At 45.6% G+C, this 228966-nt stretch overlaps 1 protein-coding gene across 5 annotated transcripts; it reads left to right on the forward strand.

Moving 5' to 3' along the window:
- The first annotated feature begins 80423 nt into the window (after positions 1–80423).
- TRAF3 (TNF receptor associated factor 3) lies at positions 80424–200275 on the forward strand. Of its 5 annotated transcripts, none has more exons than XM_077323740.1 (14): positions 80425–80598; positions 81722–81787; positions 143259–143377; positions 144948–145039; positions 154943–155201; positions 159707–159758; positions 164680–164784; positions 167511–167678; positions 170903–170983; positions 174100–174174; positions 178285–178377; positions 184568–184708; positions 192762–192936; positions 196499–200275. In XM_077323740.1, exons 5-14 carry the CDS (start codon positions 154960–154962, stop codon positions 197068–197070), a joined length of 1704 nt encoding a protein of 567 aa, XP_077179855.1. In that variant the 5' UTR covers positions 80425–80598; positions 81722–81787; positions 143259–143377; positions 144948–145039; positions 154943–154959; the 3' UTR covers positions 197071–200275. The 5 variants fall into 5 exon arrangements, with proteins under 5 accessions (XP_077179860.1, XP_077179855.1, XP_077179859.1 ...); XM_077323741.1 differs by lacking the exon at positions 80425–80598 and adding an exon at positions 80969–81210; XM_077323743.1 differs by lacking the exon at positions 80425–80598 and adding an exon at positions 81486–81613.
- The last annotated feature ends 28691 nt before the right edge of the window (positions 200276–228966 follow it).

Here is a 228966-nt window from a genome sequence, read left to right on the forward strand (position 1 = left end):
TACTCTGCAGAGCCTTCATCAGCGGTCTCCCATGCAATTACCAATCCTGCTAAGTTTCTGAGATGGGATAATATTGGGCTATACCTCCCTCCCTCCCTCCCTCCCTCCCTCCTTCCTTCCTTCCTTCCTTCCTTCCTTCCTTCCTTCCTTCCTTCCTTCCTTCCTTCCTTCCTTCCTTCCTCCCTCCCTACCAGGGCTCTTGCACTAGCCCCCAAAAAGGGATACCTTATTCCCTTGTGCCTCCTTGGCCCTTCTGTCCTGCTCCCTTCTTGCAGCTGGCAATGCCAGCAGCCACAAACAGAAAGTCAGTGACAGCGTCCCCAGAATCTCATCAGATGGGCTATCAAATGGCCCTTTACCCTCGCCATCAGGATGACGTCAATTTCAGGAAACGGGGCTGATAAAGCAGACACCAATCCCAATACTGAGCAATGCCTTTTTGGCAGCCTTCTTGAGATACTGGCCTCTGCTCGCTGCCACCCACTTACTGCTCATGACCTCCCCAATTCATCATTCTGGTCTGTAGTCAGATTTGCACTCTGTCCGTGAGCTTTGGCAGAGCTGCTGGCTTCCCTGCCTCCTCGTGTTGGCAGCTGTTTCTATAGCCCGTGCGCTATGACAAATGTACAGCCAGTCGTGGCCCCTGCTGTGGGTGTTTGCCGCAATCCCTGGATCTCTTGCTGAATGGCCAAGTTGGAAGACAGGTACAGAGAGAGGAGCTGCCATGTATTTATCAGCACGCATCAATGAATGGTGACTGATGAGAGGGAGGGTCTAGCTAGTGTTGGCACCACTGCAGCTTTGCTACAGGGCTGCTGGTGGCCGCTGCACATGAGCCTGCTCAGGAAACCGGAGCTCCTGCTGCAGTTGCCACTCATCAGTTGTGGCTCATAAACTTCTGTCTTTTCCATTCCTGGCCACTAGTCAGCACCTGTACTGCCACCACCTCAACCGGGAAGGAAGCCACTTGAAGAAAGTAGGAAGAACCCTGAAGAGCTGAGGATCCTTCCTAATGTCAGGTTTGTGCAGGAGAGACAGGTGTGCTCAAAACAACATCTGTTTATTAACAAGGAGATGCAGGGGCTGAGGATCCTTCCTAATGTCAGGTTTGTGCAGGAGAGACAGGTGTGCTCAAAACAACATCTGTTTATTAACAAGGAGATGCAGAGGGAGGAGCTAATGGCTGCTGAACAAGGGAGCTCATGTGGTCAGTAAGTTTAGAGAGCAAACAACTAACTCAGCAAAGAGTCCACTGACTAAACTTGATGCACAAACAGTCCTGGAAAGGGGACCATCCCTCAGCCTAGCTTGGCTCCACCCCCTACCCACCATCATCCCCCATCTCTAAGAGAGTGGCCAGACTTTACCATGGCAAGACTGGTAGCTACATCCCTTACCAAGGCATGGACAGGGTCAGGGCTAGGGCCAGGTAGAAGTGGTAAAGGATGGACCATGAGTAGAGTTCCAAATCCCCAGGCAGGGCCTGCAGCTCTCCAAGTAACCAGCTGAATATAGGGTGGACTCTAAAAGTCCAAGTAACCAGCTGAATATAGGGTGGACTCTATATATATCCTATTTTTCACTGCCTGAAGGAGTCTCAAAGCAGCTTACAATCGCCTTCCCTTCCTCTCCCCACAAGACAACCTGTGAGGCTGAGAGAGCACTGAGAGAAACTGCTCTGTGAGAACAGCTTCTAACAGGACTGTGACTACCCCAAGGTCACCCAGCTGGTTGCAAATGGAGAAGCAGGGAATCAAACCTGGGTTGCCAGATTAGAAGCCACTGCTCTTAAACAGTACAGCAAGTTGGCTTTGTGTGGCATTATATTCTGCTGATGTCCCTTCCCTCTGGAAACTCAGTTCTTCCCAGGCCTCAACTTCATAGCTCCAGAAATCTCCAGCTCAGAGTTGGCAACCCTAGCCATGGGCATCTATCAATGCACATGGTCTCTTTAAATTACTTCTTTTCACCACTGGGAAAGAACCTGCCATTAATCACTAACCTTAACATGTTTATTCCCCTTGTGTTTTTGTGAACGGAAGTGGAACCCAAAGGGCTGACAAACTCAGTTTGTTATTCTAGCAAGGCATTTGATTGTGCTAAACATTTTCATGATGCTGCATGTTTGCTGGATATCTTCATGATGCTGTTTACTGTCGGAAGAAGTTCCTGATAGTTAGAGCAGTTTCTCGGTGGAAGAGGCTTCCTCGGGAGGTGGTGGGTTCTCCATCTTTGGAAATTTTTAAACAGAGGTTGGGTAGCCATCTGACGGAGAGGCTGTGAAGGTTCAAGGGGGTGGCAGGTTACAATGGATGAGTGATAGGGTTGTGAGTGTCCTGCATAGTGCAGGGAGTTGGACTAGATGGCCCAGATCCATTCCAAATCAATGATTCTAAGGTATCCCCTGTGCAAGCACCGGGTCATGTCTGACCCTTGGAGTGATGCCCTCTGGCGTTTTCATGGCAGACTCAATACAGGGTGGTTTGCCAGTGCCTTCCCCAGTCATTACCGTTTACCCCCCCCCCCCCAGCAAGCTGGGTACTCATTTTACCGACCTCGGAAGGATGGAAGGCTGAGTCGACCCTGAGCCGGCTGCTGGGATCGAACTCCCAGCCTCATGGGCAGAGCTTTCAGACTGCATGACTGCTGCCTTACCACTCTGTGCCAAAAGAGGCACAAGAGGCTCAATGATTCTATGATTCTACTAATTTGCTGCTATCCTTATTGACTCCGATGCTCATATTTCATTGTCTGAGGAAGTGTGCATACATATGAAAACTCATGTTTCGAATAAAATATTAGTGGACTCAGGTTTTGTTTAGCACAGGGTCGAGTGAGTCTGGGACAGGAGTGTCCAGCTAGTGGTAGTGGGGACTCTCATCCAGGAGACTCCTGGCTTCCTGAGCATACTCCCTCCCTGATTGCCTCCAGGACAGCAGTTGAACAACAGAACGATGACTATAGACAAAAGCTAGCTAGATAGTTACATCTCCTTTTCTCTTTCCTTACATCGTTGTTTCGCTTCATAAATAAAAAATTACTTTATTCTTTAAATAGCATGGTGCTCCGCCATCTCTGCATATTCAAACTCTGCCAGCACCCATTACCTTGGTTGCCAGCCATTAGAAGGCTAGAAAAGAACATGAATCCATTAACAAGATGATTCTCTGACTGAATAAAAAAGAGGATACAAAGCATTTCATCCTTTTGTGGATTTTTATTATAAATTTAATATCCGTATCTATCATCTAGCTGTAGCAGATTTAAGGAACAAGGATGGACAAAAATAAAACTTCTTGGCATCCTTTCAGGCTCTCGGCCACTCTAGTTGATTCCACCTCTTCTTTTAAGCCACACGTTTGTGAAACTTCCCATGTAACTTCGCAGCACAACATGCTTCAGTGTTGTGACTCCATTGGTGCAAACAATTTTGAGCCACGATGCTTTCTTTCACAAATGGATATCCTGACCTAACACACTACATTGATATCTGTTCTTTGAAAACCAAGGCATGGTTCACCAAGCAGAAATCAAGTGCAAGGTCGAAGTCGAAGTTCAATCTGGAGATCTTTTGAGCCTTAGCAGGACTCTGCCTGGCACAGAGTTATCCACTTCCTCTCTAAGCCTTCAGCATTACTCTGTCCTCTGCATTAGAAGCTCTAGAACATAGCTTGGGCTGAGGTCGGGACAGCTGTTCATAGCAAGGTTCCCGGTATCCAGCACCTCCTCCAGCCTGGTGTCTGGAGCCCCTATCTCGTTACCCCTGGCTACAGCAATGGGGGATAAGCACTGCGTACTATGTAGGCAGTTGCTAGGGTTGCCACCCATACTTTTATGAGTCTAGCGCAGCCTTTTTCAACCTTTTGACCTTGGAGGAGGACCTGAAATAATTTGGGGCTTATCACGGTCATGATAAAGCTGTTATGACCAAGCAGCAATATCAGGGCTCTCTCAGCCTCACCTCCCTCACAGGGTGCCTGTTGTGAGGAGAGGAAAGAGAAGGCAACTGTAAGCCTCTTTGAGACTCCTCTAGGTAGAGAAAAGCGGCATATAAGAACCAACTCTTCTTCTTCTTCTCCTTCTTCAGTAATATCAGGGCTCTCTCAGCCTCTCCTCCCTCACAGGGTGTCTGTTGTGGGGAGAGGAAAGGGAAGGCCACTTTGAGACTCCTTTGGGGAGAGAAAAGCGGCATATAAGAACCAACTCTTCTTTTTCTTCAGTAATATCAGGGCTCTCTCAGCCTCACCACCCTCACAGAATGTCTCTTGTGGGGAGAGGAAAGGGAAGGTGAATGTAAGCCACTTTGAGATTCCTTCTGGTAGAGAAAAGTGGCATATAAGAACCAACTCCCCTTCTTCTTCACTGGAAGTGATGTCAGCTGGCCACACACCCCAGAAGTGTCACCGGAAGTGACATCACTAGCCACACGTTTCACCCTCCTTTTGCTCCAAAGGGACACCAGCCCTTGTGACTTTGTGTAAAAACTGTTTCTTATGCAATGTCCGCATGTAGATTTGCGGGACTTTCAAGTGAGGGATCTGTTAATTCCTCTTCTAGTTTGTTGAACTCCTTTGCAGGGTTTTCTCTTTGGGGCAGCTGCGTCAATAATTTGGTCCAGAAGGGCCTTCCCCAAGCCCTCACCATTAGCATTTTGATACTGGGCAAAGCACGTATTTATTTGTTGTTGCTTTGGGCTAAGTTTCAGCTAATGATCCATTCAGCTCTCACTTCTTATCCAGCTGCTATTTTTATAGATTTTTGTTCATTTTTTTTTGTTATTATTGTACTTGATTGCTGATATTGTGATTTGTGAAAGTTGCTTTAGGAAAACACGTTTTGGGGGAAGTTGGGGGTAAATGTCACAGTAGAATCAAATGCCTTGGTTACCATCCTGATGGAATGAGGTTTGGGACTGAATCCAGTTGAAGATTACTGCACGCGCGAAGGTCCTTGGGGAAGCACAAACGCCATTCCTTGCTGCCTGCTTGTGCTAAATCAGTGGTTCTCAACCTTCTTAATGCCACAACCATATAATACAGTTCCTCATGTTGTGGTGACCCCTAACCATAAAACGATGCAAGGGTTATTTCACAGAACTTAAACCGAAACTGACCAATGACGTGAAGATCCGTTGTTCATGATTGTATATAAATTGTTTTTTCCCCGGGGTTTCTCAGTTCTGGGCCTCTTCCGCATGATGGATAAGCTGATGAAAACTCACGAAATGCATCGTTGTTTTTCTGATCTCTGCACAGAAGAGTAAATTTACTCCGCAAAACTGATTTTGCTCTGCAGGGTGAACTGCCTCTTTGGTGCTTTAAGCGTCTTTTAAGTGTTGTTTCTGAAAGAAGTTTTTCACTGATTAATTTCTCTCCTGCCTGCCTCAGACGCTCTATTAGTTATGCAGAGAAGCTCCTTTGGTTATGCAGATTAGTGACTGCATTAGAGAAGAAAGTGGAGTTGGCAAAACTACAGGGGGCAGGGCTATGAATTGTTCCATGCAGAAAGCATTGCAACGTGGTTTTCCAACAGACTATATTCAATGCAGAACAACGATTGTAGCGGTCTAAACTGGTTGTTTTTTAAACTGTTTTATTTGGCAAAATACCTCCCAGTTCCGCCTCTTGTCCCACCAAGCTGCGCTTCTACCTGGAGCGCCAGGCGGGAGACTGAGCTACGCTGGAGGCACTGCTGGAGCAGCTGGCGGCCAAGCACGGGCACCTGCAGGAAGAGTGGCAACAGTGACAGTGCTCTCCCCCCCTGGCCAAGCTGCTTGCCCTGCCGCAACCCCTGTGAAAGGGCTGTTCGACCCCCAAAGGGGTCCCAACCCCCAGGTTGAGAACCACTGTGCTAAGTGAAAGCAGTTTTGGAGAGGGGCCTTGGCTAAGTGGTAAACCATCTGTTCAGCATGCAAAAGATCAGGGGGTTCAAAGCTCAGCATCTCCAGTTATAAGGGCCAGGCAGAAGGTGATGTGAAAGACCCCTTCCTGAAGCTCTGGAGAGCCACTGCCAGTCTGAATACTGGCAGTGGCTTTGAAGGACCAAGGGAGAAATTCAACTATTTAATGGACAAAGTCAATAGTGTCAATATATATATATATATATATATATATATATATATATATATATATATATATATATTTGTAGTCCACCTTTCCCACAGATTACACATTGTTGCATTGCTCCCTATGCATACTATTATTCTGTTCAAATCATTTCTTTAGTTAAATACTCATATCCTGCATTTCTCCCCAATGGGTCAACTCAAAGTGACTTACAACATCATTCTTGCTGCTCGACATTATCTTCACAGCAACCCTTTGGGGTAGGTTACATTGAGAGACAATGACTGGTGGGGTTGCCAGGTTCCTACTGGGAGTTGGCTGGGGATGGGGAGGATTGACTGGGAGCATCAGGGAGGTCCATCTGACATACAGTGATGTATCCATGTGACCCAGAAGTGCCTTTGTCACATCCAGGACATCAGGGTGACCGTTTGTTATTTGGGCAGAACTCCATGGTAAATTGGGCTTCTTCCACAGAGTAGATGAGAGTGTCACCCTCACATCCCTAGTGGGATGATGTCATTTCTAGGTTACGTGAACAGCGGTATAGACACATTGCTCCATGTCAGATAGATCTCCCTCTTTTTCAGGATATGTCCCCCCCACCGCCCAGCTGGTCAGTGGTGGGGAGGTGGGGCCTGGTCCTAGGGGACACCTGCCTCTACTGGGGGGGGGGAGTCTGGCAATCCTAAAGACTGGTCCACCTTCCATGGCAGTTCTGAGATTCAAACTTGGGTCTCTCCCAGATTCTAGCTACATTCTCTAGGGAATGACTGATTAAAAATGCAGTTCCGTACATTGACTTCCATCAGCAAAGTCCATACAAATCTAAATAAACCCTTATTCTGCTCACACATTCCTGGATCTAGGCCTTTATGGTTTTCAAGGACAGCTACTGGGCACAGTCTGAAGCAACCGAAGGCCCCCCTTCATTTTGTGAGATTTGTTTCAGAGCTTTCCCTTTAAGATGCTTGAGGATACTCAGCAGGTGCATTTATTATTATTATTATTATTATTATTATTATTATTATTATTATTATTATTATTATTATTATTATTTAATTTTTAGACCGCCCTTCTCCAAATAGGTCTCAGGGCGGTTTACAACATAAACAGTTAAAACACAATAAAATCCCCATTAAAACCCCAATTAACATCAACAAGTCACATATTGTTATAAGTGGCGGTGGTCACAATTCTGATCGTAGTTACTCTACTTCCCCCCAAGTTCAGCTTTGTGGGGAGAATAATATTCAGAAGAGGGTGGCACCAATGCAATAGATCTAACAATGATCTTGATGTTAGAGATCTCAATATTGGAGGGGATCCTCTGATGGATTAGTGGGAGAGCTGCCCTGGCCTCAACCATGAAATAATGTTCATTATGTGACGCCCCTTTGTTTTAAAAGCTGTATCTTAGGTTTTCTCATGGAAATCAGTCAATAAACCCTAACGACAGACTTTTTATTCCATTCTAAAATTTAAATTACAGCATAATCAATCTATAAGAATTTGTACGAACGTTATCAGGCCGTTTGGAACAGACCTTTGCCGCCGAAATAAAAAAAGAATTAGTCTAACGACAAAGTCAATTAAAAATCAACGAGACTGTCGATGAAAAGTGAAGTTAGTCATGCATCACCTCGTAATAAATAATAACTCCTTCAATAATAATGCTTTAAAAAAATTAATTAGAACGTAAGTATTCATGGCCGTTCAATCCATTGATAATGAACGAAATGAGGTTGATTAATGAACAATTGATACCAGTTCCTTCTTTATAAGTATTGATTTGTTAAATCAATAACATCTCACCAAAGTTTAAGAATATCCACACACATCATACAGGAAAATAACAAACCAAAGAATAATGCCAAATGCTGAAACTAATTTCGGGCTTTTCTGAACGCTCGACTTACTCTTGGTTTTCTTGGCAGTGAACTACAAGTGCTGAACTCAGTTTGGGCAGTTGGGTTCTTCTGCACACCTCCACATTTGCACAGTTGTGATGTCAGTTTCTTCTGTACATGCCTCAAGTGATCAAGGGAGGGTGTTTGTATTTTTGCACACGCTTGTATCGATATATTGGTATTATGGAAATGAACACCGGTGTAAAAACTTAAGGAAAGAGCAGGTCGCTCCATTGTCACTTGCAAGACTGCTGGGGGGGGGGTAATATTCTGGGAGGGGCTACAACTAGCTTTTGGTTCAAAAGAAGCAGCTCTGCCACTCAGAGGGACAGCTTGGTGTAGTGGTTATGAGTGGTGGCTTCTAATCTGGAGGTCCAGGTTTGATTCCCCACTCCTCCTCCACTTGCAGCCAGCTGGGTGATCTTGAGCTAGTCACAGTCTCTGTTAGAGCTGTTCTCACAGAGCAGTTCTGGCAGAGCTCTCTCAGCCCCACTTGCCTCTCAGGGTGTCTGTAGTGAGGAGAGGAATGGAAAGCAATTGTAACCTGCTTTGAGACTCAAGAAGTGAAAAGTGGGGTATAAAACCCAACTCTTCTTCTTCACCTGAGGGTCATACTATGGGTTGGAGGAATATCCAGATTGCCCCCCCTGCCCTAGGTTTTAAAGATTTTTAATTGTAGAAAGGTGATTTTTAATTGTGAAAATGGTACAAGGGGAAGAATTGCCCCACTCCCCAACCATGAGACTCCAACCTGTGGCTGATGTCATTTTTGCAGCTAAATTACATTTGGGGATCCAAACACAGATCTCTGGCTCATTAGGCTAATCTTTAACTGAGTTGTGGGTGTAAAAATGAGGATGGGGGATGAGCAGAACAAAACGCAGCTGGGGAGGGAAACTCATGGCAGCAAAGTGAGTTATGATTGGCTGGGCATCCCAAAATGAATCTGATTGAAATGTTCACATTGCTGTAGGTGGAACTCAAGGGGGTATAGAGAGTATGGAGGAGAATACATTGCTGGAGAGCTTCATCCCTCCTGCTGGATGCTCAGTGGGAAACAGAGTTACTAACCTCCAGGTGAGGAGGTCTACAGGCATTTCCACTGACCTCCAGACTACAGAGATCAATTCCCCTGGAGGGAATGGCTACTCAAGATGGTGAACTCTATGGTATTATGCCCTGAAGAGGTCCCTCCCCTTCCAAAACCCCACCCACCTTAAGCTCCGCCCCCAAATCTCCTGGAATATCGTCTTACAGTCCCTATTAGGCGAGTCTGAGCTCTGTGGTATTAAGAAGAGTTTGTGTGAGTAGTCCATACTTCCAATGAAGCTGGGGATGTACCCTGCTTGGGAGAGCAAGGGAAACTGCATGAACCCAACCATGGCAAATTCTCTTCCCTGAGGTACCTCTTTTAATAAATCTTCAGTGAAGTGTGTGTGTAAACACCACCCAAGCGTGGCTTATTTATACAGCAATTAACATACATAGATTCTTCCCACTCTCTACTTAAAGAGTCGTTTCTTCCCCCCCCCCCCCCCCCCGTCCTCCCACTAGGTCCAGTCACGCTCCATAATGCCAGCTAAGCATTTCCCAGATATCAATGTGTTTCTTCAAGCCAGCATTTAGCAAGGGCAGCTGATTAGTTATGCTGTCATGGAACAAGCCCAACTATCGAAGGAACATTCCAAGGTAACTACTGAATAATAATGATTTGGGTTTTACTCATTTAAGAAGAAGCATCCGGAGACATGAGAGGAATGGCTGTTTCAGTCTGATCAGCTCAGATGCTTTCCCATGGCCTCAGTTCACCCCAGAGCAAAGGGGTTATGCTTCACCAGCCAGAGTGGGGCAGGTTCCTACTTTGCCCTGGTCAGCTGTGGAGGGCAACAATTTCATTGCCGGAGCACATATAGGAAGCTGTTTCATACCGAGTCAGAATCTTGGTGGATCAAGGTCAGGATGGTGTCAGAAACCCGGCAGAAGACACCCAAGTAAAGTCACTTGAACAAGCTCCCCCTCACTGGCAGTCTTCAAGCAAAGGTTGGATACACACTTTTCTTGGATGCTTTAGGATGCTTTGGGCTGATCCTGTGTTGAGCAGGGGGTTGGACTAGAAGGCCTGTATGGCCCCTTCCAACTCTATGATTCTATGATTCTATAACTCCTTGAGACCACTCTTATAGTGAAATCCAAAAAGAAGCTTTATTCTGGAGATCCTCCTGCCTGCTGGGAAGGCGGGGGAAGGGGGTTAGGCATGTTCCACAGTGGTGTGCAGCACACCTTGTCCTCCTTACTGCTGAGAGGGTGATGGGGGCTGGCTAACCACACCCCACTGTGTCGGCCTTGGCAGCCTGCCTTGCTAACTGGGCTGCCCCGGCTTTCTTTGGGCTGTTTTTAAAATGGGATTTGGTTCTAGATTCTCTATAAAACCAGAGCAACCAGAACCAGTGTAGGTGTGTGTTCTTTGGGTACCCTGCATACACCACCTGTTTGCATGCGGACTACTTCTTTTTCTTTCTCTGACAATTCTCATTGGATGTAGTGACACGGTTGATGTCGCATAAACCTCCCTATATCCCTGCTCCCTATGCTCCCACAGGCTGCCTGGCTTAGCCTGGCCACCCTAGACATGAACCCATCCCACAACATGATGCTAACTTATTCTGAATCTGACCATTGGTCTATCCAAGTCAATACTGTCTACTCTGACTGGCTGTAGCTCTCCAAGGTGTCACAGGTCGTTTGTATATCACCTCTTGGCTTATTTTGTAACCTTGAATTGCCTGGGATTGAAGCTAGGACCTTGTGAGCACAAAGCAGATGCCCTACCGCTAGTCCCAGTTGAAGTGGATGGAAGGGAATCTCCTTGTTCGCCTTTGCTTTGGTGAAATGTCAGGAAGGCTAGAGGCCCAGAATTTAAGAGGCAGAAAACAAGAAAATGATGGAGCTGGCAAGGAATCCAGAGGTTTGGGGGCACTTAGCGAAGCATGAATTGATGTGCAGAAACAGCCTGAAGCAGCACAAAGTCAAAACTCATCACGAGGCATAGTGGGATGGCTGGAATACATGTGGCAAACTGAGGGGACGGACAGGGGGTGATGGATACCCACAAAGACTTATTTATTTTTGTACAGAACTTACACGAAATGTCAAGAAGGTGCGCAAACAACATAGGATCACAAGGAAAATAAAATTGGTAAAAGCAAAATGTAGAAATAGAATGACAATGTAAACAGAAAACAAAGCAACTTAAATGAGTATTAGGAGTTTGGGGAGGGGGCATATGGGGGGGTTGGAGAAGGGTGGACTTTAGTGGGATATAATGCCATATAGACAACATCTCTAAGGCAGTGGTTCTTATCCTGTGGATTGGGACCCCATTTGGGGTCGTCTGGCCCCTTCTGGGGGGTCCCCAGGTTTGTTGCTACCGCGGCGGCAGTGGCCGGCAGTGGCAGTGGCCACAATTGGTGGGTGGCGGGTGGTGACCACCACAATTGGTGGTAGGCGGCGGGAGCCGCAAGCAGTGGCTGCCACAGGCAGTGGCGAGCGGCAGTGGCCGCAAGCAACGGTGGGCTATGGCTGGCGGCAGGCAGCGGCAGTGGGCGGTGGCCAGCGGAGGAGGAGTCCTGGTAATGGCCGCTTGTCTAAGATAAAGATAACTTATATGATGGCATTTGTTGGATCCATGGGTTCAAAGACCAGGACACTGGGAGTTCATTTCTCTTTCTCTTTAAAAGACTATCAAGATCTGGGGAGGAAGCTCAAGCAAATGGGGGCACAAGTGGTATTCTCTTCAATCTTGCCTGTCAAGGGAAGAGGAATGCATCGGGAGAGGAAGATAATGGAGGTGAATCACTGGCTGCGTAGTTGGTGCCGGCAGGAGAGATTTGGTTTCTGGGACCATGGGATAGGCTTTCTTGAGGAAGGCCTACTAGCACCTGATGGACTGCACTTATCGAAACTGGGGAAGAATGTGTTTGGCAGGAACCTGGGGAGATTCATCAGGAGAGCTTTAAACTAAAGCCACTAGGGGAAGGAGACGATCAACATAGGGAGTGTATGGAAGGAAAACGATCGGAGGCAGCCCAACCGGCAAGGCCAGCTCATAGGGAACCAAAAGTAAAAGGATTCAGATGTCTTTATACTAACGCCCGAAGCATGGGCAATAAAAAGGAAGAGCTGGAACTTCTCATGCTGATGGAAAGGTATGATCTAGTAGGCATCACAGAAACTTGGTGGAATGATTCTCATGACTGGAATGTAATGGTGGATGGATATGAACTGTTCGGAAAAAACAGAATAGATCGAAGAGGTGGAGGAGTGGCACTGTATGTGAAGAAAGGGCTTACCTGTCAGGAAATTCTAGTGAAGGAGAGCATATCTACAGTGGAAAGCATCTGGGTGAAAATAAGCGAGGGGAAAACAAACAGTGTGGTGGTTGGTGTCTGCTACTGACTGCCTGACCAATGAGAGGATGTGGATGCTGCACTTTGTGAGCAGCTTGAGAAAATATCCAAACGGCAGGACCTTGTCATCATGGGTGACTTCAATTTCCCAGATGTGTGCTGGGAAACTAACTCTGCGAAGCGTCCTCAGTCATGCAAGTTTCTGACCTGCCTGGCTGACAATTTCATTTATCAAATGGTAGATGAACCCACAAGAGGTTCAGCCATACTGGACTTAATACTGACCAACAGGCAAGAGTTGGTGGATGAGGTGAAGGAGGTGGGGACCCTAGGGGGAAGTGACCATGTCCTCATAGAATTCCTTTTGAGATGGGGAGCCAAGGAAGCTTGTAGCCAAACGCGGATGTTGGATTTTCGTAGGGCAAACTTTAATAAACTCAGAGACATGATGAGTGTCATACCATGGACGAGAATGCTGGAAGGGAAGGGAGCATGTGAAGGGTGGGCGCTACTCAAACAAGAGCTATTGCATGCTCAATCAATGACTATTCCAGAAATACGAAAACACTGCAGGAGCTCTAAGAAGCCTATTTGGATGAACAGAGAACTTCAAGAGGAACTAAGAAAGAAAAGGAAAATGTTCAGGAAATGGAGGGAAGGACAGAGCTCTAAAGAAGAGTACCTACAGGTTACTAGGCACTGTAGATCAATCATCAGAAAGGCCAAAGCTGAGAGTGAGCTAAGATTGGCCAGGGAAGCCCATTGTAACAAGAAAAGATTTTTCAGTTACGTGAGGAGCAAACGTAAAGTAAAGGAGGCAATAGGCCCGCTGTTGGGTGCGGATGGACAAACTCTAAAGAAAGATGCAAAGAAAGCAGAAAGGCTTAGTGCCTATTTTACATCTGTTTTTTCCCACAGGTCAAAGTGTTTAGGCACATCTAGAGATGGCTGTAGCCAAAGGATAGTGTCTGGGTGGCAGGTTAACATGGATAGAGAGGTGGTCGAGAGGCATTTAGCTGCACTGGATGAGTTCAAATCCCCTGGTCCAGATGAAATGCACCCGAGAGTACTCAAAGAACTTTCCAGAGAACTTGCACAGCCCTTGTCCATCATCTTCAGAACCTCTTTAAGGACTGGAGATGTCCCGGAGGACTGGAAAAGAGCAAACGTTATTCCGATCTTCAAAAAAGGGAGGAAGGATGACCCGGGAAACTACAGACCAGTGAGTCTGACCTCTGTTGTGGGGAAGATAATGGAGCAGATATTAAAGGGAGCAATCTGCAAACATCTGGAGGACAATTTGGTGATCCAATGAAGTCAGCATGGATTTGTCTCCAACAGGTCCTGCCAGACCAACCTAGTTTCCTTTTTTGACCAAGTAACAGGTTTGCTGGATCGGGGAAATTTGGTTGATGTCATTTACTTGGATTTTAGTAAAGCTTTTGACAAGGTTCCCCATGATGTTCTGATGGATAAGTTGAAGGACTGCAATCTGGATTTTCAGATCGTTAGGTGGATAGGGAATTGGTTAGAGAACCGCACTCAAAGAGTTGTTGTCAATGGTGTTTCATCAGACTGGAGAGAGGTGAGTAGCGGGGTACCTCAGGGTTCGGTGCTCGGCCCGGTACTTTTTAACATATTTATTAATGATCTAGATGAGGGGGTGGAGGGACTACTCATCAAGTTTGCAGATGACACCAAATTGGGAGGACTGGCAAATACTCCGGAAGATAGAGACAGAGTTCAACGAGATCTGAACACAATGGAAAAATGGGCAAATGAGAACAAGATGCAATTTAATAAAGATAAGTGTAAAATTTCTGCATCTGGGTCAGAAAAATGAAAAGCATGCCTACTGGATGGGGGATACGTTTCTAGATAGCACTGTGTGTGAACGAGACCTTGGGGTACTTGTGGATTGTAAACTAAACATGAGCAGGCAGTGTGATGCAGCGGTAAAAAAGGCAAATGCCATTTTGGGCTGTATCAACAGAGGCATCACATCAAAATCACAAGATGTCATAGTCCCATTGTATACGGCACTGGTCAGACCACACCTGGAGTACTGTGTGCAGTTCTGGAGGCCTCACTTCAAGAAGGACGTGGATAAAATTGAAAGGGTACAGAGGAGAGCGACGAAGATGATCTGGGGCCAAGGGACCAAGCCCTATGAAGATAGGTTGAGGGACTTGGGAATGTTCAGCCTGGAGAAAAGGAGGTTGAGAGGGGACATGATAGCCCTCTTTAAGTATTTGAAAGGTTGTCACTTGGAGGAGGGCAGGATGCTGTTTCTGCTGGCTGCAGAGGAAAGGACACGCAGTAATGGGTTTAAACTTCAAGTACAACGATATAGGCTAGATATCAGGAAAAAGTTTTTCTCAGTCAGAGTCGTTCAGCAGTGGAATAGGCTGCCTAAGGAGGTGGTGAGCACCCCCTCACTGGCAGTCTTCAAGCAAAGGTTGGATACACACTTTTCTTGGATGCTTTAGAATGCTAAGGGTTGATCCTGCGTTGAGCAGGGGGTTGGACTAGATGGCCTGTATGGCCCCTTTCAACTCTATGATTCTATGATTCTATGATTCTATGATTCTATGATTATTGTGACCCCAGCATAATGGGACAAAGATGCAAAACTGAACCTGAGAAAACCACAACCAACCCAGCTTATATACAAAAGCTACACAATCGATCTTCCCGCTGGTGTGCTATTGGTCAGTTTTACTTTAAATTGACTGGATCTGGCAGATTAGTCAATTGCAGTGCAGACTTCTGATCCTGATTCAGACCTCAGGCTTCATCCTCGGCAGAACTCCAGCCACAACAGTATTCTCCGTTGCTCCATGACAATGAGCAATGAAGAAAGCTGGCTATTGATGGAGTATGTTTTACAGATACTGGTGGCCACCAAGAAGCAATATCAGTAGGTTCTAGATCATATCCATCCTATGAATTCTCCCTAGAAGCTAAAAGTTAATTGTCACTGTCATACCATGTTCACAACATGAGGAGATACATTGACATGAGAAGATCTTATTGACAAGTTGGTAGAATGCGGTATGGACCCTATTACTGTTAGGTGGATTGAGAATTGGTTGACAGATCTCACCCAAAGGGGGCTTGGAAATGGTTTGTCAACTTCTTGGAGAGGAGTGAAGAATGGAGTGCCTCAGAGATCTGTACTGGGCCCTGTAGTGTTCATCATATTTATAAATTATTTGGATGAAGGAAAAGAGGGAGTACGTATTAAATTTGCAGATGACACTAAATTGGGAGGGGTAGCAAACAAACCAGGAGACAGAGTCAGAATACAACATGATCTTGACAGGCTAGAACGCTCAACTTTTGGTTTTCTTGGCAATGAACTACAAGTACTGAACTCAGTTTGGGCATGGTTCTTCTGCACACCTCCACATTTGCACAGTTGTGAAGCCAGTTTCTTCTGTACATGCCTCAAATGATCAAGGGAGGGTGTTTGTATTTTTGTACATGCTTGTATCGATATATTGGTATTATGGAAATGAACCCCGGTGTAAAAACTTACCATTGGTCTATCCAAGTCTGGGCTAAAAGGAATTTCAATAGGGACAAAATCATAAGCATCACTACAGGATGGGTGAGACTTATGACTGTAGTACATGTGAAAAGGATCTGGGGGTCTTAGTAGACCATACACTGATCATGAGTCAGCAGTGTGACTCAGTGGCTAAAAAGGCAAACGGGATTTTGGGCTGCATTAAAAGAAGTATATTATCCAGATTACGTGAGGTGATGTTACCGCTTTGCTCCACACTGGTAAGACCTCACTTGGAGTACTGTGTTCAGTTTTGGGCACCAGAACTGAAGAAAGATGTAGAAAAACTGGAGTGCTACAAGGACCAAGTTGTATGAGAAAAGGTTGAGGGAGCTTGGTCTGTTTATTTATTTAGATTTCTGTACCGCCCTTCCCTACAGCTCTGACAGAGAAGAAGATGACTAAGAGGTGATAGGATAACTATCTTCAAATACTTCATATAGAAGATGGAACAGAGTTGTTTTCTGTTGCTCCATTGGGTTGGACCAGTAATTCGATATAGCTATAGAGTATGATGTATTGTTCTTGTTTATGTTCCATGTGAACCACGCTGAGCCTATGGGGAGGGTGGTGAATTAATTAATTAATTAATTAATTAATTAATTAATTAATTAATTTTTCTCCAGGCCAGGCTGGATTCTGGAGATTTTTGGTGGGCGGGATGACCCCAGAGGTCCCTTCCAACTCTGATACTATGACTGGAAAGGACAATAATGCTAGGAAAAGTTGAAAGTAGAAGGAAAAGAGAAAGACCCAACATGGGGCAGACTGACTCAGTCATGGAAACCACAGCCTTCCGTTTGCAAAATCTGACAAAGTGGTTAACCATAGGATATCCATGTCTTGTGTACACATGCTCCAAGCCTTGTCATGTAAAACGTTATTTAACTGGAGAGACCAGGGACTGTAAGTGTAGTGGTTAAGAGTGACGGCTTCTCATCTGGTGAGCCAGATTTGGTTCCCCGATCCTCCACATGCAGCCAGCTGGGTGACCTTGAGCTAGTCACAGTCCAGTGGGGTATATAAAAAACTCCTCATCTTCCTCTAAGTTGGACCTGACTGGAAAGCATTTGGCAAACCTCCTTGGCTTTTCTCTTGGGAGGCTTATGTCTTGTTCCCCAGTTGTGCACAGGGATCTTGATTTTTCAATGATTGTTTTGATAGCTCCTAGATCCACTCTGTTGCTTCCTAACCATGTAGTACATGCAGTTGGCTTTGTGCATTCTCACGCAGTGAGTTTTACTACATGGCCGCCTTTGCTGCATAACCGTTCCTTTCTGCAGGCAAATGGCTTAAACAGACTGTTGGAACACTCACAAATCATATAAATTGGTCACAAATAAACACCGCATTTCAATACCATCCTGTCCTTTGGTGCTTTTTAAAACTGTCCTTAGGGATGCCAATAGTTGCCAATCATAGAGTTGGAAGAGACCTCCCGTGCCATCTAGTCCAACCCCCTGCACTATGCAGGACACTCACAATCCTATCACTCATCCACTGTCACCTGCCACCCCCTTGAACCTTCATTGAATCCGCCTCTCCATCAAATGGCTATCCAGCTTCTGTTTAAAAATCTCCAAAGATGGAGAACCCACCACCTCCTGAGGAAGCCAGTTCTACAGAGAAACTGCTCTAACTGTCAGGAACTTCTTCGTGATGTCTAGACAGAATTTCTTTTGAATTAATTTAATTCCATTGGTTCTGGTCTGTCCCTCTGGGGCAAGAGAGAACAACTCTGCTCCATCCTCTATACTGAAGTCTTTTAAATGCTTGAAAATGGTTACCATATCCCCTCTCAGTCGTCTCCTCACCAGGCTAAACAGATCAAGCTCCCAACCTTTCCTCATACATCTTGGTCTCCAAACCCTTCACCATCTTTGTTGCCCTCCTCTGGACACGCTCCAGCTTGTCTACATCCCTCTTCAACTGGGGTGCCCAAAACTGAACACAGTACTCCAAGTGAGGCCGAACCAGAGCAGAATACCATCACCTCCCATGATCTGGACACGATGCTCTGCTTGATACATCCCAAATCCCAATTGCCTTGGCACATGTGCCATTTTGCAAAAACCCCTATGCACTTGGCACTGGCTGGACAGCCTGAGCAATGAACTAGCCTCTGATCGCCACCAACTGAGCATGGGAAGTTTGATTGTCAAATGCGCTCAGGGTGAAATCTGCAGCCTCCTTATTTTACCCTGAAGCAGCTCCCCTCTTTTTCCCCAACCGCATGCCCTTGTCGAGGTTAACGGCAGCCCCCCCAGCTTCCAATGCTTCAACCTGATCCACAAGACAAAAATCCAGTGTGCATAATATCAGATTTTAGCGGCAGCCCGACCAAGGTAGTCACGCTTTGTTATCTACAGTTCTTTGCATAATCGCTCTCTCTGTCTTTCTTTAACAACCGTTTTACAAGCTGGAAAATGTTATGCGGGAAGTGGCCCTTGCAGTAGAAATTATATCATTTCTCCCTGCGTTCTTCACCAGCGGGCTTGAGAGTCTTCCAGCGTCTCAGTAGATCTTGATTTGGGGGCGGGGGCGGGGTGGGCCAGTGCTCCCGTGCCCAATGAGCAGCTGCCTGGCTGACATTTTAAGGAATTGTGTTTGAAATAAGAACCATCCTGGGAATGATCGTGTTAATTTCATTTCCATGCAGAGGGACCGATGGAAATTAGACACTGAAAACATAATAGATCATTGCAAATGTAGACTAATGACTGCTTGTTATCGCCTTTCGTTTTCAAGGCAGCGAAATGGGATTGCACTAACACTCCGGCTATTAGACAGGAGCTGTCGCAAAGCCCTTTTTTAAAGGATGCAGATGAAATATCCTCAATGCAAAAAGAGCAAAATTTATTCCCAGAGTTCTTCTCCATGCACAAAAATACCCATTTCGTTACGCTTGGTGTTTTGCAACTAACCTAGGCAGGAAAGTGATTCCCTGCTAGAATCATAGAATAATAGAGTTGGGACCTCATGGGTCATCTAGTCCAACCCCCTGCACTAGGCAGGACACTCACAACCCTATCACTCATCCACTGTAACCTGCCACCCTCTTGAACCTTTACTGAATCAGCCTGTCTGTCAGATGACTATCCAGCCTGTGTTTAAAAATTTCCAAAGATGGAGAACCTACCAGCTCCCGAAGAAGCCTATTCCACTGAGAAACCACTCTAACTGCCAGGAACTTCTTCTTGATGTTTAGATGGAGTTTCTTTTGAATTAATTTCATCCCATTGGTTCTGGTCTGTCCCTCCGGGGCAAGAGAGAGCAACTCTGCTCCATCCTCTCCATGGAAGCCTTTTAAATACTTGAGGATGGTTACCAGATCCCCTCTCAGTCATCTCCTCTCTAGGCTAAGCAGACCAAGCTCCCTCAACCTTTCTTAGAATCATAGAATCATAGAGTTGGAAGGGGCCACACAGGCTATCTAGTCCAACCCCCTGCTCAGTGCAGGATCAGCCCAAAGCATCCTAAAGCATCCAAGAAAAGTGTGTATCCAACCTTTGCTGGAAGACTGCCAGTGAGGGGGAGCTCACCACCTCCTTAGGCAGCCTATTCCACTGCTGAACTACTCTGACTGTGAACATTTTTTTCCTGATATCTAGCCTATATCGTTGTACTTGAAGTTTAAACCCATTACTTCGTGTCCTCTCCTCTGCAGCCAACAGAAACAGCATCCTGCCCTCCTCTAAGTGACAACCTTTCAAATACTTAAAGAGTGTTATCATGTCCCCTCTCAACCTCCTTTTCTCCAGGCTGAACATTCCCAAGTCCCTCAACCTATCTTCATAGGGTTTGGTCCCTTGGCCCCAGATCATCTTCGTTGCTCTCCTCTGTACCCTTTCAATTTTATCTACGTCCTTCTTGAAGTGAGGCCTCCAGAACTGCACACAGTACTCCAGGTGTGGTCTGACCAGTGCCGTATACAATGGGACTATGACATCTTGTGATTTTGATGTGATGCCCCTGTTGATACAGCCCAAAATGGCATTCACCTTTTTTACCACTGCATCACACTGCCTGCTCATTTTTAGCTTACAATCCACAAGTATCCCAAGGTCTCGTTCAGACACAGTGTTACCTAGAAGCGTATCCCCCATCCAGACAGTCTCCAAACCCCTCACCCATCTTTGTTGCCCTCCTCTGGATACACTCCAGTTTGTCTACATCCCTCTTCAACTGTGACGCTCAAAACTGAACACAGTATTCCAAGTAAGGCCGAACCGGAGCAGAGTAAAGTGGCAGAGGCTCTGCTTGTCAGGCAGAGGTCCCAGATTCAATCCCTGGCATCTCCAGTTAAAAGGGTCAGGTTATAGATGGTGTGAAAGACTGAGGCCCTAGAATGCCACTGACAGTCTGAGAAGGCAAGACTGACCTCAGTTGACCAATAGTCTGCTTCAGTATAAGGTGGCTTCATGTGCGTTCAGTTAGAAGAAAACTGCAATGAACCTATCTGGTCCTTTGTATCTTAGTGCAGAGCCTCCATTCTCAGCCTGTTTTTGTCCACGGCTCTTTTAGGAGGTCTTCTCCAGGGGCTTCTCTGGTTGTAGTCTGGCCTCTTGTGCAGTGTGCTAGGCTAAAAAAGGCCTGAGCTAAGAGTGAGCTAACCGTTCTCAATGTACCTTGGCTTATATATGCACAAGACAGATTTCTAGAATATTCGACCAAGAGAAGCATGTGCATTTGGGTTTTTTTTCTTGAATGCATTAATTCAAGCACACACAAGGAATGAAATTCTTTTACTTTCCTTTGATGAAGGTTGAACTTTCTAGTCTCTTTTAAGTACTCCTTTTCACAACTGGGAAAGTGTCTGCCATTAACCACTAACCTTTACAGTTTTATTCCCCCAGTGCTTTTGCGAACAACAACTGAACCCAAAGGTCTGCTTTGCTTTGCTAGGAAATAATTACCATACTGCATATTTGTGATGCTGTTTGCTAATTTGCTGCTAATTTACTTTCTCCTTATATCTGGACTCTTATGATCCCTGTTCCATTGTCTGAGGAAGTGTGCCTGCATACAAAAGCTCACACCCTGAATAAATCTTTGTTGGTCTTAAAGGTACCATGGGACTCAAATATATTTGTTGTGCTACTTCAAACCAACACAGCTAGACAACTTTCTAGCAATTAATAATGTCATATGTGACAAAAAGAGTATTTTTGGGGTTCAGTTGCCTCCAAAAGGCCCTGGCTCTGGTCGAGTCCAGTCATACCTCACATATAGAAAATGGAATGCTGAACTAGATGGCTGTCAAGGTCATAGTTTGCCTGGGGCATGAAACACCTTGTGCCAGTTTTGGATGGATCCTTATACCATGTAAATTTGAACTTGAGGGTCATCATATGGAAAAGGAAACTGCAGGTATAGACACTTGCCTTTAAAGCCAGCAAGCCTCTCCTCTACCCAGGCCTTTCCTGATGGTTTGCTTTATTAAAACATGGTTACTCTTCCTTCCATCAGTGAATCCTGACAGTGGCTTACAGTAGAGCGAAAACTCTGCATTAAGTAACAATGATCAAAGGATTCCAGAAACAAAGACTGAAACAAAACACAGCCGGCATAAACTTTGCATCGTTTCAACTAAAGGAAAAAAAAAACAAAACCAACAGCAGCATTTCATGAGGAAGAAAGCCTTTTGGAAAATCAAAAGAATTTTGATGGCGGAAAAGAAGCAAGTGGGTGGAAAGTGTAATCAAGTTGCCACTGAGTTATGGTAATGGTTACAAGGTAAGAGATATTCCATGGTGGCCCATTCCGCACATAGGATAATGCACTTTGGATGTGCTTTGGCAGCTGGATTTTCCTTTGCGGAACAGGAAAATCTACTTCTAAAGTGAATTGAAAATGCATTATCTATTTTGTGCAGAATAGGCCCAGGGTTGACACTGCTTAGTTTCACGGATTTGTTGAGATTGAAAGCACAGTTCTCAGAGGCAGAACCTTCTTTTAGAAAGGGCAGCTCAGTTATCTAGGCTGTTGCTATTTAAACCCCGTTAGCCAAAGAGGAAACTGCTCCTTAGTGAACGTAAAAAGAACTGAAGGACGTTGGAGTCCACAGGCACCTTTAAGACCAACAAAGTTTTATTCCAGCTTTTGTGTGTACGCATGTTTAAAACATTTATCCACAGGATAAAACAGGTGTAAAGGTAAAGGTAAAGGTATCCCCTGTGCAAGCATCGGGTCATGTTTGACCCTTGGGGTGACGCCCTCTGGCATTTTCTTGGTAGACTCAATATGGGGTGGTTTGCCAGTGCCTTCCCCAGTCATTACCGTTTACCCCCCAGCAAGCTGGGTGCTCATTTTACCGACCTCGGAAGGATGGGAGGCTGAGTCAACCTTGAGCCGGCAGAGCTTCAGACTGCACGTCTGCTGCCTTACCACTCTGCACCACATACAAAAAGCAAAAATGCAGCAGCCAGAATTCTCTCCTTGGTCCCTTTCCCTCCAATAGCCCCGTGCTTTCTTATCCTCAGTTCATCTCTTCATTTCGCATATGCAGTCCACTTACCTCTGGAAGCTTCTCTCAATTCTTTATCGGCTTCCCCCAACAGCCAGACACTTAAAGCCTTGATTCTCCGCAGAGTATTCACGAGGCAAAACAAATAGGTTTCCTGCTGTCACCAAGGAATGAAAATAAAATAATTCAAAGACACTCTGGAGGGTTAGCGGCGTTAGTCTGTTGTGGCGAAAGCACACAGCACCTTAAAAGACTAACTGCGATTATTTCAGCACGAGATTTCGTGAGCCATGGCCCACTGCTTCCGATTCACGAGGGAGACAACCGTTCTAGGGAGGCCAGCCTCTAGAAATGCCCCGGAGATCTCCTGAAATTACAGCTCATCAAAACGGAGGTTTGGAGGGTGGTGGTTAGATCTGTGGGCTTGGACACGGGAAGTTCAGCTCTTTATTGTGATGGTACGAGAACCAAAACTGAACTTAAAACCTCACAACCAACCCCAACTTACGTACAAAAGCCACACAATAGATCTTCCCATCAGTGTACGCTACAGGTCAGTTTCACTTTAAATTGACTAGATCCAGCAGAGAGGATCTAGCCACGCATTGGTCAATTGCATTGTAGGCTTACGATCCTGCCCCGGACCTCAAGCTAGGTCCTCAGCAGGTCTACAGATGTAACAGTGGACTCTATGGTAAGGTGATCAAATTTTAACATTGGTAAAGCAAGACGCAATTGACCGGGGGGGGGGGGTTCTTGATTTAAAATGTGGTCTATATGGAGCAACTAAAAGTTTCATAGAACGCATAGAACGCAAAAATAGTATTGTAATATATATATATATTTTTAATTTCAACATAAGTACAATTTGCCAGGTGCCCCCAGATGTTCCTCCAAAAGTGGGACAATCTGGTCACCTTACTCTATGGCACTGTACCCCACTGAGTCCTCGTCCTCCCCAGGCTCCAGCCCCACACCTCCACGAGTTTTGCAACCTGGAGCTGGCAACCCTATCCTCCCACGGGCGCACAGGAGGACGTGTCAACCTTAAATTATTGGTCAGATTACATATATAGCGGGGATAGGATTATTATTATTATTAATATTTATATGTCGCCCTTCCCTGATGGCCCATGGAGGCCTTTTTGATTGCCCTGACTTCTGACGACGAAGAGTGGAAATCACAAAAGAGGGCTAGTTCGCCGTTTAATAGAGGCCCGTGCTTTCACCGTTTGAACCAGGAACAAATAACTGACCTTTCCATTCTCAAAGCCTCTTATGAACATTAAATATGCAGTTCACACATCTCTGTTATCCAGAAGGAATAGCTACAGTGTGTGTGTCGAGGGGAGGGGAGGGGATGGGAAAAAAAGAAGCTTCTCTCTTGCCTGGGAGCCGAAAATGTCACCATTCATAATAATACCCCTAATCTCCACTGGCCAGGAAGTGAGAGAGATGGATTGTTGTGCCGAGGCTGTTATCCAACACATAGGAAGCTGTCATGAATCCACAAGAAGATTTACCCAAATAACTCCTGGGATACACGCAGAGCGCTGGGTAGAGAGTCTTGCGCTTGCTTAGACAATCCATTACCTAAGGTTATCAGCCACTAAGCTTGTTTGGAATGGAGACGGGGCTCTCATAAAAGGGAATACGGCTGACGGATTTGGGGAGGGGAGCTGAGAAGTCACACTGCTCTTCGCTGTTCCTTTTAGCTTCTCACCTGTACACTGTTACGTTTCTGACTCCGAGGGGCTCCAGGTGGTCTACCGTGGTCCTCACTTTCCTAGGTTAATCCTCACAAGAATCCTATGGGGTTGATTAGTACGAAATAGAGCTAGTTCGGTGTAGTGCCAGATGGGGATTGGAGAGATGCGAGTTCAAATCCCCATTCTGTCTCGACCTTGGGCGAGTTATTCTCTGACCTTGAAGGCTCGAGGGGGTGGCAGTTTACAGTGGATGAGTGAAAGGGTTGTGAGTGTCCTGGCTAGTGCAGGGGGTTGGACTAGATGACCCAGGATTCTATCCAACTCTATGATTCTATGATTCTATTCTAACGTAGGGTTGCCATCTCAAGGTCGGGAATGCCTGGAGATTTAGAGGTTAGGGTTCCCAGTATCCAGGTGTTGGCTGGAGATGGCCTGGCATTACCATTTATCTCTAGATGACAGAGAGCAATTCCCCTGGAGAGAATGGCAGCTTTGGAAGGTGGGCTGAATGGCATTAAAGCCCCTCCCTACACTCCTAAATCTCCAGGGATTTCCCAACTCTGAGCTGGCAACCCTAATTAGAATATAGAAATGGGGAGGGATGTGGGGGAAGGACCTCAGTGGAGTATAATTGACATATTTGAAACATTTTTATGCCACCTTTCCGCCCAAGTAAGGCTCCCAAAGGGGTCAACATGAAAACAGTTGAGCTGTCAAAGAGCATTTATTTAAAATAATTCAGTAAAAGCACATACACATCTAAACACACAGCACCAAAACCAGGGAGGAAGGCCAATAAGAGTTCACTGGGGCTATGCTAAACACTAATTAAAACAAGGAAGCCTTCACACACTGGCAGAAGGCAACTATAGAGGGAGACCGAGGGATCTTCCCGGAGAGCGAGTTCTAACATTCTGGTGCCACAACCGAGAAGGCCCTGCCTAGACTCACATACTTCCGTTAGCTCCTTGGAAGAATGGTAGGACACAAAAAATAATGCCCTGAATAAAGACCAGGCCCTTGAGTGGATTGAAAACAGACCCATCCTGTAGCAGAAGCACTATCGTTGATGGGTTGAAGCCGAATTGACTCAGAAGTCAGAAGGAGGGCCGGAAAACATCCTCTCCGCGCCATACAGCACTGAACCGAGAATTCCTGAGAATGCACCCCCCCCAAAAGCCTCCGGGGATTGCAAACTGCTGGGTTATTACTGCAGGACTGGAGGTGAATTAGTAAAATGTGCTGCAGAATTCCCACAACCTTGCAGCAGCGGGCTGCTTCTGCATGCATTCAGGGCCTTTTTCTGATTCAGCGCTTTCTCCCGCTATAGCTCTGGACCTGGCAGCAACGGGGTGTGATTAGAATATACAGAGCTGCTTTTCTCGCAAAGCTGTTGCTCTGAGTGGCTCGCCCTCCCCTTCCCGAAAGCCACTGTTGAATTGGAGGGATGCGCAATATTGGCACAGGCAGAGGCGTTCTGCAGGCTTTGAAAACCACAGTAAGAAGGATGGCGGCTGGTGCTACTTAGGAAACGGGAGGGAAACACGTATGTTTTAAAGGCGAGAGTCTCGTTGACCAACTAATGCAGTGGAGAAGGAAATCCGTTTTTGGTCTTTGAGACTTTCAGCAGAATGTGCACTCTACATGTTTGTTCGCTGTTGTCTATTTGTATTGTTTGCACACCAGGATGAGCATAGCACAACCTCCCCCCCCCCTCCCCGGTCTGACCCTACGGCAGCCAGTGTTGTGTGCTCAAATAAAAGTCAACATTTAACCCTCTGGAATGGAGCGATTCACAGTGCAGGCGACCGGGTTGACTCCGGCTGGAATTATGGTCGCTGTGAATGAGAAACCAAAATGAATTATCATACTGGATCTATATACTGAACGTTGACGCTGCGGCAGGGAGGTTTTGGGGACTGCAGTGTGGAATGCCTCCTTGGGAGTAAGGCCCCGCTGAGCACAAAAGGACTTAATACTGTTTCTGCACCGGAGGCTTCGTGCCGGGCTGCAGGCTGGAGTTTGAACTTGTCTCTTGTTCCCACATGGGGGAGCATTTGGCCTGGTGCACCTCAGCCGCCCCGGAATTATGCTCCCGCATGGTGCGGAAACTGTCAGTATGGAGAAAACATGCATAGGCTTACCCAGGCTTAATATCTGCCACAGTCCTCCATTGAGCAACTGAGCAGCGGGAGGAAAATGGAGGGGATGACATCATAGTGTCCATGACGCTCTAGGGATTTCTGCTGATCTCTGTAGTTTTTAACCATAGGGGTTGGAGGAAATTCTTTTGGATTGTTACTGTTGTGTACGCAGTTCCTCAGACGACCAGAGTTTGAGGTCCAAGCTGGGATCATAAAGCACTCAATTGGGGGCTTCAGATCCCAGCTAGGAGTGTAAAAGCAGCCAATGGAAGAAGAAGAGCTGGTTCTTATATGCCACTATTCTCTAAATGGGTCGGACACGACTTTACACCTAACAACAACACTCCTAACCACATCACCAAGCTGGCTCTCCCTGGGAAACAAGGATTACAGTTGTTCTGTAACCAATGAGTTGCCAGAGTTAAAGTTCTCTGCTTAGGACCAATGCGGTTACTGGGTGGAGAGATCCTTTTGTTCAGGATGTTTATATGTTGGGTAAGGTTGGGGAACTTAGTTCAGTGTGCTTTACTTGCATCAATAAAGAGCTGAAATGAATAACTAGTCTTCTGGTTTCTGCACCCATGGATTTAACATTTACAGAAGTGACACTGCAGCATCTGCTGGGCAAAAACTTCACTTGGACAGGTGACAGGAAGGGTATCGGCAGGGACCACAGAGTATCTTTGGGCACCACGCTGGGGATTGCTGCTCTAGAGTAACTGGTAAGCCCCTGTGGGAGTCAGGATGTTTGACTAGATGGACTCCTGGTCTGATCCAACAGGACTCTTCTTACAGTCTTATCTTGGGCCCGAGTTGCTCTCTCATCAGCTCAATGCCTTTTAAAAGGTTTTGAAGTGTACATTTCGACAGACAGTAGAAAAGAGGTGGAGTGTGGGAGCCCTTTAAAGACTAACAAAGTTTTTGGCAGGCAAAGAGCTTTTGTGATTACCCTTCCATAAATGCTTAAGGTGCTCCTGGAATCTTGCTGTTTTCTGCCGCCGCAGACAGACTAACATGGTTACCCATCTCGATCTGTTTCCCAGCATATAATGCGTGAGAACAAAGTTTGAGTCCAACAGACTTTAACAAAGTTTTGGTCAAGGTATAAGAAGACTCTTGCGAGTCCCTTGGACTGCAAGGCGAACAAACCGGTCAGTCCTAGAGGAGATCAGCCCTGGCTGCTCCTTAGAAGGCCAGATCCTGAAGATGAAACTCAAATACTTTGGCCACCTCATGAGAAGGAAGGACTCCCTGGAGAAGAGCCTAATGCTGGGAGCGATCGAGGGCAATAGAAGAAGGGGACGACAGAGAATGAGGTGGCTGGATGGAGTCACTGAAGCATTTAGTGCAAACTTAAATGGACTCCAGGGAATGGTAAAGTAGTGGTCCCCAACCTTTTTATCACCGGGGATCACTCATCGCTTGACAATTTTACTGAGGCCCGGTGGGGGGGGTAGTTTATTCCTCTACTCTCAACCACTGCCCTAACGCTCTCTGATCGCTATGGTAATGTTTAAACATCCCTTCAAAATAAGATACAGACACGCCACAACAATGAACATAAGGAACATTTTATTTTCATGGAAATTTTAACTCATGACAATGACAAATCAATGGGAACCCTGAGCTTGTTTCTCTGCAACGAGATAGTCCCATCTGGGAGTGATGGGAGACAATGACACCCGAAGTGGTCTGCGGCCCACAGGTTGGGGATTGCTATGGTAAAGGACAGGAAGGCCTGGAAGTTCCTTGTCCACGGGGTTGCGATGGGTCGGACATGACTTCGCAACTAACAACAATAACAATAACCTTTCATGTGCATGCCCGCTTCTTCAGGTATCTACAACAGACTATTATGGTTACCCATCTTGTTCTGTTTTCCTCAGTTGTGTGTTTCAACAGAAATAAGAAAACCCCCCAGCTATTAAAGAATTGACATGTAAGTGTTTTGGTGGCCCCAAATAACAGAAAATGCCATCATGAGGGTAAAATTTTATGTGTGTGTGTGTGTGCGTTTGGCAGTCTATGTAACAAGATGGTCCTCTATGGTAGACAGTTTTGATGGACAGGCGAAGTTCCGCCTCTCTCCAAGAGTGACCAATGACAGCCTGCTAATTCCAGATAGGGATTTTTAGTTGCCCCAAATAACATGAAATGCTACCAAACAACTAAAATTGCCAGGTGTAGGGTTTTTTGTGTTCCTCGTAAGCAAATGACCACCCAGCCGTGGGCAGTTTTGACAAGTCGGTGTTTTTGTTGCCCGCCAAATGGCTGAATTTAGGAGTCAACTGAGTTGGGTGCATCTCAAATCAACTCCATCTTAGGCATGAAGCTGTATTTCTGTATCTAGTTCTTGCTTTGTCTTGCCCGTTTTCCATTTCATTTTTTTTAGCACCGTGCCCTGACATTGCTTTTAAACACAGCTTAGCCTTTAACTTCCTTCATTTAAATAAATATGCAAATGACGTTTGCTTGATAGCGTTATTGATTGAATTGTCCTCGGAGAGCCCGTGTGCTTCCCAGTTCATTATAGCCTGGGACGCATTGTTCTTGGCGATGGTGCTTTTTACCGTAGGCTTGCTTCCCAAACAGTATGACTGAGAGAAATGCCGCTGCTTTGAAAGTCCCTTTTATGTGCGCTGAAGAGATGGTGAAAAACGAAAGAAATGATAAAACAAAAAAACTGCATAATTTTTTTTTTAAAGACTGTTCCGAAAATAAGAAGAAATGGTAATCTTTACACTTTTAATCGTTGCTTGCAGTTCCTTTCATTTCTATACCTGCCGTAAAGTAGACGCTGAGTGTCTGTTTTGTCTGCATTTTGCATTTTTGTTTGAAGCAAGTTTGGATATCAGCCTTAAAACAATACTGGGGGTGGGAGGGAAGGATTTTAGCCAAAGTGGTAGAGGGAGAAAAGGGGCGAGTCCTTCCCTCCTTCTGCTTCTCTGAAAATTCTCTTTGCCTGGAAAATTCGTCTCTTGAGCAGCTTTCCCTAATCAGATATTTATTAGGCAAATCTATAAAGGATGAAATCATTAATGACTTTATGTCATGACAGCTAAATGGAACTTCCACATTTCAAGGCAGCATATCAGATCGCAGGAAACCTACGGGGGAAGCTCTTGCCGTCATGTTGTGCTTGGAAGGAACTGGATGAGATGGGCGTTTGAGTTGTTTCTAGACCTGTTCTAGTTGCTGGTGTGAGTGCAGAAATATTTACATTGGCAACGAATAAAAGAATAGCATCCCAGAGTTGGAAGAGACCATCCAGGCCATCTAGTCCAACCCCCTGCTCATTGCAAGGTCAGCCTAAAGCATCCAGGATAAGAATCTGTCCAGCCACTGATTGAAGACTGCCAGTGAGGGGGAGCTCAACACCTCCTTAGGCAGCCGATTTCACTTCTGAACTGTTCAGATTGTGAATCCCCCACCCCATATCTAGCTGATACCATTCTCCGCATAGTTTAAAGCCATTCTTTTGGGTCCTATCCTCTGCTGCCAACAGGAAGCACTTCCTGTCCTCCTCCAAGTGACAACCTTTCAAATACTTCAAGAGAGCCATCCTGTCCCCTCTCAGCCTCCTCTTCTCCAGGCTGAACAGTCCCAAGTCACAGGGCTGGGTCACCAGTGAAGCTTCAATATCAAGATTTCCTTTGCCTTTTCTTTCCGTCAGCTGCTGTGTTCCCTGTGGTGCTGTCTGCTGTACCACCAGGGGGCTTTTTGAGGCCCTTAAATTTCTTTCAGACGCTTCCCAAAGCCCTCCAATAGCTTAGTAGGGGAAATGATGGCCACAGGGGCCTGGCAGCAGGAAAATACTGCCAATGTGGGAGAAGATTGGCAGTCTTCAAGCAAAGGTTGGATGCACACTTTTCTTGGATGCTTTAGGATGCTTAGGGCTGATCCTGCGTTGAGCAGGGGGTTGGACTAGATGGCCTGTATGGCCCCTTCCAACTCTATGATTCTATGATTCTAAGCCTTGGAAAACGTACACCTTTCCATCCAAAGTATAAGCTTGGGCTGTGCTATTCCCAAAAAGACTGGAACACTAGCAGGATGGGAAAATGGTACAGGGGAGGCAAGATACACACACACCTCCAACTACTGCAGTGGCTTTAATTAGATTTGGGCCTCCACAGCACTGCTAAAAGAAGTCCCCCAGTGGGAATTCAGTTTATAAATTTTTAGCACATCCCCAAGGTCAACTGAGGAGTGCCATCTCCTCTACTTTGGCTCCTGGTCTCTTAAACGGAACAGAGATGAAAGAGCAAAGGCTCATGGAACTATTAAGGAAAGTGACATCCAGGGGAGAGGGACAGAGAGGGGGAACCAGCGTCCGAACACATTTTCCCTCAGGTTGCCCAGTGCCTGGTCTTCCCTAGCCCAAGGCATCATGCAGGTCCACCACAGCCTCTAGGTTCTCCTTTCTGCTGGATGTGCCATAGGAAGGATCTGGAGATTGTGGGGGTGGAGCCTGGAGTGGGCGGGATTTGGGGCGGGGAGGAACCTCAGTGGAGTGTAATGTTATGGAGCCCACCCTCTGAAGCAACCATTTTCTCCATCTTCTCTGTCGCTGGAGATGAGCTGTAAAACCAGGGGATCCCCAGGTCCTACCTGGCGACTGGCATCCCTACTGACAACACCTCTAGACCTCTCTAACCAGCATCCTGTCCTGACTAATATGAGATATATCTAGCTCCTCCTGCTTGGCTTTCCCTAGGCTAGCCCAGTAAAGGATTGGGCCGATCCAAGCCTCTTCCAATTGGCACTCTTCAGTGGAAGGTTCATGGCGAGTGAGGGAAACTTGGCCCAATGGCCTCCCTTGGTCGGACCTCCTCCCACATCCTGTCCCACCCTCCCTTGAAGTTTCTAGAGGATGTTCTGCAAGCCTCAGTTTGACCTATTTCACACTCTTCCACATGTCTTAGGAGTCGTTACCCTGCAATAAAATCATGAAGATATTCCTTAGCACATGGATGTTATATAGAGGCCTCTTGGCATTTGAGGAGTAGTTTCTGGTTAGGGTCCACTGAGGAAGAGGTCAAAGGCAAAATGCAGGCTTTGCCATTCTTCATTTGCTTTTGGAATTCCCAGTGGCATTCCTACAGTTACCCACTTTTGGAGTATTACCATGTTGGGTTTGTGCTTTTAAAGCATTGTATAAACTTTTCCCCCACATTGCATAAACTCTTACTTAGCTGCGTTGTTACTACACAGTGGGTTTTCTTCTTTTGTACCGCTGCCATACACTGTGTACCCAACTTTGTATTTTTTGTCTCACTTTGCTGCCCAGTAAGCCCCCTGCTGGCGAGCTGATTGTGCTGGGGGGAGGACCTCAGAGTGGGGGAACCCCTGAGAACCCCGGCCTATGTGTGCGTTTGGTGGGGTTGTGCAGATGGTGGTCATGGAATTCTTCTGGTTGAAGCTATTTGCAAGTGTGGCGCTCCATGAGTGGCAGATTGAAGGCGACTTGTTCCGACCTGTTCCCCGGCTATTTCAAAACTTGCTCCGGACAGGAAAGGCAGACCTTCCGTTCCTGTACTGTCTGGCTGAGAAATAGGCAGAGGGTGGCGAGCGTACTTTGGGGGAGAAGTTAAATGATGTTGTATGCATTCCGTAATGAGCCCAGAAGATAGGCTCTGACTAGAGTTAAAGTGAATTAATTGCCGGCTCTTTTGATCTAGCAGAGACATATGTACCTGCTAGGTCGCCTATACATGACCACATTAATCATCCCGCTTGCATTATTACCGAGCTTCTTGTGTGTTCTTGATCAAAGGAGTGCACCTCTTGATAAATGGCGGGGCTCCATCTCACCCTGCACATGGCTTCTGCTTCCTGCAGTGAATGACTCAAGGTCTTTGCTTACAGGTCCAGAGGGGGAATCAGGGAGGCATGCTTGAGCCCAGTGATTCCCCTGTGATCCTCTCCCCACAACAGACACCCTGTGCAGTAGGTGGGGCTGAGAGAGCCCTGATATTACTGCTCAGTAAGAACAACTCTATCAGTGCTGTGGCAAGCCCATGGTCACCCAGCTGGTTGCATGTGGAGGAGGAGCTGTATGCAGAGGAAGGCAGGGGCAAGTTACCTCTATTTATCTCATGCACTAAAAACCTTAATGCTGGCAGGGGCTCATGGGAATTGTAGTCCATGAACATCTGGAGTAACAACCCATGCCTTAAGGGGTCACGTTGCCGACTGTGACTTGATGGCACTTTACTCACATACATAAATGGAACAGAAGGAGAAAATTAACCCCTCTTCCATACTACAGTTGAGATTCCATTGCACTACAGCTGTTTTCATAGAGGCAAATTGCACACCATAGATTCTAATTGTAGAACTGGGGACCAAGCCCTATGAGGAAGGGCTGAGGGACTTGGGAATGTTCAGCCTGGAGAAGAGGAGGCTGAGAGGGGACAGGATAGCTCTCTTTGAAAGGTTGTCACTTGGAGGAGGGCAAAGAACGGTTCCTGATGGCGGCTAAGGGGAGGACTTGCAGTAATGGGTTCAAACTCTGTGTAGAACAGCACCGGCTAGATATCAGGAAATGTGTGCGGAATGGGCCAAGTTCAGCAGTGGAAGGGGCTGCCTAAGGAGGTGGGGAGCTCCCCCTCACTGGCAGTCTTCAGGCAGCGGCTGGACAGATCCTTATCCTGGATGCTTGAGGCTGATCCTGCACTGAGCAGGGGGTGGGACTAGATGGCCTGGATGGCCCCTTCCCACTCTAGGATTCTGGTGAGTCTAATTCAGCAGTGGAAGGGGCTGCCTGAGGAGGTGGGGAGCTCCCCCTCACTGGCAGTCTTCAAGCAGCGGCTGGACAGATCCTTATCCTGGATGCTTGAGGCTGATCCTGCATTGAGCAGGGGGTGGGACTAGATGGCCTGGATGGTCCCTTCCAACTCTAGGATTCTATGAATCTAACTCCAGAGTCACACATAGCTCAGCGCTCATCCCAACCAACCTCACAGGACTATTGTGAGCATAAAGTGGGCCAATCTCCATGGTGCTGCCCTAAGATCTTTGTGTCAAAAGCAGGCTACACTTTTAATAACCCGTGAAGGGAAAAGATGAAGAAATGGGCGATGTGCTATTACCACCAATCATAACTTGTGCAAAAGAAAGCATTAATCCTAAATATGAAGCCCGAATAAATACTTTTTGTGCTGACGTGTGAGCAAAGGTAGACCGACAGCGGGCTCCGTGGAAAGCCAACTTTGGAATACAAGTAATAATCTCCGATGGGCAAAAAAAGAACCAAACTAGGGAGAATTTTTTTGAGTTTCATGCCGCTTCAGATAAGTGCAAAATGAACTTCGCACAGTGGTGTCAAAAATTGAGTTTTTGGAGCAAGGTCTGTTCACTTTGGTGTAGGGATTAGGAGTGCAGACTTCTAATCTGGCATGCCAGGTTCGATTCTGCACTCTCCCACATGCAGCTGGGTGACCTTGGGCTCGCCACGGCACTGATAAAACTGTTCTGACAGAGCAGTAATATCAGGGCTCTCTCAGCCTCACCCACCCCACAGGGTGTCTGTTGTGGGGAGAGGAATGGTAAGGTGACTGTAAGCCGCTTTGAGCTTCCTTCGGGTAGGGAAAAGCGGCATATAAGAACCAACTCTTCTTCTTCTTCTTCTTCTTCTTCTTCTTCATCTCACTGAAACTTGCTATTTCCTTGGCCAGGAACAGGATGTCATTCTCACATTGGAAGTCATGCTCTGTTCACATCGATGTCCAAGGCCAACACTAGGCTATGGCCTTGGACTGAATATCAGCTTATACAGGAGATATTTGCACAGCAGAAGGTGGACTAAGGTGTTTGAGCTAAAGGCTGGCACCTTGAAATGAGTGGTCCTGGCTGTCCTGATTGTGTCAAAGTTTGGAAGCTAAGCAAGGTCCATGCTGGTTAGTACTTGGATGGGAGACCACTATGGAAGTCCAGGATTGTGGGTGGTATACAGGCAGTCAAACCACCTCTGTTTGTCTCTTGCCTTGAAAATCTGAAGGGGTCACATAGAATCATAGAGTTGGAAGAGACCTCTTGGATCATTTAGTCCAACCCCTTGCATTATGCAGGACACTCACAACCCTATCGCTCACCCACTGTCACCTGCCACCCCTTTGTGCCTTTACAGAATCAGCCTCTCCGTCAGATGGCTATCCAGCCTCTGCTTAAAAATCTCCAAAGATGGAGAACCCACTACCTCCCGAGGAAGCCTGTTCCACTGAGAAACTGCTCTAACTGTCAGGAACTTCTTCCTGATGTTTAGACAAAATTTCTTTTGAATTAATTTCATCCCACTGGTTCTGGTCCGTCCCTCTGGGGCAAGAGAGAACAACTCTGCTCCATCCTCTCCATGGCAGCCTTTTAAATACTTGAAGATGGTTATCAGATCCCCTCTCAGTCGTCTCCTCTCTGGGCTAAACAGATCAAGCTCCCCCAACCTTTACTCATATGTCTTGGTCTCAAAACCCCTCACCATCTTTGTTGCTCTCACATAAGTCAGATACAACTTGATAGCATTTCACACACACATACACAAATGATACAGAACGGGAAAGTTAACTTCTCTTCCCGGTGCTACATCCTCAGCTGAGATTGCAGCTTACTGCCGTAGCTTTTTTAAAAGCCAGATTGCATGCCCCAGATACTTATTCATATATAAAAAAGAAAAACCCTGCTGGATCAGACCAGTGGTCCACCTAATCCAGCATTGTGTCTCATACCATGGCAAACTAGTTCCTCTGGAGATCTAACAACATTACATAGAAGCTGAGGTCTTCATCTGTACACCGCCCGTGGCGCCGCGGGCGCCACGGACTAAATAAATGGTTAAGGGGCCTTGAGGAGGGCTCTGTCCGTGATGAGGAAGGGTCCGAATTGGACCCTTCCTCACGACAGACAATCGGAGGGACCAATTGGCAGGCGCGAAGCGCCTGCCGATTGGTCCCTCCGATTCCCAGCCCCAGCAACTGCGAGCCGCGCTCAGCGCGGCTCGCAGTTGCTCCCGGCCTGACGTGGTGAGAGGCGCGAAGCGTCTCTCACCGCGTCAGGCCGGCCCCAAGGAAGCCCCCGCCGCAAACACAACACAAGACTCCAGCCGCCGAGAAGCTGCAGAAAAAAAAGAAACACCCCCGGAGGAGCCTTTCGCCGCTAGCGCAACGAGAGGCAGCAGAAAAAAAAAACCCTGTAGGAGCCTTTCGCAGATCCAAGCAGCAGAAAAAAAAACCCCTGTAGGAGCTCCAAGCCGCCGCGCCCACGAGAGGCAGCAGAAAAAAAAAACCCTGTAGGAGCCTTTCGCAGATCCAAGCAGCAGAAAAAAAAACCCCTGTAGGAGCTCCAAGCCGCCGCGCCCACGAGAGGCAGCAGAAAAAAAAAAACCCTGTAGGAGCCTTTCGCAGATCCAAGCAGCAGAAAAAAAAAACCCTGTAGGAGCCTTTCACAGATCCAAGCAGCAGAAAAAAAAACCCTGTAGGAGCCTTTCGCAGATCCAAGCAGCAGAAAACAAAACCCTGAAGGAGCCTTTCCCAGCTCCAAGCAGCATGAAAAAAAACCCCTGTAGGAGCTCCAAGCCGGCACGCCCACGAGAGCTAGCAGGAAAAAAAAACCCTGCAGGAGCCTTTCACAGCTCCAAGCAGCAGAAAAAAAAACCCTGTAGGAGCCTTTCGCAGATCCAAGCAGCAGAAAACAAAACCCTGTAGGAGCCTTTCGCAGATCCAAGCAGCAGAAAACAAAACCCTGAAGGAGCCTTTCCCAGCTCCAAGCAGCAGGAAAAAAAACCCCTGTAGGAGCTCCAAGGCGGCACGCCCACGAGAGCTAGCAGAAAAAAAAAACCCTGCAGGAGCCTTTCACAGCTCCAAGCAGCAGAAAAAAAAACCCTGTAGGAGCCTTTCGCAGATCCAAGCAGCAGAAAACAAAACCCTGTAGGAGCCTTTCCCACCTCCAAGCAGCAGAAAAAAAAACCCTGTAGGAGCCTTTCACAGCTCCACGCAGCAGGAAAAAAAAGCACCTCCTGGTGTCCCCTGGGTCCTAGCGCCCATTGCATTCCTGGTTGCAATGGGCTTTCTTGCTAGTATGAACATAAGAGTTGTTGTCAAGATAGGTTGAGGGACTTGGGAATCTTCAGCCTGGAGAAACGGAGGTTGAGAGGGGACGTGATAGCCCTCTTTAAGTATTTGAAAGGTTGTCACTTGGAGGAGGGCAGGATGCTGTTTCTGTTGTCTGCAGAGGAGAGGACACGCAGTAATGGGTTTAAACTACAAGTACAACAATATAGGCTAGATATCAGGAAAAAAATTTCACAGTCAGAATAGTTCAGCAGTGGAATAGGCTGCCTAAGGAGGTGGTGAGCTCCCCCTCACTGGCAGTCTTCAAGCAAAGGTTGGATACACACTTTTCTTGGATGCTTTAGGATGCTTTGGGCTGATCCTGCGTTGAGCAGGGGGTTGGACTAGATGGCCTGTGTGACCCCTTCCAACTCTATGATTCTATTATTTTATGATTCTACTAGCAAGAAAGCCCATTGCAACCAGGAATGCAATGGGCGCTAGGACCCAGGGGACACCAGGAGGTGTTTTTTTTTCTGCTGCGTGGAGCTGTGAAAGGCTCCGACAGGGTTTTTTTGTTTTCTGCTGCTTGGAGCTGGGAAAGGCTCCTACAGGGTTTTGTTTTCTGCTGCTTGGATCTGCGAAAGGCTCCTTCCGGGGTTTTTTTTCTGCTGCTTGGATCTGTGAAAGGCTCCTGCAGGGTTTTTTTTTTCTGCTAGCTCTCGTGGGCGTGCCGGCTTGGAGCTCCTACAGGGAGCTGCTGCTTGGAGCTGGGAAAGGCTCCTTCAGGGTTTTGTTTTCTGCTGCTTGGATCTGCGAAAGGCTCCTACAGGGTTTTTTGTTCTGCTGCTTGGATCTGTGAAAGGCTCCTGCAGGGTTTTTTTTTTCTGCTAGCTCTCGTGGGCGTGCCGGCTTGGAGCTCCTACAGGGTTTTTTTTTCCTGCTGCTTGGAGCTGGGAAAGGCTCCTTCAGGGTTTTGTTTTCTGCTGCTTGGATCTGCGAAAGGCTCCTACAGGGTTTTTTTTTCTGCTGCTTGGAGCTGTGAAAGGCTCCTTCCGGGGTTTTTTTTCTGCTGCTTGGAGCTGTGAAAGGCTCCTGCAGGGTTTTTTTTTTCTGCTAGCTCTTGTCGGCGCGGCGGCTTGGAGCTCCTACAGGGGTTTTTTTTTCTGCTGCCTCTCGTCGGCGCGGCGGCTTGGAGCTCCTACAGGGGTTTTTTTTTCTGCTGCCTCTCGTCGCGCTAGCGGCGAAAGGCTCCTCCGGGGGTGTTTTTTTTTTTTCTGCAGCTTCTCGGCGGCTGGAGTCTTGTGTTGTGTTTGCGGCGGGGGCTTCCTTGGGGCCGGCCTGACGCGGTGAGAGACGCTTCGCGCCTCTCACCACGTCAGGCCGGGAGCAACTGCGAGCCGCGCTGAGCGCGGCTCGCAGTTGCTGGGGCTGGGAATCGGAGGGACCAATCGGCAGGCGCTTCGCGCCTGCCGTTTGGTCCCTCCGGTTGTCTGTCATGAGGAAGGGTCCAATCCGGACCCTTCCTCATCCCGGACACATCCCGCCCCAGAACCCCTTACTGTTTTATTTAGTCCGTGGCGCCGCGGGCGGTGTACAGATAAGAATAGCCCTGTTGGATCACACCAGTGGTCCATCTAACCCAGCATCCTGTCTCAAAACTTAGCCAGGTATTCCCTCTGGAGGCCCAACAACAGGGCATGGAGGCTGATGCCTTCATATGAATCTAACCAGAGCCCTGCTGGATCAGACCAGTAGTCCATCTAGCTCAGCACTTTGACTCATAATGTGGCCAACCAGTTGCTCTGGAGGGCCAAGGCCTTTTCGTGATATTGCCTCCTGGCACTGGTAGGGGATGATCTAGAGCAGCCTTTCTCAACATTTTGACTTTCAAAAACGCTCTGCACCATTCTTCAAACTTTGAGAAACCCCAGAAGTGGCACAATCATGCAAATATGGTTGGGAAACAGAGCTGTGTTCACACTTATCTGAGGTCCCTCCCTTTCCCACTCCCTCCAGGCCCATCATTGGTCATTTGGGGGAGGATGGCAGGTCGACATGACCATATGTGGTCATATCTTTAATCTGCTCCTGCAGAGCGGATTAAATAAAAGGCTAAGGGCTGTTGGGGAGGAGTTAGGGCGGGCCCTGTCCGGGATAAAAACTCTGAGGAGCAAATAACCTCAGAAGCTTCGCGGCTCCTGATTCTCTCCTCAGACTGGCAATCCATGGCCAAGTGACCAATTGGGAGGCATGCGAAGCGTGTCTCCCTACTGGCTACTTGGCCCGTCTCCTGGACGCCATGCCACCAACTCTTCAGTCCTCCCGAGCCGCCCTTGCAAGATGGCCGCCGGGGAGGACCCTTGCCCCACGCCACTGGGCTCCGGGGAAAGGACTTCCCCTCCGCCCAGTGACTTCTCTCTGATGACTCAGGAACTCCCCGCCACCCCCCCTCCCTGAATGCCGCTGCCGGCCAACATCGCGAACCGACCACCACCCTCCGTCCCCGGCTGACCGACCACGCGCACTTCCCACCCTGCCAACGATCGTCCGACTGCCGCCGCCGACCTCCCCCTTCCCACGCAAACACTTGCCTCTGGCCGCTTCCCCCGCTCTCCCCGGCTTTCGAGCACACTGCCGCGCCGATGCCTCAACGAACGCCTGCCTCCCGCTATGAGGCTGAACACACCCCCGCCGACACGCGACGACACCAGCGCCGCACCTGGACCGCCGCCGCGAGCGCCGTGCCTGCCCCGCACTCGCCATGCCACGGCATGCGGCCGCCCGCCTCTGAGGCAGCCCCAATCCACCATCGCCGTACCTCCCCCATGCTCCGGAGCCGCGAACACACACAGAAGGTAGGACGCCTTGCTGACTTCCACCCCCGCCTCCCGCAAGCCTTCTCCAGTCCGGAGGGGGGAGGAGGACAAACGCTTCTGCGGCCCCACGGACGCCGCGGCCTGCCTCGCAGACTCGCCCCACACTGTCCCCAGCCACGCCGAAGGCTTTGGGAGTCGGGGGGGGGAAGCCCTTCTAGCGCCCATTTTATTTCTATATAAAATGGGCTTTGAATCTAGTCACTCAATAAATGTTTAACAAATTTTAAAAATATATCAAAAATGATTTAACTCCCAGCCATTCAGGAAACCCTTCCAGGGCCATTTCACGAAATCCTGGCTGAGAAATTCTGGTCCAGAGGATGGCCTGGAAGCTAAGCAGGGTTAATCCTTGTTAGTACTTGGACAGGAGACCACCCCGATGTCCAGGGTTGTTGCGCAGAGGCAGACAATGGCAAATCACCTCTGAACGTCTCTTTCCATCTGACTGGCCATTGGTGATTGGACTGGCTATGGAGATTTTTTAAATGTTGCTTTGCTAGCAGTTGTCAGCTCGGCATCAGCCTCTTCACTGAATGAACGTCAGCTAGGGCAGCCATTTTTTGGCAGCCATTTTGTCCACGCTGTGTCAGCATTCCAAAGGAGCCCAGAGGCTCAAAGAAGTGAGGATCCTGGCTTTAGGGTGAATGGGGTGCATTTAATACTCCAAAGCAATAAGCAGCTAATAAGTGGAAACTGTTTAAGAAACAAGCCACCTTAATCGAAATATTTTAAAACTGGCCAGGTGACAAGAAAAACCTCCCACAAATTATCACGAAAAGCAGCAGGAGTACAAATACGCCAAAGCAATTGTGGAGGGAAAGCAACTAATTAGTCAAGGGAACCATCTGGAGGGTGGGTGAGGAGGATCAGCAAAGCCCACAAATTAGGCCATACAAGAGAGAGAAGAGAGGGCTTCCCAGTCTCAGCTTGGCTTTCCCACCGCTGTTTGGCTTTTTACTGAAATAATTTAAATGTTGTTTTGCTTTGCATGTGTGTGCATTGCACGTTTGGCGGGGGGAGAGGTGAATATGGAGCATGTCTGAACATGTGCATACTATTTAATGACACCGGTTGGATCTAGTGTGAAATTTCCACTTGCACTAGCACAATGCAAGAAAAAGCCACTTCTACATGCATAAGGCCCTAAGTGGTCTGGGTGCTGTGTACATCGAGGACCGTCTGCTTGTCCATATCCCTTGCAGAGCAACACGCTCTATCCACTCAAACAGATTGGTAATCCCTGGCCCCAAAGGAGCCCCCCTGGCCTCAATAAGAACCAGGGCCTTTTTGATGATGGTCCCAACCTGGTGGAATGGGCCCCTCAATTAGATCAAGGCCCTAACGGGCCTGCAAAACAGAGTTCTTCCTCCAGGCCTTCCGCTGAATGCCAGCAACGGGAGACCTCCCAATGACCTAGATCAGTGGTCCCCAACCTTTCTGAGGTTGGGGACTGGCAGGGCATCGGGGCGCGGCCTGCGGCCCGCGCGTGCCACGCCCACGCATCGGGCCGCGCCTACGCATCGGGCCGCGCCCGCGGGCCGCGCCCACGCATCGGGACGCGCCCCGGGTGCCGCGCCCACACGGGCGCGGCCGGCCCTGATTCCCTCTCCCCGCCCTCCCGCAGTAAGAAGCTTCCCGGGCCGCAAGCTTGCGGCCCGGGAAGTTTTTTACTGCGGGGGGGGGGCGGGGAGAGGGAGCCGCGGCCCGGCGCCATGACCTAGATCAGTGGTCCCCAACCCCCGGTCCGAACCGGTACCGGTCCGTGGATCAGTCAGTACCGGGCTGCGGCTTCTCCCTGTCCTCCTTCCTGGCTGCTGCCTCGGGGGCTGCCCTGCCACTCTGCCGCCGGCTCACCTTTGGTGCTTTCCAGTGGCCACCATAGCTGGGGCTCTCCCTCAGCGTGGCACTGCACAGCTGCTGCTGGCAGCACCCCCCCTAGTGGGCGGCGGGAAGTCAGGGAGACCAGCGGGAAAGGAAGTGGAGCAGGGGCTCAGGCAGCGGCAACGTCCCTCGGCAAAAGACTACCCCCCCGGGCCTCAGTAAAATAGTCTAGCGTTGACCATTCCCTGGTGATAAAAAGGTTGGGGACCACTGACCTAGACTGATCTCTGTCAGGCAACTCTATTATCACATTGTCCAAGCTCATGATCTCCTCTTCTCCAAATTGCCGTTAAGTATTTCCAAGTTATGTTTTTGATGTTGACATTATGACTGATATAACTGTTTTTTGATCTTACACTATTAAAAAACAGTTGATGTATATTCCGACTTTACTTGTTCATGTTGACTGCCCTGAGACGTCATAGTGAGGGGCAGTATATGAACGAACAAACAAACAAACAAACATACCCCCATTTGTATTTCTGCTTGAGCAAAAGCAACCAATTGGCACATTATTATTATTATTAGATTTATTACCCGCCACTCTCAGCACACCAGCTCTTGGCAGTTTACATAATGGTCCAATACAATAAAATCCCCAAGTAAAATCCTATTAAAACCCATATCCTTAAAATATATAGAGAGAAGTCAGAGTAGTTCAGCAGTGGAATAGGCTGCTTAAGGAGGTGGTGAGCTCCCCCTCACTGGCAGTCTTCAAGCAAAGGTTGGATATACACTTTTCTTGGATGCTTTAGGATGCTTTGGGCTGATCCTGCATTGAGCAGGGGGTTGGACTAGATGGCCTGTATGGCCCCTTCCAACTCTATGATTCTGTGATCCTAGGAAAGCACTAGGAGCTGCACAAGATCTTATGCACCTGGAAGTACACTTTCATTTACGTTTCTGTTTGTGCTTTGCTGGAGCCAAGCTAACTATTTCATTATTATTTGCTGCATGTATAGTTTGCCTTTCTCACTGGGATTCAGGGCAGATTACAGATACGATACCAAGTATCGAGTCAAGCGAATGACAAACATTTGGCTGGAACAAGGAAGCTTGCTAGTGAAACAGAATAATGCCATGGACCTTGGCAGATTTATTTATTTATTTATTTATTTATTTATTTATTTATTTATTTATCATACTTTTATACCGCCCTCCCCGGAGGCTCAGGGCGGTTTACATTATAACAGAGAACCATACATAAAACAGTCTGTAGAACATGTACATCAATAACCAACAATTGCAACCAAACACAACACAGTATAACAATAAACAATCATAACACAAACAGGTCCAGGGCTTATTGATGGGATTCTGAGGGGGGTGGCTTATTGATTGAATTCTGAGGGGGGGGTGGGGGGGAGCAGGGGCCCTTGGTCGCTGTAGATTACATCTGGTCTCAGCCAAATGCCTGGTGGAGGAGCTCCTTTTTGCAGGCCCTGCGGAACTGTTTAAGCTCCGTCAGGGCCCTGATCTCCTCTGGGAGCTCGTTCCACCAGGTAGGGGCCAGAACAGAGAATGCTCTGGCCCTGGTCGAGACCAGACGGACTTCTTTAGGGCCAGGGATCCTTAGCTGATTGGAGGCAGTAGAGCGCAGAGCTCTTTTGGGGGCATAGGCGGGGAGGCGGTCCCTCAGGTACACTGGGCCCTGACCGCGTATGGCCTTGAAGGTAATTACCAGAACCTTTAGTCTGATCCGGAATTCAACTGGTAACCATTGCAGCTGATGGAGAATAGGCCGGATATGGGACCTCCACGGTGTTGCCGTGAGGATCCTGGCTGCTGCATTTTGAACCAGTTGTAGTTTCCGGGTCAGGGCTAAGGGCAGGCCTGCGTAGAGCGAGTTACAAAAGTCCAGTCTAGAGGTGACCGTCGCATGGATCACTGTGGCTAGGTGTTCCGGGGCCAGGTAGGGCGCTAGTAGTTTGGCTTGGCGGAGATGGTAGAATGCCAGCCGCGCTACCTTTGTGATCTGGGCCTCCATTGTCAGGGAGGCGTCCAGAATCACGCCTAGGTTCCTGGCAGAGTGAGCCGTAGAGAGCTGCACGCCACCCAGGGTAGGCAGGCGCGCTTCCTCGCATGGGCCCTTCCTACCTAGCCACAGGACCTCCGTCTTTGAAGGATTGAGCTTCAGACGACTCTGCTTGAGCCATCTCGTCACTGCTTCCAGGCAGCTGGCTAATGCTTCTGGGGGAGAGTCAGGGCGGCCATCCATCAGGAGGAAGAGCTGGGTGTCATCTGCATATTGATGGCAACCCAGCCCAAACATCCGTACCAGCTGTGCGAGAGGGCGCATGAAGATGTTGAATAGGATAGGAGAGAGGACCGCTCCTTGTGGGACTCCACAAGTAAGTTGCCGGCGGCCTGATGTTTTCTCTCCTATTGCAACCCTCTGTCCACGATCCTGGAGGAAGGAGATCAGCCATTGAAGGGCTGTCCCTTGTATTCCAGCATCGATGAGGCGGCGAGCTAGAAGCTCGTGATCGACTGTGTCGAACGCTGCTGAGAGGTCTAATAATATCAGCAGTGCCGACCCGCCTCGATCCAACTGGCGACGGAGGTCGTCCGTCAGGGCGACTAGCGCTGTCTCTACCCCATGGCCAGGCCGGAAGCCAGACTGGGATGGGTCTAGGACCGAAGCTTCTTCCAGGTATTCTGTCAGTTGGTTTGCGACTGCCCTTTCTATCATCTTGCCCAGAAATGCTAAGTGAGACACGGGCCTGTAGTTGTTAGGCTCTTGTGGGTTTAGAGATGTTTTTTTCAACAGTGGACGTACCACAGCCTCTTTCAAACCCTCCGGGAATTCTCCTGTTGTTAGAGATAGGTTTATTATCTCCTGGAGGGGGCCCATTATCTTTATGCCAGCTGTTTTCAAGAGCCAGGATGGGCAAGGATCTAGTGGGCATGTAGTTGGTCTTGTTGTCGCTAGAATCCTGTCCACTTCGGTCAGCGTGAGTCGTCTGAAGTTACTCATAGTTTTCTCCAAAGATGGCCAAGGGGCCTCTAGTTCACTTTTTGTATCTAAGGTTGGAGGGAGGTCGTGGCGGAGTGTCGAGATTTTGTCCGCAAAATGACTCGCAAATGCCTCGCAGCTGATGTCCAATTGGCTACTGTTTTGTTGCCCTTCAATCAGGGCAGTGAGGGATCGAACTACCTTAAACAATTGAGCTGGGCGTGAGTCTGCAGATGCGATAGTAGCCGAGTAAAAATTGCGTTTTACTGACTTCACCGCCATCTCATAGGCTTTCATCTGCATTCTATAAGATGTTCTCGAGGCTTCGTCACGAGTCTTCCTCCAAACTCGCTCTAGCCGTCTCAGTTCCCGTTTCTTGTCGCGAAGCTCCTCGGTGTACCAGGGAGCTCGCTTGAGACGGGGCCGGAGAGGGCGTCGGGGAGCTATCTCATCAATGGCAGTCAGCAGTCTGTTATGCCAGTCACTGACCAGGCCATTGAGAGAAGTGCCAGGAGGCATTGGTTCCCGCAGAGCATTCCGGAATCCTATTGGATCCATAAGTCTCCGTGGGCGAGCTAAAATTTGCTCGGCGCCCAACTGAGGAGGTGGTGGGAGCCTTAGCCGAGCCTTTAGAGCATAGTGGTCTGACCATGGCACGGCTGTTGTTGTGACCAGATCCACATCCAAACCTGCGCCGAAAATAAGATCCAGGGTGTGACCTGCTTGATGGGTGGGGCCAACAACAAATTGCGAGAGCCCTAGTTCTTGCCATGGATGACACTAGGTCCTGTCCAGTTCTAGAGGACAGTAGCTCAGCATGGACGTTAAAGTCCCCCAGGACTAGTAGACTGGAGAACTGTAGCGTCCAGGCCGCCACCGCCTCTAGCAGGGCAGGCAGGGCATCTGGTGGTGCATTGGGCGCGCGGTACACTAGCCAGATGGCCACGCTCTCGGTTGATCCCCATCCGAGGCCAACACATTCAATGCCTGGTATTGACGGCGCAGGAAGGGTTCTAAAGGAGAAAGCCTCTCGGGTTAGGATTGCCACCCCTCCTCCCCGCCCCGCTGTCTGGGACTGGTGGAGGACAGAAAACCCAGCAGGGGCTAGATCTTTGAGGGCAACCGTTTCCCCGTCCCTGGTCCAGGTTTCTGTCACGCACGCCAGGTCCGCTCTTTGCTCTACAAAGTGGTTTTGCAGCGTAGAGGTTTTGTTGTTTATTGACCTGGCGTTGCACAGCACCAGTGTCAGAGGCGGGTTGTTTACCTTTGCCTCCACCCTAGTGTCACGAGGGATGGGGCGGAGTCTGGAGGGGGCTCGAGTATGGTTGATTTTCGGCCCCCTTGGTTTGATGTATCTCCGCCATCCGCTGTCCCTGCCTTTGCCCCTTATTATTGGGATCCCTGACCCTATCAAGGCCCCTGCTTTTTCTCCTTCCTCAGTTTTGCTAGGCATTATAAGCTCTATGGACACTGTTGGTTCAATTCTTAGTTCTATGGTTTGGCTGGGGTTGATTGTTGAACCCCGGTTCTGTCTTTGTGTGTGTGAGTTGTGTATCTGTGGGAGGTTGGCCCTGATCGCTAATTACAGCCTCTCAGGGCTTTCCGGTTCCACTTGTGTGCAGTTATGTGCTGGGTGTAGGGTGTGTGTCGTTGTGGGTGCCTGAAGGGGTGGTCCCGATCGCCTGTTGTGGCACCTCAGGGTTGCCCAGTCCAGGGGTGTATGATGAATGAGTGGCCTGAGTGTTATTTCATGTTGGATTGTGGTTGGAAGTTGTGGATTGGGTGGTGGCTAGTTGGCAGTTAGGGTTGTTTGGTGAGTGGAGGGTAGTTGATAGGTTGGTTGGATTAATTGCTTTGGCTGGGTTCAAGTAACTTGATTTTTTGGAATTTAATTGTTTTGGGTAGGTTGGGGTAGAGTTTAGATTGTTGGGGTGGGGGTTGGTTTTTGGGGGGGTTCGGTATTGGGTTAGAATAGATTAATTGATAGTAGTTGATTGTATATGGTGGGTGGGTGGGCAGGTGTTAATTTAGTGTGAAATCAATCAGGATTAGTTGATTGTATTGGTTTGGGTAGATCTGTTGGTGTCAATTTGTTGTTTTGGCTGGGTGGGGGTGTTGGTTAATTTGGTTTGGTTGGGTAGATGGGTGGGATGGGAGGAGAAGTTAATTTAATTTGGAGTCTGTTCAGTGTGGGTTGGTAGTTTGTGAAGGGAACTCTTCTTATTTCTCTCCTGTCTCTCTCTTCCCTCTTTTTCCTTTTTTCCCTTCCCCCTTGTTTTTCTTTTCTTTCTCCCCCTCTCTCCTTGTTTTCTCCTTCTTTCCCCCCTCCCCTCTTTTTTGGTCCTTCTTTCCCCTCTTCCCTTCCTTTTCCCTTCTTCCCCTCCCCTCCCCTCTCCCCCCTTTTTCCTTTCTTCCCCCCCTCCCCTCTTTCCTGTGCATAACACAATGTTCCCGTCTAATTCTTTGCCGTTGCTGGTAGTTTGGCCGGTGTCTTCTTTTTCGCTCTCTCTGTCCTCTCCCCTTCCTTCCCCCCCCCTCCGTTTTCTGTTTGCAGTTTCTTTTCTTTTCTTTTTCCCCCCGCTTGATTATCTTCCCGCCCTACTTGTTCCCGCTCAATTTCTGACAGATTGTTTAATGCACCTTCCCCCTTCTTGGGTGGGGTTTTCGCTGTTTAAGATCCTCTCCCTCCCCCAACTAATTTGCTTCCCGCTCAATTATTCCCGCTCAATTTTCTTGACGTTTGTTTGGTATCCCTTCCCCCCTCTGGTGTGAGTAGCGTCCGTCTGTATCCCTCTCCCTCCCCCACGTAATTGAGACGCTATTCCTTCCCAAGACCCCCAGTCGTTCGTGGGCAGTCTGCCCCCCCCTCTGGGCACAAATCAATTTAAATCATTTATAATTAAATAGTTAATCAGTTGAATTAATTAAGTTGTTGTCCGTTTGAGTCTTTTTCTTTCCACTTCACGAAACCCCCCCCCCCGCCCTCCCAAGGTTCGGCACCTCTCTTTCCTTCTTTGTTCTGGCTATGCGGGTGTTCCTTTTCTTCTTTCCCTTTCCCTTCTCCTTACTTCAATATACCGGCCGGCTGCAGTGGGGCCCCACGGCGCTGTGCTCCCAGCGGGCTGCAGCAAGGTTCTGCGAAGGTGGGGAGGCTTTGGACGAAGGCCGGTTTTTCTTGGCCGCGGCTGGGCGCGCAGGTGGATGGCGGCCGGGGCCGTGGGCGGCGGTTCAGCGTGATGGTGGTGAATCAAACAGCGCACGGGTGGTGGGCTCGGCGCAGCGGTGGTCAGCGCGGCAATGGTGGAGCGGTCGGAGCACGGGTGGTGGGCTTGGCGCAGCGGCAGTGGGGTGGCCCCGGCAGGAGTCAGCTCAGTGGATGTAGCGGTCGCAGCCGACCGGCCTGTTGTCGTAGGATGGGTCGGTGGTGGTCCCGCAGCGCTGGCCAGTTGTCCAGCTCTGTTCGGATGGTGCACGCAGGGCCAGGTAGTGACGGTTGCTGTCTGGCTCTGTCTTGGGGGGCTGCAGAGGGACTCTTGCAACGGCAGCCTCCGTTTCTTGATGTTGGTAGGCTGCACCAGGTGGTCGACTCCTTCGGTCGCCTCCGTGGGCTCTACGCTCCCCCAGTCGGGCTCAGAGTCGCTGTCGCTTCCCTCCGATTTTCTGGTTAATTTCTAGTTGAGTTCCTTACCGTGTTTGTCTTTTGTATTTTGATGTTCTTCTTGTTTGTTTTCGGCTTTTGTTTGTGGGGCTTGAGGTCTCGTTACGTTCTTTTAAAGTTTCAGTCGTTCCTTGTTTCGGTTCCGTTCCTTTGAGGTTTCTGTGGCTGAGTGGTGGGATTCTTTTTTAATTAATTTTTTTAAATTATTATTGTTATTTTTGATCAATTTGGTTGCTTTTTGATGGTTGTTCTTGGGCTAGGCCTGTTTAGGCCTGTTTAGGCCTGTTTAGTTGTGGGAGCAGTCTGATTTCATGACTGCTCTGGCCGCCCTCTTGGAGCGGGCAATTTGTAATGATGATGTTGGAAGACGCAAGCTCTGTCGTGTGCATGATTCAAAGACATATGGAGAATAGCCTCCAGGGGGCAGCAGAGGACAGATGTATTTAGCATCATTAGAATAGGAACTTCCTGATATTTTTCAAATGATCTCTACCTGTGTCCTGTGTTCTTCCTGCTCCTTTGAGCAGACTTACCCCCTGCTTGCCTGCTGAACAGACTGACAACAGAGCAGTTAGTCAGTTAGGTCTATCTCTCTCCTCTTCCTATACAAAATTTGTTTTCTCTTCTTAATAGAACTATGTTATTCTTTGAAGCAGTTTGGGGCTTCGTCCTCTTTGCGTGTTTAAACTCTGCCAACAAACCGGAGAAAGAGTGCCCAACCTGTAGCTCTCCAGAGGTCCATGGACTACAATTCCCATGAGCCCCTGCCAGCACATGCTGCCAGCACTCACCACCTCTTCAAAATTCCCAATGCACCTGCAAGCTGAAAAAAGGTTCAGGACCCCTGGGTAAGAGAAAGACCAGTCAGTAAATCAACAACCGGAGTACAAAATATGATTTAAACAATTCAGTCTAACGGCAAAGATTCTTAATAAAGCAAACCAATGCAGTGGGGCCGAGATGGATGTATTGGGAAAACAACAGCAGCGAACAACAAAAAAACAAACCGTCTACAGCCATGAAACAATTAATGGAGGTAACATTTATCCTTTCTATAAAACAATCCCATCTAACAGCAGGATTCTTAATAAAGCAAACACACGCAAGGGGGCTGGGAATTGTAGCCGGCGTACGCCAGATGTAGCAGCTGCTGCCACCTGAGCTCCTTTGTACGTTAGCATATTCCCCGGGCCCTCCTTGAAAGTGGAAAAGCAGAGCCCAGTGAAGTTCTCCGGGGTGGGCGCTGCAGGTAAGTTTCCACTCTCAGCTTTAAAAAGCAAGCTGGAAGCAGATCATAGAATCATAGAATCATAGATTTGGGAGGGGCCATACAGGCCATCTAGTCCAACCCCCTGCTCAACGCAGGATCAGCCCTAAGCATCCTAAAGCATCCAAGAAAAGTGTGTATCCAACCTTTGCTTGAAGACTGCCAGTGGGGGGGAGCTCACCACCTCCTTAGGCAGCCTATTCCACTGCTGAACTACTCTGACTGTGAAAATTCTTTTCCTGATATCTAGCCTATATCGTTGTACTTGAAGTTTAAACCCATTACTGCGTGTCCTCTCCTCTGCAGCCAGCAGAAACAGCATCCTGCCCTCCTCCATTGATCCCTCAGGGACAGGAAAGAAGGAGGCAGCTGAATGCTTCCCCATGCTGGCTTTGCACCTTTGAACACCTCAGCCGTATGCTCTGTCTTTCAAAAGAGCCACCCGTGCAAGCGTGGCGAGGCAGTTAAGAGCAGCGGTGTCTAATTTGGAGAGCTGGGTTGGATTCCCCGCTCCTCCTCCACATGCAGCCAGCTGGGTGACCTGGGTCAAGTCGCTGTTGTGGGCAGGACCAAGTTCTCCCTTAGGCACTGTGCCTACGGTTCGTTATGCTTTTAGGCGCCCACGGAAATATTTTGATTTCTTATAAAATTAGAAGAAAAGCATGAACGGTTAAGATGAACGCATTTTTTTTAAAAGAAATTCACGTGAGAAATAATGAAATGTTTAGGGCCCACAAAAATCTATTAAGTTTTGCCTACAACAGAAAAAAAAATCAGATGTTGAAGTATTTAAGGTTATATCAAAAATAATTTAAATATTGATATTATTATGGTGGGAGGGGCCCATGAAGGTATAAGTACTTTGCATCCACAAAACTCTTAAGGCCCACAAAAATTTTTTTTCTTAAAGCAAAAATAAAATTAAATATAGTATTAATAATTTATTTTCAACCTTTTAGGCCTCGAAAGGACAATTATATTCCTCTTTATACCAAAGTAGTGGCAAAATATATACATGTCAATATTTTTTAATTGAGGAGGAGGGTCCAGCCCATAAGGGTAAAGGCTGTGGGGAGAGGAGGACAAAGGCGATTGAAAGTGGCTTTAAGACTCTTAAAGGCAGAAAAGAATGGGGCATAAGTGCCAGCTCTTCATCTTCTTCTACTTCTGGGATGGGGTCCAGCTCTTTAATCGTTATACCACACTGATGCTCCATCTCACAATAAATCCCTTGGTCATGCTATGTAAAATAAGGGCATCTATTTTCTTCCAGCGACTGTTGGAGGTCATGAGGGCTGAAATTTGTCTATAAGCAGACTCTGAGGCACCTAGTCTCTGCAGCTGGTGGTTCCTCTACAGCACATTCTGGTTTTCGTTGAACTATTCTTGCCCTCCCCTCCCTCTTGAAATCTTGGCTTCTTGTGACGTCTAAAACGGCACCTATAAAAACAGTAGTAAAACCTAATTTAAAGCCCCAGCATTATGGACAATATTATGTAAAAGAGACAAAATATTTCGAGAGCCCTGTCCAAGGAATGTCTTCCTGAAAAGTCCCTTAAAGCAGGCACTGAAATCATGCTTATCCACCAAGATAAATTTCACTTCCTAAGTATAGTTGATATGCGTTCCTCAAATAGATGTAAATCATTATTTTGGGACTGCCCAGGCTGGTGCCACTTACAAATTAATTTAGGCTTTTGACCAAGCCAGCCTCCTATTCATAGAAAGGGACAGAATACGAAACTTGGAATAAATCTCAGTTTGTGCCTCCGAGTCAAGACCGCATCCTAGGGTGGAAACAGTAGTGTGTTGTAGAGGTTAGAGCAGCCCTTCTCGGCCTTTTTACCATGGAGGAACCCCTGAAATATTTTTCTGGCTTCAAAGAACCTGGAAGTGGTGACGTGCCGTTTCAGAGAACTGGGTGGAGAAGTATGATGTGTCAGCCGGCCAGTTGATCATTTACCATTTGATCATTTACCATTTCCATTGTGGAGAAAGAGACTAGACCTGTAGAGTAGACTTTCTCAACCAAGGCCCATTCCGCACACATAGGATAATGCACTTTCAGTGTGCTTTGACTGCTGGATTTTCCTGTGCGGAACAGGAAAATCTACTTCTAAAGTGCATTGAAAGTGCATTATCCATTGTGTGCAGATTAGGCCCAGGATTTTGTGAAACCCTGGGGTTTCTTGACAGCCCTTGAAGGGTTTCCTGAATGGGAGTTAATTTTGTATATATTTTTAAAATGTGTTAAACATTTATCATGATCTAACCATATATGGTCATGTCGACCTCCCCCCGAAATAGCCAATGATGGGCCTGGAGGGGGTGGGAAGGGACCCCAGGTGGACATGTACATAGTTATGCTTCCCAACCATATTCTGCATGATCTTGCCACTTCTGCGGTTTCTCGAAGCTTGAAGAAAGTTTCAGGGGGTTCTCAAAAGTTAAAAAGTTCAGTAGAGCAGCTGGGGAAGTAGGCTGCAGTGATGTCTGGTGATGTTAGTGGCCATCCAAACTTCTGAGGAAGGCCATGTAATCCCTGGGGAGCTCTCAAATAACTCCAGAGTTCCTCAGGAGCCCTAAGGAATCCCTGGGGTGAGGAATGGAGATCAATCGCCCACTCCAGCCACTGAGTCACCTGGGTCACCTTGGGACAGTCCCTCGTTTTCTCTCAGCATGACTTTCCTTACAGGTTTGGTGTGATGATGAAACAGAGGAAAGCAGAGCCACATACATAGCTCTGAGCTCCTTGGAGAAAGCATGGGAGAAAAAAAAGACGTGATGTATGGAAGGTGGCAGAGCAATCTTCTCCTTCCTTGCTGTCACTTGCTTCTGCTCACTTTGAGTAATGAGAACTGTCTCGCACAGGCAGAGGCTTGATTTCTTTCACTCTCTAAGATCTGCTGCTGTCATAATATCTTAAGACTGTAATCCTACAACCTTTTAATGGGTTTGGAAGAGAACAGGCCCGGATCCCATGCTCTGTGGCTGAAAGAGTTGAGGATGTTTCCCATGCCCAGCCCCAGCAGTCCCCTTCTGACCCCAAGAAAATTTCTTCCTGATGTCACCTGTGCCCACAAAGTATAACCTGAGGTCACCTGTGCCCACAAAGTATAGCAGCCTTGCAGGTCAGGAGGCTGCAGTGGAGAAAAAAGGAAGATAAATCCAGGGCTGCCGGCTCCAGGTTGGAAAATACTTGGGGATTTTTGGAGTACAGTTTGAGGAAGTTGGGGTTTGAGAAGGGGAGGGACTTCAGTGGAGCATAGAGTCATATGTTTCATTGGCTGCTGTACATATCTTATGTTTTATGAATAAGTGTGTGCTATAATTAGACCTCTGAAGAAGGCCCTACACAGGCCAAAACGCGTTAGGTCAACAGTTGATACATATAGTGTATATAACATTGTTCTTGCAATAACCTATGGGCTGTATATCTATGTTTTAATTTAAAAAAATAAGTTGGCACAATAAAAGTCATGTAATTTTGTCATTAACTAATGATTTTACACAGACATTCAACCTTTTAGGTCCTGACTTCAGTTGGGTTTTTGTGGTTCGGGTTCCAATAATTTTTTCCACTTTTGGTTCTTGAACCCTATTTATTTATTCTATTCTATTCTATTCTATTCTATTCTATTCTATTCTATTCTATTCTATTCTATTCTATTCTATTCTATTCTATTCTATTCTATTCTATTCTATTCTATTCTATTCTATTCTATTCTATTCTATTCCAGAAAGTGGGAATTACAGCATAGAATGCCACTGTCCGGGCAGCTGTCAATCTTACTTGTATGCAGTGTGGCACGTTCGGAAATTTTTGCTGTAGGGAGCAATGCTGGCATGGCAGAGCATCGCAGGTCCTGCAGATACGAAGGCCCAAGGCCATGAAGGGCTTTGTAGGTGAGAACTAGCAAGCGATGTCTACAGTTGAATTAACATGTTCTCCGTGCTGCAGAAAATGTCAAGAGCAGACCAAGATTGCACAGATGAAAGTTGTGGAATGCTATCTATATGCATGTGTTTTTGTGTAAATGCATGCACAAGCATAACAGGTCATACTTTTGGGTGCCTGTGTTTTGGAATGCTGGCAGATAAGATTTTTTTTTTTTGTAGAACAAATGCACAACTACTGCAAAGTTGTCACAGGAGACCCAGAGAGCACAGCGATCCCCAGCCTTGTGTTCAAGGGATACGTGCCAATATGTTGGCTGGAGCCCAGTGACTTGCAGAGTCTGAGGTATAAAAACCACAACGTCTTAAATGAAACAGAAGGGAAAAAACCTGAGGGAGCTTTAAGGGCCATTCTGCACGCCATAAATTTAGCATCATACTCACCCCTCGCAGATGCTATATTCTGGGCCCTCCTCATGACGTCGCCAGCCTCCCACGTCCGGCCAGCAAACTACTCGCAATATCGTGACCCCCTTTGGGACTCCGAGGCCACCGCTGTTCCTCTTCCTGCCTGTGCGCACAGCCACCCGAGTGCAAGGCTTGGAGGTGGATCTGGACCATGTGCAGGTGGGTAGCCGGCAGCAATCCTTGCATTGTGGATCCCTCTCTCTCTCAGGCCCTCCTCCCTGCCTCCCCATGGAGGTGGTCCCTTAACCACGGTGCCTAGGCTGGGGCTTGCCTCCCCTCCCTTCCCCTCCCAGCTCCCAGCTCACTGGCAGTGGCAGAGCGACGGCAGCGGCTATGGCGGCCTCGGCAACCCCTGGGAAAAGGGTTGATCAACCCCCTAGGGGGTCACAACCCCCAGGTTGAGAACCGTTTCATTATCTGTATGCCAGTTTGCTGCTACTCACAGATTTTACCAGTTGCTTTCATCCAATCTCAGCTATACTGCTCACTCAGCTGGGTATATATCTTGACTCCAAATAGCTCTTCCTGACAACAAACACATTCCATAGGTAATGATTGAGGAAGTCTTGCTTCAGTGTATTTCAAGAAAACTTACACCCAGAATTAAATTCTGTTAGTCTTACAGGTGCCATTGGACTTCAGCTATGTTCTGTTGCTTCAGACCAGCATTTGCCCACCTGAATCAATGCTTGACCATGATACTCATGTTGATTTTTGTTTTGCTTTAGTCTGTCATTGTGTCCTTGTTTTTTTTTTCTTTTTGAATAACCATTTTGAATAAAATATTTTTTTTAGATGAAATAGCACAACTGTAGGAGACAGTGGCCTTTCATCCATGGGGTTGGAGTGAGAGATTCCTTCTGAATGGTTTGGCCATTTAATGGCATTTTAATATATGCATAAACAGGTATTTTTAATAGGCTAGGAACATTTTTTTTTACAAAAATTCCTGATGGCAGGAATTGGGTTATGAGTCAAAATGTATTCTTTCCACTGAATATGTTGTGATTATGAATTCTAATGTGTGTATAATTGTAGGTTTGGCTTCTTTTTGTATAGCTGCCTCCCCCTCAAAATAATGATTATTTTTTTTAATTGCTTGTTTGGAAGGCTGAGGCTTTGTGAGTGTGTTTGTGTGTGTGTGACAAATCATGAGGAAATCAGCTAGGTGGAAATGAATTACCACTGTTAATGCAGATTGCTGTTTCTGGTTTTTAATTCTATTTTATGCTTATTTGGTATTTTTGTATCTGCCTTGAGTCACTGTAGGAAGACAGGACACAAATAGTAGTACAACACACATTCAGTCAGCTGGGTGATGGGGTGGTGAAAACAGGTTTCTAAAATTATTACTGTTATTATATTTCAGTATCAATTGCTTATTGGAAATTGACTATGATTTTGCACAGTCATTTGCTTTTAACTCTCCTTTAGTTATTCTGTTGCTCGCTGAAGGAGAAAGATTTGTTTGTTTCTTTATTTGTTTATTTATTTATATTTTGGTTTCTATATCGCCACTCCCAAATGGTTTGTGGCCATCTATATGCCATCTGTATGCCTGATTCTGACCTTTAGCCACCAGTAAATAGGAGTCTCTTGTGGCACAGAGTGGTAAGCAGCCGAAATGCTGTCTGAAAGCTCTGTCCATGAGGCTGGGAGTTCGATCCCAGGAGCCGGCTCAAGGTTGACTCAGCCTTCCATCCTTCTGAAGGCGGTAAAATGAGTACTCAGATTGCTGCTGGGGGGTAAAACGGTTATGACTGGGGAAGGGAATGGTATTGAGTCTGCCATGAAATCGCTAGAGGGCATCACCCCAAGGGTCAGACATGACTCGGTGCTTGCTCAGGGGATACCTTTACCTTTAAATAGGAAGAGCACCCAGTGCTAGGCTGTGCCTCTGCAATGTGGTTCAGAGAAAGCATTGAATCAAAGATACCAGATAGATAACTTGAAATATAGGGATTGCCTTGATAAAGCCTTCTGGATACCTGGCACCTTGGGAAGGTGGGAGGTGGATGAATGTGCTACAGATAATGTAAACTTGTAGGGTCAGTGAAGACCTAGTGTCCCACGGTTTCTCAGTGGAACAGGCTTCCTTGGGAGGAGGTGGGTTCTCCGTCTCTGGACATTTTTAAACAGAGGCTGGATAGCCATCTGATGGAGAGGCTGATTCTGTGAAGGTTCAATGGGGTGGCAGGTTACAGTGGATGAGCGATAGGGTTGTGAGTGTCCTGAATAGTGCAGGGGGTTGGACTAGGTGACCCAGGAGATCCCTTCCAACTCTATGAGTCTACGATTCTATGACCCCATGCCACATCAATGGCTGCAGAGCCAGCCTGGAGATTTTGAGGTGGTCCTAGAGATGACACTGAAGGAGTGGAATTATTGAATTCATCCAGGCATCTGAGGTAGATATATAAAACACTGTAACCTTTTATTCTTTGCACAGGAGTTCTGGACTCTTAGTCCCCTTGTGACTTTTTCGTTTTGCTGCAGCTAAAACAAAAAACTCATTAAAAGGTTTTCCAGTCTGCCGTGCTCTGGGTAACTAAGCACAAGTGGACCCTGTCTTGGCGGCAGGGATGTCCAGAAGCACAGCTACCCCTATCCATTGCACAGGGACGACATACAGGTTCAAAAGACTAAAAACTGTCTAGAAAGGCTGCAAGAAAGGCAATAGGTGTTTTTTTGTACAGGAATTAAATCTCTTACTCACTTAATTTGCAGCCTAACAAAACAGGCTGTGTACTGGTAGAATTACACTGTGCAGAATATCAGAGGAACTGGAAAGACGACTTGCTTCAGTTCAGAAATACCCTTTCAGGGCCTGATCCTTTTTATGTTGTGGGGTTCATTGTTTTCTTTTATGGACACCTTCTGGGTTTCCTTTGCTGGTATATGGAGCTCCTGCAAAGCCTCTTATTGTGGCTTCCATATATGTTGCCAGTTCTGCAGTTTTGGTTCAGGTTTAATTTCCCCTTTTTGCCTGCAACTGTCCTTGGATTTTCTCATCACGCCCCCCCTCCCCTCCCCTCCACAAACCAACATCTTTTTCAACATTTCCTCCAGGCCACTGTCACTTGAGTGGTTTCCAATGAATTCCTGCCCTGACTGTTTGCTTCTGCATGGATGTATTGCTCCATGACCCCATTCTTTATGAGGAACAGTATACCTCAGAGGGGGAAAGGTAGTAATTTTGGCATTCAGAAGTCTGTGTGTTCCCAAGGAAATTTCTTGTTTTAGAGTCTCCAAGTCCATGAACTACAATTTCCATGAGGCCTTGCTAGCAGCATGTGCCAGAGTGGTGGTCAGGTGACATTGTAGCACAATGCAGGAAGTTTCCCCTTTCAAATGCATAATCAGTGCCCCATAAAACGATGCAGTATCAGAGCACATGCATAAATGGGAATGTTTTTAAAAAATAATATTTAAAAGAGTTGGCGAACTGACTGCAGAGAAAACCAGTACATGCATAATAGCACCAAGTGTGTTCATTGGAAAAGTCAATGGGGATCTGGCACCCACATTCTCCAACCAGTAAGAAAGCATGATTGGAAAATCCTTATAGGGTTCAAGGGAATACCCCTATATTGGCTTGGCTCTGCCTATTGCAGTTACGGGCTTTATATTTGGAGTGGCTGACTTCCCAGCATCACTTCTGTTGGCTAGGGATAGGTGGTGGTTCACAGGCTACTAACACAATCCCCTGTACAGGATCGCATCACAAATCTACACTTGTCATATCCTGACCCTCTGCGGGCTCAAGACTCAAGAGCTTGCAGCAGCTGTGAAATCCAAGTAATGAGATTTCCGTGCGTGTATACACCCACCCACAACTGGTAAATTGAAAAAGAAGGCAGTACAGATGGCAGAAATGTGCTGACGCACAGGATTATGGATTCTAGGAGTTTTCAGTGCAGATAGTCAGTGTCAGGTGCTAGTTGAAAAGAACCTCAGCGGAGACATGAAGACCTAAGGCAGCTGAAATAGGCTTGGGACATCTGTATTTATTCTAGCTACCTCTCATTATCTTTTGGGTTTCAGCATGAAAATGAGTGAAAAGACAGGAAATGACCAGAGGTCTAGGACTCTGCAGCTGTTATACACAACAAAGGTAAAATTCCAGGCGGCTTGCTAAGACATTCACTTCTTTTATGTTAATAGCGTGTTTCAGAATGGGAGTTTGATGATGATCATAACTTCAGCTTCCAGAAATTTTTTTTCAGGTACAGCCTAGCTTCCCTTATTTTTATTGCTGATTTTTATTCCTCCCCTGTGTCTTTCCATTTGCATCTCACCCCCACAGTGGCCAATTAATAGTTCTGTTTTTAAGGCAAGAGATTGACAGAGGCCGTTTGCCATTGGCTGTGTCTATGTAGCAACCCTGAACCTCCTTAGTGGTTTCCCATAAGAGCATCAGAAGAGCTCTGCTGGATCAGACCAGTGGTCTATCTAGTCCAGCATTTTGTCTCACACAGTAGCCAACCGGTTCTTCTGAAGGGCCAGCAATAGGGTATAGAGAGTGAGGCTCTCATAAGAATATCAGAATAGCCCTGTTGGATCAGAGCAGTAGTCCATCTAGTCTAGCATTCTGTCTCATGTAGTAGTCAACCAGTTCCTCTGGAGGGCCAAGAACAGGGCCTTGAAGCTGAGACCGTCTTCTGATGTTGCCTCCTGACTGTGAGATTCAGAGGTTCAATGCCTCGGGAATGTCGAGGCTCTCCTCAGTTACCATGGCTAGTAGTCACTGATAGACCTATCCATAGAGATCCAGCTTGGTGTAATAGCTAGGAGTGCGGACTTCTAATCTGGCAAGCTGGGTTCGATTCTGCACTCCCCCACATGCAGCCAGCTGGGTGACCTTGGACTCGCCACAGCACTGAGAAAACTGCTCTGACCGAGCAGTGATATCAGGGCTCTCTCAGCCTCACCCATCTCACAGGGGGTCTGTTGTGGGGAGAGGAAAGGGAAGGTGATTGTAAGCCACTTTGAGACTCCTTCAGGTAGAGAAAAGCGGCATATAAGAACCAACTCTTCTTCAGTAATATCAGGACTTTCTCAGCCTCATCCACCTCACAGGGTGTCTGTTGTGGGGAGAGGAAAGGGAAGATGACCGTAAGCCGCTTTGAGACTCCTTTGGGTAGAGAAAAATGACATATAAGAACCAACTCGTCTTCTTCAGTAATATCAGGGCTGTCTCAGCCTCACCTCCTTCACAGGGTGTCTGTTGTGGGGACAGGAAAGGGAAGGTGATTGTAAACCGCTTTGGGACTCCTTTGGGGGGGGAGGAGGAGGAGGAGGAGAAGGAGGAGAAGGAGAAGGAGAAAAGGAGAAGGAGAAAAGGAGAAGGAGAAAAGGAGAAGGAGAAAAGGAGAAGGAGAAGGAGGAGAAGGAGAAGGAGGAGAAGGAGGAGAAGGAGAAGGAGAAGGAGAAGGAGGAGAAGGAGAAGGAGAAGGAGAAGGAGAAGGAGAAGGAGAAGGAGAAGGAGAAGGAGAAGGAGAAGAAGAAGAAGAAGAAGAAGAAGAAGAAGAAGAAGAAGAAGAAGGAGGAGGAGGAGGAGGAGGAGGAGGAGGAGGAGGAGGAGGAGGAGGAGGAGGAGGAGGAGGAGGAGGAGGAGGAGGAGGAGGTGGAGGTGGAGGTGGAGGTGGAGGAGGAGGTGGAGGTGGAGGTGGAGGTGGAGGTGGAGGTGGAGGTGGAGAAGAAGAAGAAGAAGAAGAAGAAGAAGAAGAAGAAGAAGAAGAAGAAGAAGAAGAAGAAGAAGAAGAAGAAGAAGAAGAAGAAGAAGAAGAAGAAGAGTTGGTTCTTATATGCTGCAAAGCGGCTTACAGTTGCCTTCCCATTCCTCTCCCCACAACAGATACCCTGTGGGGTGGGTGAGGCTGAGAGAGCACTGATATCACTGCCCGGTCAGAACAGTTTTATCTGTGCCATGGCGAGCCCAAGGTCACCCAGCTGGTTGCATGTGGGGGAGCGCAGATCCACCCATCCATTTACTAACCAGGATCTGCTTAACATGAGATTGGGCTCTCCTGGGTCAGGGCTTAGTTAACTGTATATCATGCAAATAAGAGTGATCATATGGCTGGTAAAACAAATATATTTAGTCAGTTGACTGGTCAAATATTGCTGGGAGTATGGACTGAAGGTCCATGGTGAAATGAATCCTGTGAATCATTTTTGATCAGGAGAAGAGTTAAATCTTCCCTTCCCCATTGTGATGGCTCTGATCTGTCTTGCTCTTGTCCCATTTGGATGGGTTTTCCTTCCCCCTGACTAAATTATGCTCAATCAGAGGTCTTCGAGGTCATATGTAATCTGGCAGCTTGCTAAGCAGCTTGGACTTGGTAAACTGCCTGGGCGTTAGGCTGTCCAAATGTTAGCTGCTGTGAGCTCTGTAGAGAAGTGGTGGGGTATAAAGGTGCAAGCACTTAGTCATGCCTGACCCTTGGGGTGACGCCCTCTAGCATTTTCATGGCAGACTCAATACGAGGTGGTTTGCCAGTGCCTTCCCCAGTCATTACCGTTTTACCCCCCAGCAAGTTGGGTACTCATTTTACCGACTTCGGAAGGATGGAAGGCTGAGTCAGCCTTGAGCCGGCTTCTGGGATCGAACTGGGGTCAGAGCATCAGACAACATGTCGGCTGCTTTACCACTCTGTACCACAAGAGGCTCTCTACCCCACAAGACGGTTTATACGTGTGATAAATAAAAATAAAATACGGTCAAGGACTGTCAAATGAAAGGTCATTATTTAGAGTATTTATTAGAACTGTAACAAGCACGGAGGCTTATGCTAATTACTAAAAGCAAGTCAGCTAATTTACGGAATAATTAAATTAATTTTTATACTGTGATAATCAATTGTTATCCATAACGTACCGTGTTATGCAATTGGAGGAGTATGTTAATAAAGTTTAAAAGTGGATTGCACCGTGACATTAGGTCCTTTCAGGGGAGGCGGTGAATCCACTGAGATCATGTTCCCCCAGAGATTCATGGCTTCGATAGACTTCCAAAATATCCTTGGGTCTGTTGGCAGCCATTCCCGTTGACTTAGCCCAGGGGTAGTCAACCTGTGGTCCTCCAGATGCTCATGGACTACAATTCCCATGAGCCTCTGCCAGCGTTTGTAGTCCATGAACATCTGGAGGACCACAGGTTGACTACCCCTGACTTAGCCCATTACAGTCATAATTGTTCTCTGGGACAGGAAGCTGACTCACACATTGGGCACAATGGTTTTTACTCCAGGTTGTGTTCTTGATGCTGGATGGTCATTTCGGTTGGTGGCAGTGGAGAGATTTATCAGTGTTGTGGCGAGCCCAAGGTCACCCAGCTGGCTTCATGTAGGGAAGTTTGGAATCAAACCCAGCTCACCACCAGAGTAGAAGTCCCGCACTCCTAACAACTACAAAAAGCTGGGATCCTTCTCTTTTATTTGTGAAGCAGGCTGTATTTTCTCTTTTACAAGTGGTCCATAAACTATCATCCCTTTGGTGTGTATTATGCTGTCAAGTTGTTTCTGACTTATGGAAACCATACAAATTAATATCCTCTGAAATGTCCTATTATTAACAGCCTTGCTCCGTTTTTGTAAACTGAGGACTGCGGCTTCCTTGATTGAGTCAATTCATCTAATGGTGGATATTGGGTCTTATTCTTTTTTCGCTGCCTTCATCCCTTTTTGAAACAGCCACACTGATCCATCCCAGGTTGGACTGCTGTAATATGCTCTTGAAGACAACTCCAAAGCTTCAGATGCCACCAAATGTGACCGCATCTCTTGCTTACAGGAACCAGCCATTCTGATCCTATTATACATGGATTGCAATGTCTATGCGAGGTGCATATTTGCTTCCAGGTTCAGTTTAAGGTGCTGATTCCCATCTTTAAAGCCCTTTGCAGCCTAAGGTCTGCATCACTGAAGGATTACCTTCCTTGGAATAGACCTGGTCAAGTCACCAACAAGAGGTGTTTTCCAGTTGCCTCATCGGCATGGTTAAAGCTCTTCTTTGCTTCTGAAAACTGGGCTTTCTCAGTTATTGCACTGGAGTTGGGGAACAGCTTGGCTGTGAATATTTGCCAAGCCCTCTCTGCTGTGGCCTTTAGAAAGGATTGTAGGATCTTTTTGTTTGAAAGGGCATTCTCTTGACTGCTAATATTGTTGTGGTGTGTACAAGGCAGTTTTGGCGTGCTGTTTTTCTCCTGCTTTTATTATGATTTTAACTGTTCTTTGTCTTTTAATGTCTTCAGTTAACCACCTTGAGTTCCTGGACAGGAAAGTTATCATATTTCAAAAGCAATTAATTGGTTTTATTACATTATAGTAAATGAAACATTTCCACCACGTTTTAATGCAAGCCTTTTAATGGCACTAGGAAGATGGAAATCCAGAAAGCATACAGGCCCAGGATTTTAATTATCTGTCCGTGATTCAGTGGTAAAGCATCTGCTTTGCACACAGAAGCTGAGCAAGACGAAAAGTATATTGCCTTCAATATATTTAATAGTAATCATCAAACACAACCAATACCAATATCCTACATAATACCAATATCCTCCATTGTTGGACTTCCTCAGTTGTACAATAACTGCATGTGACCAATAAATTCAGGCAGAGCTCATAGTCTCTTGGATACAACTGAGGAAATCCAACAAAAAAACTATTACATAGGATACTAGTCTTGGTTGTGTTTGACTATTACTATAAACGTAATAGATAAACAAACAAACAAATAAATAAAATATTAAAGATACTGAAGAATCATAGAATCATAGAATCATAGAATCATAGAGTTGGAAGGGGCCATACAGGCCATCTAGTCCAACCCCCTGCTCAACGCAGGATTAGCCCTAAGCATCCTAAAGCATCCAAGAAAAGTGTGTATCCAACCTTTGCTTGAAGACTTCCAGTGAGGGGGCACTCACCACCTCCTTAGGCAGCCTATTCCACTGCTGAACGACTCTGACTGAGAAAAACTTTTTCCTGATATCTAGCCTATATCGTTGTACTTGAAGTTTAAACCCATTACTGCGTGTCCTTTCCTCTGCAGCCAGCAGAAACAGCATCCTGCCCTCCTCCAAGTGACAACCTTTCAAATACTTAAAGAGGGCTATCATGTCCCCTCTCAACCTCCTTTTCTCCAGGCTGAACATTCCCAAGTCCCTCAACCTATCTTCATAGGGCTTGGTCCCTTGGCCCCAGATCATCTTCGTCGCTCTCCTCTGTACCCTTTCAATTTTATCGATGTCCTTCTTGAAGTGAGGCCTCCAGAACTGCACACAGTACTCCAGGTGTGGTCTGACCAGTGCCGTATACAATGGGACTATGACATCTTGTGATTTTGATGTGATGCCTCTGTTGATACAGCCCAAAATGGCATTTGCCTTTTTTACCGCTGCATCACACTGCCTGCTCATGTTTAGTTTACAATCCACAAGTACCCCAAGGTCTCGTTCACACACAGTGCTACCTAGAAGCGTATCCCCCATCCAGTAGGCATGCTTTTCATTTTTCTGACCCAGATGCAGAACTTTACACTTATCTTTATTAAATTGCATCTTGTTCTCATTTGCCCATTTTTCCATTGTGTTCAGATCTCGTTGAACTCTGTCTCTATCTTCCGGAGTATTTGCCAGTCCTCCCAATTTGGTGTCATCTGCAAACTTGATGAGTAGTCCCTCCACCCCCTCATCTAGATCATTAATAAATATGTTAAAAAGTACCGGGCCGAGCACCGAACCCTGAGGTACCCCGCTACTCACCTCTCTCCAGTCTGATGAAACACCATTGACAACAACTCTTTGAGTGCGGTTCTCTAACCAATTCCCTATCCACCTAACGATCTGAAAATCCAGATTGCAGTCCTTCAACTTATCCATCAGAACATCATGGGGAACCTTGTCAAAAGCTTTACTAAAATCCAAGTAAATGACATCAACCAAATTTCCCCGATCCAGCAAACCTGTTACTTGGTCAAAAAAGGAAACTAGGTTGGTCTGGCAGGACCTGTTGGAGACAAATCCATGCTGACTTCCTTGGATCACCAAATTGTCCTCCAGATGTTTGCAGATCGCTCCCTTTAATATCTGCTCCATTATCTTCCCCACAACAGAGGTCAGACTCACTGGTCTGTAGTTTCCCGGGTCATCCTTCCTCCCTTTTTTGAAGATCGGAATAACGTTTGCTCTTTTCCAGTCCTCCGGGACATCTCCAGTCCTTAAAGAGGTTCCGAAGATGATGGACAAGGGCTGTGCAAGTTCTCTGGAAAGTTCTTTGAGTACTCTCGGGTGCATTTCATCTGGACCAGGGGATTTGAACTCATCCAGTGCAGCTAAATGCCTCTCGACCACCTCTCTATCCATGTTAACCTGCCACCCAGACACTATCCTTTGGCTACAGCCATCTCTAGATGTGCCTAAACACTTAGACCTGTGGGAAAAAACAGATGTAAAATAGGCACTAAGCCTTTCTGCTTTCTCTGCATCTTTCGTTAGAATTTGTCCATCCGCACCCAACAGCGGGCTTATTGCCTCCTTTACTTTACGTTTGCTCCTCACGTAACTGAAAAATCTTTTCTTGTTACAATGGGCTTCCCTGGCCAATCTTAGCTCACTCTCAGCTTTGGCCTTTCTGATGATTGATCTACAGTGCCTAGTAACCTGTAGGTACTCTTCTTTAGAGCTCTGTCCTTCCCTCCATTTCCTGAACATTTTCCTTTTCTTTCTTAGTTCCTCTTGAAGTTCTCTGTTCATCCAAATAGGCTTCTTAGAGCTCCTGCAGTGTTTTCGTATTTCTGGAATAGTCATTGATTGAGCATGCAATAGCTCTTGTTTGAGTAGCGCCCACCCTTCACATGCTCCCTTCCCTTCCAGCATTCTCGTCCATGGTATGACACTCATCATGTCTCTGAGTTTATTAAAGTTTGCCCTACGAAAATCCAACATCCGCGTCTGGCTACAAGCTTCCTTGTCTCCCCATCTCAAAAGGAATTCTATGAGGACATGGTCACTTCCCCCTAGGGTCCCCACCTCCTTCACCTCATCCACCAACTCTTGCCTGTTGGTCAGTATTAAGTCCAGTATGGCTGAACCTCTTGTGGGTTCATCTACCATTTGATAAATGAAATTGTTAGCCAGGCAGGTCAGAAACTTGCATGACTGAGGACGCTTCGCAGAGTTTGTTTCCCAGCACACATCTGGGAAATTGAAGTCACCCATGATGACAAGGTCCTGCCGTTTGGATATTTTCTCAAGCTGCTCACAAAGTGCAGCATCCACATCCTCTCGTTGGTCAGGCGGTCGGTAGCAGACACCAACCACCACACTGTTTGTTTTCCCCTCGCTTATTTTCACCCAGATGCTTTCCACTGTAGATATGCTCTCCTTCACTAGAATTTCCTGACAGGTAAGCCCTTTCCTCACATACAGTGCCACTCCTCCACCTCTTCGATCTATTCTGTTTTTTCTGAACAGTTCATATCCATCCACCATTACATTCCAGTCATGAGAATCATTCCACCAAGTTTCTGTGATGCCTACTAGATCATACCTTTCCATCAGCATGAGAAGTTCCAGCTCTTCCTTTTTATTGCCCATGCTTCGGGCGTTAGTATAAAGACATCTGAATCCTTTTACTTTTGGTTCCCTATGAGCTGGCCTTGCCGGTTGGGCTGCCTCCGATAGTTTTCCTTCCATACACTCCCTATGTTGATCGTCTCCTTCCCCTAGTGGCTTTAGTTTAAAGCTCTCCTGATGAATCTCCCCAGGTTCCTGCCAAACACATTCTTCCCCAGTTTTGATAAGTGCAGTCCATCAGGTGCTAGTAGGCCTTCCTCCAGAAAGCCTATCCCATGGTCCCAGAAACCAAATCTCTCCTGCCGGCACCAACTACGCAGCCAGTGATTCACCTCCATTATCTTCCTCTTCCGACGCATTCCTCTTCCCTTGACAGGCAAGATTGAAGAGAATACCACTTGTGCCCCCATTTGCTTGAGCTTCCTCCCCAGATCTTGATAGTCTTTTTTAATAGGAGCGATGGTATTCAGGGACATGTCATTAGTTCCCACATGGACCATCACAAATGGGTAGCGATCCGTAGATTTGAGGAGTTTGGGCAGCCTTTCTGAAACATCTTTAATTTTCGCCCCTGGCAAGCAACACACCTCTCGGGTTAGGGGGTCAGGCCCAGCCACGTGGCGATCCATTCCTCTTAGCAGGGAGTCTCCAATTACCAGTACTCTCCTTTTTTTTTCCTTCTCAACTCCATTTCCTTCTGTCTCCGTGGCCTCTTCCCTTTGTCTTAGAGTTTGTTTTGGGACCTCTTCCCTTGTTGACCCTTGCACCTCCTCTGCAAGGGCCTGAAATCTATTCTGGAGCTCCAAAGGCCCCGAGAACTGTCTCGCCCTTCGCCGTTCAGTCTTTTTCCGAACTGCCTGCAGAGGCTCCCTATTGTGGTCAATCTCCTTGTCCTCTTCAGGACTGGTTGTATTCTCTTTATTCTCTTTATTCCATGTTGCAGAGCTCTGGACTACGAACTCCTCCCCTTTCTTACTTTGGGTCAGAGTAATAATTTTGTTTTCTAATCCCCTAATCTTTTCCTCCAAAAGTTTTACCAGCTTACACTTGGGGCAGCTGTAGTCCATCTTGTCTTCTGGGAGGAAGGCAATCATGTCACACTCACTGCAGATGATGGGATGAGTGTCCTGGAGGTCCATTGTAATGTCTAGGCAGTGCAAGTACTAGGGAAATATAATCTACTGATATAATCTACTGATTCTAATTGCTCGGCCAAGAACCCCAGGCTAAGAGCCACAGGCCAAGAGCCCTTTGTCTCTTGCCAAAGGCTCGCGCCTCTGGTGAGGAGTAGCCCTTTTTAATCCTCCCAACAATTACCCAGCAATCACCTCACCCAGGCAGAACAATAGCCTCACCTGGTCAGCAGCAACTCTCCCCAGTAGCTCTCTCTCCACGTGCTCTCAGTTGTCTGAGCTCTGCCTCTGGTGAGGAGCAGCCCTTTTTAATCCTCCCAACAATTACCCAGCAATCACCTCACCCAGGCAGAACAATAGCCTCACCTGGTCAGCAGCAACTCTCCCCAGTAGCTCTCTCTCCACGTGCTCTCAGTTGTCTGAGCTCTCATAAGAAAATACTTTTTCTTCTTACTTGACTCCATGTTGGCATCCAGTTGAAATTAATTCTTCAGAAACTTACAATATTTATTGAGTTGTGTGGGTTTTTTTCTTATTTGTGTACATCCTCCTGTGTGTATTTCTACTTTGAACTTGATCCCTTCTGCATGCAAGGTAACAGTCTCTGGTGCCTCCAGTTAAAAGGATCAGATGGTAGGTCATATAAAAGTCCCCTCCGTTATCTGAGATCTTGCAGAATGGACCAGACTACTTGATAGGCTCGTGGGTTGGACTCCGTATAAGTCAGATTCATTTAATTTCCTGTAAGAGATGTTTTGAACAGTGTTAAGAGAAAGCAGAAGTTCGCACTAAGAATTAGATGAGTGCAGTAAATAAATATTGATTTTTTAGAACTATGGCATGGCTGGATCCCTCTCATTTCAGGAATGGTAATAACCACCCCTCCTAACCATCCACCAAATTACCATCCTTCTCAAACAACAAGAACAGAAACATTAGAATATCAATGCATATACACGTCTCAAATAAATAAATAGATAGATAAATAAATAAATATCCTATATACTCTCGTATAAACCTAGTTTTCCAGCACCTTTTTCCCCACTGAAAAAGCCCTCCTCTACTTATACACGGGTATATACGGTAATTGAAATAAAAGCCTGCTCCAGCCAGCCAGTCATTGCTCTGGCAGCTTGAGGACATCAACAGATTGACTGAGGGACTCTGATCTTTTTTTTCCCTTTTGCCTTCACTTCTTCCTCTTCTTAATCACTTCTTCCAAACTATTCTTTTGGTTTCTGTGGGTGAAAAGCGGGTTACAAAAACCTGCAACTATTCATCCTCTTGACTTTTCTGTATTTGTTGGGGAGGGGAGGCTGGATGGGAGAGCCTGTGATGATGGAATATTTCCCACCCTTGGCTTATATGCAAGTCAATAAATTTGCCCAGATTTTATGGGGAAATTAGGCACCTCGGCTTATATGCAGGTCAGCTTATATATGAGTATATATGGTAACCCAACAAACTGATAAAATGGAACTTGTAGGGAGGGAGGTAAAGGAGCATAGAAAGTAGTTAGAAGGGAAAGAGAGAGAGACTTGACTTGTATTTCCCAGGCTAGCCTGATCTTGCTAGATCTTGGAAGCTAAGCAGAGTTGGCCCTGGCCAGTATTTGAAAGGAGGATCACTAAGGAATTCCCTGGTCACTATGCAGAGTCTGGCAATGTTAGACCACCTCTGAACATCTCTTTTCTGGAAAACTCATCTTGTAGAGTTGCCAGATCCCCTCTAGCCATCAGCAAGGAATTGGAAGGGGGTAGGGTTGCCAGATTGAGGTTGGGATACTCCTGGAGATTTGGAGATGGAGCCTAGGAAGGACAAGAAGAAGAAAAATGGTTCTTATATGCCACTTTTCTCTACCCAAAGGAGTCTCAAAGTAGCTTCCCTTTCCTCTCCCCACAACAGACACCCGGTGAGGTGGGTGAGGATGAGAGAGCCCTGATATCACTGCTCATCAGTTTTATCAGTGCCATGGTAAGCCCAAGGTCACCCAGCTTGGCTGCATGTGGGGGAACAGAGAATCGAACCCGGCTCGCCACTACACCAAACTGGCTCTCAGTTGGCAAGATCTATGATGAGGTACAATTTCTCAAATGCATCCATTTTCTCTAGACATAGGGTTCCCCAATGATGCCTTGAAAGGGACATTTTTATGTCCATGGCCGGGCAGAAGAAAGCTGTGCAAAGTTTACAGCGCTGTTACCATTTAACATTTCTCAAGTATAACACCAGAAGATCAATCCTGCTAGTTCTCTAAGGCTTTTGGATAAGAGCGCAGAGATCTGGCTGACGCTAAAGAAATGTTGGTCTTGTTTTGTTATTGTGCTCTCAGTTTTTCAATTTGGTTTTAAAAAATGGGTATCACATGGATGTGTTTCTGCCGTGCAGTCGTAAAATGGCAGATGATATTTCAAAATAGGATAATATCACACAGCACATTGGTTTGAGTTTGGACTCGTTTCAGCAGATTTATTGGCAAAGGACTTTTCTTCTTTACATGCTGAAGTCAACTCAGAGTAGGGCTGCCAGTCTACAGGGGGTGGCTGGAGATCTCCTGGGATTAGAACAGGCAGCAGTGATCATTTTGCCTGGAGAAAATGGCTGCTTTGGAAGAAGAGGAAGAGGAAGAAGAGTTGATTCTTATATGCCACTTTTCACTACCAGAAGGAGTCTCAAAGCGGCTTACATTCGCCTTCCCTTTCCTCTCCCCACAACAGACACCCTGTGAGGGAGGTGAGGCTGAGAGAGCCCTGATATTATTGCTCAGTTAGAACAGATTTATCAGTGCTGTGGAGAGCCCAAAGTCACCCAGCTGGCTGCATGTGGGGAGCAGGGAATCAAATCCGGCTCGCCAGATTAGCAGTCTACACTCCTAACCACTACAGCAACCTGGAAGGTGGACTCTATGGTATTATACCCCATTTAAGTCCCTCCCCTCCCCAAATTCCACCCTGCTCAGGCTCCACTCCCAAAGACTCCTGGTATTTTCCAGCCTGGAATTGGCAACTGTACCTCAGAGGAAACTTACTCTACTTAGGGTTCAAATATACAATATACCTGACACTCATCATGTGTGACCAGATACGCTGTCAGACAAAAATTGAGGGAACTCACCACAACAAATACTTGTTCGCTCTGCTTTGTGAGGAAACACCACAGCTCTGTGAGGCGGCGGGCCTGCTCGCTGGGCCCTGGGGAAGCCATCCCCGGCCCCCTTCCCCAGCGGCGAGCCCTACTCACGGCAGTTGGTGTGGCTTCTAGCCAGAGCTCTGGCGCCTTCTAATTGGGCCCTCACCCGACTGGCTAGAACTGCTGTCTGTCCTGGTGAGGGGCCAATCAGAAGTCGCTTTGTGTCTTCCAATTGGCCCCTCACCCAGACCGGTCCCATCTACTCTCCGCCCATTAAGGGCTTAGCCTTTTATGTAAACAGTGAATGCTGTTTACAGATTCTAAGATCCAAGTCCGCACTTTAACCATTAAATCTTCCACTGGGAAAATGGCAGCTTAATAGACTGGTCCAGGAAAATTCAACTTATCCACCCTTGTGACAGGTATGATCTTTTCCCAAACTTTGCATAAATCAGCCTTGGGCATTGTTGTACACATGTACAATCTGAGCCAGGAAGCTTGGAACAAGTGACTGTGATTCTGGACTCTTGAATGGGATGTGTTGAATCCCCGCTCCTAAACGTTCATTGGGCTGTGTAATGGACTTATCAGGGACCTCTGCTAAGGATCAGTTGTGCATCTTGGGAGCCTCAAACATGGATATAAGTTCCACAGTTCCGGTTGTCTTTGTTCAGTGTACTCGTGCTTAGCTGTTTGGAGTTCAAGAGTCTTTGTCTCTCCCGAACCCACGGATTTCATTGGAACTTATGAAGAAAAAGAAGAGTTGGTTTTTACATGCTGCTTTTCTCTACCAAAAAGAACCTCTTGTGGCACAGAGTGGTAAGGCAGCAGACATGCAGTCTGAAAGCTCTGCCCATGAGGCTGGGAGTTCGATCCCAGCAGCCGGCTCAGGGTTGACTCAGCCTTCCATCCTTCCGAGGTCGGTAAAATGAGTACCCAGCTTGCTGGGGGTAAACGGTAATGACTGGGGAAGGCACTGGCCAACCACTCCGTATTGAGTCTGCCATGAAAACGCTGGAGGGCGTCACCCCAAGGGTCAGACATGACACGGTGCTTGCACAGGGGATACCTTTACCTTTACCTTTCTCTACCAGGAGTCTCCAAGTGGCTTGCAATTGCCTTCCCTTTCCTCTCCCCACAACAGACATCCTGTGAGGCGGGTGAGGCTGAGGAAGTCCTGATATTAACACTTGGGGGCTTTTTGCACGGCTTCAAAATCGCACAATGGTTGCCAATTGGAAACGCTGTTGATTTGCCATAACGCACGACGTCATAGACAATCTGCAACACTCCTGAAACCGATCAGCAAAAAGCACTTCGTTGTAGCGCTTTCAGGGGAATCCCAAAAAGTGGATTCACCCTCCGGAAAGCGCTACACTCTTGCAAACAATCTGCAACACTAGCGATAAAGACCTGTGCGTCAACATTGTTGCGGTTTCTTCAAAGTCCCTCCTCCTGAGCCTGTCCTCCAAACTTCCGGCGAAGCGATCGCCATTTTTTTTTCTCCGAGCGAGCGGGGATAAACGCACCAGCGAGCCTCTTTCTGTTTAGAGGCTTCCCTGGCTTCAGTCCTTCACCTTTAGTCACTAAGCACAAACCACATAAAAGCCCGTTTGCTGAAATAAAGTCCCTTTATTTTTTACACATTAATTCAGCCGAAAATCGGGCCCGTGAGAGGGGGGGGGGGATTTTTTTTTAATCACTCGAGGCAGCGTGGCAACGATCATACGATCAAATGACAGCTCACATTAGGCAGCTGGATGGGTCTCTCCGTTGCAACGAATCTACACAGATTCGTTACAATGGGTCTGTTTTTTAAAAAAAAAACCTTTCTTAAAGGGAAAGGGGCTGTTTGGGAGCATGCTAACGGCTGCCCATTGGCTGCTTGACGGCCAGGGGCGGGACGAGCTTGGAAATAGCGCTTCCTTTTCTGCCGAGACCGGAAGCTGTGGGAAACGCTACAAAACGCAACTGGATTCCACTACAAAGGCAGGTATGCATAACGACGAATTCCACTATTTTAAATGGCGATTTTTCGTTCAGTGACCAATTTGCAACAAAGATCCCGGTGCGTAAAGCCCCTTGGTCAGGATAGCACTGTCAGGGCTGTGACAAGCCGAAGGTCACCCTGCTGGATGTGGAGGAGCGGGGAATCAAACCTGGCTCGCCACATTAGAAACTGCCATTCTTAACCAAGCTGGCTCTTACACCAAACGTAGCTGTTTTCCCCAGGAGAACTCATCCCTGCAGTCCCCAGATCAGTTTAATTATAATCCTGGAAGAATTCCAGGTCCTGCCTGGAGGCTGGCAACCCTCAGACTATAATCTATTATCTTGTGACTCATCCTTCTCTAAGGTGCTCCTCTCTCCCCCTCTTTGCTGTCATCCCTGCTGGCAAACTCCTGTGGACAACCCAGGCCTCTTCAGTTACTAGCTGCACCGTTCCACAACACGCACTCACACGCTCCATCACATAGATTTGTGCCTAGTGAACTGGTTTCTCTTCAGTGTATACATCTTCCAAACCCGTTCCTCGCGAGAATCATCTTTCTTGCCTTTCTCTCAACTCAGGGGCGGAGGGGAGAAATTGTCTCTCTTTTTGCTATTTAATTGGAAAGCTTGTGTCACCGGGGACAGGGTGAGAAGACATACTTGTCATCCTTGTTTTCTGGATGCTGGAGTAGAAAGCATCTCTCTGCCCTCCGTCACAGTGCTTGCATCCTATTTACTCTACTGCTTACATTGTGAATTGTGACAGTTGTAGTGCTGCTTTAGTTTAAGCTCCCTGACTCTGCGTTAGCTGGAATGCCTGGCTCAGGAGCAAGTCTACGCAGAATATTTCCAACTTTATTGGAGTGTGTGTATTTAAATAGACAAAGAAAAGATGTTCCCACTTACTGGCTGACATGTCCTGGCATTCTCCAGTATTCTCCAGTATTTTTCTAGCTCCTGCCGGTCCAGCTCTATCCATGGAATGAGTGTTTGCATTTGCTAATTGTCTGCTAAAAATAAGTGCAGACTTCACTGGACTAGTTTTCACCAGTTATTTAAATTTTGCTCCCATCCACTTGATATGAACTCTGGCTCCTTTTGATAGGTCCTTTTGAGAGCACTGTAACTATTAATACTGGGAGTGCCACTTTTTCCCCCATGCTACTTTCCCCAGAATGGAAATCCTAAACGTGTAAAAAGGCTACTATGTCACTCTGGGGCAGCACATCTTTATAGTGGGAGCAAAAAGCTTGCCTTCCAGAAAGCCATGCTAATTCACACATCACTAGGTTTGCCAGCCCCCCAGCTGGCAACATTTTAAAACAAATCATCAAACAGTCGATCCTTGAGCAGCTAGAGCAGATGGCTGTAATTACTAAGGGTCAGCATAGTTTTCTCAAGAACAAGTCATGTCTGACTGAATTTATATCTTTGAGACCTTGCTAGATCAGGGGAATGCTGTGAACATCATTTACCTTGATTTCAGTAAGGATTTGATAAGATTTCTCATCATATTCTTATAGACAAGTTTGTAAAATGCAGTATGGATCCTGTTACTGTTAGGTGGATCGAGAACTGGTTGACAGATCGTACCCAAAGGGGGCTTTGTAAATGGTTCATCAACTTCTGGGAGAGGAGTGATGAATAGAGTGCCTCAGAGATCTGTCCGACATATATATAAATTATTTGGATGAAGGAATACAGGGAGTACGTATTAAATTTGTAGGTGACACTAAATTGGGAGGGGCAGCAAAAACACAAGAAGACAGAATCAGAATACAAGATGATCTTGACCGGCTAGAAAACTGGACGAAAATGAATTTCAATAGGGACAAAATCATATGCATCACTATAGGATGGGTGAAACATCTCTTGGCTGTAGTACATATGAAAAGGATCTGGGGGTCTTAGTAGACCATACACTGAACATGAGTCAGCAGTGTGACTCCGTGGCTAAAAAGGCAAATGAGATTTTGGGCTGCATTAAAAGAAGTATATTACGCGAGGTGATGTTACCGCTTTACACCACTCTGGTAAGACCTCAGTTGGAGTACTGTGCTCAGTTTTAGGCAACACAACTCAAAGATGTAAAGAAACTGGAGTGTGTCCAGAAGAGGGCTGTGAAGATGGTGAGGAGTTTGAAGACCAAGTCACATGAGAAAAGGTTAAGGGAGCTTGGTCTGTTTAGCCTGGAGAGAAGACGACTAAGAGGTGATATGATAACCATCTTCAAATACTTGAAAGGTTGTCATAGAGAAGATGGAGCAGAATTGTTTTCTGTTGCCCCAGAGGCTTGGACCAGAACCAATGAGTTGAAACTAATTCAGAAGAATTTTCAGCTAAACATCCGGAAAAAGTTCCTGACAGTTAGAGCAGTTCCTCAGTAGAACTGGCTTCCCTGGGGGGGGGGGGGGGGTTATCCGTCTTTGGAAGTTTTTAAGCTGAGACTAGATAGTCATCTGACAGAAATGCTGATTTTATGAATATAGGCAGATTGTAAGTGAGTGGGCAGAGGAGATTGTATCTGAGTGGCCCTTTCTTTCATACTCAGGGCATTGCTGGTCACCTCTGTAGGATAGTAAGTGCATTTCCTCCAAGCCAGTGTGGATTCTCGGAGGATTTGGGGGTCTTGGAGGATCACCTGGGCATGAAATTGGGGTCACTGTGGGTAGGCAGCTATTTGTGAGTTCCTGCATTGTGTAGAAGATTGGACTCGATGATCCTGGAGGGCCATTCCAACTGTATGAGTCTTTGATTCTAAGTTCAGAATAGTAACCAACAATGGCTAAAGAATACAAAAAAATCTACTGACAATCTGACTCAGAGGCTATGTGGGACCAACACCTGCTGTGGGGTCAGGTCCCCTTCCTCCCTTGCAAACACACACACACACATACAGACACACACAGACTCCCTTCCCCCTTCCCGTTAGCCATTGGTTTCCTAACCTCCTCCATGGTACCTCCCCCGCCTCTGACACTCACTCACAAACAAACACATACCCACAGAGACTCCCTTCCCTTCCTCTCTCCCCTTTCCCCCCTTTACCTATTGATTTCCCAACCTACCTCCCACCCAAGCAAACACTCAAACTCCCTTCCCTTCCTGCTTACCTTCTCCTCCTCCACTGCCTTGGCCCCCGTAGGTTGTTCAGCTGCTTCCTAGGCTCTTGGGGCCAGCACAGCTGTTGGCTGGGCTCTTGTCATCTTCTGGCGCGCTCCATGGGCGGGACTACAGACATCACATCCGTATTCTTTTCCGTTTGACGAGGCACCCCGGAAGATGTGTCCCACATCAACAATCATAAGATACTCATTAATTTTATTTTCCTTATATCTTGAAGCCCGTACTGAGCCTTTGCAGCCAGCATGAGCTCTGACCTGTTTTGATTTTAGTAAATGGTATATGCTTTCAAGGTTAGTATTTTAAACTATATGCACTTATTATTGATTTTTCATGGCGTATTTCTCTGTTTCAGATTCTTTGGAGAAGGCATTTAGTTGAAAAACAAGGACTGACCAATGGCTTTTTCAATCATAATAACTTAGATTGTTGTATTCTCTAGCCATTGTTGGTAACCATTCTGAAAATATTTGACAACAGTGCTGGAAAAGGTTTTATCATTGCTATGTCTTATTTGAAGTAATTTTGCCATGCACAGTTCCTGCTGGGCTCTTTGATTCTATATTATCTATGTACTGTGGCTCTATTTGATTTTGTTACCACACAGAGGCATAGCAGTGGCCAAGTGTTTGTGAGGTAACAAGCTAAAACTGAATCCAGATTGGAGACCAATTCAGATTCAGGGTTTTGGTATTAACCTTTAAAGCAGTGGTCCCCAATCCCCAGTCCGGAGACTGGTACCGGTCCATAGATCAGTCAGTACTGGGCTGCAGATCCTCCTCGTCCTCCCCAGCTGCTGCCTCGGGGGCTGCCCTGCCACTCTTCCGCTGGCTCACCTTTGGTGTTCTCCAGCGGCTGCCATGGCTGGGGCTCCCCCTTGGCGTGGCATTGCGCAGCTGCTGCTGGCAGTGCCCCCTAGTGGGCGGCAGAAAGTCAGGGGTGCTGGCGGAGCAGGGGCGCAGGGGCTCAGGTGGCGGTGGTGGCGTCCCTCGGGAAAAGACTACCCCCCCCCAGGCCTCAGTAAAATTGTCAAGCGTTGACCGGTCCCCGCTGATAAAAAAGTTGGGGACCACTGCTTTAAAGGCCTAAACGGTCTAGGACTAGTGTATCTACAGGATGTTGTTTCCCCCTATATCAGATTGTCAGATCAACATCTACTCAGTCCAAGGGAAATAAATTTGGCCTTGACCGGAGCCTGGGCTTTTTTGGCCTGATGGAATGCCCTGCCAAAAGAGATCAGGCTTAGTTTTAAAATTGCAACCAGCGAGTAATTTGGTGGTCAACCCCAAAAGGTTGTTGTTAAGGTGTCAGGCGGCTAAGCTGCACCTATGTGCTCACTAGTGACACCACATGGTTACAGCTAGGATTGTAGTGGAAGAATCTCAAGAAGATGGCCTGGGAGAACCCTTTGCTTAAGGTGGGATAAATAGCCCATGCCCTTCCCACCGAGAAGTAAATAAAATTCCCAGCAATTGTTCACATACTTTAGCGCCGGTTGATTCCCATTTTGTGTCCTACCAACAAGCTGCTCTGTTCTTTTGTAGCCTTATGGCTGACTATTTCAACCTATTCTACGTAGGGTGGCCCTTGAAGACAGTGCAGAAGCCTCAAATGGCACCGAATATGGCAGCTCGTCTTCTGACTGGATCTCACATGTTCAATTATTATACCTATACTCTAAAACAGGGGTAGTCAAACTGCGGCCCTCCAGATGTCCATGGACTACAATTCCCAGGAGCCCCTGCCAGCCTTCGCTGGCAGGGGCTCCTGGGAATTGTAGTCCATGGACATCTGGAGGGCCGCAGTTTGACTACCCCTGCTCTAAAATATCACCACTGGGTGCCTGTTTCCAAGTCCAGCTCAAAGTGTTGGATCTTAACTTTAACGTCCTTCATGACCTGTGACACACACTCAAAAGAACATGTTTTATACCAGCTTGGATCTCCCAGGCAGGTCTCCTTGGCTGTTCCCCTACGTATGTACCAAAGTAAGCTCAAGTTACAATTGACATGTCAACCCCAGAAAAGGGCTCTCAAGGGAAGAGAGAAGCAGAGTTGGGTTTCCATTGCCTTGGAAACCCATCCCATGCAGTCTTCCTTGGTTATCCTCCATGCTGGCAGGGGCTCATGAGAACTGCAGTCTATGGACATCTGGAGAGCTACAGTTTTAGCCACACCTGGGCTATACCATGCCACCCTCTCTCTTGGCTGTCCCACCAACACAGCACTTCTGATATCTCATTAATTTGAATTGTGTGGCTCTTGCATGTGGGTCTTTTCTCAGAAGAACACAAAGAGCCTTTCTCTTGGGAATTGTAGTCCATGGGGCTCGTGCAAATTGTAGTCCATGGACATCTGGAAAGCCACGGTTTGGCCACCCCTGGGTTATACCTTGCCGTCATCTCTCCTGGCTGTTCCTACCACCACAGCATTTGTAATGTCTCACTAAATGGGATTGTGTGGCTTTTCCCACAGGAATGCAAGAAGAGCCTTGCTGGATCAGACCAGTGGCCCATCTAGTCCAGCATCTTATCTCGCATAGTGGCCAAGTATTTGCCCTGGGGGGGGGGGGGCGAACAAACAAGCCACAGAGGCTGAAGCCTTCCTCTGATGTTGCCTCCCGTCACTGGCATTCAAATGCCTCTGAACATGGAGGCTCTCTATAGTTACCCTGGCTAGTAGCCACTGGTAAACCTGTCTCCCACCAACCTAATACCTAATTATTCAGTTTTACAATACAGGAAAAAAAAAAGAAAAGGAGGGGGAAAGAAAAGCAAGCAATAAATTACATTTTAGTCATGTACTGTCAACCGATAGTTTCTCATAGTCTTCTAGGTCTCCAACAACTGTACAGGCCTCTTACGAAAACTTGATATTGCCAAAAATAGTGATACAGAGGTGGGTTACCATTGCCCTCCTCTGCACTGAACTCTGGACTTCCTTGGTGGTCTTCCATCCAATATTAACCTGGGTTGGATGTGCTTCACTTCTGATATCTGACAAGATCAGCTTAGCCTGAGCCGCTCAAAAGCCAGTGACATGTTCCTAACTGTAGGAACTGATTAATCATTGGCTGAGTTTTAACAATTCACAAATTTTTCTCAGTGGAACAATTCAGAGCAGTTTCTCAGTGAAACAGGCTTCCTCGGGAACTGGTGGATTCTCCATCTTTGGAGATTTTTAAACAGAGGCTGCAGAGCCATCTGACGGAGAGGCTGATTCTGTGAAGGCTCTAGGGGATGGCAGGTTACGGTGGATGAGTGATAGGGTTGTGAGTGTCCTGCCTAGTGCAGGGGGTTGGACTAGATGACCCAGGAGGTCCCTTCCAACTCCATGATTCTATGATTCTATGAGGCTAGATAGCCATCTGAGAGAGAGGCTGATTCTGTGAAGGCTGATTCTGACGGAGAGGCTGATTCTGTGAAGGCTCAAGGGGGTGGCAGGTGACAGTGGATGAGCAATTGGGATGTGAGTGTCCTGCATAGTGCAGGGGGTTGGACTAGATGACCCAGGAGGTCCCTTCCAACTCTACTATTCTATCACACAAGGCCCCCCTGCTCCACCCATCCATTTAGGATTTCTTCAGTGTCTCCGATTTTAGGGAAAGAAAGAGCCTTATACAGAATCAGATCAAGATCAGCATTGCCTACTCTGACTGTCAGCAGCTTTGTAAGCTCCCAAAAAGACGTCATTCGCATCACCTACCTTCCTGGTGCTTTTTAGCCGGAGAATGCCAAGGACTGAATCCGGGATGTTCTGCATGCCAAGTAGACACTCTGCCTTTGATTCATGGCTTCGCTTCTTTGTCCTTTACTTCTCAGTATTAACAGCTGAGCCAGTGTGATGTGGTGATTATGGTACTGAACTCAGATTCAGTGGGTAGCTGGATTGGTCTGAAGCAACAGAACAAAGCCTGAGTTCAGTGCTGAACTAAGGCTGGGGAGATCTGATTCACCCCACCCCCCCCCCCCCAAAAAAAAAGCCGAGCCTTATTTAGCCTTCCCGACACGGCAAATGCAAACTAGAGACATGCTTCTATATGCTGCCTTAAGTGCCTTCCAAGAAAGATGGGCTAAAATGTAATTAATGTGCGTCTCATTCCAACCCCATTTACCTCTTGCAAGTGTCACCTGCAGTTAGGACAACCTGTGGCAAAGTTCCTTGCAGTTTAGTAGCAGGGTGTCCTTAGGCAAGATCAGTAGTTGCAAAATCTAGGCCTGAGCTTAGGCCTGGTTCATCTGTGGAAAAGAATCAGGTGCTTGAATTGACTTTGGGATTTTGGACTGCTCCCTTCTGTTGGAATCTCTGGAAATAGAAAGCCAAAAAAAGGATGCAAAGAGAGGGGGGGGATGAACTTCTGTCTCTGACCGTTTGAGCTCATCAGGAATGTGACTGCCCTTAGAAGTGGTCAGGGGAACTGTTCCCTGGAGATCAGTTGTGATTCTGGAAAATCTCCAGGCCCAACGTGGAGGTCGACTACCTTACCTGTGGCTGCCCATACTGGCTGAACTCTGAATTTTATGCACTCCTGAATAATCACTGTGGACTCCAACATCTGGAGTTAGTGCTCTGGGGTCTAAGGGCGTGGTTTCAATGCATTAGAAGAAATTCCGTCTAAACCTCCGGAAGAAGTTCCTGACAGTTAGAGCGGTTTCTCAGTGGAACAAGCTTCCTCGGGAGGTGGTGGGTTCTCTATCTTTGGAGATTTTTAAACAGAGGTTGGATGGCCATCTGATGGAGAGGCTGATTCTGTGAAGGCCCAAGGGGGTGGCAGGTGACAGTAGATGAGCGATAGGGTTGTGAGTGTCCTGCATAGTGCAGGGGGTGGACTAGATGACTCAGGAGGTCCCTCCCAACTCTATGATTCTGTGATTCTATGCACTACCCCCCCCCCAAAAAAAATCCTAAATGCATGGCAAAATGCATGACACCAGAGATCCGTGGACTGTTTGGGAGTTCTGAAGGGGGTCTGCGAGAGCTCTGAAGTGGTATGGTATTAGGGGTCCAGGCTGTCTTTTCAGCTCCTACTCTTTCCGGCCAACGTGAGGTGGAGCCACCATAGTAGAAGTAAAGGCAGAGAAGAGGGAGCGAAAGGAGAGATAATGGCACAGGCAGTGATGTCACTTCTAGGGGTGTGGCATGGGCATGGCCTGCTGACATCCCTTCTGGGACTCCTTGAAGTCTGAAAGATTATTTCAGGGGCCCCTCTATGGTCAAAAGGTTGAAAAAGGCTGCACTACATGTTTGACACTAGGGCCCATTCCACGCACTTTGGATAATGCACTTCCCATATGCTTTGGCAGCTGGATTTTCCTGTGCGGAGTGGGAAAATCCACTTCTAAAGGGCATCGAAAGCACAGTATCTAACGTGTGCAGAACCGAGTGCTTTAGCCGGTGGAAACGGGCGCCCAGGGAACAGGCATAAAAATGAATAACGCATAATGCCCCCACCCCAAAAACGAATAAAGAACCCCTAAATCTGAGTTCAGCACCATAATTACTACATCACACTGGCTCAGCTCTTAATACTGGGAAGGACAAGGAAGAGGCTTATGGGGGTGGCAGGTAACAGTGGATGAGTGATAGGGTTGTGAGCGTCCTGCATGGTGCAGGGAGCCGGACTAGATGACCCAGGAGGTCCCTTCCAACTCTATCATTCTATGACGCAGCAGCAGCCCTCTGCACACGCTCAGAGAGGCCCTTCCCCCCGCAGCACCGCTGTCCACGCCTCCGAGCAAAGGCCAAGCCCCAAATTTGGGAAGGGCGCGCTTCCCAGGGGGACAGGCGACCCTTTCCTCCCCGGGGCTCATTCAAGCATGCCAGGCGCGGCTTGAATGAAAGCTCCCCGGGGAGAGAAAAAACCCAGCAGCGACAGCGGCGGCAGCGGCAGCAGCAGGCCGGCTCCTCGCTCTTCCCCCTCCCGTCCGTCCGTCCGCCGGCCGGCCTGCCTGGCAGGGGAGCCGACCATTCAGGCGCCGGGGGCGGGGCGTGCGGTCCCGCCCTCCCCGAAGAGCCGGGTGTCGCGCCGCCGCGCCTCCTGCTGTGCGAAGAACGAGCCGGGCAAGGCGCGAGGCAGGGAACGCGGCGCGCGGGGGATTTCCAAGCCCGGGCTGGGCGGGCGGGCGCGAGAGGAAGTGTGGGGCGGGGCTGGGGAGAGAGAGAGAGAGAGCGCCGGGGCAGCGCACCAGGGACTTTCCAGCCGGGGCGTGCGGGCGGGCGGCTGGCTGCCTTCGGGGCTGGCTTTGCTGCAGCGCCCGACGGACGGACGGCGGCACCAGCGGCGGGTCTCTCCCCCTCCTCGCAGCGCAGGGAAGAGAGCAGCAGGTAGGGAGGGCGCGCGGGCTGCGTCGTCTGCTTTTGCTGCATTGCCCGGGCTTGGGTGGGGGGCGGCGGCGGCAGGAATGCGGGGGCTTCCCCCCGAGGGAGGGAGGGAGAGAGGGAGGGGGGGTGTGTCTCGTTCTCCCTCCGCGCCTTGCCCGTGCAGGCTCGGCGGAGGCAGCCGCTGTGGCGAGCTCCCCGGGCGCTTGGCGCCTTTGCAGGCTTCGCCGACAGGCGGAAAAAAAAAAAAGAGGGGAGGGGGGCCGTCCGCGCTGCAGCCGCAGCAGCCGCTTGTGGGACACTCCCCCTCCTCCCAAATGGGGCTGTTGCTTCTTTCTCCCCCCCCCTCCCTCTCCCTCTCCCTCAGCAAACCCAGACAGTCCTGCAGGCGCGAGGCGAATTCAGGCTCCCGCCTGCTGCTGCTGCTGCTGCCCTGGCGAGAGATTTCCCCCCTTTGCTCACGACGCCGGCTTGCTTTGATGCACACGGTCACGCTCCAAGCTGTTGCTTCTTTTTTTTTTCCTCCGGGCGGGGGGGGGGGCGGCGGCGGCAGTTGTTATTAGGGGGAGCGACAAAACTGCGCCCCCCCCCATGTCATATCTTGCCTTAGCTTGATCAGTAAGTCTGCATGCAGAGCCGTGTGGGGAGAGGGCGGGCGGGAAGGGGAGCCTGCTTGCTCTGCGCCCAGAGGGTGCCTGCCTGCCTTGCATGCCTGCATTTGATGTGGTGTTTGAATCGCCTCATTTCTGGCTGCCTCCATATGCAGTCCGTGTGGGCGGCAGAGGCTTTAAAGGGACAGCGCCTGTCTTCCTCAGCAGGGTTGCTTCCCCCCCCCCCTCCTTATTTTTTTTGAGGGGAGGGTCGTAGGGGTGGGATGCTTCAATCCACTTGTGGCAAACTCCTCCTTGTACCAACTTGGCATCTTCCAAGGCTGGTTGGGGCTTGAACGCTTTGCGGGCACGGATGCTCCAGCAGGTTGTATTTTCGATTTCGCCCGAGGATTTGCTTGTGTCTGATGCAGGTGGGGGGAAAAAACAAAACAGAGGAAGACGCTAATCAGAGATAAAAATTCAGAATAAGAAGAGGTCCATCCTTTCTGATGGGGCACGTCTTTTCTGTTCTTTCGTAGGGGGGTAGCTTTGTAAGCCAGTACAGAAGGAACAGCCTGTTACTGTTAAGAGGAGACAGCAAGAAGGTATTATAACATTATATTACAATTTTTTCTGTTTGGTATAACCCCCTCCCCCTTGCGTTCGATGCTTACGATGTTAACATACCATGAATACTTGTTTGTGTATCATTACGTCATTGTTGTGGCGCCCTGGAGAAAAATAATTCATGAGAAAGTTTATATGGAGTCATTTCTCTGCAGATGAATCTCTTCATTGTTAAAACCATATGCTGATGTATACATGTTCATGAGCATATGAGTGGAAGCCAGGAAGCTCAGCTAGTTACAGACCTGGTGGAGATTAACACTGACAAAAACATTAAAAAAAAACACACAAACCCAGACGAATCATGGTTAACTTTTCATTCTACCCGTGTCTCTGTAGTGTGGTACCAACATATTGCTGGTGTACGCATTGTAAGGTTACTACCAGCGTGGAATTCAATGCCTCCATTCATCTAAATTTCGTTAAACCTCTTCGTTTCCTCTGTCGTCTGGTAGTAGCAAAATGGAAGAGAATGTGGAAGGGACATTTTTGGGGTGATGGGGCTATTCTTGTGCGGCCAACAAGGAGAAGACAGTGGCTGGTGTATAGTGAGGAATGGATCTTGTACAATCAATGAGTTTACAGGAAAAATGGTACATTGCTATGGCTTGGGTGGGAAACGTGTGGCTCAACTGAGCTTGGGTTTGCCTGTTATTGATCTCCGAGCCTGGATTTCTTGGGACTTCTTAGAATTGCACCAGTTGTGTTGTGTGCCGGGTGTCTAATAAAGGAAAGAGGAGTGAGGGTTCCCCCTCTTTTCAAGAACCATGTCATTGAATGTGGTGCAGTGAATGGCTTACGGTACGGATTCTGGCGCTGGCTGTTGAGTAAAAGAGATGTTGGAGTCATGGGGAGGGTAACTGAATCGTGACAGATGACCACGTTTTCGATGGTCGTTAGGTTTTTTCTAGGGACCATTTGAAACGACCACGTTTTATGCTCTGTACAATAATAGCGGGTAGTTCTGCAAAGTTGTATTTGAGTTTAAAATTACCTGTGTGCATGGGTTGTAAAGTGCTCACAGCAGACGTGTTCTGCATGCGATACAGAATGACTCTTGCGCTTTGCATGCGTGGTTTCATGGTTATGTCGGGAAGCCCCTGAGTGCACTGGTTTAAGAATGGAAACAGTGACCTAGCTTCAGCTTGGCCAGCGGCAGTATGCATGCTATGTGAGGTTTGTGCACATGCTTCGAAACGCAAGTGGTGCTGAAAAGAGCCGTGTTGGCACCTGTGCAAAAGGCGCATTTCTTTAAATCTACCTTAGATTCAAATGGGTAGCCGTGTTGGTCTGAAGTAGCACAATAAAATCAGAGTCCAGTAGCATCTTTAAGACCAACAAAGATTTATTCAGGGCGTGAGCTTTCGAGTGCAAGCACTCTTCCTTGGTTGCCTGTTTCAGTTGGTAGGGGGGTTAAATGTGTAGGAACCCATTTTTGTGTGCAGTGGCAAAAGACTCAACCAAAAGCCATTGTGGCTGTCATTGTTTGAAATCCATCACGAACACCATGGGTACCCATGGCCAGTTCGTTGTGGAATTGGAACCAGGGAGGTAATTCTGGATGCTCCAAACGAGGCATTGAAATCAGTTTCATGTGCAAGTTGCTTGTGTCCCCAGAAGATAGGAAACTACCTTGGGCTAGATTAAGTTTTTTGAGGTATTTTTCTGTCATGTGATGATTTCCTTGGCTGGTGATGAAGAACAGCCTCCTTGAAATTCTGGAATTTCATGAAATAGTCACAGAATGAGGCTCCCCAATGAATGGGAATGTTGAGTATCCGGATGCGTGCGAAGTCGCTGTCTACGTGCGTAAATGTCCTCGAATGACTTCTCCATTGCAGTGCGTACACTTGTGGCAGGGGAGGGGGAAGACCGGGATGGGGTTGCACGGTGCACGGTGGAAGTGTGTCTGTTGTGCTGGCGGAGCACAGTTTTTGAGTTTTCTGTTCGATCCGGATTCCGGCTATTCCAAATACATCTGCCTTTGTCTACATAAGCAAGGTAGGTAAGGTTTTAGTAGGTGGTCTGACCACCACCACCTTTATTCCTTAAATATTAGCATGCCTTTCTCTTTCCAAAAAGAGCCACTGGCTTAAATTGGGATGGGGTAGTGTTTCCCATGATTTCCTTCACAATCTATCTGGTTAGCTTACTATTTACTAGAAAATAGAATCATAGAATCATAGAGTTGGAAGGGGCCATACAGGCCATCTAGTCCAACCCCCTGCTCAACGCAGGAGTAGCCCTAAGCACCCTAAAGCATCCAAGAAAAGTGTGTATCCAACCTTGCTTGAAGACTGCCAGTGATACAACAACTGGCAGCAAAATACAACAACAACAACCCCCCCCCCCCCCCGGTCATCTTTGGTCACAGCCATTGAGATAGTTCCTATAAATGTCTCTGTGAAGACACAACTTCAATGAATAGCAGAGAAATAAAACTGTTTTTCCAGACCACTTATTGGACTTGGCCATCCCATCGCCAGGTCCATGTTACATGTACAGGTCCATGTACAGTGGCTTACTAAGTGATCATAAAATATTTATACGTGTAGTTCTGAGGCATTTAGTTGGACTACTCCATTGTGCAGCAATGGCTGATGGGAACTGTAGTTTCCCAAGTTTCTTCTGCAACCAGATGACTTTGGTACCTTTTAAGGCAGTGGTCCCCAACCTTTTTATCACCGGGGACCGATCAACGCTTGACAGTTTTACTGAGGCCCGGGGGGAGGGGGGGGCTTTTGCCAAGGGACGTTGCCTCCGCCGCCTGAGCTCCTGCTTCACTCACTTTCCCGCTGGTGCCCTGGACTTGCCGCCACCCGCTGAGGGGCGCTGCCAGCAGCAGCTGTGCAGTGCCACGCTGAAGGGGAGCCCCAGCCATGATGGCCGCTGGAGAACACCAAAGGTGAGCTAGCGGCAGAGTGGCAGGGCAGCCCCCGAGGCAGCAGCCGGGGAGGAGGACAAGGAGGAGCTGCGGCCCGGTACCGACTGATCCATGGACCGATCCCGGTCCCCGGCCCGGGGGTTGGTGACCGCTGTTCTAAGGAATGTGGACTGTTTCATGATTTTCTCATAGAAACACTGTATGGGAGGAAAATCATAAGCATTTTCATGCCTCCTTGTATTTTTCCTGATTCTACTTCCACAGAAAATTCTGTGGCAGACATGCACGATTTTTGTTTTAACATTTGTTGATGTCGTTGTTTATGTGCTGCAGTTCATATTCAAGATAATACTGCCTACTTTGAATAGATTTAGAATAAAGAAATATAAACATGACCGTCTTCCTGTTCCTAGTGAACAAGGTAATAATGGTGGATGCTACATTTGGTGAGGTGGCTCTAGTGAGCAATGTATCTTGTGGGAAGACAGAAAGAATTTCTTATATGTATTGTCTTTCCACTGTGGCCCCCCCCCAGGATGCTCAGAACTACAATCGGAGTATCCTGTTTATCTAAAATGTGTTTCAATCTGAATGTAAATCCCTGGAGGGTTGTCAACATTTTGTAGACAAATATGAAAATATCATCTTGTCATCTTGTTGATTTGCACTTTCTTAGCTCCACCTTCCTTCTCAGAAAGTAGCATGCTTATTAAGAAATTATTTTTGGTGGGTGAAGATGCTAATCACTCTGGAGCTCTCAATGGATACTCCATTAATACTTGTGTATGTGTTTGTAACAAATTCTGAAATGCAGAGAAATGTACATGTTTATGATTAACTAACATCTTTTCGATTAAGCCATGTTGGTCTGACGTAGGTCTCTTTTGGTTGCTGTATTCTACAACTGGGGATGCATCTGCCGTGAATCACTAATCTTGACATTTTTATTCTCTTTATATTATATTTTTGAACTGGATTGGAGCCCAAATGATTGATAACCTCATAAACTCAGCCTGTTGTTCTAGCTAGGCTCTTGAACCTGCTAAAAATCTTTGTTGTATTGCATATTTGTTAGATAATTTCATGATGCCGTTTACTAATTTACTGCTAATTTATTCTCTTCTTATCTGATGATTTTAATTTCATTGTCTGGAGAAGTGTGCATGCACAAGAAAGCTCACACCTTGAATAAAACTTTTGTTAGTTTGAGAGGTGACAAAAACTACATATATGGATCATGTCATTCATTTTAACTTTAACCTGCCTCATCCCAAAATATAGGAAGCTGCACACAATGGGGAACTTTCTGGGCACACCTATCCCACCAGCTGTCCAGACATGGATATAGTATTTCCACTTGGTCTACCCTTATCCATTGTTCCTCTTAATATTTGTGAAACAGCCTCGGGGGTGGAACATGTCCGGGGTGTCCGAACTAGCCACTTTGCTCTCAGACAGAGAGACACAGAGAGCCCTGCCAAATCACAAACGACCCCTGATTACCTGCTATGGCTCCTGCTACAAGGAAGAGAGACAGACAGACAAACTGCAAACGAGCCTCAAACTGCAAAGGAGCCTTGATTCCCTGCTATGAACCAGCCCTGATTACCTCCCATGGCTCCTGTTGAGAGAGTGAGAGAGATCTGTACCTGTCGGTGTCCACTGGGTCCTAGCACCCATTTCATTCCTGGTTGCTAGTATAGACATAAAATCCAATGGAAGAGTGTATCCCACACACACACACACACGTGTATATATATATATATATGTATGTATATATATATGTGTGTGTGTATATATATATATATATATATATGTGTGTGTGTGTGTGTGCGTATATATATATATATATATATATATATATATATATATATACATACATACATACATACATACATACATACATACAGTAAATAAATAAATAAAACCTAGAATTCACTTGATAGATCTAGTGCCTTTGATGTAGAATTGTATATCACATTTGAGCCAAAGAGGAGACTATAGAAGGTCTGCTAATCTTTTAAATTTATATTTTAAATTTGTACAATCACTCAGTTGTCTTAACTGTAACTGCCAAACTGAACCCAAATAAAAATACCTTCTTCTTCAATCTGTTTTTTGAGTCTGATAAGGCAGAATTTCCCACCATTTCGCCATTGCAAAGTATGCCTTTGCCTGCTTTTTTCATTTTGAAGATAGTATATTTACCTTTCATCCCAGTGAATGAAATGGAACCATTTTATTATTTTTTAAATCTTACTGCTTTTTAGCCTTTCTTAATTTATTTTGTTGATAGGTGACCTTTAATCTTCTTTACCTCATTGATTTTTACCTCATGACTTTTTTTCTGGAGAAATTGCTATTGCAGTATTGATGTAGTCACCTTTGGGTCAGATTGAAATTAGTTGTGGATTGAGATAAAGGTTGGTGCACTGCTAATGTCTCACAAGAAATGAGTGGATCCATTGTGAGGTTGTTGTTGTAACCTGAGGCAACATTGTGAAGATCTGAATAACATAAGAAGATCTTCATCTGAAGAGATGTCCTGTCACTTTCCTGATTGATATGGTGCTGAATGAGTCTAGAAACTGTTAGTTAACAGGTAGTGTGGGTCCAGGAACACCCCAAAAGACAGAAGTGCCCCATAAATGATGAGTGTCCACATTTCCCTCCTTGCCCTGTTGATCATAAGGACAGTTGGTCATTATGCAGGACTAGGTCATGCTTGGTTTTGGGGTGGGTCGTCCCTGTCTAGGCCCTTGTGAGATTGTGAGCAAACAGTTGTCAATAACCCAATGGCTCCTCCTTCCAGATCTTATTGTGATGTCATCCAGTGTTCTTGCATTTAAGATCGAGATAGTGGGAAGGCGGAAAATCTGAAGAACTCAGTCCTCATTCAGAAATGTCTCTCCATGAAGTCCATCACTACTTTGCGTAGGATTTTACTGAGAGCAAGTTCAGTATGTATTCAAGCCTATGTATCTTCTCTGATGAGGCTAGCAAGTCTGGTGGGACTCTTCCTGGTCCACATGGGAGCTCTTCATGCCAGACAGTTAAACCAGTTTCTTCATCTTTACCAGCTACAGATCACAAACAAATAGGACATTTTCCTCAGAGTACTACTAATACTGAAGCAGAATATGAGTTGATAGACCATGCTCAAAATGGATCCCAGCCTCAAGAAATGTGTGGCCTTCCTATACAATGGCATGGTCAAGAGAAGAGTTATCTCTCCCAATAAATCTCCAAGAGCTCAAAGCAACTAATTAAACCTTCTTCATGGAATTAGTTAGGAATTGCAGTGTCTCAATCAGAACACACAACTCAAGGAGGGTCAACATCTTCCCACAAAGAACCCTTGAAGATACTCTGAGCTGAATGGAACCTGTCATCACAGAACCCATGTGGGGAATTCACAATGTCAAGGTTGATTGATTAAGCTGCCAGGCTGTATAACTTGACAGTAGAGTGTCTCAGGCATCCAATAGTGGATCTTCTTGCCAATCAAGAGAACCGCCTGGTCAGGAGATTTTACTGCAGATTCTACCTCCTGTTGGTGGAGAGGGTAGATGCCCTAACATTGAAGTGACTGAAAGTACTTCTTTATTCCCTCAGATTCTCATCCTACCAAAGGTGCTGAGGAAAGTTGCTCGGCAACAAGCAGAAGTGACGGCACCCTTTTGGTTGAGAAGACCTTTTGGGTGAGGGATTAGAGAGGATACTTATTAAATATGCAGATGATACTAAACTGGGAGGGGTAGCAAACAACTGAAGACACCAACAGAATACAGGATGACCTTGATAGGCTCGATGATTCTATGATTCTAAGACCATCTCAACCATCCTCCAGCTATCAGAGGGAACACATCTGACCTTATCAATGTTGGAAGATATGCTTCCGCAGAGCCTGTCATAGCACGTGCATCCAAGCATGGCTGTGTTTGACTGTATGGAAATTGAAAAGTCATTCCTGTTGAAAGCTGGTTATAACAAAGAAGTCACAGTTCTCGCATCCACCAGTCGATATCTATAATTGCACTTGGAAGGCTTTTGTCCGCTGGAGTAGAAGAAAGGGGAGGCTGCAGGTCTCCAGGAATTCAGAACCTCCTGAGTGTTCTCCAGGACGGAGTAGCAAAAGAACTATGCTCTACCATGCTCAGTAGACAGGCAGCAGCTCTGGCGACAGTCTTTCCCATGATCCAAGGCATCATCCTCATGTATGTTCCTTAAGGGTGCATCTTGGAGGCTTAATGTGGTCCTGTCAGCTTTAACTAAGTCTCCTTCCGAGATGTTACAGGACACTTCACTGAATTTTTAAAGGATGAAAGCTGTATTTTGATGACAATAACATCTGCCAGAAGAGGATCAGAACTGGGCTCACTTTTAGTTAGATCTGATTTGGGCATGTTTTATTAGGATAGTTTCGTCTTTCTGTCCTAAAGTTAGTTCATTTTATTCTTCCAATTTGCTGTCTTTTTGCCTAAAACCTCACTCCAGGGAGAAGGAATGGCACACCTTAGACGTACCCAGAACCTTAAAAACTTATATTCTGTGGACAGATGGTATAAGAAAGACAATCAGCCTGTTCATTTCTGTTTTCTTCAGCTAACATTGATGCAAAAATGTCAAAGGCAGCAATTAGCAGGTGTCATAAGTCATGTATTAATGAAGCACCTACAAGGCCCCAAAGCTGAAAATTCCAGAGCGCATTACAGCTCATTCAATAAGATCAGCTGCAACTAATGCAGCATTTTCTAAACAAGTAAATAAGTATAGGCAGCCACAGGAAATGGCTGCAACATCAGTATAAGAAGAAAACGCCGTGGCTTAGTTGGCAAAACCAACCCCAAAAAATCAAAGGTTCATATTAAAGTTGCCTTATTTTTTTATTCCAGTTGCATTAATACGCCTTAAGATTCTGGTATTGAACACCTTGTTTCACCTCTGCTGTGTCATAGCATATCTAATCACATGGACAAAAAATGTACCTCCCAAAGCTGTGTAGTAACCTGCATTGTATCAGCAGACAGGAACAGGAAGAAGAAATTTGATCCTGCCTCCCTGACTGAATGGTGGGAATAACCCAAACAAGATGTCCTCCTTACTTCAGAGAAGGACCCTTCTCAATGAGTAACCAGTGGTCATTCAGGTGTCCCCAATATGATGCTTATGGAAGCCATGATGTCTGCTAGCACCTTTCCTGGCTTTCATCAAGTGGGTGGGCCATGTGGAGCTCAGCAAGTCTTCTGAGTGACCACTGGAGATCTGATTGGCTGGGTGGATTAAATGTTTCAGCTGAAGCTGTCACCACATCCTTGGATTTATTGTGCCATTCCTCTTTTCCAGTGTTTTTTTTTTTTTTTAAGTTACCCCTATACTTGGGTTTCTTCTGTGTTTTGGCTAATCTACTCATGGCAGCCAATTTTTGGCCGGCTCAGTTTCCTGGAGCAGCCATTTTGTGGTTAGAGCTCTGCTGTGCTGCCTCCAGAATTCCAAAGGTGTGCACAAAGAAATTTAGGAACCTCTGCTCTAGTTGCAGTATTATACTGCCTTTTCATGTGTCTTGGATTCAGCTAGTTTTCTCACATACATGGAATTTAGCCTGTTGTGCTAACAACTACTGAGGTGGCCGCTCTAATTCACACTTGCAGCCTTGTCCAGAATTAAATTACGAAAGACTGGTGTTGTTGTTTGTGCTTCATCTTACATTTAAAAGACTCTTCAAAGATTCAACTTCTCATACAAACAAATACTCTTAAGAAAAATGGATGGCAGTTTTGAAAAAGATCCGGTCTGAAGAGCAGCTAGGTGCTACAAATAAATACGTACTGCCCTTCCTGCAGTGTTTTATACATGCAATGCAATAACTTGATGAATTGAGGATGAATATTTTCTTTTTTTAATGGATGACATAGGTTTGTTTTAAGAACAAATGAGCCCTGCTAGTTCAGACCAGTGGTCCATCTAGTCCAGCATCTTGCACAGTGGCCGACTAGTTCCTCTTGAGATCCAACAGCAGGTCATATAGGCCAAAGCCTTCATATGAACAAGAGCCCTGCTGAATCAGACAAGTGATCCATCTAGTCCAGCATCTTGTCTTACACAGTGGCCCACCAGTTCCTCTGGAGGTCCAACAAAAGGGCATAAAGGCCAAGGTCTTAATTAGAACTTAAGAGGTCTGCTGGATCAGACCACTGATCCATCTAGTCCAGCATCCTGTCCTACACATTGGCCAACCAGTTTCTCTGGAGTGCCAATAAGAGGGCAGAGAGGCTATCTCCCCCTGATGTTGCCTTCTGGCTCTCAGATTCAGGTGTTTTGTGCTTCTGAATGTGAAGGTTGACCTTAGTCACCATGGCTCAGTCACTGATAGACCTGTCCTCCTGAAATTGATCTAATCCCCCCTTAAAGCAATTTATTTTTGTGGCCATCACTACATAGTCTGGCAGTAAATTCCACATTTCAATCACTTTGTGAGTCAAGGAAGTTCTTGGTTGACTGTGGTGCACAGTGCATGTTTTTATACCGATTTACACCAACCAGTTATGCTCCTAGTGCTGGTGGTGTTTGTTCTGTGCTTATCTTAGAGCAGTCTACCAGTGGTAGGAGACTATTTTCCTGTACAATTAATGGTTTCTTTGAGCTATGTTGTATTGCTTAATTTACGTGTCCCACGGAAAGCACTGTAACCTAACGAACAAATGTGATTAATCACAGAAAGCTAGAGAAAATAGAGGCATTACCAGTGGCTTGATGCATTATGGTATCTTTTGCTGGTCTTGAATAAAATTTGCACCTTTGGCTTGAGGAGCTGGCCCCAAAATTTAGGAGCCAGACTCCTTTCTTCAGCCTTCGGTTTTGTATTGTAGTGATCCTATTTTTCGTATTATTGCTGCCTAATCCTGGACTCATCACAGTTTCTTGTGACTCAAGCATTCTCACAAGTGTGAATACATAAAGGAGGAACACAGGTTGTCATCTGTACTGCAAGAGAAAGCTTGCCACCTAACTCTGACCTACCTTCTCCTGAGATTCTCGTAATTTAATTTCTACTTTAAAAAGCTTCATTTATTTAAATAATTATAGCCAGTGTAGAAAGTGACTGGTGAAGGAATTAATTCATCCATCACCGTCCTGGAAGGTGGGGGATGACAAGGACTTTATTCACATGCATTTCGCGTCATGCAACAAAGCTTTCGGTGATCTGAGATGATAAATAAGCTTTGCACATCGTACACAAACTGAGGATTGACAAGAGGCACTACAATAAAATTATTGCTGAAAATACTGAGTTTCCAACTGCCATGGCAACCTGATGCCTGGGATTTGTCAAGCTATGCTGTAATGTGATTTTTAACAATGGAGTTATGAATGCACACATTAAGAATTGTGATTTTTGGTCAGGCATTGGTTAGTCCTGTCTATGAAGACTGGCTGTGACTGGCCAGGTCTTAAATGGAATTCTAGAATCATAGAGTTGGAAGGGGCCATACAGGCCATCTAGTCCAACCCCCTGCTCAATGCAGGATCAGCCCTAAGCATCCTAAAGCATCCAAGAAAAGTGTGTATCCAACCTTTGCTTGAAGACTGCCAGTGAGGGGGAGCTCACCACCTCCTTAGGCAGCCTATTCCACTGCCGAACTACTCTGACTGTGAACATTTATTTCCTGATATCTAGCCTCTATAGTTGTAGTTTAAACCTATTACTGCATGTCCTCTCCTCTGCAGCCAACGGAAACAGCCTCCTGCCCTCCTCCAAGTGACAACCTTTCAAATACTTAAAGAGGGCTATCATGTCCCCTCTCAACCTCCTTTTCTCCAGGCTGAACATTCTTTCACATCACCTTCTTCCTGATTCTAGAGATGCCTGAAATCAAACCCAGAATGCTGGTATGCAAAACAGATGCTCTGTCTACCATTGGGCCATGACTCTACCCAGAGCTTATCAAAATTAAAATACTAAATGTGAAACCGATGGTGTATGGGTTTTTTGGGGGGATACCATCTTCTCTTTTTAATTTTATAGCTAATTTTTTAAAGGTCAAGTTTGACTTTTTGTAGTCATGATTAAAACAGAATTTCTTTGGTTGCTATTTGTGCTTTCCTTCAGCTTTGCTACTTGGGATTCCTGAAGGAATTACCATCATGCATAGATATATCCACTCCTACCTTTGTTAGCGAGGTTTGACACCAAAGAGACGTTAAAAAATGGATTTCCCTCCATTTTATATTGTAAACTAGTATAGTGTTTGTTTCCAACGTGACCTTTTTGGTCCTGGCCCCAACCTGGTGGAATGAGCTCCCGGAAGAGGGAGCTGCAAGATGGAACTCTTCCACCAGGCATACGGTTGAGGCCTGTTATTCAATTTGAGATCCTCCATGTCCACTGTGTTCATCTACTTATAAGTAGATCTGTCTCTCCACTCTCACCAGTAAGATAGCAAGAAAGTTGGCCCTGGCTGGTCGAGGGAGTGAGCTTAGCTAGTAGTTTTTTCGGCTGCCGTTTTATTAACTTTAGTATTGTAATTATGGGGTATTTATGGGTTTTATTGTGTTTTTATTCTTTTATTGTGTGAACCGCTGTGCGCCCAATCAGGAACAGCGGTGTACACATTTAAATAATAAATAATAAATAAGTCTGACATTGTTCACCTTCTACTAGATCAGCCTTCCTTAACTTTTTTTTACTGTTGAAAATCTCCTGAAACATTCCTCAGGCTTCAAGAAACTCCAGCAGTGGTGAGAACGTGCAGAATATGGTTGGGAAGCAGAGCTGTGCGCATGCCCAGGGCCCTTCCTCTTCCCACCCCTTCCAGGCTTATCATTAGCCATTGGGTGAGGGGTAGTGAGTTGACATGACTATATATGGTCAAAAGGTAAAGGTAAAGGTATCCCCCTGTGCAAGTACCGGGTCATGTCTGACCCTTGGGGTGACGCCCTCTAGCGTTTTCATGGCAGACTCAATACGGGGTGGTTTGCCAGTGCCTTCCCCAGTCATTACTGTTTACCCCCCAGCAGCAAGCTGGGAACTCATTTTACCGACCTCGGAAGGATGGAAGGCTGAGTCAACCTTGAGCCAGTTTCTGGGACCGAACTCCCACCCTCATGGTCAGACAGCTTCAGACAGCATGTCACTGCCTTACCACTCTGCGCCACAAGAGGCTCTTATATATGGTCATATCACCTGGTAAATGTTTAACAAATTTAAGAACTATGTTAAATTAATTAATTCCCACCTATTTTGGAAATGTGTCAAGAAACCTCAAGGGTTCATGAAACCCTGGTACTAGATCTTAAGATGTATTGTTTGTATTTGAATTGTCTGGTGTGGTGTTCAAATGTCCATTTCCAAGTCTGAAGATGGTCTTTGCTTTTAACAATATGATTAATTGAAGGATTTCATTTTCATGTGAATTTGTATCGTTTACCATGGAAGATTTTTCCTTCATGGTCCTAAAAGAGAGCCTTCATTTCAGCCTATGAATTCTGCAATATTTTAAAAAACAGACAGTGTCACCATCAAGAATAAATTTTAAATGGACTACTTTGTTCTTTTACGGTGAAGAATGACATCCAGTATATTGTTAAGAATGCTTTGATATTCAGAGGCTGTGTTCCGAAACCTTTATCAGATTCCCAAGTGGTTAGTCGAGGTGAACCTGGATGTGAGTTGATTGTGCAGTCAATGAAATGAGACTGTGTGGTGAATCTTTTGTCCCTAGTCTTAGAAACAGAGAAATGCTTTGCTTAAAAAAAATCATGGATGTTTATTTTATTCTCCAGTCTTCTCCCAAAGCAGCTTATTTTATACCTCATTCTTCTCTCAAAGCAACTTGCACTGCTCTGAGTTGCAGGTTAGGCTAAGAATGTATGATGGACCTCAGCTTGTCACCTGGCAATCTTCCATGGCAGACCTGGGGCTCCCAAATTCTAGTTTAACACTCCAACCACTATATCACACGTCTCTCTGGCTGGATGTGACTATACTGTGCCAGAATATTGGTGTGGGAAAAGTTCTTGAGGATCAGATATGTCTCCATACTTAGGTCTAATTAGCAGTTGATCTGGGACACCTTACAAAATGCTGGCAGGGGCTCATGGGAATGGTAGTCCATGAACATTTGGAGGACCACAGGTTGACTACCCCTGATCTAGAACACAGTTGCTCATTTTCCCCTCTGTCGTGAATTGGGACAGGGATGTGTTCAGGCTAATAATTGTGTAGATATGCTAAATATGAACGTTGATGGGGTTGATTGTATTTTCTTAATGCCAGCTTCAGAATTCACACGGTGTTGATGTCATTTCCGTTTTGCTGGATACCTGACCTTTGACACCACAGGGTTCTGAGGGGACCAATGCAGACACCATTTCACTTAACTCTTCAGTTCCACCGAGGTAGCTGCGTTAATCTCCAACCACAAAAACAAGTCTCCTTAAGCCTGCTTGGAGAGGTTTCATTTGTTTGAAGTAACCTTGTAGCTCTTGAAAAATGGTTCAGCTAATCTGTTTGTCTTTAAAGTAAGAAGTTCCTTGTTTGTTGGAAGGTAGCTGTGAATTTGGCATTAAGACCTTTCATAATTGAATACTATATTCTTGTAGAGAGCCTCTTGTGGTGCAGAGTGGTAAGGCAGCAGAAATGCAGTCTGAATCTCTGCCCATGAGGCTGGGAGTTCAATCCCAGCAGCTGGGTCAAGGTTGACTCAGCCTTCCATCCTTCCGAGGTCGGTAAAATGAGTTCCCAGCTTGCTGGGGGGTAAACGGTAATAACTGGGGAAGGCACTGGCAAACCACCCCGTATTGAGTCTGCCATGAAAACGCTGGAGGGCGTCACCCCAAGGGTCAGACATGACTCGGTGCTTGCACAGGGGATACCTTTATATTCTTGTGGGTGGAACTGCCCTTGAAAACAGTTCAATAACTGATGCCATATAAGACTTCTTCCTGCCAGCCTGTATCATCAGTTTACTTATTTGTATAGGATAGGACACCTAAACCTCAGATTTACAGATCTGCAAGTGCACGATGGAGGAGGAGAACCTATTGTTAATCTTCGGGCAAGAAGATAAAGCAGAAGTTGGCCTGAAGGCAAGTCAAGCGGTGATTTTACAGCAACATCTTAAAGCAGAAGCCTGTCATGTTGATAATGGAAGAGCTTTCTAGGAATTCCAGTGCAGAAAGTAAACAAGAAAACGTAGCCAAGAGAAGACATATGGAAGCTGGAGATTGGAAAGAAGATTTGTACAGGAGTGAAGACGTAAGAGGGAGAATTAGAAAGAGATTAAGGGAGATTGTAGATTTTGGATTGGATTCCCCTGGAAATGAAGCAGGAAGCCACACAAAGAGACTTAAGCTCAGTTTATTATTTTGCACACTGGACAAGCCTGATAGCTTGATTAGGAGTTTGGCATAAGTCACCTCTAGAGAAAGAACACATTTCAGATTTCCAGGACTGAAATACAGTAATGTGGATATGGAGAGCAGAGCCTTGCTTATAGCTGTGGCCTGAACTAAAGATCCTTCAGTCCTGGTAAGTGATTCAGATGACCCTTGGGTGCTGTAGAACGGTCTGGACAGAACTGGATCTCAAAAAAGGGATGGAATCATGCTTAAGAAGTGTGTTACTTCATGAGATGTACATTTTCCTTTCTCGAGGGTCTGTGCTTTCAGGCCTCTTGAGGCCTCTTGACATGAATGAATCATTGCGATAGCCTCTGGTATCCATTGCGCCAAGATGGAATCTGAAGATTCAAAATGGAGTCTGAAATGTTTGTTCCCATCTGCCCAACCATTGACAGATGAACAGATACCCCGTTATAGGCCAACTGGAGACCATGAAGACACTTGAACCACCACACCAGTTTGGTGTAGTGGTTAGGAGTGCGGACTTCTAATCTGGCACGCCGGGTTCGATTCTGCGCTCCCCCACATGCAGCCAGCTGGGTGACATTGGGCTCGCCACTGATAACACTGTTCAGGCAGTGATATCAGAGCTCTCTCCGCCTTACCCACCTCACAGGGTGTCTGTTGTGGGGAGAGGAATGGGAAGGCGATTGTAAGCCGCTTTGAGCCTCCTTCGGGTAGGGAAAAGCGGCATATAAGAACCAACTCTTCTTCTTCTTCACATAAAAGAGCTTGTGAGCATTATCCTTTGTATATGTCAGGGGTGGGCAAACTGTGGCCCTCCAGATGTCCATGAACTACAATTCCCATGAGCCCCTGCCAGCATTTGTAGTCCTGGTATATGTCTCTGTATTTGTTCTCTTCCCTACTGGGTTAAGAGACATTCAATGATGAGAGAGCAACTATAACTAAAGGCGAAAGAGAAGTCTTCCGTTGTGTTGTAAGATATCCTGTGTGAAGCAATAACTGAACATTTCTAGCTTAATGAATTTTAATAGGGTTGCCTATTTAAAATCTTCTTCTGTGACATTAAAGGCACACTAATTTTTTGACAGCTGTGTCCTTAGAGGGTGTTTCATTTAAGCCTTCCTAGGGCTCGTGAGGCTATCCATAAATTTAAATTATAATAAACTTAAAAAAAAAACTTTTGGTATCTGCATTTATAAAGCTGCCTGATATTTTTAGCTTCTGCTTATGGCTCATTTTAGTGCAACGAGATGGGAGATAGGGAAATCATATGTGAGACCAGAAGCCAGGAAAAAACTGAATTAGGTAATGGAGGCAGCCTAGGAGCCAGAGAGGAAAGGAAAGAAGAAAACACAAAGGAAGAGAGGGGAAAATGAGACCGAGAATAACATACAGTGGTAGTCCCCAACTTCTTTTATTATTTGCAACCTACTTGCAAAGCATCCTTAAGCTACTTTCTTCTCCAATCAGTATCGAATGCAAGAAACGCACAACAGTTAACAATGCACCAGTTATATTTTATTTCATCTCGGAGATTTGGAAAGTTCCGCTGAGTTGTAGCCAATTTATGGCCACCCTGTAGGGTTTTAAAGGGAGAGAGGAGCAGCTAGTTTCGAAGAAGAAGAGTTGGTTCTTATATGCTGCTTTTCTCTTCCCAAAGGAGTCTCAAAGGGGCTTACAGTCACCTTCCCTTTCCTCTCCCCACAACAGACACCCTGTGGGGTGGGTGAGGCTGAGAGAGCCCTGATATTACTGAAGAAGAAGAAGAGTTGGTTCTTTTATGCCGCTTTTCTCTTCCCAAAGGAGTCTCAAAGGGGCTTACAGTCACCTTCCCTTCCCTCTCCCCACAACAGACACCCTGTGGGGTGGGTGAGGCTGAGAGAGCCCTGATATTACTGAAGAAGAAGAAGAGTTGGTTCTTATATGCCGCTTTTCTCTTCCCAAAGGAGTCTCAAAGGGGCTTACAGTCACCTTCCCTTCCCTCTCCCCACAGCAGGCACCCTGTGAGGGAGGTGAGACTGAGAGAGCCCTGATATTACTGCTCGGTCAGAACAGCTTTATCAGTGCCATGGCAAGCCCAAGGTCAGCCAGCTGGTTGCATGTGGGAAAGCACGGAATCAAACTCGGTTCGGCAGAAGTTTGCACTCCTAACCACTACACCAAACTGGGTCTCTTTGCCATTGCTTGCCTCCCATACTACGAACTTCCTTGGTTGTCTCCCATCCAAGTACTAATTGGCCCTGCTAGCATTCTGAGATCTGATGAGATTGAGATATCCAGGTCAGATTGTTCAGTTTTTAGCATTTATAAATATAGAACAATAGACTGTTGTTTTGGAAATTTTGTGGTGGTAGATCAAAATTCTGCCTTAGAATCATCCAGAATCTCCTTTTCTCTGTCTACCTGCAAGACAGCTGATGCCCATTTTTGAGTTTTGGCCCCCAGATTGATACCCATTGATGTAGAGGGATTTATTGTCTACATTTGCCATTTCCCTGTTTTGAAATAGGCAATATCCTGTATTATATTACAGAATGTTTCCCATACTGGTTAGCTGCATCCAGGAGCCTCAGTATCATGAACAATTGCTGGGAATGAAATTGATACTTTCCTGGAATTATAACTGAGCAAACAGAGCAAACATCTTTTTCAAGTTTAATGTCACAGTTGTAAGTCATTAATCTGCACATCTGCTGAAAGGTTTAAGCCTTTGATTTTCTGGGTTGTTGCTTTCACCTTCTTCTGGGCTCCACAGGTGCATATATTGTGTGCAATAAAACACAATCTCACTAGAATTCTACTCTGAAATGAAGCTGGCTAGAAGCAATGAAAATTAATACTTGCAATAGAAGTAACATTTTATTTCCTCATTAAGAGCATCTCTGTTGTGCTCTTCCAGCTCCAGGACAGACTTGTACGGCAGGTAATATAGGTTCTTAAAAAAATTATAGGTAATGCCAATTTTAAATAAGGTGAAAGCCAGTCTGCAATAGTCCCTTGTTTCCCAGCCATAATAAAAATAGTTGCTGGCACAGTTAAAAGCAAGTCATTGTGGTATATTCCATAAAAACTAAGCGTAACCAGCTCTCAAATCAGATGTCCTTTAAACAGGACAAATCTTCTTACTGAGACACTAGTAGAAATGGCACCTGGCAAACTCATTTTGGTAGAATGTTTCAAAATTGATGGCCACAACTAATTAATGGAGATGGTGACTGAAGGGAACCTCCACATTTAGAGGCACAATTCTTCTGAATCCAAAAATCGGGAGGCAACATCAGGGGAAGGCCTTGGCCTCTATATCCAGTTGTTGACCCTCTAGAGGGAACTGTTTGACCACTGTGTGAGACAAGATGCTAGACTGAATGGACCATTGGTGAGATCCGGCAGGGCTCTTTTTATGTTCTTATGATGACTCCAGAGGTTTTTCAAGGTGAGATGAACAGAGGTGGTTTGCTAGAGGGGCTGTGTTTGCCATTGTCTATAATTGTTTGCCATTGCCTGCCTTTCTAGCAATGGTGGGCTTCCTTAGCAGTCTCCCATCCAAATAATATCCAAGGCTGACTCTGTTTAGTTTCAGAAATCTAATGATTTTGGGCAATCCAGATGAGGGAGTTTTAATGGATGATCTAGAAGTTGTTTACAGCTGCTCTCAAGAATGCTCCCTCCTACCGTTCCCCTCTGTTACATAGGGCCACATAACAAAGAGCTAATTCAGTCTCAGAATTCAGTTAGCAATCAAGGAAGGTGACTGTTTAGTGCTTTAAAGCAGCATTCCCCTACCCCTGGTCCAGAGACCGGTCCCGGTCCGTAGATCAGTCGGTACCGGGCCACGGCTCCCACTTGTCCTCCTCCCTGGCTGCTGCCTCGGGGACTGTCCTGCCACTGCTGCTGGCTCATCTTTGGTGCTCTCCAGTGGCTGCCATGGTTGGGGCTCCCCCTCAGCTCAGTGTGGCATTGCGCAGCTGCTGCTGGCAGCGCCTTGCAGTGGCTGGCGGGAAGTCAGGGGTGCTGGTGGGAAAGCAAGTGGAGCAGGGGCTCAGGCGGTGGCAGTGATGTCCCTCAGCAAAAGACTAATCCCCCCCCCCCAAGGCCTCAACAAAATTGTCCAGCGTTGACTGGTCCCTGGTGATAAAAAGGTTGGGGACCACTGCTTTAAAGGCAATAACCAGCCTTTTGAAGTGATCCTTGGAGATAAATGGCAACCATTGTAGAAGGCACAGGAAAAGAATAACATACTTTCATGGGCTTGCTTGTCAAATCCTAGGCCAGTTGCTGTTAGATCAACATTTAAGACATTTTGAAGCTCATCATTCATATAACTTGGTATGAAACACAATTTATAACGGTATATCACGAATAAATTTGGCTACATGCCTCCAGTCTCGAAAGGTGTAGTTGATGAACTAGTTAACCTTGGTTGAAGGCAATATTAACCACGGCTGCCACCACCTGGTAATTCAGGAACAGTAGTGGAAGCAGAAGTGCTGTCATTGTAGAACAGGCTTTCTGAACCAGGATTTCATGGAAGGGTTTCCTGAATGGGTGGGAGTTAATTAATTAAAAAATTGATTAATTTTTAGTCTATTTTTAAAAATTTGTTAAACATTTATTGAATGATATGATATCTGGTCATGTCAACCCCCCCTTCCCAAAATGGCCAATGATGGGCTGGAGAAAGTGGGGAGGGGAGGGGTCCCAGATGGGTGTGTAAACAGCTATGCTTCCTAACCATATTATGCACAATCATACCACTTCTGGGATTTCTTGAAGCCTGAGGAAAGTTTCAGGAGTTTCTTGGCAGCAAAAAAATTGAGAAAAGATGTTGTAGGAGATTACCTACTTCAGACCAGTTGCCTTTCCACCTAACGTATCCCACCTTCTTTGCATTAAATTTTCAGTGTTTGCTGTATCAAGTCCAACCACATGAATCAAGAAGAGTTTTAGAATTCCCACTGCATCCTCATTGTCATATGGAAATGTGAGCAAGAAAGAACACCAAATTTCGTCTGCAAATTGATTGACAGCACAATCCAGATTTCTGAACAACTTCTCACAGCAGTTCCATATAGATACAGATCTTAAGCAACATAAGGGATGAGACAGAGAGGAAGGAGAATTTATCTCCAATGAAAAGGAGATTGAACTCATTCAGGTGGCCCAACAGTCATTTCACTTCCAATGACTTTAAGGTTTTGCTTACAAAATGTCTACGATTTAAAGCAGGCTCCTCCTCCTAATTCTTCTAAAGAGACTCACAAGTATTATGGTCCAAAGGACAGTGAAGATTTTTTCCTAAACCTGAGGTTACTCAGACTAATTTTCCCATGCCAGAGTCTTTTGAAAGGAAAATTAGGGCACAATGGGAGAAGCCTCTTATGATTAAACAGTTTCCATCTTTCATTAAGAGGATGTATACCTTGCCTGAATATGCTGAATCAATGCTGATGGTCCCATCTCAGCGTTATAATCTTTTGGCTTGGTTTCATAAGGCGGGGAAGGAGATCTCAGTGACATTTTAGATCGTAAGTCTGACACAGCTTTGCACAAGACACATGAGGCCATGCCATGGTGATCAAGGCATCCAACACAGGATCAGCAGTAACCAGAGCAGCTCTGGCTTGGTGCGGAAAGCTATTGACTCTTATTCAGCTACTGAGTCAGAACAGAGAATCATTGAGGTCACCAACAGTATTCTTAAGGCTTTGGCCTTCAATGCTGACACGTCATTAGATACCATTGTCTTAGCAACCTGGGTCATGGCATCCACCACGGTTGCCAGACACTTTCTTTGGCTCAAGGCCTGGCAGGCAGACCCAAGTTTAGAAAACATAGTGCTGCCTACCTGTTCCAGGAAGATAAACCATTTGGGAACCCCTTAGATCAAGTTCTTGTTGAGACTAGGGATAAAAAGAAGGCGATGCCCTGCTGTCCCTTTCTGTCCACCTTCTGAGCCAATCACTCCAACCCCACATTTCAATCGGAAGGTAAGAGAGATTCTCCAGACAAAACATAGGGAGTCCTCCAGACAAAACATCTGCAGAGGTGGTTTCTATTCCAGGGCTCATGGGTTCTTGTCGTGGTTCGGTCCTTGGTGGCTTGGGAACCGGACCGAACCCCGCCATCAGAGGCGCCCGCGATCACGGAGGTAGGGCATGGTGATCATAGGCAAGCCGGCAGCTGGGCGCCCCACCCGATCGTTGAGGTGGCAATGGCCGCTAAAGAACCTCAATGTCCCCCTCCACCTTTTGACAAGGGCCCGGAGATGGCCCTTTGTTCCAGGAAAATGGGCCATCAGGAACCCCGGAAAACCTCGCATATGTGCATGAGTCATGATTGTATCAGCATGTTCCCTCCGCAAGTACTGGGTGGGGCAATACAGCCTAAGGAGGTGGGTTTTGTATAAAAGGGAGCTTCCACCTGGAGTTCAGTGGAAGCTCTTACTCCATACCAGCGGACTCCACGTTGCTGAAATAAAGCTTGTTCCTGTTGTATCGTTCACCAGGCCTGGCGTGACGTTTTCTTCAAAGGGGCACCCTGTTTTTTCAGTTAGCAAGCGGCTCCCCGACATCGTAAGAGCTTCCCACCGAACTCCAGGGTCGGCATCGCATCCGAGCGCTTATCGGGACGGATCCAGAGATGGCGTTTTCAAGCAACGGGGCGGTCTCGACCCCCACGAACCCCGGGAACATGAGTTTAATGTCCCCGGGAGATTTCCTCCGAAAATCGGGGGGCCAGGAGCAGCTGTCCGGGACCCCGAGACCCTCGGCAGCGGCGGCCAAGGGAAGGCGCCGGGCCATGGGGTTCCCAAGCACGGCGGGGAGCGCGCCGAGGTCTGGGGGGTTGGCCCCAACCTGGGACACCCAGCTGAGGCAGGCGCTTCGCCCGGTAGGACCTGAGGAATCCCTAGAGGACCTGCGGCGGGCCATGGCGGACTTGGCCAGGCGCTTGCAGGCAGCTGAAGCCCGTGAGCAAGCTCGGGCCGGGCCCGGAGGGACTGGTAATACAACGGCGGAGGGGATCGCGTCGAGTGAGGACGTCTCCAGCGACGAGGACGAGCCCGGCACTGGTGAGCGGGCCCCGGACCCCGACCCGGAGCAGTTTTCAGTCCCGAGTAGGCGAGACGGCCAGCGGAGAGGCGAGACAGCAGAGGATCTCGGGGGAGCGGGTGAGCCGACGGGGCGGCGAGAGCCGGACCAACGCAGGAGCGACGTGCAAGGCAGGGAGCGGCACGGCGTCGTTGGGCAAGTTGGTAGCCGGTGGAGCGGAGCAAGACGAGACGGCGGACGCCGAGAATCCCGGATCCGGAGGGGGTCGGACTACTCTCCAAAACGTTCCCCCCCAGAGCTTAAGGCGCGTTTCGACGGGACGCCGGACGACCTCCCGCAGTTCCTCCTCCACGCGCTGACGCATGCCCGGAGGTATGGAGACCGGTATGAGGACTCCGAGGACTTGGTCTGGGGGGTGGCCTCGTGTCTCCAGGGCAAGGCGGGTCAGTGGTACCTAGGGTTGGCCGAGCGCGGCGACCCGGCAACTCGGGACCTGCAGGACTTCGTGGTCGCGCTCCGCCGACGATTCCAGGACCCCCAGGCTGAGGACAAGGCAAAGAGTCGGATCAAGGGACTTCGACAGGGTACTAGGGGGGTTATGGACTATATAGACATTTTCCGGAGGGAAGCAGGCAAGGTGTTCTCCTGGAACGAGGAGACCCAAATCGAGTACTTCCGGGAGGGCCTTAACCCGAAGCTCAGGGAATGGGCCGTGATCAAGGGGACGGAAGAAGATCTGTCTACACTGGAGGGGTGGTGTTTTGTGGTCGCCAAGCTGGAAGCCAGCCTGGGTTGGGCCGCCGCACCCCCCCGGGAGGCCAAAGGCGGGTCAGCCGAGGCGCCGAGACCGGGCCCCGACAACTCTCGCCCCAAACGACCCCCGAACCCCGAGCGGGAAAGGAGACGCCGGGAAGGTCTGTGCCTGAAATGCGGGGGGTCAGGACATTTCGCAGCAGCGTGCCAACGGCAAGGGGGGGAGGACCGCGGGCTCTCCCAGGGGGGAGGTGCGACACGCCCCCAGCAGGCACGCCGGGCGGAGGACCTCCGCAACGAACCGGGAAGCGCCCAGGCGACGGGAAACGGCCAGGACCTGCTGTAGACGGCGCCGGGCAGCAGGTCCCGCGGTGCGAGGGAAAACCCCTACAGCATGAGGCGCGACCTCCGAACGTGGTAATTTTAGAGCTCCGGAACCCGGAGAACGGACTAAGTTGGGTGGGGGAGGCTCTTTTGGACTCTGGATGCGACCACAGCATGGTCCACCCCCAGATAGCCCGGGCTTTGGGGCTACCGAAGCGCATTCGGAAGGTTCCCCTGGTTTTCGTCCAGATGGACGGCAGCCCGATTCAGGGGGGACCTTTCGGGGAGGAGGTGGGTCCTATCGCCATCCACATAGGGGACCACCAAGAGCTGCGGTGGCTGATCCAGGTCCCCGTAGCGGGATATCGGGCGGTGTTGGGCCTGGATTGGCTGAAGGAACACAACCCCGTGGTGGACTGGCGGGCGGGGACCCTGAAGTTCGACTTGACGGTGGGTGCACGGCATCGGGTCCCCCACGAGAATTCCAGCCACAAGAGGACGGCGGCGCGTCCCAGGGGAGCGGCGGCGGCGCAGCAGGAGATACCAGAGCCCGAGGTCCCGCCAGAGTACCGAGACCTCGCAGCCGTTTTCAGCGAGCGGGAAGCGGACGAGCTACCCCCACACCGCCGCACGGACTGCGCTATCAACATCCCAGAGGGGGCGGTACTACCCAAAGGGCGCATCTACAAGATGAGTGAGGGTGAGCTCAAGGACCTCCGGGAGTTTTTGGGTAAAAATCTGGCCCGAGGTTTCATCCGGCCCGCTTCCAGTCCCATGGGAGCTCCAGTCTTGTTCGTCCGGAAAAAGGATGGGTCCCGACGGCTGTGCCAGGACTACCGGGGCCTCAACGCCATCGCAGCGGGGAACGCTTACCCCCTCCCGCTGATCCCGGATTTGCTGGCCCGGCTGGGCAAAGGGACTCTGTTCACTAAGCTGGACCTAAGGGAGGCGTACTACCGGGTACGCATCCGGGAGGGGGATGAGTGGAAAACAGCGTTTAACTGTCAATTGGGACAATTCGAATTTAAAGTGATGCCGTTCGGTTTAAGCGGGGCACCTGGGGTTTTCATGAGTCTAATTAATGAGGTGTTGCAGGACCTTCTGTTTCAGGGGGTGGTTGTTTATTTGGATGACGTCCTGATCTACAGCCAAGATCCCCAAGAGCACGTGACCCTGGTGAGGGAGGTGTTAAAGCGCCTGCTGGCAAACCACCTATACGTGAAGCTGGCTAAGTGCGAATTCCACCGTCCCTCCCTGGACTATTTGGGCTACCGCATCTCAGCCCAGGGCATAGCTATGGACCCCGAGAAGGTGCAGGCGGTGCTGGCCTGGGAAAGGCCCCGCACCCGGAAACAGCTACAAAGCTTCCTGGGGTTTGCTAACTTTTTTAGAGGCTTCATCCCCAGATACTCCTCCGTAGTGGCTCCCCTCACGGACTTGCTAGGTACCAAGGGGAGAGGTCCTCGCGCCACGCGGCCCAGCGCAGCGCTCGGCTGGAATGAGAAATCGGAGGCAGCGTTCCTGGCCCTCAAGCAAGCTTTCGCGTCTGAGCCCACGCTACTGCACGTCGACCCAACCCAGCCGATGGTGGTACAAGTCGACGCCAGCGACGCAGCAGCCGGGGCGGTTCTCCTGCAGCGAGACAAGGCGGGACAGCTGAGGCCGGCGGCCTACCTCTCACGAAAATTCGCCGAAACGGAGCGGAACTGGTCTACCTGGGAGAAGGAGGCGTTTGCGATTAAGTTCGCCCTCACCGAATGGCGGCATTGGCTGGAGGAAACAGAGGAGCCGTTCGAGGTCTGGACAGATCACAAGAATCTGGAGGCGCTCCGGCAACCGCGATCCCTGAACGCCAAGCAGATGAGGTGGGCGGAGTTCTTTTCGCGGTACAATTTCAAGCTTGGTCACATCCCCGGCAAAGAGAATTTCCTCACGGACGCCCTCTCCCGTCTGCCGCATTATGGGGAGGGGTACGCTCCCTGCACCAGGTCCGTGTTTGGTGAGGAGCAGCTGGGACGGGGGGTCGTCACTAGGCGTCGGGCCAGGGAGGAATGGGAGCCCGACCCAGCGACCGCCCCGCTCCGAGACCGCCTAGTGGCAGCCTACGGGACAGACGAGGAGCTGGCTGAGCTCCGGGACTCTTTGATTTTGGACTCCGGTCTCTGGCGGAGGGGGGAGGCTGTCTACGTCCCGGAAGGGCTACGACGGGAAGCCCTCAGCCTCTGCCACGATGCTAAGACCGCCGGGCACTTCGGTTTCGTAAAATCCTGGAAGTTGGCCCGGCGGCGGTTTTGGTGGCCCAGTCTGCGGCGGGACACAAAAGCTTACGTCAGTGGTTGTCCTGTCTGCCTGACCTGCAAGCCGGGGGTTGGCAAGCCGAAAGGTCTGCTGCACCCGCTCGAGGTCCCGACCCGGCCGTGGTCAGTGATCTCCATGGACTTTATAACAGACTTGCCTCCCAGCAAGGGGAAAACGGTGATCTGGGTGGTGGTAGATCTATTTTCCAAACAGGCCCATTTCATCCCTTGCGCCAGTGTCCCCAGTGCTTCACAATTGGCTCGGATGTTCCTGGATCACGTGTTCCGACTGCACGGGCTGCCGGACAAGGTGATTTCCGATCGGGGCTCACAATTCGTGTCCCGGTTTTGGCAAGCTTTCCTGCGCCTGTTAGACATCGAGCAAGGGCTGAGCTCCGCTTACCACCCCCAGACGGACGGGCAGACCGAGCGGGTTAATCAAGTACTGGAGCAGTACTTGCGGTGTTTCGGTTCCTATCATCAAGACACCTGGGTGCCCCTGCTCCCCCTGGCCGAGTTCGCGTACAACAACGCAGACCACAGCAGCACGGAGATGTCGCCTTTTGCCGTCGTCTACGGGACAGACCTGAGACACTTCCCGGAGCTTGGAGAGGTCCCCGCCCGGGAATCGGCCGACCTTCGCGAGTGGGGGAAGCGTGCCGGGAGCTGCTGGAAGTCGCTGCAGGAGCAGCTCCACAAAGTCAAGGCAGCGCAGAAAGAGGACGCCGACCGGAAGAGACGACCAGCTGAAGAGATCCGACCGGGGGATCGAGTTTACCTTTCCACCCGGAACCTACGGTTGAATTTGCCCAGCAAGAAGCTAGGCCCTCGGTTTTTGGGGCCTTTCGAGGTCTTGGCCCCGATCAACGAAGTTTCGGTCAAGCTCAAGCTCCCCAAGAACCTCCGGCACATCCATCCCGTCTTTCACGTGAGCCTTCTAAAAAAAACTCCGGACGGTGACGTTTGGCACCCCGTGGTTTCCCCGCCAGCGCCCGAGGTCCTGCCGGGGGGGGAGCACCACGAGGTGGCGGATATCCTGGACTCTAGACTCCACAGGGGGAAGTTGCAGTACCTCGTGGAATGGAAGGACTTCGCTTTGGGGGACCGGGAATGGGTCTGGGCAGCGGACGTCCTTGCGCCCCGACTCACTGAACGTTTCCACAAGCGGTATCCTGGCCGTCCCGGGGGGTTGGAGAATGGACCTTTGGGGGGGCAGAATGTCGTGGTTCGGTCCTTGGTGGCTTGGGAACCGGACCGAACCCCGCCATCAGAGGCGCCCGCGATCACGGAGGTAGGGCATGGTGATCATAGGCAAGCCGGCAGCTGGGCGCCCCACCCGATCGTTGAGGTGGCAATGGCCGCTAAAGAACCTCAATGTCCCCCTCCACCTTTTGACAAGGGCCCGGAGATGGCCCTTTGTTCCAGGAAAATGGGCCATCAGGAACCCCGGAAAACCTCGCATATGTGCACGAGTCATGATTGTATCAGCATGTTCCCTCCGCAAGTACTGGGTGGGGCAATACAGCCTAAGGAGGTGGGTTTTGTATAAAAGGGAGCTTCCACCTGGAGTTCAGTGGAAGCTCTTACTCCATACCAGCGGACTCCACGTTGCTGAAATAAAGCTTGTTCCTGTTGTATCGTTCACCAGGCCTGGCGTGACGTTTTCTTCAAAGGGGCACCCTGTTTTTTCAGTTAGCAAGCGGGTCCCCGACAGTTCTGTTAGGGCAGATATAGAGGGAGACAACAAGTCCCCCAAAACATGATTTTTGGTGTTTACCAGTAAGGGGCAGGCTGGCCTCGTTCTCAGACACATGGAAAAATCCAAAAATCAACTCCTGGGCTCAGGAGGTAGCCACACTGGGATACAAAATAGAATTTCACAAGAACCTTCCCCCCCTCCCAGATAATTTTTTTCTGCTCCCCTGTATCCAAGAATCCGCTAAAAAGACAAATCACTCAGGATGCCATCTGTCACCTTTTAAGCAAAAGAACCATGGACACAGTCCCCCAGTCAGAAAGGGGTATTGGGATTTACTCACTTTTCTTTACAGTTCCCAAGAGGAATGAAGGTTGGAGGGCCATTTTGGATCTAAAATTTGTTAATAAGTACATCATTCTCAAACATCTATGCATGGAGACCTTGAGGTCCAAGCAGAGGCCCTCCTACACAACAAGTTCCTTACCTCCTTAGACCTCCAGGAGGCGTACTTCAATATCCCAATTTGTCCAACCCGCAGAGACTTTTTGCGTTTTTGTTTTGGGGATCAACATTATCACTACAAAGCCCTACCCTTTAGCCTGTCTACAGCCCCAAGGGTTTTCTCAAAGATATTGGTGGACTTGGTAGTCCTCCTTTGCCAGGAGGGGATCCACATTCATCCTTATATCTACGACTTTCTCATACGAATATCCCACCTATATCAATCACTTTGAACCACTCAGAGAGGCATTTGAACCCTAGAGAAATTCGACTTTGTGCTAAACAGGGGAAAAAGCTCCTTAGTTCCTTCTCAAAAGATGAAGCACCTGGGGATACAGATAGACACTAGTCGTCTTTACTTTTTTCCTCCCCCAAGTAAAAATTTCCAAAACTATTCTACTGGCCTCGTCAGTCATCAAGCCAAAGTGTTACCTTCTTATGCAAGTCTCCAGCCTCCTGGGACTTCTGGTTTCCAATTCGGAAGCAATACAGTGGTGACGGTTCCAATCTCAACCTCTTCAGCTGGCCTTACATCTTTCTCAGGAAAAGATCTCCAAGGAAATTGATACATTTGTCACCTTATCAACAGCGGTAAAGATCAGTTAACAGTGGGGGATATCCAGCAAAAATCTAAGCCAGGGCAAACCCTTCCTTGTCATCCATTCATTCCAGATATTTACATATGCCAGCCTTCAGGGCTGGGGAGCCCATCGGGAATCCAGACTGACTCAGGGTACATGGTCACAGATGGAAAACAAACTCCCCATCAACACTCTAGAAGGGATGTGTTTCCAGCTCTCAAGACATGCAGAGATAAGAAATCAGGATCCTGTGTCATAGTGAGGATGGACAACATTTCTGCCAAGGCCTATATCAATCATTAAAGTGGCTCTTGTTCCAGCAGGTTACCATTTGAGGCCAGGAGACTCCTCATGTAGACAGGAAAGAACCTAGCATCTTCAACCCCCTAATACATTAAAATCAAACAGGACATAACATTACAACAAAGAAGCATGAAAACATGGCATAAATACTACCCCTCCCCCCTTAACCATAGTAGAAGAAGTGGCAAGAGGGAGCCATAACCCAATGCCATAGATGAGTGGTCCGCAACCTTCCGGCTGCCACGGACCGCTGTGCCGGAGTGGGGGGAGAGGGCGGCCTGGTGCCCCGCACACACGCGGCAGCCCCAGCACAAACGCGCACGCCCGGACTTGCCGCGCGTGCGTGTTTGCGCCCGGTGAGGGCGCAAACGCACATGCGTGTTTGCGCCGCTGCCATGCCAGCGGCTGCGGCTCCCTCTCTCCGCCCCTCCGGGCCGCCAGCAAATTGGCCGCAAAGCTGTACTGGGAGCATAGGGTGACAGGCGGTCCCTTAGATATGTCTTTTCATCCAGTGATTTCCATTGTCATATCAGGTTTGGGTTCTGTGTGTACTACACAAATATGTCCTCCTGTCGAGTGCCTTTGAAAATGTCATGTTTTCTTTTCCTGTAAATATTTTCCATATTTTTCTTCCCAGTTTAAATTTGGCCAACTTTTTATAAATAATCAAGGTGTCTTAGGACTTGCCCCCCACATAGCAGCTGACACACAGCGAGTTTTGGGGGTACCAGTGAATGCACTCCTTAGAATTGTGGATGCATACCCAAGGATTGCTCCTTCTGTTCTACCATTATAAGCTGTTACCAGGAGACATGAGTACTTGAATAGTCCTTGGGTAGGTTCTTGTTGCTTGTACTATGTAATTGTATGGTTATAATTGCCTGCTTTCCGTGCTTTTCATCTCCCAACTTCTTTCCCCCCAAATATGTAGTTGCTTCAAAGCTGTTTTAGTTGTTCCACTTAAAATGATGAGGCGAGTCCCCATAAAGCTTGATGGGCAATGCAACAATGTCTCACGTCTGCTTTCTCTTGTTCTGGTTGGATCATATCCAGCTGTGAAGAACGATTTAGTAACTTGCTGTGTAACCCTCTCAGAATGGTTGACCTCTCATTAAAATCTTATCTCTTTTAAAAATCTTACTGTACCTCTGAAATGCTCAGGGTTTCCACATGGGTTTCCACTCTTCTGTTTTATTCTCACACCAACACTGTGAATTAGATGCAAGGAAAGAGTGTGAGAGAGTCAGACATACCCGAATGAGAGGGTGACAGTAAGTTTGATGGCAACGTGGGTGATTTGTATCCAGGTCTTTCCATTTCTAGTCTGACTCTCTAAGTATTGCACCATACTGGTTCTTGAACAGGGATTGAAATGCTACTGGCATTCATTTGAAAATGGTAGCTTCTGTCTTGTATCCATTTTAGGGTGTAGCCAAGTTTTATTTACCATTTTAAAAAATATTTTTAAAAATATTTTTAAAAATACCCGATATATGTCTTCAACCTTTCCAACCCTTGGAGCTACTCTTCACATCTGGTGACAGGATAGGACATAGTAGAACCACATGGTAGGAGAACAAGGAGCCAAAGGAATGGTGTCACCAGGGAAGAAGGTTCCACACCACAAGCAAACATGGAAGATTGGAGGACTCATACACCTGGTGGCCTGGCCAGGAGAAAGAGTCCGTTTCTGTGTCTGTGCTAAAAAGTCATTTTATCCACTGGTGAGTCCTTACTGAGCTGTAACCCTTTTACAGTCAATGTATTTTTCCTGGGGTGGTGGTGATGGAGGAATCTGCTGTTATAGCACTACCCCAGCAAAAATGTTTTCTGTTAAGGGGTTGCAGTTCAGCTCTTGAGGCTCCAAAGACCCTCACCTGTGGGTTGAAGATCCGTGCCTTGATCATTCAGAGTTGTAGAGCTCTGAAAATTCTGATTAGGATGGCGTCATCCACAAATCTGGTTACATCACTGCTTCAAGGTAATTTTGAAATGTTAAATGGTACCAGTCCCAAACAGGTCCTTGGGTAACACCAGTTCTAGGTTCCCTCCATGAGATGTTGATTTATTTTCACCTCTTGCTTTCTGAGCAGTTACTGAACCATATGATGTTCTACGTTGTCCAACTCAGCGGTTGCTTTTCAAAGCTTCTGAGTTCCCTGAAGCTTCATTGACATCATTGAGGTAGATTTGTTATTCTGAGGTTGTGGTCTGGAGACAGTGTGCTTTTGTAACGGGTGAGCAGGTGAAACAGAAGCCCAAGCAAACAAACCCCAAAGTTAAGGATATGTTTGTTCTAGAACGCAAAGTGGGACAGGATTGGTAAACAATACTGAGACTTCTTCCCATTGGCTTCTTAAACTTTTTATCACAGTTTGTGGCTTAATTTGCCTTCTTTTGCTATAGAAGTTTTTGAATGATAATGATAATTTGGTATCTGTATTTGGTATTTTATCATATTTTGACTGGGGGAAAATGCTTGGTTGAACAACCTTCAGATTTCACAAAATGGGCTATTAGTGGCCCCCATAAGGAGTGATATTGGCTTTGAGGGGGAGGAAATGGGCCAATTTTTATAGCTGGTGATTGTAACTGGCAGCAGGCCTTGCTTCAAATGTTGGTCAAGTCAGGCATCTGCTAGGGCCCTGCACATCACTGACCAGAACTCAATAGTGCCATCTTGACAGAATCCCACCCTTCCAGGATGGGAGAGTGTGTAAGAGCTGGGTGTTGTGATGGCTTCATGGAAGAAGACAGGTCCTCCTTGAAGTTGTGTCTCCCTTCCTTCCGCTGTTTTCTTTGCCCATGTATATTGTGCCAAGAGTACTTGTTTCTTTTTGGGCAGGGAAGAAAGAACTTTGGTCACTATTGAAAAGTGAGGAAGGCAGAAGTCTGTTGTCACCCAGTGTCTTTTGAGTTTTGGTGGTACTTACTGAGTTGTCCTTTGTGAGCAACTAGCTTCGGAGGCACTGTCCTCGGAGATAATTAGTTTAAGCAATTATGTGAGTTCAGTATATAGATGCATCGCTTCCTTTCCCTGGTGAGACAGAAGCAAATTAAAAGCAACAGCTGTGCCCTTAAAGCATCATGCAAGCTAGTAGGCTGGGTTTTTTTTTTTGGCGGCCATTTCCATAGTATCTGGAGGCTCAGGCGATGAGAATGGAGACATTTTTTATCAGCCTGGAGTATCAGCAAGCGTTAGTAACCCCTGAACTTCATTCTTCTCATTTATTCTGAAGCATCTCTTGACAATTCACTTGACTTGTTGTCCCGGTGGCAAAATACGTTTTCTGAAACTTGACTCAAAAGACTTTATATCTTGACATTCATCACCTTCCTGAATACTTGCTGTTGCCGATCAAGGAATTAATACATATCCTCCCACCCCACCCCCGATGAGTAAGTGGATTTATGCTTTCTCAAGGTTATGATACAGATCCATGCAAGAAAAGAAAGGAAATCTTGGGAGTAATTTAAAAATCGGAAACAAGACATATCAGGATCCAAATGCAGCGGAACAACCGCTGCACTTGAATACGACTGTGGCCAAATATATACCAAAAGTCGTGACTTGAAGATATTAAATCTCTGCAGACCTAGGAAGCAGCCCTCTTTGAAGTGCTTCCAAAAACTAAATCAGTGCATCACATCTCTTCTTCAAACTCTTCACTTGGGCAGTTGTCTGAATAGATAAGTTGGTAGCTCTTCATTTGCTCTTCTAAAGAGCAGAAGATCTGGCAAACATCCAGCAAGAGAGAGTCACGCAATCAAGCTTCAGCAGTACACATCAATAATGTGGACTGACTCTACCTCTAATACTCACAGGGACTCCTTCTGCCCCCAGTTGTATAGCTCCCTGTTGTTCGTTGGATGCCTCCCCCAGGTGATGTCACCTTTTTGTGGAACCTTGTCAAAAGCCTTACTGAAATACAGGTAAAAAAACATTGTCTGAATTTCCAACATCTGATCAGCCCATCATTCAGTCAAAGAAGGAAACCAGGTGGTTCTGGCAGGATCTGTTATAGACAAAGCCATGGTGACTTCCCCAGATCAACATATTGTCCTTCACATTATTGCAGATTGCCACCTTTAAAATTGCTCCATTGTCTTTCCTGCAATTGAGATCAGACTCACTGGCCTCCAGTTTTTTCGGTCATCTCTCCTCCCTTTTTTGAAGATTGGGTCACTCTCCTCCAGTCTTCAGGCACATCTCCAAGAGGTCCTAAAAGATGACGAAGAAAGGTTCTGCAAGTTCTCCAGAAAGATGATTCATGTGGATAGTCATGTTGGTCTGAACAAACCTTGGCCTGAATAAAAGTTTGTTGGTCTAAAAGGTGCTGTTGGACCCTGTTGAACCATCAAGTCACAGTTGTCTTGTGGTGACCCCATGGGGTTTTCAAGATGAGTAGCTTAGGGGTGGTTTGCCATTGCCTGCCTATGTGTCGAGCCCATGGTACTGTGTTCCTTGGAGGCCTTCTATCCAAATACTAGGCAGGCATAAACTTCCATATTTGACTAGATTGAGGTAGCCTGGATTATTCAGGTCAAGGTCTAATACTGCATGTAGAGTTGTAAAATCTTGAGTAACTTTGAAGCCCTGGGAAAAAGTGCTTCTTTCTGCCAGGGAGGAAAAAGCTCTCCAGAAACTTTAACAAAAAATGATATATATTCAATATGTTCCTGTGAAGCCGACATTTATCTAATGTCTTCAGAACCTAATATACATAATTAGCAAATCCTTATCCATTGGTCCTATTAATATTTGTCAAACCGGCCAGGGGTTGGAGCTGTCCAGGGTGACTGAGTGCCAATACGAGTCAATCAGGGTGCAGCCCTTAGAGCTCCTGCCCTCCATTGCTGTCTGCTCCCTGTTCACCTTCCAGACGCGCCTGGTTGCCCACAAGGCACCCCCGCCACTGCACACACCCTGGCCCATCACCCACACCCACTCAGGGCCCTTGTAGGGGACGACAAGATGGCGGACGCCATGGGGCCAACAACCAGCTTGCCTGCCGCGGCCACTTGCAGGCTGCGCTGCCCCCCAGGAGGCCCGCCACCACTGCACCACGTCCTCTGACGCTGCCACCCACGGAGGGCCATCACAGGGCCAGGCTACGCGGCAATGGCATCCCACACATCCAGCGCTCCAAGGAGGAGGCGGCGCCAACCTCTGAGGGCTGCCATAAGACGCCCTCGCAAGCACAGCGTGCCCACTGCCATGCTGACAGGATGCCGCCACTTCTAAGGTAGGGCCTTTATCACTCGGAGGTGGCCAGCCGCTTGGAAGGCCCATGTCACTACAGACTCAGGGAGGCCACTAGTGCCCGCTGCATTTCCCACTGCAGCGGCCTTCGTGGCTAGTTAGCATAGAAAATGGTATTATTTGGCAGGTTTGTTAAATTTTTAAAATAAAATTGCTTTACTTTTCTGTGAGCAAATTTGTGAGTATAGCCAGTACTGAGAAGCCAGAGACGGTATGGCTGCAATCAGCAGTACCCTGTGCTTCTTTAGAAGATACATATTAATGGGAGGTAAGGAAAAATAAAAGTTGGAATAAGAAAACATGCATTTTTTTTACTATAAAGTTTATTATTTGGACAGAAATACTCTTAATTGGTGGGACTACATGCATAATTGGACACTGTTATGAAGGGTATTGTTGAAAAACAGCACACTCTTTAATAATGTATTATTATTTTGCATAGCATATTAATTGTTGCCCGAAGTATTCACATTTAAATATGAACACAACCTTGAAAATTATATTGCATAGGTCTAGAGCAGTCTTTCTCAACGTTTTTACCATTGAGAAACCCCTGAAATATTCTTTAAGCTTTTAGAGACCCCAGAATATAGTTGAGAAGCATAGCTTGTGTATATACCTCCCAAGGGCCTCTCCCCTTCCCACCCCCTTCAGACCCATAATTTGTGGGGTTTTGGGGGGGGCGCGACATGACCATTTATGGTCATATTATTTGACCTTAACCCTAACCCCTGGGGCCTTCAGTGGTTAACATCTTTGCTCCACTTTCTCAATGCCTTTAGTTGCAGGGGTGGGAGTGGGCTGTTGTCCGCCATGTTACGTGTTTTAGAGTCTTTTATTGGAGAGTTTTTAATGGGATTTTAGACTACCGTGACCCGCCATGAGCCTGCTGGGAAGTGTGGCAGGATATAAATCAAAATAGATAAATAAATATATATGCCCCCCTCAACTGGAGTAACCCCTTCGGAGCTCTGGAGCAGTGGTCCCCAACCTGTCTGAGGTTGGGGACCGGCAGGGCATTGGGGCGCGGCCCGCGGCCCGTGCGGGCCACGCCCCCGCATCGGGACGCGCCCGCGGGCCGTGCCCGCACATCGGGCCGCGCCCCCGCATCGGGCCGCGCCCTGGCCCCGATTCCTTCTCCCCGCCCTCCCGCAGTAAGAAGATTCCCGGGCCGCAAGCTTGCAGCCTGGGAAGTTTTTTACTGCGGGGGGGGGGGAGAGGGAGCCGCGGCCCGGCACCATGGCCTTCGCGGCCCGGCACCGGGCCGCGGCCCACAGGTTGGGGACCACTGCTCTGGAGTATCCCTAGGGTTACTAGCTGTCCTGATTGAGAATTACTGCCATAGGGTTTTCAAGGCCAGAGACGTTCAGAGGTGGTTTGCCATTTCTCTCCTCTGTGTCGTGAACCTAGACGTTCTTGGTGGTCTCCTGTCCAAATGCTAACCAGGGGAAATCTTGGTTAGCTTTTAGATCTGACAAGATCCAGCTAACCAGGACCAACATTTTCAAGCCTTTAAAAAGCTCTTAGCAGAGTGTTTGTGCATTTGCTTCCAAAATAAAGTCTCAGTGGATTGCATTTGGATTCTCATTGACAGGAGGAAGATCGGTTTTCGCAGGGAAGTCCTTAGGAAGTTCGTGAATCTCCATACAGTCATTTCTTTATTTTCTTTATTTTCCGTGTTTGCCTATTTTGGAAGATTAAATGTATGCCCGAAGTTCTATTTATTTTCTGCCTCTGGGGTTTGCTTCAAATTGTGTTTGCATATTAATAGTAGGCAGTTAAAAACTAGCTTCACCCGTTTGTATCCCAGCAGGAAAATCTGAATGTTTAGACTTCAACAAAATCAGGACCGGCTCTCAACAGTGGGAGATAATGTATTCATGCATTGGAATCACAGAGTGGGGTCTCGGAACTTGTTTTGCTGCTTTTGTTTTAATGGATGGTCTCTTCCTTTGCAGAAGGGAAGCACTTTCCAAACACATGCTGTCTTTATATATAATAAATAATATCTAGGAGCTTCAGAGTGGGCAAGCTATCTTTTTTAAGTGTGTGTGTGTAGAAGTCAAGTATTACTTCTTCTGCATGGCTTTTCTTGGAGCGGCACACATGATCACAAGCATCCCTGTTCACTTGTGATAACCTGGGCCAGAGTGAGCCTGCAGGCACATCTGTAATTCTGGCATGACACAGTGAGCATAGCAACAAAATGGCCACTGCAGGAGGCAGCCACAAAATGGCTGCCTCTGTGTCAATTCAGTAACACAGTGCAGGTCCTTGTGTTGTGGCAGCTGCTGCCAAAGCAACAGGTTTTTAAAAATCCTGAATAGCCAATCAGAAGCCTTGTTGGCAAAAGCCTTCCCTGGCTTACCCACTTCTTAAAAACACCTGTTGGGCACCAAAAAGCCACAACATTGGGAACCTCAGACCTGGACTTTCTTCACAGACTTAAGAGAGGCCGCCATGATATTAAAACGTGGTCGGAACCTGAGGACCAGATCTGGTGCAGTTTAATGGCTGTGTGGAGATTGTGGGAGCATTTTTGCACATCATGAGTTCTTCCATTTGCCTGGAGCCCCAGAATGCTAGAGGGAAGGAGTCGACATAGCGTCAGCGCTTCAAGTGGCTCAGAAAGGATTAAAACTTCTCAAGTTCCGAACTAGGTGTTACAAATGACAGAGCCATTTTCAAAGTTCAGGGTCTCCCTAGTATGGAGCTGAACCACTGTCTGTCTGCCACTAGACTAGCCTTTCAACATTTTTGCCATTGAGAACTCCCTGAAACATTCTTTCAGCTTCCTGAATCTCCCAGAAGTGGCACAATAGGGCAGAATATGGTTGGAGAGCATAGCTGTGTCCATGCCCCTCCCCTTCCCATCGCTTCCAGGTCCATCACTGGCCATTTTTTGGTGGGGGCGCAGGTCGACATGACCATATATGGTCATATCACCCGATAAACGTTGAACAAATTTTAAAGATATATCAAAAATATAATTAACTCCCACCCATTCGGGAAACTCTTCCAGGCCTATCAAGAAAGCTCAGGGTTTCACAAAACTCTAATTGAGAAAGCCTACTCTAGACCTACCTCAAGCCTTCCTTTCTTATTGCCTACATGCCCTTTCCCAATGACTCTGGGGAGCTGGTAGCATGAATGTGAATGCTTTAAGCAAGCAGATGGGGAAGGACATGAAGAGAGGTAGCAGGGCAGGTGACTGGGGTGTGGGGAGTCAGTGGCAGTGGGCATCATCAGTAACCCTGGGCCTTGGTATCTAATCCACTCCTGGGCATGCTAGTGCTGTCCTAGACTTATCAGATTGCTGCCCTGTTGTTTTTCCTCTGTAATATGCAAAGCAGCTTAATTGGTGTCCTGATGGGCTTGTTACCTGGAGAAGGGCTTCCCCTCCACCAGGTAACAGCTGGTGAGCAGAGCCAAAAAGTAGACAATACAGCAACTAGAAAAGAGTTTCCGATTTATCCAGCCTGATGACTAGTTCAGAGGTAGTCAATGCTGGCAGGGGCTCATGGAAATTGTAGTCCATGAACATCTGGAGGACCACAGGTTGACTACCCCTGGACTAGTTGATTTCAGCCTTGTCGCACATTTTAGACACTGTGGCTTCTTTTAACATCCCGCCCCACCCCTATGCGGTGCTGTAGGGCTGCGCATTTCTTTGGGTGAGATGGAATACCATCTGCTTTGTTTACTTGACACAGAGGAAAGAAGGTTTGTTTTTAAAATTAGTTTGCCAAAATAGGGATCTTGTTTGGCTACAAAAACCAAGTGTTGGTGCATTTTTGAATGCTCAGATTAAACTGTCAAGGAGGTGCCTTCAACGTTTAAATGTTTGCCAAAAACAGACTGACTGTGGCATCTGCTTTCCCAACAGTTGTGCCAATCAGTAGTAAAATCTTGGAGGAACGTTTGATGCTTGAGGATAGATTTAGAGACAGAGGAGGTGTGCCTATTTAATCTAGATTTTTTTAGAAATCCATTTTTAGAAGAATTCTGCTTTTGAGTAATTGCTGTTTTTAAAGGGAACAGTAATTGAGTCTATCATTTGATCTGTAAGGAGCATCTTAAGTTCTGCATGCTTGAGGGATTAGATCCTAATCTTTTCCCCAAAAATGCCAGAGCGAGGAGCCTTTTTGCCAGCACAAGAATTCTTTCATTGAAGGCTCCTTCTGCCAAAGTCATCCACCACTAGCGACGGAGCAGAAAACAAGAGTATCTGACCCAATATTATTGTTTCTCTCAAGATTTCTGAAGCTTAGCTGATGAAAAACGGAAAATAATTTTCTTACATCTTAGATCTTGATGCAGTTTTATCCAGTGATGCCTTACATTGTTTTTATCATAAGACCATCCAAGGAGAAGACTTGTTATTGTGTATTGTATTGTTTGTAGCTCCCTCCACTCTTACTTCCCGACTATGAAATCTGTGAGATATCGCCAGCCTTCATAATACCTGGTAAGAGTGACAGAGATTTAATAAAGACTGTTGCAGTCCTGCAGAGGTTGGTGGCCTAACCTTTCTCACCTAGCCATCTGTCCAACCCGTGGCATATCTGCTAATGAGTGGCTGGCGGAGGACACCCCCTGATTCTTTGGCCGAGTGCCCGGAGGCTGTGATGGAGTGCCTTAAGCAGAGCTGCTTGGTGTCTCTTATTAGGAGACTCTTGTATACACATCTTTGACAATGTCAATCGTACAGTGGCTGGAACATCTGGGAGGTTTGATAGACACCCAATGGAACTTTCTCCTAATGACAGACAAGAGAGTCTCTAAAACCAGAGACATGGCCTTAGCCTTGCTCAAAAGCAGCAGCAGTGAGAACCACTCAAAACAGATGACCTCATGGACCCAGGAGAGAACTAAGCTATCTCTGCTTCTGGCGTGAATGGCCGCTTCAGATGCCGAAGCACCCAACCCCAGTTTTTACTTGTTAGGTTCGAAGTTGTGTCCAACCCATCGCGGCCCCATGGACAATGATCCTCCAGGCCTTCCTGTCCTCTACCAGTCCCCGGATTCCATTTAAATTTGCACCGACTGCTTCAGTGACTCCATCCAGCCACCTCATTCTCTGTCTCTTACTAAGTTTTACTTATTAAGTTATAAATGATGTATTTTATGTTAGAGCAGTAAAATTAGTTTAGGTTTGGTGGGACAGTAAGAATTTAATATATTTAATCCACCCCCAATAAACTATTTAAAAAATCCAGAAATTTGTGCATTATTTTGTGAAGGGTCATAGAATCATAGAGTTGGAAGGTGCCTCCTGGATCATCTAGTCTAATCCCCTCCAGCTAACTGGTTGTAGTTAGTATCAACTAACTGGGGATCAGTTCCTGTTGTTACTCCCCTCAAGGGAATAGGTTAGGTATTGCTCTAGACTCCTCAAGCATGGTGTATTTGTCTTATTTCTTCAGGAACTAAGTAGGTTGGCTGCATGCTTCAATTTAAGGGCCTTTTGAACACCTTTCAAAATTGTCATGGCACATCTCTGGAGCTGGAGGACTCCTAGAGGAATACTTGTAAGATGATGATTGTTCTGCAGCAATTTAGCAGCATCTTTGTAATACTTTTAGTCTGGCTGATCAAGAATCAAATTCCCACAAAGGTCCCTTTTGAATCCCAGTATTTCATGTGCACCTTTTCTGAGAATGTGCTCTTGAGTTGGTTTGCATTGTTGGTATGAAGTATGTACGATTTATGTATATCATGAAGCATGCTGAATTCTTGTTATTGTCTGTCATTATTTCACAAAGCCAGAGAAGAGCACCAACAACAAACCACTGAAAACCAGCACTAGGAGGCAAAGTCATAAAAAGCCCTTGGTTTCTTTGACCTGCTTGGCCCTTCAGGGCAACTGGTGTACCAGAGGTTGTTGGAGTAGATGGACCATTGGATCTGATCCAACAAATCTTCTTTAGGATGCTCTGGGTTATAATATAAAATAAAAGACAAGTCTTGATGAAATTTTCAACACAAGCAGAAGAAAATGTCATAAGGACTATAAAATGCACTTTAGCCTCTGATCCGATCAAGTATCCAGGAATAAACATGACTGGACATAACTGCAATCTTTTAAATATTGATACAATATTTGTCTAGATGTAAAAAGGTTAAAATCTCCTAGTTGGGCAGAATTTCAGCAATAAAAATGAATGTACTTCCAAAGTTAAATTTATATATATGAAAGCATTTTGTCATAATGGCAAAGACAGAAGCACATGTATTTGGGAGAGGCAAGAAACCAAGGATAAACTTCACATTACTCCCAAGATGAGAAAATAGTGGAGGATTGCCAGTTCCAAACATAAAGTTATATTACCAAGTGGCTGTCTTGGTCTGGATTACAGATTGGATCAAAGATCCTAAACAAAGTATAGTGAAATTGGAATCAGGTTTAGAAGAAGGTTTTGATTATGTATAATCAAAATAACCATGGCACAAAAAAGTAATACAATTAGACATGAATAAGGACAACTGAACTTTAAGGGAAAAGCCTGAGTTTGAACAGACGATTATTATTAAATAAAAAGATTATTTGCTACAATGGATATGTTATATATATCTTATATTTAAAACAGAAGAATAAGTGAAAAATGCATGATTAAAGGGGCACAAACTTTTAAACAGCAAATACTTATGTCATAATGGGAACTGTTATGGGAGAAATAAATTAAGTTTACAGCCAGTCCGATGTAAGAGAATAGATAAAAAGTGTTTTTAAGATGGCATATTGAGAAAATGCATAAAAATATAATGGAAAATGTTGGAAATGGCAAGGAATAGATAGAACTTTTTATACCGCTTTTTTATACCGCTTTACTTTGCTCTGGTTCGGCCTCACTTGGAGTCCTGTGTTCAGTTTTGGTCACCCCAATTGAAGAGGGATGTAGACAAACTGGAATGTGTCCAGAGGAGGGCAACAAAGATGGTGAGGGGTTTGGAGACCAAGGCGTATGAAGAAAGGCTGGGGGAGCTTGGTCTGTTTAGCCTAGAGAAGAGATGACTGAGAGGGGATCCGATAACCATCTTCAAGTATTTAAAAGGGTACCATATGAAGGATGGAGCAGAATTGTTCTCTCTTGCCCCAGAGGGACAGACCAGAACGAATAGGATGAAATTAATTCAAAAGAAATTCCATCTAAACATCTGGAAGAAGTTCCTGACAGTTAGAGCGGTTTCTCAGCGGCTTCCTTGGGAGGTGGTGGGTTCTCCATTTTGGAAATTTTTAAACAGGGGCTAGATAGTGATCTGATAGACAGGCTGATTCTGTGAAGGCAAAGGGGTGGCAGGTTACAGTAGATGAGCGATAGGGATGGGAGTGTCCTGCATAGTGCAGGGGGTTGGACTAGATGTCCCATGAGGTCCTTTCAACTCTATTATTCTATGATTCTATATGTGGTAGACTTGTAAACAAGTACAAAATTCTTGAAGAAAATACATGGAACAACACAAAATGTATTAAAGTTCATTCATGTGGACCCTAAGAATATGCTATTGAGAATATTACCTAGTTCTCAAAGGTATTGGAAGAGTTTCAAAGGTATTTGTATACATGATGACTGCTGCTAAAACAAAACCTCCCGGGTCAATTTCCCTGAGCCGTAAGGAAGGGTGGTATATAAATGCAAATAAATAAATAGTCCAGTTCCCTACCAAATGCAGGAAATGCAAAACTATCTGCATTCTGCAGTGTATTTGACTTGATGACCCTGGAGGTACCTTCCATCTTGATCACCATCATGTAAAGATGGTTGAAAAAGCATTATTCTTTCATGTATGTGTTGCTATTCTGCCTTTGTAATTGTTCTCCTTTTCGCCTTCATAATGGTTTGAGTTAAGTAACTGTGAAGGACTTAAAAAAATAGTCATTTATTTTAAAAAAATAACCTTTTGCTTTCAGCTACTCCCTTGTCTGCTAACATTTTTTCCTTTTGCAGTGTTGGCAGGAACAGTGGATATCCCTTGTGTGTTAGTGCGAAACAGCACTGCATATTTTCTACCGTCTCTTAAATTTTGCTTCGGCACTAGTTGTAAGCACCAAGCCCCGAATTGTAGGTTTATGATGACGATGATCATCATCATCATCGTCATCATCGTCGTCATCATCATCATCAGATTTATTGCCCATCACTCCCTGACGACTCGTGGTGGGTTACGACAGGGGTAGTCAACCTGTGGTCCTCCAGATGTCCATGAACTACAATTCCCATGAGCCTCTGCCAGCATTTTCTGGCAGGGGCTCATGAGAATTGTAGTCCATGAACATCTGAAGGACCACAGGTTGACTACCCCTGGGTTACAACATCTGAGTAAAAAACCCCATAAAACCCCAATTAAAATCCCAGATAAATATCACAGTCATTAACCGAACTACAAAAAGATACACGGTGGAGAATCAGTGGCTCAAATAATCTCAGTTATCCAAAAGCATCTCAAGAGGAGATGGAGAAAAGAGGGTGCATATGTTACTAGCAACCGTCGATTCCTGGAAGGGAGGCCATGTAGATGTCCCTACCAACCTCAACCACCCTGTCCCTACCAACCTCAACCATAGACCTGGCGGAAGGGCTCCGTTTTACAGGGCCTGAAGAATGCTGAAAGCTCCTGCAGGGCCCACGGCTCTTCTGGGAGCTCATGTTCAGGAATACGATATAAAGTTGACCTGCTGTATTGTTGGTAATGTAATGAAGTCAAGCTTCCATTCAAATTTTTTTTAGTGGATTTACAAGTAGACAAGCATTGTGTACTTATGTTTACCATTATGTGACTTGTAGAATCAACAAGATGTTCTGTAAGATAACTAATTATCCTTACATTTAAAAGAAGAAAAGAGCAAGGAGCTCAAGGCTGTGTTGCCAGCTGAGAAAAGAAATGGAAAGAGGTCCATCTCTGGGCTAGCATTCAACTTCATTACTATCCATGTTAAAAAGTGTAGGTTATTTGAAGGAACCTGCAAATGTGGATTGGCTCCCACTAAAATAGATGCAGCTGAGGCAGCACATTTTTGCCTTGCTATTTCCACAGACTCTGCTGGGCTGCAACAACACAAAATGGTGGATGTCCTCTGGATACCTTTTTGATCTGGCTGTTTCCCAATTCGAACTTGCTGCGTATATGCAACTTGGAATATCTTTATTATTATTATTATTATTATTATTATTATTATTATTATTATTATTATTATTATTATTATTATTATTATTTCGATTTATTTCCCGCCACTCCCAAATGGCTCGCGGCGGGTTACAATATCTTAAAAACCCATTAAAACTCCCATTAAAAGACTTTAAAATGTCACAACATGGCAGCACAATAATAAGATCCCCTTCCTACCCCCATTCCTAAAAAAGGGGGGGGTGGAGGAGAAGGAGGTCAACGATGTTCAAGAAGCCCGGGGGAGAGCAGTCGATGTACCCCGGCAGCCCCAGCCTCAACCATAGACCTGGCGGAAGAGCTCCGTCTTGCAGGCCCTGCGGAATGTTAAAGGGTCCCGCAGGGCCCGCAGCTCACCCGGGAGCTCATTCCACCAGGTGGGGGCCAGGACCGAAAAGGCCCTGGCCCTGGTCGAGGCTAGGCGTGCTTCCCTAGGGCCGGGAACGACCAGAAGATTCTCACTCGCAGAGCGCAGAGCCCTGCGGGGGGCATAGGGCACTAGGCGGTCCCTCAGGTATGTGGGTCCCAGCCCGCGTAAAGCCTTAAAGGTTAGAACCAGAACCTTGAACCGGATCCGGACAGCAATTGGTAACCAGTGCAGCTGCCTCAGCACAGGCTGGATGTGGGCCCTCCAAGGTGTGCCGGTGAGGACCCTAGCGGCTGCATTTTGTACCAGCTGGAGTTTCCGGATCAGAGACAGGGATAGGCCCGCGTAGAGCGAGTTACAGAAATCTAATCTGGAGGTGACCGTTGCATGGATCACAGTGGCCAGGTGTTCGGGGGACAGGTAGGGCGCTAGTAGCCGGGCTTGGCGAAGATGGAAAAATGCCTGGCCGGCTACTTTCCTGACCTGCGCCTCCATAGTCAGGGAGGCATCAATGGTCACACCCAAGTTTCTGGCCTGGGACGCGATGGTAAGATGCGCCCCTGCCAGGGTGGGTAAATGCGCTTCCTGTTCCCGCCCCCTACTTCCCAGCCACAGGACCTCCGTCTTGGAGGGGTTGAGTTTCAGGCGACTCTGCTCAAACCATTCTGTCACTGCTTCCAAACATCTGGCGAATGGTTCCGGGGGGGAGTCTGGGTGGCCGTCCATGAGGAGATAGAGCTGGGTGTCATCAGCGTACTGATGGCAGCCCAACCCAAAACTCCGTACCAGCTGGGCCAGAGGGCGCATGAAGATGTTAAATAGTGTGGGGGAGAGAACCGCGCCCTGTGGGACCCCACAAGGGAGTCCATAAGGGCGCGAGAGCTCATCCCCCACTGCAACCCTCTGGGTCCGGTTCTGGAGGAAGGAGCGTATCCAGCGCAAGGCTGTACCCCGTATCCCCGTACCGGCGAGGCGGTGGCCCAATATCTCATGGTCCACGGTGTCGAAAGCAGCCGACAGATCCAGAAGGACCAGCACGGCTGACCCGCCTCTATCCAGCTGGCGACGGAGATCATCCAGCAAAGCGACCAACACCGTCTCCACCCCGTGGCCAGGGCGGAAGCCAGACTGATATGGATCGAGTGCCGATCCTTGAACAGCTTTGTGTAATAATACCAGACAAATCCCTGTCAGCAGAAATCCCCAAGGACCCTTAAGTGATTCTAACAATATTGCTGGAGTAGCTTGTGGAGATCTTCACGTATGATTACCCTCAGGATAAGAAGTCATTATTAAATGCCAAACGGCTGTTAATGTGTTAAAAGGTAGGGACAGGGGACACATCCTGGCTTCAAAACTCATTTGCCAAGCCACCATCTTTATGTCAATCAAATTTGGTAGCGACAATTACTGGCCCTGAAGAATGGCATGAGAATTCCGCATTTATAGTGCAATCCTATGCAGACTTACCCCAGCAAAAGCCCAAAGAGACAGCGTGGGGTCATGGTAAAGAGTGGCGGCTTCTAATTTGGCAAGCCAGGTTTGATTCCTCGTTCCTCCTCCACATGCAGCCAGCTGGGTGACCTTGGCCTCGTCACTGCCCTTACAGAACAGTCCTGTCAGATTTCTCTCAGCCTCACCTCCCTCACGGGATGTCTATTGTGGGGAGAGGAAAGGAAGACGATTGTAAAGTGCTTTGGGACTCCTTTAGGTAGTGAAAAGCAACCTATAAAAACCAACTCTTCTTCATATCCCATATATTGTAATCAGCCTTTGACATTCCCTTCATTGTTCAGAGCAGTTTTTCACGTGTACGAGCGACCTGGCTTCAAGAGAAACAATCTAATGTCCATCTTGGCGTGGTGGAATGACTTCTGTGGGGTCTTTGTCTCCTTGCCTTAATACAGGGGTAGTCAAACTTCGGCCCTCCAGATGTCAATGGACTACAATTCCCATGAGCCCCTGCCAGCGTTCTCTGGCAGGGGCTCATGGGAATTGTAATCCATGGATATCTGGAGGGCCGCAGTTTGACTATCCCTGATTTAATAGATTGACTGGTGTAGTTTTGCTGGACTGTCTGTGGAAGTGCTCTTCCTTCTCCCTTTTTCCAGGGTGAAATGCTTCAGCCTGCCCAAGTTCCACTTCTCCCTCACCATGTTGAGCAGTGTCTTTGTGTATGCAAAGTGCCTTCAAGTCACAGTTAACATGGCAACTGGATAGACTTAACAGAGGTGATTTATCATTGCCTTCCTCTCTCCCATCTCAATGTTAACCAGAGCTGACCCAGCTTAGCTTATGAGAGCTGATGAGATAGGGCTAGCATGGGTCACCCAAATCAGAGCTAGCAGGTGCCATTATACTTTAAAATAACTTGTATTATCCAAAGATGTCATGGCTTACAATCATGCTGTCTGATAAAAATATACATTTTTAAATGTTTCACCTTTTATTGAGTTGTCCCAACATCAAGACAAGAATAAAATAGCAATTTCTCAAAAAAATTTTGATTAGTAAAAAGGTCATCAGCTTGATCTACTGGTTCTCAATTGACAGGCTGGTCTCATCTCACACACACCCTCTGATAAAAATATTGAACTAATCTCTGCCGTGGCTAAATTTGCATGGAGGGTGGCTAAAATAAGGAAGACCTGGGCGAATCTGGAGCAAAGAGAGTATTGTATTTTAATTTAACTTTTATAGTTTGGAATCCTTAAAAAAAAATTTTAGCCTTAGTACTTCAAGTATATTTGTACCGTAATTTCAATTCTGGTCTAGTACCACATTAATAAACTGACTGATTGAACAGGAAATAACTTGTATTATGCTCTACATTTCTTCTAGTCTGTTTGCGTCTGCCTTCTTTTCTAATGTCTTTCTCATAAGAACTGTGTGGGGTGGATGGAAACTTCCTTCATGTTTAAGGGCCTTCTTGCTGCTTTCCCGTGCCTCATACCTGACCCACCCAAGGATCCAAAGCCTGTAAAATCTAAACAGCCACTGGCTTGGATCCTAAAGATGCCCGATTTGCAAAAGGAGACAAAGAAATCCATATATTTAACGAGCTTCCTCTGACAGTATGACTAAAGTGTTCCGTGGTTGTAGCGAGTATGAACTATACCAGAACTGTAACTTAAATAAAAGTGATTTACTGTAAAGTATGTCAGAAGTCTCGTGGCATTAAAAGTTTAAAACCGGTATTTATTAAAATATGGCAGTAGTAGTACATATAAATGTCATGCTGCTTGGTACCGTATTTTAAGCCAGACAGTGCTCAAAACTGTGATAAAGAGATCTCTGTTTTTCTATTTCCACCATGGAAACTTGGTTGCCAAAGTCAAATCGGGAAAGTCAGGGCATAGCTAGCACATCTCTGGTAACTCCAGTTTCTTATTTGTTTTAATGTATAATTTAATTATTGACTGCCCCTTCCCAATGGTGGACTCAGGATGGTTCACAACAGTGATCTACATTTTCAAAACAATAAAACTCTTGTAAAAATGTAATAAAATACAATTTATTCAATTGCCACTGGACTATAGCTGGTAAGTTCAGTATGGTGGTGGTGGTGGTAAAAATATCTCCTGAATAGGGAACCTCAAATAGCGGAAGAAGAGGCATATAGAAGTTCTCATTTGGCCTGGCCTCAACCATAGGTCTGGTGGAAGAGTACCATTTTACAAGCCCTGTAGAACAGTGGTCCCCAACCTTTTTACCACCGGGGACCGGTCCACACTTGACAATTTTACTGAAGCCCGGGGGGGGGGGTAGTCTTTTGCCGAGGGATGTTGCCGTCGGCTGAGCCCCTGCTCCACTTGCTTTCTTGCTGGCTCCCTTGACTTCCCGCCGCCCACTGGGGGGCGCTGCCAGCAGCAGCTGTGCAATGCCACGCTGAGGGGGAGCCTCAGCCATGGCGGCTACTGGAGAACACCAAAAATGAGCTGGCGGAAGAGTGGCAAGGCAGTCCCCGAGTCAGCAGCCGGGGAGGAGGGTGAGGAGGAGCCACGGCCCGGTACCGACTGATCCACAGCCTGGTCCCCGGCCTGGGGGTTGGGGACCGCTGCTGTAGGACTTTGTTGGAAATGCCTCTTCTTCTACTCTCCTGTTTGTCTCTCCTTAAGTGGGATTTTTTAAAAAGGAAATAAAGACTAGCCAATGAAAGTGGGTCAATGAAAAGTAAGCAAACATTTTGAAATTTGATGCATATGAAGGCCATTTTATACCTGTCGAGTGCTGAGGACGGGAACCTCAGTGGAGTACACCATGGAGGCCATCCTCCAAAGCATTCATTTCCTCCAGGGAAACCAACGTCTTTCTTTTGGAGATGAGCTGCAATTCTGGGGGGGTGGCATTCATACCTCCACACATATCCCTAAAGTGCAGGGAGCATAATTGGGGATGGGGGGATGGGGGAGGAATGGAAGTTCTTTTACAAGTGGAGAACACCATGGAAATTGTAGACCATATACAGGCAACCTCGAAATAGTCTGTGTGTCTACACAGAAAAAATTCTTGGACAACAGTTACAGGTAAGTGCAACTGTTTTCTGGGTTAAGTCTCCTAAATACTAAAAATTAAGTTACCTGATTACATATTGGACGTGATTAAGGAGTAGATCTGGAGAAAGTGTGTTCTGAAATTCTAACAAAAAGACTTCAGCTGTATTGGAGATGCCTTACTCCTCAATTTGTTGCTTAGGGAAGTGCTTTTATATTTATCTTTTTGCATAGCTATTATGGACTGTTCTTGAAATCTGCAGTTCTTCTGATTCAAATAAGTTGATTTTCCACAATAGATGGGATTATTGTGCAGTACATAGCCTCTGGTGATCTCCTTTGATTGGTACCTGCGTGAGGTTCAATGCAAAACTATCCTTGAATGCAGATTGATGAGGGTTAGGTGATTTCCTCTAATTATCAGCAGAGTATTTTGTCCACTCGTAGCTCAATTATCTGAAATATTGTTTCCTCCTTTCATCAAACTATATAGATAGAAGAGAGTGTCTGTATTTTTGTATACTGCAATTGCAAGCAATGAATGAACACTTAACTTTTAGGAGAATGTTTGATTCACTGTGGAGTAGCTGGAAGCCATATTCTGTAGGGGAAATGTGTATTATTCAGCTGCATTTGCATACTTAAATCGATCTTTGAACAATATGGAGATTGACTGTGATATGTACACCTGTTAGGATGGGATAGATTTCTTACCTCGTTTTGTTAGGTGATATTCTCCTATTCTCTTTGTGTTCATTTCTTTTACAAAAGGAGGTGAGATGCAAGATATACTTCTTTGGTTTGAAATTGGAGTGTTGGTCTTTACTTGGCGCATAACTTACTGCCCAGGGTTAGCGTGTGAACTCCCAACGCCTGCGGTGCAGCTAGTGGACCTTAGCAGTTTGATGACTTTGCAGGTGTTGCTGGGTTCAGTGTCCCCAGTTGGCTGTAGCTGTGAGTAAGGGCAAGCATGCTTGTATCTCTGTAGTTTTGTGTTTCTTTTAAAGTAAACACAAAACCGCAGAAACATAAGCATGCCTGTTGGGGTTGAGAGGAGTCAGCCGTGGGGCCTTCCTTCCGCCGACCCTGGAAGGTGCAATTGGGGCCGGGAGGAGGAGTCCATGAGAATGAGACCTTCCTGCCCCCTTGACCCAGGCGGGTGCAGCTGCAAACTGGCCAGGCAATGGCAAGGTCATTGGGGCCGGGAGGAGTTGTTTGTGGGACCTTCCCTGCCCAACAAGGCTGCCGCTGCTATTCTGGATGGGCACCGGGGAGGCGGTGGCCTCCCAGCCTTCCTCTCAGCCCCCCAAACAAGGCTGGCTGACCTGATTGCTGGCTCTTCCTGTGGGTGGATGGATGATGGAGGAATTAAAACAACCGTCCAGCTCCCCAGCTAGTAACTTTAACCAAAGGCCACACAAAACAGAGCAGCTTTACATGCCCCCCCCTCAGAGGGCTGGAAGATCCTTCAAAGCATGAACTTCCCAGTGGAGCTGATTCCATAGAGAAGGAGCAACCATTGAAGATGCCCTTGCCTTGGTCGTTAACAACTGGGTAGTTCACAGCCCAGGCACCTATAGATGGCTCTGCAAGGATGGTCTTAGGCCTTCCTAATGCTGCGACCCTTCATACTCTTTAATAGTGGCTGAGCGTGGGCGCCTGCAGGAGGAGTGACAACAGTGGCAATACCTCCCCCCCCCAGCCAAGCTTCTTGCCCTGCCGCGACCCGTGTGAGAGGGTCATTCGACCCCCAATGGGATCCCGACCCCCAGGTTGAGAACCACTGATCTAAGGAAGCAGGAGGGAGGTGGGGGTAATATTTAGCGCGTATGTAAGTGGAACTGCGATAAGCGAGCATGTTTTTGTTCATCCAGGACACCATCTGTAAAGGGCTGCCTCAGTGATAGGGGAGGTTTATTCAGTGGTGGCACTTGACAGGGTTTTTCTCTTGTGACTGCCTACATGGAATTTTGGTTCTCAGCAGGCCTTTTTCTGTCTGGTTTTCCCTGGTGTAATGTGGAAGCCTTTTCCGGGGTATTTGATGTCGCTTCTGTTCTAGAACTTTAGTAGTTGGTTATGATCTACATTTTGGCTAACTTTTTAGTTTGATTATTTTTGGTACCATGTCTCTTATTACTTTAATTTTGTGTGTCACCTTGAGGGTTTTTTTTTTTTTTTGGTACAGAAATGGGATAAAAAAAAATCCCAGGCATGAGTTAAATATGTTTTTCCTCTTTCCCTTGTTAGGTTGGTGCAAAGAAAACTTTCAGTGTTCCCCCGACACAATTTAATGTGCTGCTCTCTCTGATGCTTGCATCTAAAAAAAAAAAAAGCATCCGTAATAGTTCTTTAAGTTTTCTCTGAATCAGTGGAAGGATCAAGGTTCCCTTTTGAAGAAATCCAATTGTTTCATTTGTTAGAACATCTTTTCAGTCACTTGGTTATTGAAGCTGAAACGTTAAAAGGCATCTTGCTGGGAAGAAAAATCACTACATCCCTCAGAATGGACCGTAATCCAACATTTTCAGGCGAGGAACGCCAAGCTGGACAATTTGGGGTCTCTGTGAAGCTGCTGCAGGACCTGTAGCACTTTAGATTGTTAGGCTAAGGACGAAAAAGACCAACCATCCACCAGCAGCGTGGTGTACTAATTAAAAGTGGTGGACTCTACTCTGGAGAACCGAGTTTGATTCCCTATTCCTGCTCCGCATGAAGACTGCTGGGTAACCTTGGGCCAGTCACTGTTCTCTCTGAACTCTCTCAGCCCCAATTACCTCACAAGCTGCCTTTTGCAGGGAGAGGAAGGGAATACAGTTGTAAGCCACTTTGAGACTCTTTATGGTAAAGTGGGGTATAAAGACGTCCTCTGCTGCTTCTGACAACAGAAATGAAAGGTCTTTCGATGTTGCCATTAAATACATGGAAAGCTAGGGTTCTTGTGCGTACTTGGCTTTATCTGTCAGGCATATGTTTTGGAAACTGGTCAAGACCAGTCATTGTGGTTTAATTAAGAGACTGTGCCTTGCAAGATGGGCAGAGCATTTGTTTATTTTTTTTATATTATTAAGTGCATTTATATCCCACTCTTCCTCATATATCCCATATTGTAAGCCACCTCAAGCCCTATGGGAGAGAGGCAGTTTAGAAATATAATAACAATAACATTAACAATAACAGTAATAATAATAATAATTAGTAATAATAACATTAGTAGTAGTAGTAGTAGTAGTAGTAGTAGTAGTAGTAGTAGTAGTAGTAATAGTATGGTTCAGAGCAGGCTACAATGATAGTTAAAACATCCCCAGCAAAAACCAAAAATAAAACTGTAAATCCCAAATCCCCCCCCCCGCCGTTGGCTGCCATTGAGACCCCTTCAAGCTTTGCAGTACCTCCTGAAGGAAGAGCCCCCCTCCCTCGTCCCAGTGCCATAGTGGGAAAGGTTTAGGCTCTGTTCCACTAGACAAGCCACCCTAAGCGGTGGGATAGCCAGCAGATGACTTCCTTATGACGGTAGTTGGCAAGAAGGGCCATATGGAAGGAGACGGAACCATTACGTTTTCCTCTTACATTTTTGGCCTCACCTGTGCAAGACAATATGAGCACTCGATGTTTTTGACCCAGGTGCCAAAGAACTCTGCCTACCTGCAAAGGTGTTGCTGTAGTTAAAACAAAAAGAATAGGTGGAAGGAAAGAAGGGGTTTTTGCTTGATTGAGGTGCCGAATTAGTGAATTAAGAGGGAGCATTTTTAGCTTTTCTTTCTCCAAAACCAATCTGAAGGCAGGTTACAATCAGAATAGATAAATTCACACTGAGAATTAAAAGATCATCAGAATGAACATTTCCAACTATTGCCTGGGCGACAAAATTATGTTAAAATCCAGTGGTGATACCCTGTTACTCTTGAGGAAGAAAGCTGAATTTATTTACTAAATTTATTTCCTGCCTTCCTACCCTCATCAGGCCAACCAAGTAAGCTAGCTGACTAAACATAGATAATTTTTAAAAGTCTTAAAAACCATTACAATCAAAGAATAATTAAGTCTAGGCTAAAATACACATATGAAAACATAAAGATTAAAATCAGAACATAGGGCAGGAAAGAGGGATCAGCAATGGAACACCAAAAGAAAACAAAAAAAGTTTTTAACCTGCATGGAGAATCGTGGAACCATAAAATCACAAGAATTGGAAGGGGCCATACAGGCCATCTAGTCCAACCCCCTGCTCAATGCAGGATCAGCTTCAATAGAATAGAATCATAGAATCCTAGAGTTGGAAGGGGCCATACAGGCCATCTAGTCCAACCCCCTGTTCAAGCATCCATGAAGACTACAACAGAAGGGGGCGGACAAGACAGCTCTCTCTGGGATTGCCGCCCACTTAATTGCAGAAGACAGGACCATACAAAGTAGCATATCAGAAAATGACCATAGTGGTCAGACAGGTTCATAATGATATGTTGAGGATTATAGGAAACAAGAATGGAACCTCATGTGTGCACATGTGTGGCTATGACTGGGAGATTTCATTTCCCTTTCCCCACGATTGCATTTCCCTTCCCTAAAAGGCAGGGGTGGCCAATCTGTGGCTCTCTAGATGTCCATGGACTACAATTCCCATGAGCACATTCTGGAAGGGATTTATGGGAATTATAGCCCATGGACATCTGGAGAGCCATAATTTAGATACCCATCCCATAGGGTCTCCTGTTTTTATGCTTCTTTTTCTTTCCCACCCGTCAATTATCCTTCTTTCATATGGCCCACCCTTTTCAGCTTTTCCTCTTCCTCCCTGGGAGCTCTTCCTCAGCAAAATCTGCCCAAGTTCCTTGATGCCAGAAGGTGGGCCAGTTCCTGCTATACAGTGCCAACCTGGGTTGTGTCCAGTTGTGTTGGTGCTGAGTCTTGAGTGGCTGCTGCAAGCCTGCCTCTTGCTAGCCCTATTCCCGCAGAGGACATAACAGGGGGAAGCAACAGGAACTTTACAGGGTAGTTTTGTCCTCTGGGTTTTCCCTCACTCCCCAGGTTTGCTTAAATGTACAGGTATTTTATTATATGGGGAGATTTTAATCCCTCAATGTATTTTTTAATTTTTATTTAAGTTTCAGATTTTTCTGTGAAACCTGAAACTTCCTTTGGGTTTGTCTCCAGCTTCATATTGTAGATCTGTGCATTATATCTTTTAGGGTGCTATTTGGAGTTAGATATGAGCTCTGTTGTCGTGCAGGGTGGTAATGCAGCCGACATGCTGTCTGAAGCTCTGGCCATGAGGCTGGGCGTTCGATCCCAGCAGCCGGCTCAAGGTCGACTCAGCCTTTCATCCTTCCGAGGTCGGTAAAATGAGTACCCAGCTTGCTGCTGGGGGGGGGGGGGGTTGGTAAAATGGTAATGACTGGGGAAGGCACTGGCAAGGCCACCCTGTATTGAGTGCCATGAAAACGCTAGAGGGCGTCACCTCAAGGGTCAGACATGACCCGGTTCTTGCACAGGGGATACCTTTACCTATGAGCTCTATAAGAGCCTCTTGTGGCACAGGGTAGTAAGGCAGCCGACATGCTGTCTGAAACTCTGGGCATGAGGCTGGGAGTTCGATCCCAGCAGCCGGCTCAAGGTGGACTCAGCCTTTCATCCTTCCGAGGTTGGTAAAACGAGTACCCAGCTTGCTGGGTGGTAAAACGGTAATGACTGGGGAAGGCACTGGCAAACCACCCCGTATTGAGTCTGCCATGAAAACGCTAGAGGGCGTCACCCCAAGGGTCAGACATGACCCGGTGCTTGCACAGGGGATACCTTTACCTTTATGAGCTCTATGTAATTTGTGTTTTGTGATATTTTTCTTCTTTTGCCTTTCTGCTCTTCCTCCTGCTGTTAAACATGCACACAGTCTGATGAAGATCTGATTAAGACTGGGGGGAAAATTAGCTCAATTCACCCACTCAGTTTTGAAGGAAGTAAGGGAAAATAAAGTAGGCATTCTTGGGAAATACATCAGGCGTTCTAGGAACTTCTAAGTTCTTCAGCTTGCTGGAAAATAGTTCAAAATCTGAAAACTAAGTATGGAAAAAAGGGAGAATTGATTATGATACTCCGAACCCAATACCGTCTTGTACCTCCATTTTCTGTTTCATTATGACCTGAGGAACGTTAGGTATCAAATTGTGCGGTCAGCCCTGCAGGCTGTCTACACATTTCTTAACCATGGACTTTCCCCCTGAGGGTATTTCAAACCTGACAAATGAAGCACTGCCCAGTACACTGGTCCCATGACTTCCTGTCACAGCATTAGAAATCCCCATAATCTGAATTGTGTGTAACTGGGCGGGGGTAGTGACAGTCCTGATAACCAGCGTGAATCTAATGTTTTGTAGTCCTCACCAAAGTACATATTTGGGCATACTGCTGAAATTATCTGAAAATAAGATCATCTATTTCTTGGCTTGCAAGTTTGTAATGCTGAAGTTCTTGTCATACAAGAACGGTAACTAAATATTTTTTTAAAATATCACGAATTTACATTATCATTGGTTACTTAGACCAGGGGTAGTCAAACTGCGGCCCTCCAGATGTCCATGGACTACAATTCCCAGGAGCCCCTGCCAGTATTCGCTGACAGGGGCTCCTGGGAATTGTAGTCCATGGACATCTGGAGGGCCGCAGTTTGACTATCCCTGACTTAGACCATTGCGCCTCACTAGGTGGAAAGGTGCTGGAAAGAAAGTGGGCTGTTTTGTTGACCCAGCATGCTGTGAAGTTTGTGGCTGGTTCCTGCCACTTTCTCTGCCTACGTTTGTTCAGCAGGGGAACGGGATGGTTGGAACTAGAAGAAAAAGAGTTGGGTTTTATACCTTGAGGCGTCTCAAAGCAAGTTACAAATTGCCTTTCCTTCCTCTCCCTTGTGAAGGAGATGGGGCTGAGAGAGTTCTGAGAGGACAGGGGCCGGCCCAAGGTCACCCAGCAGACATCACATAGAGGAGTGGGGAATCAAGGTAAACACCGCAAGGTGGAAGAAAATGGTGGAATGAGCTCCCGGAAGAGCTGAGGGCATTGCAGGAGCTTTCTCATTTCCTCAGGGCCTGCAAGATGGAGCTTTTCCACCAGGCCTTTGGTTGAGGCCAGAACAACTTCCATCTCTGGCCCTCCTCACCATAGCTATAATATCATACTATATTCCCCACTTATCCCCCCCCCCCCCTGAGGTACAGGATATGCCGGGGGTCAGTTGGGTTTGGTGGTGGATGGGGGCTTGGGGACCGGATAGCTGTTGTTGGGATTTTTATGTTTTACTGTGGGGATTTTTATTGTAACCCACCATGAGCCAGATAGTCCGGGAGTGCCAGGTAATAAATCAACTAATAAATATTTAAATTAAAATCCTGGCTTTCCAGATTAGAGTTCACCACTCTTAACTGCTACACCATATTTTAAACCTGCAGGAGTGTGGTGGTGAATGAATGAATGAATGAATGAATGAATGAATGAATGAATGAATGAAAATCTTGGTTTTCCAGAGTCCACCACCCTTAACCGCTACACCACATTGTCAGGACGTCAGGCAAAATCAGGCTTGTGATTTGACTACTTTGAAATGTCAATGTTGATGCCTTCTTCAATTTTTTGACCGTGAAGGAGCCTCTGAAGAAGAAGAAGAGTTGGTTCTTATATGCCGCTTTTCCCTACCCGAAGGAGGCTCAAAGCGGCTTACATTCGCCTTCCCATTCCTCTCCCCACAACAGACGCCCTGTGGGGTGGGTGAGGCTGAGAGAGCCCTGATATCACTGCCCGGTCAGAACAGTTTTATCAGTGCCTTAGTGAGCTCAAGGTCACCCAGCTGGCTGCATGTGGGGAGTGTAGAATCCAACCTGGCATGCCAGATTAGAAGTCCGCATTCCTAGCCACTACACCAAACCTGAAGTATTTATCAGATTTTGAGGAGCCTCGGAATGGGGCTGCAAGTGATGTCAACTGGCAATGCCCCCTGCCTCGCCCGAAGAGGACTAGGGAGCATATTGAAAGGAGGAAGTTTGAAGAAGGAATAGGCATCCACGTTTCACCCCATTTCACAGGCATGGTAACCATGCAAGCCCCCCCACTCCCCCCAGGTCAATGGAAGTTTCCAGTTCCCTAGTTTTACAACGGTGCTAGGAATAGCTTGTGGCTGAGTCCATTAAGGCAGGATTTAGGGAGGAAGGCAAGGAAGCCCTCTGTTCTAGAGCAGTGGTCCCCAACCTTTCTGAGGCTGGGGACCGGCAGTGCATCAGGCCGCGCCCGCGCAGGCCATGCCCGTTCATCGGGCCGCGCCCGCACGGGCCACGCCCGCGCATCGGCCCGCACGGCCGCGCGGCCTGGCCCTGATTCCCTCTCTCCTTGAGGCCTGGGAAGTTTTTTACTGCGGGGGGCGGCGGGGAGAGGGAGCCGCGGCCCGGCGCCATGGCCTTTGCGGCCCGGCACCGGGCCGCGGCCCACAGGTTGGGGACCACTGTTCTAGAGAATGCATGTGATTGCCTTTCTTTAGGTTTTGTTAACCAGCAATCTATGCTAAAAGGTGTATATATTATAATAACATTTGGTTTTATTAGATTTCCATATCACACATTTCATACTGAAGCAGATCAATAGGTTCTGCTGCAGAGGTAGAATACATTATATGCTCATGTGTGACAGGTTTTGTTGTTGCTTTCATCACAGCTGACCCTGTAGGGTTTTCAAGGCCAGAGATATTCAGAGGTGATTTGCCATTGCGTTCCTCTGTGACATGGCCCTTGTATACCTTTGTAGTCTCCCATTTAATGACTACCCAGAAGTGACCCCACTAAGCTTCTGAGACCTGGTAATCTTGGAAATTTGGGCTATCCCAGGCTGTGAGCCATGGGCAGGCTAGTAAGGCAGCCATTAGGGGAAAGGTAAAGAAAAGTATCAGAGCAGCCTTTTTCAACCTTTTGACCATGGAGGAGCCCCTGAAACAATTTCTTAGGTTTCAAGGAGCTCCGGAAGTGATGTTAGCTGGCCATGCCTCCCTGCCCTACCCCTCCGGAAGCGCCGTGTCACCAGAAGTGACATCACCACCTACATTAACAAACAGGTTTGAGGAAGAAGACCGAAGGAGGAAAGATATTAGGGGGTTTGAGGGGGGAGTAGGCATGCAGGCCTTACCTCCTCCCAGGCACAGAAACCACAAGAGAAAAGCTTGGGAGGGGGGGCATCCAGTTCCCTAGCTTGTGGCTGAGTACATTAAGGCAGGAGGGGAAAGGCTGCGGACCCCCTCCAGAACTACTATGGACCCCCAGGGGTCCCAAGATCCCTGGTTGGGAATCCCTGAATCAGAGAATGAAGTGGATCATTGGTCCTACTTCCTCTTTGAGAGCTTTCAGCACAAATGGTAATGCTCTCATCTGAAATGTGAGAACCAGTGTGATGTCAAAGCAGATGCGATGTGCTGTGCATTCTCATTCCATGGTGCAGTGTTGTTCATATAAATTTGTCAATAATGCAGCAGTCTCTCTTGATCTTGCAGACTGCAGGCAAAAAGGAACCTCGACTCATTGTTTTCGACATTTTGTGGTTTCCGAGTCTGAATGTCAGCTCTTGTTTACTGGTAGGACTAAGCAGTGCTATAGTAAAATAAAAAAGGTAAAGGTAAAGGTAAATTATGTAAACTGTCCTGAGATGGTATTCTGAGGGGCGGTATATATGTGTATAAAGGTATGCCCTGTGCAAGCACCAAGTCATGTCTGACCTTTGGGGTGACGCCTTCTAGCGTTTTCTTGGCAGACTCAATACGGGGTGGTTTGCCAGTGCCTTCCCCAGTCATTACCGTTTTACCCCCCAGCAAGCTGGGTACTCATTTTACCGACCTCGAAAGGATGGAAGTCTGAGTCAACCTTGAGCCGGCTGCTGGGATTGAACTCCCAGCCTCATGGGCAGAGCTTCAAACAGCTTTGCCACTCTGCGCCACAAGGGGCTCTTGTAGTAAAATACTGCGACATAAAATAAAGTAGAGGGGTAACCTGGGGAGCCCAGGTTGGGCCTGGCCAGCACCTGAATGCAAGATTACCAAGGAAGTCTGGAGTCATTGTACAGAAGCAGGCAATGGGAAACCACTTCTGATTTTCTCTTTTCTTGAAAACCGCCTATTCTGTTATACCTCCCAAAGTGCACCAAGGACCAGTGACCAGAACTTGCTCAAGATCCCCAGCCCAAAAGTAATAAAACTGGCCTCAAAAGAGACAGGGCTTTTTTTGTTCCTGGCCTCACCTAGTGGAATGTGCTCCCTGATGAGATTAGGGCCGTCTGGGACCTTCAACATTTCCGGAGGGCCTGCAAGACAGAGCTGTTCCGCCAAGTGCTACAGTTGAGGCCTCGAAATGAACACTGATCCACCCCTGGCCTCCCTCCCCACAAAGCCAATACTGAGCTATTCTCAAACCAACCGTCCAGCACAAATGAAATTTCCCTTTACAAGTCTCTAATAGAGGTGGTTTAATAAGTGAATAATAAAATTTAATAAAATTTAATTTTTAATTCAATTTGAAAAGTTTAATTGATATCAATAGAACTTTGTTACATGCATAGGCTTGTTGTTACCAGCACTGAGCCAACCAGGAAGGGTGGGCTATAAAAATAAAGTTGTTGTTATTATTATAATTATATTATAAATTGGCAGTGATGAATCCAGCCACAGTGAAATGTGTTTCAGCAAGGAGGTTGAAATGAGAACGGGTGACAAAGGGAATGCGAAACTGCTTGACTCTCATTTTGCCTCAGGTCTGATTTAAACATATATTTTTCGTGCTCTAAGTTGGTGACATGATATCTGGTGCGAGTACTTGCCTCAAGTGTTAATTGTCGCAAATGTGTTGAGTGGTGTGAAGGAGTTTTTTTTTAGATTCTCCCCACTGGAGGCTTCATATCCCTTAAGTCACTGCAAATGTCCTAGAGGAAGTTGATTTCAGCAAGGCTTTAAACAAAACCCTCCATGACATTTTGGCCTAAACAAAACCCTCCATGACATTTTGGTCAGTGAAATGGTTAAATGCATGTTGGAGAGCAGTATTGTCTGGTGGATTCATGACTGGCTGAAGAATCCTGTTCCCAGAGTGGTTATTAGTGGGTACTTCATCATACTGGAAGGTGGTCTCATGCCTTATCTCGGGGCTCGGTGCCCTTTAACTTCTTGATAATTTGGATTTAGGATGTGGCTAGAATTTCTGGCAAATTTGCAGATGGTACAAACCTGGAGGGATAGTTAACACCTTTTAAGTATTTAGCCGAGAGGAAGATGACCCTGAATGTAAGGCTACTTCTTTTCTTCCTTCTCTCTGGAGTAAATACTCTAGTTTAGAAAGCTGAGCTGAAACAAATAAAATGGAAGAAATGCAAAACTCTGCGTTCAGGCAAAAATAATCAGGTGCACAGGTACAGGATGCAGAATATGAAAAGGATCCTGTGGGTGCTCACAAGATGAGCAGGAGTCAGCGGTATGCTCACTGGCAGTCTTCAAGCAAAGGTTGGATGCACACTTTTCTTGGATGCTTTAGGATGCTTTGGGCTGGTCCTGCGTTGAGCAGGGGGTTGGACTAGATGGCCTGTGTGGGCCCTTCCAACTCTATGATTCTATGATAATAAAAGCATGGTAAGTAGCAGCCCATATAGCCCTGTCTAGCATGAGCTCATGATGGTTTGGAATTAATCAGAGGTTGGCCATTGTTGGTAGTTGGATGGGAAACCTCCAAGGAAGACGATGGCTCCTATGCAGAGGCAAACGGGCTCTGTTCAATTCTTGCCTTGGGAATTCTGTGAGAGGTTGCGATAAGTCAGTTGTGACTCGATAGTACTTCATTATAATTATTCTTACCCAAGTCACGAGAAGTAATAATTCTACTCTGCTCTGTGCTAATCAGAACTCTTCTAGAGTACTGTGTCTAGGGCCCATTCTGCACCCAACGGTTAATGCTCTTTAAAGGCACCTTAGAAGTGGATTTTCCTGCTCTGCACAGGAAAATCCAGCTGCAAAAGCACACTGAAAGTGCATTATCTTCCATGTGCAGAATTAGCCTAGTTCTAAGATGTGCAAGTGGAGTGGGTTCGGGGGGAGGGGGCCAACGAAGAGAGGGGAAAGTTGAGAAATCTGACAGTGTTTAGAGAAGACTGAAAGGAGACATGATTGTGTCCTTCAGCGCTTTCCGATGGAAGATGACAAAGGCCTGGCCTGATGCTCCAAAAGTCAAGACTAGATCTAATGGAATTAAATTACAAGCGGTTAATTTTTTCAATTGAACGTTAGGAGAAACTTCCAAATGGTAAAGGTGGTTCTACAGTGGAACAGGTTTTGTAGACCTCTTGCTAGAGGCCAGCAGTCAGAAATGTGCCAGCTTTGCTTTTCCTTTATTGAGCAGAGGTGTTGCAGTGGATAAGAAGAAGAAGAAGAAGAAGAAGAAGAGTTGGTTCTTATATGCCACTTACTCTAGCTGAAGGAGTCTCAAAGCGGCTTACAGTCACCTTCCCTTTCCTCTCCCCACAACAGACCCCCTGTGAGGTGGGTGAGGCTGAGAGAGCCCTGATATCACTGCTTGGTCAGAACAGTTTTATCTGTGCTATGGCGAGCCCAAGGTCACCCAGCTGGCTGCATGTGGGGGAATGCAGAATCGAACCCGGCATGCCAGATTAGAAGTCCGCACTCCTAACCACTACACCAAACTGGCTCCAAGGACCCCTTTAATTCTAGATTTGTGGATGGAACAAGCAAATGGATCAAATTAATGGAATAGATTTCCCACACTGTCCTCGGTGCTCATTGAAGAGCCGGTCTGAGGTTGTTGGACCTTCAGAAACCTAATGGAAGGGTTAAGAACTATGGCATGGAAGGGGGAATTGGCAGGAAATTTCCCGCCTCTCAATGCAGGCTCTTGATCTGCTAATGAAATGCCTTGTGCAAAAGGGGAAGGTTTTATTTCTTCTGGGTTTTCTTTTACCCGCTTTCTCATTGCCCCTGTCACATCTCACTATTCCTGACATTCCCCCATTTCCAGGGAGCTCAGGGGGCTTCAAGGGAGCTGCATTGGCTTCCGTTTGAATTCTGGTTCTGGTTCTTAACCTCCAAGGCCTTACGGAGTCCGGCCCCTGAGTATCTGAGGGACCGCCTCTCTGAATATGTTCCCCTGAGAGCTATTCTATCGAGCAATGCTAATCAGCTGAGGCCCCAAGGAAATCCATCTGGATTCAACGAGAGCCAGGAAATCCATCTGGCTTCAACCAGAACCAGGGCATTTCAGCCCTGGCTCCTGCTTGGTGGAATGAACTCCCAGGAGAGATCAGGGCCCAGCTGGAGCTCTCTGTGTTCTGCAGGGCCTGCAAGACGGAGCTCTTTCACCGGGACTGTGGTTGAGGCCAGCTAATTAACAACAATTCCAATGAAATCTTGGGGCTCCCTCCTGCCCCCATTGCCCTCTGTTTCCCCCTTGATTCCTCCTTATTTTCAACATCAGGTAGGCCAACGTGGTAATGATTCACTATCGCTAAAACTGGTGTGATAATAACCAACTGCAGTTGGTTAATTTTATAATTTTTAACTTGTTGGTATTGTGATTAATTTATTGGTTTTGCTGTGTTTTAAATTATGTAAACTGCCCTGAGACGGTATTCTGAGGGGCAGTATATATATGTATAAAGGTATCCCCTGTACAAGCACCTAGTCATGTCTGACCCTTGGGGTGACGCCCTCTAGCGTTTTCTTGGCAGACTCAATACGGGGTGGTTTGCCAGTGCCTTCCCCAGTCATGACCGTTTACCCCCTAGCAAGCTGGGTACTCATTTTACCAACCTCGGAAGGATGGAAGGCTGAGTCAACCTTGAGCCGGCTCCTGGGATTGAACTCCCAACCTCATGGGCAAAGCTTTCAGACGGCTGCCTTACCACTCTGCGCCACAAGAGGCTCTCTCTATATGTATAAAAAATATTAAGAGACCTGTTATGTGAATTTGTCCCTTTCAGTTCTTGGAATGGAATCCAGTGTACATACAGTAGCACCCAGAAGGTGACAATTTTCCATTGGTTATAACAAGTAGTCATCTACATCTTAGAAATGGGTGGATTTTTAGGCTTTTTCTGCTTGTGTAGGTCTATAAAAAGACTCTCAAGTGTGTTTGGAAGCGATTAAAATTTAAGTGTCCACAGAGCATCATAAAATACAGCAATATAAAATAACAAAAAAGGAAGAGATGAGGAAGATTTTGGTTCATCGAAAAACCTCCGCTCTGCTTGCAAATTTAAATAGTATGAAGGTATAATTTCTGCAATATGATTATCTCAGTCTCCATAGAGTATTCTTATGTAGCAATATACTTTTTAGAAATACTGAATTCCAGTATGTGACTTTTTAAATTTTTGATTTTGTTGCTCCTTTAGGGTAAAGAAGTCAAACAGTTGACCGCATAAAGCCGGAACCAATTCACTGTCCATTTTTCTGTTGCCTGTTCTGTGTTCAAACGTCAATGTCATTGTGCATTCCCGCTTCCATTATACCGGTAAGCTGCTATATTATTTATTTTATTCATTCCTCTGTTCCACATAATATATTTCTGGTAAGGGCTTAGAGGAGGAACGTGTCTCATGGCTTAAGTGCTTCTCAGTGCTTAACACCCACTCAGGGCAGCTGTCCTGCCCCTGAGTGCCTTCTCCTCCAACCGGCTTGCCTGTCTGTCCAGCAGCCAGCCTTCTGTCCCCCACCCCTGACTACCCCTCCTCCTTCCACTTCCCTCCGAGGCTCGGAGGCTGCAGATCCGTGCTGCATAAGAGCTGCCCCTGCCGGTGAGTTCCCTATCAGCTGCCTGCAGCCTTTCCAGATCCTGGGGGGAAGGGAGAGGCCATCCACAGAGTCCTTCCACCCCACCCAATCTAGCGCCCATTGTATTCCTGAATGCAACTGGCTTGGCCCCTAGTTCATTTATATTTAACGAAAGCTATACCCTACCTTCCTGCCTCGTAAGAGCCACCATGGTGACTAACAAATGAAAACATATGTGGTAAAAACATAAAGAGACTGAAACCAACATTATTTTTGGTAAATTACCAATAGGGTTGATTCTATATATTGTCGATTTACTTCTTTATTTTAATAATTTGTATCTTGCACTCTCCACCAAAAGCACGCATAATCAACAGCCTAAGTAAGCAAGCATATCTTTAGCAGGCACTGGAAATGACGTGTATGCTTGACCAGCTGGGTACATGTTGGAAGAGTGTTCCATAATAGAGAACAGCGTTACCTCCTAGCTGTGCCTGTGAGCGGCCAAAATGGAGCCCGCGGGATCGTGCATTGCCCATGCCCCCTTTTAAGATTGTAGCACTTCTGTTCTCAGGATGTGAACTGCTGCACTCCCTTAAGGGGGAAATTAGAGGATACCTTGGCTGAGGGGACTACTAGAGATATGAAACTTCTGGAAATTGTAAACTATGGAAGAACCTGGGGGTGGGAAGGGGCGGGACAAGATCAGAAATGTTGGGGAAATGGAACTGTATGCAAGACATAACTTTTTGACCCAACCTAAACTTCCTTTATTGCTTTAGCAGTGTAGCAGGCATACTTTTAGTTAGATTCAATGACTGACACTTCAGCCCCAGAAGACTTAGAAGGATAGCCTGGAGGAGGTTGAAAGGTGACATGATTGCTCAAGTATGTGAAAGGTAGCCACTTGGAGGAGGACAGGGAGCAGTTCCTGTTGGCTGCAGAGGACAGGACCCACAGTAATGGGTTTAAACGACATGTGGAATGGCTAGATATCCAAGGGGGGGGGAAATCAGAGTAGTTCAGCAGTGGAATGGGCTGCCTATGGAGGTGGTAGCCTTTAAGCAGTGGCTGGACAGATACTTTCATGTATGCTGTTGGCTAATCCTGCATTGAGTAGGGGGTTGGACTAGATGGTCTATATGGCCCTTTCCAATTCTGTGATACTATAGAACCCTGCTTAGCATTGCAGTGTTAGCGTTCCACAAGCAAAATTGCACATTTACTCAATAGCTGAGAGAGAGGGCACTCCAAACTGGTACACCCTATACTACCTTAGCATATATATCTTTTTTCCCCCCATTTGACAGGTATGAGAAAAAATTGAAGGTAGAAAACAAATTCTGCAGTGAACAAGAGAATATACTATTTGGACAGAAACACATTCAAAACTCACAATAAGGTAAGACTATCTGCATATTTGGATATTAAACTTTGGATATTAAACTATCATCAGCTCTGTTTAAAATTTCATTGCCAGTGTTTCTCAGCTCTGGCCTGCAGATGGGTTATTCTTAATTTCCCCGCATCACCTACCACTTGATGTAAACTGGAGGATCGGTCTAGAATTCGAAATATTTCCAACAGACTGGAGGGTTTGGTGGAAAGCAGTACCGTAGGCTAAAACAAAGATGAAGGGACAGTGTTTAGCCGCAAAGATGAGGAACTAAATATTCGTAGATTGCTAGCTTAACTGTGGCCCTACTAAGGAGGATGTGGCGGATTCCAGGGGATCATAAACATTATCCTGCTGATCCTCTCTTACTGCAGAAGAAATAAATTTGCCTGTTCATGAAGCGGTTAGCAAAAAAACATTAATAAAACGAAGCACTGCTTTTTGAAAAAGTATTCATGAATCCCAAGCGTTGACTGCGAAACAATCAGGTAAACGTTTTCATGTGGAAAGCAGCTCAAAAACATTAGGTTGAAACAAGTGGGAACCCGTAAGACCCCCAGGGGTTGCTGCTGGGGCTAGGGTTGCCAGCCTCCGGGCAAGATCAGGATACAGAGCACAATTGCAACCAGTCTCCAAACAACAGAATGTCCTGATTGCTTTGGAGGGTGGACTTTATGACTTTATATTTTGTTTAGACAGGGGTAGTCAACCTGTGGTCCTCCAGATGTCCATGGACTACAATTCCCATGAGCCCCTGCCAGCAAATGCAAACGCTGGCAGGGGCTCATGGGAATTGTAGTCCATGGACATCTGGAGGACCACAGGTTGACTATCCCTGGTTTAGACCACACACGCACCCCTCCCCGCATTCCATGCTCTCAGACTTTACTACAGAATCTCCTGAAATTTCCTAGTCTGGAGCTGGCAAGCAGCCACTGAAGGGATCTGTTTAAAGCGACAGGTGCTGCTTTTATCATTTCTGGATTTTTAAACCACCCAGTGTTGGTTTTGCTTTGTTTTTTAATCACATTTTCCTGAAAAACTGGGCCCTTTTAAAGGTATGTAGACAGTTATTCTTTGCCTCTTTGTTTGTTTTTAAATTTATATACCGTCGCTCCCCAACAGATCTTGCGATTTACAGAATGAAACATTAAAATACAATAAAATCCCATAATTTACCCAGTTAAACAGTAAAACAATAAGAACGACAACAGGGGGCAGTGGTCACATCCTCTGGACAATTCTAACCCTGAACAAGATGTTCTGTTCACTGTTTACAGTTCTAGTCACTGAATTTAAGTATTCAAAAATGTATCTGACTTCACTATCAGAATGTAAGACAAGAGGTGGGCCTGCAAGACACATGACTGGAGGGGGGAATCCCATAGTCTCTCCCCTTCCTCCATCACTGAGGCTGGTGAGATTCCAGCCCCAGCATCGACTACTCAGCTCGCAGCTACACCCAAGCCTTCAGTGACGGCTTGTGGCCTCTGCCTCTCCTTGGGTCTGGAGTGGCGGCCATTGACCTTCTTTGCCACAGCAGAGAAAGACACCAGCTGCCACTCTAGACCTGGAGTGGTGGCCGACATCCTTCCCTGCTGTGTTTGGAGCCTCAACAGCTGCCAGCATCCTTCTCCTTTGCTTGCAGGCCTGAAGCAGTTGCCAGCGTCCAGCACCACTGGACATGGAGCAGCTTGCCAGCATCTTTGCAGAGCTCAAGTGACACCCTAATTGCATTTTTCTGTGCATGCGCAGACAACGCAATACTATTCTGGGGAGATATAAGCCTCCCTTTAATTTTTTTTTTTTTTTTACATTTTAGATTTTTCTGCAAACTTCAGGAGTCAGCCTTCCCGGGGTGCCGATCTGTAGATTTAGCTATCCGCAGATGTGGGCTACAAGCGGCTGTTAGAATATAAGATGGTCCATTATCTGAATGTTGCTTTTTCAAGCAGCATTTTTTGAAGAAAAAAAACCCTTTCCATTTTGATTTTAATTTGAGAAGGTTTATTAATGTTGCTGCAGGAGAGAGGCATTTTAGATTCAATTAATAATTCCTAGAAACATGGCTGTTTGTTAAATCAGGGTGCCTGGAATGATTTAGTGGATTCACTTTGCCAGTTTCCTTCTGAATAAGCAAAGATTTTCATTGCCAGGTACTCACTTTTTTTGTCATATTGAAATATGGCCTGCCAGTTCACCTGGTGGCATAGCCTCATTCTGTGCTAGAAAACGATGGATCAGTGTGATGTTGGGGGGGACCAGCAGGTGTTCTCAGTCTGTCGCCCTCAAGCAAATGCCTGGTGGAACAGCTCCCTCTTGCAGGCCCTGCGGAAACTTGGCAGAACAGGAACAGTACAGAGAAATCAGTGGCTATAAATAACAACAGTAGTAATAAACAGTAATAACAATAGAACACTAATATGGTAGAACAATGGAACAGAAGTGAACAGAAGATCATTGCAGCTTAATGACGCCCCGTGATTGGATGATACAGACCAAGTTTACATGGGAGGGACGCTCGGAGGCCCAGAGGAAGGTCATGGTTCTGGTCAACCTCAACCAAATGCCTGGTGGAGGACCTCCTTTTTGCAGGCCCAGTAGAATTGCTCTATTTCCATTAGGGCCCTGATCTCCTCTGGGAACTTGTTCCATCAGGTGGGGGCCAGGACGGAGAAAGTGCTGGCCCTGGTTGAGGTCAGGCGAGCTTCCTTGGGGCCAGGGATCGCTAGGCAGTTGGAGGTAACAGAACGTTAAGCTTTGGGGGGTATAGGCAGAAAGGCGGTCCTTCAGGTACACTGGGCCCAGACCATGTATGGCCTTAAAGGTTATTACCAGAACCTTACGTCTGACCTGGAATGCGACTGGTAGCCAGCAGAGTTGTTGAAGAAAGAGAAGCCCTTCTGTGGTGTTCTGTCTGAACTTAGTTCTTTGCCTCTGTGATTCGAAAGTATTTTGCCACTTTCTCTGGTGAATGAAGCCTGCTCACTTCTGGATGTCAAAATAGAGCCAGTTGGAAAGGAGGGTTATTTTGTCCTTACACTTTGGTTCTGTTTCTTCTCTTGAATGCTTTTTTGTCTATTACATAATGAATACTTGCTTTATGTCAGGCTCTGACATTTTGTTCTCTTCTCACTCTCTTTAAATTGCAAACCATTTCTTTATCACCTCCTGTTGTAACCTTCTCTTTCCCAATTTATACTGCATTCAAGTGTTAAGTCCAAGTTTATTTCTCTTGGTGATCTCATTTTCTCAGGTAACTTTTCAGCAGCCTCCTGTAATGAGTCCCTAAATCGACCGCTGACCTTCCCAACCTCTTCTCGATCCAAACCAGGCATGACATGGAGTTCTGTCTTTCCCCCCCATATTTTAGAAATGAAAGATATCATTGGAAGGCTGCAATTCTGCATTCTAGCTTTCCTCTCCTGTACAGAAAAAGATATGATTCCATCTTCAGCAGTGCCAGATGCCGTTTGAATTTGTAATTTAGTGGTTATTGTTGGGTTAGGAGAAGAGATGCTCTAGTTCAAATCCCTACTCTGCAGTCATGTTTCTCAACATAATTTACCTCACACAGTTATGAGGCAAAATGTGGGAGGCAGAACATATATGGTAACTTGTAGGAAAGGTGGGATAATTATAGATCATAAAACAACTTGTTTTCTAGGGTTGCCAACCAGTTGATCAGTTGTATGAATCTTAATAATAATACCAATACCAATACCAACACCAATACCAGTGATGATGATGATGATGATGATGGAAGGAGTACTTGAACACAAGTGTCATAACTAATAGCTGCTTAATTATATAAAACAGGATATAAAATAGAGCTAATACAGCCATGTCAAATCTTATGTTTTGGTTGTTTGAACATTTTAGCCTGTGGAGGGGCCTAAAGTAACTTGCAAGAAGCCACATAAATAAAAAATGCTGGACTGGGTATAGCAAACTGATTTTCATAGGTCCCACACTGCAAGATCTGCGTTAAGGGCCAAGGAGGGTGCTGTATGGAATATGCTTTTAGAATCAGAATCTTGAGTGGGAAGGGCCCTCCAGGGACCTTTAGTTCCATCTCTGATTTGAGGCTTGCAGCTTACCCATTTTGTGGTAATGGTGGTTACAAGGTGGGAACCATCTCCCAACAAGCAGTGTCACAGAATCATAGAGTTGGAAGGGATCTCCAGGGTCATCAACCTTTTACATTTGAACCTTCCTGCATTATTTGGATTCTCATGGGTGGGAGAGGAAGGATTATATGCTGTGTTCAACCCCCTGAATCCCAGTTCTGACAAAGTATCATAGAATCATAGAGTTGGAAGGGACTTCACAGAATGACAGAATCATAGAGTTGGCAGCCACCGGCAGTGCATAGCTGCATGCTCGACAGCTTTATGTGTCCCCATGGGGGACACATTTCAGTGGGGCACCTGATCCCCTGCTGAAATGTATCTCCCAAGGGATGCAGCTGCAGTGGAGAGGTTCCACTATACAGGGTGGAGAGTTTTTTTTTATTTTGCAGGACAGTGGGATTGCATGGGGACTGTCCTGCAAAATCCCACCTTCCTGCAGAATCACAGAATCATAGAGTTGGAAGGGGCCATACAGGCCATCTAGTCCAACCCCCTGCTCAATGCAGGATCAGCCTAAAACATCCAAGAAAAGTGTGTATCCAACCTTTGCTTGAAGACTGCCAGTGAGGGGGAGCTCACCACTTCCTTAGGCAGCCTATTCCACTGCTGAACTACTGTGACTGTGAAAATTTTTTTCCTGATATCTAGCCTATATCGTTGTACTTGTAGTTTAAACCCATTACTGCACGTCCTTTCCTCTGCAGCCAACGGAAACAGCATCCTGCCCTCCTCTAAGTGACAACCTTTCAAATTCTTAAAGAGGGCTATCATGTCCCCTCTCAACCTCCTTTTCTCCAGGCTGAACATTCCCAAGTTCCTCAAGCTATCTTCATAGGGCTTGGTCCTCGTCGCTCTCCTCTGTACCCTTTCAATTTTATCTCCCCCTCACTAGTAGTCTTCAAGCAAAGGTTGGATACACACTTTTCTTGGATGCTTTAGGATGCTTTGGGCTGATCCTGCGTTGAGCAGGGAGTTGAACTAGATGGCCTGTATGGCCCCTTCCAACTCTATGATTCTATGATTCTATCTACGTCCTTCTTGAAGTTAGTCCTCCAGAACTGCACACAGTACTCCAGGTGTGGTCTGACCAGTGCCGTATACAATGGGACTATGATATCTTGTGATTTTGATGTGATGCCCCTGATGATACAGCTCAAAATGGCATTTGCCGTTTTTACCACTGCATCATACTGCCTGCTCATGTTTAGCTTACAATCCACAAGTACCCCAAGGTCTTGTTCACACACAGTGCTACCTGGAAGCGTAACCCCCATCCAGTAAGCATGCTTTTCATTTTTTCTGACCCAAATGCAGAATTTACACTTATCTTTATTAAATTGCTTTAATAATTTAACTTCCGTCTAGTCCAACCCCCTGCACAATGCAGAAACTTGGAACTACCTGCCTACCCATAGTGACCTCAATTTCATGCCCTAATGATCCCCCCTCCCACCAAAACTCTCCAGAATCCAGCCTGGCCTGGAGGAAATTCACCTACCATCCCGCAGTGGCGATCAGCAATTCCCTGGGCATGCAAGGAAGGGCCACAAGAGACAAACACTGGCACGTCCCTTCCTGCCCACCCACTCACAATCTGCCTCAGTTCATAAAGAGTATATGTCGGGTTCACTTTCTTGCTTTAGAATAAACTCGTTGTTTGTGCCAAATCAAAAACTGTGTTTTCTGGGCAGCTGAAGAAACTTGACATGGCAGAACGGAGTGGCAGAATGGAAAGCAACTGTGGATGGAAGGAAATAAAGGAAAAATAAAAAGACCCATCACTGACCTATAAACTTAACCACTTGTTAACCGCAACATTAGAGTCTTGAAAGCTTTACTACTGTCCTTTGTTGACCTGTTCTATTCTGTATACAAGTAGATTTACCAATCTAGAGCCTCTTGTGGCGCAGAGTGGTAAGGCAGCCGTCTGAAAGCTTTGCCCATAAGGCTGGAAGTTCAATCCCAGCAGCCGGCTCAAGGTTGACTCAGCCTTCCATCCTTCCGAGGTTGGTAAAATGAGTACCCAGCTTGCTGGGGGGTAAACGGTCATGACTGGGGAAGGCACTGGCAAACCACCCCGTATTGAGTCTGCCATGAAAACGCTGGAGGGCGTCACCCCAAGGGTCAGACATGACTCGGTGCTTGCACAGGGGATACCTTTACCTTTACCTTTAGATTTACCAATCTCTTCTACAGATTTTGTTAGGAGTTGCCAACCAGTTAGGAGTCACCATTCTTTTCCATCTCTCCAACAGGGCAGGTTTAGAAAGGAGTTAGGGACGGCAGCAGCCCAAGGAAATGCTAGATGGTGCTCAACTGTGATAAATACATGTGTATATTTTTCCAGCGCTCATGGAAACTCTTGCTTTTGGTAGGATCTTTCCCCTTGTAAAGAAATTGCTGCTCTGCTCACTTTTTCTGGGTCATAGGTGGAAAATTATGTCTGCTGATATCTCGCTCCATGGGATACAACAGGCCAGAGGACAAATTATAATGTAGCTTTGTTTAATCACCATCGCTCTTTCCTACAAAAGGTAATAGTGAAAAGCACAATTAAAAGAATGTGTGCTCCCCCTCCCCTTTGGTTTTAACCATTTGCAGTGTAAATTACAGTGCTTCTTCTTAGACATATTTTACCCCCTTCCTCAAGAATTTACCTGATTAATCTCAAATGGGCATAAATCAGGGATAGACACCCATTAGGTTGTGGAATTGTACCACTGAAAATCTGGTGCTATAAGCGTTGGACTTCTGTGTTAAAATGTGAGGGTGGTTTTTTTAAAGTTATACCCTGATACTGCTGCACACAAAGTGGTTTCCAACTATAATTTATTTATTTATTATATTTATATACCATCCTCCCGGAAGGCTAATAATAATGCAATATTAAAGTGATACAATACCAAGAAATCACTGTAGCCAGCTTGGTGTAGTGCAGACTTCTAATTCTCTGATCCCCCACATGCAGCCAGCTGGGTGACTATGGGATCGCCACAGCACTGATAAAGCTGCTCTGACTGAGCAGGAATATCAAGGCTCTCTCAGCCTCACCTCCCTCACAGGGTGTCTGTTGTGGGGAGAGGAAAGGGAAGGAGATTGTAAGCCACTTTGAGACTCCATTGGGTAGAGCAAAGTGGCATATAAGAACCAATTCTTCTACTTCAGAATAAAATCTGATGAAGAATACAAATCTGAATAATCAGCTCTCAAAGGAGCATATTTTAAATCCAACAATCATTAAATGGCAGAAGAATGTCAATGAATATATTGTATGCCCAATAACAGCCCTTAGCCACAGTGGAAGTCACCAGCAATGTAACATCATGCAGAAGGATGATGGAACAAAATAGCCTTACACAGCTTTTGAAAGTGTGCTGTAGAGAAGACACCCTTTCCACCTTCTCTGTTTAGGCCATACCACAGGGTGGGAGCTGCTACCAAGAAGGCCATATATCTTATTGAGTCCAAATGTACTACCAGAAAAGGACACTAGGCTGATTTGAGTTATTGAGTGGATCTATCTATCTAGTGAAATAAAGTCCTTCAGATATATGGGATATCTGAAGGATTTTACAGTAAACTTAAATTACATGAATGTTAAATGTTGTTTCACGCCCACATTTTTTCCTCTAGTACTGTCTGTCCTTCACATGTCAGATATATTTGGATTTACCCAGGGAATTGCTAATTGCTGCTATGGGATGGTAGGTGAATTTCCTCTAGGCCAGGCTGGATTCTGGAGATTTTTGGTGGAAGGATCAGTTGGGCATAAAATTGGGGTCACTGTGGGTGGACAGGTAGTTGTGAATTCCTGCATTGTGCAGTAGGTTGGAGTAGATAACCCTGGAAGTCCCTTCCAACTCTATGATTCAAAGGTTTGTGCATGCAAGAATAAGCAATGTGCATATATCTGGATCTGACCAAAATCTAGTTTCATTTTTTTCTATTGTCCTGCTTAAGCGCTTTGATGAAGGTTTCTTGGATGAACTAATGGTAGGGTCTATTAAGTAAATCACTCAGAATATCAGTGAATTACTCAGTAAAGTGTGGGAAATTGACGTATGAATTGAGGATTTTGCTGAATTCTTACAATAGCAAAGAAAACCCTTAAAATATAGTATGATATATACCCTTCCCCACTCAGAGGTAAATTTTCACTCTAAAAAGAAAAGTTATTGGCTCAAAGACTGTGAGCTGCATTAATAGTGTGGATTTCTTCCAGGCCCAGCTCCTCCCCACCCTACGGAGTCTGGGAGGGGGCAAAAAAATGCCCCAGTCTGTTTCACGGAAAAGGTGGGGGTAGCGTCAGTATGGACGCAGTGCTAATCCTCGTGTCCACATGATGTCACCGCCATTCCCGCCCCCTCCAGGGCCTGCAGTGGATTGGACCCTCATTTACCCCAGGCTAAGGGAACAGAGTAAAATCCATGTTCACTTTGCCCGCTGTGGGAATGAACAGGGTCTGTCCCGTGGCAGGCCCATGTGGATGGGAAGAGCTGCCGCGGGGAGGACCAGAGACTTTTTTGTTTGTTTATTCTGCAGGAAGGTGGGATATTGCAGGACGGTCCCCATGCAATCCCACTGTCCTGCAAAATAAATAAAACTCTCCACCCTGCATAGTGGAACTACTCCACTGCGGCTGCATCGCTTGGGAGACACATTTCAGCAGGGGATCAGGTGCCCCACTGAAATGTGTCCCCCATGGGGACACATAAAGCTGCCGAGCATGCAGCTATGCACTGCCGGTGGCTGCCGCAGTGCGGAATTGGCCTGAGCTAGAAGAAAGATCTATCTGCATTAGCATTGTGGTTCACCAATTGGCCAGCCAAACACTCCTGAAGGCCAGCGTGCAGCTCAGAGGCCAAAGACTCCCTCCCATTGTTACTCCCCAGCGCTCATATACAAACAGATACTGTCTCTGAATGTGAATTGCCATTTAGCCATCACACCTATTAGCCATAGATGGCTCTGCCCAAATTTCTTTTCAAAGCAAATAAAACTCGCTCTCTTACATGAGATGTAACATCTCATGATAATGTGGCTGATGTGATACATCTAGTAAAAGAGGGATTCCGGCCAAATTTTGATAGTAATATGAGATATTTTTGAAAAATTGCCAATTACTTTTTAAAAACGTGATATGCCAAGAAAGATGTTGAGGGGTTATGTGGCATCCACAAGCACCATGTTGAGGACTCATGAGGATGCCATTCAGTATTAACATATTGGGTTCATGAACATGTATATCAGCCTTTTTCAACTTTTTTACCATCAAGATACCCCTTAAACATTCTTCAGGCTTCGAGAAGCCCCAGAAGTGGTATGATCATGCAGAATAGAAAGGGAGGGTTGGGTCCCCTCCCCTTCCTGCCCCTTCCAGGACCATCATGGGCCATTGAGGGGAAATGAGTCGACCTGACCATATATGGTCATAACCCCCAAGGATTGGGTATTTTATGGATTTTTTGTAATCCGCCTTGAGACCCACCAAGGAGGAAGGCGGACTATAAGTGTAATTAATAATAAATAAATAAATAAATAATTGCTAACACGTTTTTAAAAATATGTAAATTAACTTCCACCAATTCAGGAAACCTTTCCAGGGCTGAAAAGAAATCCCAGGGTTGAGAAAGCCTAGTGTATATAGTGGGCTGCTGGCAAGTATGAGCATGATGTTCAAGTGTGTTTTCTTATGTGTTGTGCATGTGCAAGGCTGGGCCTCTACCCACATGGATTAGTTAATTAGCTATTTCTTGTGTGTGTCTTTTCTTTGTAGAATCAATCCGTCGCAACATGGACAGTACCAAGAAATCTGATCCCCCAGTTTCAGTGGATACGGTTCAACAAAAGGCCAACCCTGAACGCAGCCCTGTAACATCCATTTATGTACCGGAGCAAGGTGGTTACAAAGAAAAGTTTGTGAATGCCGTGGAGGACAAATACAAATGTGAAAAGTGCCATCTCATACTTTGCAATCCAAGACAGACAGAATGTGGGCATCGATATTGTGAAACATGTATGATCGCTGTGTTAAGGTTGGTGCTTTTGTGGTACTGAGTCACTCCAACAGGACTGAAAATTCTGAAGTTCGTATTTATATGGTATCACCTTCTTCTTCACAAGCTCCATTTTAACCTTCTAATTAAATAGCAAATAAAATATATAATGAAATATTTCCTCCAAAACATTTTGTCATGTACTATTAATAATCACAAGCTTTGTTCTTCAGGTTTAATTCTGTTCCAGTAATTAATGAACAGAGACCGCTTTGTACAATTAATGACTACCCTCTTAGGTTAACTTGCCTTAACTACTTAACGAGTTTCAGCACCATGTGTAGCAAAATTTATATACTTGTTTTTATCCATTCAGTTTGTATACTGCCCCTCACTGATGAGCAGGGCTCCTGCGCTTAAGGAATTCTGAGTAAAGAAGTATTTTCTTGGGTCTTTCTTGGATCTGTTGCCCATTTGCCTCATGGGTCACCGTGGGAGAAGGAGAAAATGTCTCCACACTGCACGTGGAGCAGTCCCAGGGATTAAGATCGGGTTTCCCTCTCCCCTTAAGGTCCGGGCCAGTTTTAGATTGGCCTGACTCGGGAGGTCCCCAGTGACAACATCCCAATTTCCATCGGCCATCTTTGGTTCACCTACTGGGTCTATGTGGGTTATAAATTAAATTGTGGGTTATAAATTAAACCCAACCATAGTTTGGGTTGAGTGTTAGAATGTTTTTAACAGGTTTAATGGGGGGTTATTCTTATTGTAGAGCCTCTTGTGGCACAGAGTGGTAAGGCAGCAGAAATGTTGTCTGAAAGCTCTGCCCATGAGGCTGGGAGTTCAATCCCAGCAGCCGGCTCAAGGTTGACTCAGCCTTCCATCCTTCCGAGGTCGGTAAAATGAGTACCCAGCTTGCTGGGGGGTAAACGGTAATGACTGGGGAAGGCACTGGCAAACCACCCCGCATTGAGTCTGCCATGAAAACGCTAGAGGGCATCACCCCAAGGGTCAGACATGACCCAGTGCTTGCACAGGGGATACCTTTATTCTTATTGTATGGTTTGTATACCAAAATTATAAACCGCCGTGAGCCAGCTTTGGGAGTGGCGGTCATACGAATCCAATTATAAACAAACAAATAAATATAAATAAATAAATTTCTAAACCTATATTATGCCCCTTTTATTTCTAATCCGTAACGCCCCAGATTTTTTTCAGCCATTCTTCCGAGGCTGAAAGAGCTTATTAGGGATCAGGTTTATTTTTAAACAGTATCTCTTGATAAACTGACGCTGATGACACTTGAGTGTAAATTATGACAATTCGGAAATAATCCTGAGTGATCAGGCCCTTGACATTTTCCTGCTTGCAAGGCACTAGTGATGCTCTGTCACACGGGTGTAAGAGAGAAGAGGGGAAGTGAGGATTGCGCTCAGCTGAAGACATTCAGACTGTTTATGCACTGGAGGTTTCATGCTGGGCTGCAGGCTGGAGTTTTAGTCATGGCAGGTTGCCCCACCTCCTCCTGCACCCACATGGGGGAACATTTGGCCTGGTGCACCTCATCCGCCCCTTTTTGTGCTCCTGCATGGGAGCTGGGGCAGTGAAGTTCCCAGTGCATAAACGGCCTCAGTGACTCTGAGCTTCTGAAATTAAAATCTGAAATATTGTTGTCAGGTGGTGTAGCAGTTAGGAGCAGCAGCCTCTAAGCTGGAGAAGCAGCTTTGATTCCCCACTCCACGTGCAGCCTGCTAGGTGACCTTGAGCTAGTTACAGTTCTCTTAGGGCTCTTCTGGCAGAACAATTCTCTCCGAGCTCTCTCAGCCCCATCTACCTCACACGGTGTCTGTTTGGGGATAGGAAGGGAAAGGGGTTTGTAAGTGGCTTTGGGTTTCCTTTGGGTAGTGAAAAGTGGGGTTTAAAAAACAGCAATTCTTCTTCCTCCTTCACCTTCTTCGACTGTCTCAAATTTCTTTAACCAAGTTCCAGTCTCCCTTGTCTTTCTTACTCCAACACACTAATTATACAGACATTGGAAACCAGTTAAATTGATTCCTACCGATAAGGTTTTTTTAGTTCTCAAGGGAAAAAATGTCTAATAAATTTAATCTGAGCCCTCTATTATATTGATCAAAAAGAGGGAAGCTGCCACCTGTAAGGTCAAGAGATGATCAAAGAGAGACACAATGATAATAAAACTTTTTAAATAGGAGCTAAAATAGGAGAGGGAAAAATGTCCCCCATGTCAATAAAGCCCTCTAGGAGGGGCGATATGTTCCAGTGTGCTGCGTCGTCATCTGCTGCTTCAGTAAAGAGTTTGGTTACCTGTTGTGATAACCACCAAATGCTTAGGATATAGAGCCCCCCATGGAGGTGCCCTGGCCCAGTGGTAGAGCCTATGCTTGGCATGCAGAAGGTCCCAGACTCAATCCCCGTAATCTCCGTTTAAAAGCAATAGTTAGTAAGTGACATGAAAGACTTCGGTCTGAGAACCTGGAGAGCAGCTTCCGGTAAGAGTAGGCAATACTGCCCTCCGTGGACTTCAGGTCTGATTCTATATATGGCAGCTTCATGGGTTCAAATATTGATTTCAGCTTCCCGAAGAGGAAAGGGTTGTTGGGTGGGCTTCGGGGATGGAGGGCTAAAACAGAGGTAGTCATCCTGTGGTCCTCCAGATGTTCAAGCAAATGCTGGCAGGGGCTCATGGGAATTGTAGTCCATGAACATCTGGAGGACCACAGGTTGACTACCCCTGGGCTAAAAGATCCATTGATGCCTGCAGAATTCCGTTCTAAGGCTCCTTTTCCCCTCCCTCTCCCACTTCCTCAACCGTTGCTTCCGGAAAATTTTTGTGAATTGGACTCAATTCCGCTGACACTCATTCTGAGTTTTCAAAGGGGCAAATGAATGGAAAATAATCTGCAATGAGTTTGGAATCGTGGTTAGAAAAGAAGACTAAAAAGCGGTTCCTTTCCCTTCAATTCGTTAGCCTGTGACGATTGTGCCGGAGAGCTTTTTTAACACTCCGGGTCGTCTGAGGATACGAATCCGGGAATCTTTGAAGAGAGCTCTGCAAAGATTACTGCTCAGTATGCGGCAACCGTTTTTTAAGAGAGCAAACAGGATACTTGAGTGCATTCAATAAGAACGAGGAGACACCGATGTGCTCTCAGATCGTGTGTGTCCTAATACTGTTCCGATCTTTTGTGCTCACCTCAAGGCAGGGGGAAGGATGAGAGGAAGCTATAACAAATATGAAGATGGCCCATGGAGATGATATTTAGAAGGGTTCTGCCATCAGCATGGACCACAATGTTAAAAAGAGTTGAGGATTGTGCTTACTGTTGTAGCCAGAGAGTGTGATCGAGCTGGCCGGTACAATAAAGGCTGAGGACAATAACCACAAAGTGTTGATTATAATTCTACAAAGAAGCTCCATTCTTCTGTGGAGACATGCAAGCCTGGCTTCTTCTCACCTGTGCTCCCAGTTTGAGCAGCCTTGTATGGCTGGGGCCTTGTAGAGTAGCATAGTTACTGAGTTTCTCTGATTAAGGATGCCGTTGAAGGTATAATATCCCGGTGCAGTGCAGTAATCCTAGCACAGCACATGTCCGGCAGAAGGGTAGCCTAGGGAAGAGGCGGAGGACAGTGAAAGGGCCCAGTGACTGCAAGTAAAATATTGAGCATGGAGTTTCCAGATCAGTGGGGGCCCCCTGATATCAAGCTACAACTTTGGTTACTGCGTCTCTCCTTCCTCTTCCCTCTAGAGGTAGGGGGAGGGGAGGGGATGGGGGGGGTTCCTGCCATGTTGTTGGGTCTGTTTGTTTATTGTACTTCGTATTTTTGCGTCCATTTTAAGGATTTTTTAATGGGGGCTTTTAACTGGACATCTGTAACCCGCCACGAGCCTGCTTGGGAGTGGCAGGTAACAAATTAAATAATAATAATATAATAATAATAACAACAACAACAATAATAGTGTTGTGACAGTGTTCACCTCTCATTGCCAGGACCTCTCTCTGTTGCAGAGCAGTGTTCCCGTAATATGTGCCTGCTTGTCCCATCCCTCTCCAAACCGTCGTCTTGAACTGTATCACTAACAACAGTTTTAAAGGGTTCTTTCCCTCAGTGTCGTAGATTCTGTCTGAAGTAGTGTGTACAGGAACTGAGCTTTATCAAGCATCTCTTCTCATGGAACCAACACGCCCAAAATGTTGTTCATGCATTTCTGCAGCGATAGAATATGGGCAATATAACATATTGAAAGGATTGTATTCATTGCTGTCACAAGAAGTGTGTGGCAGCTTACATAAGACCCACAACTGCTTGTGTGTGTGTGTGTGTATGTGTGTGTGTTATTCTTGAAGGCCACCACGGTCCCGGACTTTGTCTCATTTTTATTCTTCTTTTACTGGCCATGTTTTTAAAAATTATAATTGGATTTATTTATAATTGTTTTATAATTGTTATGATGAAATGTAACATTTAAGCAAACAGTTCTTGAGCATAAAATAAGGGTGTCTTTTTCTCCCCTCTTCTAGTTCTTTAAGTCCAAAATGTGCAGCATGTCAAGAAATAATAGCGAAAGAGAAGGTAACAATTTTTCCCCCACCCTACATTATTTCTTTCCCCCCTTCTCTCAATTATTTCTGCATGGTTTAAGCTCTGTCAATAATTCTCAATACCTGTTTAGCAAGGCTGTTTCATTCTAGATCTCACATGTCATTGATTCATGTATCTCCAGTTTTCTTGGACTTAATAGCTTTCCATGAGTATTGAATATATTATTGAGTATAATATATAATTGACCCATTTCGAGGGTGGCCAGAAGCCCCTGGGTTTAAATAAACAATGGCCTGCACCCAGAAAGCTGTGGAAGGAACTTCGACTTGTAGAAATATAGGGTTGGGAGGAAGGGTTATACAAATTCTCTGCCCGCCTGCTGGGGGGGAAAAACCTCTTGTGAAATATTTTATCCCTTTTGGATGGGATGAATGAAGAATGCTTCTAAAAACAAGTGTCCTTTCCTCAAATGCTTATGATAAAGATTTTTTTAAAAATGTAAGACAGTCTACAGCGGGGATGCACAAGTTGTTTGAGCCTGCAGGTACAATTGGAATTTAAGCATGATATGGTGGGCACACCAACCAAATGACCACCACAGGAGATACAGCCAGCCGCACAGGCCTACTTGGGAGGTGGTGGGTTCTCCATCTTTGGAAATTATGAAACAGAGGCTGGAGAGCCATCTGACCGAGAGGCTGATTCTGGGAAAGTTCAAGGGGGTCACAGGTTACAGTGGATGAGTTGGGAGTGTCCTGCATAGTGCAGGGGGTTGAACCAGATGACCCAGGAGGTCCCTTCCAACTCTATGATTCTATGATTGCCGCAGCTTAATGCAGTGTAGATCCCTGTGCTATTATGACCATGGCTTCTAAATCCGTGTTTAAAAAAAATCTGCACAGCCAATCAAATCAAATTTATTTATTATTATGGTCCAAGACCAACAAGCAAAAATGGATTCCAGAATACATATCAAAAGTGGTGTGCATATAATAATATTATATAATCTGTAAACCGCTCGAGGAGCGGTATAAATAAAACAGTAAGGGGTGTTGGGGTGGGCCGAGTCCAGGATTGGAACCCCAGATTCGCCCCTTGGCCCCGGACTGACAAGTGGAGGGGCCAATCGGAAGGTGCGAAGCACCTTCGATTGGCCCCTCCTCTTGTCAGTCTGGGGCCAAGGGGCCAATCGGAAGGCACGCACAGCCTTAAACCTAGTATGTATATATATATATATATATATATATATATATATATATATATATATATATATATATATATATATATAACAGCATAAAATACATAAATGCAGAATAAAATCATTGCTTCCCTCAGTTAGTCCAGAGGTTTCCGAGCCTAGGTGCCAGCCATCCATCCTTGGCCAGCTCACCCAATCAAATCTCCAGTAGACATTCAGAAGCCCTGATGGCTTCATCCACTTCCAGTTTGTCTCCCTGCAGCTGCTGTTCAGAGTTATAGTTCCCGTGTAGAGTTATCATTTAGCTATCATGGCCAATAGTCATTGCTAGACCTTATTCTTCATGGATCTGCATGACTCTGGACCTTTTATCTTCTAGGAAAGCATCATTAGATTCTAGTATTGTGGGAGACAGCTGGCACCGGCTAGGTGGCAGAAGTTTCTTTCCTAGAAACGTAAAAGTGAAAAGAAATCTGTATAACGCCTGGCCCCTCCAGAACCAGCTGGAAGCTTTGGAAGCAACGGTACCACTTTCTGGTGCCTGTAGCTGCGACATAGAATTTAACTGCTGTTATTTTCATCATCTGCCCTCTTGATCCTTTCTTCCTTCTGCTTGCTCCCCATTCTTTTGCTGGCCCTGCAAGTGAGTTGTTAGGCTCATTGCGTTGCATTGTTCCTGCACGTCGGTATGCTGCTTATTAAACCTCTCTGCTCCCCGGTTGCTCACATCAGATTTTCATTACTTTGTGTGAGGTTTTATGATGAAATAAAAACAATTTCATGTCCTACGGGATTCCTGCACGGAGCCTGTCGTGAGAAATTAGGAGCCTTCCTGGACCAGAACCAGGGTGGAATGGAGTAGCATAGTAGTTAAAATTTTGAACAAGAATGCGGAGCACTGGGATCGTGTAAGTTCCTCTGAATGCAGAGTGCCCATCTGTCTATCGTGACTCACAGCTATGGATGAACTTCTTCTCCATAAATGTATCTGATCCCTTTTATAAAAAGCTTTTGTGAAGATTATCTGTAATCATGCTTAAGTTTGAGAGCTAATTTAGCACAGTGATTGGAATGCTGAATGCCACCCTGACAAACATGGGTCGATTCACATCTCCAGTGAACTTGCAAGATAGCCAGAGGCAGGAAGTTCTCTGTCAACCTTCATCCCCTAATAAGGGTGAACTCTTTCTAGTCTCATTAGGAACCTTGTAAATTTGTATAAACCTCTACCAGTGACAAAGATGGTATGGTCATTTGTGCAGCCTGTGGAGCGCTGGAGTCCCCTTTTGGAGGAGGAGGACATCTTTCTGGTTGGAAGCAGTTCATGGTGGTTCACTTGGCTGAGATCTTCTTGGGGTCTGCAGAACCCAAGAAATTCCCAGCCAAGTTGTAAGGCATTCAGAATCATCTTGCAGGTGGATGTGGTCTGTGGTCACCAGCTGGTTGTGCATAAAGACTTGTGTGGGAGTGTAGTGAAGAGTAGACCAGTCTGCAGTGGATCACACTTGGTGTTTGGTGGCGGAGCAGGAGAACATGACTCAGGCATGAAATTTTATGAGAATGATGATTGCCTCTCCTGATCATGATGCCCCTTGCCCTGTCTTCATCACAGGGCCTACTGCAGGAGCTTGCTCCACCAATACCCCCTTTGTCATCATCATGGTGACTACCCCTGCCCTCTGGAACCACTCTGTGAGGAGATTTGTACCCTGTGGGATTTGTTAGGGTACACAAGGCTGCCCTGTTTTGTGCAGCATTTAATTAAACCAAGAGAATTGTGAGCTGGCCATATTTGTTCCAGAACTAATGACCACCTGAATTTTAATTATGGCCTGTTGTATTCATTTGTAGTTATATATATATAGTTACACATATTATATTGTAATTGTAATGCTATGTTCAGTTACGCTGTGAACTACCCCGATTCCTCTGCTGAGAAGCAGGTGCGGGTCATAAATCGATAAATAAAGTTATAGACATGAGCCTCTTTTGGCGCAGGGTGGTAAGGCAGCCGAGATGCTGTCTAAGCTCTGACCTTGAGGCTGGGAGTACGATCCCAGCAGCCAGCTCAAGGTTGACTCAGCCTTCCATCCTTCCGAGGTCAGGTCGGTAAAATGAGTACCCAGCTTGCTTGCTGGGGGGTAAACGGTAATGACTGGGGAAGGCACTGGCAAACCACCCCGTATTGAGTCTGCCATGAAAACGCTAGAGGGCGTCACCCCAAGGGTCAGACATGACTCAGTGCTTGCACACGGGATACCTTTACCTTTAAAGTTATAGACATACAAATCATTCAGACTGCCTATCTGAATACGTCCCCGGAAGGGCATTATGCTCAGCCAACGTCAACAGGCTGGTGATCCCTGGCCCTCCAAAAGTGCATCTGACCTAGACTAGCGCTGGGTCCTTCACGGCCTTGGACCCATCTTGGTGGAATGAGCTCCCAAGTGAGATCAGGGCCCTGTTGGAGCTCCAGCAGTTCTACAGGGTCTTTAAAACAGCCAAGCCTTCGGTTGAGGTCTTTAAAACCGCCAAGCGTTCGGTTGAGGCCAGTGTGGAGACAATTAGCCACTCATCTTTTAAGGTTTTAAGCCTTTTAAGCTTAAATTGTTTTTACTGTTTTCGTTTTTTGAATTTAATTGTTGTAAACAGCCCTGAGATGGCTGTGCTGAGAGGGGTGGACATAGAAATCATCAATCAGATTATAAATAAAATAAATAAAAAACATGGGCCTCCCCCCTGCACATGCCCCGCTCTCTTTCACTGTTGCATTAGGAGCGGCTCTACAAGTACTTGGGCTGATTTATGATTGTGGCCATTCGGTGATTTGGAGGGTTATTAATCCTAGTTTTATTGATTGTGCGTGTTTTTCTATTATTATCTTATGGTTCTATAATGGTATTTGATGTACCCTACGTTGTATTTTAACTATGTTTGTTAGCCACCCGGAGATGCTGAGTGAGGGGCAGGATATAAATCAAGTTGTTGCTGTTGTTGTTGTTAATAATGATGATTGTGATGATAATGGCATGTGTTACTGAAGATTCCGGAGGGCTATACATCACAGCCCTTTAGCTTGCTTGATCTATAAGGCATCCGCACGGTTGCTCTTTTGTAAGGGCAAATCTGTGTCCGCTGCCAGTTTTCAAGGTAAGCCGCAGCCCGTGTTCAGCAGGAAATGCCTTGCTGGTGAAATGGGAATGTCAAACTATATTTTCTCCGTTTGATTTCTTGGGGCAGCGGTGGAGAAATTACAGGTTCGCAAAACTAAAGGACACGATGCGTGAGTGAGTAACCTACACAGCTAAAAGCAATAGAAATAACTTAAAGCAGACCAGGGAATGTTTAAAACACACACATGCATAGTCAGATTTCTGCACACAGTGCACAGTACCGATAACCACAGCAGCGTGGTCATCTTGTTGTGCATGCAGAAATCAAGAAGAATGGGAAGGCGACTGTAAGCCGCTTTGAGCCTCCTTCGGGTAGGGAAGAGCGGCATATAAGAACCAACTCTTCTTCTTCTTCTTCTCCTCCTCCTCCTCCTCCTCCTCCTCCTCCTCCTCAAAACCCAGCGTTGTTTAATATTGTTCATCAGAGGGTGTTCTCAAACATTTCTTGTCCTTATTCCATGCGTGTAATTCTTAAGGAGCATTTAGTTGGGTGAGCCATTCATGCGGTTGAAGTGGAGTATGGTCGCGCCGGTATAGACCACGCCCGTAATCATTTGTTCTTAATTGTGCCTCGTTCTAGGTGTTTAAGGATAACTGCTGTAGGAGGGAGCTTCTTGCGCTTCAGATATTCTGCAGAAACGAAAGCAAAGGCTGCCGAGAACAGTTGACCTTGGGACAGTTGCTTGTAAGTACTAGGATATTTATGTATATTTGAATATTTGTTTATCTTGCTTTTTCTCTGGCAAAATGATACTCAAAAGGGTTTGGTAAAATGGATGGCGATCCTGTAGGGTTTTCAGTGCAAGACATGAGCAGAGGTCATGCCTCGGTGTCATGATCCCAGTCTTCCCTGGGGTTCTCCCATCCAAGTATGGGGTACTTTAGGCTGATCCTGCATTGAGCAGGGGGCTGGACTAGATGGCCCCTTCCAACGCTAGGATTCTCCCTGTCAGGGTTGAACCTGCTTAGCTTCTAAGCTCTGCCTCACCTGGGCCATCCAGGTCAGGACCAAAACAACCTCAAAACTTTTTTTTTTAGGTGAATGATTTATACGCTCTGAAGAGAAATCATATCTCGCAGAAATGGCCAAATTAACTAGCCAGGTTAATGGGAGATCAACGCAATTTCAAGAACAATGGCATCGTTACTTGGGTTTCCTTAGTAAATATAGAACTAAGGGTGAAGAATGGTGCATTAAAATTCTTCATTTCCTGTTGGGGAGGTTTCTTGACCTTTTTGGACTTTCTGTATTTCTGCTTTTTGTATCTGTAACGTATTATTATTTTCTTCTTTTCTATTATTAATAAAAATTCTTCAAAAAAAACCCTTTAAAAAATCATGACACAACAGTTTAAAAAATTATCAAGGGGTTGGGCTGAGAGGAAGAAGAACTCAGCCTTTGGCGCAAACCATCTCCCCAGATTACCAAATGACCTGATCTCATCCAGATGCCACAAGTTGTTCTGAGAGTGGCGGGCTGTAAATCTAATCAATCAATCAAACTTGATCAATAGAGATTTACCCCACCCCACCGTCAGCTTTGGTTGCTGTGGCAGGCAGAGCAAAGAAATGTAACCCAGGAACCAACCAGAGCTGCACTCTGAATTAGCCACTAAGAGCTGTGTTTTGGGGAAAGTTGTAAGTTTACTCAGGAGTTATGTTTTGAGCACAGGGAGTTAGCTTTATATACACATTCATGTTCATTGGGAGCAACTTGGGACTTTGTATCACATAGGTAACTGGAGTTTTGTGCCTCCCAGAAATGCATTGTCTCTTGCTATCACAGCACAGGGGGCGTGTGTTGCTACTACAGGTTTAGCGCCCCCCCCTTATTTTTCACCCTCAAATCATGTGCCACTACTGTATGTGTGAAAGTATTTGAGGTGTTATACTGTGTCAGCAGGATTTGCAGGGCCTGGTATGGATGGGTTTCTACAGAGGTCCAGATTTTATTCCAGTGGTTCTCAACCTGGGGGTCAGGAGCCCTTTGGGGGTCGAATAACCCTTTTATAGGGTTCGCGGCAGGGTAGCTTGGCCAGGGCAGATCGAGATAGAGCGTTCGTCTATCTGGAGCAGCGGAAAAGAGCAAGATCGGCATGGTGGGACAAGAGGCAGAACTGAACTGAGAAACCCCGGAAAAGAAAACAATTTATATACAATCATGACCAATGGATCTTCATGCCATTGGTCAGTTTCTGTTTAATTTCTGTGAAAGAACACTTGCATAGTTTTATGGTTGGGGGTCCCCACAACATGAGGAACTGTATTAAGGGGTTGCGGCATTAGGAGGGTTGAGAACCATTTAAACAAACCCTTAAACCTTAAATGTTCTTGTTGGGCACCCTAGTGCAGTGTGAGAGACAGGAAACTCTATGATAGTGGGAAAATCCCAGAGTTGTGTCTGGCTCCAAGGAAATCCATGAAAAACACATAAAACAAGGTAATGTGAAGACTTAAACAAGAGTTGGTGGAATGTTAGATTTTATAGAGTACATGCCCAGCAAAAACGCTTTCTTTGTTGTTGTTATGTGCGAAGTCGTGTCCGACCAACCGCGACCCCATGGACAATGATCCTCCAGGCCATCCTGTCCTCTACCATTCCCTGGAGTCCATTTAAGTTTGCACCTACTGCTTCAGTGACTCCATCCAGCCACCTCATTCTCTGTCGTCCCCTTCTTCTTTTGCCCTCGATCGCTCCCAGCATTAGGCTCTTCTCCAGGGAGTCCTTCCTTCTCATGAGGTGGCCAAAATATTTGAGTTTCATCTTCAGGATCTGGCCTTCTAAAGAGCAGTCAGGGCTGATCTCCTCTAGGACTGACCGGTTTGTTCGCCTTGCAGTCCAAGGGACTCGCAAGAGTCTTCTCCAGCACCAGAGTTCAAAAGCCTCAATTCTTTGACGCTCGGCCTTCCTTATGGTCCAACTTTCGCAGCCATACATTGCAACTGGGAAGACCATAGCCTTGACTAAACGCACTTTTGTTGGCAGGGTGATGTCTCTGCTTTTTAGGATGCTGTCTAGATTTGCCATAGCTTTCCTCCCCAGGAGCAAGCGTCTTTTAATTTCTTTGCTGCAGTCCCCATCTGCAGTGATCTTGGAGCCCAGGAAAATAAAATCTGTCACTATCTCCATTTCGCTTTCTTAGGGGGATTTATAACACATGTAGCACTCTGATTCTCTTCTGCAGAAGAATGTCGGGAGATAATTTTTTTGCTGATTTGCTTGCAAAAGAAGGATGCAATGAAAAAGGGATCCTTGTGTCAAAATTCTTCTGCTCTTTCCTAGAATGCTTGGGTTCGCTTATACTCAGTTATACTAAGATGTGAATTCTCATGTGCAGGAACATCAATAGACTTCTAGAGAATAATACTTTACGCAGTGTTTTATTATGCTGTCTGTAATATCTTTTTCAGAACCATCTGAAAAATGATTGTCTTTTTGAAGAACTTCCATGCCCTCGTGTTGACTGTAAAGAGAAAATCCTGAGGAAAGACTTGCCTGATCATGTAGAAAAGACCTGTAAATACCGGGAAACAACATGTAAATATTGTAATAGCCAAGTTCCAATGATCATGATACAAGTGAGTATTGTCCTAAGACCACTTTTAAAAAATACCCCAGTGGGAGCTTTTTTTTAAAAAACAAAACAAAACAAATAAAGACCAGTGAGTTGGTTGGTGGAATAAAAGTCTAAATAAAACCGGTTTTTGGTGTCTGAACAGGCCCATTTTTCCTTAAAGCCCGATCCCAAAGTTTTTGTTTACTCACAAAAATTCTAAGCTACTTCCTGGCAAACCTGCATGAGGTTGCTTACAAATAATAATAAACAATAAAAACAAAAAACATGGTAGAAGAATGGTGAAGCTAGAATTGGCGCACCACTTAATTCACTGGCCTGATACCATTGATTGGCTGGTCAGTTTGACCACCTGCTGTTTGATCACTGCCACATGTATTCCCTAAACCGAAAATTCCACCTGTGCAGATTGTCTTGTTTTGCTGCCACGTCACTCACTAGCAGTCCCTCACCCTGCAGCGGTCAGGGTCAAATTTAGCAGCATAGCAGTGCTCCTCCTCTTGGTCACCTGCTGTAACTGCAGATATTTCCAACCAGGAGAAATGGAGTTTGCTGCCTACTTAGTCCAGCTGCCTGTAGAAAGCAACTTTTGTTTTCAATAGTTGCTGTTACCACTTTATTTTTATTTTGGTTAAAAATATCCTTGTGATCCATAAAAGCTAAAGAGAAGACCCATTTAGTGAATTCTTAATGTTGGAAACATTGCCTGATGTTTTTTAAAATTTATTTGCCAAAAATTGAAATTTTTGATTCAGGGTGATAGGTATTTTTTTTAAGCACAAGTACCAAGCTTGTTAGTCATTAAGGAGTCTTTGATTTTGATAAAGTAAATACTTAACGGGTTAATTGATCAAAAACATTTTTGGGGGGGGAGTCTTAAATGGATTACCAGGTCAAGGAAATATTTCACTGTTTTTTAAAAATGCTGCAGGAATTTCATTCGGTTGGGGGGTCTTACCGCTTTCACACAACTTTTAAGGAGCCGAAAATTAGTTCTGCTCCTAATCAAAAGAATTTTTTAGTCATAAGACTGGCCACATTTTAGTATGGTGGCAAATCAGGCAGGTTTTTTTTTTTGAGAGCCTCAAAGTAAAAATGAAAGCAAATATTGTTTCTTGCTGTACAGAGTGAGAAGGGGGGAGGAATCAAAGCTATGCAAATACAAGCTTTAAAAATCTCCTTTGTTCTGGCTTAGCTCAAGGGTTCATAGATGCTACATGGCCTGCAGAGTAGGAAATCCCCTTTGTGACTCTAGTGAGCAGATTTTCAGTTAAAGAAATACGAATCTATATTATCTATCTGGCCTTCTTTTGCCAGAAAGTACAGCAGGTATATGAAGAGCAATCACATAAAGAGAGTTTATTGGGGGAGAGGCATGTATATAATTCATTTAAAGGGAAAGTTAAAAAAGCAAGCAAACCAAACCCCTCATGTTCTGTTACTTTTGGTAATTGTATTTTTATAATATAAAAATGCATGTATGGAGGATCTGAGATCTCTGTCACCATGGTAGTAGTTGAGATCCTGATATTTATTCAATCATTCATTCATTCGATTTATAGGCCGCCCCTCCCTAGAAATTAGGCTCAGGGGGGGTGTACAACATTTAAAATTCACATTCCCGGTATAGTTCCGATAAAACAGCAAAAACAGTAGACTCTGAACGCTTTGTTAACCAAGACCTGCTTGATCATGCCACTTCTGTGGTTTCTTCAAGCCTGAAGAATGTTTCAGGGGTTTCTCAGTGATAAAAAAGTTGAGATTATAACCCTTCCCCCCTAACCTACAATAACATATTATTTGTTCCCATCAATACATTGTTTTTAACATTGTTTTATTATCTTAATATTTTTATGTAGCAATACTTTTGTATTTTTACTACACATATCGATTAATTTTTATCATTGATTGCAGTTTGTATTGATGCATTATTTATATGGGTCAATTGACCGAATAAACATACTGTACTGTAGTGTACTGTAGTGTACTGTAGTGTAGTGTACTGTACTGTACTGTACTGTACTGTACTGTACTGTACTGTAAAAGTTGAGAAAGTCTGACATAAGGCCTTAAAGGTTAATACCAGTACCTTGAACTTGATCCAGAATTCAATTGGTAGTCCGTGCAGCTGCTGGAGGGCAGGTCCTGTGTGGGCCCTCCATGGTGTCCCATTGCTAGTCAGAGTAGATGGGGTAGATGGCTCAGTGATCTGCTTAGTTATAAGGCAATTTCGTATGTTCAAGGCTTCAAACCTATACATTGTTGCCATTAACTCCTGAGAAGCTTGCATAAGTTCAGATTGAATGTCACAGAAACTCCTTAAGGATAGATTCAAGTGGGTAGCCATGTTGGTCTGAAGTAGCACCACAAAAATAGAGTCCAATAGCACTTTTAAGACCAACAAAGATTTATTCAAGATCATGCCTTTACTAAATCTTTGTTGGTCTTAAAGGTGCTATTGGACTCTATTTTTACTGAAACTTCTTGACTGGAGTGGAAGAAAACATATACATTGAATCTGATTTCTATTTTAAAAACACTCCTCTCTATTTTTACCTGCTAGATAGCAAAGAGCAAGGGCAGAATGTGGGTTGGTATTCATGGGGAGAATGTGGGGTGCTCTATCTTTATGATGGAGAAGGTAATGGCAGGAAAGGGAAGCTGGAAGGGTTGCCAATGACACTGCTTATAAGACAAAAGGTTCAGCTGAAAATGACTTAAAATTAACTTTGTTCTTTGTATTGTGAAGCCCTTAAGGACACAGGGCAACACATTCCTTTGCCTTAGAACAGGGGTAGTCAACCTGTGGTCCTCCAGATGTCCATGGACTACAATTCCCATGAGCCCCTGCCAGCAAACACAATTGCCTTAGAAGGCATTTGCCCAGATGGAAAACATCTTCATCACTAGCAACCTGGGATATCCTTTTCTAGATCATTCATGCTTTGAGAGAAGCTGCTTTACCGGCTGTTGTGGGTGTGTGTATCTGCTTTAAAGATGACAACAAGCCTGCATTTTTCCTCTCTCAAGTTCAGAGTACTTAGAGGGCACGAACCAAAGTTTGTGATGAATTTTGGCCGAATCACGGTTCCACACAGTGAAGTTCATAGCGGGTCAGTCAGCATGGACTTTCTGGAAACTTTCAAGCCACACTGCTTTTTCTTTTGCCTTCTGAGAAAATTAGATTTTTTGGCATGGGGCATAATTTCTGGGTCTTTTTCCTTCTAGAAACACGAAGATGCAGACTGTCCTTGTGTTATGGTTACGTGTCCTCATAAATGTAGCGTCTCTGCACTTTTGAGAAAAGAGGTAAGAGAGCATGTAACAGGGTTATACATATTTTAGAATGTTCTTCTTATACTGTTGTGCAAGAACTTTACCAGAAGCAGTTCTACTGTACTTTTTTCTTAATTACTGCTACTAAAATCTACTTTAAAGACATTTCTAGATTTCCTGGAAGCTGTATTTCTGACTTCTTAAAAAAATGTCCTGAATTGGTTGCGTCCATTTTCTCTTTTTTTCCTTTTTAATAAATGCCGAATTTGCAATGCTTATTGCGGGTATCCAAGAAGAATTTACAGGCACTGTATCGTCTTTTTTTTTTTTTGCAACATTTAGCTGTAGGGTTGCCAACCTCCAGGTGGTGGCTTGGAACGGAACCCAGGAAGATACTGACTACGTAGTTTTGTGATGTGTAAATGAGAGTCCTCCAAGAATTGAATTTTATTTATTTACAAAGATGTTGATTAGGTATATTCTCCAAAGATGTTTGACACTGGCTAGTGAAATCATTATCATAAGATCAAAATAAAAATATGAAAGTATCCTCAAAAGCATTATTGGTAAAGGTGTAAAACAGTGAAAATATGATAATGCCATAACCACTGTTCAGTATAAGGTCATTATTAATATTTGCTAAGCATAAAAATGAGGGTGATCTTCAAGGGCAGTTCCACACAATAATGCAATGTAGATTTCATGACAGTGGCCAGGTTTTGCTTCTTAAGGAAAGGCTACTATTGAAATTGGTTAGAAGGTGGTCCAGAAAGAGTACCATAGTTATGGATGTCAAAAATTGCCAAGAGGTCCAGGAAAATCAACAGGGTTGTATTTTCCCCTTCTGTTTCCTGGCAAAGTTTATCAGAGCAGTGTAAATTCCAGAACAGATTGGAAGCTAGGTTCTAATAGATCTAAATTTGTTCCATTTTTACTGTAAAATTTTATTAATAAGGAATGGTAATGTATGTAATGGCAATGCACACACAAAAAGCAAGTTTCTCAGACTGGTGTACCAAATCATCTTGAGGATTATTTGGCAAAAAGAAGGCTAATGTCTGAAGAATCACATAAAACGAGGGGCATAATCCATAACCATTCCCAGAAGACGGAGTAATGTGGCCAGTTACTCTAGTCTAAAACTGAAGTGCTATAGTTTATTTATTTAGATTTTTATACTGCCCTTCCATACAGCTATGGGCGGTTTACATAGAACATGATGGGGTAACTACATAGAACATTGCAACAAATATAACAATCATAAAATGTCAACCAGAACAATATTTGAACAGGAACAGGAACATTGACACAGCCTTGGGTAGGTCGGATTCTTTGGTCATGGAAGGGGGATGTTGGGGGGGCAGCAAGTGTTTTTGGGTCGGTCAGCCTCAACCAAATGCTTGGTGTAGGAGCTCCCTTTTACAGGCCCTGCGAAATTATGAGAGTTCAGGCAGGGCCCTGATCTCTTCAGGGAGCTCGTTCCACTAGGTGGGGGCCAGGACTGAAGAGACTCTGGCCCTTGTTGAGATCCGCAGCCAGTCAGAGGGGGTGGAGCGTAAGGCTCTTCGGGGAGTATAGGCAGTGAGACGGTCTCTCAGGTACCAAAACCTCCAATCCAGAATTCATGGCATGTAGAAGCCAGGGGAAGAAGTAGCAATGGGGAGTAAGCTTGGTAGATAAGGGGGGTGGTGGAAATATTGGCCTTTGGTGATAGGAATTGGACATCTGTTTCTAAGCAGATGAGACAAAGAGTGATGTGTGAATGAGGTGCTCAGTTTAGAAGGGACATCCAAGGTTCCACAAAGCTTGACAGCTCTCATAAGAACTCAGTTTGCGTGGAGTTGGACAGGTGATTGAATTCACTGGCCCATAAATGTTGGCTCAGTCATGCTTGAGGAGACAGGTCCTCAGGTCTTTCCAGACGGTCAAGATGTCTGTTTCGCAGTTGGAACAAATTCCCCTGAAGAAGAGCATCGAAAGGCTTTGCGATTTTCTTAAAACTAACTTTTGCATCTTACTGAGTTTGTTTTAGTGGTTTCTGCCCCCCTCCCTCAAATACGTACAAATATGCTAGAGAGTTTGAAAAGGTCTCCATAGGGGTCTTCTCTCATCTGTGCTCAAGTGTAGAAGCAGGCTAGGAAGTGTGAGTCTTCTGTCAGTGCTTAGAAGGGAATCCTGCTCTTTCTGAATCCTTCTAACAACACCACAGATTAGAAGTCTAGGGGGACAGCAAAACAAATAACACGCAGTCTAGCTTTCTTGGTCCTGCAGGTTTCCCTGTCATTTTTGTAAATGGTTTGGGGGCATTGAGGAACCCCAAAACGATTTGTCTGTCTCCTATAGGAGATTGTGAAAGCAATCTGCAACCTGTCCTTTCAGATGTTCAGATATGTCCTGAAGGATTCTAAAACACACTACGGATTATCTTAGAGTGGTCATGATTTCCTTTATTTACTACTTGCCGCCTTTCTTCCTTGTTCCTGTTTTGCTCCTAGTTGCTGTCCTGTAACCCAAATCTAGCTGCATTCACAGAGTGAATTTTTTGCTACTTAAGTGACCCTTATTTCTATGTGCTGCTTTCGTAAATATGAGACCTGTTACGTTCTTATTACAAATTACATGTTTGCTTCATTCAATATTTGTTCTAAGTCTCTGTCCTTCTGTTCTTTATTCTCCTCACTGAAATTCTGCATGACACGTTTGGGAGACAGGATAAATATGCTCCTAATTAAAAAAAAAAATCCAAGGGGGAAATGCACATTAATACAGTGGAACTACTTTTCGGCTTATTTATAACTAATTTGCCTCCTGAGGAGCGAGGCCATTCATGAGAAATCAAAAGAACCTAGAAAAAATTGAGGTCCCTTGGGTTGAATTGTAACATTCTTTATAGATTCCACTGTAAATGTGTCGCTTTGTATATTCTACTGGAACATTTTGTGTGGTTACGTGTGTGTGTGTGTGTATCCTCAAGTACAACTGGAGGTAATATGAACACATGTTTTTCAAGCCAATGAAAAACAACAAATCACACACAATACAGATTCGTATTGCGTGCCCTATATATATATATCTATTTTGAAACTTTATTGTGCATACATTTGCCGTCAAAAAAAAAAAAACAAACTCACATTTTTTTCCTGTTTCAGTTGAATGCACATTTGTCAGAATGTATAAATGCCCCAAGTACCTGTAGTTTTAAGCGTTATGGCTGCACTTTTCAGGTCAGTATATATTGATTATATACTTGATGAAAGTCTGCAATAAGAAAGCGTAATATTTTGGTACCTCTCTGGACGAACGCCTCTTGTTTTCTGTTAAAAGAAATGCATCCAGTTGCTTGAGTGATTTAAAAGCTATGCATCGGGTGTGTTTTTGCCTACCTTAAAATGTGTCACAAGCACGTGTGCAAGAAGAATAATGTGTCAGGATTTCAATATGTCTTGTACATAACAAATTTATCAAATTTTGAAAAGGAGAGGCATCCTTAAGGTTTATTTCTCCCTCCCTATCCCTTGAGGAAGTAGTCCGAGATCACATTCTCCTGCTGTTTTTATGGAACAGTTATTTCTACCATAATGAACATTTCCAAAACCTACTGCTTGTGTACAATAAAATCTGTAGTACGTGTGACCTCCAAGCTGTTTTTAAGAAATAACCCTTTAAAACTCTCAGAACCATGGGAGATAGAAGAATCAGAAGGACCAGATCCTCTCATATGACCCTACCAATTCATTGAGGGCATAATCCAAGACTTTGGTCATGTTCCCCGGACTATCCAAAGTAGACTGAATAGTTAGGGTTAACAAGGCCTTCTTAGTAGCAGCTCCTTTGCAACTGCTGTGCTTGTTTTGCTGGAGTGTGCACAGAGGTTACCTGTATGTAATGGTTGTGCTCAAAGAGATGAAACGTACCAGCTCTGCTGAGCCACTGTAACATTCTTCATATATCTGGGAGACGTCAATTAATTGTAATTCCCGGAAAGTGAAAATGAACCCAGTTTTCTCTCTCTTAGGTTGTCTAAAATGGCTGTCGTAATCTAGCAGGAAGTTAGTTGAGAGACGTTTTGTAAGATCAGTAGATCATACGAACAACTGAACATTGTTCCTTTCCGATGAGTTTTTGCTGACTCTCAAACTTCGATTTGTAAACTGTGCAAGGACTTGCCTTTTAATTTTCCCTCCGCCAGTAATTTTTGCAAGACACTTGTGGGGAGGCTCTGTTGGTGATCTTCAGGTCCCTTGCAGCAGGGGTAGTCAACCTGTGGTCCTCCAGATGTTCATGGACTACAATTCCATGGAATTGTAGTCCATGAACATCTGGAGGACCACAAGTTGACTACCCCTGCCTTGCAGGACTTCAGTACCCACTGTTCATTGCTGGGGTTAAGAGGAAGGCATGATGGCTCAACTTAGTTGCATTTATCAATCTACCACATACTTGTTTGGGCCAGTGGCCCATCTAGTTCAGCTCTTTGCTCTCTAAAGACTCAGAGAGGGATGTTTGTTATTACCTGCTGAGTTCTTTTAATGCCAGGGATGAAGCCGGGGGCCTTGAGTGTGCAAAACATGTTCTCTACCATTAAGCCATATGTTTGTTCAGCAAAGAACAGCAGGAGAAGCAGACTAACCTTCCTCTGGGGAGCCATGGATAATGATAGTGAAAACTTGCTAGATGGTGAACAAAAAGCATTCAACATTTTGTATTCAAACAGGATTGCTCTCACTCCTAGAAATAGTTTGTCTTGTAGCTCTGCTTGCTTTTGTCTCATCACTGTTCATTATTTATGTATTTGTACGTGTGTGTGTGTCTGTCAATCTATCGATTTAACCTAAAAACGTTAATCAGAACTTACCTATTGAATCTAGAACCTTTTTGCAATTTAGGTTGAATGTTTAATTCTTTTAAAAGGTACATACTCTAAAAGTAGTGTGAATGAAACCAGTTCTAGTGTGTTTTTTGTCTTCCATACATATTGCTTACATTTTGTATGTGACCATGCAGTAGTTATATCGATGTGCACAGTTAGTGCTAGGGTGGCAAAATTTCTGAATGCTTAAAATGTTAATCCAAAGGGGTTTGAGAACTATCGGGAATGGAAAAATTCTGCTTTCCGTTTAAAACAGTGGTGCATTTTTTTAAAGGGTGATTAATTCAATTCTAATATTGTTGTTTTCATGGGGTGATGGTGGAAATCATGTTTATATAAATGTCAGTTAGAGCCCAAACGATTTTCAGCGTATGATCTTTCAAGAGTCAAAGCTTCCTTAGATATAAGAAGAAGAGTTGGTTTTTATACTCTGCTTTTCACTACCAGAGGGAGTGGCAAAATGGCTTACAATTGCCTTCCTTCCTCTCCCCTCAACAGACACGCTTTGAGGTAGGTAGGGCTGAGAGACCTCTGGGAGGAACTGCTCTATGAGAACAGCTCTAAAAGGTCTGTGAGGAACCCAAGGTCACCAAATTGGCTGCATGTAGGGGAGGAGTGGGGGAATCAAACCTGGCTCCCCAGATTAGAAGCCGCAACTCTTAACCACTACACCAAACTGACTCTCTCCAAGCTGCCTCTACCTAGGGTCTCAGGCATGAGTCTCAGAATCTTATACCCTAAAACTCAGATCTAGTAAAGTGTTTTGAATCCATTTTTGATTCCCTAGAAGTTTCAAGGTACAATCCACCAAGTCCTGCTTTCTTGATCAAACAGGGCCTTTCAGAAAGGAGTTCAAAATAGCAGCAGCAGAATTTGACTACTGTTCCCTTGACTTGAGAAATGATTTTTTTTTTCCATTTTGTAGTTCTCTCATTCATTCATTTTTTCCCACAGGACAATGGCTGAATGTAGTAGGCAAAACAAGTGAATTCAGCATGGTACTCTGAAATATAATTACTTGCAAATACACCATAGACCAGTGGTCCCCAACCCCCGGGCCGTGGCTCGGTGCCGGGCTGCGAAGGCCTCGGTGCTGGGCCATGGCTCCCTCTTCCCGCCCCCCCCCACAGCGAGAAGCTCGCCAGGATGTGAGCAAATCGGCCGCCGAAGCGGCCAATCAGCTTGCGGCCCGGCAAGCTTCTTGCTTTGGGAGGGGGCGGGAAGAGAAGCTTGCCGGGCCGCAATTTTCTTGCGGCCTGGAGGGGCGGGGAGAGGGAGCCGCGGCCGCCGGCATGCCGGCAGCGCAAACGCACACGCTCAGACTTGCCGCGCGTGCGCGTTTATGTCCGGTAGGGGCGCAAACACGGCAAGTCCGCGCATGCGCATTTGCGCCGGGGTTGCCGCGCACGCGCGGGGCCCCAGGTCGCCCTCTCCCCGCACCCCAGCGCAGCGGTCCGCAGCCTGACAAAGGTTGCGGACCACTGCCATAGACGTTATCACTTTTTAAAAAATAATACATTTTGCTGCTTCTGAAGCTGCATTGCAAGCAGGTGGTTGCCCACAAAGAGCAAAATGGTTTCCAGACAAGCCATTCTCCCTTTCTCCTCTTCTACAATGAACGAACTCTTAATTGCTTCAGCTCTCTTTTAACCTTAAGGAACAATTAGCTGTTCAAGGTTAAAAGGCAATTGAGAAAAGCATTAACACTTATTTAACAAACACACTATGCAAGTGGTTGGGTTTTTTAAAAAAAAGCAATAAGTAAAAGCCCTTCCAATCTCTGAACCTGTTTTGAGGATGTAAAAGAGTCCTGCATTTGTTAACGCAGTCCTGTACTGTTGGGACTGAGACCTTTGGCAAAAACTCAAGTTGTAGGAGATGGAAACAATCTTAACTGCAGTAGAGAAAAGCAGTGCTGGAACGTAAGGCAGGGAGTGGGTGGGAAGAAGAGTGAGACTGAAGCGAACCTCAAATGTAATAAAGGGCTAGATGAAATTACTAATTAACTCTAGAAATATATGGAACACAGCAGCAAAACACAGTTCTTTCCACTGATTCCACTGTGTGGATTTAAATGTTCAGGATCCCAGGCTTACGAAACACACAATATTTTGTTCCAAAGCAGGGTTTGGTGGATTGAGCTTTTGCCGTGAGAAGGTGTTGCCCAGTGTGTGTGTGTGTGTTTTGGCTGGGTAGACAAATGGTTTTAAAACACACTTGATTTTTTAAAATGTGTGTCCGTATACAGTAGTTGCCTCCTGAAGAAATGTAGGGCGAATTTTCGGCCCAACCGAAAATTGGAAAGTCCTTTGGGTGAACTTTTTTAAAAACGAGAAAGGGTCCTTGTAAGATGCTTGAAAATAGATGAACTGTTCAAATGTATTGTTTTATGGGGGGCGGTATATCTATGGAGACTTGGGTGAAGAAATGAAGTTGTCTAAAATATATACAATTTTTGTCACAGGGAACAAATCAGCAAGTTAAAGCACATGAAGCCACCTCTGCCGTGCAACATGTAGACTTATTGAAAGAATGGAGTAATTGTCTAGAAAATAAGGTACCTCTCCTACTCAGTTTACCTTTAATTAATTTATCTTGTATTCGTATAGCAAGGTTACAACTCTGAGAAATTATTCCTACCCTACCCATTCAGTTGCCAAAAACAATGAAACTGATCTACTTAGGGAAATGACGTTATTTTTTTATTGGGTTGGGTCTCATGGATCATTTCAGCTGATGTACCGTATTTGCCGGCGTACAAGACGACCCCCAACATTTCCACTCAAAATATAGAGTTTGTTACATTACATTATAGTACTTTGGGCCACTATGGGCAGCTATGTCTATCCCAACTGAAGTGCACCCGGCGTATAGGACGACCCCCCCCTCCCCACTTGGAGGCATGTTTTTCAGGGGGGGAAAGTAGTCTTATACGCCAGCAAATACCGTACTTGGGAAAGACTCCTCTGGCAGGGAGAAAGTTCTTCTGTTAGCGGGTTATATCCTCAGAATCTAACCCATTGTTTTCTTGCCAACCATTCCCAAGCAATTTACAATATAAAATAATAGCTTGCAGTTGAATGTGTTTTTTTTCTGCTCCTCCCACTGCATTTGATTATTAGATCAATTTCTCCAGATGGCTTGCCAGGTGCCCCGAGAAGATTTTAGCTTTGGTGTGTGTGAGTGTGAGTGTGTGTGTATCCTTGGAAAAGGCTTTTATTCATTGATTACCTTCCTTTATATTCTTGGCATGAATTTCCCTCAATTTCTCATAAAAAGAAGCAAGAATGAAAATTTCCGCACAATTAGAAACTGCATTGATTATAGAATAAAAAAAACACCTCCTTACACACACACGCACACACACACATGGTTTGTGATCTTGGAATTACATGGATTCCATGTAATCGGTGGTCCTATATTTTTTCCCATTTTAGCTTTTCGAGATAGACTTCATTCTTCTCATAGCAGTTTGTTGAAAGAGTTGTGATGTTATTTTGACTCATGAATTGATTCATTTTCTCCTTGGTAGCTACTTGGACATTTTTATGATTACAGCAAAAGAAGCTTTATGCCAAAAGATTTGGATGACTTGTGTGTGTTGGATTTTTGTTTTCATAGTATATGCAGTACAGTTTTTGGCTGATCTTTTGGTCTTACCAAGCCTCCAGAAAACATACATACATACTATGTATGGAGAATTGTATATATTGAAGATATAGTTTTGTGAGCCAGAAACAGCGAAGTGCCATAGCAAACTTTGACTGATGTTTTTAAATAACACTGAAAACACTATAAGAACATAGAATCATAGAATCATAGAGTTGGAAGGGGCCATACAGGCCATCTAGTCCAACCCCCTGCTCAACGCAGGATTAGCCCTAAGCATCCTAAAGCATCCAAGAAAAGTGTGTATCCAACCTTTGCTTGAAGACTTCCAGTGAGGGGGAGCTCACCACCTCCTTAGGCAGCCTATTCCACTGCTGAACTACTCTGACTGTGAAAAACCTTTTCCTGATATCTAGCCTATATCGTTGTACTTGAAGTTTAAACCCATTACTGCGTGTCCTCTCCTCTGCAGCCAGCAGAAACAGCATCCTGCCCTCCTCCAAGTGACAACCTTTCAAATACTTAAAGAGGGCTATCATGTCCCCTCTCAACCTCCTTTTCTCCCCTCTCAACATAAGAAGACCCCTGCTGGATCGGACCAATAGTCTATCTAGTCCAGCATGCTGCCTCATATAGCGGTCAACCAGTTCCTTGGAGGTCCAACAATAGGGTGGGGCATTCCCCTGATGTTGCCTCCTGGCTCTGGGAATTCAGAGGATGCTTCTGAATGTGGCGTTCCCCTCAGTCACCATGAATAGTAGCCATTGATAGACTTCTCCTTCAAGATTCTTGTCTAATTTTCTTTTAAAGCTGTTTATTCCTGTGACCATCACTACATCCTCTAGCAGCAGGATCCACATTTTAATCACTCTGTGTAAAGTAGCATTTCCCTTTAACCATCCTGAACCTACTGTACATCAGCTTCATGCCCTCAAGTTTTAGTAATTTAGGAGAAGGGGAAAATTTCTTTGTCAGCCGCCCTGAGCCGTATGGGAGGGCGATATAAAAATCAAATAAATAAATAAATAATCTCCACCCATGCATAGTTTTATAAACTTTATCGTGTCCCCTTTAATTTTCTCTTTTCTAAACAGAGAATTCCCAGATTCTTTGGCCTTTTCTCATAGGGAAGAAACCCCCTCATCATCCTGGTTGCCATCCTCTGTAGTTATCTCTGCTCTGCAGGGTCTTTTCTGAGATATAGTACTCTCCTTCAAGGCCATACGTGGTCAGGGACCATCTGTTTGCCTATACCCCCCAAGGAGCAACACACTGTACCCATTCTAACAATCTGGTGATCCCTGACCCCAAAGAAGTCTGCCTGACATCAACTAGAGCTAGAGCTTTTCCGTCCCTGGCCCCCAACCTGGTAGAATGAGCTCCCTAGTGAAATCAAGGCCCTATCGGAATTTGCAAAATGGAGTTCTCCCAAAAGGCTTTCAGGTGAAGGCCAGAAAGGAGGACTTGCCTACAACCTGGTCTCTTATCAGGCAACTCCTGACATTCAACAGTGTCCCTAACAGAAATTGTAGTATCTACTTCTACTACTACTACTACTACATCTTTATGCACCCTTTTGCTGAATTGGTGCAGAAGTTTGGGGACATCTGGGGGCACCTGGAAAATGTTGAAATTACTTATGTTGACATTTAAAATATATATATTACAATACTATTTTTGCATTCTGTGCATTCTATGAAAAATTTTGTTTCTCCATATAGACCAAATTTTTAATCAAAAACTCCCCCGGTCAATGGTGTCCTGCTTTACCAATGTTAAAATCTGGTCACCTTACCCCAGCAAGCTGGGTACTCATTTTACCGACCTCGGAAGGATGGAAGGCTGAGTCAACCTTGAGCCGGCTGCTGGGATCGAACGCCCAGCCTCATGGTCAGAGCTTCAGACAGCATGTCGGCTGCCTTACCACCCTGTGCTACAAGAGGCTCACAGTTACAATAGAGAAACAAAAAAATGAAGCAAAAGGACTTTAGGATGCTTTAGGATGCTTTGGGCTGATCCTGCGTTGAGCAGGGGGTTGGACTAGATGGCCTGTATGGCCCCTTGCAACTCTATGGTTCTATGATTCTAGGACAGTCTTGTGTTGCCTCCTGTAAGAGCAAAAACGAAACCTGTTCCTGAGAACTACAGCAAACCTGTTACGCAGCGTGCTTGGAGGAGATACTGTCCTCAGGAATTAAGAAGTGATCTTTCCAGTTGTGTGAATACCAGCTCATGAAGGACTTTCTAAGTCAGAAGCAGCATCTTGAATTAAGATTGCCTTGAACTGAGTAGTACCAGTCTTTCTGATCTCTTTTCAGTGTATCACAAGTGATCAGCCTTAATGGAAATCCCAGATTATTGTCAGTTTCTAGGATTAGCAGTTGTGTGTCTGGAAAGGAATGATAAAAATGTGATGATCTCTGATCAAAATCTAAAACTAATAGTCCCAGAAGAATAGTAAAAAAAACCTCATTGGTTGGTTGCTTACAGATATAAGCTGCTTTAACAATCCCCCCTCCCCAAATGAAATCTGGGAACTGTAGTTCTATGAGCACAACGGAGTATCTTAATATACTTACCAAACTACAATTCCCAAGATAATTTGGAGATATGGTTAGGAACTAGTAAATGAATACAGAAGGAATAAGTTTGTAGTCTTACCTTGATGCAAAAATAGCTCATCTTAGTGGACGAGGGCCAGAATTAGATTTTGAATTTTTCTTGCCATCCTAAACTGGGTTTACATGTGATGGCTAAACTAAACGGCTTTGCCCCAGAACTTTAAGCAATATCTCATAAGATTTTGGAGTGCACGTTCAAATTATTTTGTAAAGAAACCATGTTAAGAAGCAGACGGAGAGCTCAGCTGTGATGCGGTATTTGTTATGCATGGCAAAAGTTTCTTGAGACTTGCCTGTTCTGCCTACCTCTAGCCCCAAGATTATTATTATTATTATTATTATTATTATTATTATTATTATTATTATTATTATTATTTAGATTCATAAACTGCCCCTCCCTAATACGCTCGGGGTAGTGTACAATGCTTTAAAATTCTCCAAAAATATAAACTCTAATAAAACCCTAATAAAACAATAAAACCATAAAAATATAAACCTGAGTGTCCCAGTTATCTCACCTCTTAGGCCTTGTTCTTAGAATCATAGAATCATAGAGTTGGAAGGGACCTCCTGGGTCATCTAGTCCACCCCCCTGCACTATGCAGGACACTCACCACCCTTTTGCTCATCCACTGAAACCTAATACCCCCGAACCTTCACAGAATCAGCCTCTCCTATTATAACTATATTGATGTACTCTAGAAGGGGGTATATTTTGGAGAGAGGAAACTCAATGATTTTATTTGTTTGCCCTGGCCTCAACCATATGCCTGGTTAATTTTATTGGCGTTTTTAATGGGAGGAGTTTTATTGTATGGGGGTTTTATCATATAACCCGCCACGAGCCGCTTAGCCGAGAGTGGCGGGAAATAAATCGAATTAATAAATGAAATAAATAAATAGCACCATTTTATAGGCCCTGCAGAACTTTGGGGCTTCACTCAACATGTTCCAGCTTTAGTGTCTCGTGGAAATATGGGGATCCCATCCTCCTGGTTTTTTTGAGCCTTTAAGACAGCCCTGCTGGTTCCACTGGTTTTTCAACTATAGTTTTTACATACTCTTAGGCAACTGTAGTTTTGGGTAGCAGGGAGAAGGGAACTACGTGAATTTGGGGGAGGGGGGGACGAGAACCGGCGGGAAGTCATGAACGTTCGAACCTCTTATCTGATGACTTTAAATCAGATTCCGGGTGTATTTTGAGACCTCGTCCCTTCTTTTGTCTTCTATTGACCACCGCCACTGCTGCTTGGCAGTCCGTGGCATTATTTCAGCCACGAGAAACATCCTCTCTAGCTGTTATCTTCATTGTCTTACTGATGAACGATGATTGTACAGCGTGCGTTTTGCTAAGGTCAAGAGTACAGTGTTCCAGATGTGAGACGTTTAAGGAACAAAAGCGCTGATGAACAGGGTAGAAAGATCCTTGCGGGCAGGGAAACGTGCTGGTTAGTAGTTTGTCATGGCCTCAGTCATGGGGGGGGGGACGGGGACGGGGACGGGGGGGACAAAAACTTACTTCTTGTAGAGGACTTTAGCAATACATTTCCCGTCCTCTTTCATATTGTTTCTCAAATGCGCTGCTTTTAGTCTACTGCAATCATTACTGATTGGTGTAGACTTTCTTCCTTTACTCCGATACCGTGCTTAGTGGCTTTAGCCATGATATCAGCTGGATATCAGTCTATCATGATAATGGCTAGGGATCAGGAAAATAATTTCACAGTCAGAGGAGTTCAGCAATGAAAGGGGCTGCTTAAGGAGGTGGTGAGCTCCCCCCCTCTGGCAGTCTTCAAGCAGCGGCTGGGCAGATCCTTCTCCTGGATGCTTGAGGCTGATCCTGCATTGAGCAGGGGGTGGGACTAGATTGCCTGGATGACCCCTTCCCACTCTAGGATTCTAGGAGTCTAGTTCAGAAGTGGAAGGGGCTGCCCCAGGAGGTGGTGAGCCCCCCGCCCCCCGGCAGTCTTCAAGCAGCGGCTGGACTTATCCTGGATGCTTGAGGCTGATTCTGCATTGAGCAGGGGGCTGGATTAGATGGCCTGGATGGCTCCTTCCAACTCTAGGATTCTATGGCTGTAGGAATGGCCCTCGGTGTGCTTTTTAGTTCCAAATGAAGTGTGGTGGCTTTTTAATCTTTCTGTGTCTTGTATGATACTTTCTGCCAACCTGTTTAATACAGATATCTTGGATAAGCACCATGGATTGGGGCTGAACAGCATGGTGTTTTCATCTTTCTGTCCGAAATTCAGTAGGTTTCTCTCTTGTGAGGGAATGAATAAAGTGCAAACTGTTTCGAAGGAAGGGTTTAGAAGGAAGAGTTTTCCCATTTTCTAGGAGGAAGAGAAGAGAAAGCCATTAAGGTTTCCACTTTGAGGAAGGGCAGGATAAATACTTTACACAGAAGTAAGAAACACTCCTTATGGGCTCTCTCTCCATTGCTTGTGAGAAACAGCTCGTACCTTTTTGTTTTTTTGGTAAAGTTTGGCAGGAGTAATTGTAGAATTTTTTCCCCAGGTGGCCATGCTCCAGAATGAAAGTTTGGAAAAGAACAAGAGTATTCAAACTTTACATAATCAAATTTGTACCTTTGAAATAGAAATCGAGCGACAAAAGGAAATGCTACGGAGTAATGAATCTAAAATACATCATTTGCAGGTAAGATCTTCAGATTCTTCCCTGTTGCAAGAGTGTTTCCCGCTTTGCCATTTTAGTTGCATATTTAGGTGTGTTGATTTACCTAAAACAGGGGTCCCCAATGTGCCCCTGGGCGCCGTTGGACCTGCAGGCACAGTTCCTGGCAGCCACCAGAAAGTGGGTGGGGCCTTTGCCCTGCAAAACGTCTGATTGGCCCTTGGAGATTGGATTGGCCATGCAGATTTTCTAAAATTTTGCTTCAGCAGCTAACGCTACAGCGCAATGACATTCACTGTGTGACTGAAGGTAAGTTGCAGCAGTCATATTGCGTCTGCTTTCACCAGTGACACTGTGCCACAATTCCAGAGGCGCCCGCTGGCTCAAACAGGTTGGGGACCCCTGTTTACAAATACGTCTGTGGCACATATCAGTGGTTGCATCCCCTTTCTTGTTTGCGATAGTGGGTTCTGTGCCCGTACAAAGTCATACAGTACATTAATGGGGTAAGAAATCATGACTCGGTCCCAATATTAAGTTCAGCCGTGGTTTAATGAAACTAACTGTGGTTAGTGTGATTCTGCAGATGCAGGCTGCATCACTAAGCGTGGTTGAGTAGGGTATGGCAAACCAAGGTATGACGCCACAGTTACTCGTAATTATGATTTTCACGAGACAAATGAACATGGACATCTTGGCCTCATCCTGTCTTTTCCCCCTATGCCATCCTCGTTGCAGTACAGTCAGGATTTCTGCTGGTTCTCTGCAGACCAGGTAGGGGAAACGACAAAGGCTATGAAACCTGTGTTGGTCAAGGCAAACCAGTTGAATGATCATCTTCCAGCCAAATCCTCCTTTCGCAGAGTTAAAATAGTCCGTGTTTTTCTATTGCATCTGAATGGAGCCAATCCAAGTATTTTTACCTTGTCACCTGGCAAATTGCATTTCAATTAAAAAACAAAAAGTCTTGGGAAGGTTTATATAATGCATTCAGGATTGGGAATTATAGACTGGATTTTGACTCATGGCAGAAAAAGAACTTTTAAGATTTGGTTTGGTTTCTTAATCCAGCACTTCTGTTCTCAGGAATGGCCAGGCTGCACAAGCCACTCTAATGTCACCATAGGAATTTGTTAGGACAATAATGAAACAATATATATAATCTGTGGGGATGTTCCAGTAGATGCTTGGATGTCATTGTTCACCAATGGGTCGCCATAGGGGATAAGGGGTAGTTTTGTGTCTTGCTTGGAAGCATCTGGTTGGTCACAGTGGGAAGCCAGATGTTGGACAGATGGACTTTTGGTCTGGTGCGGAAGAGCTCTCCTTCTGTTCTTACCTGTGCGCTTGTCAGAGTGCTCAATTTCCCAATAAACCAAACTTCTGTATAAGAAAGCTAATTAATTAAGGAATGAAGACATCCAGTACAAATGCATAGTCAGAACTGAGGCTCTTGGCTCCTGGGCTGGGTATATAAAACAAAAGAACGCATCTTCCCCTCTCCCTTAGGAAAGTGACAGAATGCATTTCAAAGGAAGACGAAACACTACAGATAACCTAACTCCAAAGGGGAGACTAAGAGTGCAAGGAGGTGTGGGGGAGGCAGGAAGAAAATAAATATTTTATTTATTTAAATGTTTATACCGCCCTTCCCTATAGCTCTGGGCGGTTTACGGAAAACATTTCGGAACATTTACATGGAACAGTATCAGTATCAATATAACAATATAGCAACAATAACATGCCAACTAGAACTAGAACAGTATTTCGACAACAATAACTTTGACACACCCTTAGTAGGTTCGACCTCTCAATCTGGGGTTGCGGGGGGACCTGTAGATGTTATGGGTCATTCGGCCTCAAGCAGATGCCTGGTGGAAGAGCTCCTTTTTGCAGGCCCTGCAGAATTGTGGAAGTTCCAGCAGATGTGGAAAGCTAGCTGTAGTAAACTAAACAACAGGTTGCAACCTTGAGGTGTCAGAAGCAGGCACCTAGACAAGCATCACAGGACAAGCATTTACATGGCAGAAATTCCAGGGGGATTCAGACAGCACTATCTATGACTATTCATCTCACCATCCTTTGGAATCAGAAATGCATCTCACCACTAATGTTTGTTATCTCCTGGTGAGAGACAGATTATACTTCATGTAATGGCAGACAGTAGCATGCTAGGAACTGGGACCAGAGTGACACAATTACCACCCACAAGAGGGAAGCAGACAGCATAAGATCGGGACCAGCATGTCTGAAATGACGCATGTTTGACTTGATTTTCAAGTGTCTCCTGCCCGTAACACCATTAATTTAAGTCTTTAAAAGTCATCTGTCTTTTCAAACAGATGGTTTTGGGAGTTTTTTGATCGGCATAGCTGGAACATAAAATGAACCATTCCAATTGAGTGTCTCTCTGCAACATTTCCCCCCCCCCCCAATGAATTTTTGAAAGGGTGGGTTTAGTTCTAGTTAGGTATTGCAAAGAAGGTCAGCAATCTGTGGAGGTCAGAGGCCGAAGCAGAAAGCAAATGAACGTTGACTTGAAAATGCATAAGAATATGGCGCTTCTTGCGAACTTTCAGATGTTGTAATTACACAGAACAAAATTATCCTCAGCTGTGTTAGATTCAGTTCTGCAAAGCTGGTGCTTTTCGGCGCAATTTGTACATGACTCACTGAAGTGGGGGGTCTTAATGGGTAAAGTCTTTTGCAAAACCACTTCTGAGATAAAAAAATCTTCAATAGTCTCAAACTGGTGTGACATTGAATAGGATTGCACTGTATGCACAATGGTGGAAAGTGCGGCCAAGTCACTGTTGGCTTATGGGGACTCTGTGGGGTTTTCAAGTCAAGAGACGTTCCGGGATCGCTCTGCATCGTGGCCCTGGTCTCCCATCCAGTTACTGGCCAGGGCTGACCCTGCTGAGCTTTTGAGATCTGCTGTGATCAGGCCACCTTAAGACTGCCCTGTTCAGAGCACTGTATGTGCTCTAAAGCAGTGGTCCCCAACCTTTTTGTGGCTGGGGACCGGCGGCAGCAAGGAGGGCGATTGCCCGGCCGCGCATGCGCAATGTGCGTGCACGGCCCTGCTTCACTCTCCCCCCCCCTCCATAGTAAGAAGCTTGCCGGGCTGCAAGCTTGCGGCCTGGTAAGTTTCTTACTGCAGGGGGGGGCGGGAGAGGGAGCCGCGGCCCAGTGCCACGGCCCGGTGGTTGGGGACCACCGCTCTAAAGAATGTGCTCTAAAGAAAATATAATATATTTGAAACCACCTTAAACCTCGAATCATAGTGGGTTGAAACTCTGATGTTTCTGCTTTGTCTTCTGATGATGGGGAGTGCCTTAGTTGAAGGAGACAAGGTTTGCATGGGAGCAAGATTTGCACGCCACCATCAAACCGTGGTTTGTGATTTTGGTCTCTAAGCAAATGATAGTTTTTCCAGCTCTCACTCAATGGCAGATTATGATCAGTGAAGGAGCTAGGAGAGGGGAAATCTGTATATGCGAGGGGGAGGCCAGAGTGCTAAAGCTAGAAATATCCAAGTCATGGTTTGGTTGTTACATTGGAGCTGTGCTTATGAAGAGTTTTTCCATGAGCGGTAATAGTTTTCCTCTTTAGAAGAATAGGAAGACTTGTGCTTTTCACTACTCAAAGGAGTCTCAAGATGGCTTCCAGTCACCTCCCCACAACAAACACTCTGTGAGGTAGGGGGGGCTGAGAGAGCTCTGACAGGACTGCTCTGTGAGAACAGCTCTAATAGGACTGTGATTCAGCCAAACGTGGAGACTAAACGTGGAGAAAGGAATCAAACCTGGCTCGCCAGATTAGAGACCACCACACTTAACCACTACATCAAATTATTTGTTGTTTGGATCCTCTGGAGTGGCCCCCTGCCCCCCAAGAATAGAATTTGGGAGGGGGGATTTACTTAAGTAATATTAACTCCGTGTTAAGTGCCTTGTTAGTATTATAAGGTGCTTCCTAATTCCTGCCCGGGTATCCTGTGGGATATATGGCCTGTATTACTTCAATTTATATACCACCTTCCCCCCCCCCAAGGTAGAGCTCAGAGTGGTTCACAACAAATAAACATGGTTAAAACAGTATAAAAGTACAAAGTATTTTTTTTTAAACACAACTGTTAATGCTGAATCCAGCATTCAGCTCTAGAAAAACTCAACCTAGGGAGGTCCCACAGGGCCCCAATCTCTTCTAAGAGGGCATAGTTCCCTAGATAGGGTTATGATTGCAAAAGACGTTGCCCTGGTGGTAACAGGTCCCTTTGCCCTGGTGTAACCCGGGGGCACAGCAGTAGGCTCCGAGATGATGACCGCATTTCCTAAAGGGGAGAGGCAAGGATGTGCAGCATCCCTGTGTATTTCTGGGGTCTGATTAAAATACATGCTTGGTTCATATTTTCCTTTCTTTCTACAAGGAAGTAACCCCAGAGTTTTCCCCCATTGGCTTATCACAGCCAGTCCTTCATGGCTGTGTCCAGTATGAATTAGCACAATTGCAAAGGCAGTTCGATATTTTTTTCGCTAGCGGGTCATTTTTTTCTAATAAGGGACAATGAAAGGGAGTTTCCTAGTAGAAACGTTTATACCCTTCCCATCCGTGCTTTCTTGACGTATTCTGGCAATCAGACAACAGACAGCCTACTCCTGGCTCTGAAAATCCTATGATAAGGCTTGAAAACAAAGGACTTTTGGAACAAAGTACAGTTTTATGGATCCTGTAGGGTATGGGATCTTCTGCTAGGCAGCATGAGAAAGGTGTTTTCTCAAGGCCTTCTGTTTATTTCTCTTTCCTTTTCTGCTGCTTCTAGAGTCATTTTCACTTACATTTTCAGTGGCATGCAAACGTCAGTTTTACTTACATACCTTGCCTAATCCATTGTATACTCTGCCATGTTGCAATGGTTGTGGGAAGTGCCACCTAGTCACTGTTGTCCTACGGCTACTCCATAGTTTCAAGGTGAGAGACATTCAGAGGTGGTTTTCCTTCATGTCATGACCCTGGTGTTCTTTGGAAGTCTCCCATCCAAACACCAGCCAGGGCTGACCCTACTTAGCTTCTGAAATCTGATGAGATCAGGCTAGCTTGGGCTATCCAGGATCAGGATGCATTATTACAGTACAGCCAAAAATATTGGGGTAAGTTTGATAAGAATGTTCTCTGCTTAATGAACAGACTGGTGAGTGTTTATTTTATTTATTTGATTTGATTTGATTTCTATACTGCCCTTCCATATGGCTCAGCGTGGTTTACATACAACATCATAGGGGGGATACATGGAACGAGTCAACATACAACATAGTCAATATACAACAATAACAACCCTACAGTGGTTCTAAACAACACAACTTCAGTGATCCCAACAATAACATAACAAGCTAAACCCCCTAGAGCAGGGGTAGTCAAACCTGCTCAACCTTTCCTTTCAAGAATTTGTGCATTTTGCACAATTTTAGTAATTAGCATGGTATAATGCTAGGCACACAGGGGAAAGTGCTTCCAGACTCCTTCCTCACCCAGTTGCCTGAATATACAAAACGACTTTATGCTGAATCACAATCTGTCAAGGTCAGCGACCTCTGCTTGGACTTGCAGAGGGTCTTTGGGGTTTAACAGGTCCTTCTTACTAGAAATGCCAAGCCCTCAACCTGCAACCTTCTGTGTGGTGAGCAGATGCTCTACCACTGAGTTTCAGCCACTCCCCAAAGGCAAGGCTATATAATTTCATATAAAACTTGAGTCCATCAGTCTTCAGAGTTCATAGAATGTTTTGTAAGTCAGTTCAGGACATTTGGAAGCTTGGTTTCAAGTAGAGCTGGTTTAGTCAGGGCATGATGGTGTGAATATGTGGGAGTCATGAGTTTACATCCTGCCTGAACCAGTTACGTACAGATCTCAATCGAGTCAAGGATCCTGCAGAAATACTTGTGGGAGAAGATGGTAGAGCAGAACCTTCTCCACTTTCCAATCAGGAGCTTCCTGCTTGTAGCATTGCAAATTGGGGGACTCTTATGACCAAAATACATCGCATTAAAAGATGCTGCAGCAAGGAGAGAGAACGGGGTGAAATGACTGCCCCCTTCACTGGGGCAAGTAGCCAATAAAAGAGGGAAGTGGAGGTGAAGTGGTCGCATCCCTCCGCACTACAACTTGTATTTGTTCGCAAGACTTCCTCAGTCCTTGGAGAAGGTTTCTGTAACATGCAGAAACTTTAGGGTAAATAGGAAAGATCTCCTCCAAATCTTTCTGCAGTCTGACCACTGGATCTGACCCCTTGCTTGTAGTTTCAGGTCTACAGTTCATGAAAGTATTCCTTTGTCAATATTCCTTTCGCTTAAATTTTCCCTGTGGACATATTGCTGGCAGAAGTTCCCTAATGCAATAATTGTGTTTCTTTTTCTTTTCTTGCCTGCAATTCAAATTCATATTGTATTCAAACAAAAGATAGCTCTTGAAGTGGAGATTCTAAACAAAATGGCAAAGTTGGTTTTGAATTATAACACTTGCTGTCACAGTAGCTAGTTTTATGGCACTTAATGTAAATTAAATTGCATGGTTGTAATAATTTCTGGCTAAAATTCCTGCTCTTCCAAATTGTGCAGGACGATTTTAAAATATTTTGGATAGCATTAAAATGGGCGCAGATGGTTGTATCTTGAAACCATGATTCCATTTTTTACATTCGTTTCTTCCTCCAAAAGAACTTATAGGAACATAAACAGTATTGCTTTAAATTTATTTATTTATTATTTTGATTTATATACCGCCGCATTTCCTAGGAACTCACAGCGGTTCACAGAATAAAACATTAAAAGACAATAAAAATCCCATAAAACCCCCAATTACAATAGACAAACAAGGGGTCAAAACCATATTTCAACAATCTATCCCATCCCACCTCATTCAGACGTAGGCCTAGTCTTCTTCCACTAGGAGTGAATAGGTGCAGACCTAACAGACTCAAAGAGACTGTTGACAGACTCAAAGAGACTATCCATAAATATTGTGACCAGTGGGACTAGGGTTTCCAGCTCCAAGCTGGGAAATTCCTGGAGATTTGGGGGAGGGGGGGGAGAGGCTGGGGTTGGGGCAGGCTTTTGGGAAGGGAGGGGAGCTCAGCAAGTAGGTCAGTCATAATAGTGGGAGATTTCCAGGCACTACCTGGAAGTTGGCAGCCCAGAGTGGTACACACTGGATATGCTTAGTGTTGTATTTTGTTACCTCTACTGCCTCCGCAACTGCCATCCAATCAGACAATGGGGGGAAGAGTTTATAAAATCCAGGAGTAAAATGCATTCACTTGATATACCATTATTGGCAGGGCCTTTCCTCTAGACTCCATCCATTCTGGACACATGCGTGTCCCATGACATAACTGAAGTTGAGACGGTTTTCTGCTCAAAGTTTCAGAGCTACTTCTGCTGACAGAGCCTGGCCCACCTCTGGAAGAAATCTAATCTTGTGTTGCATGGTGTGATGGCATTATATGAAGATGGCAAAGGGGCAGAAGGGAAGAGGGCATAGAGAAAGTCCTGTGTTCATGAGTGTGGGTTATCCTCCACCAACTCTATAAACTTTCTGTCTCTGTCATGTGGAGTAGATGGCTAGAGTTAAGACCATGAGTAGAGTCCTCTGAATCAGACCAGTAATCCATCTGGTCCAGCATCCTGTTTCACACAGTGGCCAACTGGTTGCCCCAGAGGGCCAAGTAGAAAGGGCATAGAGGCCGAATCTGCCCCCTACTGCTGCCTACCAGAACTGGTATCCAGAGGTCTGCTGCCTCTGCAGTATGGAAGCCGAACATACCCCAACCTGTTCATCAGGTTGCAGAGGTGTGGCCAGAACATAATGATTCCATTTTTCTTAATGACGTTGTGCTGCTGTGAAATCTTACTATGTGATTAAAGTGTTGTCTGGCCCTAGTCGGGTCAATTTTATTTATTTTAACTGCTCGTTGTTTTTTTTAAGTCCAGCTTTAAAAAGTTTTTTTTTTAAAGCCCGGCTTTCCCTGTCTGTTACTTTCCTGATGATTTATAAAAAATATTGTACTGTTTTCACAAAGCGGGTGATTGATAGCCAAGCGGACAAGCTGAAAGAATTGGACAAAGAGATCCGTCCCTTCCGACAGAATTGGGAAGAAGCAGATAGTATGAAGAGTAGCGTGGAGTCCCTCCAGAACAGAGTGACTGAGCTGGAAAGTGTTGATAAGACCACTGGGCAAGGAGCTAGAAATACGGGTAAGTCTGAACACAATGCAGTAGAATTGTCATTGGGCAGGCTCTGTGAATGGACAAAATTAGGCATTTTTTAAGTGGGGACTCCTGTAAGGATGTGTTCATTGAAAACAGGCTCAAGGGAAACTGCTGCTTCTTGAAAGAGCCACTATGGTGCCACTGGTTTTACTATCTTATCTGTTTTTACTTATTACATATGCTGGTTTTGAGCCATCGAATGGATGGATAAATAAATAATTGAGCAAACAAATAAATAGTAGTAGAAGTATCAGACTAAGGCACAGTAGCGTACTGGGGTACAGCAGTGTACCTTGAGAGCCCCTTAGATGTATTGCAGAATGGGGGATTCCAAGATGGGGGCTACACAGAGCCAGCTGCCACCACCACAGCAGTGCTGCTTCTTTCCCTGTGGCTGGGGTAAGTTGGCCCAGTGGGTCTTCTGTTGGGTGTCAGGGCTGTCTTGAGTGGCAGGGGGAGGCATCTTTTTGTTTTATTTTTATTTGGATATGGGTCATCTGCATGTTAATTTGCATTTGTGCAGAGTGTGGTGGGATGGTTTTTATGTTTATTTGCATATTTTATTTTTTTGATGTATTTATTTGTGTACAGGGATGTGGCCAGCTGATATCACTTCCATGGTACCTGCCCAGGACTAGGGCATTGGTTCTCAATCTTGGGGTCACTTGGCCCCTCCCGCAGGGTCACCCTGTTGCTGGCCGCGGCAGGAGGAGGCGGGGCCATGGCACTGGCCACCTCCACACCACCTCGATTGTTGTGCAAGAACATGTGCACTTGCTCCCAACCCTTGTACACTCCTGTCGCTGAAGTTGGGGTTGCAGCACCAAAAAGGTTGAGAACCGCTGGACTAGGGTGTGGGAAACCCAACTCTGAATTGCTGCTCTGCCACCCAAGCTTGCTGGATGACCTGGGATCAGTCAAACAGTCTCAATCTAGCCTAGTTAGAGAGGATGATTGTGAGTTTGGGATGGCCAAAATGTGGCTCTCTAGATGTCCATGGACTACAATTCCCATGAGCCCCCTGCTAGCATGTGCCGGCAGGGGGCTCATGGGAACTGTAGTTCATGGACATCTGGAGAGGCACCATTTGGCCACCCGTAGCTTAAACTAAAATGGAGGAGAGGAGAAAATGCCATCAAGTCACTGCTGACTTATGGTGAACCCGTAGGGCATGAGAAGGCATGATGTGTCATTGTCTTCCTCCATGTAGCAAACCTGGACTTCCTTTCCCATCCAAATACTAACCAGGGAAAACCCTGCTTAGCTTCTGAGATCTGATAAGATTGGGCTAGCCTGAGCCATCCAGGGTTTTGTCCAATGTATGAATTAGTTTATCCTAATACATTGTGGGATTTTTCTTCCAGTTACGATTTAAAAAAATAAAATAAAACACTGAAATGGTAATGGTAGTCTTTATCTAATATAATTTTTAACAATTTTTTTCTTAGTATTCTTTTTTTTCCCCTTAATATTCTCTATATTTCTGTTCTCCGGTTATTTTTACCGTACGGCCAACAATCTTTCATGTCTAGTTCAGAGTAGTGTTTCATCTGAGCAGTTCAGTCAGGCGGCACAATAAAAGGGTCACCGCCTTATTCAGGGAACAAAGTAAGAAACCCACAAATTAGCGATATGACACAGACCCTTCTGAGTGTCTCATATAACATTATTTGGTTCAAAGGCAAATTAGCATATATTAAGATAATTCTGGCAATTGTCCCTGGTATTGCTTCCTGTATGTGAGCTGCTCAGTTAATAAGGAATAAATCCAGATTTCACATGAGCCTCCATTGCTGGTGTTGGTACATGGAGAACCACATACTTTCCAGGTAAGGTTTTTTTCCTGTCAAATCACGCAGACCTATAGCAATCCTGTGGGGCAGTGGTCCCCAACCTTTTTTCGGCTGGGGACCATGCGTGATGCGCGGCGCAGCCCAGATTCCCTCTCCCCCCCCCCTCCCGCAGTAAGAAGCTTCTCGGGCCGCAAGCTTGCGGCCTGGGAAGTTTTTTACTGCGGGGGGAGGGAACTGCGGCCCGGCGCCCTGGCCTTCGCGGCCCGGCACCGGGCCACGGACCGCAGGTTGGGGACCACTGCTGTGGGGTTTTTAAGGTAAGAGAGGTTCAGAGGTGGTTTGCCATTTTATCATGACCCTTGTATGCCTTGGGGCTTACCCTGCGTAGCTTCTGAGAATGGGTCAGATGAGCTATCTAGGCAGAGAAGTAGACATATTGAAAACAGGTCCCCTCTAATTCTTTACAAAAGGGCCTATGAAGAACCTAGAATGGAAGTAGGTCATAGAGACGTGGTTCTCAACCTTTGGGTCCCGACCCCAAGTGGGGTTGCCTGGCCCCCTCCACAGGGTCACCAGGTTGGTGGCGGTGGTCGGCGGCAGAAGAGGAGCCATGGCACTGGCTACCTCCACGCTGCCTCCATAGTGTTCTACGCCTGCACGTGCGCCTCATGTTCGCACCTGCTGTCCCCGCCCATGCATGCGCCACCACAGCAGTTCGGGTCACAGCCTGATGGTGGTTGAGAACTGCTGTCGCAGAGGATCCCCCTTCTGCTTATGATGAGGTAATATTTCCCATGGGTGAGCTGGAAGAAATTAGTATAGCCCTTGGAGATGGACACCAAATTGTGCGCTGCCTCTGTGGGTTCAGTTCCCAACCAGTATCCTTCTGTTGATGTCCCACCCACTCAAAGGGATTCCAGAGTGGAAGACGCAATGCGCATTTCCCTGTTGTTTACGAAGGACATTCAATTTGACCTATATTAGTTAGTAGACGTTTTTGCAGAGAGTCTTCTTTGGGATGTTATGTATTACCCAAATGTTGACGAATACCCTGTAGTGAAGTAAGCTGATCTGGGGGGGAAGAGGGCCGATAGATTAACTAAATTCATGAGAACAAATGCATGAAAAGATTTAGAGACGCCATCACCATCTTATAATTAAAGGGAACACACACTGAGAACTTTTGTCTGTTGAGGATCTATCCCTATGAAAAGAATACATCCTTCCTTTGAAAACTTAGGAAACTAGGGGGGGGGGTTGTTTTGTTTTTGTTGTCTTTGAGGGAAGGGTGCATAGTTACAAAAATAGGTAAAGAAAAGTGGAGAAAGGAGTAACAATCTGTTCATTGTAATCCAAAGTTATACTTTGGGGTATTTTTATGGCAGCATTCAGACATATGGCCAGAGTATCTTGAATACGTGTTGCTGTTGGTTTTAATTCACTGATCTTTTAAGGTTATGGTTTGGGCTTACTCTTGGAGTAACTGTGTAAGTAATAATATGTAAACCGTGAGACCCATGAGTTACCCTTTTGTGTATTATAAGCCTCATGTTTAAGGTTCTGTGTTCTTTAAGTGAGGAAAAAAGCAGCCCTCTGGGGGACCAGCTTTTCAGAGCACTCCTAAGTAGCTCTACTCAGAAATAAATCCCCTTTTATTTGGTTGACCTCCCCCCACACCCCACACCCCACCGGGAAGGTGTCTTTAGATTTAAAACTTGTAATATATCTTGTTTTTTCTCTGTCTCCCTTTCTAGGTTTGTTGGAATCACAACTGTCTAGGCATGACCAAATGCTGAGTGTTCATGACATCCGACTAGCCGACATGGATCTCCGGTTTCAAGTTCTGGAAACTGCCAGTTACAATGGAATATTAATCTGGAAAATCCGAGATTACAAACGTCGGAAGCAAGAGGCGGTGATGGGGAAGACTTTGTCCTTATACAGTCAGCCTTTTTATACGGGATACTTTGGCTATAAGATGTGCGCCAGAGTTTACCTCAATGGCGACGGGATGGGCAAAGGGACGCACCTGTCCTTGTTCTTTGTCATAATGCGGGGGGAGTACGATGCGTTGCTTCCATGGCCGTTCAAGCAGAAAGTCACCCTTATGCTGATGGACCAGGGGCCTTCCCGACGCCATTTAGGAGACGCTTTCAAACCCGACCCAAACAGCAGCAGTTTCAAGAAACCCACTGGAGAAATGAATATTGCTTCTGGCTGCCCAGTCTTTGTTGCGCAGACTGTTCTAGAAAACGGAACCTATATTAAAGATGATACTATTTTTATTAAAGTCATAGTGGATACATCGGACTTGCCAGACCCCTGACGTATAGCACTGAGGCCGGTTCAGCAGAAGACAACTCCATTGGGGGCTTTTTTTTATATCAGTCTGTCTTCAACAAGGGGTCCCGAGAGCTCAGAAGGGATCCCGATGCGTTAACAGAAGGAAGAGATTGGAGGCATAACTTGCGTATGATCCAATGGGAAACCCGTAGCAACCCATTAAAGAAATCATACCATGGTATATTTTCTAACTAAAACTTAGTAGGAACACTTCAATTCTGACCTGATCTTCATGGGGATAAAGATTGTGTCAGAAAAGCTTTTCTTAATATATTGGTAATCTCTAATCGGTTGGAAGGGGAAAAAAAAGACAAAACCATCAGACTTTTCTTCCTTTATGACTAGAAAACAAAAAGCCGAAGTTCATACATGGGTTAGCTAGAAACCGTCAGCATGTTAAGTAAAACAAACCAAGAAGAGAAATTATGAAGTAATGTTGCAGTTAAGATATTATTACTTTGAAAAATCTAAGTGCAATCTTGTCTAAAATATAGTATATTGTCTATTTTTAAGGCCTCACCTGGTCTCTGTTTTAAAATAATTACTTTGTCAGAAGACCTTGACAAGACCGTCCAGATCTTCTTGAAAGTGTCTAAAATCAGAGTCATATTTTTGTTTAGAGTTCTATTAATTGCTACAGAAAAAAAAAGCATTTTATTTTAAAACTGTTGATAGACTGATATTTCTTGGAAGAAAACAAAAGATCAAATGCAGGTTATCACTTGTGATATGAAAAGAAACTATTCAACTACTGCTGTTATTTCTCTTTAGAAATGTAAACCTACAATATATGTCGTAGTTAATGACACTATTTCAAAATTAAGGAAAAATAATCGCTCATGGATGCTGTGCATCATTACCAGATTTATAATTTTCACCCTAAAATAGGGCATTTGTTGAACTTTGGAGTTCTAAACGGAATCCTGTATGTTTTTAAAGTTCTGCCTCATGCGCTCCGACCAAGCTCGATAAAATGTATATAAATATATATATATAATATCTATTTTTTGCTAAAGCATAAATGTGCAACATATTTTTAGTGTTTGAGAAGAGGCGTAGTGCTGAGTAATACCTATATGGGAAAACCTGCTGATTCATCCTCTACTTAGCAATTAGCAGAGGATATCCGTTAGGAGAAAGCAGTGTCTTAATGGGAAGACGGTGGCTTGCATGCATTCATGTGCCTTAGCTGTAATGTGCTGCTTTATAGCTCATAGCTTTGTATTTTTTCCGATTTTAATTTCACGGTACCTGACAGTCATTTTAACTGGACTTTAGGCATAATGCACTGACCGACCCATAGAGCCCAACTGTGTTTTGCAGCATGTGGAAATAGAAGCCAAAACCCTGTGCTTCTGGCTAACCAGAGATTCCATGGACTCATTGTCGTGGAATATGTACTTACTTATCCAGGTGCTATATTTTGTGCATGATGCTCCTATGGAGCCGGGACTTCTGGCAGCGCCCCCTGTTCCTAGCGCAGTACAAGATCTGCTGCCCAGCACCTTGCTTATGGGTGGCTGGTGATCAAGCAAACATCGTTCCCAATTGGCTCTGTTCAGGGTTGGGAGGGGAGTATATTAATACGTATGTGTAATCAGCGTGTTGGTGGCGGTTGTTTTCTGGTAGATGGACACATGCTCCTGCAGGGAAATCCACAGGATCCTCTTTATCATCACTGACTACCTGAGCTTTACTAGAAACCTTCTTCCAGCCTTTGAATCATGCTGATTGCGACTCACGGGACTTAGCGACTTCTGTTTTGATCGTCCCTTGTGTGACTTGTAAGTCAAATGGCATAGCTTGGACTTGTACACCAACCATGTGGGTGCTGCTTTATCGCATGGGTGATGTGTAACAACAGAGTGCTCTCCTAGGCAGAGGTGGCGTGGCGCGTTGGAAGGAAAGGAATCATGTGCTTTTTAGCTAGTCACGTTGTATCTACCAGGCTTTTCCCGTAAGGTTTGGGTGTTCCATGGCCAGGGTTTGTGTGTAGGGCTCAGTTGGAATGTTCATGTCTTTGTCGTTGAGTTTCCTTGCTCTTGCCATTGTCTCTTATGGCTGTGCCTTCCCACACAGTGCCTGCCAGAAGTATTTTTCTGTTAATAAATATACCAGTTGCATGCTGAGTTGTCCTCATGGGTTTTCCAGGCACCTGCTTGAACACGGCCTGCTGTTTTTTTGGGGGGGCAGCCAAAAATCACCCAGTAGCAACACGTCTTCCTCTTCTTGCCTTCCATTGTCCAGGTACTGTATTCTCTCTTATGGTACTTAGCTGTCAATTGGTACAAATTAGCATTAAGAAGGCAGAATTCTAGCTGTGATAACAAAAACAACAAAAAAGGAGGACTTCCTGCCAAAGACTACGCACAGGGCAGTGTTGCGCAGGCTGGCGTAAACCCATTACCTTCTGCTTTGTGGGGGGGAAACAAAAAAGAGTTAACTCGGCTTGTGATACTCATTCTAATAGTCATGACCGTAGGCAGCTGAGCTTTTGTATATGCATTACAGAATTTTACTGAAAACAGGATTCCCTAGTGGAAATGTCCAAAGGGCTCACCTACCCATTGCTACTGCACATTATCACGAAATGGTTTCGAAGCGCGAACAGTTTACTTCCTGTTTGAATATGATACTGCTCGAAAATAATTATCCTAATCTCAGGCCCCGTGCAATGCAACACGATTATTATTATTGTTAATATTATTTTTAAAAGGTCTTATCTCAAAACCTTACAAAATGTGAGCAGAGGGAAGACACACTGCAGTTCCCCAGGACATTGGTGACTCGGGGAGATTGTGGTGGGTTATACATCCCATTACTTAAATGGACTCCAGGGAATGGTAGAGGACAGGAAGGCCTGGAGGATCATTGTCCATGGGGTCGCGATGGGTCGGACACGACTTCGCACCTAAGAACAACAACATACATCCCATTGTCTTGCATTGTTAAGAGCGATGCGTTCCCTTGGCCCAAGGCATATTTTTCGGCTCCAGAGAAACTTGAATGAACAGAGTATACCTTGTAGTGATGAATGATCCTCGCTGTGGTGGGAGATACAGCTCACTGCAATCACCTCTTCCCATGTCTGCAAAATTAGAACTCTGGTTTAGGAATTCAGTCAGTGTCCAGCTTTCATCTGTTTACTGTTTTCAGTGGAGTTTTTGTTCTCTGATTTAAAACAAAAACCAAAAACCTAAAGCCCTGTTGTCTGGAAGCTTAACTTTAGTTAATTAATTAATTAGGAGCAGAGCATTTTGAGTAAAACAGCTGTTCACCAAGATTAAACAAGGCCTAAAATGCTGATCAGATTAAATGGGTAATCTCATTAAAAGTGTGTGACTTGATAATCAAGAGTTGTTCCCTATAGGAAGGGATTCATTTGTTAGCAGTCAGTAAGCAAGTATATGTTCTTCCTAGTCTTCTGTGTGTGTGTGAACGTGCACATGCGCACACACTCCAAAGATAGTCATACTCCCAAGAAATTGTTCTTAGGGCTGCACTTCACAATGCAGTCTGTTCATTCCTTACTTGGCAGGACATTTGACAGACCTAGAATCAGAAAGTTGGAAGGGGTCTCCAGGGTCATCTGGTCCAACCCCCTGCACTATGCAGGACACTCACAACTACCTGCCCACCCACAGTGACCCCAATTTCATGCCCAAGTGATCCCCCCACCAAAAATCTACAGAATAAAACTTCAATAAGACATTCTTTCTAATAACAATGCATAAGATCGTATTCTTAGTTACTTGGAAGTAATGGATCAGCCCAGTCACTTAAAATTGTTGAATGGCCCAGTGAAATCAGGCCTAGCACTTCCAACCCATAGTAAAGCACTTGGAACTCACTATGGGTTTGCTAATGACTCCGAAACCTAAGGTTCTTAATATTCATTTCTAAGCACAGCTTTAAGGATATTGTACAGGTATTCTTAGAGAAGGGTAAGCCCACCACTTAGGTGGTGTGTTTTGTCTGTCTTCCACCCTCAGAGATCAGCACCCGCTGTGGATTGCCACAGCTGTTAAAAGAATAATCCTTCCCACTCACCCCCTTTGAAGAAGCCCATAAGATGAGACGTAAGCTCATTGGGGTGCCCAAGACTCCTTTTGGGGAAAGGGGGGAGGGGAATGCAAGCAACCTCGGCCCACATGCTTTCAAGGAGCAGAGTAATAGCTGAATACGAGATGAATGTAGGACTTGCTTGTCCAGGCGTCCGTCTGTCCTGTTACATTCAGCTTGAGCTGTGAAGCTAACTGGCTCTGGTACCTTCTGTGGTCCCCTAAAGTTATAGGGTTGACACAGCGAACCAAGCAGCGGCTGGCTAATGTCTATTCAGCTTGGGCCTCCCAGCACTGATCTGAGGTGAATTTGGAGCATAGGCCAGGCTCTCCGTCGAGCACAGTGGCACAGTGTATCACCTTAACAGGGGCTACTCTCTGTCTTAAAGGTGTTGCCTTCAAAGCCCAGGGCCTATGAGAAGACTGACTCTCGTAGCTTGATTTACTCACATCGCCCATTGTCTTTTCAGGAATATGTTCATATTTATATCTACATTCCTGTATTTAATAATAATTTTGGGTGGCAACCATGCATGATCGCCTGCAAATGGAATTAAAGATTGCACTCAAGTCACATGCATTTTAGCTTCCTTCCCTTCGCTTTTTGTTTCAAGCATTGTCAGTTCTTCGTTTGCTTTTGTAGCCGCCTATCTCTAAAGTGCGGAGACATAAACAGCTAACTTTAAAAGTGCACTAAAATAAAATGGGCCTAATATTCAAATTTGCCACACCTCATCCCACCAGACTCTGGTAGCCCAAAACCAGCTAAAAAAACACAACTCTTAAAATACCTTTGAATGTTGGCGAGATTTGCGGTTGTATCTCTCGCTTTCTTGCTATCCATCTTTCCTCTCTTGTTCTTTCTCAGTCCCACCTATCCCGCCTAATTAGATGGCGAGCATAAAAGTATATTTTTGCTTGGCCTTGTTTCCTGATGTGGAATAGAATCATAGATTTGGAAGGGGTCATACAGGCCCTCTAGTCCAACCCCCTGCTCAATCAATGCAGGATAATAAAATGAATAAAAATTAATTAACTCCAATCCATGTAGAAAAATCTTTCAGGGCTGTCAAGAAAGCTTGGCCTAAAGCATCCATGATAAGTACTTGTTCAGCTGATGCTTGAAGACCACCAGTGATGGGGAGCTCACCACTCCTTAGGCAGCCTACTCCATGGCTGAACTATGTGAAATTTCCCCCCTGAGATCTAGCCAGTACTGTTCTACACATTACTGTGACTAACAGGAACTGTTTCCTGCCCTCCTGCAAGTGATAAACTTTCATCTACTTCAAGAGAACAATCATGTCTCCTCTGTTCTGACCAAGCAGTAATATCAGGGCTCTCAGCCTCACCTCCCTCTCAGGGTGTCTGTTGTGGGGAGAGGAAAGGGAAGGGGATTGTAAACCACTTTGTGACTCCCTCTGGTAGAGAAAAGTGGCATATAAGAACCAACTCTTCTTCAGTAATATCAGGGCTCTCAACCTCATCTCCCTCTCAGGGTTTCTGCTGTGAGGAGAGGAAAGGGAAGGTGAATGGAAGCCGCTTTGAGACTCCTTCGGGTAGAGAAAAGCGGCAAAAAAGAACCAGTTCTTCTTCATCTTAGTCCCGTTTTCTCCAGCCTGAGTGGGGGAAGGCAGATAAAGGCTTCAATATAAAGTTCTATTGCAGCTTGCTTACAAGAAAAATGAATAGAGCACCCAAAGGTGCTATTTTTTTTTCCTATTTTTTTTCAATTAAAATCAATTTTAGAGGTTTTTAACAGGTGCTGTTTGTGGCTTCAGTTTTGCCAACATCCCTGAAACTCCCTAGCATCACGTCACCTTTCTAGTATGTTGTATTGCGTAGCAAGTGCATCCGATTTGGTTTCAAACTACAAATCCGGTCAGTGGTCCTCAAGGACTGCTGAACAAAGGCACAACGCCAGCTTGGCGGCTGTTGTATTTCCCCACGCTAGATGTCGAAGCAGATTCTGCGTGTACATTTGACAAAGCACTTTAGGCAGCCCCCAAGTCAAACATAAGTCTCAAATCCAAACAGGATTAAACTGTTCTAGTGCCTATGATCTATTTGTGATCCCTCTACATGACTGTATGAGCATTGCTTCCCTGCTAATTTCACTTCAGCTACCGTCTGTTTCTTCAGAAAGGCGTGGATGGCTTCTAGGCAGTCAGCGTTTTATGCCGTAACGTTCCACGTTCTTGCGGAAAACGCTGGAAGGGAGTAGAAAGGGGGAGGTGTGGCTTTATAAGCAATGGAATGGAATCGATACTTTTTAACCTGTGAAAAGTGTACTGCGCTCCAAGCCCCCTTAAATTGGGTTTCTCTGTCTCGGGGAAGACGAAACTTGAAAATACAGAATGTTTGTATTGTGCCTGGCCCAATCCCATGTGAATTCTAAATAGAGATTTTAGTTTAATGATCTGCCCCACAAGTGTCGGGGGGGGGGGGGTTGTGTTGTTCAAAACTTAGTTCGACCCACTTAAAGGAGACTGACCAGTAAGGAGCATTCAAAACCTCACCTGTTTATCTCTCTTACCTTGCTAAACAGGCATTTTCACTGATCAGTCGGTCTTTCGGAATATTGAACGGTGCATACCAGGGCTGATAAACGGTGGTTACTCCAGGAAGTTTTCTGTACCTTGGTGAATTTACAAAAGTTCCGGAAACTTCTTGAGGACTTGGCGCCTTCTTGTAAGCAATCTATGCAAACACATAACTAGGTGGGAGGTTTTAAAGAGAGAGAGAAGGAAAGCTTTGATTATGGTATTAACAAATGAATTTGGGTTACGATCCTAATGACTTCACCTGTACCTGCCTAGATGATGGTATTTTGTTTTTTAAGTGCATGTTTTTTCTCTCTCTTGGAAGCTATCCTCATAGGACCCCAAACCTGCTCTTTGGATTCCAGGCATTACACAAACTGGCAGAAGAATTGCTTATATGCCTAATGTTTCCGTTTTGAAATGTTTTCTCGTCAGTCCCCCAAACGGGTTGGGGGTCATCTGGGTAGTGTGGGTCGATGGCTCATCGAAGAAACGTTTGTAAAAAGGGAGGGGGGTCTCTCATAGACGGTGCTTTCGCAACCTCATGAATCATGGCCTTAGCTTGTTGCAAATTCTGAGCTTACTTGTTTTAAGAAACAAAACAGAAGCTTTACACTGAATTCTAGTTCACGAAATTGAGTGGTACAATTGAGCCTTACTGTTCGTAGGCATGGGGTTCCTATGAAGCGGTCTTTAATTGCATTGACAGCGAAAGCTCATAGAATGTAAAAAAAAAAAAATTAGCTTTGCTCAGTATGACGTAGCAGTTCGCTGCTGCTATGAAACGTATATGTGCTAATCCTCATAATGCCATAGGAGACGGCGTCTTTCAGGGCTAGATAGAGAATGTAAGAAAGGGCAGACCATGCCAGAAAAATGGAGGGGGGGATATATATAAATTGCCAGAAAGCATCCAAACGGTCTACCAGCTTCCGCAGTTGACCTTGTTAAATACTTTTACTGTTATCCAAAACAAAAACAAAAGTTGCAAAAGCCAATGAAAGGGGGACTTCAGTGTATATTTAAAACAGTTAACACTTGGTGCTTGGTGCGTCTTTCGTCTGCACTGCTTTACAAATAATCAGTCAAGCCTCAAAACAAGGATCGCTTATCTCTGTGGAAACTGAGATTGAATGTTACATGGAAGAATGGTCCGTGTTGGTGCTACGTATAGGATACACGGGCTTTCGCTTCCTTGTGTTGCTTTCAGGCTGCTGAAGCATTGATTTTTACCCCCCGAAAAGGAGAGGGACAAGGCAGAACTCGCTTTATTGATTGTGAAGTCTATAACTGCAATGTTTTGGAGACTCATTTGTGATAACTGCAGTTCCGTTGTCCCTCTTGGGAACCGATGAGGCTAATGGGAGATTCAACATGCTTATCCCTGTCTGCACCCAACAATAAAGAAAACCTGCGTCTGAGTTTTATAGGGTATTCTAATAACAGCAATTAAAAAAAAATTATAGGGGGGGAGGGGATTGTTGTTTTAGAGGTTTTAAGTTTTTAAGGGCTTTATTGGACAAGGAGAACTCAAATATTTTTAATTGCATGATTTAATTCTGGTTCTGCCAACTTTTGCACTGTGAACATTTTAATTACATATTTTAAACAAAAAAAAAAACAACAACAACTGAGGGCTTAACTGTTCAACTTCCTGCCTTTTTAATCCGGGGGTCGCTTCCGACACAATCCTTGCATTGGTGGCATCGCTGTTGAAACGATTCTCAAAGGATGTTCATGTGGAATCCCTACGGACGTTTTACGGGGATGGGTCCTCAATTGCCTTATGTGAACTGCTGGGTCTGAAGCTCAGACGTGGTTCACAGGATCATCTTTAAGCAGTTTGAGAGTGACAGAGCCACTCTGCCGAAACGATTTCCACATGTCCTTTCAGGAGCGATCCCATGGATGCAAAATATCACACGGGGGCTGACTCCCGTCTTTGTTAAGACCAGTGCTAGGTGGAAGAACAACAGTGTATGTGTTTGGACGTAACTACAGGCATCTGTTTTGAAACCGTGATTTAAAAAAGGGATCTATTTAACCCCAGATTATCTGCTTGCATATCTACAAGTCTATGTAGCTTTTTTTGTCTTCCACTTCACGATAAATAATTCTGACACCCAGAGGCTAAACATTTGTTGGCAGCTCTAGCAGAATTTCTCTCTTAATGACTTGCTGGAAGAGGAATTTGGTACACTCTATTCCAAGCACTGATTTGCATTGTGCATCAAGGTTTAGGACTCAGCAGTTAATGTCTGCATTAGGTGATCTCTCCCCCACCACTGTGTTTAGTTGCTTTAGAGAATTTTATAGATGTGTTGCTGGGACCGGAATCCCAGGTCTAAACACACCATAATGTGTTTGACATTAAGATCTGGATTTCCTCCAGCTATGCTGATTTAGATTATCAACCCAGGGGCTTTATCCTTTAGAATGAAACTCTGCATTTCAGTTGCGGGCTCTTTCAGAGCTCTAGCCCTTTAACCAGGCTGGTCACCTGAGCAGCTTGGTAGAAACTGGGTTTTTAAGATAAACCAACATAGCCATCATTAAGGGTCTCCTTCCCTGCAGAAAGTATTCCAAGCTTTAAACTGTGCTGTTGCTTGTGAGCAAAGTGATGCATTTTCCAACAATGACCTGTTCTACGAGCAGAGATCTGAATATTTGGTACTTGTAGAACAGTGGAGATTCATGCTTCTTCCTTTGCCCAGTATTCAATCCTCAACATAATGTTCTTTTCCATGTAGCTCTTTAGAATGTATATCTTCTGAATTTTGTAAGAATATAGGATAAAATGTAAGGTGTTTTTTCCCATTGTTGTTTTGTGCAGTCCCACAAGGGTATTGTGCATGCATGCAGGCCAGCCCCCCAAAAGATTTTTATGTAGCTTAGTAACTGAGCTGCAGGAGCCCCTCCCAACTGTAAGCATTTGGGGCTGTTTTTCCCACCCAGTGGTCACGTGCTCCAGGGAGGCACTCTGCACACTCCTCAGTTCTCTCTTTGTCAACATCTTGAGAAGAACATTCGTCATGAGCCATTTCACTTCTTCATCAGAATGTCTTTATTCAAGAAGTGTTTGATTTGTTTGACTACAAGGACCCAGGCGGATCAGCGCTCCATCTATCTGCTCTGCCTCCGGGAAAATCACAATGTAGCACCATGTAAAATCTGCCAGCACTTCACCCAAAAAACCACACGGGCCGTGCCTCCTGGCTCAAAGCAGCCCTGTGGAAGAAGGCTTTATTCACCTTGGTCACCCTGGCAGCCACAGTGGAACAACCAGGTTTTACAGCCCCTAAACCAGGGGTAGTCAAACTGCGGCCCTCCAGATGTCCATGGACTACAATTCCCAGGAGCCCCTGCCAGCAAAAGCTGGCAGGGTCTCATGGGAATTGTAGTCCATGGACATCTGGAGGGCCGCAGTTTGACTACCCCTGCCCTAAACCAATAACAGACTCTTTTTCACCCTCTGTCTATCACTTCCATTCAGTCGGTTCCAAGGCCAGATCCGAAATGCAGATGTGCCGGTTCTAGAATGGGCCCTAACTAGGTCCACTTCAGAACCTCCAACAAAGAAGCACAAATCAAAATCAAAGCACAAGGCCCATCAGTCCATCTCTACAGATGCAACTCGCTCGGAGTCGAAGGGGGCACTTTCTGAGGAGACTAAAGAACCGGTTCCAAGACCTACAATTAAAACCAGTGGGCATACAATCCTGCACACTCCTCCTTCCAGGCTTTGCTCCCTAGCATGGTCTTCATCTATGTGTGACTTGATAGCTCCAACACTTTGGAAAGTGTTGTTAACGCTCCAGTTCAGCCATCATGGAAAATCCAGGTTCACTACACCAACACTCTTGCTGCCTTTGGTTAATGAAAAGTGGGTTATTAAGAACGAGTGAATAGCAGAAGAAGAAACAAAATAAGCCAATCTAGCTAGGGATCTGAGAGGTTGAGCAACAGAAGAATATGCTAAATATTATAAGACAAATATGTGCACATTTAAAATGTTTAAAACATCAACATTAGTTTCAGACTGTTGAACAAATCTAGAGCTTATTGACATATGGATAAATTACTTGATACAAAAAATCAAATGTGTTTCAACCTCTCTTGTGTTCCTCAGTGGTCTGATATTTTAAATACACGTATGTAAGCCAGTTTGGTGTAGTGGTTAGGAGTGCGGAATTCTAATCTGGCAAGCCGGGTTCGATTCTGCACTCCCCCACATGCAGCCAGCTGGGTGACCTTGGGCTCGCCACGGCACTGATAAAACTGTTCTGACCGAGCAGGAATATCAGGGCTCTCTCAGCCTCACCCACCTCACAGGGTGTCTGTTGTGGGGAGAGGAAAGGGAAGGCGACTGTAAGCCGTTTTGAGCCTCCTTTGGGTAGAGAAAAGCGGCATATAAGAACCAACTCTTCTTTCTCTTCTTCTAATGTAGTAATAGGGACTCTAAGGTAGCAAAAAACATAAAGGAAGAGGCTACCATACTTCTAAATTGTGTCCAAATATATCTTTCTTAGGGCCCTCCATTAAAAGATTTAGTCTCCAAAATCCCACTCTTATAGCTCTCAGCCTGAGTGGATTCTCATGTGTCTCGTAGAATTCTGTTCTCCAAAATCTTTTAATGGGGGGCTCCAAGGGAGAGATACTTGTACAATAGTGTGATATTAATATTGATGTATTAAAAAACAGCTCTTTTTCCTTTGTGAGACTATAGAAAATGGTCAGGTCCTCCAGAACAACTGATAGTACTGAGTGGTTATAAAGTTTACATGTTGGACAGACAACTTACACCAATATTCAGGCTCCGAGGAAGACTACTAGAGATCCATTCCTATTTCTGGGGCAGTCTCAGAACTGACTTCAGATGACACCATGGAAGATCAAGACACAATATTGCCAAACGAAAAGTTGCGTCTCTACTCTGAACAGATGGCTGGAATGGCACAAAACTTGGACATTTAAGTCAATTCTATGAAGAGCAGATCTAAATCCATCTTTCAACGTGTCATTTTAAAGAGATTCCTCAAGGGCCTTAATAATTTGTTATCCTTGACCCTCTCACCACCTGTCCCTTGGATAACCTTTCCAAGAAGGTGTCCTTCCTAGAGCCAGTTATGTCTGCCAGTTCAGTAGGAGAGATAACAACCCTTTTATAAAGTTCCATGATCCAAAAGTTGTTTTAAGACTCGATCCATTTATTTTGCCCAAAGTGGTTTCTTGATTCCTGACTTGAGTCAGGATATTTCACTCTCCACTCTTCTCTCACCCCCGTCGTCTTCAGCTGAAAGATGACTACATGCATTAGATGTTAAATGTGCTTTATTTAAAGAGGACAGAGAAATTCAGAAAGGTTCCTCGGTTACTTGTCTGCTTTGCTGGCCCCCTCATAAAGAAGTGCAGCATCGACACTATCCAGATGGATTGTCACCACGATGAGAAGAACTAGCATCAGTGGATTGTCTATTACAGGTAAAGACACACTCCATGAGGGCCCAAGAAGCATCTGCCTTCCGAAGAGGCATTCCATTGCCTGATAGTTGCAGGGCAGCCACCTGGACCTGAGTTGACACCTTTGCAAAACAATTACTGTACGGATGTGAACAGAAGAAGGGAGACTTCAGTGGGGACAACAGTTCTGCATTTGATATCCCAATAAAATTGCTTGCAAGCCTTCTATGTGGGACTGCACAGAACGACGATGATGAAAACTCTGGCACTTATCTGTAACTGTTGTTTATCTAGTTGCATCTGTGCAGGCACACATCCCTCCCTCCTGAATAGTTCTTTGTTGCAATATATATATCACTGGCTTGTGGAGGTGGATGAGGAGAACTGAGGGAGTGTGCAGAGTCCGTTTCATGGAATCAGAGTTCCAAGCGACCTCAAGAGTCATCTAGTCCAACCCCCTGCACAGGGCAGGAATTCACACCCACAGTGACCCCAATTTTATGTCCAAGTGATTCCCCCACCAAAAATCTCCAAATCCAGCCTGGCCATTCTGGAGCCTTCCTGGAGCAGATAACCATCTGATAGGAAAAATGGTCATAATGTATTCAGTTGGGCGAGGCTCCTCCTCCTCTCTTGCTGACCTAACTACAAACCTTCCAGTGGCTGGCCTGCGTGGATGCCCAGTGGCCATGTGTCCCTGCACAGAGAAAACTAGATGAACAACAGTTACAGGTAAGTGCAACACTTTTTTCATTTTTAACTATAATCCAAACACTCCAGCGATCTAGAGAATAAAAGGGGATGCTAGGGACACCCCCCGTATTGAAGTGATGGACCGATTCCATTCTTCTTTAGGACAAGTAGGATAACCGCTAACATCCATAAAATGCCATTAATTAAATGAGCTGGGAAAAAGGCATCCTTTTCCAAGAAGAGAAATATCTGTTGAAAATACATCAGTAACTGTGTACAAATCAGTCTGTGTAAAAACTTGTGTGACTTTTTTTTAATTTCATATTCTTTGGTAAAAGGTACATTGGTTGTGTTCAGTTTTCTGATCCGGAAACAAAGACCAAAGAAGGCCAATCTCATTTGATTGTGTATATTCTGCCTGTCTTAATTATTGATAGCTATAAAGGATACAGTACAAGTAAGTGAATCTGGTAATCAATGGTTTTTTTGTATGTTTTTTTCTTAAGGAAAGGAAACTTTAAAAGTGTATAATTTATTGTTCAGCAATACCCATGTTGTTAATAAAGATTAGCAACGTGTCCTAATTTCCCAATAGCATTATTATATGTTGTCCTTCAGTTCGTTGTATTGTTATTTGGTATTTATTTGTGTTTGAAGGTCTTGCTATGTCTTGTGTTTTGATGCTAAATAAATGAGAACAGTGTGTAGAATGCAAAACTTTGAAATGCTGAACTGTATTAAAGGAAAAAAATAAACCTAAGTAGGAAGTCATATTTTTTAATAAACGGGATTCTGTCTTAATTTCATTGTACGATGTTGACTTACAAAGTGTTTACCTGTTTTCTACTCTATTGTCGTTTCTAGGGAAACCTTTTGATGATTCTATCCCTCATAAAGATTTATTTATTTCTGTAAATGTATAAAACCGCCATTTCGCTGAAGCGGACCTAGGGCGATGAATTATAATACAATTTGGTCTCAATAAAAGCATGCTAAAAATCTAAACTTTGACCCATAAGTGTAAGACCAGAACCCTGGGTGGGGTGTGGCACCTGAGGGAGCCCAGTCTGTTAATATTATAAGTGCTGTCTATTTTACTGGTGGAAGAGCTCCATTTTACAGGCCCTGCCGAATTCCAGCAGGCAGGAGGCCAAATGAATTCCTTTGAGGCCAGGGCTCACTAGCCTGTTCACATTGGCTGAGCACAAAGCTTTTCTGTGGACATAATTCAGAGAGGCGATCCCTTAGGTACACAGGGTCTGGACCATGTATAGCCAGAAAGACCAAAACGAACACCAGAATACAATCGGTACGTCCTGCCTTCCAGGGCCAACAAGAAATCCCACGGTTTCATGGAACCCTGACTAAGAAAGCCTGGATTAAGGAAAAACCACATTACATGTTTAGCCATGGCTTTATCTGTCTACTGTGATGCGGCCGCAATGCTTTGTATCGTTTTTATTCTGTAGGAGAATAGTACTGTTAATGGATTCTCTCCCTTTTCTGGTAGACTGGAAGCTGGCAACCGAGGTAAGCTTGGTGGTGTCCTCGATCCCTGATCTATCTAGCCTCCCTGAAAGGGACACCTGTGACCATAAAGCATCATCATCTGTCAAGTCTGAACCAAACTCCAGGCAGCACACTTGAACTTAATGTGTCTATAGTATTGGAATACTGACCTTCCCGTTCAAACACTAAGCTTGCTTTGTGTTTTAATAGAGCCCTGGCCTGTGCATGATTAATTCGGGATAGAATTGATTGCTCAGTGGGATATCAAAAGGACATCAATGCCCTTGTTTTCGGATAAGGCTAAAATAAGATGTTTCTCACGTACGTGACATTTGCTTTCCGCACAAGGGGAAGATTGAAAGAGAAGAAATTGCAAAACAAATTGCTAGAAAATGATGCTAACTCCATTTCTTCCCCCTCCCCCCAGTTTAATGTATTAAGCTTGAAACAAAAACAGTATCGAAAATAAAACCTTTAGGGCTTCGTTGCTGGATGAAGTTACATCTCCTAAGGGATACTGAGAGGCCTTTTACTTGTTCCTTCAAATACGATACTTTTTAAATTACCGCAAACAGAAAGATTTTTGCCCCTGCTGTTTACAAGTTGGAGATAACATTACATTTACTTCTCTAAAACTTCCCTCCCGTCCTTGTATTTTCATCTGTTCCATCTGCCATCTGTTTTCATCTGTTCGTTTGTGTTGAAAATTCTGGTAGTGGTTTTGCATGCCTCTAGAAACCGAGAAAAGCACAGGTTGCTGGGGGGGGGGGGGGTGGTAAATGCATTTTTAATATTTTGACTTGTGCTGAGGGTGTTTTTAACGTATGAATGGGGAGAAGGGTGCCTGTGTGGATTATCCTAAATCAATCTACTTTGTGCAGTTCAGACTCTTACCACACATTACAGCAGGCCTTCTTATCCAGTCTCATACCCTGGGGTTTCTTGACAGCCCTGGAAGGGTTTCCCGAATGTGTGGGAGTTAATTAATTTTTAATATATTTTTTTTTAATTGTTAAACATTTACCAGGTGATATGTCCAATGCATCTTACCATCATCATTACATGAGCATGATACTCATCCCAGTTTGGCGCAGTGGTTAGGAGTGTGGACTTCTAATCGGGTTCAATTCTCCACTCCGCCACATGCAGCCAGCTGGGTGACCTTGGGCTCGCCACAGCCCTGATAAAGCTGTTCTGACCGGGCAGTGACATCCGGGCTCTCTCAGCCTCACCCACCTCACAGGGTGCCTGCTGTGGGGAGAGGAAAGGGAAGGTGTGGACTGTCCTTTCCTTCCAGATTCTTCTGTGGCTTCCCCTCAGGGAGAAAATGCCTCTCCCCAAACTCCAATAGAGCACCAAACCCACAAAATTGCAAAAAAAAAAAAATGGAAGAGATTACGAGGCAACATGCAAAATGGAAAAGGAAGAATAGAAGATGGATGCAGTATCAATGGTAAGCATCCCAATTTTTAACCTCCCCCCCCCATCCAGAGACCTTTTCCCACAATGCTAGAGCACAGTGAGGAATATCTGATAGCCATAAGTGTATGTGTGTGTGTTCAAATATGGTTGTATCATAGGAATTGATGACTTGATTGCGTGGTGTGCTGTGATGGACTGTCATGGGTTAATGTCTAACAGTCTGATAACCTCTGAGTGACAGAATTTGAATGGAATTCTGTTGTGAGTCAGTTAAGGCATGACAGTTGGGAACTAACAGTTGAAGAACAGACAGTTAAACACAGACTGGGAACTGGGAAGGATGGCCATAAACATCTTGTACCTGCACTCTGGACATATCTTCTTCCTCTGATTTTTCTCCCCCAAATTGCAGAGTATAACTCTGCATATTCATAAAAATAACCCAGATTGCTGAGATTTTTTTCTTGTGTTTATTTCCCCATACACAGAGGTGTTGTTTTGGGCCTTTTTGCTTTTGAAAAGCTCATGTTCTACAAATGGCTGTACCATGTTATCAAAAGCAAAATTAAATTAAACTGTGGTGTGGAGGGGAAATAAATACCCACAGTGAGGTTTGAACTCATAACACTGTGATCTTCAGGCTGGTATCTTACTAACTGAGCTATACAACCTATGCTACAGTTTAAAGCATATAAACCAATAGACTAAGGTGACCAGATTGTCCCACTTTTGGAGGGTCATCTGGGGGTATTGTACTTATGTTGAAATTAAAAAAATATATATATTACAGTACTATTTTTGCGTTCTATGAAACTTTTTGTTGCTCCATATAGGCCAAATTTGTAATCAAGAACCCCTCCAGGTCAATGGCGTCCTGCTTTACCAATGTTAAAATCTGGTCACCTTACAATAGACAAAGGTTAATCTAATGGAGGGTTTAGATTAATTTTGAAGAAAGGAATCCAATTGTATCTCATTACCCAGCAGACATTTTGACTGGTTAGTCTTAGTGATGTTGTAGAGTTTACCTCAGGGCTGCGGATTAGAATCATAGAATCATAGAGTTGGAAGGGGCCATACAGGCCATCTAGTCCAACCCCCTGCTCAACGCAGGATTAGCCCAAAGCATCCTAAAGCATCCAAGAAAAGTGTGTATCCAACCTTTGCTTGAAGACTTCCAGTGAGGGGGAGCTCACCACCTCCTTAGGCAGCCTATTCCACTGCTGAACTACTCTGACTGTGGAAAACTTTTTCCTGATATCTAGCCTATATCGTTGTACTTGAAGTTTAAACCCATTACTGCGTGTCCTCTCCTCTGCAGCCAACAGAAACAGCATCCTGCCCTCCTCCAAGTGACAACCTTTCAAATACTTAAAGAGGGCTATCATGTCCCCTCTCAACCTCCTTTTCTCCAGGCTGAACATTCCCAAGTCCCTCAATCTATCTTCATAGGGCTTGGTCCCTTGGATTCTCCATGGGTAGCACCTCAGAATCTTCTCCCTCATTAGGGTCCCTTAGGGACTTTTCCAGAGACACACACCCATTCCCCATGACGTGTGTTGTGAAAAACCTCATGCCTAGAAGTTAATGCCATTTGAGCAGCAAGCCCATTGTGGAATTACATTTGCCCCATTTTAGTCTGACACACAAGCTTCGAGCTCAAGGATGGGAAGAGAACTGGATTTTTTTTAAAGGAAATACTAGACAAATATTTGAAAATACATCATTATGAAGGGGAGGGAGGTGGACAGCCTTCTTGGCATGTGGAGGAGATTTGGAGGCCAGTACCGTGTGTCTATGGAGGAACATGGATCATACAGGAGAATCTCTCTAGGCCCCTGGAATCTATGAATTATTATTAACTTCACTGATAGCCTTTCTCGCTGAGATTCAAGATGGATTACAAAATCAATTCCACTGAACAGCAAAAACCTCCAATAAACAATGCCGCAGAACTACCTTTACAGGACGGGGGGAAAGCTGAAAATGATTTGAGGCAGGATGTGCCACAATGAAGAAAGGCAATTACAAAGTTAGAGGGCATTGCGGTGAAAAGTGAGGCATTACGTACCATAAACAATGCATGTAGACACTCCTTTCTATCCTTTAAAGAAATGACCTGTGGTGTTCCATGAGGTCTTCTTCCAAGAATCTGACTTGTCTGAGGTAAAAAGTTAGTGGGAATTCATCAGATAGCCTTTTCAGGTGCTTCTCCACATTATTGTATCTAACCATCCTGAACAGCTGAGGTTGACCCTTTCTGCATGAACAGCATGATTTTGATTATCACTGAATTGAAGCTGATATCCCTTGCGTTCACATCCTGTTCACATCTTGTACCTGCACTCTGCACATATCTTCTTCCTCTGATTTTTCTCCCCAAATTGTAGAGTATAACTTTGCATATTAATAAAGGTAACCCGGATTGTTGAGGTTTTTCCTTGTGTTTATTTCACTACACACAGAGAGGTGTTGTTTTGGGCCTTTTTGGCTTTGGAAAGCTCATGCTTTACAAATGCCTGTACCATGTTATGAAAAGCAAAATTAAATTAAACTGGGGGGGGGGGGGATAAATACCCACAGTGAGGTTTGAACTCATAACACCGTGATCATCAAGCTAGTATCTTACTAACTGAGCTATACAACCTATGCTACATTTTGAAGCATATAAACCAATAGACAATGGTTGCTCTAATGGGGAGGTTTAGATTCATTTTGAAAAAATTAATCCAATTGTATCACGTTACCTTAAGAATTGGTTTTATACCCTGCTTTTCATTATCTGAAGGAGTCTCAAAGCAGCTTACAACCCTTCCTCTCCCCACCACAGACATCATGTGAAATCGGTAGGGCTGAGAGAGCTCTGAGAGAGACTGCTATGTGAGAACAGCATCTATCAAGGCTGTGGCTAGCCCAAGGTCACCCAGCTGGCTGCATGTGGAGGAGTGGGGAAACAAACCCGCAGTAGAAGCCACTGCTCTTAACCACTACACCACACTTTAAAAATAAATTAGCAGGAGAAGGGGGGAAAGATCAGGGGGCAGCAATGAGGGACATTTTGTTACCCCCCCCTCCTACACACACACATAATGTGCGATGCACATATCAAGAGGAAGAAGGGGGAAGGGCTATAGACAAGAAAGGCTCACTTGTAGTTCTAACGCTGAACCCAGATTCTCACAAGATTTGGAGGGGGGGACTTACAAAACAAAATAAGAGAGCCAGTTTAGTGTAGTGGTTAGGAGTGTGGACTTCTAATCTGGCATGCCAGGTTCGATTCTGCACTCCCCCACATGCAACCAGCTGGGTGACCTTGGGCTCGCCATGGCACTGATAAAGCTGTTCTGACCAGGCAGTGATATCAGGGCTCTGTCAGCCTCACCCACCTCACAGGGAGTCTGTTGTGGGGAGAGGAATGGGAAGGAGAATGTAAGCCGCTTTGAGACTCTTTCGGGTAGAGAAAAGCGGCATATAAGAACCAACTCTTCTTCTAAATGCTTATTCAATGCAGGCATAGATATATAAGATTAATATATGTCAGTAGCTAATGAAAAGGCACCAAAAAGAAAGGTGACAAGGTGAAGTCAGGACAACCTTACACTAAAATCGCAAGTCAGAATTGAAAGCGCCTTTACAAATCTCTCTTTACAATTTCAAAAGGGCTGATGAAGGAGCAATGACTGCAACATAATGTCACCGTTGGAGATGTGGCCTCAGTGGGGTGGGGGAGAAATCCCAATGGAGTTGTTTCTGGTTGTTTGTTTCCTTTGCCTTGAGAGCCAACAAAGTTTGGGGGGGGGGCACAGGGCAATTGGACTTTTAAAAGAAACAGACAAACAAAAGCCCAACCTAGCTGCAAAGTGAAAGTGAGCTGAATGCGGGGCAAAAGCGAAGAGAAAGCCGAATGCATAAAACGCCAAAGTTTTCTTATTCCAGAAGGTCTTCAAACTGACTGCCTTGTCATTGTCAAGAGTGTCCTTTCCTCTTTTTAATGGTGTTTTTGTTATCTTTGTGTGCTTTTGTTCTGTGTGTTTTACAATGCTGTTTTAAACACACTGGAACGGCTTTACCTTGTTCTTAAGCTGTTTAAGCTGTTTAAGCCTCTTGTGGCGCAGAGTGGTAAGGCAGCAGACATGCAGTCTGAAAAGCTCTGCACATTAGGGTTGGGAGTTCGATCCCAGCAGCCGGCTCAAGGTTGACTCAGCCTTCCATCCTTCCGAGGTCGGTAAAATGAGTACCCAGCTTGCTGGGGGGTAAAACGGTAATGACTGGGGAAGGCACTGGCAAACCACCCCGTGTTGAGTCTGCCATGAAAACGCTAGAGGGCCTCACCCCAAGGGCCAGACATGACCCACTGCTTGCACAGGGGATACCTTTACCTAAGCTGTTTTGATGGTTTGTGTATATTGTAAACTGTCCTGGGCACTGAAAAGGAGGTATGAAAATTATTTATTTTATTTGTTTGTTTATTTATTGGATTTATATCCCTCCTCTCACAACTTTTGTCGCCTAGAGTTGGCTAACAATTAAACCCATAGCAATTTTCCCATAAAAACCCCATTAAAACAATGGCAATAACCTGTTAAAACAATGGAATAAACTGAACTCACTTACCAACAAGGCTGGGAGGGATCTTAACAAACACACAAGGTGTTTTTAGGTATGTTTGTATCTCTCTCAGCTCTCTATTCCCTTTTGTTATGTTATGGTGGGGAAAGAAGCATGGGCTTATTTTGCAAGCAGCTCCTGAAAAATACAGCAAGCTTCAATTCAGTTCATTTATTTACTGTCCTTTGACTAGCCATTTCTAACAAATGAATAAACGTACGCCATCAGCATATAAATGTAGCGTTAAACAATGCCAAATCAATACATACAGAGATTAAATCAATGAGGCATAGATATAAAAGATTAATATATGTCAGTAGCTAATAAAAAGGCACCAAAAAGAAATATGATAATAATATATAATAAAGGTTATAAAATTACAGTGATAGTAAAAGCACTTTGCGTTTGCAAATCACTGTATGGCAAATGCTTGGAACGATAGGTCAGATTCTCTTGTGCCTATCATCCAAAAGATGTCTCAATAGCAGTCCCTCAGCATGACTGGAAAAATTATTGAGGGTTAAAATGCATAAAGAAAATTCCTCTCTTCTTTGGGCCGATCCTGCGTTGAGCAGGGGGTTGGACTAGATGGCCTGTATGGCCCCTTCCAACTCTATGATTCTGTGATTCTGTGATATAGTGGACAAGTTTCAAAATGGGAACTGTTCAACAAATAAATAAATAAATCTACTGTCCTAGAAAGAAATGAAAATCTTGATTCTTTAAAAAACTAAAAATCATCCAATAGGCTCCAATCATGAGGCTTGACAAGCCAAACAAAAGAATTTGGGCTTTCTTTTTTTAAGGAAAAAAAGTGTATTTGAACATTAATAACAATGTTAGCTGCAGTTTAAAAAAAATAATTGGAAATGAAAGTAGATTGGGGAGGAGGAAAGAAAAATGAGCCTTTGGATAGGGCAGTATATAAATATAATAAATAAATAAATCTTCAGACTCAAGATTTAGATTAGAAAGTGACTCTTTGGTTCATTCTCAGTAGCCTGTTCCAGGTTAGAAAATGCCTCAAGATTGTGATTGGGGAGCCAGAGGAGGGCGATTTATAGAGGGGAGGAATGTAATGCCCCCTTCAAAAGCAGCTGTTTTTTCCAGGTAAAACAATATCTGTTGCCTGGAGATCAGTTGTAATAAGGAGAGATCTGCAGCAACTACCAGGAACCCCATTAGAAAGGGTTACATGTGCACAGATCCAATGTGAATTCACTGTAACTTGTGTACAGGGCTAGTGTCATCCCACAGTTTCTAGAAAATGTGACACTGATGTGGGAATGAGAGGTACTGTGGGTCTCCTTTCATGCAGCTGCTGGTGTTATGCTTTGTCCTGCAGGAAGGAACTATATAGGAACTGCCCCCCATGCAATGAACATAACGGCATCCCAAAATTTTCTGTCCTAGCCAGAAGGTGCTGCCCCCCCCCCCATTTAAATCTGCCACCTGTCAGAGTGGTGATGCATATTTCAATATTCTGCATGTCCTTGTATGTTAATGACATACTGCTCTTTCACCGCTAGTCGTGATACTGAGTGTATGTGTGTGCCCTTTTCAACTTCCTGCATGTCAACTTCCTACTCCGTCTTGTCTTTTCGGCGAAGCAAACAACGTCCTTTATTTCAGTCTTTTTAATCAGTGGGATTCTTCTGTTCCCTTAATCATTTTCTGTGAATGACTTCTGCCCGTGTTAATGCCAATTGCCCGGATGTCATGGAGAGCAAGCACAAAAGGTCAGAAATGTAGCTGAAATTAATTAAAATCACTTTTGGGGGAGGGATGAAGCCCAACAGGCTGGCTATTATAACTTTACAATTCTTTGTAGTAATAATTCTGTCAGATGAAAAGAGATGAAGATACGATGCTGAATCTGACTCTGTGACCTCACAAATGGACGTTTCATTCAGAATTCGTGTGTCAGCTTTAGGAAATCATTGCAAAACTGTCAATAGCTCCCATGGCAATATCTGAGCACTGTTTGGGAACAAATGCATACAGATGTGCGTGGCTTCTTTTGAAGAGAAGCAAAAAGAAAAGTTAAAAGCGTGCATAAATAGTTGTGCTCATTTACATACAGTCAACCCAGCACCCATTTTCAGTTGGGTCGTGGGAACTAGGCTGGGGTTTTATTGTTCTTCTCACTTGACAGACACATTTTGCTTTTTCTCACCATCCATCATGATGCCATTTGTACCATTTTCACCTCCCTACATATATCTTCCTGCTCTGTCTTGTCTTCCCTTCAAAGTCCATGTCATTTTGATGGTTTTATCACAGAGCAGCTCTGTAGCATGAATCCAAGTGCCCATGCTCACTTGGAGGGGCTCCAAGTGGGCATGGACACAGCTCTGCTCTCCCAGCCGTATTCTGCAGCATCACACCACTTCTGGCGGTTCTCAAAGCCTGAAGGATGTTTCAGGGATTTCTCAATGGTAAAAAAAAGCTGCAAAAGGCTGCGATTGGGTTTTCAATGAGAGAGACATTCAGAGGTGCCTCTGCATCACTGCCCTGGATTTTCTTGATGGTCTCCAAGAGACTACCCTGCTTAACTTCCAAGTTCTGATGTGATCGGATGAGCCTGGGCCAAGGGTGAGAGGAAACTGCAAAACAACATAGAATCATAGAATCATAGAGTTGGAAGGGGCCATACAGGCCATCTAGTCCAACCCCCTGCTCAATGCAGGATCAGCCCAAAGCATCCTAAAGCATCCAAGAAAAGTGTGCATCCAACCTTTGCTTGAAGACTGCCAGTGGGAGGGAGCTCACCACCTCCTTAGGCAGCCTAGTCCACTGCTGAACTACTCTGACTGTGAAATTTTTTTTCCTGATATCTAGCCTATATTGTTGTACTTGTAGTTTAAACCCATTACTGTGCGTCCTTTTCTCTGCAGCCAATGGGAACAGCATCCTGCCTGCCTCCAAGTGACAACCTTTCAAATACTTAAAGAGGGCTATCATGTCCCCTCTCAACCTCCTTTTCTCCAGGCTGAACATTCCCAAGTCCCTCAACCTATCTTCATAGGGCTTGGTCCCTTGGCCCCAGATGATCCTCGTCGCCTTACTCTGTACCCTTTCAATTTTATTTATCTCCTTCTTGAAGTGAGGCCTCCAGAACTGCACACAATACTCCAGGGTGTAAACTGCACGGAGCTTTTATTCCAACCCCAGGTCGATTCAGTCCCTGCCCTCTACACAGAATGCGATTTCCGTTTGGATTTGGGGCGATTTAAATTTTCCTTCTGCATCAAGAAGGATTGATCAGGAGTGACCCTACCTTTATTGTGCGATATCGTAGAGTGCTTTTAATCCTGAATATATTATAAAATCGCATTGTTTTGAATCTGGGCTCTACTCCGGGGTAGAGGACCTGTGATTGGCTACAGGTGGTCATGTGACAAGGAGAAGCCTTAAAGGAGAAACCCCTAATTTATCTCAACTTCTGTCGGCCTTGGATTTTTTTTGTGCCTTCTTCGTTCCCCCCCCCCCACCTTCAAAAAAGAAAGGATTTTTTCCTCCCTCCTCTGACTTCTTGGATCCTCTCCCCAATTCAAGAGAACAAAGAAAGAGTCTCCATTTGCCCCCCCTCTTCTGAGCCTCCATAACCACGTGCAGAAGACTTTCCTGTTTCAATGGGGAGGGGGGGGGAAGAGGAAGACCCGAGTTCAAGCAATCTGAATTCAACAGGATTGACAATGGAATAAAGAAAGTAAGTGCAGACTCTGCCCAGGTGTGGTCTGACCAGTGCCGTATACAATGGGACTATGACATCTTGTGATTTTGATGTGATGCCCCTGTTGATACAGCCCAAAATGGCATTCGCCTTTTTTACCGCAGCATCACACTGCCTGCTCATGTTTAGTTTACAATCCACAAGTACCCCAAGGTCTCGTTAACACACAGTGTTACCTAGAAGCATATCCCCCATCCAGTAGGTATGCTTTTCATTTTTCTGACCCAGATTTATTAAATTGCATCTTGTTCTCATTTGCCCATTTTTCCATTGTGTTCAGATCTCGTTGAACTCTGTCTCTATCTTCCGGAGTATTTGCCAGTCCTCCCAATTTGGTGTCATCTGCAAACTTGATGAGTAGTCCCTCCACCCCCTCATCTAGATCATTAATAAATATGTTAAAAAGTACCGGGCCAAGCTCCAAGCCCTGAGGTACCCCGATACTCACCTCTCTCCAGTCTGATGAAACACCATTGACAACAACTCTTTGAGTGCGGTTCTCTAACCAATTCCCTATCCACTTAACTATCTGAAAATCCAGATTGCGGTCCTTCAATGCAGTCCTTCAACATCCTAAGCATACACTAGCATTGGATCCATCCTAAAGACCTGGAGGAAGGTTAGGATAAACAGGAGAGGACTATGTTGTAGTGGTTTCTGTCACATACAGCAGGGGTAGTCAACCTGTGGTCCTCCAGATGTTAATGGACTACAATTCCCATGAGCCCCTGCCAGCAAATGCTGGCAGGGGCTCATGGGAATTGTAGTCCATGAACATCTGGAGGACCACAGGTTGACTACCCCTGACATACAGTGAGGAGTAGTTGCAGTAATGAGTGGGGTGGGGGAAGCGAAGAAGTTGGACCGCAATCTTGATAGAAGAAGGAGGCTTGCAACATGGATGTGCAGGCTGCAAAGACACCAAAGCTTCAGTAAATACAATTGCTTTAGTCACTTCGTGCATTTCTGATTTCAGTCACTTCAAACAGCTGTATAAATCAGTATGAGGGATTGGGTGAAACAGTTCAGATTGATGATTTACTAGGTATTATTCAGTCAGCCTAAATGTCAGTCTTTCCTAGGAAGAACATCAAAAGCCATAATTTATTTATTTATTGTATTTATATGCCAGGCAAAGACATCACTCTGCCAACAAAAGTGCGTTTAGTCAAGGCTATGGTATTCCCAGTTGCAAAGTATGGCTGTGAAAGTTGGATCATAAGGAAGGCCGAGCGTCAAAGAATTGAGGCTTTTGAACTCTAGTGCTGGAGAAGACTCTTGCGAGTCCCTTGGACTGCAAGGCGAACAAACCGGTCAGTCCTAGAGGAGATCAGCCCTGACTGCTCCTTAGAAGGCCAGATCCTGAAGATGAAACTCAAATACTTTGGCCACCGCATGAGAAGGAAGGACTCCCTGGAGAAGAGCCTAATTCCGGGAGCGATCGAGGGCAAAAGAAGAAGGGGACGACAGAGAATGAGGTGGCTGGATGGAGTCACTGAAGCAGTAGGTACAAACTTAAATGGACTCTGGGGAATGGTAGAGAACAGGAAGGCCTGGAGGATCATTGTCCATGGGGTCACGATGGGTCGGACACGACTTCGCACCTAACAACAACAACAACAACAAAACAGTACAAGTTGAAAATATACACATAATCAGGAGAAAAAAAATCCCCCAAATCTCCCTTCAAACCCCCCCCCCTTATAACCACCTATCCAGGAGGATGTAGATATCGGAAAGTATCTGAGTATCATTGAAATTCAGCTAATTTTTACCTGTCTGTCAAATCCTTCTGAAGGCACAAGCCACAGAGTAATAAGAGTTTTCATTTTTCATGCATGAATTTGTGTGTGCCTTGCTACCCATGCAACCAGCTGCAAATGCTTCCTCATGCCATCAAGGTAAGGACTGTCAGCCATGCAGACATCTGCGAGCAGCTGGGGGGCTTGTGAGCAAGGCCAGGAGGGATGTAGTGAGACACTTAGGTGAGTAGCTCCAAAGAACCCCCTGCCAAGCAACTCTCTGCCCAAGGCCCCACAAATCTGGAACTGGCCCTGAGAGAGAGAGCCAGTGTGGTGTAGTGGTTAAGAGCAGCGAGCTTTAATCCAGAGAACTAGGAGTGATTCTCTACTCTTCATGCAGCCAGCTGGCTGACTTTGATCCAGCCACAGTTCTCTTGGAGCTGTTCTCACAGAGCAATCCTGGCAGAAGCTCTCTTAGCCACACCTGTTATTTATTTATTTTGTCAACTTATTGCCCGCCACTCTCATAACAGGTCCAAGGTGGGTTATAACAGTCCGCATTAAAAGCCCCAGTAAAACCCCATTAAAACAATTCTGGACATTCATCCAAAGACAGAACAGACTCTTAAAACATTGAAAAACTATGGCAGTCAACAACTCACTAACCCCCAAATAAATCTAGTACTGGAGTGGGAGGAGGGAGTGCAGATCACATAGCAAGTGCTCATGCTCTTAACACTGGGGGGCCTACCGGATCTTCGACGCCACACCAACCTCAACCGTAGACCTAGCGGAAGAGTTCCATTTTGCAGGCCCTGCGGAATGCTGAAAGCTCCCACACCTCCCTCACAGGGTGTCTGTTGTGGGGAGAGGAAGGGAACGGTGTTTGTAAACTGCTATGGGACTGCTTCAAGTAGAGAAAAGCAGGGTATAAAAAACAGCTCTTCTTCTTCTTCACCTTTACACCTCCTTTGGAAACTAGCCCTCAGCATCACGGTGATAGAACATATTGCTGCATTAGACTTCAGGAGGAAAGATAGGAGACAGAAGCTTGTCAAGCAACCCTCTTTGTTAGCATTTTGATACCAGTCGAAACTTTTTCAATTTCTGCTTGGCTTGCAGTTCTTCCTTTTCTGTTGGGCTTGCCTGTTTCGAATCTGCCCTTTCAAAGGGGCCTCGGGCTTTTGGTTAAAATGGTTTTGATCTGAGAGTGCTCTGTTTTGCATGCCTCTGTCGTTATAGCATTTTGCTGTCTGCGCCAGTTTCATTTTTCATTCCTATTCTCATTTCTGTTTTCCTGCACGCAACGATGCCCGTGAAACACACCGAAATGCTAAGCTATTTGTATTTGTTAATGTCTTAATGTCAGCCACTTTGGACAACATTTTAAAGCTCCACATCCATTTCCTCCTAGCCTGTCATTTTTAATTTAGTTATTATTTCTCCAATGGTTATTCTTGCTCATCTGATTCCTCCAATGATTCCCAGTGAAATTGTTTGGACAAAGGAAAGCTAACAATGTTTTGGCACAGGATAATCAAAAAGCTGCATAAAACATGCCATCAAATAGCTTTGGGGGGGGAAACCCTGATGAACAGACTTGTGTAATCCAAAAGTTGGCGTATTCCTCAAGTTTCCGAAGATCATTCAGAAACAGATCATTTTAAAAAAGAATAAAATGGCATGCCTCGTTGTTCATCACAGTTAATCAGCAGATAACTCTTGTCCTTTCCAGCTCCTTCTGGCCTCCATAGCAGAATTAATGGCATGTTGTTTTGGAAGTGGGAGCAGAAGAAAGAAAAGATGACTTTATCACAGCCCTGAGATGATTTCCAGCAGGAGTCATTAGAGGCCAAGGGCATTAATTCAGCCACCCTGCTGTCTGTTCTCAGTGTCGTTCATGCTGATTACAAATGTTCGTTCCCTTCGGCAACATTGCACTGGTTCCAAAGTGTGTAGACTGTGACCAGCCTTTTTTTTGAGGCTAGACTTCCTGATGACAGATGCGAGAGCCTGGATTTTGTGTGTTTGTAAAAGGGATTTCATAAGCCACGGATATGCAAACAGAGAAGCAGGACACGTCCAGGCAAGATGTAGTGATTCCTACAAATGACTCACATTTCTATTTAAACTTTGATTAATATTAGCTGGGCTTGTGGCATCAGGAGCTCACACATTATTTGCATGTCATTTTCCTTCCACGGATTCCTCCCCCTTTCTGAGCAGTTTGCCCCAATAGGAAAAACATACCTAGGTATTCCTTACAGAAATACTGCTGTCCCAATGCAAACCCTCTTTCCGCATCAGGGCTGATTCTGCACTTACTTTGTGTTTTCCATTGTGGATCCTGCTGAATTCAGATTGATTTGAACTCGAGTCTTTCTGATTAATCTTGCACATACATATTTCTGTTGGAAGGGGCTGATTATACATCCCTGTTCTCTATGAGTTTGCCAACCTCCTGGTGGGTCCTGGAGAGCTCAAGGAATTTCAAGTCCTATTCATATTACATAAATCAGTTCCCATGGAGAAAATAGCTGCTTTGGAAGGTAGACTCTGGGGCATTTATTTGCTGAGGTCCCTCCTCTCTCCAAACCCCACCCCTAGCTCCAGCCCTAAATCTCCAGGAATTTCCCCCAGCCTTTCAAGTACCCTGCTTATCCAGGGCTGGTTCTGCACTTACTTTCCCCTCATCCATTGTCAATCCTGCTGAATTCAGATCAATCTGAACCCGGGTCTTCTGCCTTTGTTTTTCCCAAACTGAGACAGACATTGAATTTTACACTTAATTGCCTGGCTGCTCTTTCCTTCCCACTTGATTGGGGAAGCTAAGATGGGTGAGGGGCGTGGTGGTCACAAAGTTCTCACTGGCATTGAACACAAGGCTAGAGAGGGATTTATTTCCTGCCATTTGTCTCCTCTACAGCCAAAGCAAGCATGGGGCAGGGGGGAGGGGGAATGAAGAAAGAGGCTGCTTGTTTATTTTTCTTTTCCTCAGGGTGGGGAGAGCAAGGGGGAAAGACAACCTGAAATGCAAATCTCAGCATGTAGAATTGTGGGCTTGGAGCACAGTCACTTTAGAAATGAGGGCAAAAATAAGTCTTGCAAGGAAATGGCAACCAGGAACCAGATAGTCTTTGAATTGATGCCCTGACCAATCAGCATTGGAGGCACGGAGGAAGGGAAGGAAGTTAATCCAGTAAAACACAGAGATGTACATTTAATACTGGGCCTTTGGGATCAGTTTTCTCAAATGCAGTGAGTTATATCCACTCCTGGATATCGCAGAGGGGAAAGTAGTGTCACTGCGGATCAATCATAGATGTTGCAGAGGGAAAATTTAAAGCGCTAAGTACCCAAAAGGAAATCAAGTGAGATGTAGATGATTTTTTTAAATGTGGGGTCACCAGGAATAAAAAGCCCAGTGCAGATTCCACCTTGGTACTCATATGGGTACCTCTCCATCCCCCATAGGATCAAATTTAAAGCTCTCTGCTAGAAGCACATTGTTCCCAGAACTTGTGATGTGCAATCAACTTCTCAACAGTCCTTCATCAAGGAAGCATTGTCTGTGAACCCAGAAATTCTAGTGGAGGGAACACAGCTAAGATTATGTAGATACAGAACAATGGAAAGAAGACAAACAAAGAGGGATATCATCCAGTCCAAGAACTAGGCAGGACATAAGAGCATATAGATGGATGGGAAAGTCTGTACTAAGCAGCTCTTTTCTTTCTCCACCTTTCCATGGGTGAGGAGGGATGGAATCTTGTGGCATTTTGCATGTTCTTAGCGTGGTAAGTAGTTTGTCAGAATTCGTGCTTTGCCCAAGGAACATAAGGGTCTTTTGTATCTGTTACTTTGGTGGAGGTTAAATTAATATCTGAGAGATAATTTTGTGTTTCTGCAGCAGTCATTAATTTTCTGGCTGGCCAAATTCTCAGAGGAACCAGCCTATTTAAAGGATGTATCACATTAACAATATGATTAAAATGGCTAAGGTTGATGTAAATCATCCAGGCAAGACGTCCCAATACCCTGGCCAATTTTCAGGACTAGTTGCATATTTTGGGTGAGAAATTATCAGTTTCACATTTGTGAAGCTATTGGTGCATGACGTCTAGACATGATGACTTCTTACTTTTCATATTTGGCAACCATTAAAGTAATGATTCCAGCATCAACATCTTTTTAGCATATTCTAAAGCAAATAATGTTTTTTTTAATTAACCTCTTTGACCTTCATGTCGTCTTTTGCTAACCTTTTGCTTTTTTTGTCAGATGGTATAGGTAGACCAAGGGTCAACAACATGTGTGTGTCTGTAGGCATCTCATAATTTTAAGAGGCGGTGGGTGAGCACCACCCTAAAATGGCTGCCATAGAAGGTGGAGCCAAACCCCAAATGGTGGCTGCAAAGGCGGAGCCAAACACAATCGCTTCCTCTTAGTTTTTGCATAAAGAATTGCCTTATTCAGAGTGTAACCATAAGTCAAAATATGTATTATACATACTTTGGTCAGAAGCACGGTCTACCCACTGGGACAACAAAACACCAGAAGAAATAGTGGGAAGGCTTCTACTCACACTTAATCTTCCCTCATGGAACAATCAAGCCCCCTAGACTCTTAGAAGAAAGATTCCTCTCTGTTTTACAAAAGGAGAGTTGGTTCTTATATGCTGCTTTTTTCTACCCGAAGGAGTCTCAAAGTGGCTTACATTCGCCTTCCCTTTCCTCTCCCCACAACAGACCCCCTGTGAGGGGGGTGAGGCTGAGAGAGCCCTGATATTACTGAAGAAGAAGAAGAGTTGGTCCTTATATGCCGCTTTTCTCTACCCGAAGGAGTCTCAAAGCGGCTTACATTCGCCTTCCCTTTCCTCTCCCCACAACAGACACCCTGTGAAGTGGGTGAGGTACTTTTAACTCTTTTTCATAGTTGTTGCATTTGTTTTTATACACTGCAAAGCTACAATGAAGCGAGGTGAAACAGTTTGCCTCAAGTCAAACGCAGCAAAACCAAAAAAATACGCTAAAGTTGCCTGTGCGCAGTCCTTCGTTGGGCAACTATTTCCCCATGTTCTGCAGTAAACTGCTTTGTGATGGCTGCAGATGTTCCCTCCTTTGAAGAAAATTGTCACAGTGCCCCTACAGCATTCCTCTTTCATCTGTTGCCAGAAAATCCGAGACTGGGAGCTCTCACTTTCGGCTAATCCAGGACTTCCAGTCTGGGCTCCTGGAAATCTTTTGACACGCAGAGTGAAGCTTCACGGATTGCATAGCAAACACAGTTTATATATATACTAGAGGCAAATCCTGTTGTACCCAGGAACACAATAGGCGCATGCATACATGCCTGCCTTGTGGCTTTCCAGGGTGCTGACTCTCCCCCCACCCTGTTCCCTGCTGGATCTTGAGATCCAGCATGTTGGAGGGGATTAAACATTAAAAGGTAAAGGTATCCCCTGTGAAAGCACTGAGTCATGTCTGACCCTTGGGGTGACGCCCTCTAGCGTTTTTATGACCGACTCAATACCGGGTGGTTTGCCATTCCCTTCCCCAGTCATTACCGTTTACCCCCCAGCAAGCTGGGCACTCATTTTGCCAACCTCAGAAGGATGGAAGGCTGAGTCAACCTTGAGCCGGCTGCTGGGATCGAACTCCCAGCCTCATGGGCAGAGCTTCAGACAGTATGTCAGCTGCCCTACCACCTGCGCCACAAGAGGCTCTTAAACATTAGAAGACTCTAATCTCAAGAGCCCAGAATGATCCCCCACTCCTCCTCCATGTGCAGCCAGCTGGGTAGCCAACCTCTAGGTGGGAGCTTGGAGACCTTCAGGAATAACAGCTGATCCCTAGGCACCAGATCTTCTGGAGAAAACATCTGGGAGGAATGGAAGGAGGGAGAGCAGAGGCCATGCTGGGTTCCATGGGGCTGATGGGCAGCTTTTACTCCTTCTCCCATTCCCCCACCCCCGACTCTTGAGGCCCCACCTCCACCAAGGAACATTCCTAACCCTGGGGTCACCAACCTCCAGGCGCTGTTTGGAATCCTCCTGGAATTGGAGGTCATCTGCAGACTATAGAGATCAGCTTCCCAGCGAAAAAT

Source organism: Paroedura picta, chromosome 2 (assembly GCF_049243985.1).
Source record: "Paroedura picta isolate Pp20150507F chromosome 2, Ppicta_v3.0, whole genome shotgun sequence".
Taxonomy (NCBI): Eukaryota; Metazoa; Chordata; class Lepidosauria; order Squamata; family Gekkonidae; genus Paroedura; species Paroedura picta.

Bases quoted from the DNA above. Each gene is read 5' to 3' on its own strand.
- TRAF3 (XM_077323740.1), top strand. From the start codon at position 154,960: ATGGACAGTACCAAGAAATCTGATCCCCCAGTTTCAGTGGATACGGTT. The intron at 155,202-159,706 runs GTTGGTGCTTTT...CCCCTCTTCTAG, and splicing joins TGTATGATCGCTGTGTTAAG to TTCTTTAAGTCCAAAATGTG. The intron at 184,709-192,761 runs GTAAGATCTTCA...GTTTTCACAAAG, and splicing joins CTAAAATACATCATTTGCAG to CGGGTGATTGATAGCCAAGC.